General features: G+C 39.9%; 5 protein-coding genes, 1 long non-coding RNA gene and 1 other non-coding gene across 12 annotated transcripts; 5 read left to right on the plus strand and 2 right to left on the minus strand.

Moving 5' to 3' along the window:
• Positions 1–2,739: 2,739 nt before the first annotated feature.
• Positions 2,740–37,667, plus strand: LOC132345482 (uncharacterized). 2 transcript variants are annotated; one of them, XR_009494835.1, is made up of 4 exons: positions 2,740–3,184; positions 7,678–7,777; positions 8,324–8,586; positions 37,438–37,667. It is a non-coding gene; the product is annotated as an uncharacterized lncRNA (long non-coding RNA). The 2 variants fall into 2 exon arrangements; XR_009494834.1 differs by lacking the exon at positions 37,438–37,667 and adding an exon at positions 16,138–16,563 and having other exon boundaries at positions 2,741–3,184.
• On the minus strand, positions 28,968–49,709 carry LOC511175 (uncharacterized). Its single transcript, NM_001083667.2, has 5 exons — positions 49,524–49,709; positions 34,625–34,766; positions 34,420–34,465; positions 30,990–31,076; positions 28,968–29,740 (listed from the first exon to the last, which is right to left on the minus strand). Exons 2-5 carry the CDS (start codon positions 34,743–34,745, stop codon positions 29,614–29,616), a joined length of 381 nt encoding a protein of 126 aa, NP_001077136.1. The 5' UTR covers positions 34,746–34,766; positions 49,524–49,709; the 3' UTR covers positions 28,968–29,613.
• A 37,521-nt stretch (positions 49,710–87,230) lies between these two features.
• H2AZ1 (H2A.Z variant histone 1) lies at positions 87,231–89,502 on the plus strand. Its single transcript, NM_174809.2, is given in 5 exon segments — positions 87,231–87,273; positions 87,717–87,794; positions 88,075–88,188; positions 88,540–88,669; positions 88,923–89,502. Coding segments are annotated over 5 exon segments (387 nt in total). The 5' UTR covers positions 87,231–87,270; the 3' UTR covers positions 88,985–89,502.
• A 982-nt stretch (positions 89,503–90,484) lies between these two features.
• On the plus strand, positions 90,485–132,636 carry DNAJB14 (DnaJ heat shock protein family (Hsp40) member B14). 3 transcript variants are annotated; one of them, NM_001076131.1, is given in 9 exon segments: positions 90,485–90,631; positions 90,885–91,084; positions 104,976–105,147; positions 110,467–110,612; positions 117,923–118,108; positions 119,628–119,722; positions 121,298–121,407; positions 122,380–122,552; positions 127,729–128,300. In NM_001076131.1, coding segments are annotated over 8 exon segments (1,140 nt in total). In that variant the 5' UTR covers positions 90,485–90,631; positions 90,885–90,951; the 3' UTR covers positions 127,854–128,300.
• A 4,363-nt stretch (positions 132,637–136,999) lies between these two features.
• Positions 137,000–148,401, plus strand: LAMTOR3 (late endosomal/lysosomal adaptor, MAPK and MTOR activator 3). The gene is made up of 7 exons (NM_001075982.1): positions 137,000–137,064; positions 137,365–137,410; positions 140,299–140,333; positions 142,577–142,635; positions 144,152–144,285; positions 145,573–145,636; positions 147,390–148,401. Exons 2-7 carry the CDS (start codon positions 137,402–137,404, stop codon positions 147,461–147,463), a joined length of 375 nt encoding a protein of 124 aa, NP_001069450.1. The 5' UTR covers positions 137,000–137,064; positions 137,365–137,401; the 3' UTR covers positions 147,464–148,401.
• An 831-nt stretch (positions 148,402–149,232) lies between these two features.
• On the plus strand, positions 149,233–149,304 carry TRNAS-GGA (transfer RNA serine (anticodon GGA)). The gene has a single exon. It is a non-coding gene; the product is annotated as a tRNA-Ser (tRNA).
• Positions 149,305–152,715: 3,411 nt separating this feature from the next.
• DAPP1 (dual adaptor of phosphotyrosine and 3-phosphoinositides 1) lies at positions 152,716–209,440 on the minus strand. Of its 3 annotated transcripts, none has more exons than NM_001076891.2 (9): positions 209,196–209,440; positions 187,426–187,548; positions 184,927–185,060; positions 166,408–166,538; positions 161,387–161,434; positions 159,730–159,792; positions 158,962–159,047; positions 155,785–155,872; positions 152,716–154,456 (listed from the first exon to the last, which is right to left on the minus strand). In NM_001076891.2, the coding sequence occupies exons 1-9, from the start codon at positions 209,294–209,296 to the stop codon at positions 154,388–154,390; spliced, it is 843 nt and encodes a 280-aa protein (NP_001070359.1). In that variant the 5' UTR covers positions 209,297–209,440; the 3' UTR covers positions 152,716–154,387. The 3 variants fall into 3 exon arrangements, with proteins under 3 accessions (NP_001070359.1, XP_005207756.1, XP_059743542.1); XM_005207699.5 differs by having other exon boundaries at positions 152,716–154,276; positions 209,196–209,390; XM_059887559.1 differs by lacking the exon at positions 161,387–161,434 and having other exon boundaries at positions 209,196–209,390.
• Positions 209,441–288,358: the final 78,918 nt, after the last annotated feature.

Below are 288,358 nucleotides of genomic sequence, written 5' to 3' on the forward strand. Positions count from 1 at the left end.
GGATCAAACCCAGGCCCCCTGCATTGGGAGTGTGAGTCAGCCAGTGGGCCACCAGGGAAGTCCCCATTAGTTATTTCTGAGTAACCATCCAATCCCCATTGGTTGATAATTTGGGCTAGACTCGTTGGGCAGCTCTTCTGGTCTCTGTTGGAATCTCTCATGCATTTTTGGTCAGTTTCAGGTCAGCAAGGCAATTTTGCTACCAGGGATTGGCTGACTGCCATGTGAAGGGATGATGTGACTAGTCATGTGTCATTCACCATTCAGCATGCTAGCCCAGGCTTGTTCACAAACAGCAGCAAAATTCCAAGACTGAGTGATGAACTGACAAAATATCATACCCACTGCATTCTATTAACCAAAGCAAGTCATAAGGCCAGCTCATACTCAAAGGGTGGAGAAATAGACTCTACATATTGAAAAGAGAAGCAACAAAGTCACATTGCAAAGAGTATGGAAGCAGCAAAGAGAATCATTGCAACCAGTCTTCAAGAACTCTACCACACATGGCTAAAGCTAACCACCAAGGAAAATGAGAGTCTTCAATTGCAGCCATAAGTTTATAAGTGTGTGTGTACGTGTGTGTGTGTGTGTGTGTGTGTTGCTCAGTTGTGTCCAACTCTTCACGACCCCATGGACTGTAGCCCACCAGGCTCCTCTGTCCATGGAATTCTCCAGACAAGAATACTGGAGTGGGTAGCCATTTCCTTCTGCAGGGAATCTTCCCAACCCAGAGATTGAACCCAGGTCTCCTGCATTGCAGGCAGATTCTTTACCATCTGAACCAACAGGGAAGTCCTAAGCTAAAGAAAAGCAAGCTAGGAACACCTGCTCTTGCAGATGTCAAGACAAATAGAACGGACGAGAAGCCAGAAACAAACCTACACACATGTTGAAACTCAGTTATAAATTAGTGTGTATTCTATATCTGTGGAAAACTAAGGACTAAAGACCTCAATGTGAAAGCCAAAACAATTCTACAAGGCAGTAGAGAATATCCTTACAATCTGGAAGAAAAGAAGTGTCTTTTGTCTAAGACCCAAAGTTACCATAAGCAGGGAGAAAATGCCACATTTGACTATACTAAAATTTGGACCTTCTGTTCATCAAAAGACACTATAAAGAGCACAATAAGGTGAGCCAGTGTGGAAAGGGGAGAGGAATCAGTAATTACATGACAAGAACAGAACAGCAAGGCAGAAGTGGCTAAAACTGGCCAAAGAACCATAAACTGGAAGGGAATTTCTGTAATGCAAATAACTAATAAAAGGATATTATCTGGAATTCATGAAAAACTACTACAAAGAAAAAATGAAAAAAGGGCATAAGCATTTCAGAGAAGAGGAAACAATTGTGATGAATAAATATATAAAAAGATGTCCAGACTCACTCATAATAAGGGCAAAAATTGAACCCAGATGGCATTTTGTGCCTCTCTGATCTTGCAAATACTAAAGTATCTGACATGCCAAATGTCTTCAGAGTGAAAGTATTTAGCCTCAGAAAGAGTTGTGGAAAACAACTTGACCAAACATAATAAAGTTGTACATGGCACACTCTCTAGCCCAGCAATCTCCCTCCTAGGTCCACGCATTACAGAAAGTCATGAGGAGCCATATACAATATTCATAGAAATATTGTTCATATGAGCAAATGCTAGGGAAAAAACAAATATCTAAACAATATGTAAGCAGATATATAAATTATACTTTCATATTTTGGAATTCTATATACAGTACTTAAAAGTGAATGACTCAACAGAAAGTATCTCAAAAAATGATGTTAACCACATTAATAATAACAAAAGACAAAGCAAATCATAAAAAAAAATATGGCACGATTTCTATTGTGATAAAAATATAGCCCAAGCCAAACAGCATATTGTCTTAGGAGTTTATTCTGTCGCCAACTTGACTGAAGCTATGAACTACAAGTCCCAGAGTTTCCTTCCTTCTATGGTTTGAGGTTAGCCTTGGTTAAAAGAGGAACTTGAGCAATACATTGGAGGCAGAGGAGAAGCTGCAGACATTTTCTTTTTTTTAATGCTTCCTGTAAAGTTTATTTGCAGCCATTGTGTGTGTGTGTGTGTGTTTTACAATTTTTGAAGGTTACACTCCACTCACTGTTATTATTACAAAATACTGGCTATATTCCCTTGAAGCCTATCTTATAACCAATAGTTTGTGCCTTTCACTCCCTCTCCCTTATACTGTATCTCCCCAGACCCTTACTACTCCCCTCTGGTATGTTCTCTATATTTGTATATAGAGTATGTTCTCTATATTTGTGAGTCTATTTCTTTTTTGTTATTCACTACTTTGTTGTATTTTTTAGATTTCACATATAAGTGATATCAAATAGTATTCATCTTTCTCTGTCTGACTTATTTCACTTAGCATAATGCCCTCGAAGTCCATCTGTGTTTCTGCAAATGGCAAGACTTCATGCTTTTTTTTTTTTTATGGCTGAGTAGTATCCACTGTATAGAAAGGTGTGGGCAGTCAGATGCGGTGGGCAGAGCAGAGATGCCAAGGAGTGCCAGCTGAACTTCCTGTCCTCATCCCTCAGCCCCTTTTCCCCACTGCTGGCTTTGGACCAAGACAGTGGGCAAATGGCTCCCAGAGGGCAGCGGTGCAGAGGCGGTCACTTCCACAGTCCCCTCCAGCTCCCTCTTTGTGGCCCCACCCCACTGCTGGAAGGGCTTCCCTGGTGGCTCAGAAAAATGGTAAAGAATCTGCCTGCAATGCAGGAGACCAGGGTTCGATCACTGGGTGGGGACGATCCCCTGGAGAAGGGCATGACAACGCACTCCAGTATTGTTACCTAGAGAATTCCATGGACAGAGGAGCCTGGTGGGCTACAGTCCATGGGGTCACAAAGAGTCAGACGCGCCTGAGTGACTAACATGCTTTCTATGGCTGGGGGACGTGTTTCAATATTTAGATTCCCCTGCAGGTCTGTCTCGTCCAAGACCGCGATGCCTCAGGAGGCAGCCTAGTGTTTTTTTTTCTGCACTTCTCTCGTGGTCCCCTGCAGATTTTCACTGAAAGATCTCAGGTATAATTTCTATAAGAAACCCCTCATCCCACATCGCTCACAGTGGCTCTGCTTTCCTGACGAGACCCTAACTGATAGGGTGAAAACTATACAGACGAGCACAGAGACACCTTACACAAAATTCAAGGTACTGGTTTTCTCTTGGTGGGTGGGTGTATAGTAGGAGGACAGCATTAAGGAAGGGTACCTGGTGGGTGGGTGTGTAGTGGGAAGACACCATTAAGAAGAGGCACACAGGGGACTTCTGAGGCACTGGTATGTTCTTTTTTCTAAGATATGTGGTGGGTACGTGAGTATTCATTTCTTTAGCATTATTAAATTGCACAAAATATATACTCCTGTATGTGATACAATTTATAATTAAAAGTTAGAAATAAAAAAGCTAAAGTGAGAGGTTGCAAGCCAGAGGGTCCCAATCTTTAGGGAAAGTTAAGATGCTTTAAAGGGGAAGGAGAACACAAATCTCATGACTCAAAGAGAAAGGCAGTGGTGTTAGCTCCCGTGACAAGGTCTCTGTGCAGAGAGAGGCAAAAAAGGCAGTCAGATCCAGAGGCCTGGAAGGTGAGATGAGAGACTCAGGGTGCAATGAATATTCATTGCATATATATTGGTTCTGCTGGATACTGACTTGAGCTATATTACTTTGGGCAAATTGATTTAGGGCACTGGGACTTAGTAGAAATCTAGATGATCAGAAGATGGGACCTCCAAGAAAAGAAATCCAAACCTGGATTCCAGAAGAATGTATCTGCATCTCAAATAGAGACAGACAATCCAGGGAGTGTGTCCTTGAGACAACAATAAACTGCTACTGCCTAAACAGCCACCAAAAAGCCAGGTTAAGGAGGAGGGATGAAAAGAAACCAGGAGATGTTTGACAACAGTGTTTTTGGAAAATATTTCATGGACACTTGCTCAGAATTAAAATTCCACAATGTTTATATACTACTGTATGATGGAACATCTTAATGTAGCAAAATGCTACTAACTCTGTGTACTGTAGTTATCTATGTTAATTGAGGACTGATAAAATCTGAAACCACAATCTGTGATAAAGATGGAAAATAAGGTTTTGAAAAATGTACTTTTGCAAATCCAGAAAATGAAATGGCCACAGGATGGCAGTAAAAGGTAAGAGATAAGGCTAGCCCATGTAGTTTACTAACCCTTAGCAGCAGCCCTTAAGTGTTTTAAAGATATATAAAACTTCCAGTGTTTACAGAATATAACCTGTAAACTATTATTAAAACTTGGTGTACAAACAAACAAAAATATCCTAAATACTGGAGTTCTTTGACTAAAATTTGTTTCTTCAAGTAACATTTTACTTGCCCAATTTATGATCATGACATCATATAGATACTGTGCTTCCTATACCTCTATCTTCAAGTGTGAACTAATATTATTACAAATAAATTATAAAGTAATTCAGTTATATTTTAAAGGACATTCATAAGCAAAAGGCAAGATTTCCATCTTGCTTTCCCCTGAGTTCTCATTGCTTGATACTCTTCCTCTGCCCTTATCTCATTTCCAATCAAAGTCATTGATCATCTCAAAAAATATTTTTAAGGACTTCCCTTGTGGCTCAGCTGGTAAAGCATCCACCTGCAATGTGGGAGACCTGGGTTCAATCCCTCAGTTGGGAAGATCTCCTGGAGAAGGGAAAGGCTACCCACTCCAGTACTCTGGCCTGGAGAATTCCATGGACTGAATAAGTCCATGGGGTCGCAGAGTGGGACATGACTGAGTGACTTTTACTTTCACTTTTTCTGTTCACTTTGAAAATGATCCTTGAATTCAAAATCTTGTTTTCAGTGATCTTCTTGGTAAATTCTTCACACTCATAAATGTAAACAGAACTCACTAATATACTTCCAATTTTAACTTCAACAGCTATCACTTCAAAGTGAATGGGCAAATAGCCAATGAAGGAGTTTTAATACAAGTGCAGTCTCATCAAAGGGATATCAAGTATATGTTATATGTGTCAAACATATTCTGGATTTCAGAGATTTAGTATGAAAAAAATGAATATAAAATGTATCAATATTTTGTATATTGAAATAGAAACTATAATATTTTATATATACCAGATTAAATAAAAACATAATTTTAAAAAATTTAAAGGAATATCAAGGATAACCGTGGTTAAGAGAATCACGCATTATGGGGCAAAACTTTGGAGCATCATGCATATTCACTAATTTGTTCTACATTAATCCGTTCACGTGTGCAAGGTACCAGGCAGTATAATATGTGCTGGATATCACAGCAGGAGATAGACATTGCCCTCAAGGAACTTACAGTCCAGTTGGGCCAACAGACAGACAGATAGGCAGATGCCATGCAGATGACCACTGCTAAGGGTGGAAGTCAAAACACAATAATGGATGGTATGGGGAGGGAGGAGGGAGGAGGGTTCAGGATGGGGAGCACATGTATACCTGTGATGGATTCATTTTGATATTTGGCAAAACTAATACAATTATGTAAAGTTTAAAAATAAAATAAAATTAAAAAAAAGAAAACACAATAAGCGCTAGAAGCTGAATCTGTGAAAGTGAGGATTTGGGTCAGTTTTGTTCAGTACCTCAGAGCAGGAATGGCAGCATAATTTACGAGGCCCAGTACAAAATGAAAATATGGGGCTTCTTGTTTATAAAAAAAGAAAAAATGTTAAGAATTTCAAAACAGCAACAGCAGGGCCTGCAGCCAAATGCGGGGCTCTGCTGAGCTCAGAGCTTATGAAGCCACTCTGGTCCAGGCCTTAACCTGTGCCTGGCATCCAGTAGGCTTTCACTAAATATTTGTGACAAAAAGAGGGGACTGGACTTGCTAAATCAGCCAAGATTCCCGGAGCCCTTCTAGTTAGGTTGAGATGGGAAGGTCAATACCCCCAGGGAACAGTGTCGAAGACAAAGTACACGTGTGAAGCCCCACAGCAAGAGGGAGCACCTGGCTCATGGGGGAACTAGGGGTCATAAAATTAATTGAGTAAGTATTCATCTGGGCTTCCCAGGTGGCACCAATGGTAAAGAACCTGAGAACCTGCCTACCAATGCCAGAGACATAAGACCCAAGGGTTTGATCCTTGGGAAGGACCCTCCTCCAAGGGAAGACCCCCTGGAGGCAGGCATGGCAATCCATTCCATTATTCTTGCCTGGAGAATCCCATGGACAGAGGAGCCCGGCAGGGTCGCAAAGAGTCGGACAAACTTAGCACATCGCCCAGATTACCCCCACATTGTTAAGGAAGAAAAGAAAAAAGAAGGGGAAATACTTAGTGTATATCTGCCATTTTTTTCCATAAAATTTTCTCTGTTATATCCTGTCTATGTGTGCATGTCTGTATACTGCATCACAGTGCAAAATACTGAAAATTATTTACTGGGTTAAGGTCAAAAAGGCATCAAAGGCCCTAGGCTACAGCAGAGGAGAAGGAGTCTGGGGTGAGCAAGAAAGCGCAAGGGGGAGATGGGGACAGTGAATTTCAGATGAGCCTGGAAAAGTAGCAGGATTAAGTTCAAGCAGGGCCTTGCACACCTTATTAAAAATTTAGATGCCATTCGGATGGCATTAAGAAGTCACTAAAACTTTTAAAACGAGAGTGATGTCATCAGATTGCGCTCACAAATTAGCTGCCATTTGGAATGAATTCTGCATGCTGCAAACCTTGATTGCCTTCCAGTAGCCCTGAGAATAAAACACTAAATCTTACCCTGGTTTACAGGGTCCTTCTAGATTTGAGACTGAGACCAGACCTCACTGGGACTGACTCCCGACTAACTCACTTAACCCCAAAATGCCAGTCCTCTCCTTTCTCCTGGGTACCATTTAGCCTCTCCCTGGCTGTGCTAGAAGCCTTCTTGTTCCTCTGCCCTCTGCTGGGCCTCTACTTGGTGAATTCCTCCTCATCTTTCTGGCCTCAGGTTAAAGACCCTCTGGGCATCTTGGGCTGCCTTTCTCTGAGCTCCCACTTTCCCTTCCCCTGGAATAAAATCCTGGAAGCCCTTATCGTGCTGAACATTTGAATTATTTCTCATTTAAAGACTCTGTTACCACTAGGCTATAACCTACAGAGGCAGAGACTGTCTGAGGGGCTTCACTGCAGCATCTAACTAGTGAGCAGCCTGAAGGGACATGGATGACATACAGTAAGCTCTGAGCGGACATAAACACGTGGAAGAAAACACAACTCCTGGAAGCATGGCTTACTATCAAAAACTGTTACAACAATGCATGAGATCAAAGAGAGGAGCGATGGAGAGGAATGGGCAGCTGCAAGAGCTCTTGGAGATGTACAGTTGTACAATGTACAATACATTCTCATGTTCAGTCATGTCCAACTCTGTGACCCCAGGGACTGTAGCCCACCAGGCTTCTCTGTCCATGGGATGTCCCAGGAAAGAATACTGGGGTGGGTTGTCATTTCCTACTCCAGGGGATCAAACCCGCATCTCTTGAGTCTGCTGCATTGACAGGTGGATTCTTTTTATCACTGTGCCACTTGGGAAGCCCCATGAACAGTTGACGGGATGCTGATTATATTATGTGCTGAGATAACTGCATTTTACCCAGCCACTGGGCACCCTCTCTGACATAGGTTTCTTCCTACAGAAAGTGAAACTCCATTTAGCTAATGCCAGGAGAACTGTGACCCTAAAGAATGTATGAACCGGGAGCTACTCAAGACTGCAGTGCCCGCTCTACAACTCTGGTAAGCCTCCAGGCAAGAAGGAATGGAATCAAGAGCTAATTCCCCTACTTCAGAAAAGAGGAGCAGCTCAGACTTGGATGGGGCTGGGTGTCTTTTTTCTTGAGAGACTATTTCCTTTCTCAATATCTCCCTTGAAATGTAACATCTGTCCTTGAGAAGTTTCCTGCTGAACTTACTGGTTCATATAATTAGAGGAACCAGCATAACAGCGGTCTGCAACTAAGGGAATATTGAAAAAGGATTCCCTCCTGTCCTTAAGCTTAGATAGGTCTTCCTCCCCACAGTTCTGAAAAAGGAGCTCCAGTCTTTACCTGTGACTCCAGGAAAGACACTGTGAGCATCTTATTTGTAACGCCCAGAAATGTTTCTCAGATTGGCTTTGCTCCCACGTTTCCTAGCCTCCTCAACCTACACTTTCTTTCTTACCCAAATTCCTCCAAACTCTCTTTAAACTCTCAACTTACGACCTTTTTCAGTTTCTCAGCTCTTTGTTATACATACTTTGCTTCTCTCACTAAGAATCCGACCCCTCTCTTTTTAACTCAGGGGTCCTGTTGAATGTGCCTCAAGAATGCCAACTTGGCCTTCACTTGACGAAAACATTTCATTTACATATTAAGTCTATTTAATGGAGTGGAATCTGTACACCACACGAGAGCACCAGCTCAAGTTCTACAGCAGGTGCGGATTTCAAACTTGGACTCCACTCATCGCACCCAAGTCAGTGAGGCTTCCACCTGCCATGGGTTCTTTACCAATGATCTGCTCAGAAGCAGCCCCTCCTCTGGAGTGTGGGTGAGAGAGTAGAGGTAAGTGAGCACACACTTCTCCCTTTTGGGGATGAGACAGGAGGAAGGCAGAGAATACTCACGAGTGAATTGTACACAAAACTGAGTATAGATTCCTTACACTTATAGATTTTATGTGATACTAAAACCAAATTAAACTTATAAATTCTATTTTAAACACTAAAAAGATATATGTCCAAATTTATCACATTCACTTAATGTGACAATTAAAAGTGTTTTGTTGAATCTGCCATATCATACCTATCAGTACGTGATGGCTTTGAATTTGTGATATTTATAATTCTGTACTAGCTGAGGATTTAGTTTTGTCACCACTATTCAGTACTCAAACTACAGTTCTGCAGACCTAGTATTATTATTTGTAGAAGCACCCCTTTGCGGTATGCAGGATCTTAGTATCCCTGACCAGGGATCAAACCCGTGCCCCCTGCAATGGATCACCAGGTAAGTCCTGCAAAACAGTTATTTCTGCAAGAATGCCAACTTAGCCTTCCCTTGACTTCAGTTACGTATTAAGTCTACTTCTGTTTTTTCTCACCACCTTGTGATGATACAAGTGAAACTTTTTGGAACCAACATAATTATGAACATAAATACAAAAGGAGGCAAAGAAATGGAGTTAGACCTCAATTAGAAGATGATTTAGGGGATCTCAAATACTATTTTTTATACTAGTATCAAAATGAAAATATTTTTCAGTTTCTTATAGATAACAATGACTTTGCAAGGAAATACAGCTCTAAAATATTGCTGGGTGACTACCTTCCCTAATACTCACATAACCCTCTTTCAGTCTCCTCCATTATCACTTCCTCAGTGGTGAGAGTAACCAAGCCTTATCCAGTTGCAACAGCCAGCTTTTAGAGAGGTTTATCCTATAATATTCCTCCCAAAGTTCTAAAGTCCCAGGTGGTCTCTCCTTCCTCTCTCTGAACTCAGAGTATTTATTGACCATAACAATTGGCAATTCACCATTGAAACTTTTTCTGTTTATTTTATTATCTTGTTGTTGTTCAGTTGCTCAGTCGTGTAGGACTCCTTGCAACCCCATGGACCCAGGCCCACTGAGGCCAAGTTGCAGCACACCAGGATTCCCTGTCCTTCACCATCTCACAGAGCTTTGCTCACTCATGCGCATTGAGTCGGTGATGCCATCCAACCATCTTATCCTCTGTCCTCCCCTTCACCTCTTGCCTTCAATCTTTCCCAGCATCAGGGTCTTTTCTACTTCTTTTTATATTATCTACTTGTATAATTTAATAAGTTAATGCCTGGCTTATACTAGATTTGATCTCTGCTACCCCTTCCTGGAGCAGGAAATGACAACCCACTTCAGTATTCTTGCCTGGAGAATCCCATGGTCAGAGTCTGGTGGGCTACAGTCCGTAGGTCACAGAGTCTGAAAGGACTGAGCGACTGAGCGTGTACGCATGCATCCCTTACAAACAGCAGTAACCAACATCTTGTTCTCAAATTTATTTGCATCCTTACAGTATCTACAGCCATAAAACCCTTGCTGACTGATAGGAAAGTTTGTCCTTTTTGATCATTTTGTGCTCTTTATAAGGCACCTACACAGTCCTCCTCTGGTTCTTGTGTGATACTGTTCTTTAATTCCTCTTGACTCTGCCAATGAGAATTAATCACTTGCAACGTGTCAGCTTGGATCCTCTGAGAAGCAGATGCCAAATGAAACAAGAAAGGGTGCAAGGGATTTATTAGAGGAAATGTCTGCAACGAGAAAAAAGCAAGAGAAGGCAGAGAGCCCTCAGACCCTGCTATATGTCTGATATTTGCATAGAGAAAGAGGTATTGGGCGGGAAGAGCCTCAGACAGAAGCAAAGTCTCAGCTAGCCAATGGGGTGTCCCCACACTGAATCTGAGCTGACTCTGTGATCCGTGATTTGTGGACAGCAGCCCGGGGGAAGTGTGGCCTCACATCTTGCCACAGTGGATCCAAAGGTGTAACAGCTGGGCTATCAGTTCACTATGTTCCCAGTTGCAGATCTCTTAAAGGGACATTGGAGTGGTGCACCTCCACAGCCACCATATAGAGCTTAATGTAAATATAACAGTATGAATATAATTCAAAGTGTTTCTGCTTCCAAAAATGTTTGCATATAAACTCCTGCACACATACCTGCATTTTGAGCTTAATGCAAATTATAAAATAAACATTGTATTTCAGAAATCACTGAACATGTAAGAAATCTGGACAGAGGAAATTAGAGGCTTTGATCAATTTCTAAGACTCTCAAGTCTTCAGAGTTGGACACAACTGAAGCGACTTAGCAGCAGCAGCAGCAAAGTCTTCCAAGGAAGAATGAAAGCATTCTGCATATGCTTCCCTTCCCAGTCTTGAAGCATCTCTGGACTTTGCCCAAGGCATCTGCTCTTCTCAGACTCCTCTTTACACAATAGGATCAAGTAAACGTCTTACCTAAACAGTACCTCTTTTGCAGAGGATGGGGTTTGGGAATAGATTAGTCAACTTTTTTTTTTTTTTTCCTCACACAAATTAAATTTACAGAATAAGGTCCATGCTTTAACTCCAATTTGCTGCATTTATCAGGTACAAGTGAAATATGTTCCCAAATGTGGTGACACTAAACAACTTCAGGAAACTCAGTCAAATCAACCCAGCTTCAAGTAAAAGCCGAATTTCTCTGGCACATTTATGTACGTATGTGGTATGTATGTATGTATTTGTGCTAGAAATTTAAATAATAAGAATTTTTGAATGAATGCTTGAAGGGAAATATATTAAAAACACACATTTTGTTTGTTTTCTTTAGTTTGTTTGTTTTCTGAGAATACCCCAAGGGGAGAATGGGACAGTGTGTTAACTATTTATGGCTGTGATAACAGAGTACCATAGACTGAATGGCTTAAACAGTAAGCATATATTTTTCACAGTTCTAGAGGCTGGAAGCCTGAGATCAGGATAGAGTTCTTGGTGGGGACCTTCTTCATGGCTTATAGACACAGCCACATTCTTGCTGTGTCTTCTTGTAGAAAAAGAGAGGGAACAAGCTCTCTGGTCTCTTTCCTTAAGCACACAAATTCCATAAGAGGGCCCCACATTCATCTATACCTAATTACGTCCCTTAGATCCCTGTCTCCAAACACTATCACAGTGGCAGTTAGAGTTTCAACATATATGTTAGGAGGGACACAACATTCTGTCCACAGCAGGCAGGAACAACACAAGAGGCAAGGAAAAGTCTTAATATTCTAGGTCTCTTGGTGTGCGTGTGCGCTCAGTCACTGTCGTGTCCGACTCTTTTGCGACCCCATGGGCTGCGTAGCCTGCCAGGATCCTCTGTCCATGGGATTTCTCAGGCAAGAATACTGGAGGAGGCTGCCATTTCCTCTTCCAGGGCATCTTCTTGACCCAGGGATTGAACCTGAGACTCCTGTGTCTCCTGCATTGGTGGGTGGATTCTTTACTACTGCCCCACCTGGGAAGCCCCCAGATCTCTTGGAGATGAAGGCAATCCTAGGCCAAACATGAAGCAAATGCTTTACTCTCAACCCCCAAATTGTCACAGTTATTGAGGCTGCTCTATTTTCTATTTACCAACGGGAGCCAGGAATGTAAGTAAATGAGTGAGGACGGCCTAAAGAATTGTATCTGACTATAAGTTGGGAAGAGTAGAGACTGACAAATTAGAGACAAATCTGGCTGCCTTAAATAGGACAATAGTGATCTGAGCCCAACCTTGTAAGAATTTAGTTTTGCCACATCTTCTGTTGTTTAATGGTAATGGACTTTTTTTTTTTCTGTGAAGTCTCTTATTTATGATCAAATGTTGGTTCAAAACACTATATATATATATATATATATATATATATATATATATATATATATATATGACACTCTTTAGACCAAACAAATGTGCCTACAACCAGTTTTATTTCACAGGCCACTAAATTTCAGCCACTTTCTTAGTGTGATGCCTTCCCTAGAAACGCTTATACTAATGCTTGTATAATGCTTGTAAGCATTTAAAGGAAAAAATTCTGGCAAGTTAGACTTTTAGATTAAAAGAAAAGGAGGAGATTGAACACTGTACCTTCCCTGAGCCCCCTAAATCTCAGGTGTACACAACTACCCTTCTAACAAGGTCTAAGACTAATCTTGTTGGAAAACACAGTCTAATTAAATACTTTGATTTTCTATAAGAATCACATCCAGGGTACTCTTTCTACCCACTTCTGATGCCTATGTCAGAAGCTTTCTCTATCTCCTTTATACTTTAATAAAACTTTATTACACACACACACACACACAAAGAATCACATCCATCTTCCATAATAGGGTAATTTCATCACTCGTGAAAAAGCATACAGTCTTTATTTTGGTGAGTACTCTAATTTTATTTAAAAAACAAAACCCTTAGCTTAAAGGAGCTTTTTTCCAGCTGATGTATAATATAAATGACAAGCCTCCCAGGTTTGCCCTAGACCTCACATTTGCCTGGTCATGGTCTGTATGTGCTATCAGTCACCATCCCTAATTTAAAAGGTATCTAATATAAACAGAAAGGTAATTATCAGTTCAAGGCCTGATTCTATAGGTTAAATGCTTGAATGGCTCCCCAAAACACCGTTGGGAACCACAGGCCCAGAAGTGCTAGAGCATCTCATCTTTTTTGTTGAAAAGTTAAAATAGGGCATCTTATCACCATGGTTACAGAGTTCTGTGAGTAGTCTTGGTCTCTTACCAACCAAAAAGATCAGCTAAGTGACCAACAGGGAATCTGAACTGCAGCTGTGCTGACATGCTGATCACAGCAGAGGAACTCGGGCAACTTGTGGCATCTGGGAGCTGATATATGCCTTCAAATAATAGATCCACACAAGGAAAAAAAATTGGAATGTTTTCCAATATTCATAATTGTACAAATCAGTGTGAACTTGGGTTTATTTAAAAAAAATAAGGGCTTGTATTAATATTTGCATTAATATCATTTCATATGTATAAGATCAACAAAACTAAATTGAACTGACAGAAGCAACATGCATTGTGTTCCCTAAAATATGTAAGTGTACATGAATATGTCCATGAATAACGAACTTGCATTGGGTATTTTCTATGTAATAGACATTGGAATGGATGTTGTGGGTGATACAAATAAAGTAGGCAACCTACTCTCCTTCAAATAGCCCAAAAGCTAATTAGAGATTTGTAAATGGAAACACGATTACCCAGCATAGTAAGTGCTATGTAAATGTTGTCTATGAATTGTTATGGGACCCAAGAGTAAAGAATAATTTTTGGGGAACTCCAATGAAGCTTCTTAGTGGAAAGGGCATTTGGACTGATTCTTTACAACAAGCAGGAAGATACAGCCTGTGCAGAGCCCAGCTGGGAAAGAGCGCCACCTGTAGTCATGAGGGTAAGAAAGTCTTTGTGGCTGGAGCTCCGGGGGTGGATGCAAGCTGCAGGGGCTGAAGCTGAGGCAGGGGAGGTTATTTGGAGCCAGAATAAGCAAAGGCTTTCATCCTGGATTTAATATTGTAGGCAGTAGGGAGCCAGTGGGACTTTAATCAGAAAGCAAGATGATCAGATTTGCTCTGAATGTACCCTCAACTGTCATATGGAGAAAGAACTAGCATAGTTAGAGGCCCACTATAAATGTATAATGAGCATACTATTCTGACGCACCAGGCTCTTTGCTGCTCAGAGAACTTTTATTCAATACGTATTCATAAGAAAAACTTCTGAAAATATACATATCAGCTTTATAGTAAAATATATCCATATCTCCAAGGATTTTGTGGATAAAAAAAGCATCTCATGTAACTTTGTATAGTCTCTAATAAGAGAATTGTTTTAATGAATCTCTTTCTCAAAATTCTGAGACTGAAAGATTTGTTTGTTTGATTCTCATGCATTTTGCATTTCAGAACCTTGAAAATATGCCTCTGCATAAAACTAAAAGAGGCTAGAGGTTATTTTAAAGGGAAATTCCAAAAGGAAAAAAGCAAAAAACACAGCACTCCCTTGGAATAAATTAACTCTGATATCTATAATGTATTCTTAGGGAAAAAAATGCAAAAAAGAGAAATGCTACACAATGAAAAGAGGAGAAATAAAGAGAAACAACAAAAAGAAATCCAAAGAGAGTTTGAAACTGTGTTTTGCAGCAATCCCTGGGTAACAGTAAATATTTTCTACCTTCCTCCTGCACCACCACTGATGAGTCATGAAACCTAGACAACACTGAATCACAATTACATTCACCACAAATCATCAATAGACATAACTCCAGCAGCTTCTGTCAACCCTGGAAGCCTGAGTCAAAAAGAATCCTCAAGAGTTACAGGAACATGACTTCACTCATAGCCCCATAATATTTTCTTGCTGATTCCACAAGAGAAGATTACTGAATCTAACTTGGCAAAAAAGACAGATTATGTCAGTATCTCTAGTAATATGCTAATCACACACAGTATCTATAATCAATGATCATTATCTATAATCAACACATTAGCTATGGTAGTGATATAACGCTGCCATTTTCCCATTTTACAGATCAGATGACAGTCCTATAGGAGCTGAGCAATGTTTCTAAAATCACACAGTTGGTATGTGGCCCAGATAGGATTAAACCCATGACTTCTTGATTCCAAAGCTTGTGCTGTCAAACAAGTAACCAATATAAGAAGGAATGGCAAATGGCAGTTGGGTAACATAGTTACCCAATTCCATAGTTTTGGGAAGAAGGAACCCCCTCTGTCCAGCCTGAAGGGTCAAGGAAGTCTTCCCAGCAAGGGTGGCACTTGATCTGAGTCCAATGTACTGGATGGATTAAAAGATGAAGAAAGCCCATTCCATTTAATAGCAAACGTGAAGAGATGTAAATCTTAAGTGATGTAAGATGTAAGTCTGTACATGATTAACCACTCAATATGTCTTATACACCTATCATGTGTAAGGTACCATGCTGAAGATACAGTGGTGAATAAAAAGGCAAAGAGAGGGAAACATTCTTTGAAAATTGTTTTAAGTATCGCTGCCTTACAAGGTTACTGGGTCAACCAATATAACTATAGCAAGAAGATGGTAGAGAAAAAAAGTAAGACAAGGCTGTCAAAATAATTTGGAGTGGATATTGTAGACTAATACGTTTGTAATTATGATGACAATTTTTATGTCATATCTCAGTATAAAATTATTTTGAAGTGGCTTACAAAGATATTGTGAACATAATAAAATGTAAAAACCTGAGGAAATTGTAGTGAAGAAAAATAAATATAAAAAGTAAGATGAAACTTGGGTAAGGTCAATCATAAGTTCAAATACCTGCTGGAAAGGGCTTAAATTTGGCTCTATACTTCCTACCCCCAATAATAACAACAACAAAAATCCTGTTATATGGTCCCATAAGACAAAATAAACTAGGAGTAACAATGATGATGGCTAGTGTTTATCAGTTATCATGTACATCTATAATATGGGGCTTGATTAATTTATACGTATTTTCTTGTTTAGTGGTCACAATAACCCCATAGATGAGTACTATTATAGTCTCCATTTTACAGAGAAGAAAACTGGGGCTTAGGGAAGCTAAGCCAATTTCCCAAAATCAGCTCACCAGTAAAGGCTGGCAACCTCCAATCAAGAGAACTCCTTGCCTTCCTCAAGCCTAGGAATATAACCACTAAGGTATATCTGAAACAAATTGTTCATGTAAGTCCTAAAGAAAATAAACCAAGCAGTGAATAACAGTCCATTTCAAACTTCAATGTGCATATAAAGCACCCAAGGATCTTTTGTGTGTGTGTGTGTGTGTGTGTGTGTGTGTGTGTGTGTAATAACGTTTTATTAAAGTATAAAGGAGATAGAGAAAGCTTCTGACATAGGCATCAGAAGGGGGCAGAAAGAGTACCCGCTTGCTAGTGTTAACAAGTTATATAATCCAAAGAATGTCTGGAGGTTGTAAAGACCTCATCAGACCTACTCCCATAATTTACATTTTAAGATAACAGCCAGAAGGTTTGATCCAGAGACTGTCCTTAGGCAGGATACATTATTGTTATATAATCCTAAGGAATGTAGAGAAAGAAAAAAAGTTTGTCCTTTCTTCCTCCTTGAGAATTCCAGACCCCTCTCTCCTTGGGGACCCCTAGACTCCTTATCAACCTGCCTAGGAAATGATTCTCTCATTCCCCCCTTTTCTTTTAGGAGAATTATGTTGCCTAGGGAAAAGGGGTGTCGTTCTCGTTCCATAACTGCTTCCGAGCTGCAAAAGGGGCGTTGTCCCTAAATTGGTGAGGCAATATATTCTCCTAATCCTCATATTGAGGATATCTGGTCCAGGGGCCCCAAATAGTAGTTGGAGGAAGCTACAGCAGTAGCAGGAGTTTGAGCAACCATTTATAACTTAAAAGCTTTCATGCGGCTAGAAACAAATCCAGTTATACAATTACAGATGCAGGGAGCAAACAGCAAAAACAAAACAATCAGAATCAAAATTAAAAGTCACATTATGTCCATAGTTAAAGTGCAAAGTGTTGCACCAGTCCATTTTAGGGTTGGTAAATGTCATCAGATGAAGAAGAGGCATTGCATGCGATTGTTGTCGAAGGTATTCACAGACTTGGAGAAAGTCTTTTCCTTGAAGTGGGGATGTCCACCACCAGAAGCCTTCCACTGATGAAGAGGGGAGTGCTCCACAGACCCAGCAATTAGACCGATTTTGGAATGCAGCGTAGGAGTGAGCCCAGGACAGGAAGGCATTGTCTTGAGGATCAAACGGCAGACTCAGGATGTTTGGAGTCAGCAGAAGTAGACTCATATATTATCAGGCCCATGCGCTGCCCTTTGCTTAACTCTAGAGCTCGGGTCAGGGCCATAAGCTCCACTAACTGAGCACTGGTTCCCTGGGGGAGAGATTTTTGCTTCCAAAACCTGTTCAGCAGTCACCACAGCATAACCTGCTTTACGCTTTCCATCCTGAACAAAAGAACTGCCGTCTGTAAATATTTCCAAGTCAGGATTGTCTAATGGGGTATCCTTTAGATCCTCCTGAGCTGCATAGTTTAAAGTTAGGAATTGAGAACAATTGTGATCAGGTGTTTCATTTTCCTTCTCAGGAAGAAAAGTGGCAGGATTTAAATTTCCACAAACTTTAAGCTTAGTTTCTGGTCCTTCTAACAACAATGACTGATACTTAAGAAGCCTACTGTCTGTCATCCAAATATTAACCTTAGAATTTAAGATTCCACTCACACCATGAGAAGTCAGTACAGTAAGGTTTCGTCCATTAATTATTTTTAAAGCTTCAGGTGCTAATAAAGCAGCTGCCCCAATTACTCTTAGGCAGTGGGGCCACCTGCGTGAAACTACATCTAATTCTCTGCTTAGATAAGCAATAGGTTGCTGGTGAGGCCCTCGGGGTTGTGTCAAAACTCCCAATGCCACACCTTTTCTTTCAGTGACAAACAAATTAAATTCTGACCCTGTGGGGAAGCTCAGAGCTGGAGCTTACAGGAAAGCAGTCTGAAGAACCTTAAAAGCCTTCTGAGTTTCTGGAGACCAAACCAGTTTGTCGGTTTGGGCCTGCTGAGTTTCAGCTATAAGATTATATAAAGGCCGGGCAAGTTCCCCGTAACCCGGAATCCAAATGCGACAGTAACCTGTGATTCCCAAAAATCCTCTCAATTGTCTTAAAGTCATAGGTAGGGGATGATTTAGTATAGGTTTAATTCTCTCAGGGCCTATGGCCCTAGTCCCTTCTGATATGATTAGGCCCAGATATCTAACTGATTGTTGACAAAGCTGAGCCTTTTCTCTTGATGCCTTATAACCACAGCCTGCCAGAAAGTTTAAGAAATCTGAGGCTCGTGAACAAGCTTCCTGTCTCAGCACAGAACAAAATATCATCTACATATTGTAACACCACCGCTTCAGAGCTATTAAAGTTTTGTAGATCCCGTGACAAACTTTGTCCAAATAAATGAGGACTGTCAGGAAATCCCTGGGGCAAAACTGTCCAGGTTAACTGAGAAGCTGGCTACGTAGGGTCTTCAAAGGCAAATAGAAATTGACTTTCTTTCCACCAAAGGCACTGAATAGAAGGCATCCTTTAAATCAATTACTGAAAAATATTTGGCCCGTTCAGGAATTTCAGACAATAGAGTATAAGGATTAGGCACCACGGGGTGTAAAGGAACTACAGCCTCATTTATTATTCATAAATCTTGAACTAGTCTCCATTTACCATTTGATTTCTTTATACCCAAAATAGGAGTGTTGCAAGGACTGTTACAGGGAATTAATAGTCCTTGCTTCTTTAAATTTTCGATGATGGGTTTTAACCCTTCCTTAACTTCAGGTTTCAGTGGATACTGCTTCTTATGTGGAAATACGTGCGGGTCTTTGAGCTTAACAACTACAGGAATAGCATTTTGTGCTTGACCCACAGATTTTCCATCAGCCCATACTCTAGGATTTACATTTTGTTCAACCAAAGGGAGAGAAAGGAAGGGCTCCATATTCATGAAAACAGAGGCATGGACCTTGCTCAGTATATCCCTTCCCAAAAGTGGTGAGGGAGATTCTGGCACGATCAGAAACTCGTGTGAAAACAGCACAGAATCCCAGTTGCAAGATAAAGAATAACTGAAATAATACCTTTTGGCTCGTCCAGACAGTCCCATTACGAAAGCAGATCGGGAAGAAAGTGGACCAGGGGCTTCAGTAAGCACAGAATAAGTTGCCCCAGTATCTAAAAGGAAATCGACGGATTGGCCCCCCACAATTATTAATACCCGGGGTTCCTCAGGTGTAATTAGGATGGGAGCTTGTGTGGGGATCCCTGGGCACCTTCAGTCCTGATTGTCTTGAGAGTCCGACCCCGGAGACCTACGCCTCCGGGGACAGTCTCTCTTCCAGTGTGGTCCTTTGCAGACTGGACATGGAGCCAGGGGCGGCTTAGATACCTGAGGGCAATCCCGCTTGAGGTGCCCCTCCTTTCCACAGTAGTAGCAAGCCCATCCCTTATCACCTGGGTCCCTCTGGGCATTTTTCTCAGGCTGTTTAAGAACGTTTTTCATAGCCATGGCAAAGACTTCCGCCTTTTCCTTTGTCTTTTTTTGCCTTTCTTTCTTTTCCTCATATTCCCTACCATAATAGACTGTCTGAGCCAGTTGTAACAGAGTATCTAAAGACTGATTTGGTCCATATGCCCGTTTTAATAGCTTACGGCAGATATCTGGAGCCGACTGAGTGAGAAATCTATCCTTTAAGATCACTTTTCCCTCTTCACTTTCGGAATCAATCTCAGTGAATTTGCGAAGGCCTATATAGGAATTTACCAGGAGCTTCCTTCTCCTCCTGTTCTGTCTGCCAATTTGCCATAGTTTAAAGGCTTAGAACGCACCTGCCTAAGTCCTTCAAGAATACATCTAACAAAATGACTCTGATCCCATCTTCCTTTAGCTGTGTTGTAGTTCCAGTCTGGTTCTATAGTTGGGACCACCTGATTCCCAGTGGGGAGGGCCGCTATCTCGTTCTCCCTCTTCCCTACTGATTCATTACCAAGCCATTCATCTCCATAAGCAACTGCTTTTCCCAAAACTCGAGTCTTTGACTCGGGAGTCAGCATTTGTCCCAAGATATACATCACATCCTTCCAAATGAGGTCATAAAGCAGTGTAACACCTTTAAAGGCTCTAATATATTTTTCTGGGTCCTCTAAATAGTCTCCCAGATCCTCCTTGATTCTTTGTATTTCTTGATAAGAGAAAGGCTTATTAACTCTCATAGACTGATTATTTCTCCCCGTGGGTGTTTCATAAACAGGCAACAGCTTGTGTGGCTGTTCCTCAGTCTCTCTGGCTGCTCTGTGCATATGATCCCAGGGATAGATTGGAGAAACCTATTTTTCCTCTTCTCTTTGTCTCCTGTCCTCCATCTCATCTCTTACTTCGATGGTCTGAGTTTCTACTGAAATCAGAGTAGTCTGAGGTCGTACTGAGACAGGAGTTGTTTGGACCTCCATGTGGGCAGTATGAATCCCAGTTTGGAGTCCCAGGTATGGGGGCAAAGTAAGAGGACAGGAGGGAGCTGAAGGTTTCACGCCCAAATCTATACCCTTAGGACATAAGTCTGGCATATTTCGCAGAGAGAAAAAGGGTAACACATGTGCTACTTCTACCCATTTCCCTTGTTCCTTACAGAACCGGTCTAATTGTAGAACAGTATTATACTTAAGAGACCCTCCAACTGGCCACCGTTCGCCGTCCTCCAATGGATACCGTGGCCATGCAGTATCACATAGGAAGACCAGGTGTGTCTTATTTAAGCCCTGGGGATCAAATCTATCCCAGTTTTTTCAGGATACAGTTCAAAGGAGTGAGGCTGGAATTGTTAGCTCCCATCTGTAAGAGAGAAAAAAAGCGACCAGCGCCATTTTTCTACTGGAGGCGTCCCTCCCTGTTCTAGACGGGGGTGTAGACAGACGTCACACCAAAAGCTTTTCCTTCCTGGTCGGACTTACCAGGGAGACTAAGTCCCTTACTGACGCAAGTGCCGTACTCGTCCCTCCCGGTTCTACCACCGAGATGGGGTGGGGGGGGGGGGGATGTACCAGGGGTAGACTTGATAGCATCCCTACTTGACGTCCAGCTCTTCACCTTTAACCTTGCTTGCCTCTGATGTCACCCGGGGTGAATCAGAGTAACCTTCTGGAATGCCTCCCAAGCTAAGACTGCTGGGGGAAACATTCGTCATCACCTGAGTGCATGTGCACACCCCTGAGTATTTCCTGACCACAATAAGACCGACACGAACATAAAACTGAGATGTTCTTTCCAAGCATCACCACACCAGTATAACAGCCTCCTCTGATCCACTAAGAGCCGGTGTTACCAAAGAAAAAAAAACCCATTGCAGTTCCAATCTGAGTAACCTTTAACCTCAGAGATGTTCTGGGAGCTAGAGCTCCATCTAGCTTCCGAACTTTCGATTCCTAGCGAGGCTAGACGCTTTCTTGAATACCAATCCAAGTTTGGGACCTAAGCCACAGTACACAATAACAGTATAGATCACAAGTCCCTTGAAAGTCTATGATCCAATAGATTGGGTTAGCACTTCTAATTCCCAAGGAGTTATGAAATGGTCAAAGAAACCGAAAAGTTTGACCGAGAAAGGAGAGTTCGGTCCACACGCTTTGCTCATTTCTGGTCGGTTCCCGAAGGAGACATTGGGTGCCTCTTGGCATTGGCAGGTCGGTATAACCCCCGACAGGTTTCTGCCATTAGCCGTATGAGATCACCGTGGAACCGCAGAGCAGGGCTCCTTACTTGCTTCATGCAGGGCATGCCATTCATTCACACAAGCACACGGTAGAGTTAGTAAAGCACAGCAGAAAACGTGTTCGCTAAGAGAACAAAGAACTAAAGCTCCAAGCATCCTTACCTTGTCCTGAAGGATCCCGGATGAGCCCCCAAGATGAAAGGTTGTTGTTGAATCACGCGAAGACACCGGGATTTTTGGCCCCCAGAGGAGAAGAATTCAATCCGGGGCCAGAGACGAGGCTTGCTCACTCAGAGCTTTTGTGTAATAAAGTTTTATTAAAGTATAAAGGAGATAGAGAAAGCTTCTGACATAAGCATCAGAAGGGGGCAGAAAGAGTACCCCGCACCCAAGGATCTTAAAATACAGATTCAGATTCAGTAGATCTGGGGTGGGGCTTAAAATTCTGCATTTCTCCCCAGCTCCCAGGAGATATTAATGCTGCTGGCTCAGACTGCAGTGTGGCTGGCAAAGCTAGGGAACAATATCCCAACAGAGTCAGGATCCTTCTAAGGAAGGAGATGGCCTAAAACAAAGTATTTCAGTAAAAGTTTCTTTCTTTTTTTAGTAATTTTTAAAATTTTGCTTTTGAAATTTATTAGAGATGATTTTTTTTTTAATTCATCTTCTGGTTGTGTGGCCTGTGGGATCTTAGGAATCAAACCTATGCCCCCTGCATTGGCAGTGTAGAGTCTTAACCACTGGGCTGCCAGAGAAGTCCCAAAGCCTCTGCTTTTAAAAGCTAATCTATACAAGGTATGTAATACTGGAGTGATTTATCCTAGCCCAAGAATTTAAAGTATATAGAGAAAAAATAGGTATTCTATTGATAATACACATACCTTATGCTCATAGTAATCTACCTTTCAGTTCAGTTCAGTTCAGTCGCTCAGTCGTGTCCGACTCCTTGTGACCCCGTGAATCGCAGCACGCCAGGCCTCCCTGTCCATCACCAACTCCCAGAGTTTACTCAAACTCATGTCCATCGAGTAGTTGCAACAAAATTATAACTGACCATTTCAACTAGAGACAGGTACTGATGACAAGATGTCAATGGAGCGAGGGGGTGGGGGTGGGGGCGGTGGCAATCGCTAATTACACACGTGACTCTGAGTGAGTGCAAGGAAGTAAAAAAGGCCAAAGCAGAAGGAGATTAAGAGGGGGGAGGAAAATGGCCTCCTACTTTAATGCCTAGAAGACAGATTTTTCTAAAATAATGGCTACATAACAGCATGTGAAATAAAGAACTTCTCTTTTCAATTAACAAAGGATGGGAAAGAGCTTCTGAGACTGCTGTTTCAGAGCCCACAATTTTTTAACAAAAGTGCATATTTTCAATCACTGTTTTGCTTTTGACTTAGAATTGGTTGCCAAGGAAACATCTATATCAAAGTACATTCAAGGTAAATCTTTCTTCCTCTGGCTTTTGAAGTGAGTCGTTTAGCAAGGTAGCAAGGAATTACAGATTAGTTAATCCAACCGATAGTTGGGTTTAATGCCAATCTCTGTGTCTTTGATAAGTCAGATGGACCTCCTTCAGCCTCAGTTTTTTCTCCCAGAAAGTAATTCTCTCCAGTTTAATTCTGGGGCATGGTAGAGTTTGTTATCTCATTATGTATGGTCAGGAATCTGTAGCGTCAAAGTCTCCTGCTTGATTATGCAGGGAAAGAAGGGGACTAAGAACCCCCATTTTCTCCCTCAGAAATGCAAAGCCAATACTTGGCTTGCTAAAAGGAAATGAACCAATGGGAAGAGTGGAATGAAATTTTAAAAAAATCTCAGCCCAGGAGAAGGGTAGTCAGGGAGTTTGGGATGGACATGTACACACTGCTGTATTTATAATGGATAACCAACAAGGGTCTACTGTATAGCACAGGGGACTCTGCTCAATGTTATGTGGCAGCCAGGGCGGGGGGGAGGGGAGTTTGGAGGAGAATGGATACGTGTATATATGTGGCTGAGTCCCTTCGCTGTTCACCTGAAACTATCACAACTTTGCTAGTTGGTTATACTCTCAGTTCTGTTCAGTTGCTCAGTCGTGTCTGACTCTTTGCGACCCCATGGACCGCAGCACACCAGGCCTCCCTGTCCATCACCAACTCCTGGAGTTTACTCAAACTCATGTCCATGGAGTCGGTGATGCCATCTAGCCATCTCATCCTCTGTCGTGCCCTTCTCCTCCTGCCCTCAATCTTTCCCAACATCAGGGTCTTTTCAAATGAGTCAGCTCTTCACATCAGGTGGCCAAAATACTGGAGTTTCAGCTTTAACATCAGTCCTTCCAATGAACACCTAGGACCGATTTCCCTTAGGATGGACTGGTTGGATCTCCTTGCAGTCCAAGGGACTCTCATATAAAATAAAAAGCTTTTTTTAAAATTCCATCACTATAAATACAGTCATCCCCCCAGTATCCACTGGGGTTGGTTCCAGGACTCCCATCCCCACAGACACTGCGGTCCACAGATGCTCATCCCTTCTATCAGTTCAGTTCAGTCACTCAGTCGTGTCCGACTCTTTGCGACCCCATGGACTGCAGCACGCCAGGCTTCCCTGCCAATCAGGTTTCCTTGTCAAGGGAGAATCCCTGGATACAGAAGCCATGACAGAGTGCTGACTTATATTTAGGTTTCTCAGTTTTACACTACTTTAGAACTCACAGACAAGGAAAGTAACAAGCAGAGGTATGTTAATCAAGGTCCTTTTGGGCCATTTGGCAGACAATGACAAAGGGGGTCAGATCCAAGTAGTGTGCTTCAGAAGCCTGTACAATTTGAGGGCTCCCTTTAGAAAAAGAATCGCAAACTTGTGAATCCAAAATTGAATACAGATGTATCAGGGAATTAAAAAAAAGGAAGAAAGAAATCACAACAAATAAACTAAAAACTGACACATACTGTGAGCATCCAGAAAGAAATAACAATGGTGTTAACTTCCTGACATACTCCTATTAGCCTTTTTTCCTATGTTTTAGACTTCATGCTTTTTGAACACTTTTTCATAGGACAATTACTTTAAAATTTCTATAGAGAGAATAGAAGGACTTTGGTATCTCTGTAAACAGGGTTTGCAAATTTTATTTTATTGATAATTTAGGAAAACTTTCAGTTTCACAGCTCATTATTGGTAACTTCATGTGACTTTTGGGGATTATGATTAATATTGGAAAGGCTTTTACCAAATTTATATGACATGAGCCCTAAGGGTTTAAAAGAATTTTATACTTGTTGCATCTAGTTTATATGGCTGCATATCAAGCTATGTCCTCCTCCACCACCCACGTATTTCTGAGACTGGCTCCTGCACAAATATTCAACAGCTTGACCACACCTCTGGTTTTGCACCTGCACAAATCACAGTGAGCCGTTGGAAGTTTTCCAGAAGCCATTGCAACACCAAGACAGCTAGCAGTAACTCAACTATACGTGGAAGTATGAGATATATCCCCCAATCCCAAACTAAGTAAGCAAGGAATTGTTAGTCACTCAGTTGTGTCCGACTCTTTGTGACCCTGTTGATTGTAGCCCACCAGGCTTCTCTGTCCATGGAATTCCCCAGGCAAGAATACTGGAGTGGGTAGCCACTGCTTCTCCAGGGGATCTTCCTGACCCAAGATCGAACCGGAGTCACCTGCATTGCAGACAGATTCTTTACCGTCTGAGCCAACAGGGAAGCACTAACCCAAACTAAACATATTCTCAACTCAACTTCCCACAGCTGAAATCCAGAAATGCCTGCAGTCCTTCAATGCTGGGTTATGCCAGGGCAAATGTGATAGAGAAGAAGTCAAAATGAGAAGTGAAAGTGATCTGAGTCAACTCGGGTTAAAATATCTTATTCTGAGTACATTTGCGAGGGGTTCCAGTTCCAGCAAGTGAGGACCTGAGGCTTAGTTTCATTTGCTTCACTCTGACAGAAAACAACGACTCTCTCATTTTCTCATACCAGACAACGTTTATACCCATCTTCAATACAGTTGCTTACTTTATGCAAAGCATTGTGCTTTTTAAACATTAGCTCATTTAATCTTTACAGTGACTCTATGGGGTAGTTGATATTGCACATCTGAGGCAACTTAGAAAGGTAAATCCACATGTTCAAGACTGCAACTCATGCAATTGTTTCCAAAGCTGGTGCACACTCATTTGGTCTCCTGCCTCCTTGACAGAACAGCATGAATTTAGAGTGGAAAAAGAACAAGAGGAGGACTTAGCATGTTTACTTTGGCACAAAAAGAACATGTGTAAATTTCTAAGTCATATTAAGAATTTAAAATGCATCAATAGTTTTTGCAGTAAGTTGGATCCTAGGTGAAAAAGTTTATTCAGATATTAGTACTGCCTTTGGGTTACCTGGGTGAGCAACTCACCAACAGTTTAATTCAGTTTTTAAGATATGCCAAATACTAATTTTTAATAAACTTTAAAATACATTGTTTCCATTTCTAAATCCAGATTCAATGGACACAAACAAGTTCTCTCTCTGTTCCTCTTCCCCTCTTCCTCTTTATTTCTTGCATTTCTCACTTGACTCTTTCTCCAACTCCAGGAAGGAAAGGTAGAAGTATTGCTTTGGCTTCAGGGGATTCCTGATCCTTCTCACTCTGCAGTTTTGCATGAGGGATTTAGCTTCAAACCTAGAGGACTGGCAGGTCATGCTCTATTTAACACTCTGGCATAAAGGTTAAAAGTGAAGGGGTTTTAAAGTGAGTACATACATAGTCTTTCTAATTGTAGTTATGCCTTTTCAATTAGTTTATTACTTTATTTCAGCAACAATGAACTATTAAAAGACATTATCTTCAACCTAGATAGCATATTGAAAAGCAGAGACATTACTTTGCCAACAAAGGTCCATCTAGTCAAGGCTATGGTTTTTCCAGTGGTCATGTATGGATGTGAGAGTTGGACTGTGAAGAAAGCTGAGCGCCAAAGAATTGATGCTTTTGAACTGTGGTGTTGGAGAAGACTCTTGAGAGTCCCTTGGACTGCAAAGAGATCCAACCAGTGCATTCTGAAGGAGATCAGCCCTGGGATTTCTTTGGAAGGAATGATGCTAAAGCTGAAACTCCAGTACTTCAGCCACCTCATGCAAAGAGTTGACTCATTGGAAAAGACTCTGATGCTGGGAGAGATTGGGGGCAGGAGGAAAATGGGACGACAGAGGATGAGATGGCTGGATGGCATCACCGACTCAATGGACGTGAGTTTGAGTGAACTCCGGGAGTTGGTGATGGACAGGGAGGCCTGGCGTGCTGCAATTCATGGGGTGGCAAAGAGTCGGACACGACTGAGCGACTGAACTGAACTGAACTGAATGCAAACAAAATCAGTATTAGCTTGAGATGCTTATAGAAGTCACCTGAAAGAATTTCTTAAAAATAAATTTAACACCAGTTAGTGATTATTATTTCTACGGTATATCCTCACAATGGCCAGTTTTGGTTGTCACTACGAAGTGAAGTGAAGTGAAGTCGCTCAGTTGTGTCAGACTCTTTGTGACTCCACGGACTATACCCTACCAGACTCCTCTGTCCATGGGATTTTCCAGGCAATAGTACTGGAGTGGATTGCCATTTCCTTCTCCAGGAGATCTTCCCAACCCAGAGATCGAACCCAGGTGTCCCGCATTGTAGGCAGACGCTTTACCGTCTGAGCCACCAGGGTCACTATAAGAAATACTTATATGTCTTTGAAATACGACTTTAAAATGAAATACACTGAAGTGAGTATCAGGGCTTCCCAGGTGGCTCAGTGGTAAAGAATCTGCCTACCAGTGCAGGAGACACAGGAGATGAGACTTGGATCCCTGGGTTGGGAAGATCCCATGGAAAAGGAAATGGCAACCCATCCCAGTATTTTTGCCTGAAAAATCCCATGGACAGAGGAGCCTGGAGGGAAGAGTTGGACACAACTTATCAACTTAGTACGCAGAAAGTGGGTATCATTGTGAAGGTAAAAAAAATGCACATTTACAAGATGGTTGAAATTATTGTCCTAGTATTATGCAAATGGAATTCGTGGCTCAGGATAAATTTTTCAGAGTTATTAATATACCTTAAACAACATAGACTGAAGTGAAGACTGTGTCCTCTGGAAAAATGTAAAGAAAACCTGAAGTGTTTCTAGGAATGACAGAAATACTTAACAGAGGTTCAAGTGAAGACCTTAGTTTATGAATTTTGGATTTTCTACATTGAAGAGTTTTAAAGTGCTTGTAAAATAATGAAAAGCAGGAAAAAAGAAAATATTTGACCATTTTTATCTTCATCCTTTAAATGTTTATATGTTCAAGTCTGGACAAAGAGACTGCCTGAGATTCAGTCATCCTGAACGTGCACCTAGTATAAACTCGACACTTGAACTTAAAGGCAAAACAAGTATCTTATACACAGCTTAATTATGTTATTGAATTCTATTGTAACACTTTTGTCATTCTTACATCATGTTTCTGAATTTAAATTCCCAGGAGAGAATCATGCTATAATCGAAATGTAATAAATGCAGCTAGCTATATTGAAGATTAAAAATACTACTTTAAAAGAATATGAATATGTGGCTTGTGCTCAAATAATACAGTTAGAAAACATGACTGAGTCATTGGCTAAGGTAAGTTCTCATTGTGTACTAGTAATAGAGTCATGTACCTGCTCTTGGAGCATCTTTGGATTTCTTAGGAATGAGATGTTAATAATTTAAGGGAAAAAAAAATAATTTAAGGGAGAAGTGTTAGTCAAACTAGTTAAGAAATGTAAACCTATTTTACCAGTCATGCTATGACTCTGCACATATTACTTCTCTACACCTGTTTCTACATCTATAAAATGGGAATGATAATACTACCCACCTCATAAGGCTTTGATCCAAGTTAATACTAACATACTTGAAAGCAGTTAGGAAAAACCATACACATTTCAGGAGCTCAATAACTCTGAATTCTTCTACTTTAGCCTTTTCCCTCCTAGTGACAATATTCACGGCCTTCTTATTTTTCCCATAAAGGCCTTTTTGTAATACAAAAAGTGAATACAATAAAATACCATAGAAACCTAATCGAGCAGAAAATTGAAATGTAGAGATGAAAACGAGTTTATTTTAAGCAGAACACCACATGTCATAGATTAGGCTAATGAAGAGTTTATCTCCTTCACCGTGGATGTGTGGGCGCCAACTCACACATCTAAGAAGCCAAGTCTCTAGTGTGACAGGTTTCTTCCTTCCCTCCCACCACTATGTACAGTGCTCACTGACTTGAAACTTAACTGAGGTGAGCAGTCATGCAAGCAAAAGAAAATACCTCTCCATCCAGAAGAGGTCAAACTCCGACCCCAGGAAAACATATAGGCAACACCTTGCCTTAAAGCAACAATACCCAGCCTTGAGATCTAATGCCTGGTGATCTAGGTGGAGCTGATGCAATAATGAAAGAAATAAAGCACATAATCAATGTAATGCGGTTGAAGCTTCCCGAAACCATCCCCCGCCCATCCCCTGGTCCGCGGAAAAAATTGTCTTCCATGAAACCAATTTCTGGTGCCAAAAAGGTTGGGTACTACTGCTTTAAAGGACTTGGAACAGCAAATTGAAGATGCAGCAGCATATAAAACTGTAAGTAAAATCCACTTCCACTGACAGTTCCACAAAACACTGCAAGGCCACGGTTGACGAGAGACACACAGACCCTGCTTCAGAAAAAGCATGCGTGACATGTGTTAATGTTTATAAAAAACTCCCCACTCTTTTAGTTGGCAAGGGCTTGCTTTTAGTCCAAATAATATTCTCCAGAAGTTCCTGGGCCTCTTGGATCCCCTGTCTTGCAGCAACATGAAGGAGCATCTCTATGTCCCTAGGAGAGAGAGTTACTTAGTAGAATCACAAAGAAAAAGTGAATTCAAAGAACCTGCATGTCCAAGTGTTTAGGCTAAGGGCCATGTTAACACCTGTTTAGACTCATTCTAAGGTACTAAGTGAAACACTTGCCATTTCATCTGGGTTTCATCATGAGTGTCTTCATAATAAAATAAAAAACTACCCAAAGAAACAGTCTTACAACATCAGAGTCCAGCTGGATACTTTTGCCCTATTTAGAAAAATTTTTCCAGCCAAGACTCTTAGGTAATGTCTGAGACACCCCTTTCTTACAAGCAAATTCTATATTTTGATTTGAGAGTGGTAACTGGAGAGGGGCTCCATTCAACCTGCTCATCAGTCAGTTGTAAAACTGCCCACCAGCAGTTGTGAAAGAGAACACTGACTGCACCGTATGATTTGGCTGCCTCCCATTGGTCATTTCAAAATTTCATTACCAAGTAATGCGTGAAACCGATATACCTGCGTGTTACACCAAGTCCCTAGACCCACACCATCCTTCAGGCTCTCACTGAGACTCCTTCTTTCTGAACCTCATCTATTCATCAGCTTGAGCTGGATTTGAGTCTACAGTTGGGGGGTGGGAATTACACATAGAACGTGGTAATGGAATACATGTCAGTTGCATTTCTTAAAACAAGCTGAAAATTGAAGTTTATTTGGGGAAGGCCTATGAAAGAAGATGTTTCTGACTCAGAATCTCTGCATGAAAATATCACAGATTATGAACTACTCAAAAACTTTAAGAAAAACTTCTCCAGAGAAAAAAGTAGTATTTCTCTTGGGACTGTGAATAATCAAAAGGGGATTCATCTCATAAACACAAACAGAATTTGTGTCCCAAAAGAGCTTTCTACCTTATACTCTTCCATGTTCTGTTCTGTTTATGAGAAAATGCTCTACAGCTGTAAAGATGGGACTCCTAGGAACCTTAAAAATTCACAGGAGACTCTTAGGATCATGAAATAACCTGGCCTTTCATTTTGGACTCATCAGATACCTTATGAATTTATTCCATGGGCTCTATGCACATATATGAATCTTAGATCCTTTTACTTTGTGACTTTTATCATAACTCATAGCACTGTAAGTAGATAAAAAGGCAAGAGTGGGAAGTGCACTATATATAAAATGCTTTCATCTGTCAATTTCAGGTAATGTATGGGGGCAGGTTTAGAGGGAATGACATCTCAGTTGGAAGGGAGAAGACTGCTAATTTTCATTACCCTACTTCCATGGATCCAGTTATGTTTTTCAGTTTTCCTACTTCAAGGTTAAAGGAACCATGAGGATGGTTCTGCTGGGAGGCTCGTCTGAAAAAGAGAGGAAAAGAAAATGGAAGTGGAAATCAGATTGGAGAGGAATATGCAATAAAAAAACAAGGAAACAATGCTGTGAAAATGGATTCCCTTAATACAACCAAAGGCACTGCTAATACAAATATGTAACCATTACTGGAAACCATGGGGCTTCCCAGGTGGCACTAGTGGTAAAGAACCTGCCTCCCAGTGCAGGTGACATAAGAGAGGCTGGTTTGGTCCCTGGGTCAGGAAGATCCCCTGGAGGAAGACATGGCAACCACTCCAATAGTATTGCCTGGAGAATCCCATAGACAGAGGAGCCTGGCGAGCTACAGTCTATAGGGCCGCAGAGTCAGGCATGACTGAAGGACACTCTGAAAAACCATTACTTCTGTCTTTTACATTGGGACAAATGTTAATAAGCCTCTTTCATTAAAAAACAAACAAACAAAAAAAAACAACGAAAACTCTTATTTGAAACAAGCAAAGCATTAAAAAAAAAAAACAAACTGATGTTGTAAGACTATTTCAATCACTTATTTGTTCCAAACTCATTCATCAGCTTCTCCAAACATTAAAATAATTACAATCTTCTCTCCAAAATATATAGGAAATCAAAATATAGGAAAGGACCATCTGGGAATATTAGGAATTCAGTAGCATGTAACCTGATTCTTAAGCACTATTTCCAGTTGCTGAAATATGTAATGTGCCAATACTTTCCAACAGAAATTTGTACAAAGATGACAATGTTTGGCATCTGTGCTTTCCACTGCAGTAATCATTAGCTGTGTGTGAGTATTAAATACTTGAAATGTAGATAGTGCAACTGAGAAACTGAATTTTTTTAGTTTATTTAAATTTAAATAACCACATGTGGTTAATGGCCATCATATTGGGCAGTGCAATTTATGTAATTATTGCCTTGCTACTTTGCAGTTCTTTTCATTCATTTATGATTAGGGGGGAAAAGTCCAAAATACAAGGAAATGTACAAAAGTTTTCTATCTCTAATGCATAAACATTTTGAAAAGTAAGCAGGAAAATAACAACATCCAGTGGGAAAGTGAGCAGACTGCATGAATAGACTTTTCACAGGAAAAAAAAAATATTAAAATTACAACATGCTGTGTGTGCTTAGTCATTCAGTCGTGTCCAACTCTTTGTGACCCCATGGACTGTAGCTCGCTAGGCTTCTCCCTCCATGGAATTCTCCAGGCAAGAATACTGGAGTGAGTTGACATTCCCTTCTCCAGGGGATCTTTCCAATCCAGGGATTGAACCTGGGTCTCCTGCATTGTGAGTGGATTCTTTACCATCTGAGCCACCAGACATTTAGATAAGAAAGCTTCACAATTGACAAAAAGAAAACTTTAATGACGCACTACTTTAATAAATAAATTTAATGAGTCATGAACCATAAAAGATATGTTTAAAATATGCTGGGAGGAATCTTGCCTTTGTAATACTTTCCCATCCCATTCCTGACAGTGGACTCCATCACTGAAAAATAGAAAGGTTTTTGAAATTGGCTTTTAACTGTATGCCCCATGTAAGGAAGGTCTGGTTTACAAAATATTATTTAGGGCAACACTTCTAAAATTTTAATCCATGTACTAGCCACCCCAGCATCTTGTTATAATGAAGATTATGAATCTTCATTCACTATAACAAATGAATCTTGTTATAATGTTTCAGTAGGGCTGGGGTTAGGGCCTCAAATACTGCATTTCGAACAAGTACCCGCCTGGTGATACCAGTGTTGCTGGTGTGTGGCCTAGGTCTCAGTAGCAAGGCTTCCAGCCAAGCAGAGTTAAATACCAACCATGCTTAGCCATTCTAGAGCCATGTCATTCCCTTCCTGATTCTCAAAGGTACTTCTTCTGTTGGTAGGTGAATTTGGTCAGAATATCCACTTTAAACTTCGTGTTAAAATGTGTTACTGAAATGACTTCCTCTGCTGGTTCGTTTTTACTTTATAAATCAATGTGGACTTCTAGAGCAGTGGTTTGACTTCCCTACACGTTACAGCTACCCAGGATGCTTTTCAGCACAACTCAGTCAGTCTGGAGTTGGGCATTAGTATGTTTCAAAAGCCCGCCAGGGGACTCTAATATGTAGCCAAGCTTGTCACCCACTATTCTAGCAAGAAGACAAAAAGCATCTGAGAAGGATGATCTCATCAATACGAGGGCAATGGCAAAGCCATGGCTGTGCTCACTGCTCATTCAGATAACCAAACACTTCTCTGGATCATAGGAGACTCTGATCATCAGCATTACCCTATAGAAATAAAATGCATGCCATGGTAATTTTAAATGTCCTGATAGCCACATCAAAAGTTTTAAAAGGAATAAGTAAAGTTAAATAATATATTTTATTTAATCCTATATATCCAACATATTATCATTCAATGTATAATCAATACAAAGAATTGTTGGTAAGATATTTTATATTCCTTTCTTCATATGAAGTCTTGGAAACTCTGTGTGTACTTTACATGCATAGCACATTCCATTCACACTAGCCACACTTCAAGGGCTCAGAGGCCTATGTGGCTAGTCACTGCCATATTGGACAATATCGTTTTAAAGAATACTATGGCAAAATTCCATTTTCAGGGGTTTCTACTTTTGATGAAATTGAGACTTCATGAACCCTAAGCCAGTTCTCTATATCAAGTGACTTTGACCTTAGTCCTAACTTGTCCTTGTTTTCTACCACAGTCTCCATGTAGAATGGAGTTTCTAACATCTCAGAGCCTATTTATTCCCATTGTCTAACCCTTAGAGTGTTAGGTAAAGCATTCAAGTCTTTGTTTCCAAAGTTATTATTGCTTTCTCAAACTGCAAATATAATGTGTTTTTTTCTGTGAGGACTCATCACACCAATGCTATACAATCAGAATTATAAAAGCTGCCCGTGGAAAAATTTGTATATTGAATGGAATTTAGGCCCAAAATAGAACAATAGATAAATGCATTTCTACTTTTAAATTCAAATGAATCTGTCTCTAATTGTCAAGAGTTCAAAACTTTAATAAGCAAGGTAATGCTAATACAGTGCTGGTTAATAAAATTATTGATGTTCTGGATCTTGATCTAGAATAGTACATATTCTCCAGTTTAGCTCTTTTAAAGCTAATCTGTAGACTGTTTTGAAATGCATGAGACATCACTTCCGTCACTAATCCTACCTCACTGCTGAGTGGAAAAAGAAGTTACCAACACTTCAAGAAAGTGTACCTTATTTTTGTTCTAGAGAAGAAGCGCCAAAATCATAAGGTTTTCTATCTCAGCACTTCCTGAAATGACAGCTCTAGAGGTTTGCTTTTGGTAGGGGTTGTTTTTCTTACCTAAACCAGTGCATTGCCATCTCTTGATCCTTCACCACACCAGCTCCTGGGTGAAACCAAAGGGTATCAGAGAAAAAAGGGACTCAGTCAATTATTAACTAAAATCTTCTGTAAACCTAGAGATACATAAACAAATTCTAACCAGCAAACGCCTCTCCTTCCCTTTCCCCTAGTAAAATGAGCACAAGATGAGCAAAGGAGTTACCTTTCAGGTATCTCTGGCCAACAATATGCTGGGCACTGGGGTACCCCAAGTGAGCATAAAGATGTGCCACATGGAAATGGAAGCTCTGGGAATACAGCCAGATGTAAAGCAGAGAGACCATGCTTCCTGATATGACTAGGAGCTACAAAAATAAAGAGGAACAAGAAGAGAAGTGTGGGGATATACTTACGGTTCAGACGTGGGAGAAATGAATATATTCTAGAAGAAAAGCATTTCAGGATGAGATTCATATGGTTTACAGATGAAGGATGTTCCGCATAGGTCTCTGTTTATAGGGGAACATTATCACTAGTCTTTTATTTTTAATCATTCTGGGTGGTATACTTTTAATTTTCTGGGTGATGTAATATAACTGGCTTGGGTAACTACTTAGGATTGGATACTGACCAATAGGATCTTAAGGAAAAAAAGGGGGAAAAAATGAAGGCAGAAACAAAAGAGGAAGCAGAAAAGAGAATTAATATGTTTGCTGTTTGGGCAGAAATATGGTGCTGAGGCTAAGGTGGGAGGGAGGTTCCTGCCCTGTTCTGCCAGTCTGAAGGACCCACAGCCCTGGTCTCCTCTGACACTTCTGGCTGCAATGACAGAATTAAAAGACCTTCAGATGGCACTTTCAGCTTCCTCCCTAAAGAGGTCCAGGTGAGCCAGCGGGTCTCCGGAAGATGAGAAAACCCACAGCTTGCTAGGGCTGACATAACCAAATGTGACAAACTGGGTGGCTTACACAGCAGAAAGGAATTTTCTCACAATCTATAACCAGATGCTCCAGATCAAGGTGTCAGCAGGATTGGTTTTTTCTAGGCCTTCCTCCTTGACTTATAAATGACTGTCTTCTCCCTATAACTGCCTCATCTGTCCTCTTTACATCTCTGTGACCAAATTTCCTCCTTTTATGAGGACACCAAAAGCCCATACTAATGAACTTATTTTAACATAATTACCTCTGTAAAGACCCTGTCTCCAGATACAGTCACATTCTGAGGTACAGTGTCAGCAGGGAGGTTAGGACTTTAACGTATGAATTTGGTGGAGGACAAAATTCAGCCCATACCAGTAGCCTCGTCTGATGGTGGAGGATACTTCCTAAAAGAGCTGGTGGATTAGCAGGAGCTTTGACATCAATTTTTTTTTTTTTTTTTTTCTTTTTTGGCCATGCTGCATTGCTTGCAGAATCTCAGTTTTCTGACCAGGGATCAAACCTGGGCCATGGCAGTAAAAGCCCAAATCCTATCCACTAGGCCACCAGGGTACTCCCAACATCAGTCTTCTCTAGCAACTTGAACATACCTGTAAGTTCCCTTCAGGAAGCTCTACTAAGTGAGGTTCTTCCCATAAGAAGCTTGTACTTCAGCCATGGGTTGATGCTCAAACAAGTTTACATTGTCCATCAACAGAATCAATGTGGCCATTACTGTTTTCAGAAATATGGCAAGCACCTTCTGAGATGTTGATTCATGCAGAGGTCAGTGGCTGAGAGGAAACTCAGTCCTGTGGGGCAGCCTTGAAATGCAGCAAGACCATGAAGAGCTTCACCAGCATGGACAGCTCAGGGCCCCATACCCTTCTCTTACCCTTACCTAGCTGGATTCTGAGGAGGGCCTCAGACTCTGAGAAAAATACAGTGTGATTGACATCTTCCCTCTCAGGTATGATTTTTCTTCTAGGAGAAGAAAAAAATGTAGCTTCAAACTTAAAAACTCAATTCTCTATAGCTGCCATGAAAGCTAAATATCTATTACTGATTCCAAGATCAAGAGCTTAAAAATAGACTTTTCCACTCAAGTCTTTTAACCAAACAAATCAATCAGGAATTGAAAACTTGGAGAACAAGAGATGGTGTTTTACAGACTTTCATTTAGAGTTCTTATAAGCACAAAACAAAGATAATTAAATATATTTAATGGTCATATTGAAGATACACTAGAGAAAAAATAATTAGCATAGTCTAATATGAACAAAATGATGAGTTATAATTATAAATATTTATACTTACACAATAAGTTGTATATTACTCTAATTTCTATAATGTAACTTCAACTTTGATAACATATCTCTCTCCTCTTTGGTTGGTTATTCACAATAATGTATTGAAAAGTCTTTGTTTCAGTCTTTGTGTGAGTGCATTTGTGATAGTACTGGTGTTCCTTATTGTTGAAGTGTTTTTGTATTTTTTTTTTTTTTTTGGTCTGTGCGAATATGTGTGTGCATTGGAGGAGATTTTAATTTTTTAATCTTATTAGGGCATCCAAAGTCATCTCTATTGATTCTGCTTCCTGAACAAATGCTCTTTCACATATTTCTATATGTCACAAAGTTTCACAGAAGATGAATGTCTGTTTTGAAACTCTTCAAATCCTTTTTGAAATTATGTCATTAATTCAGTATTTTGTATGTGTCAGACACTGTTCTGATCACTGTGAACAAAACAAGTAAAATTCACTGACCAATTGTAGCTTAAATTATAGTTGGGTTAGAAAATGAGTGAACAGACAATAAATTTTTTTTAAAGTAAAATTTATATTGGATGATAATAAATGCTATAAAGAACAGAAGGATAATAGGGAATAGTGTGAAGCAAGAGGTACAAATTTCAAAGGGATAGATGAAAACAATGGGCAAAGAAAAGTAGAAAATGATGTGTGATGGTGGCTCTGTGCAATGGAGTGAACTCTAATGAGCCTCACAGAATGTCCAGAAAGATTTGAGAGAATTATATCAGCAAAGATACTCATAGGGACAGAGAGGGTGCAAAATAAAAAGAGGTCATTGAACCTCTGATTTTCTACTTACAGGAAGTAAGCTAAGAAAACTCACCTGCAAAACATGATTTCTGTGATGAAGAAAGGAAGGATGAATCAGAGAGTGAAGCCAAGGGCTCAGAGGATGGAGCCAGAAGTCATGGAGAAGGTCCGGAGTCATTCCAGACCTTGGAATCCAATCAAGGAACTTCCAGCCTTTGTCTGGGGTACCCCAGAACTGCTCTAGACTGGGAACTCCTTTGTGGCTCCCACTTTCCCCATTTTTGAACTGAAATGTCTATGGCAGTTTTCCTATGCTGGTTCCAACATTATATGTTGGGTGTGTGGAGTCAGATGACTTGTCTCTTTAGTCTCATGGGTCACAGGTAAACAGATACTGCATTCAAGGAGTTGTACTTGAGTTGTATGTGGTGAGCCTCCCCCACACCAAGGATTTCTGGAGCCACTAGAAGCTGGAAGAAAAGTATGGAGCAGAGCCTCCAGAAATAACCAATTGCTACTGCTGCTGCTGCTGCTCCTAAGTCGCTTCAGTGGTGTCCAACTCTATGCGACCCCGTAGACGGCAGCCAACTAGGCTCCTCTGTCCCTGGGATTCTCCAGGCAAGAATACTGGAGTGGGTTGCCATTTCCTTCTCCAATGCATGAAAGTGAAAAGTGAAAGTGAAGTCACTCAGTCATGCCTGACTCTTAGCGACCCCATGGACTGCAGCCTACCAGGCTCCTCCGTCCATGGGATTTTCCAGGCAAGAGTACTGGAGTGGGGTGCCATTGCCTTCTCCAAGAAATAACCAAACCTGCCAATAACTTGACCTCAGATTTCTGGCCTCCTGAATTGTGAGAGAATAAGTGTCTGTGGTTTTCAGCAGTTTGTGGTATTTTTGTCACCTAGGAAATAAACACACCCTCCAAAGCAAAGGTTAGTCAGGCTTCCTGTCTGGCATAAAAGATCAGGATTCCCCCAAATCAGGGTTCCTGTGATGAAATTCAACCCGCTGTACGTGAACTGTCACCTGGCTCACCTGATTTCACCCTCTGGGCACTTGGTTTTGAAAGCCAATAGGGCTTACTTTCGGGGCTTCCCAGGTGCCACTAGTGGTGGAGATGCAGGAGACTTAGGAGACATGGGTTCAGTCTCTGGATCAGGAAGATCCCCTGGAGGAGGGCATGGCAACCCACTCCAGTTTTCTTGCCAGGAGAATCCCATGGACATAGGAGCCTGGAGGGCTACAATCATAGGGTCACAAAGAGTCAGACGCGACTGAAGCAACTTAGCCTACATGTATGCATACACATCCACATAATACAATTTATTAATTTCATCTGCAAGCCTTCTAAGTATATAATTCATTTGGACCAAAAAATATATATAGGCTAACTTATTAAGAACATCTAGGCCATTTTCCACAATCTACATACCCAAATGGCAATACTGATAAAAAGTAAAGGTCAAATTTGTTACTGTCATCTATAATTTTATGCCATCAGCTCAAAGCAGTGAGTCTATGTCTTCCTCCAAATCTAAAACCATTTTTATTCTTTTCCAATTTTAAGGAGCTTCCATTTTCTTCCTATAAGCTCATAAATATTACTTACTTATATTTCCCCTTTATTGATTGATGCTTGAATTTTTTTCACATATCCTTCTTTTATGTGGGTTCATAGGCAAATGTATTATGTAAATATAAATCTTTTGAGAGAATGATTTATCTTCTTTCTCTTTAGACCATTTGTTCATTAAAAAGAAATGAGCCAGGGACTATGCTAGATACTAGGTAGTGATCAAAACAAAAACAATATTGAAAACATTATTGCTTATGATATGGGAGATAAATACTAATAATAAAATATGCAAGTAAAATTACAACTGTGGTAAGTACTAGAATGAAACTGTATAACAAGAAAGCTCAACTTTTCATTTCTTTGTATCAAAGAGCAAGGGTTAGTTTGGGGAAGATGAAGCTGGAGGAGACAGTGGGAAAATTAAGAAAAGTTTTGATCAAAGGCTATGTTAGGATTTGGGTCTTATTTTAAGAGCAATAGGTAATCTCTGGAGTGTTCATGTCTATGGAAGAGGGGGAGAGGGACATGAGTTAGGGGGGAACATGATCATTTTGAGTTTCAAAACTGTCACTATGATCACAATATAAAGCCACAGCTGTCAAAGTGAAGTACACAAGATGTTCCACTGGGGAGTAAGGAAAATATTCAAACTTCTGTGAACATAATACATTAAAAAATTTAAGCTCTACTGATATTTAGCCCAGGGATTCATTTGGTCTGTGTGTCAGATGATCATACGTTGCTTGGGGGAGTAAAGATAAGCCCAGGATAACAAGACTGTTCCACAGCGCTGCCTGGGAACCCTCATTCATGCACATGCTTTCACTCATTGACTGTGTCCCAGTTTGTGTACGTTTGAGTTCATGGACTAATGCTAGTTTACTTACAACCTTGATAAAGTAGACACAGTTTTAAAAAGACTCCTGTAAAGAAGCCTGGGATGAAGTGAATGCTAACATTGCAAGGCTTAATGACCAAAAAAATTGCCCTGGGCTTCTGACTTGCAGTGACTCCAATCACTGGATTAAGAGGACCAGATTAGAATGCACTCAGTGGGAGAGGAGGCAGAGGTGGCTGACTTTTGTTTGGATCACATTGGGCTCAAGAAGGGTGGTACAGCAGGCTGCTGGCTATGGGTGTTAGGAATTTTACAGATGTCTAGATGTCTGAGTCATCTGAATAAAGGTGATAATTTAGGGTTTATAGGCTTCAATGAAATCTTAATTTTAAATATCAAATTTTCAATTGTTAAAATTCTCATATAATTTACGATCTGTCTTCCCTTATTGTCAATAATTGAAATTCTGTGTTTACTCTGATGTTTTTAAAGTTATCCTTTCTAAAGTTAAGGGCAGATGTTTTCAATCAGTATTTAGAAGAGAATTTCACAGTATTTTTTTTTTTTATCAGGAGTAAATGTGTTAACGTTTTAATGGGTATTTGTTTTAAAAAGGCATTTGAAATCAGCCATTTCACTTTTAAAGTATGAAATTTTAAAGCATTCAGAAAATAAATTTGCTTCCCATGTACCCACCAGCCATATTGAGTAGGTTTATATTTTGCCATATTCACCAGATTTTTTTTTAAAGAATTAAAGCACTGTAAAGATAAAAACACACTCATTCTCATCTCTTACCCTCTCTTCTCATAGAAGTAGCAACCAAGCCAGCATTAAAAGTTCAACATTGTGCTGAATTTTTAAGCAAGAATGAGCTAAAGTTAGCTACATCACCAAGCATTAATCCTAAAAATCAGCATGAAGGGAAAAAAGGAAATTCCAAGCTATTTCAGTATTTCATAGGACAGGACTACACACACAATATTTAACTACAGTAGCACTGCTAAAACTAGCCAAAACATCAAGTTGCTTTACTTTTGATTGGAATTTTTTAAGGATTATGGTGTGTGTTTATATCAGCAAGGATCATAAGCCAGAGATTATTTTTATATTGCAATTTGCTTAGTAGAAATGTATTAAAACACAAAATTCATTACGAGAAAAAAGAGTTTTACGTGCATCCTTTGTGATAAAAGACTGAAATCAGTATTTCAGTCCCTGGCTATAGTCAGTCCTATAAATCTGAGGACAAAGTTTGTGCTACGCTCTGTGGTTACAAAGATAAACATAGGACCTGGGCCTTGATTTCAAGCATTTCAAAGTTGTGGGGGGAGATATAAGCAAGTTGCAAAACAGAATGATAAGCTCTTTTATAAAGATGCAGACTACATTGTTCCAGGGGAGAGAAGAGGATGGTACTTGTCCAGAGTTAAATACCCTGTCTTCTCCCTCACAGCTCACCCCTCCTCACCTCCCGTGCACAGGTGCTCAGCCTCTCAGTCCTGTCCGACTCTTTGCGACCCCACGGACTGTAGCCCGCCAGGTTCCTCTGTCCATGGGATTCTCCAGGCAAGAGTACTGGACAGGGTTGCCATTTTCTTCTCCAGGGGATCTTCTCGACCCAGGGATTGAACTCGTGTCTCCTGATTGGCAAGTAGATTCTTTACCACTGAGCCACCTGGGCAAACCCCTTCCCTTACATTCAACCAATTCCAAGTTCTGTGTCATCAGACTCCTGTCTCTCATATGTTCGCTCTTCTCCTTCCCCACTGTTGTGGACTCACTTTAACCGCCCCCATCTCACCTGAGCTCTTCAGGACGGTTAGAGGACCCTCCTTTTCTTCCATAGCGATGGGTACTCACCTCTGTTACAGCATCAATGATACCACTCCCAGCCCCACTCACGCATAAACCCACATTGTATAGGCTCCACAAAAGAAAGGTTGTTCGCTTATTTTCATTTTTCTTTGTATACCCAGCTACCTGCCTCATACACTGTAGCTTCTTTAATAGTTCAATGAATGAGTCTAAGTGGAGCAGAACTTGAACTTAATTTACAATACTTACTGGTTATCTCTAGCTTGTCCTTAGCTTCAGTTAGGGAAAACCCACTGAATTCATTTATTGAGAAATAGGAAACCATAAAATACACTGGTAATTTACAAAATGAAAATAGCTTTAATTACCAAAAAAAAAAAAGAAGAACCTGAGATAACAGTTTTGAATTTGCTTTTACAGTATCTCAGTGGTTGTTACTAGTCCAACTTGACAGCCAGGCTCACAAGCCACAAACTGGCTTCAGTCTAACAGTCTGTTTGCTCAGCTTTATGGAGGGAAATGCGGGAGGAAATACAGGTGGTATAATCTCTGCATTCATCCGGGGGCTTGGAAGCCACCCCTCCGCCACAACTTGCAGGACGGCCACAGAGCAGGTGTGTGTGGTCCCTGGGCCTCCGTGAGGCCGCCCTCAACTTTCCACCTGTCTTTTAAACCGTTCCAGTCAGGTCAGCCTAAGGCCTGCACCACCACTCACTGCACCCCAGCTGCACAGACCAGGGGTAAATAAAGCAAGATAGACACAACATTCCACATTTTATCTTCACTCTGCTGTGGCCAAGGAAACAGTACCATGAGGAGACATTCCAAGGCAGGCCTGGATCAGCCCAAACTTGCTGTTAACCCTTTTCTCATGGCCTACTACCCTTTCATGCCCTCAGTTGCAATAAATAACTGATCAACAGGTAAACTGTGGTGGGGGAAAAGTGGGATTTCCCAATGGCTTAGTAAAAATCCAATGCAGGAGATGCAGGTTCGATCCCTGGGGTGGGAAGATACCCTGGAGCAGGGAAAGGCTCCCCACTCCAGTATTCTTGCCTGGGAAATTCCATGGACAGAGGAACCTGGCGAGCTACAGTCCATGAGGTCACAAAGAGCCTGACATGACTTAGCAACTAAACAACAAGGGGAAAGATACTCTCTGCTGCTAAGTCACTTCAGTCGTGTCTGACTCTGTGCGGCCCCATAGATGGCAGCCCAGCAGGCTCCCCCATCCCTGGGATTCTCCAGGCAAGAATACTGGAGTAGGTTGCCATTTCCTTCTCCAATGCATGAAAGTGAAAAGTGAAAGTGAAGTCGCTCAGTCATGTCCGACTCTTAGTGACCCCATGGACTGCAGCCTACCAGGCTCCTCTGCCCGTGGGATTTTCCAGGCAAGAGTACTAGAGTGGGGTGCCATTGCCTTCTCCAAGATACTCTCTAATAAATTATAATAAAATAAAACCTGAGAGGAAAAAAAAGATAATAAAACTTATGGCTTCTCCAACTAAGTGCGTGACTCATCTCTCATGATTGCTACATGTCTCCTATGCCATCTTACGTATTCACCCTTCCTGTGAGTGTTTAGCCCAGGAATAATCTTTGCACCTATTTCCTGAATGACAGATCTGGTCCTCATGTTGGAGGGGAAGCTGGCAGCAGCGCCTGCAATCCACATGTATGTCCATGCTACAGAAAAAAACTAGTCCTGGTTAACATTAGAGGAGTGAAAGCTTGGGGAACATATAAGGAATATCGAAAGCCACTGTTAAGCTAAAAGAGAACCACAATAATCAGTTAAAGGAGCATGCATTCTTGAATGTCCCTTGAATCATAATTATCTGTGTAGAAGGCTAAAAATATAAGCTCAAACTAGGATAAAATCTGGCATTTTCTTCTCCTATATATAAATTAAGCAACTGTAGTATTTTTCAGTAGTAGTAGTATTTAGTAGTAGTATACACTACTATTTTTCAGTAGTAGCATTTCAGATCAGTAGTAAAAATGACATGTTTTTATTTTGAGTGTTGGGTGTTTATATGGCCAAGAGAATGCCATATAATGCCATATAATCGAATGCCACTGAAATTTGGGACCGGCTTAACATTATGGACAAGATAAAGATTTCATTCAAGGGATTTTTTTTTTCTCCTACTTGGGAATAATTTCCCTATCCTAAACTTTGTGGATGCATTTCTAGACTAGTTGATAATTAGTCAGGCATCCTCATAAGTTTTCATGTAAGGTGATTTCATATTTAAAAAATAAAAAGGATAATGCCATATCAACTACCGGTTTAATACTGGCCACTAAGGCTTAGCCTGGAGAAGGAAATGGCAACCCACTCCAATATTCTTACCTGGAGAATCCCAGGGATAGAGGAGCCTGGTGGGCTGCCATCTATGGGATCGCACAGAGTCGGACACAACTTAAGCAACTTAGCAGCGGCAGCAGCAGGGCTTAGCCACTAGCTCTTAGGGAACAGTTAGTTTACTGCAAAACTTCAGTTTTTTCACAATTGTCAGACTTGTGATTAAATATCATGCAATAAATATATATTCATGTATTCAGTTCAGTTCAGTTCAGTCGCTCAGTCATGTCTGACTCTTTGCGACCCCATGAATCGCAGCATGCCAGGCCTCCCTGTCCATCACCAACTCCTGGAATCCACCCAAACCCATGTCCGTTGAGTCAGTGATGCCATCCAACCATTTCATCCTCTGTCATCCCCTTCTCCAGGGTTTTTTCAAATGAGTCAGCCCTTCACATCAAGTGGCCTAAGTATTGGAGTTTCAGCTTCAACATCAGTCCTTCCAATGAATACCCAGGACTGATCTCCTTTATGATGAACTGGTTGGATATCCTTGCAGTCCAAGGGACTCTCAAGAGTCTTCTCCAACACTACAGTTCACAACCATCAATTCTTTGGCGCTCAGTTTTCTTTATAGTCCAAATCTCACATCCATACATGACCACTGGAAAACCATAGCCTTGACTAGACGGACCTTTGTTGACAAAGTAATGCCTCTGCTCTTCAATATGCTGTCTAGGTTGGTCATAACTTTCCATCCAAGGAATAAGCATATTTTAATTTCATGGCCACAATCACCATCTGCAGTGATTTTGGAGCCCCCAAAATAAAGTCAGCCACTATTTCCACTGTTTCCCCATCTATTTGCCATGAAGTGATGGGACCAGATGCCATAATCTTAGTTTTCTGCATGTTGAGCTTTCAGCCAACTTTTTCACTCTCCTCTTTCACTTTCATCAAGAGTCTCTTTAGTTCTTCTTTACTTTCTGCCATAAGGGTGGTGTCATCTGCATATATGAGGTTATTCATATTTCTCCCAGCAATTTTGATTCCCACTTGTGCTTCATCCAGCCCAGCGTTTCTCATGATGTGCTCTGCATATAAGTTAAATAAGCAGCGTGACAATATACAGCCTTGATGGACTCCTTTTCCTATTTGGAACCAGTCTGTTGTTCCATGTCCAGTTCGAACTGTTGCTTCCTAACCTGCATATAGGTTTCTCAAGAGGCAGGTCAGGTGGTCTGGTATTCCCATCTCTTTCAGAATTTTCCACAGTTTATTGTAATCCACACAAAGCCTTTGGCATAGTCAATAAAGCAGAAATAAATGTTTTACTGGAACTCTCTTGCTTTTTCGATGATCCAGTGGATGTTGGCAATTTGATCTCTGGTTCCTCTGCCTTTTCTAAAACCAGCTTGGACATCTGGAAGTTCACGGTTCACGTATTGCTGAAGCCTGGCTTGGAGAATTTTGAGCATTACTTTACTAGCATGTGAGATGAGTGCAATTGTGCGGTAGTTTGAGCATTCTGTGGCATTGCCTTTCTTTGAGATTGGAATGAAACCTGACCTTTTCCAGTCCTGTGGCTACTGCTGAGTTTTCCAAATTTGCTGGCATATTGAGTGCAGCACTTTCACAGTATCATCTTTCACGATTTGAAATAGCTCAACTGGAATTCCATCACCTCCACTAGCTTTGTTCCTAGTGATGCTTCATAAGGCCCAGTTGACTTCACATTCCAGGATGTCTGGCTCTAGGTGAGTGATCACACTATCATGATTATCTGGGTTATGAAGATCTTTTTTGTACAGTTCTTCTGTGTATTCTTTCCATCTCTTCTAGAATATATTAAGAGGAAGGTAACGCTTTGTAAAGCAACACAGGATGAATTAGATATAAGCATATGGAAAATTAATCCAAAAAATAAAAAGATGAAAGTATAACTGTCTAGACAACAAAATTATAGAAGAAAGTAATTGTAATCATTGTGTTGATGGAGCTCAGAATAAGAGACTCCAAAATATGGCACCTTGGCATATTTAATATTTTAAGTTGAAAGAGTCTGAGAAAACTGAATAAGCAAGAGGGTCTCTTTGACCTTCCCCTGCCCCTCTCCCCTGAAGCAGGTCACATGATTTCTCCTGTAGAGGTACCCTCCCTATACCTATAAGAAAGGAACATCCTTTTCTCTAGGACCCAGAATCCAGATGAACAGGTCTTGCTAAGTTTTCCCTGTCACGTCACTGACTTCACACCCTTTGTCCTATCACATTTCTTCACAGCTGGCCATTCTTCATCAGACCTAGCAAAAACATTCAGGTTTAACCACTTCTTCAGATCTTCATTTCTTTATGAAGGTCCCTATGTCATGTAAAAACATGTCAAATAAATTATGCTTTCCTCCTCCTATTAATCTGTCTTTGTCAGTTTAACTTTCAGACTCAATCAAAAGGGTCAAGGAAAACATTTTTCCTCCCCTATAATATACTACATGGGTCAGCTGTAAATGATATTTAAATGGGCATAATAATAAACATTGAATATTGGTTTAGCAAAGAGGAAGCTGTAGCTATACTAGAACAAAGAAAGGGTAACTTCGTGTTTGAAGGACAGGAGTGCAGAGGTTAGAAATAAGAATTTATCAATATTAATACACTGAACAAAATAGTACTACATGAATGTTATTTATAAATACCAGGAGAAAGATCTAAAAGTTGAAAGTAGTTTTTGAGGAACAATAATCAGGAGAAGGAAGGAGGAGAAGACTGCTGTTTTTAAATGATAAACCTTGTGAAATACTTGATTAAAAAAAAAAAGTCTGTTTATAGCGTTAAAATAAAATTTTAATTTAGAAGGTAGAAAAAAGACTTTTATCCTCAGAGACTCAAATTTAATTTATAAATAATGACAAATGAACATTTTAATGATGGTTGACCTAGGAAAATAAGTATTGAAGAGGTGTAGACTCTTGTGACTTCCTGCTGGCACATACTAAGGGCATAATGATTCATAACTAGCAATACAACTAGGATACTTTCTGAGATATGAGATGCTCATCTTGAATACAATCACTGTGTAACTGTTCTGCCAAATTTGAATGGTCCTATTTACACCCAGCAGTCTTTCTTCCCAGGTGGCTCAGTAGTCAGGAATCTGCCTGCCAATGCAGGAGACACAGGTTTGATCCCTGGGTAGGGAAGATCCCCTGGAGAAAGAAATGGCAACCCCCTCCAGTATTCTTGCCTCGAGAATTCCATGGACACAGGAGTCTGGCAGGCTAAAGTCCATGGGGTCATCGGACAGGACTCAGTGACTAAACAATAACAACAATTTGCACCCAGCAACCCACCTGTCGGACTGCTATATGGACCAATTTAGATGGCAGCAGGGAGTATCAGAGAGTGTTCCCGTCATTAACTGTCATCATAGCTTGTTTGTCATTCCAATTTAATCTCACATTTATTGCAATGAGAACTAACACAGTGCTGGCATTCATCTGCTATAAATATCAAAACAAAACTTTGGCATTATAGGAGCCATGGGTATTTTGATAGGACTTTCTGCCATACCATTTTAGTAAGTTTTAAATGGTTGCAAATTATAGCTATTTTGGTGACATCATCAATTTTTTAAAGAGAAAGCTCTATTGCTGAATTATTAATAATAGGTATTTTATATAGACAAGATAGTTGTATAAATTTATCAGTACTCTGCAAGGAGGAAGATGCATAGCTTCTCCCTGTTTTGTTTTTTGTTTTGTTTTTTTTAATTAGTGTATTTTCAGGTGGCTGGTGATAATTCACCCAAAACAGATAGGAAAGCTTGGTTATAACAATAAAAAACAAAGAGTAATCTGTCTCTTTTCACAGTCCAGGTCACCCATATCATTCAAACTAAACAAATAAATCACATTCATTTTACATTTTCATTTGGATCAGCTGTAATTTCTTGGCGATGAACTAATGAAGTAGGGTCCATTAAGGGAGGACAGCTTCCTAGGAGTTGTCTATTTACCTTGAGAGAGAAAAGAACTCTCTCTAAGGCAGAATGGGGACCATGCCTGGCATAATCAGCAAACTCTCAGTTGTCTGGACTGATATGGAAGTCATTTCCATGTGAGAACCAAAGACTAGAATTCTACTTTGCTGTTTTAAGTCAATGGAAAACTGAAGTTCTTAAGTTTCAACCAAGAGACAAAATAGAGCGTTTGAAATTTTCCATATAACATCTCTGGACAACACACAAGATATCTTAACTGTAGTTGCCTCCAGGGGGCAGAATTTGGTGGGTGAAGGTTAGGAGTGATGAAGTAGGAGTTTGTCATAGGGGATTAGTGGCTTCCTCTTACTATAATTCTTGAATTTTGCACTGTATCCATATGGTGCAAAAGTTTTTTTAAAACTAATTTTTTAAAAACCCTATACATAAGGAAGTATCTGTAGTCTTAAAATATTCATATAATTGCTGTTATTCAGACTCAGTATTGCCTGATAGCATAGCAGTTACGATAGTTTCTGTTCAAGAATATTCTGTAAAACTAAGTTCTACCTTACTATATTCCATAGCTTTTTTTCTTATGCGCACATCACAGCTTCTCCCTAAATTCTTTTGGTTTCTGGTATGTATGTGTGTGTGTGTGTGTGTGTGCGTGTACACAGCTCAGAGTTGAATTTTTATGCTCCTTAAAGGTCCTGTCTAGTTTCAGTTCTTTGGGGATTATCAGGTGTACAATGTCCATTAGCCATCAACTAAGAGAAAAGAAATGCACAGAGATAAAGCAGTAGATTTAAGGGGAGTTGTGAGAAGCAGTACAAATCAAGACCAGTACCATTAAAGTACCTAAAGTTGCATTTCTAGCTGTAATAGATGTCTAAAAATGTGTACTTTTTCATTAGTTCATAAATACATTTTCTTTGCCATCACAAAACCACTAGCATCCCCCCTCCACCACCTCTGCAGCCCCCATCATCTTTATTTACCTGCATGAAAATAATCCAGTTTCTAATACCTCAGAGTAAGAGGATGTTAAAATATGAATGAGCTGACAACAGTAATAGCAAGCAAGTCTTGTAGTAGATTTTTATTTTCCTCACACAGAGCTTCAACTTTTTAAAAGCTCTGTTTGATACCAAACAAACTTTCAAAACATAAAAACATTAACTGAAATTGATATTAGTCCTCCAACTTTTCAGCTAAGTTCGTATAAATTAAACTATGTTTATATGATTTCTATCAGCAGATTAAAAAATGGAAAAATGCGAGGCTAGCTATCTGGTGTCAAATAATCAGCTAAATTTTAATGAGTGTTTTATGAGTTCTTTGTTTACAGGTTTTTAAATAAACTGATTAAGTCAGGAAGTCCAAATTTGTGTGTATATATACATTTTGAAAAAACTTTTGATGCATATAATCTTGAATAAATGTGTCTTCAATATATTCTCCAAGAAAACAAATATTTCCTCTATTAATTCTTAACTGCAGCATTGTGGAAAAATACAGTGTGGTTCCTATGTTATGTAACCATGATTTACAATTAGCACATTTCTCCCTCTTTTCCTGTTTGGTCTCGAGCCCGGGAATTGAGCCCTTACTTACCTCCCATGTACTCCATGAATCGCGGGCGTGCGCCTTGTACTTCTGGGGCAGAATTGTTCCCAAGGCATGTGTGTCACTCGCCTGGGATCTTCTTTTCTGGTTATGAGGCATCAAAGGCGTCATCTTTTTCTTCCCTAGTCAGTGCCTCTGTTCTGTCTGTGCTCACCAGCGTGTTTGTTGTGTTTGGCCCAGTGGACTCTCCAGGGGTCCTTTATTCTTCCTTTCTCCTTCTCTGGAGGCTTATTCCCTTTCATCCTCCCTCCAGGCCCAGCTTTGCTGGGTAACTGGCTTTTCTATTCTGATTTATGCCTGGGGTAAAACAGCTGTCTTTTAAAGATAAGAACCAGAGAACAGAGATATCAAAAAGACATGAAGAATAACCTAGGAAAGACAAAAAGCCCCTGTCCCTAAACATGTCTTTGTCATTAGCTCTTTTTATGCTGAACACCCAGATTTATTTCCTCTTGTCCCTCAGTTTGAACAAACCAAGTTAGTCAAACTGCCTCAATCTGAAGAAAAATAAAACAGGGAAAAGGTTGTTTTTGCCAAAGTAATACAATATAAAAAGTGACTAACTTGAATCTTCATTTTTAGTAACTGTTAAAATTAGAGTAGTATAATAAAAAGGAAGTGATTTTGCTCTAAAAGAAAGTATAGGATGAAAAGATGAAGCAGAAGAAAATAAACTGTAGGAACACCAAGGAAAATGAAAAGCAAAGTAAGGTAAGCTTAAAATCATGAAGCAAAAGTAACACACGGTTATATTATATTAATAAAGTTAACCCGTACATCTGGACTCACCAAATGGAGGCCACCTCAGTGGTCAGGCCAACATCACAAATCTAAACCTAAGCTATACTGCACTTATGGAAAATCCCTGTCAAGAAAATTAACATACACCAGTCATTGTCTTCCATCTCCAACTCAGCTTAACTAGCTCATTTTAGAAAACAGGGCCTGCTGGCCTTACCAGGAAACCCTTGACCTCCTGTTTCCTAGTTCCTACTTCTAATCTATACATGCCTCAGATCCCTCATTTAGCAAATGGGAATACAAGTACTTACTCCTACCACTTTGGGCATATAATGAGGAATACATGCATAGGAATAGCAAATGTCCATTAACTATTCATAAAGACAAGTAATAAAATATGGTTCAGGATTCCAAAATTGAATTCTATGCTCTAGTGCGCACACAATTAAATGTAACTAAGCTGGGTTTTAATTCTAAATGTTAACTGAATTTTATGATGATTTCCCCAAATGAGATAGTCATTTAAAAATGAGTAGTTTCAAAAGGACCATCCATACCAACTTCCTAGCTAAGCAAGTCCACTTTCCTGGAAATGGGTTTCCTTATCTGAGCCTAAGAGCCACTCAGCTAATTTCCTTTCCAATTCTAAGTTTTTATTTTATGGTATTTGCTACAAAAATTGATACTCATTCACTGATTAATTTGGAATATCACAAATTAGATGACATGATGGCATAATTCTTAGTCTTTCTAATTTATGAATATTTTAATTTAGAGGGAAGAGAATAAAAAGGGAAATATGACTAGACTAAGAGGCAAAACCTAAAGGAGGGACTGAGTGGAATCCTGCAGATGTCTGATTTCATTCCTATAACTGTTAGATCACTAAGGCTGTGTGTAATTAAATGTGTTAAGTCAGAAATACCTAAACATCATGGTGCATAAAACTCATGTGAGCCTCTGGCTTAAAAACATTAATTTCTAGGACCTCATCTCTAGAGGTTCTGATTCAGGAAGTCTGAAGAATGAAGACCTTGAATTCGTGTTTATAACAAACACTCAAGGAAATTACTCTGTAGGCAGACCACAATTTGAGAAAACACTGTGCTAGGTGGTATTTCTTCTGTCAAACACAGCTTGATCATTGCATATTAGATCATATAATGTATGGGAGCTTCCCAGGTGGCACAGTGATAAAGAATCTGTCTGCCAATGTAGGAAACGTATGTTCAATCCCTGGGTTCCTGGCAACCTGCTCCAGTATTCTTGTTGGAAAAATTCCATTGACAGAAGAAGCTGGTGGGCTACAGTCCATGCGGTCACAACTGGGCACATGCAAACAGATCCTATAATATGAAAGTATTTTCGACTCACAAATAACTACCCATAATGGGTTTAGAAGATCCCCTGGAGGAGGGCATGGCAACCCACTCCAGTATTCTTGCCTGGAGAATTCCATGGACAGAGGAGACTGGCAGGCTACAGTCCATAGCATTGCAAAGAATGGGACACGACTGAGAGTCTAAGCACACACACACAAGCATGCCCTAGTGTTATACACAGGTAGAGCTACTGTCATCTGGGAAAATATAAATATGTTTCTATTTTGGTGTAAGTTCTGTGTTGGACATGCTAAGCAGCAGTTAAATAATTTAATGTTTATGTTTCTCTTTGTCCTTAATCACAAAACAGGACTGATCTGAAACACTTATTTTAAGGATTGCAAGAAATAAGTATTTCCAAAACTCTAAAGCAACTGTAAACATAATGTTGATGATCATACTTCTTCAGTTCATGATTATTTATAAGTGTGTAGGGTTCTTGAGAGCAGGGACTGCGTCTTGTAAATTTCTTTTGGTGAGCAGCTATTGTTTATCTTCCCTGGTGGCTCAGTGGTAAAGAATCAGCCTGCAAAGCAGGAGACTTCCAGGAGACTGGATCGGGAAGATCCTCTGAAGAAGAAAATGGCAAGCCACTCCAATGCTCTTGCCTGGAAAAATCCTGTGGACAGAGGAGCCTGGTGGGCTACAGTCCATGGGGTCTGTTGGACATGCTGCTGCTGCTGCTGCTGCTAAGTCGATTCAGTCGTGTCCAACTCTGTGCAACCCCATAGACGGAAGCCCACCAGGCTCCCCCGTCCCTGGGATTCTCCAGGCAAGAATACTGGAGTGGGTTGCCATTTCCTTCTCCAATGCATGAAAGTGAAAAGTGAAAGTGAAGTCCCTCAGTTGTGTCTGATTCCTACCTACCCCATGGACTGCAGCCTACCAGGCTCTTCCATCCATGGGATTTTACAGGCAAGAGTACTGGAGCTGTTGGACATGACTGAGCTACTAAACAACAATCTGCCTAATATCCCTTCCCATTTATTTTGGTAACAGAATCCTGATTTTCCTTTGGGAAACCTCTGTTCTTGCATTCTCTGCTTCTGCTGCTGCTGCTGCGTCACTTCAGTCGTGTCCAACTCTGTGTAACCCCATAGATGGCAGCTCACCAGGCTCCCCCATCCCTGGGATTCTCCAGGCAAGAACACTGGAGTGGGTTGCCATTTCCTTCTCCAATGCATGAAAGTGAAAAGTGAAAGTGAAGTGGCTCAGTCGTGTCCGACTCTTTGCGACCCCATGGACTGCAACCCACCAAGCTCCTTTGTCCATGGGATTTTCCAGGCAAGACTACTGGAGTGGGGTGCCATTATTCTTGCATTCTCAGGTCATGTTATTACTGCAGAGGAAAATGACTCCATTCTGGGTCCAGTTGAGTGCCTATGATTGAACAGGCAAGTCAGAGCATCCCGTTCCTCCCTGTCACTGTGATTGGTTCAGAAATTTGTAAGTATCCAAGACCAGCCAATGGGAGCCAGCCCCAGAGATTTTGTTGAAACTATGGGATAGACACCTTTCTTTTTGAACTAGCTAAACCTCCAACTAAATGCAACCTGGAGTGATGTTCACCATCACAAAAGAAATCCTAGCTGAAAACAAAGCCAATGAAAAAGAAAAGAGAAAACCAAGAGTTTGAAAGACTTGTCTGATGACATTGTTAATCACACCTAGACTTTTCCAGTACAAGAACCTGCCTCTGGCTCTCTCTCATTCCTTGGGCAATTATCAAGCAGTTGGAGGTTTTCAAATGTTGACTGATCTGTTTGCTAGTGAAATAAAAATTCTTAGTCACAGACTACAAGGCAAAATTGTTGCTCAAATTCATCGTTGCAATGTTTTGGCTATTCATTCAAAAGTAATGCATGCATGTATGTAACTGAGAGGTTTTTCAATTTAATCAGCAGAGTAACCCCAAATGTCTTGTATAACTACTAGACAGTAAAATTAGGCACAATCCATAAATTATTCTTCTTTGTACAATTAGCCAAATAATTCCCTTACTTGTTACCCAAAATCGTTCAGTTTGAAGGATGAGTCACAGCCTGATTGTCTGGTTTTATTTTAAAATCTCGGAGCTCAGAGCTCTCTTAATCCTTGCTGTTTTTGAAAGCTGGAAACCGTCATTCACCCTCAGTTCCTGCATCTGTAAAAATAAACTAGATAAAGGTTTCACTAAGTAGGTAGATTTGAGGTTTTTCTCTTTGATCATATAGATGTTTTTAAGTTAAAACGACGGCTTGAAGTGAAGGACTCTTTATTCCTTTAACATACTGCCATCATGTGGTTACCTTGCTCATTCACATTCAAGTGTTTCCAAGATAATGTTTACAGTGACTCCTTTATTCAGCAACATGTAAAGCAGGAAGCCCTCAAAGAAAAGGAAAATGAATAGAACACATTCTTCCCATGAGCTTAGTGCAGAGTATGGCATAAAGTAGGTATAACTTGCCAAAGATGTGAAATATACATGCAATTTGCCAAAGTCCAAGATGGAATATGGTAGGAACCTAAAAAACTTAGACTAAGTGCAAAGGAGACTCAGGTGAGAATCAGCTGTCTTAAACTGCAATCTATTTTAAAACCTTCAGGCCATAATTTTAATAAAGCTATTTAATAACATTTGGTATTAAGTGTTTATACTATTAATTTTTTTGCAACATCTCTGCAATCCTTTTATTTCTGAGGTGCTTGAGACCCATAACGTATTTGCCAGATGTCTCAGTGACCTAAAAGCAAAAGTGAGGCTTTACTCATAGTTTGGTTAAAATACCTTGGACTTGTAGAGCTTTATGTAGTTTATACTATTGTTTTTGTGTCCTGTGAGATAGATAAGACAGAAGAATTAGAGAAGATTCCATCAAAATTTTCTGGCTTTAGTATATTTCTTTACTGCATTTTGCTTTAAATTTAGGTGCTCCAAAAAGTTGGTTTCATTCAGTTGGATGGATCCATATGAAAATACTGGTGAGTTTTGAGATTTTGTATTGATCTATGATTTCCTATAATCAAAGGAAAATTCAGTAAAAATAGCAGAATTAAGTTCTATTGTAATATCGTCAAATTGTTTTCAGAATAAGTTTTAGCACCTAGAGCAAATTAGAGAAGTTGTGCTTTTAAGTCTCTCACACACACAAAATGTTTCTAGTGCTGCATACACAGGACACATACCTACCAAATTCTCCATATATGTAATTGCCTAGATCATGTCTGCAAATTATTCTTTTAAAACATCACTCTCATAGATTGCATACTGAGAGGTCTTCTCAGGCCTGTTCATGTTTGGAAATGCCATTATCTCAGACTCCTGGCCCTTGGCACTACTATCTTCTCAAATTAGAAACCAATACAGCCAAAGGAGTCTTTTACAGTCTCCTTTCCTCCTCTCTTAAACACAAAATTTTATTAAGATTAGCAACGGGATTAATGTTGATTGTGTCCCTCTCAAAATTCAAACGTTGCAGTCTGCATAGGTAGCACTCCAAATGCGACCATATTTGGAGATATGATCTTTATAGAGATAAGCGAGTTAAATGAGGTCATTTGAATGGGCCCTAATCCAGTATAACTGTTGTCCTTATAAAATGGTAAGTGTGGATGCAGAGACACCGACAGAAGGAAAACGAAGTGTAGACACCAAGAGAAGACAGCCATCTACAAGCCAAGGAAAATCCCATGGACGGAGGAGCCTGGTGGGCTGCAATCCATGAGGTCGCTAAGAGTAGGACATGACTGAGCGACTTCCCTTTCACTTTTCACTTTCATGCATTGGAGAAGGAAATGGCAACCCACTCCAGTGTTCTTGCCTGGAGAATCCCAGGGACAGAGGAGACTGGTGGGAGGCTGTCTATGGGGTTGCACAGAGTCGGACATAACTGAAGCGACTTAGCGGCAGCAGCAGCACAAGCCAAAGAGAGAAGCCTGGAAGAGAGCCTTCCCCCTCAGCCCACAGAAAGAACCAACCCTGCAGATACCTTGACCGTGGACTTCTAGCGAACCTGGACTGCCAGTCTCCTAGATTGCTAGAGGTTCAGATCTGTTGTTTTAAGCCACCCAGTTTGTGGTACTTGCTTGTAGCAGCCCTAACAAACTAGTGCAATTAGCCTGAGGAAAATGAGTTATATTCACTTTTTAGGCCATGTGTATCTTTATGGCTGGCCCTAACTTAGTTGTTGAAATTCCAGAAGATAGAAAAACAATAAATTTGTCATTTTCATGGAGAAATTGTAAATGTATTAAATCATTTTTGAGAAAAAGTAAGCAGATGGAAAGAGACTGTATAATTTTAATATCAGAGTATTGTGAAGGAAGGATTACAAATTGGTACTTTCAGGCATAAACTCTGGCTTTGCATAAATTTTGGCTTTGGCAGCTATTTCTTTACCTGTAACCTCCTCTTTCCTTTCTCAGCCAAACTCTGACCAAGTTATGCAAAGAGGGGACCAATTATTTTCCTCTTTAGCCCTCAACATTTCAGGCCAAGAGAAGAAATAGTGTATCAGATTGATTTTCAAGTGGTCATCTTTTGAAGATCTCTGCCCAGAGAAGAAAAGCAGGTGAGAATTGCTGATGACTGTCAATCTTTTTGGCCATACAGAATCTAAACACCCTTCCAATGATGGAGCCTCCCCCATTTTATTATTTGAGCCTGGCTTTGACTACAGAAGGTGAGCATGCCTGATACTGGCTTCCATAGCTTCTCTTGAGTTAGAACATAGACACCACAACCAGATCACGGACCAAACAAAGCTTAGACAAACTAAATCAGATGCTATGGTTCCAAAGATCAAAGGAGTGCTCTAAATTTAAGCTAGAGAAGCCAGTATCAGCCACATCCATCTTCTAGGGTAAAGGAAGAGCGGTACCAGCAGTGGCCCCCAGGGTCTTTTATCAGTAGTGATCAAGCCATGCTCAATGACTGTGATAGACTCAGAGTTCTGTTACTTGACTCAAACCACTATTCACAGATCAGTAACCTAGTTAAATGCCTGCCACAGATTCTAGAGCTGTTCCATTTGTGTTCAAATCATCCATTGTTTCTATTGCTTCCAACTAAAACCTCCGACACACAAAAAAAATTTGTATCTTTAATTTATCCTTTAATAAATGTAGAATCATGGTGATTGCAGCCATGAAATTAAAAGACGCTTGCTCCTTGGAAGGAGAGTTATGACCAATCTAGACAGCATATTCAAAAGCAGAGACATTATTTTGTCACCAAAGGTCCATCTAGTCACGGCTATGGTTTTTCCAGTAGTCACGTATGGATGTGAGAGTTGGACTATAAAGAAAGCTGAGCACCGAAGAATTGATGCTTCTGAAGTGTGGTGTTGGAGAAGACTCTTCAGAGTCCCTTGGACTGCAAGGAGATCCAACCAGTCCATCCTAAAGGAGATCAGTCCTGGGTGTTCATTGGAGGGACTGATGTTGAAGCTGAAACTCCAATATTTTGGCCACCTGATGCAGAGAGCTGACTCATTTGAAAAGACCCTGATGCTGGGAAAGATCGAGGGAAGGAGGAGAAGGGGACGACAGAGGATGAGATGGTTGGATAGTATCACCGACACAATGGACATGGGTTTGGGTGGACTCCAGGAGTTGGTGATGGACAGGGAGGCCTGGCATGCTGCAGTTCATGGGGTTGCAAAGAGACAGACACAACTGAGCAACTGAACTGAACTGAAATGTAGAATCATTTTTTAATTGATTCTAATTAAATCTAATTATTTTTTCTTTTTACCCAATAAGGAAACAGATCACAGAACTGTGCTCAGTAAATAGATATACTACATATGTATACTTAAAATCTTACAAACAGTTAAGAGAGAGAAGGAACAGAAATGAATAGGAAAAAGAAGACAGAGAATGAAATGCTGAAGGGAAGATGATCAGCAGAAATTCTTTCAAATCTTTTCTCTTTAATTATTTTAAGATTAAAAACCTTCTGTTTTGACTTCTGACCATTATTTGGATTTTATTTTACAGAATTCAAAATAACCTGATCAAACTTGTCTTTACGATACCTATATAGAAATATTGGCAAATTATATTAACAGATACTTAATAAAAATGGAAAGACGAATAGTCCTTAAACACATGAAAAGATAGCCAACTGCACTCACAGTAAGAGAATACAATTTAAAACAACAATGAGATACTGTCTTTCATCTATCAAATTGGCAAAACCCAAAAGTTTATAATTCACTGTGTTGGAATGAGTGTAGGGGAAACAAACCCTTTCATATTGCCTCTGGGAATATAAATAAAAGCAACCATTATTTTAGGGGGTGAAATTTAGAAGCATCCATCAAGGTCACACATACACCTGCCCTTTAACCCAGCAAGTCTATCTCTAGAAACCAGTCTTATGGATGGATATATACATGCACAAATCAACAAAGGTAAAAGAATATTACTTGCAACTGCAATAGAAAACTAAATAAGCCAATTCTGATACACTCAAACACTGAAATACTATAAAGCTGATTAAATAAATGAGGAAGCTCTCCAAATGCTGCTATAGCAATCAGAGCCAAGTCTTACTGGTAAGTGGGTGAAGATGCTTTATTACATAATATGTTGCCATAGGGGAAAAACAATTATAACAATTTCATAATTATAGCAGTCTTTATATTTATGACTATATTCATGTGTGCATGAATTCATGTGTGATTGTGCATGGATAAAAATATCTCTAGAAGGTCTCATTAAAAATAAAAAAAAACTTTGGCTCCTCCCTGATGGTCCAGCAGTTAAGACTCCTCATTCCTAAAGTAGAGAGTCTGGGCTCAATCTCTGGTCAGGGAACTAGATCCCACATGTAACAACTAAGACTCAGCACACCAAATAAATAAATAATTTTTTAAATGCTAGTATAAGTAGTGATTCCTTCCTAGAAGGGAAAATAAACATCCAGAAAACAGTGAAGTGTAGATGAAATGGTATGTATGCATTCTTGTATCTTCCGAATTTGATAATCTGTTTCTGTATTAATCTATTTTAAAATTATGTAAAAATACTAAAGCATACACATGAATAAGTATATAAAAGATAGTATGTCATTTTTGCTTAACTATAAAGTCCAAGTATAAAAAAAAAATCAAAATCATAAAAATAAACCAAAAAAATCAAAAACAAGTACTTTATCAAGAATTTTGTTGTTGTTGTTTAGTCACTAAATCCTGTCTGGCTCTTTTGCAACCCCATGGGCTGTAGCCCGCCAGGTTCTTCTGTCCATGGGATTTCCCAGGCAAGAGTACTGGAGTGGGTTGCCATTTCCTACTCCAGGGGTTCTTCCTGACCCACAGATCGAACCTGCGTCTCATGCATTGGCAGGCAGATTCTTTACCACTAAGCCACCAATTAAGAATTGAAAATGAAGTGCAATGTTAGTCACTCAGTTGTGTCTGATGCTTTGTGACCTCATGGACTGTAATACACCAAGCTCCTCTTTCCATGGAATTCTCTAGGCAAGAATACTGGAGTGGGTTACCATTCCCTTCTCCAGGGGATCTTCCCAACCCAGGGATCGAACATGGGTCTCCTGCACTCCAGGCAGATTCTTTGCCATCTGAGCCACCAGGGAAGCCCTAATCAATCATCAAGAATTGGATTCATGCCAAAAAATCTTCTAAGCTTTTTTCTGATTGAATAACTCAAGTCTGTTGTTTTCTCCTGACAAGATGTTCCCTCCATACATCTTTCCCTCTGACCCTAGATTTCACTTTAGGCCTGGGAAGACTTGAGAAAGCAGGAATGAACTTGTCCAAAGTCAAAGAACAAAAAAAGCTTGCACATGTTCAGGCTTGTACCTGTACATGACACGGTTAGAGAGGGAGAGGAAAGGTTTTGATTCTAGAAACCACAGTCACACACTGTGACAGTCCTGGCTGTCTCCAGGACTTGGGGAGAAATATCTTTCAGATAGAGAAACAAAAGCAAGGATAAAGAGGGCTGCTACGGGCAATGGCAAAGTGGTGCAGAGCTACACCGAAAGCTGACATTTCGAGCCGAAAAGATATTAGATATCATACGTAATCCATGTAACTCTTTAAATTTTACATATGAAAAAACCAAAGGCTGAGAAGGCTGTGACTAGTTCAGTGTCACACACTTTGAATGCAGCAGAATTAAGATAATAACTAACATTCCCCAACTCCAAGGCCAGTGGAGTTGCTTCCCTGCACCCCCAACTGCATTCATTCCCTGCCTCCCCATACTTGATTCTTCTACACATAGCTGCTTCCATTTTCAGTATAAGAGACAGAAAATTGCAGTACTTTCTTCTATTCCAACAATTGTGTAGTCAATGCTTCCACAATTCTTGATCTTTCAGTTTGAGACAGCTCCTTATTCTGGCCTCCAGTCCTGCAGACTAGGGATGAGTAAAGTCAGCCCTAGTCGGGTTAAGGCCATGTTCTAGCAACAGCTGTTTTGGGTGCAAAAACCAGAAACTTGAACTCGCATTAGTTCAAGTACAAAGAAAGCCAATACTGGCGATACAGGGGCACTGTTCTTGGTTTTACATAGTCTAAGGACAGGGAAGAAGTTAGGACAGATTTCACGTGAAATGAAAAGTTGGGAAACAAAAATGTTTTCTATACACTTTCACTTTTGCATCTGACAGGACAAAATCTACAAAGAATAGATTAAATTCCTGCAGTTGAACCTTAAAAAGCCATTGGGGGAAACAGAACAGGGGAAGTATGGCTCAGCCACCAGCCATTGCAAAGAAAAAGAAAAGTCAAGATTTTAACTAAAACTTGAATACGAACTAAGGACATGTTAGGGCTTCCCAGCTGGTGCTAATGGTAAAGAACCCACCTGCTGATACAGGAGACGTAAGAGATGTGAGTTCAATCCCTGGGTCAGGAAGATCCCCTGGAGGAGCGCACAGCAACCCACTCCAGTATTCTTGCCTAGAGAACCCCATGGACAGAGAAGCCTGGCAGGCTACAGCCCATGGGGTGGCAAAGAGTCAGACACGACTGAAGTGACTTAGCACACACACGTACAGGGACACATTAATAGAGGTACTGGACCTAGAATAAAGAAAGTGATTGTTTTCCTTATAATTCATACCACATCTGGAATACTCTGCTCTATTCTAGATACCATGAGAAAAATAGAAAAACTGAAAATGTCTAATGCACAGTGGTCAGATTGGTAAAAACTTGAAAACCTAGCGAGAGGAATTCACTGTTCTTGTCAAATATTTGAGGGGCAGTTAGTTAGGAATATTCTGTGAGGCTTTGAGGAACTAGGATTGATTAGTGGAAGCTGTGAAAATGGAATAGTCTGTGGTGGGTGACATTCAGTGTCAGAGGGGTCATGTGCAAGCTGGATGGATACCCATATGCTTATCGAGTCTTTTTAGCACATGGCCCAGTATGGAGGGAAAAAACTCATAGGTTACATTTTTTTAATCTCAAAGTCGTTTTTTTGAATTCCATTGGGGAAATTTTTTTACAACTTAGACGGCATTCTTTAACAAACAGCAGAATGTTGGGAAATTTTGAAACTTCTGTGTAGGCATTAAAATGTTAATACACGGACCTGTTTGCAAAATAGCAACTTTTTAACCCTGTACTCTGGTGTAGCCCTTGAATTCACAAAATGCTCTTACATGAATTATTTTATTTTGGAAACATCTCTTACAAGGTAAATATTACTATCACCAGAAAACAGGCTTAGAGAGACAAAATGACTTGCCAAAGATCCTAGAAAATGAGGATAATGTTCAAGCAATACCTAGTTCTTTCCATTCAATGTAAACTTAAATGATCAAGATGGGTTATTAAATGAGACATAGGCTCAATAAAAGACTAAGACCCAACCATAGGGCTGTAGAATACATCCCTACCCCAGCAGCTGGCCACCATATTGCTAAAGGTCTATTTATAGCAAGCTCTTTTCACTAACATATATTGTCCAGCTAAAAAGAAAAGGAATACTAAATGAACCCCCAAAGAGATCTACACGGAGAGAGAATTCACTTAACGTTTAACATTGGGAGTAATAAAGTTGGAGGATATTTACAAGAATATTGTAAGTCGTGGTGGACAGATTATTAATAACCCTGAAAGTCTGTTTGAAGAATTTGGACATTACAAGTTATAAAATTCTCATTATGCCTCTATTTTATTCTAAGCATTATCAAACAGGCTATATGGTGTCTGTTTGGCCAGTATCACTGGAGAACCTTTAATTCATTAATGTATCTCAAGAATTTCAACAGCTTCAGAGATGGGAAGTAGTATGTGGAAGTAGAAGCATGTGATAATTACATGCAACTGCTTTTGCATACATTCTTATTTGATTTTTATAGCATCTTTGTAGGAATTGGACAGTATGAAATCATGTGTCATTGTCCCTTTATAAACTCTAAAACATAATCAGAATTAAAATATTTATGTAGTATTAAAACAACCCTATGAAGTAGGGCAAAGCTTATGTTTTAACTGCACTTTACTAACCTGGAATCTGAGACCCAGAGAGATTAACTGACTTTTCCAAAGTCACAAGGCCAATGGCAGAGTCAGTACACTTAGTAGAGTGTAGTAGGAAGAGAACCAGTTTAGAGGTCAAAAAAGTGAGGTTCCAAAATATCTGTGATAGTAATTAGTCATGTGACCTTTGGAAAGTCAGTCATTCCCCTTCTGAGTATTAGTCTTTTAATTTGTAAATTGCAGTTCATTGTAAAAATATGACATTACCTTACAGAAGCTGTGAAAGCTGTGTCTTTGCTCTTCCGTGCTCCTTTCCTTTCTCCACTCTCCTTAACCTTTTCAGGTTTTCTGTACCCAATAATCTGAGCAGACACGTGGGCTGTCACTTTCCAGCTCACCTCTTAGGATTGCCTGGTATGGTCTTTCTTTTACAATTTCCCTTATATCTAAATCAGTATTAACATTCTCTAGTTCAACACCCCAAGTGAGGAAATATGATTGGTTTAAGTTAGGGGGAAATACACCTAAAGACATTAAAGCTATGCCTTGAGAAGTCAGACTGAGGACATGGACTTTAAGAAAGAAGGGGAGATGGGAGAAACACTTACTGCAGAAGCACCATACAAACTAAATATTAGTCACTGTTCTGATTTGTAGTCTAGGTGCCTTCCAATGGTCCATATATCAGGAAAGACAAGCCACAATGGGAAATTACCTTCTGGGAAATTCCAACAACTGATCTCTGATGTAAGTCATAAACAGTAAATTAGTTACTTATGGATTCCATATGCCATTATTTAAATTTTTCTACCAGTTGAGAGAAAACCAGATCTTATTCTTAGACTTGTGCGGTATCTTGTGAGTGAAGATTTCATTTCTAATCAGTCTCTTTTGCCCCATTGGGCAAGTTCCAACATAAAATACTTTATCCTCTAACGACTTGTATATACTTTAAGCTTAAAGTATACACTTGAAGCTCTTCCTAAGAGATTGGGAAAAAAAAAAACTCATAATCTTCTTTAAGATATAGAATTTTAGAGTTCACAGTTATCTTTGAGTTACTTTAGACCACCTTCCTATTTTATAAGGGCATCCTAATTGGCCCTAGTGGTAAAGAATCCACCTGCCAATACAGGAGAAGCAAGATCTCTGGGTTAGGAAGATCCTCTGGAGTAGGAAATACAATCCACTCCCGGATTCTTGCCTGGAAAATTCCATGGACAGAGGAGCCTGGTAGGCTACAGTCCACAGGATAGCAAAGAGTCAGACACAACTGAACAACTAACACTTTCACTTTCTTTTCTCTTTCCTATTTTTTTATAGCTGAGGAAGCAAAAGGTCCTAAGAGGTTCAGTGACTGCTCTAAGATACAACGGCTGGCTGAAGGCAGTGAGTGTAGGACCCTGCATTTGGCTTGGCTCTTATACAAACACTAGCACTTTATTTTCTAATGAGTCTAATAAATAAAATGAAGTTTTCTCCACACACAAATTTTTCGGACAATGAAAACTTAAGGACTAAATAATTGTCAGTCGTTTTTCTGAAATCAGTCCTAATGTGTATATTTCATATTTTCCTTCCTGTAAAGACAAAGTAAGTGGAACTTCACTTTGCCTTTCAAGATGCCTCATTTAGCATTATGATCGTTAATTACTGGGTTATTGTAAATGGAAATCTTAAAAGACTATTGGAAATATGAAAAGTTTGGTCAGCAGTGATTCTCTGTGTCTTAGTAGAAGCTCTAAAAATATTTGTTAGTGGATTGGTTCTGCACTTTGGCTATCAAATTCTTTGTTGTTTGTTGTTGCTACGGACTGTAGTTGGCCAGTCTTCTCTGTCCGTGGGATTTCCCAGGCAAACGAACACCAGAATGGTTGCCACTTCCAGGGGATCTTCCCAAACCAGGAATCAAACCCAGGTCTCCTGCATTGGCAGGCCTTCCTATACTTTTACCACCGCATCGCCTGGGAAGCAGAGGGACTCAGTCATGCATAGACATGTATCCATTCTCCCCCAAACTCCCCTCCCATCCAGGCTGGCATAGAACACTAAACAGAGTTCCATGTGCTATACAATAGGTCCTTGTTGGTATATATACAGCCTTGTGTTCCTGTCCATTCCCAATTCCCTACTATCCCTTCTCCCAATCTGTCCCCTACTCCCTGCAACCATAAGTTTGTTCTCGAAGTCTGTAAGCCTCAAAATTAGTTCTTTGTAATTTTTCTTTAAGTTTGAGATTTTTAAAAACTATGCTTGTATATTTTAAAACTTAGCTCTTCCTGACTCAAAGATCACCTTCTCGGTGAAGTTTTCCATGACAATCCCTTTAAAACTGCAACCTCTGCCCAGCACTCCCCATACCTCTATACTGACTTGTTTTCTTCACAATATTGATGCTCAAACATTGTATATAATTTACTCATTTGTTCTCTATCTGTGTCTTTACCCCACTCTGTCCCATTACAGAATGTATGTTCTTTGAAGGCAGGACTCTGTTTTTGTTCACTGTTATAAACTAGTGTTTAGAACAATAGCTAGTATAGAGTGGGTACTTAATAAACACTTATTAAGTCACTGAATATAGTTGGTTGTTTATAAACTGATGACTTTTTTGATCATCAAAAACCCAGAAGGCATTTCGTTCCAAACAAACTGGTCTAAATATGTTAACTAAGGTAGGGGATTAAGGGTTCTTAAAACTCAATTTTCTCATCCCAACTTCTAACTAAAAATACAATTCTAGAAAAGCAATTACATAGATCTCACAAGCTTGTAATAAAATTCATTGCTCTGTTTCACATATTAACATGTGGCTCATTTAAGATCATCTGTATCTTGTACATGGATGGATGAATGGATAAAGAAATGTGATATATACATAGAATGGAGTATTACTCAGCCTTAAAAAGGGAAATAAATTCTATCATTTGCAACAACATGCACAAACTTGAAGGGTATTATGCTGCGTGAAATAAACCAGTCACAGAAGGACAAATACTGCACAATTCACTTACAGAGGGCGTCGAACATAGTCATACTCATAGATGCAGAGATCAGAGCACTGGTTACCAGGGGTAGGAGGCAGGGGGAAACAAGGAATTGCTAATCAATAGGTATAGAGTTTCAGTTATTCAGATAAAGTTTAGAAATCTGATGTACAATATTGTGCTTAGAGTTAACAATATTGTTTTATACACTTAAATATATGTTAAGAAGACAGATCACATGTTACAAGTTCTTGCTATAATAAAATAAAAAAATATATTTTTAAATATATTCCTTGCTTATATTTAGATTTTTGTCACACAGTTCTCGATATATACTACTTTCTGAATATTAATTATTTCTTGGTAGTCCACAGACCACTCTTCATTAAATCAAAATTTTGCCTTTCTAATATTTATGGATTTCACTTGTATTGAAATGATATATTGACTCAGAAATTTAGCAGCACTATGCATATTTAAGCTTACTTTGAGTAACATTCTAAAAATTGTCACTTAATTAGAAATAAATATCAATAATTTACATCAACTTTAAACCTTGTTGGTTGGTAGATATGTATTTTTAATTCACTTTCTCAAATATCAGTGATCACTTTGGCATTCAAGACATTTTGAAACATCTGCATCTCCACCCATTACCGCACAACTCACAAAATAGAGATTTGACTTTTTACGCCCTGGAAATATGTATCTTTATTTAAAAATAGGGCTACTTATTGATAACACTGCACATCTATAAGGCAATTCTAAATCCAGGGCAATGCTGTAGTTTCTTGGGTAAGGAAATATTATTTTCCAGTAGTGCTTAGTGTCCACTTTTTCATGCATGTTGTTTGTGGTTCTAAAACTGCTCATAAATTAACATGACAATCACCATAATTGCACATGGTAGCCGAGAATCGATTTTCAATATGGTCATTCATATTATAACTGAGCATATAAATCTAGATATGGTATCAGTCGTGTGCTATCAGTTCTTTACATTACTATACAGATTTAGATATTTTGCCTTAAGAGACAGCATAAATTCCAATAAAGATGATGCCAATGAAATTTTAAATATTTTGTAAAATCTTTTAGGGTAACAATAATTTATGATACGCAAACCTACTACAATACTTGATATGTAAAATTCATGATTCATTACCAGATCTAAGAACTGCATTAAGAATTATATTAAAAATCTGATGGTATTGCTTCAGCAAAGTTTTGCCTGATTAAAATTAATTTTAAAAACTATCAGGGCTTCCTTGGTGATCCAGTGGTTAAGACTCCATGCTCCCAAGGCAGGGGACAAAGATTTGATCCCAGGTGGTGAAAATAATATCCCACATGCTGCACTGTGTGGCAAGATTAAAAAATAAAATAAAATGCACACTGGTTCGTTAAAGCATTTTTAAAAACTATCAAAAAGTTCTACTGAATCAAAATATATTGTCTAATTTGGCACACTGCTACAGATGTTGCATTAAAATATTAATCATAGCATAATTAATGACATTTCTAAAATGAAAGGAAGAGTAACAATTATTATTAAATAAATATATACTAATTTATTAGTTCCATATTCCTTTATATTATCTAAATATCACCGGTTCATCAACAAAAGGCCAGACATGCCAACCATAATTAAAATCAGTCATCCTTTACATTTTCTGACTTTGAGTTATAAAACAGTAACATAGTTCCTCATATGTAAAAATTTTTGTTATTATAAATGTAATCCTTTCAGTGCAGGGAGATAAAAGATATTTAGCAATGTTAGCTTAATTTTTAGCATGTAAACATTCAGGAATATAGTGTATGAGCCCCCACAAATGCAAGGGTTAATTTATTAAAAGTCATTACATAAATATATAAAGTATTGTTTAATTCCCAAGGATTTATACCTTATTTACCTGCCTCATTTACAGTTTATTGGTTGTTATAGTTTGTGATGCTGAAAAAGGATACCACCCATACTAAACAACCACACTGAAGATTACAAAACAAAGACAAAATGCAATAATAGGTTTTTTTCGCATCTGCAGTGCTTTCTCTTCATCATTGGTTGTCTGTGCCTCATCTGATGTTGTCTCAACCCGGGAATCAGAGTTTACTATTTGCCTGAACAGACGGTACAGAATGAATCTTAGAGGAGCAGTGCCTGCTCGTGCTCCAAGTGAACCACGTGTAGATGTGCACAACCTTCAGTTTCCTGCCCTCTGGAGCTCACTGTTGGCAGTAAACAGACATTGAATGAACCATGATAGATCCAGGATTGGGAGAGAATTTGACCAGAGCCCTATGTACATCAGGGCCTACAGGCTGGTTGCAGCCTGATTTCAGTTTGGTTCAGTCCTGTAACAGGAATTTAAGCTGTGGAGTCGGAATGCAAGGCCTCTTGAGAAAGATGTACATTTACGGAGAAAGCATGAAGGTTTAGGTTGTTGTGTAACCTGGATGTCCAGAGTTGAAAAGCTTGCGGCTGCTTTGAAAAATGAATTATTATATTAAATTTTGGTTATAAAGCTTTTAACTTCGTAGCCTTCCTGTCTGAAGAAATAAAATACTTTAAATGAAAAAAAAAATGCAGTAATAGGATAATAATAGAAATTGGTTGCTCATTAAGACATTGACGGGCTTCCCTGAGAGCTCAATTGGTAAAGAATCTGCCTGCAATGCAGGAGACCCTGTTCAATTCCTGGGTCGGGAAGATCCGCTGGAGAAGGGATAGGCTACCCACTCCTGTATTCTGGGGCTTCCCTTGTGGCTCAACTGGTAAAGAATCTGCCTGCAATGAGGGAGGCCTGGGTTCAATCCCTGGGTTGGGAAGATCCCCTAGAGAAAGGAAAGGCTACACACTCCAGTATCCTGGCCTGGAGAAGTCCATGGACTATACAGTCCATGGGGTCACAAAGAGTCAGACACGACTGAGTGACTTGCACTTTCACTAAGACACTGACTTCTGTGTTGTTTTATTTCCAGTCCTACAAAGACAGTATACTTTGTTTACTTTATTATGAACTAATAAATATAACCTATAGATACTAATAGAATTGTTATATATATCATGTCAGAAATTATTATTATGAGCTTAAGAGATTCTAACAGAAATATTAGAAAAAAGATTTAGTCTAGGTATTCTATTAAAAGGTATGCAAATCTATTAATAATAATTAGATAGAGTTATATATTGACAATGTTCAGCCTCATTAAATATTTAAATAAATTAGTGATGAAGATGAGGGCCTCGATCTTGACCCAGGTGCTTTTGAGACTCCCTGTTTCTACAGTATACCGGCATTTCTAAATGTGAACAATTCTAGATGCTTTGATACTAAAAACATATTTGAGATGGATTTTATTATTGAAATATATGTATACATCATTTTATTGCTACATCTCTTTCTTCCCCAAAATATCTCTTCTATATCAAGTAACTTTTCTGTGGCTTCCTGGTAATGTATACATTTCCCATTTTAAAGATTTCTCTACTAGGTGACCCTTCGGGCTTCCGTGGTGGAAGGGTAATAAAGAATCACCTTGCAGATGATAAAGAATCTGTCTGCAATGCAGGAAACACAGGTTTGATCCCTTGGTCTGGAAGATTCCCTGGAGAAGGGAATGGCAACTGTCTCCACTATTCTTGCCTGGAGAATCCCATGGACAGAGGAACCTGACTCCGTGGGGTAGCAAAGAGTCAGACACAACTGAGTGATTAACATACACACTACACTACGTTCTCCATTGTACAAGCAGTTTCAAATTAGAGCGTACAGGAGTGCATCAAGATGTTTCTGCTGGAGACGAGTGGGGAAGAATGGAAAGGATGCTTGAAGGGAAGGCTAAAGAAAAAGGGAAACCTAGAAGTTGATGGAGGATTTTGGAAGGAACAAAGGTAGCTGTGGTCTGGAGAAATTTAATGAAAGAACCAAGATATGTAAAGGGTGTTTTAAGGAGTTTGTCGTGTACTTTATTTAAACTTACCTCTTTCACTTTATAGCCTTAAAGTGAGTTCAATTTGTAGGCTGTAGTCTTTTCTAATATTACTGAAAAGAAATTAAGGTAAAAATTTTTTTCAAATCATTTGCTACCTGAAATCATCTCTATGCACAAGTTGTACACAGAAATGTGTGGAGAAAGCAGAGGGCTTAGGATGAAGCCCTAGGAAACTGCCATCCTGCAGTCAGGTAGCAAAGAGTCAATAAAGAGGGGACAGAGGGAGAGGAGAAGGAGCAACCACACGGATTCAGCAAATCAAGAAAGATAGTGTTCGGAGCATAGAGTGGTCATGCTGCTGAGAGGTAAGGAGGAGGCAGAAAACTGGCCCTTAGGTTTGGCAACGTGACAAGTGACATGGACAAGGACATTCTTGAGGCCTGATGGGAATGAGAGCCAGATATAAGTGGGTCGAAGAGAGACTTGGAGGAGGAAAAAAATGACAACCATCTACATAGCAAAACCTTACCAGAAGGTTTTCAGGGAAGGGGAACAAAGAAAATGTGGCTGCTGGAAGAAGGGCTACGGGAGGAAGAGGAACACTTTTTTACCTGTGACCAGAGAAAAGCAGGAAAGATGGCTGTGAGTGCAGGAGTGGGCATGTCTGATACTGATGGGAAGAGCATGGTTTCATGAAATGCGGGCAAGGACTGAGATGGAGGGCATGCAGGTGGGTTGAGTTACAGATTCTTAAACTTAGCTTCACATTGGAAGCTAAGTTATGTGGCAAGTTTTAAATAGTCCTTATGTGTAGATCACACCCTCAGAGATACTGATGTAATTGAAATGGGGTGAAGGTAGGAGATTATGAGTTTCTACATCTTCCCAGCTTATTCTAATAGCAGTAAATTTTGAGAAGCACCAGGTAAGATGTTTGAGGATAGAGAACACATTAGGCATCAAGTCCAGACTGCCTATTACGTGAAAACAAAAGAGATAGGGATCATTTCTTGCTTTCAAGGAACCTACAAATCCATAAGCCATTCAGAAATCTTCTGTTCAGGAAATCTGAAAATAGGCAATGGCAACCCACTCCAGTACTCTTGCCTGGAAAATCCCATGGACGGAGGAGCCTGGTAGGCTGCAGTCCATGGGGTCGCACAGAGTCGGACACGACTGAAGCGACTTGGCAGCAGCAGTAGCAGCAGCAGCATTTTAAATATATTAAAGAAAGCAAGGTATAAGCCGTATTCAATTATGCAAAATAAGGGAAATAAGGAATCAATTTTAGAGTTGATGGTTCAAGGAATGCTTGTTATAGGAGAATAACGAGCTACATTCTGAAGAAGTGAAGGGGGAAAAAATGAAAGATGTCTGAAGGACATTTCAGATAAAGACAGCAATGTGAACAAAAGCAGGTGATCAAAAAAATATGGGGGAAACATATTTCTGGATAACTGGGGTACAGGGATGGGAGAGAGAATTTTCACTACATACCTCTTTTTTTAGCCTTTTAAGCTGTTGAAGTGTGTAAGCATTTAACCCCTTCAAAAACAGGTAGATAGATATGTAGGTAATTTTTTATCTTAAAAGATCAGTCTGTAAAAAAGCGAGGGCCATGAAATATGAAAGAGCCAGTTGATAAAGGTGTTAGAAGTATTAACAGTATCCATAGGAATATGGTCTGTTTTCTCTGTCTTTTCACCTGAATAATAGTTTAAGTCGACAAGGCAGCACAGAACTGTAGAGAAGCGGGGCTTGGCAGGCGCCAAGCAAACAGCCACTGTGGAGCTCTGTATTTGATGAGCTGATCTAATCCTTCTACTGACATAAAATGTAGAATTGGATGAAATGCGTTTCTTATTGCTATTCATTGGGAAAAGAAATCTTTTTTTGTTTGTTTGTTTGCTTGTTTTACAGTATTTGCAGCCCTTAAGTCATTAATTACTTGAAAGAGATACTCATGTTCTTTCGCGTGGTCTCTTCTGTCAAAGAGTGCTTGTGCTTACTCTCAGTCGCTCAGTCCTGTCCTGCTGTTTGTGACCCCATGGACTGTAGCCCGCCCGGCTCCTCTGTAGGGGGGTTTCTCAGGCCAGGATACTGGAGTAGGTTGCCATTTTTCTCCTCCAGAGGATCTTCCCTGGCCCTTCCCTTCCTCCTACATTGGCAGAGACAATAGGGCAAAAGGTTATATGTTTTCTCTTTAATTCTCTTTTCATGATTTACAATTATATTGTAAAACAATTTTTCATTAATGCAAGATGTTTAAGTGCCTTAAACAATTTAGAGAAAAGCTTAGTTCAAGGGCATAACAGCAGTGAGTATTGACTGCAAATTGAAATTATAAATTACTGAAAACAAGTTAAGCCACAGTCAATGTTACCTGTTGCCCTTCAGTATGGTACTAAATTTACCTGTAAGTTTTTGAATAGGTGGAACTGTATTAGGTGCTGAGGTAAAGCCAACACCAAGACTTGGTATATTGAAGAAAAGCATAAAACAGTGAAACAGGTACATTATGAAAGTATCATCTCTTTACTCTGGCGTCTTTTACTGGAAAACTTTGGTGTGCTTATTTGCTTTACTTTTAAAAATTAATTTAGGAAACTTTTCACTTTTGGAAAGTAAAAATAATCATTGAAATATTACCAGTATTCATTCTTCCTGCTAATAATGTAATAAGGGTTTAGAGTTGAAAAAGTACCTCCCCTAGCTCCTGCAGTCTTTACAATAACCATGTTACCCTTCCCATCTTGCCCAAGAGAAGTGCAGTATTCACAGAGATTGATGTGACCAATGTCCCCTAACTGGGCAGTATCAATGTCAGATCCACATGTCTGAATTCAATTTTCCTTTTATTCTAGTCCTGTTTTATTGCTCCTTATCTTTTGTGGTTCACATTGGTACACTGTGAACTCTTGTACAAATTCCCTGTATGTTATTTTAGTACAGCCAAAGCAAAACAAAATTAACAATAAAAACATTTAGAGAGATAAACTTGTTTGTTAAAGACAGCTAGCAACATCAAACAATAAAAGATCCTCACATGGTGAAACCAGAGTGGCTGAGGAGCCATCCTCGTTTGTACAATCAGATATTGGGGTTACTCTTTACAAAAAACAAAATTAAAGGGCAAACCACGATGTAAAACAGTTTCAGACCCAACAAAGGAGGGGCCATGTGTGTTGAACTTAAGCGTTGCAAGACTACAGAGCAAAGTTTACAATTTTTTCCCTTCCCCACCATGAAGATAACATGGTAGCAGTTTCATTGCCTTCAAAAAATTTTTTTTGAACTTTGCCTGAAATTTTCAAAATATAAATACCCAATTTCAACAATCATCAACATTTTGCCAAGTTTATCTTTCCTGCATTAAAAAAATTTTTTATTTCGGTTGAAACATTTTAAAGCAAATTCCAAACATGTTTTCATAAATATTTTTGAGTATTTTTTAATAGAAACATGTTACCCTAAATATTTTAGTGTGCCTCTTTACAAATAATAAAATAAGGGACATTTCTTTACATAACTAATTGCTATTAATTTATTTTATAACATTAATGATAATTCATTAATATTATCTAATGCTAAGTTCATATTCAACTTTCCCCAATTATCTAAACATAAAAACAAAAGAAAAACAAAACTAGGGACAAAACATCAGCTTGCAAAGAAGGTTCACACATACTATTGGGTTGTACTGTCTCTTTAATTCTTTTTTAAAATTTCTCAATTTAGAACAGAGTTCTTCTCTCTCTCTTTCTCTATCTCTCAATCTCTCCCTCTCTCCCTCTCTCTTCCCCTTCTCTTCTCACTACTATTTCCTTATTGGGAAAACCAGGTCAATTTTCCACTTCATATATGTGGCTAATAATGGTCCTTTGCATTGCCTGTCTGGTGTTCTTTGATTTCCAATGGACAAGAAGTTAGTCCTAAAGACTCAAATAGATATGAAATAAACTACACAGCCTCATCTATAAATATTCTTTTACAAAGATTACTCCATGTATACTTAGAAATATTTTTCTTTCAATCTTCAGTGGAATATACTACGAAGAAAAAGTGGTTTTACCATAGATTTATGAACTTTAAGTGATTCATGTGAAGGTTGCAAAATGGGATTTTTTTTTCTAATTTTATTATTTCTTCTATATTTATTAACTGGAATTCTTTTGTTTAGAAGAAATTTTCCTCATTAATTAATTCAGTATAAACTGCAATATGGGCTTCCTTGGTGGCTCAGATGGTAAAGAAACCACCTGCACTGTGGGAGACGTAGGTTCAATCCCTGGGTCAGGAAGATACTCCAGAGAAGGGAATGGCAACCCATTCCAGTATTTTTGCCTGGAGAATCCCATGGACAGAGGAGCCTAGTGGGCTACAGTCTATGGTAGGGGCAGAATCATACATGAATGAGCGAGTAACACATTCACTTTTCACTTCAAAATGGAATACAGTTCATTGCATAGAGATAAGATGTACTGTTCACCTCTCCCCCTATAACTGTCAGTTTTTAGAGTAATGAGTTGATACTGTGGACACTTCCAATGGCATTCAATGGACTTTCTTTTCTCTTCTCTTTCTCCTTCCCTCCTCCTATCCCTTCCTTCCTCCCTCTCCCTCTTCTCTCCACTGTCCCATTTCTTCCCCTCTTCTCTGTCTAAGTTGAACTCATTGCTTTTTCTCATTTCAATGTGTTGGGCTTACACTTACAGGTATTATTTCAATGTTCAAATTACCCCCATTTTGGCCAGTGGGAGAATCTTCACACTTTTTTCTATGTCTTTTTTGCAGGATTTCACTATCTTTGATAGTGTCCTTACTTTCTGGGACAATATAATATTATAATATCACAAACCCATCACATACGTTTTTTGCCCCAGCCCTTGGAGTCAGTCACTTCTCCAATGACTGCTTTTAGTAGGAAATGGTATTTAGAGACAGGGATCTTGCCATCATTTACTGCTAGTAGCTGGTCATTGTTTCTAAGGCTTTTCCTTAGAGAGATTTAAGATACAGAGCTTTGCCTTTTTGTTTTTTAAAGAACCAAGGAAAATTTATATTTTTTCACTGATATTCCCATTCAAATATAAGATTACAGGGTCTTTTTTCTGGTTTTATATTCATATCTCTTTTCCCCCTTATGCTAAATTACTGATACTTAAGAAAATTAACGTACTTCCTTATCCTATTATATACTTGTAATAATTTTAAAAGTAACGATACTGATATTATTCCCAACATTGACTATTTAAAGAATTATAAGACTTCTTGGTATTTGTGTGTGTGTGTGTGCCTTTATAGTATATTCCAACTCATTGAAAAAGACCCTGATGCTGGGAAATAATGAAGGCAAAAGGAGAAGGGGGAAGCAGAGGATGAGATGGTTAGATAGTATCACCAACTCAATGGACATGAATTTGAACAAACTCCAGGAGATAGTGGAGGACAAAGGAGCCTGGTGTGCTGCAGTCCATGGGGTCACAAAGAGTCAGACACCACTTAACAACAACAATAATATATTCCACTAAAGATTAAGAGTAATACTACTTCTAAGTTTACTTGGATATACTTTCTTTTCTCTGTTAGAAAATGGCATTAACTTAATATCCAGGCAGATTTATTTAGTTGTTTGCTTTTAATGTTTACAGACTACTTATTAAGTTCTATTTTTTAATTATATAAAAAGATTTAAAACACACCAAGGTAAAACCTGTGAAACAAGTTTTGCTTCGATCCCTGTTCTCTTTACCCTCCCTCTTACTAACATAATTTTTATTGATTTTTGGCTTATCAATCCACTATTGTTTCTTTTTGCAAATATTACCAAATATGCAACTTATACAAAACACAACATGCTAGATAACCTATTACGTACTTTCTTTCTTTTATATAATTTCCCATTACAGCTCCATCTTATTTCATTAAGTTGATGAACCATAGTTTATTAATAAGTTCTCTATTAATGAAGCCTCCTTGTGGCTCAGGCAGTAAAGAGTCTGCTTGCAATGCAGGAGACCCAGGTTCAATCCCTGGGTTGGGAAGATCCCCTGGAGAAGGAAATGGCAACCCACTCCAGTAAACTTGCCTGGAAAATCCCATGGATAGAGGAGCCTAGCAGGTACAGTCCACAGGGTCACAAAGAGTCGGACTGATCAATTTCACTTTCACTTTTCACTTTTCTCTATTAATGATCATTTTCTGATGGGTGGGGCCATGCTCAGTAAATCTTTAATCCAATTTTCTGTTGATGGGAGGGGCTGTGTTACCTCCCTGTTGTTTGACCTGAGACCAAACTCTGATGGAGGTAATGAAGATAATGGCGACCTCCTTCAATAGAAAATTGGATCAAAGATTTACTGAGCATGGCCCCACCCATCAGAACAAGACCCACTTTCCCCCATAGTCTCTCCCATCAGGAAGCTTCCATAAGCCTCTTATATTTATCCATCAGAGGGCAGACAAAATGAAAACCACAGTCACAGAAAACTAATCAAACTGATCACATGGACCACAGACTTGTCTAACTCAATGAAATTATGAGCCATGCCATGTAGGGCCAGCCAAGACAGACGGGTCATGGTGGAGAGTTCTGAAAAATGAGGTCCACTGGAGAAGGGAATGGTAAACCTCTTTAGTACTCTTGCCTTGAAAACCCTATGAACAGGATGAAAAGGCAAAAAGATATGACACTGAAATATTAACTCCCCAGGTCAGTAGGTGTCCAATAGACTACTGAAGAAGAGTAGAAAATAACTCCAGAAAGAATGAAGAGACAGAGCCAATCCACAACAGTTGTGGCTGTGACTGGTGATAGATGCAAAGTCTGATGCTGTAAAGACAATATTGCATAGGGACCGGGAATGCTAGGTCCACTAATCAAGGTAAATTGGAAGTGGTCAAACAGGAGATGGCAAGAGTGAACATCGACGTTTTAGGAATCAATGAACTAAAATGGACTGGAATGGGTGAATTTAATTCAGATGACCATTATATCTACTACTGTGGGCAAGAATTCCTTAGAAGAAATGGAGCAGCCATCATAGTCAACAAAAGTCTGAAATGCAGTACTTGGGTGCAATCTCAAAAATGACAGGATGATCTTTGTTCATTTCCAAGGCAAACCATTCAATATCAAAGTAATTCAAGTCTATGCCCCGACCAGTAGTGCTGAAGAAGCTGAAGTTGAATGGTTCTATGAAAACCTACAAGACCTTCTAGAACTAACACCCAAAAAAGATCTCTTTTTCATTATAGGGGTCTGGAATGCAAAAGCAGAAAGTCAAGAGATACTTGGAGTAACAGGCAAATTTGGCCTTGGAGTATAAAATGAAGTAGGATAAAGGCTAACAGAGTTTTGCCAAGAGAACACACTGGTCATAGCAAACACCCTCTTCCAACAACACAAGAGAAGATTTTACACATGGACATCACCAGATAGTTAATACTGAAATCCGATTGATTATATTCTTTGCAGCCAAAGATGGAGAAGTACATTCTGTATTTTCAGCAAAAACAAGACCAGGAGCTGACTGTGGCTCAGATCATGAACTTCAGTTCAGTCACAGTCGTATCTGACTCTTTGCGACCCCATGGGCTGAGGCACTCCAGGCTTCCCTGTCCATCACCAATTCCCAGAGTTTACTCAAACTCATGTCCATTGAGTCAGTGATGCCATCCAACCATCTCATCCTCTGTTGTTCCCTTCTCTCCTGCCTTCAATTTTCCCATCATTAAGGTCTTTGCAAATGAGTCAGTTCTTTGCATCAGGTGGCCAAAGCATTTGAGTTTCAGCTTCAACATCAGTCCTTCCAATGAATAATCAGGACTGATTTCCTTTAGGATGGACTGTTGGATCTCCTTGCTGTCCAAGGGACTCTCAAGAGTCTTCTCCAACATGATAGTTCAAAAGCATAAGTTTTTCCGCATTCACCTTTCTTTATAGTCCAACTCTCATATCCATACATGACTACTGGAAAAACCATAGCCTTGACTAGATGGATCTTTGTTGACAAAGTAATGTCTCTGCTTTTTAATATGCTGTCTAGTTTGGTCATAGCTTTTCTTCCAAGGAGCGAGTGTCTTTTAATTTCGTGGCTGCAGTCACCATCTGCAGTGATTTGGAGCCCCCCAAAAGTAAAGTCTGTCACTGTTTCCCCATGTATTTGACATGAAGTGATGGGACTGGATGCCATGATCTTAGTTTTCTGAATTTTGAGTTTTAAGCCAACATTTTCACTCTCCCCTTTCACTTTCATCAAGAGGCTCTTTAGTTCTTCTTAACTTTCTGCCATAAGGGTGGTGTCATCTGCATATCTGAGGTTATTGATATTTCTCCCAGCAATCTTGATTCCAGCTTGTGCTTCTTCCAGCCCAGCGTTTCTCATGATGTACTCTGCATAGAAGTTAAATAAGCAGAGTGATAATATATAGCCTTGACATACTCCTTCCCTATTTGGAACCAGTCTCTTGTTCCATGTCCAGTTCTAACTGTTGCTTCCTGACCTGCATACAGGTTTCTCAAGAGGCAGGTCATGTGGTCTGGTATTCCCATCTCTTTCAGTATTTTCCACAGTTTATTGTGGTCCACCCAGTCAAAGGCTTTGTCATAGTAATAAAGCAGAAATAGATGTTTTTCTGGAACTCTCTTGCTTTTTCAATGATCATAAAATCTTTATTGCCAAATTCAGGCTTAAATTGAAGAAAGTAGGGAAAACCACTAGGCCGTTCATGTATGACCTAAATCAAAGCCCTTACAATTATTCAGTGGAAGTTACAAATAGATTCAAGGGATTAGATCTGATAGACAGAATGCCTGAAGAACTATGGATGGAGGTCTGTGACACTGTACAGGAGGCAGTGTTCAAGACCATCCCCAAGAAAAATAAATGCAAAAAGGCAAAATGGTTGTCTGAGGAGACCTTTCAGATAGCTGAGAAAAGAAGAAAAGCTAAAGGCAAAGGAGAAAAGGAAAGATATACCCATTTGAATGCATAGTTTCAAAGAATAGTAAGGAGAGATAAGAAAGCCTTCCTCAGTGATCAATGCAAAGAAATAGAGGGAAACAATGAATGGGAAAGACTAGAGATCACTTCAAGAAAATTAGAGATACCAAGGGAACATTTAATGCAAGGATGGGCACAATAAAGGACAGAAATGGTATGGACCTAACAGAAGCAGAAGATATTAAGAAGAGGTGGCAAGAATACACAGAAGAACTGTACAAAAAAGATCTTCACAACCCAGATAAACATGATGGTGTGATCACTCACCTAGAGCCAGACATCTTGGAATGCAAACTCAAGTAGGCCTTAGGAACCATCACCACAAACAAAGCTAGTGGAGGTGATGGAATTCCAGTTGAGCCATTTCAAATCCTAAAATATGATGCTGTGAAAGTGTTGCACTCAATATGCCAGCAAATTTGGAAAACTTAGCAGTGGCCATAGGGCTGAAAAAGGTCAGTTTTCAATTCCAATCCCAAAGAAAGACAATGCCAAAGAATGTTCAAACTACTGCACAATTGCACTCATCCGACACACTAGCCAGTGTTCTTGCCTGGAGAATCCCAGGGACGTGCGAGCCTGGTGGGCTGCTGTCTATGGGGTCGCACAGAGTCAGACACGACTGAAGTGACTTAGCAGCAGGAGCAGCGGCAGCACACGCTAGCACAGTAATGCTCAAAATTCTCCAAGCCAGGTTTCAACAGTATGTGAACTTCCAGATGTTCAAGCTGGATTTAGAAAAGGCAGAGGAACCAGAGATCAAACTGCCAGCTTCTGTTGGATCGTAGAAAAAGCAAGAGTCCCAGAAAAACATCTGCTTTATTGACTATGCTAAATCCTTCTGATTGTGTGGATGACAACAAACCATGGGAAATTCTTAGAGATATCAGACCACTTTACCTGCTTCCTGAGAAAACTGTATGCAGGTCAAGATGCAACAGTTAGAACTGGACATGGAACAACAGACTGGTTCCAAATAGGGAAGGAGCCAAAGAACTGATGCTTTTGAACTGTGGTGTTGGAGAAGACTCTTGAGAGTCCTTGGACTGCAAGGAGATCCAACCAGTCCATTCTGAAGGAGATCAGCCCTGGGTGTTCTTTGGAATGAATGATGCTAAAGCTGAAACTCCAGTACTTTGGCCACCTCATGCAAAGAGTTGACTCACTGGAAAAGACCCTGATGCTGGGAGGGATTGGGGGCAGGCGGAGAAGGGGACGACAGAGGATGAGATGTTTGAATGGCATTACCCACTGGATGGACACGAGTTTGAGCAGGCTGCATGAATTGATGATGGACAGGGAAGGCTGGCATGCTACAGTCCATGGGATCTCAAAGAATTGGACATGACTGAGTGACTGATCTGAACCGATCAACGATCACCTGGGTTATTTCCAGTCTTTTGCTCTTACAAATACTGCCATGGAAAGTAAACCTGTGCATAAGTTATATTTTTACAATAACAGTCTTTTTAAAAGTATGGACTAGTGGGGACTTCCCTGGTGTCCAGTGGCTAAGACCCTGCACTCACAATGCAGGGGTCCTAGATTGGATCCCTGGAAACTAAATCCCACATGCTGCAACTAAGAGTTCACATTCTCAACTAAAGAACTTGCATGCTGAAAATAAAGATCCTGCATGCTTCAACAAAAATCGAAGATCCTACATGCAGCAATAAGACCCAAAGCAGCCAAATTAATTAATTAGTTTTTTAAAAGTAGGGAATAATGAAAACAAGGATTCTTTAGTAGGGAATGTTTGCCAAAACTTATCCTTCTATTTTACAGTATTGGCAAATGAAATCAGCATACCAATAATAATAGATTACACATACGTAGGTCGCACAGAGTTGGACACGACTGAAGCGACTTAGCAGCAGCAGCAGCAGGTCTCTCAAAACCACCTCTGCCTTCACGTTTTGTGTCTGTAAGCTAGGCAATTAGTTAGGGAGGGCTAACTGCTGTAACAAACAACAAAATTGTGGTGACTAACACAATACAAGTATTTGCCTGGTGTTTTTTCTTGGCAGGTGGCTTTTGTGAGATTGATCTCATGGTTTTAATCTCTTATCTTACTTGGAAGTCTCCTGCTTTGCGTCCAACTCTCAATAGAGAAAAAGAGGGTGGAGAAGGCACATTTATTTTTCAAAAGCCCTGATATAGAAATGACACACACCACTTCCACACATCTTGACAAGAAACAGTCACAGGCCACCCCTTCTGCATGGAGCAGGAGTTCTGGTGGAAAGCTCAGGAAGAAAAAATGGATTTGATGAACAATGAGCCAGTCTTGGTCATTTAAGGCTCTGGTTATCTGCTTCATATTCTTCAATATATTTGTTCCAATGTTTCTATAGAAATCTGTAACCCATAAAAAGATCATATCAGTGAAAAGGCGCTGTGTCCCACTTGCAAAATAGCCTTTGGATATGTGTGAAGCAAATGGAACAAAAGAGCCATGACAGGTGCAGTTCTCCATGTGTCTGTATTTTTACATGAGCTATCATTCAACGCAAAGTTTCAGCACCTAGGAGTGACTTGGGGAGATTTGACCTACCTCCAAAATAAGCAGGCTGAATACAAATGTGATGCTTTGTAAATGCAGTCTCAAGTCATGTCCCCCACTTTTGGGAGGCAATCAGATTGCCACAGACAACCAAGAGTAGAGCCTCAATATTTTGGATCCCATCTGAGAATTTTTAATATATCATTGGAAACAGAAACTGAACTACGGTTTAAATCAGCCACAAAGAATGTTTGTAAACCTACTTAATAGAGAACACAAAATACAGAAATTTCCAAATATATATTATAAAAGTTCTTGATCTTTGATACATTTATAAATCATTAATGCTATTATAAATTCTTTTTTAAAGCAAATCTACTAATACTGTTCTGGGCAAAACTATTTTCTGGTCACTTGGAGTGTTATATATAATCTTTCTAGGTGGCGCTAATGGTAAAGAATCCACCTGCCAAAGCAGGAGATGTAAGAGACATGGGTTCGATTCCTGGGTCACAAAGATACCCTGCAGAAGGAAATCGCAACCCACTCCAGAATTCTTGCCTGGGGAATCCCACGGACAGAGAAGCCTGGCGGGCTACAGTACAGAGTCGCAAAGAGTTGGAGATAACTATATTTGTTCTTGGCAAAACTATTTACTGGTCACTTGGAGTTTTATATATATCCATATGTAAAAGTATTATACCTTTGCTATATGTTTATTTTTATACATATCATATATATATTTATTTATCAAGTGCTCTGTAATTTATAATATTCATTAATTTGAAACAGCACTTTCTGTAAAATTAGTAAAGTTTTATTACAAAATCAGTATTGTGAAACAGGTTCTACATTATAATAATATACAGTAACTCTTTTCTCTCTTCTTCAAATTTTTATAAAATTCCTGAATTGTCAGCTAAGTTTGGACAAAAAGTGATTTGTTTCATTTTTGAGAATTAAAATGAGTACACTGTTTTACTTTAAAAACAGGAAATAAAAATCTAAACAAAGAGCCAGCATGTAAATTTCCATATCCTGTGGTGAAATATGATGAATGACCTGGCCAGCTCTTGCCTAGACTTGTTGGAATAATCTATTAATGGAGGAAGAGTTCATCTCAGGCTGCTTCCTGCTGAGGTTCTGAGCAGTAGAGAGGGCTTATCGAAGAAATTAATAACTTATTTCACAACACATCAGGACACGAGAAGATAATGAAAATGGTATTCATCTAGAAAGAATAACATTGATGTCTTCAAAATTGTTCAGAGATTGCATCTATTTCATTTAAGACAGAGAAGATCACAGGTATATATGGTCATGGGCACTAATCAAATCCTCTCCCAAGGTTTTTAACTCAGAAGTACAAAACTATAAAAGACCACAGAGAATGTACATCGGGTCTCTTTTATCCCTGAATGTCCCCTAAGTCTGTTTCTTCATCTTTTAAAATGAAGATAAGCCATGATCACGTCTACCTCAGACATGTTTAGGTTGAAATTTGACCTCTAGGTCAAATTCCATAGAAAACTCATAAAATGCCTTGTAAGTGTACAGAATTTACAAGGCTCAAAAACTATTTTGAGCAATTGATCTTGCTTAATATCATGCCTCAAATATCCTAAACCTAGTGATTCGTTAATCATGATCTGATAGCCTTATCTATTCCTTTGAACAAAAGCATTGCTCTTTCATTCTCTGCCTGGGCCCAGACAGTGCGAAATCTCAATGAAAGTAATTCTATAGCAAACTGGGGAAAACTTAAAGCAGTTACAAAAGTAAACAAGATGATTCTCAGATAGATTGTTGGTTGGATTAGTTAGCTTTCACTAGGTTACTCTACGCTGACAAATAATTTCAAGCAACCACTCCCATTCCTACACACACACACACACACAAACACACACACACATACACGCATACATAAAGTGAAGTGAAGTCGCTCAGTCATGTCAGATTCTTTGCAACCCTGTGGACTGTGTCCATGGGATTTTCCAGGCAAGAGTACTGGAGTGGGTTGCCATTTCCTTCTCCAACACACATACATAGCACCTACACAAAATAAAGCTGGGAAAGTCTTAGGGAATGGAAAAACGTTCAGCTTCTTCTCTGAGCCATGATTATCCTATTGAGAGGCCTAGGGAGTCACACTTATCTGTGCAAGGTTTTAACAATAGATGTGATGGTCACATCTTTTATATGGTTTTCCCCTGGGGCTGAGTCTGTAGAGGACTGTGCAATATAAACTGAATGGCTTTAAACTTGCCTTTTTTTGTGGTGCTTCCTTAACTTCTCAGGATGAAAGTGGCATTTCGATTCCCAACAGTACTAAGATAGCCTTGTGGAATTTCTGATTTATAGCATTTACCAAATGGACTTTCCTCATTATCTTATAACATTGGGCAAAAAATATTTACTTAATAACCAAGACTTTTGATAAAGCCATTTAGTTTCAGAATTTATGGCAACATCATCATCTTTGGTAAACAGAAGAGAATGCTGCTGCTGCTGCTAAGTCGCTTCAGTCGTGTCCGACTCTGTGCAACCCCATAGACGGCAGCCCAACAGGCTCCCCTGTCCCTGGGATTCTCCAGGCAAGAACACTGGAGTGGGTTGCCATTTCCTTCTCCAATGCATGAAAGCGAAAAGTGAAAGTGAAGTTGCTCAGTCGTGTCCGACCCTAAGCGACCCCATGGACTGCAGCCTTCCAGGCTCCTCCGTCCATGGGATTTTCCAGGCAAGAGTACTGGAGTGGGGTGTCATTGCCTTCTCCAGAAGAGAGTAGTAAAGACCAAATACAGATTGTTCTTTACCTAGAGTGAGCAATATACATGTGGTAAACATCATCTTACAAGATGTAGTAACTACAGTTTTCTAGTTTAGTGTGGAATCATTACGTCTAGTGAGACTACGTTTTACTTCTCTAGATCTTTTTGACTGCTCTTCAGCTTTCAGTTGCATTCACTCTTTTCCTTGGTATTGGCGTCTGTGGTGTCAAATTAATTAAACAAGGTTATTAGACTGAGGTGGCTCTAATGCTATGAAAATAGCCTAAAATCTATACCTGTGAATGCCTCAAGGCTATGAAATCAAAACCTAGAGATGACCAATTGCTTTAAGTTAATCAGATCTTTTAAAGCCAATCAAATAATTTCCTTTCTTTGCTTCCAGACTTTCCCTACAGAAGTCTTCTCCCCCAGCTCCTGTTGGTGGAGTGCCTCTAACTACTTCCAGCTTGGCGCTGCCAATTCCAATTGACTGCTGTTCTTACATGTTAAATCGATGATTTTTTAAAACATGTTTAATAACAAGAAACTTTAAGTAAATGTTAGTTACTCAGTCATGTCCAACTCTTTGTGACCCCATGGACTACAGCCCACCAGGTTCCTCTGTCCATGGGATTCTCCAGGCAAGAATACTGGAGTGGGTTGCCATTTCCTACTCCAGGGGATCTTCCTGACCCAGAGATCAAACCTGGGTCTCCTGCATTGCAGGCAGATTCTTTACCATCTGAGTCACCACTTTGTTGAATTACAAATTTTAAAATGGCTCACTTAATTTAAAAGTGGATCCAACCAATTTTTGCTCACATAAACTGTTAAACATGCCTCATGCTATCTTGTAACAGTGCTGACATCATCACCTAAAGTTTCTTTATTAGGTATGCTTCTTAGGCTATATCTTTGAAAATTTTTCTTTCACAAACTCTTGCCCTCATTGTCAACATACTTACTAGAAAATTCCACTTGGATTCCCCGAATGTCAGGTTAAACTTTTCATAATGTTCCTGGCTTTCCTCTTTCTTCTCTCCTCTGCTCATCCATGTCTACCCTTTTGGCATTTTCATTATTATAGATGCTACTTCATATCCTAAACCATCAATCCAAAAAACCTGAGCTTCTTCTTGTATGCCCTTTCTCATTTATCTACATCCTTCCTACACTTTCTTAAATGCCACACCCAGTTACTAAATATTACTCAGTCTTCCTTCAAGATTTTACATCCTTGTCTTGGTTTCAGTGTTACATGGTTTTAGGGTTTATACCTAAATGACATACATCAGCTTTACCAGTCTTCTCACAAAAATTTTCTCTTTTATGATTTGGCTTTTACCCCATGCTAAATTAGTACCTTAAAATTGAGGAATGCTGTATTCTCCCCTTCTCAGAAATACTGATGGGTTTCTCAGTGCTGCAGACTAAAGTGTGTTTCTTTCCCCAAGATTTAGGGTGTTGACTTACTATAACAGTTAAGATCCATTTCAGCAAGTGATAGGCAATCTAAAATTAAAGTGGGGATTTCCCTGGTGGTCCAGTGGCTAAGACTCTGCTATCCCAATGCAGGGGGCCTAGGTAGGTTTCAGGGTTGCATTGCGGCTTTTTACTTTCATGTCAAACGAAGACGGTATGCTAGACAAGGGAAAAGATGTAGGAATCAAAGATACTTTATTTCATCCTTCCCCAGCATCCAATGTGTCTGCCTGCAATGTGGGAGACCTGGGTTCGATCCCTGGGTCGGGAAGATCCCCTGGAGAAGGAAATGGCAACCCGCTCCAGTACTCTTGCCTGGAAATTTTCATGGACAGAGGAGCCTTGTAGGCTGTAGTCCATGGGGTCGGCAAGAGTCGGACACGACTGAGCGACTTCACTTCAGCATCCAATGTAGAGGACACCATCATTATTATCTGCTGCTATGTGATAAACACACGTTGGAGCATACATTGCATACCTTCTCCTTTAATCTTTCAACAACTAGCTGAGAATAGGTAGTACTGTACTCTTTCCATACGCAGAAGGCAATGGCACCCCACTCCAGTACTTTTGCCTGGAAAATCCCATGGATGGAGAGAAGAGAAACTTGAAGCTCCAAAAAGTAACTAAGATGACATACTGAGAAGGAAGCAGAGCAGAGTTCTTGTCTACTTGCTCCAGAGCACATTCTCTTAACCACTGTTCAGTGAGGCAACAGTGAATTCCTATAGCTGGATCTCATAGCAAAGAGTACATATTATCCAAACTGGAAAAGGTATTAACGTTGGCTTCTAAATTACATATCAGGAAGCCTCTGCAGAGCTCAGATTAACTATTACATCAGGTTTCACAGTTTTAAAATGTCATTGTAACAATTCAGTGGGAGAACTGATTAACTCTTGCTACTGACTACAATGTAAAAATTCCTCATTTGTAAGGGGAAGAAAATAACAAAACTCTGTCAAATTGTTGGGAACTTCTTCACTGGAACTTACTTACCTACCAGATATGGAGGGGTCCTCTAATTTGATAAACTCTTTCAAACTGAAACTCAAACTACAGTACTTAAGAATACATATATTAAAACTTTTTGACATCAGAAATATATTTAAAAGGTAATACACTATTAAATGCTATAAATATAAAAGATTTAGATCATTATTGTCTTCAAGCAGCTGGACATGTACACAGGTGTTATTAATCTATTAGTTGGACGACTAAGTAGCTGGCATTATGATAGTACTGTGTGTACAGTACTATTTTTTTAGCCCATCATTTGCAACTGATTACATGGACCATCTGTAACTGTCTTTGAATCACGTTAGAAGTTACCCCACTGACATTTACCGAACGTTTGTCATGTAGCAAACTGTTTAGCATAGAAAAGTTGACACAGAATAGCTTTGAGGTTTCATTAAATCAACTTTAGACACCAGGCTATAGGTACAACCCATTGATGTGTAATCTCCAGAAAGATACGGGTTATGATTTGATTAAAGAATACCGTCTCACTCCAAGCCCTCTAGGGGTAGACCGAAGTGTCTTTTCTGACCAGCAAGAGGGCTTTCATCACCGTTTTTCCCGTGAAAGTATCCCACTGGGGTGGGGTGGCGGGGTTAGGGCATTCAAAAATGGTGAGGAAAGACGAGGGAGTTAGAACTGAAAATGACGTGGGAGCAGTGTATCATGATCAGTCGGTGGCTCGAGACTCGCCCAGTGGGGTTAGAAGACTGAAATCACTATCAAGGATGTGGTCAGGGAAGGAATTGGGGCTCCTCTCACTGGACGCGTTCGCGCCACCTGTCAGACTGAAAAAGCTGGGCGATGCTAAGGGTATCAAGGAAGAGTACCCCGGGCCTCGGAAGAAGGCTGTGGACTGGTCGGTCTCTGCCTTCGAGGTGCTCATTTGGAAGGGGAGGGCAGGAAGTGGGGCGCGCTAGACCCCGCGGAGACTTCACGTGGTCTCCGGAATCAGGTTAGGAGACGAAAGCGAACGGGTGATGGTGGGGTGCGCGATACTGCGTGCCCCTCCCCTGAGCCTCTCAACTCCGCCTCTCGGACACGTGACCTCAGCGAGCGCGGGGGGGCCCCCTAGCTCCCGCAGCATAGCTCGCTCTGTTTCTTCCCTCCCGCCGCTGTGCCCTTCTTCTCCCCAGTTCCAATCCCTCCGCCCTCCCCCACCTCCTTCCGCATGCTCCAATAGGAATTCGAGCTGTGAAGCGCCCGCCCCTCCGCCCTTTTCTTCGCCTTCTCATTGGCTGAAGCTTCAAGGACGCGTCCCGAGGGCGGGTGGCAGCCATTGGTGGGATGAGCAATCCGAGTTCCCGGATGAGGGAACATTCTGCAGTATAAAGGGAGCGGGGAAGGCGGGAGACAGCGCAGTTTGAATCGCGGTGCGACGAAGGAGTAGGCGGCGGGTTTTCGCTGGGTGTCTGACTAGTCCTTTCTCTGCCTTGCTTGTTTGAGCTTCAGCAGAATTCGAAATGGTAAACTTGGTGGAGACGCTCGAAGACTCCGCGGGTTTTTGCCGGCGGGAGAAAAACCCGTTACACACGGAGATGGGGGTGAAGCGGCGACGGTTGGGAATGCGCGGAGACAGGATTTGGAAGAGCAGGGGGAGGTGTTTTGTCGGCGGCGAGCGGAGCAGCCTCGGATCTCGCGGCGGGCGGTGACGGTTGGGTGGCGCGCGCAGCGCCGCTGGGGGCCGGCGGGCGGCGAGCGGGCGGACCGAGGCGCGCGGCCGCGCCGAGCGCGCGGCGGGGGACGGGCGGGCGGGGTCGTCCTTGCGGCGCGCGGCGGGCCGGAGACCCCGGCTGGGCACGGGGCCGCGCTCGCGCCCGAGCCGCGGCGCGGTGGGGGAAGGGCGTGCTGCTCTGGTAATCCTATATTCTGCGTTCCTCCTTCGCTCGCGGGCGTGTGCGCGCCGCAGGCTGGCGGTAAGGCTGGGAAGGACTCCGGAAAGGCCAAGACAAAGGCGGTTTCCCGCTCGCAGAGAGCCGGTTTGCAGGTCAGTGGTGGTTCGTGCATTCTGGGAATCGTGGCGTTTTTCTTTCCTTTTCCTCTCTTGTTTATCATCGCTCTGGATTAGCGTTTCGTCTTTGCGTGGGTGATAGTGTCGCGACTTGGTTTACCGATGCAATAAATATCGGGGCGGGGGGGCGATCACGTGTGTCTGTGCTGGGGCGCGTTGCTGCACCACCGTCCATGCCCCTGCCTTTGGCGCGCGTATAATTATCTTTGACTTGTCTATCTTTGTGCATTTATGTTTGTGTATGCTAAAAACGAAGTTCCCGGTGGGCCGTATTCATCGACACCTGAAATCTAGGACGACTAGCCATGGACGTGTGGGCGCGACTGCCGCTGTGTACAGCGCAGCCATCCTGGAGTACCTCACCGCAGAGGTAAATGGGTGTACGCCTATAATCTGGAAAAGGTTGGGAGGGGGTGGGGGGAGGCGGCGAGAGGGAAGGAGGAAAGTGATGCAAGAAAACTCCCAGGCTCTGAACGCGGCGAGAAGCTTCCGACAACGCTAGGGGGGGCTGGTGATCATGATGGGGATCCTCCTGAGCTTGAGTTTGCGGCCTTAGGAAATAAAATTGCGTGCCCTCTTTATGGCTTTTGCTTATCTTGCCATTCAGGTAGTGGGGGAGATGACAGTTGGTAGATACACCTTCATCGTGAAGGTTTGATTCTTGTCTGGATCTTGACATTAATGTAAGTTGGAAGGAGATTGATTGCATTCTGCCTTCTAGGTACTTGAATTGGCAGGAAATGCATCGAAAGACTTGAAGGTAAAGCGTATTACCCCTCGTCACTTGCAACTTGCTATTCGTGGAGATGAAGAATTGGACTCTCTCATCAAGGCTACAATTGCTGGTGGTGGTATGTAAATATTAACTTATAAATTTCTCTAGAGAAAAGAATTTGCTTTTAAATTTCCCTCTAGTAATTTTCAGTCTAAAAGAGGACACAGTATATTTTCATTGATCTGTAGTATGGTTGCATCATGAAATTTGATTTCTCTATGTATTTCTGAATTTTTACTCTGCACTTAGCCTCACATTGAAAGACATCTTCCAAGTTGAACATTAAACTGTTGGTTTTAAAGTGCTGTGTTATTTTATCCCTCTTCTAGGTGTCATTCCACACATCCACAAATCTCTGATTGGAAAGAAAGGACAACAGAAGACTGTCTAAAGGATGCCTGGATTCCTTATTATCTCAGGACTCTAAATACTCTAACAGCTGTCCAGTGTTGGTGATTCCAGTGGACTGTATCTCTGTGAAAAACACAATTTTGCCTTTTTGTAATTCTATTTGAGAAAGTTGGAAGTTTAATTAGCTTTCCAACCAACCAAATTTCTGCATTTGAGTCTTAACCATATTTAAGTGTTACTGTGGCTTCAAAGAAGCTATTGATTCTGAAGTAGTGGGTTTTGATTGAGTTGACTGTTTTTAAAAAACTGTTTGGATTTTAATTGTGATGCAGAAGTTATAGTAACAAACATTTGGTTTTGTACAGACATTATTTCCACTCTGGTGGATAAGCTCAATAAAGGTCATATCCCAAACTAGTTGTGTATAAAATTTGCTTGATTATAGTAGGAACAGCTTTGTTGAATAGGTATCTTACCTAGCAATAACTTAAGCACATTTCTTCCCTTTAAATTACTGTTAATTCTGTCTGTAGATCAACAAAGTTAAAAGGCCCAAGTATTTTTTTTTAAATACTGTGTAATGAACTATTAAAAGATTTTAAAACTTCAGCACAAGTTGATGTTTTTTAGGCTCAGTTTAACCATCTCAGTTCATTAGCTTTGATTGCTGTTTGTGATAGCGGCACTACACCAGAGCACTGGGGGGGCTTGGGTGGGGTTGGGAGCAGAGACCAGTTAGGAAGGTCCTGTATGTAGCTACCTACACAGAAGGGACTTTTCAGTTTAGACTGATAATTGTAGTGTGCTACACGCTGTTTTGAAGGTTACTTGCGTTAAATTGTTCAGTATATGGTAACATCTTTGGGGAACATACTATTCACATTTAACAGAGAAGAATCAAGATTTCTTTGAAAGTCCTGAGTTACTATATTTGCTGCTATAGCAGACAATATCTTTACTGAACAATGTGTGAAAATAGTTACTTTGTAATTAGGTTAAGTGGATCATTTTGACACTTAGTTTCTGGCAAGTTCTTAATACCGAGCAAAAAGTGGGCCCTTTGCCTCCACTGAGGATACCAACCTGGCAAGTATTTCACAAAGGTGATGATTAAAATGGGAGAAGGGAGAAAACCCAAGTTTACCTATATGAGGTAATACATTGCCAAAGAACTGATTCCTGTCCTTTCTGGTCATGGCTACTAGTGTTTTTATTTTCACCAGAATAAGTGCAAACTACAAATTAAGTGTTTGTACCTCTTGGGATGTACTAAGACAGTTTAATGGCCCTGAGTCAGAAAAATGGAGTATGAATGAAATAAGGCAATGAAACAGGAATTAGGGTCAAAGGACACCCTACTGGGTTCCTGAACAGCTGTGCCGGAAGCGGTGCCCAGGGACTGGCAGCCCGGTCCTCACCTGACCGAATTCTCCCTAGTCTGACCGAGGCCGAGGGGGGCCGGAGGTGGGGCTTTCGATCCCTGGGAATTTTCCTGAAAACGAATGTCACCACCCCCACTCGTCGCCCGGAAGGCGGGCTGCCGCCTTCGCGGGCCGCGCTGGGGGTTGGAGGGCATCGCGTTGCTGAGGCTGGCGGCAGGGTCCACGCCGCGACGGAACCCCTTCAAGAGAGCCCCTCCGGCGGCCAGCCGGCCTGGTATCGCCCGCACGCCCCCCTCACCCTCCAGGTCGGTCGGCCCCGAGCCTGTCCGCGCCGGCAAGGGCCAGCGAGCCGGTTCTGACGGCCCGGCGGCGGAGCCCAGTCCGGGGGCCAGAGGGATGCGGCTCGCGCCGTAGCGACCCGCGGGGGGCGGGGAGGCCGCCGTGAGGAGGCGGAGCTGCGAGCCCGCCAGTGCGCCCGGGCCCCGCCGCCGCGGTCGCCTGCGCTCCTCCCCGCTCGCCTTCGCACGCCCCCAGCCCCGGCCGGCCTTGTCTCCTCAGCGGCGGCGGCGGCGGCTTCCGCCCCTCGTTGCTGAGCTCCCGCAGGAAACGGAAGAAGGCGCAAGCCATGGAGGGGAACCGGGATGAGGCGGAGAAATGTGTCGAGATCGCCCGGGAGGCCCTGAACGCCGGCAACCGCGAGAAGGCCCAGCGCTTCCTTCAGAAGGCCGAGAAGCTCTACCCACTGCCCTCGGCCCGCGGTGAGGCCCTCGGTCCCTTTCCTCCCCGCCCTGTCCCCGGGCCGCCGCGCAGCCCGCCCCCGCCCCCACCGTCGCCCCTCATGGAGCCGCGGAGCCCCCCACCCGCCGGACCCCGCCGGTCGGACACCCAGAACGCTCCTCACCGACACACCCCCGCTCGGGCCCTGAACATCCGGGCCGGGCCGGCCGTGGGCTCCCCGAGACTCCCTCCTCACCGGCCTACCTGCGAGATGCCGGCTCTGAGCCACCCGGCTAGAGTTGCCAGTTCGCCTATCGGTTTTCCTGAATGTCCGTCCAGCTGTCATTCTCCCAGGAGATTCATCTGGTCCTGCCTTACCAGATGGGGCTTTATATCTGGATGTGTGGTTGTGTGACCACCCCCCCCCCGCATCCTCATCCGCGATTAAGGCCTAGGTCCCTAGTGAAGTGAGAGGAACAGGGAACTCAGTGGTTAATATACAGGTCCCTGGTTCCACCGCCTCTGGGGTAGAAAACGCTGTTCCCAAAGCAAACATTTTCGAACACCTGAGATGACATTGCTTTTCCCTGGGAGAGAGTTCTTCAGAAGAGAGGACCACAAGAATGATAGAGTCAGTGAAGGTTTGCTAAATAGTATCTGATTTGATAGCACCATAATTATCGACAAATGAGACACATCTTTAGGAAGAGCTCTGGACTTCCTTTAGTCGAAATCCAAGTGCTCTTCTCTTGCTCTCTAGGCTCTAAAGTAATTATAGCCGGCACTTCGTGAGTGCTTGTAAAGTACCTACTGTTTAATATGACTTATTTCATTTATTCCTCAGATCGATCCTAGAATTCATTTGACCAGGCTCACTCATATGGAAACAGACCTTTTGATGAGTGAATGAATGAATGAGTGAATGAATGAAAATATCTTACCCAAGGTCACACAGTAATTTGTAGCAAAGTCAAAATAGTATTTGAGCTCTCCAGCTTCAAAAGGCCTTTAACCACGACATTCCATTATCTGGTCCATAGGATACAGTTTCACTTGAGGTTCAGGATATTTCCACGTTAAGAAGAAAATTAGCAATAAGTCAGTAAGAGTGTGGGGTTACCTGTTTCATTTTATTGTTGTTTTCTTAGTTTTTTCCTACTTATTGAAGTCCTTGAATTTCTTTACTTTTTTTTGTCCTTTTTATTTCCCTGCTGTTGAGGAAAATGAAAGAGGGGAAATGAAAGAAAATAAGTGATTTTTTTTTCTTAATGTGGCAAAAACAGAAGCTTACCAACTTAACCATTTTTAATACAATTCCATAACGTTAAACATTTTCACACTGTGGTACAACAGATCTACAGAATTTTTTGTCTTAACAAAACTAAAACTTTATGCCAAGTAAACAATTCCCTGTTTTCCCTTTCCACCCAGCCCCTGGTAACCACCACTGTACTCTATTTTAAAAATGTGGCTACTTTGGATACTTATTATATAGTAAGTGGAATTATTTAGTATTTGCCATTTTTCACTGACTTATTTAATTTAGTACAATGTCCCTGAAGTTTATTCATGTTGTAGCATAAATATGGTGGTTCCTTTTTGAAGGCTTCATAGTATTCCATTGTGTGCATATACCACATTTTCAATATCCATTCACCATCTAGGAATAGATTGCATTGATAGTTTCCATATCTTGGAAACCATCACAGTCTATATTGTAAATAAGGCTACTAAGAACATGGGTGTACAAATACCTCTTTGTGATCCTGCTTTAATTGTTTTTGATATATACCTAGAAATGGGATTGCTGGATCATATTGGTAATTTTAATTTTCACATTTTTTGAGGGATTGCCATACCTTTTTCTGTAAGAGTTACACAATTTTACATTCCTACTAACAGTGGGCAAGAGTTCTTGTTTCTCCACATCCTCATCAGCAGTTGTTATTTTCTGTTTGATTTTTTGTTCGTTTTTGACAGTACCCATCCTGGCAAGTAAGGTGATACCTTACTGTGGTTTTGATTTGCATTTCTCTCAAGATTAGTGATATTGAGGATCTTTTTATTTGCTCATTGGCCATTTTTATATCATTTTTTGAGAACTATTCAAGTCCTTTCCCCGTTTTTAAATTAGGTTATTTTTAATTGTCGAGTTATGCCGGTGTGCTAAATTGCTTCAGTCTTGTCTGACTCTTCGTGACCCTATGGACCATAGCCTGCCAGGCTCCTCTGTCCATGGGATTCTGCAGGTAAGATTACAGGAGTGGGTTGCCATGCCCTCCTCCAGGGAATCTTCCCAACCCAGAGATTGAACCCACAACTCTTACATCTGCATTAGCAGATGGGTTTTTTAACCACTCATGCGACCTAGGAAACTCTTACCAGATGTCTGATTTGAAGGTTTTTTTTTCTCCCATTCTGTAGGTTGTCTTTTTTCTGTTGTTTCCTTTGATACATGGGAGTTTTTTCCTTTTGATATAGGCCCATTTGTCTATTTTTTCTTTTATTGCCTATGCTTTTGGTTTCATTAGAGCTTCCCTTGTAGCTCAGATGGTAAAGTGTCTGCCTGCAATGCTGTAGACCCGGGTTTGATCCCTCAGTCAGGAAAATCCCCCTGGAGAAGGAAATGGCAACCCATTCTGGTACTCTTGCCTGGAAAAGTCCATGGATGGAGGAGCCTGGTAGGCTACAGTCCGTGGGGTCGCAGAGTCAGACACCACTGAGCGACTTCACTTCACTGGTTTCATATTCAAGAAATCATTGCCAAGAGTTAAAACTTTTTGAATTTTTCTACTGTATGAATGCATGATTTCATTTAGTCATTATGTAGTCTTAGGGGGTGCTTCCCAGGTGGCACTAGTGGTAAAGAACCTGCCTGCCAATGCTGGAGATGAAAGAGATACAGGTTCAGTCCCTGGGTTGGGAAGATTCTGTGGAGGAGGGCAAGGCAACCCATTCTAGTCTTCTTGCCTGGAGAATCTTATGGACAGAGGGGCCTGGCGGGCTACTATCTATAGGGTTGCAAAGAATCGGACGTGACTGAAGTGTCTTAGCACACATGCATGCACAGACTTGAGGGACAGTTTTAACTTTAAGCATGTAACCACTCCAGACAGAATACCTTGGCTTTTGAAGCCTTGACCGTAACTCCCTTGTAACCTTAATCTTGGGCAAGTTAAATAACCTATCTAGCTTGTAGCTTTTCTGTCTACAAAATAGGACAATAATGTACCAATTTCATAGGGATGGCATGAAGATTAAATGAGTTAATACATGGGAAGCATTTAATAGTGCTTGATAATTTTGGTGTCATTTCTATTTAACAAGTGTGAGACAAAGAGTTTTTAAACCTATAGTCTGTAATTCTTCTATGAAACAAGCAACGTGAATCAATCTACTAAAGATACTGTAAGATATCAAAGCACAATACAGCTGTTGCTTTTAAAGACATGAACATTGGGAAAGTTACGACAGTAACAGTGAAAGTTAATAGTACAATGTATTGTAAGGCAACATGTGATTATGACATAAAGTGATTAGCTACAGTTGTGGTGTAGTCTGAAGACCTTATTCAGATATGGACTTTGCCTCTGACAGATTTGAGTTACTCTGACAGGGATGAGTTACTTATCATTGCCAAGCCTTGTTTAGTTATGTATAACATAAGGATTTCATCACAGGGTTAATGTTAGGCGAAATAGATCATGTGCAAATACTTAACAAAGTGTATTTTACGTAGAATGTTCTCAGATGTATACTGGAATAATTTAAGAATACAGAGGAGGCGGAAAAGATCTAGAATATTTGTATAAGCTCCTGATAAAATATTTAGTGTAGAAGGGAATTGAAGCTATTGTTTAAAATGAAATGAAAAATTGTTATCCCTGAATTTCATGTATTCTAGACCACTTTCACATCTTTATAACTTAGAGCTTAATATTCCTCTTGGATGTATTTTCATGCTAAGGTAGGCAAAATAAAACATTGCATTTTGATTTCTCTTGTTTTTATATAGTAAATGCAAAAATGTGAGTCTAAATTCTAGCTAAATTCCAGAGTTTTTGTTCCCTTTACAATTTTATTCTTGCTAGGTAAGGAATCTGATTGATAAACCACTTAAAAAAATTGGCAAGGGTTTTCCTTAAGGAAAAACTGCATCCTCAAAAGAATCTAGGACATTGCTTGCTTTCTAAGTATTTAGTTGAGAATATTATTTTACAGTTTATTTAAATGGACTTCTAAGCAAATTGGATTTATAACTTTCAAATATTTTCGTATTATAAGTTTGGTTTACATTTGAAAGGATTAATATATGTATATGATGCTACATAGGAAATATAAACTTGGAAAATATCAGCAAGAGGAAGTAAATTGCATTTTGATTTCTTAAACTTTATGTTTACTGGATTATTGATATGTTTTAGATTTTTACAGAGAGATACAGCCTCTCAGTTTTAATGCTTTACATTGCTTTTTATTTTTTACATTGCTGTTTTAATACTTTAGTGTTTAATTCTAATTGTTAGGCAGTTTGAAGTATAGATTTTTTTCAGAGAAAAACATTTTAATTATTTTCAAGAGTTTCATAGTAATTTGAACCAAATGGCAGTCTACAGCTTCAAAAACGGCCATCCTGTGTCTACTTAATGAATAGATAACTTATATAATTTGCAACCTCTATCTGTACAATAGCAAATTAAAATAGTCCTCTTTTTATTATTTCCCCTCAGGTGAGAGCTATGTGTAAAGATTTTTCTTCCTTTTTTTTTGCTACTTTATTTTAAAATTTAAACCTGATAAAAAGTTCAAAGTTCTGTTCCCTTTAGTCTCATTTAAAATGATAAAACAGTTAAAACTGTCATTTCACATCTGGAGTATTATTCAGCTATTCCTTTGAAGACAATACCATTTTCTTTCTGTTTCTGACTTAATCAAAATTTAGTGATAAGTGTAAATTATACATTCAAAACAGTTATTTTGGTAGCACTAGTTAAATATTATAAAATGATTTCCACATTTCAGCTAATAACCAAACTGTTTCAGACATTATAGTTGAAGAAAGAATACTAAACTTAGTTTTGAACCTTAATTTAATGGTTTTATTTGTTTATATCCATAACTGTCTTTCTGAGCCTCAATTACGACATCTGTAGGATGCGGATATATTTATTCAACAAATATTTACTGAATCCATGCTTCTTTGTGGCAGGCACTCTTCTCAGAACTAGGGAGTCAGTGATCAATAAGACAGTTCTTGTCCTCTTGGAGCTTACATTTTAGAGAAATGAAATAGGAAATCTCTGCTAGACACAAAAATGGTTCCGTTCCTATCATTCCCTTTTCCTTTCCTAAGCCACAGTTTTCTCATCTGTAGTCTTCACAGGATTATTATGAGGTTAGTTTATTAAGTGCTATAAGAATTTCATGTATTAGTACAATGGCAAAAGTATTTGGATGATTGCTTGGAGTTACTTATATAATATTTGTCTCTTTCTATCATTTTTTATTTACCTGTTTAACATTAAAAAATTGCCTTAAGTTAGGATTAATTTCCATGTGAATTCAGGTACTCATTCCATTCTTAGTTAATATGTAGTTCTCCCTGCTTTGCATTTATTTCTTGTATTATTTATGTATATAGCTCTTCCTCTCCTAGATTAAAAATTGCTCTGCTGTCAGGAACTGTTTTAATGTTATCATCTTTTCTACCAGTCTTTTGCATATACTTGTGGCATCTATAAATCCTGGTTTTCTGGAATGATACCTGTTTAGGTAGTTTTATCTCTTATCAGTGAAGACAATTTGTTCATAAATAAATGAAGCTGTAAGGCTTTTTGTGATAATATATTCACAAATGAAATTTTCCCACAATAGACAAGTATGGGAAAATGTATATAAGGGTTGTCATTGTAGCAAAAATTTGGAAAGAGTCCATCATTGGGAATTATTAAATAAATTGAATTGCCTGTATACACTGTGCACTTAAAAACAATGATGTGCCTCAGTAATTTTCCGTTCAGTGACCCACCTTACCGTGCTCATTGACTATAAGTTTCCAGTTGTCTTTACTGAATTCAGAGTTCAGCCTGCTGTCACTCCCCTATTGCAATAGTCCTGAATAAGGTCTTAAAAAATAAAGATGATGTGCACCTAGATTTATTGCTATAAAATGATATATACATTGAATTATAAACCTATTAAGGGCATGCTACCAACATATGTAGATTATTCTCATTTTGTTTCAAAATATGTAAAAAAGCTAGACAGCTAGCCAACTAGAGTAGCTAGATATATATAAATATATACATATATATATTTATATATATATAGCTATATATATATATAACTAGCTACTCTAGTTGGCTATGTATATATTTATATATAGATATATAAATATATCACAATGGTTGAGTGATTTTTTTTTTCTTGTGTGTGATTTATAGGAGATCTTTACTTTATCTTTTTTAAATGAACTGAACAACATTACTTTTATAATCACACAAATAAAAGCTATTTTCAGTTTGCCTGGAATGAAAAAATCTGTTTTCCAAATCATATATTCTTATTTTAGGTTTTGTTAGTGATGGGTATTATATATAATAGGTGTGCAGCAGAACATTATGAAATAAAAATGGATCTTGGTTATTCACTTTTGGATTAGCCACATAAACATTTTTAATACTATGTTTACTTTTTCACTGGTCCTTAATATGGGATATGTATAAATTAAGTACAGATTACATTAATTAAGACATACAAGCAAAGCTGTATGTCTGGAAAATGAACATACAAAATAAGGTTGGACAGTTTTAAAACCAAAAGTAATCTGGTTTATAAGGAGATATCTTATATCTGTTCAACTAATGTTCGTAATACTGCTCATTATTATAAATGTGATCTCATATAATAGCTAAGACATTTAATAAGTCAGAAAAAGGTTGTGAGTTCCAAATTCTGGCAGTACTTGAACTGAACCACATTACCTTCTCAGGCATTGGTTCCAGTGATTGTTAATACAGAAAACCTTGCTGATTCCATTTTTAAGATGATAAAACTGGATATTGGGACACAGAGGTAATGGAACTTGTTCAAATTTTCACTGTTTGGAGCCAAAATGCTTAGTGTGAGTGCATATATATACATAGCCGTTGTTAAGCAGAACCCCTAGGCTCTGAAAGATTTTCAGTATCATAATAACTTGAAAATTTAAAACAGCTATATGATCTTTTGCTTTAGCAATATCCAGCATCTAGCTGTTAGCATGGAAGATGTCCAGAAAAACTGAGAGAATGTGTTTGTGCAAAGAATGAAAGGAATGTACAGATAACTTCTAACTAGCATGCATAGGGACTTTGTGGCCACCTGTAAATATAAATACATATAACCACTTTCCCATCTGGCTTCACAATTTTTTCAAAATAATTTATTCTTTTATAGGCTGAAATAATTCTATAAAGAGACACTTCCCCCTCACCTATCTTAGGGTTACACAGTGGTAGAGTTCATATAGGAAAGGCAAGATACGATAAGTGCTTGACTGCTTTTATCAGTTTTCAAGAAAAGGAATTGACTCCTGTTTTCCAAAAGCAGATAATATTTTTTAGATGTGGCTGGTGGAACCTGTTTAGGTTACCTCCTGAGTTTCATAGACACATTCCTAATAGTCTTTAATAATTTTCTTTCTCTTTGGTATGACATAAAGTTTCAGATTTCTCTTATACATTCCCTGTACTAGATCTTGAATCAAACGTAGCTCCAATAAGCCCTGGTTTCTTTTAGTGGAAAATGGTGTTTTAGTATCATGGTCTGGTACAAACGATGCTGTGGTTAATAGATTGTCATTGTTTCTGGGCCTTTTCAGTGTACAGACTAGGGAATTTTTTTTTTTTTAAGTTAAAACATCTTATACATTTATACTAGTAAATGAAATTTAAGTTAAGTATTTTGGGGTCTTTAAACTTTTCTTGCATATATTTCTATCTTTTTCCTTCCACAGTAGTAATCCTGGTTTTCAAGGCCATGGCAAATGGTAGAATATGTCATGATTATTTATTTGCTTTATGCCACATGATATATGTAGTAGTTTCAGTGTAACATTACCAGTACTACCTCACTGATAAAATTACTGAAAACAGTTAAATTTTTTTTGCATATACTTTCTCAATTTTCCCTCTTCATTTTAGCTTTTTGAAAATTCTGAAATACTTTGAAGCGTATAGGAAAGTCTTAAAAATAGTGTACACTTCCTGTATACATTTCACTCAGTGCTTCCTATTTGATAAAATTTTACTGCATTTGCTTTATCATGCCCCTTCTTTCTCCCTGCTATCTCTCTTCCACCCCCACAGGTATACAGTTTGTTCTTATATTTTTTCCAGAACCAATCAAGAGTAAGTTGTAGACATGATATCCTATTACACCTAAGTAATTCAGTGTATGTTTTTTAAGATAAGGACACTCATACATAACAACAGTATAGCTGTCAGAGTCATGAAATTAATGTAAGTACCTCATTCAGATTCTGCCAGTTCTCCCTGTTACGTTGCATTTATTTGCCATATTTTGTTATCTAGATACCATCTTTTCTCTTTTCCTTTTTTAATTTTTATTTTATATTGGAGTATAGTCGATTAACAATATTTTGTTGGTTTTAGGTGTACAGCAAGGTGATTCAGTTATACATGTATCTGTATATTAAATTCTTTTCCCATTTTCACAGAGAGATCCTTGTTGATTATCTGTTTAAAATACAGCAGTGTATTTATTCAAAACTCCCAGTTTATCCCTCTCCCCTACACTTCCCCACCTTGTTCCCTCTATAAGTCTGCAAGTCTTTCTGTTTTGTAAGTAAGTATATTTGTATCATTTTTTTTTAAGATTGAACTTAGAAGCAATATCATAAAATACTTATCTTTCTCTGTTTGACTTACTTCACTTAGTATGATAATCTCAAGGTCCATTCATGTTGCTGCAAATGGCATTATTTCATTCTTTTTAATGGCTTAGTAATATTCCATTGTGTATATGTGCCACATCTTCTTTATCCACTCATCTGTGGATGGACTAGGTTGTTTCCATGTCTTGGCTATTGTAAACCGTGTTTCAGGGAACACTGGGGTGTACATATCATTTTGAACCATTTTTTCTCTGGATATATGCTCAAGAGTGGAATTGCTGGTAGCTCTGTTTTTAGTTTCTTAAGGAACCTCCATACAGTTTTTCATAGTGGCTGTACCAGTTTGCATTCAGCCTCTTTTCTTTCTTGATCTTTGTGTTTTGATGAATGCAGGCCAGCTATTTTATAGATTTTCCCTCAATTTAGGTTTGGCTGACATTTCCTTATGAATTTTTGGCAGGCATACCATAGAAGTGATGTTGCATTCTTAGTGTAACGTATCAGGGAACATACTGATTTGGTCCTTACTGATGAGGTTAACTTTGATCACTTGGTGAAGCTGGTGTTACCAGGTTTGTCTACTCTAAACTTACTTTTTTTCCCCTCTTGTAATTAATAAATATTTTGTGGGAAAATACTTTAAAACTCTGAATGTCCTATTCTACAACAAATTTCCAAAGCTCCTTTTAGCATTCATTGATGATTCTTTCCAGAATAAATTTCTGATGGTTGCCAAATGTTGGTTTTCTTATTCCATTATTCCTTCTACAGTTTATTAATTGACATTCAACCTTATTTATTAACATGGATTCCTATTTAATCTATTATTATCACTGTTCATTTTGATGTTCAGATTGCCTCAGATTTAATCAGTAGGAGCCCCTTCAAGCTCCTGTATCTTATGACATGTCCTCATCATTCTTTGAATTTCTTTACTTTCAAACACAAAAAAGTTTTCAAGCTCATTTCTCTGCCCTCGGAATCAATTCTTGCCCCAGGAGTCCTGATTCTTTTTAGTGGATAATGATACTTGGAAACTAATATATAGACACTTGATAAGCTCATTGCTACAAGTGTGTCATTGCCTCCAGATCCTCTCAGTAGACAGAGCTAAGAAATATATATATGCATGATGCACGAATGTATGTGTATGTGTATCTGTGTGTTATATGCGTTGAAAGTAAAGTTATGACCAACCTAGATAGCATATTCAAAAGCAGAGACATTACTTTGCCAACAAAGGTTCGTCTAGTCAAGGCTATGGTTTTTCCTGTGTTATGGAATGTGAGAGTTGGACTGTGAAGAAGGCTGAGCGCCAAAGAATTGATGCTTTTGAACTGTGATGTTGAGGAAGACGCTTGAGAGTCCCTTGGACTGCAAGGAGATCCAACCAGTCCATTCTGAAGGAGATCAGCCCTGGGTGTTCTTTGGAAGGAATGATGCTAAAGCTGAAACTCCAGTACTTTGGCCACCTCATACGAAGAGTTGACTCATTGGAAAAGACTCTGATGCTGGGAGGGATTGGGGGCGGGAGGAGAAGAGGACGACAGAGGATGAGATGGCTGGATGGCATCACTGACTCGATGGACGTGAGTCTGGGTGAACTCCTGGAGTTGGTGATGGACAGGGAGGCCTGGTGTGCTGCAGTTCATGGGGTCGCAAAGAGTCGGACATGACTGAGCGACTCAACTGAACTGAACTGAACTGAATGAGAGCCTACTGTTCAGCACAGAGAACTCTATTCAATGCTCTATGTTGACTTAAATGAGAAAGGAGTCCAAAATAGCTACCTAATTAAGAGCCTTTCTGTACCATCTACAACTAAATTGTTATAAAAACTAAATATCTTATGTCTTTGGTGACCTCTTGAATGCATGAGCTATGAAAAAGATTTGGAAGAAAGTTCTCTTATATGTTCAGTTCAGTTCAGTCACTCAGTTGTGTTCAACTCTTTGCAACCCCATGAACTGCAGCATGCCAGGCTTCCCTGTCCTTTACCAACTCTGGGAGCTTGCTCAAACTCATGTCCATTGAGTCAGTGATGCCATCCAACCATCTCATCCTCTCGTCCCCTTCTCTCCTTCCTTCAATTTTTCCCAGCATCAGAATCTTTTCCAGTGAGTCAGTTCTTCTCATCAGGTGGCCAAAGTATTGGAGTTTGAGCTTCAGCAACAGTCCTTCCAATGAATATTCAGTACTGATTTCCTTGAGGATTGCCTGGTTGGATCTCCTTGCAGTACAAGGGACTCTCAAGAGTCTTCTCCAACACCACAGTTCAAAAGCATCAATTCTTTGGCGCTCAGCTTTCTTTATAGTCCAACTCTCACATCCCTACATGACTACTTGAAAAACCATAGCTTTGACTAGACAGACCTTTGTTGGTAAAGTAATGTCTCTGCTTTTTAATATGCTGTCTAGGTTGGTCATAACTTTGCTTCCAAGGAGCAAGCGTCTTTTAATTTCATGGCTACAGTCACCATCTGCAGTGATTTTGGAGCCCAAGAAAATAAAAGTCTGTCACTGATTCCGTTGTTTCCCCATCTATTTCCCATGAAGTAATGGGACCAGATGCCATGATCTTAGTTTTCTGCATGTTGAGTTTTAAGCCAACTTTTTCTCTCTCCTCTTTTACTTTCATCAAGAGGCTCTTTAGTTCTTCACTTTCTGCCATAAGGGTGGTGTCATCTGTGTATGTGAGGTTATTGATATTTCTCCCAGCTGTCTTGATTCCAGCTTGTGCTTCTTCCAGCCCAGTGTTTCTCATAATGTACTCTGCATAGAAGTTAAATAAGCAGAGTGACAGTATACATCCTTGACATACTACTTTCCCAATTTGGAACCAGTCTGTTGTTCCATGTCTAGTTCTAACTGTTGCTTCTTGTCCTGCATACAGATTTCTCAGAAGGCAGGTAAAGTGGTCTGGTATTCCCATCTCTTTAAGAATTCTCCAGAGTTTGTTGTGATCCACACAGTCAAAGGCTTTAGTATATTCAGTGAAGCAGATGTTTTTCTGGAATATTGAAAATAATTACTGGCAGTTCTCTGGTGATCTACTGTTAGGATTCAGCACTTTCATGACCATGACCTGGTTTCAATACCTGGTCAGGGAGCTGAGATCTCACAGGCTGTGCGGCAATGACTGCTGGATTTTTTTTAATATCTATATAGCAGCTTTGGTGGTGGTGGTGTAGTCACTAAGTCATGTCTGACTCTTGCAAACCCATGGACTGTAGCCTGCCAGGGTCCTCTGTTTGTGGGATTCTCCAGGCAAGAGTACTGGAGTGGGTTGCCATTTTCTTCTCCAGGGGATCTTCCTGACCCAGGGATCGAACCCAGGTCTCCAGCATTGCAAGCAGACTCTTTACCAACTGAGCTACAAGGGAATATATATAGTGCTTTACTGAGATGTAATTCACATATCTCACAGCTCATTCAGAGCATACCACTCCGTGGATTCACAGAGTTGTGCAGCCATTGCAACCATTAATTTTAGAACATTTTCTTCATCACAGAAAGAAATCTCATACTCACTAGCAATCACTTCTTACTTCTCCCAGAGTTCATCCTTCCCTCCCCTTGGCAACAACTGACCTTTCTGTCTCTAGATTTGCCTCTAGATTTTGTATAAATGGTATCATACAGTATATTGTCTCTTGTGACTGACTTTTTTCACTTGATATGTTTTCAAGGTTCAGCCGTACTGCAGCATATATCAGTACTTCATTTTTTTTTGATTGTCATAGTATTCCATTGTATGGACCTGTCACATTTTATTCATCTACTCATCAGTTGATGGACATTTCAATTGTTTCCACTTTTTTCCTATTATGAACAATACTGTTATGAACATATGTGAACCAGTTTTTGTATATATGTTTTCATTTCTCATGGATATACACTGAGAGATAGAAATATTGGGTCAGATAATAACTATATGTTTAATCTTTGCAAAAACTACCAGATCTTTTTTCAAAGCAAGCACCCCATTTCCTATTACCACTAGCAATATATGAGTGTTCCCATTTTCCTAGTAATACATCCTGGTCAACATGTTATTGTCCACCTTGTTGATTATAGTCATCCTAGTAGATGTAAAGTGGTATCTCAAGGTAGTAAATATCTTCCAGTGAAATCTTAGTGATAATTTTATCAGTGTTTGTTTGTTTGAAAATGTTTTTAATCTTACATAATTTCCAGAAAATTAGTGCAGAACTCCGGAGAAGGCAATGGCACCCCACTCCAGTACTCTTGACTGGAAAATCCCATGGACGAAGGAGCCGGGTGGGCTGCAGTCCATGGGGTTGCTAAGAGTCGGACATGACTGAAGCAACTTAGCAGCAGCAGCAGCAGTGCAGAACTCAAGTTGACAGTTATTCTCTGTGACCATTTTGAAGCTATTGCTCAATTTAGCTGCCATTGTTGCTTTTGGGAAATAAGTGTGTGTGTGTGTGTGTGTGTGTGTGTGTGTGTGTATTTGTGTGTGTGTGAAGTCGCTCAGTCATGTCCGACTCTTTACGACCCCATGGACTGTAGCCCACCAGGCTCCTTTGTCCATGGGATTCTCCAGGCAAGAGTACTGGAGTGGGTTGCCGTGTCCTTCTCCAGGGGATCTTCCCAACCCAGGGATCAAACCCGGGTCTCCCGCATTGCAGGCAGATGCTTTATCCTCTGAGCCACCAGGGAAGCCACCAGGGAACTTGTTTCTTTGTAGATAATCTCATTGGCTACTTTAAGGATTATTGTTTTCTTTGGTATTTGGCAGTTTCACCATGATATTACAAATAAAGTATGTCATAAGAAATTAGGTGATAGTAATTTTGAGTTATTAACATTAAACTTAATATTCTACTTCTAAATAGTGATTAGTGATCTGTGAACAGCTATACATAAGGGAATGCTTACTATCTATTTAAAAAGGCCCTATGGTGTATCTTTCTGGAGTACACATTTTGTCAGCTTTATAACTTTCTTCTCAAGACCATGTGTATGTATCTTGATGTAAACAGATGGAGTATGCTTTCCATATCTTTCTACAGCACTGTTGGAAATTATCATGAAAAATGGAAGCACTGCTGGAAATAGCCCTCATTGCCGAAAACCATCAGGTGGTGGTGATCAAAGCAAACCTAATTGCACAAAGGACAGCTCATCTGGTAGTGGTGAAAGTGGAAAAGGCTACACCAAAGACCAAGTGGATGGAGTTCTCAGGTAGGAATGAATATGACTTATATATATGTCAGTTGTTGTTGATGCTAATGTAAGTTTAATGTTGTAACACCTAAAAAATGGGTTTTAATTACAATTCAGTAGAAGAACAGACATTGAGGAGTTGAACTCTTGGTGTCTTATGCTTCATATTCTTTATAAAGTAGTGTAAATTACCAATTCTATTGAAATTTCCATCTTTTAAATATAAGGCACAAAACTAATTACCAAAAAAATTTTTTTTTAGGAAGATTGCTTCAATTTTTTGACACAGTACAGTGAAACCTTCCCTGATGGCTCAGTGGTAAAAAAATCCCCTTGCCAATGCAGGAGACATGGGTTTTATCCCTGGGTCTGGAAGATCCCCTGGAGAAGGGAGTAGCAACTCAACTCCAGTATTCTTGCCTGGGCAATCCCATGGACAGAGGAGCCTGATGGGCTATAGTCCAGGGGGTCACAAAAGAGACAGACAAGACTTAGCAACTAAACAAACAAAAAAACAAACAACAGCAACAGCAAATGTATATATATATATATGTATGAAGGAGAATTTCATATGAGGAGAATATTGAGTGCGATTGCAAAGCATTTTCAATTTTCTACTTATATAAATGAAGGATAATTTTTTTTCTATTTATATTCTTTCTTTAAGGCTGTCTTTATATATAGCAAATACTATAGTCTTCTCCTTTTAATATTTTTTCTTACTCTCATTGTTCTGCTTCAGTGTTATATTTTTACTTCATGATACACCTCTACTTAAAGCAGGAAAATTAGGTAGAATTGGTAAATTATGAACTAGGTTTTGGAGATTTAACTTTATTAATTTTGTAATTAAGAAAATCTTTTCTGGAAAGAAAATGAACTGAGTATGAAACACTAGAAAAAATACTGTTATTTTTTCTGTACACAACATCAATACACCTTAAGGAGGCTGTATTGATGTTGTACTGGAATTGCTCTCTAGGGAATCTAAAGTATAAGGGTGAAGGACTCTGATTAATCAGATAGTTCAACTTGAAGAGTGAATAGCAGGGAACTAGCTTAAGTGAAGAGTAGGTAAAGCTAGTTTTCTTTCTCTTTTGCCCTTTCTTATTATCCTCTTTTAACCGTACTTCCTTTTTTTTTTTTGTTTTTCCTTTTTTTCTCCATTCTTATTTTTAGTTAGTTCTTTTTAACTCAGCATTATTTGGAATTGAAGTTATTTTTAAATTAAGTATCAATGTATTTATATTTTACTTTTTTTCATACATATGCTAAAGTTTAAATGTAACATTTTATCTGTGTGTGACAACAATAAGAACAAAGACTCCCTAACTATGATGAAATCATGATAAAGGGTATTCGATTGGCCTGAATGGTAGTGAAGTCCTTTAAGAATTATAAATAATGTTGGTGACCACTTTTATAACTGTAGTGTTGGGTCAGAGGCTGAATAAGTGAGATAAGTGAAAAAATGAGAGATTTGCTTTTGAATTCCTTTAAGAAAAAGCTTATACTAAACAGTGTGCCGAAATGTGTTCTAGGAAGCCATCTCTCTCCAAAAACCAAATTGTATTTTCTGCTAGAAATTACTTTTTACTAGGAGAACATATTCTCAGTAAAAGACCTAGAGTGAATTTTGTTATATGTGATTTTTATTTAGAATTATTTTAAATTTGTTTCTAAAGAAAGACTATAGAATCACCTGTATATTGGAAAATATACCCCCTTCCCCAAACAATTGAAATTTTGGAGAATAGGAATCTCCTGAATCTGATATTATTTTAAAAAAATCTCTTTTCTTCATTTCTTCTTCTCTAGCCTTGAAAGGAGAACAGGAGTAGCTCAAGATATGGTAGAAATAAAGAAGAGCAGTGTTTTGTTTTCCGCTCTTTTTCAGTAGTTAGGCAGGGGGACATTTTGAGAATAGAAGAATGAAAGATGATGGTGGGTGCACATCCACTTTTGTATGTGGCCACAATTGGGCAGAGGGAAATAAAATGTTGAGAGAGATCCTGTCTGTTGGGTCTGTATTCTCTGTGAAATTGGAGATGAAGTTATCCTCTGAGGTTTAGAAGAAAGAAATGAGATTGAAAGCTTGAGAAGAATAGTGAAAGTATGGAATACTTGCAGCCAGAAAGGCAGACAGGAAGGCAGGATTGCTGGCTAGCACTGAGGAGCCAGCCAAGTTTCAGACTGAATTCTTAGTGAGTTACAAGAATTAGCTTAGTTTTGTGCCTGTGTTTAGAGATGGTTTCTCTGGTCAATTTTAGCATACCTTTTTATTGTATTACATAAATGTAGTTTTGGGGGGGATTAATATGATCAGAACATTCTTTAATAGAATCCCTGAGTTATTCAGAGTATTTCATTTGCTACCTTATATAAGAGTTGCTTAGCTTTAGCTAATCATGTAACACTTATTCATCATATTAGCCTTCATCAGTGTTGCTTTAGTGAGGTAACAGATCACCAGCAAACACTTACATGCTGTGTGTTTTTGTTTTACCTGTACACTGGGGATTTTTCTGAAGAAAGCCATGTTATCTTGCTGGTTAGCATGATTATGCAAACAAGTTGCTCAGTGACATTTTGGCTCAAAGGGAGAAGCCATGCAATAATACTGCATCCATTGCATAAGTAAGAGCTAGCGTACAGTAAGACTGAACAAAAAGTGTGTAACTTTGTAAAACTCATATTCTGTGAAACTAAGCACTGTTTATTGTCTCCAAGTGTTGAAATGTGTTGAAAAATCACAGTGCAAAAGGTGTCCTAGGTCTTATTTGAGGAGATTTTTAATATCTCATTGGAAAAAAAGCCCATCTTTTTCTTTTAAAAATATAAGATCAGTGTGAAATCATTAACTGGCCATCATTATATTTATCAGTTAGGAACATTTCTGTATAACTGTTAAAATTATTTGAATTATGGGGATTTCATTAGGATTGGTTTTAAGCTATAGTTCTTTAAATGGAAACAAATCATTTTGCTAAATTTATAAAATAAATAATCTTTTGTCTCAGGAATAAAGAATTATTTTCCTAAATACCAATTAAATTTGGAGTACATTTAAAAATCATCTATAATAACAACAACAAAAAGTCATCTATAACATATGAAAAAAGAATAGAACAAGGCCTCCCTGCCCCAGCCAGTATGCTTTGTAGCACATAAAGGAAGACATAAAAGTTGAGCCATGCATACTTCTCCCTTGTTGAGCTCCCAGACAGATCTTTCTGGCCTTTGTCCACAATGTTTCCTTCCAGTGCAGGTAACAGTTTACCTCTTTTTAATTTATTTTCTTTTTCCTTACTTCCTTTCTTTTTTAATTCTTCAATGAGAATGGAGAAGCAGGAGCAAACTATAAAAACTGTGACAAATGCATTTAGCTGGTGAAAATGAGTATGATGAACAATATATGGATTAAAATTAATACATGAATGGTAGTTTCTTGCTTAGGTGTGAAAAGTTAAGTAAATGAGTATGTTTAGCATTACTTGAAATATGTAGTCTACAGTTTGTCCATTGGTGACATTGACTTTATACCTCTCTACTGGCTTCTCAAAGAATTTCTCCTCTTCTGGACACAGTAGGTGTTCTGTACATGTCCTTCTTCCCTTTATTTTTGTCACATAGTTACTTAACATATCTAGGAAAATGAGTCTCTACAAAGGTAGAGTAATCATTTTCTGTTTTGTTCACTAACTGATCTCAAGAACCCTGGGATATAAATATTACTGACTCAGTAATGAGTCAATAAATATTATTTCCTAAATAAAGGAAATGCCATGCTTATGAAATAAACTGACTTGTGTCAATATTTATTATCTAAAGTAGAAGAGTCTAATTTTAATTATTATTACTATGAAGAAGACTGCCTAACAGATTTTTGTTGATGTGATTATAAAATAATTCTGTAATCTTTTCAGTGTGTTCTCTTTTTACCCTTGTTCATATAACAAATGATGAGTGCTTTCATTACGAAAGGAGAACTAAAGTTCATTTATTCCATAAATATTTACTGAGAACCCCTCATGTACCAAGCACTGTGATGACTAATAGGTGTAGTAGCGAAAAAAGGTCAATCTTTTCTCTTTTCTTTGAACACCTAGAGTCAGCCTTTGCAGTCCTCTAGCTGTCAATGAACAATTGTGCCTCAGATCCATTAACCTGTTACTACCTGTCATCAAGCCACTCATACATGGAACACATTTAAAATCATAAAGTACACACCAAAAAATATGTAAAATATATCTGTATTTTAGAGAAGGAAAATTATTAGGTCATGAGAAAATGTAAGCATCCAAAAGGATTACTGTTCTTTGCTCCATTTGCAGTACTTCTTTTCCTAACCTACTTCAAAGACTCTGGGCTTAAATATTGCATATTTAGGGTTATAAACTATGTAAGTAGTCTTTTAAGAGTATGTTCATCAAAATGAAAATCAGGTGTAACAAATATGTTTGAGTCCCATAATGTATTTTATTATGAGATTTTATCTTTCATGGAGAGTGACACACGTGAACTCTCTTTAACATTGCTTGGCTGAATTCACTTGCTTTGACATTTAAGCCATGGGATACAGTAGTTGTTTTACATGCACTAAACTGTTGCTTTGCTATTTGGTTAGGTTTGCATTATGCAACAACAAAACTCTTGAAATGCAATGTCTGTTAATCTTTAGCTGTGACATCTTGAGAGGAGTTTTGGGATTTCTTATATATTTAAGAGTACTGTAAAATTGTTCTTACTCGCTCATTTTAGTATGTGCTCTGTCCTACATCCACATTTGTTATGAGCTTTGCTTTACTTCTCTGTAGTTGAGATAAATTGTACAAGGACATTCTCATGGTTAATTCTTCTTAGAGAGGGGTTGGAAAAATGGTCTGTGGTTGAAAAGAGAATGGAGCAATGACCCTTAATGGATAAACTATCATTTAATATTGAGAAAACAATCCACAAATAGTTCTTTATACTATTCTGGTGTTCATTGGAAGGACTGATGCTAAAGCTGAATCTCCAGTACTTTGGCCACCTCATGCAAAGAGTTGACTCACTGGAAAAGACCCTGATGCTGGGAGGGATTGGGGGCAGGAGTTGAAGGGGACGACAGAGGATGAGATGGCTGGATGGCATCACTGACTCGATGGACATGAGTCTCAGTGAACTCTGGGAGTTGGTGATGGACAGGGAGGCCTGGCGTGCTGCGATTCATGGGGTCTCAAAGAGTCAGACATGACTGAGTGACTGAACTGAACTGAACTGAATCAATAAAAAATTAGAAGTATTACTCAAAGTTCTTCCTTGAAATTTACTTATAACACACTCTCTTGTTCACAGCATAAACAAATGTAAAAATTACTATGAAGTACTTGGAGTAACCAAAGATGCTGGTGATGAAGATTTGAAAAAAGCTTATAGAAAGCTTGCTTTGAAGTTTCATCCAGACAAAAACCATGCACCTGGAGCAACAGATGCTTTTAAAAGTAAAGTAAACCTTTTAAAGCAATTTTCTAAGCTCTTTTTAGAATTCACTTTATAGTATTTCAGATACTAAGTCCTACCTTTAGACTGGTGCGTAAGCATTTTAGACTGGTGAGGACCAGCATAAGCATGGGTCCTCAAAATCCTTTAAAACTTAACTTGTTATACCAAGAGCCAAACAAATGCTGTTTGGCTTCACAAAAGCATCATGTCAGCGTTTGCAAATTTCAAAGTAACTTTTCTAGATACACAAGCATGCTTTCTTGTTTACCACACAAGTAGTGTGATGACTATGCATGAGCTTCTAGCATTTTACCAGCTGGATCTAAAGGAGTTAAAAGTAAAATATATTTTCTGTGAGTTTTTTAAATATTAGAGACTGTCTAGAATTGGAAAATTACTTAGAATCACTGTTTGTCCAGTGTTCTTCTATTTCTGTTAACTCCAGACAATTTTTTGCATTTTTCATATGTAGTTCTAACATGATTTTTTTTTTCAAGAATGTTTGTTTCCTCTTAGCTACTATTCATTTTTCTTCATTTTCTTTATTACTTCAGTTTTATTTTGTCAATTTAGTAAACAAGTGTGAGAGAACTGATTTTATAATTTCATGTTTATTACAATTTATTCATAGGAGTTATTTTCTGGTTAATAAGAAAATGCTTAAGTTATTATTTGTTTTTGTGAATTTGGCATTCATAGAGCCAACGTATGATGTTTACGGTGAAATGCTGGGGTTTTGGAATAACAGAAAGGAGATACTAATTTTTTAAATTTTCCTAAAAAATAGATGACTCAATTGGTCACTCAACAAAATACCGTTAAAATTGTTTCCAGAATAGTTTTATTTCTTAAAGGAAGTTGCCAATCTGCATACATTTGGGGATTATTAATATAGTTCAATAAAAGCAGCTGCCAAAGTGGTACTGGTGAAATTAAGATATCACTGTGACAGTGAGAACCTTCTCTGATTGTTTCCTTAAATTAAAAGTAGCATATTGAAAGTACAGGAAAAGTTTCTTTACTCAAAAACACTAGCTTTTACCACATATTCCCCCCACAAAGGTAAAAAATTTTTTTTCACATTCAGAATTAAACTCATTTAATTTAAAATTTTTTGTGTTTTTAAGATGTTTAAAATGTTTGGCAGTGAAATATTTGCATGTCTGTGATCTGTTAGATGATTTCAGTATTAATTCTTCATTAATGCTAAGAACATGCTTCTTTCTCCCATTTCTGTATTGAAGTTGTGTTATTAATAGCATTATTGGTCTTAGAATAACAGTGAGTGGATCTACCAATATTTTTACAGCTTGTGTTGTGTTTTGAAGAGATGAGCAACATAAATGTCATCCCACACAGACACTCAGAGAAGTTTTACAAAGGTGATGCTACTTTGATGTGGTACATTTCAGAATCTAATGCTCTAATTTGCAAAACTAGAAACAATATTGATCAACATGCTGGGTGATGACTCATCTGTAGAGGAAAGGTGCACATTATTCAATACACAGGTTATTTGTAAATCAGAATGCCAGTTTATTAATTCCAAAGAGGATCATACTAGGGTGGTGGTTGATGAACCCATTTTTCATTGAGTAGAAACTACATAGAAAACGCAGATTGTTGGAACTTCCCTGGTGATCCAGTGGTTACGACTCTGTGCTTCCATTTCAAGGGGCATAGGTTCAATCCCTGGATGGGGAATCCTGCATGCCACATGGTGCAGCTATAAAGAAATAAAAGAAAACCCAGACTGTAAGCCACAGAAGATTGGTGAACAAAGGTAGTTAATTAGACAATATTACTGCTAGTGTGTCATCACAGAGAAGTGGCAAGTTTCCTTCATTCAAGTGGCAAGATCCTTCATAGGATCTTTTCATGACCTTCTGAATCATCTTATTTTCTCCTTAATCAATTGATCTTAACTTCTGTGTCTGGGATACCAAGCTATTTAGTCTAAATAAAGACTATAGTTTTTTGTTTGTATAAGAAGTAAGTATAGATTTATTGCTCTGTGATTGCTAAAATACTTTTTACAGAAGATGGAAACCTTTTTTTTTTTTAATTTCCTTCAAGAATAGAAAAAGAGACAGTTAGTTAAGGAATGAGATTAGGTAGAGGATATATTTTCATTGTGTTTTGTAAAACTGTAAAAATAAAAGCTTACCAGCAAAGAGGGTAGATTAAATAAACTAAGGTCATATAGCTCTTTGTCGTTTAATTAGGTTTTTGAACTTCTCAAGGCAGGGAATATTTTATTTACATCTAGACAATAACTTGCATAATATGTATAAACATACCTTTAAAAATATTTGAAATATATCCCTTTCCTTCTCTCTGATGTGGATATTTTCAAAATATGCCCTGTCTGCATTTATCTTCAAAGACTCCAAGTATTTCGTAGACTGTTTGAATAATACATGTGCCTGGTGACATATGCATGAATCTGATTACAAAGGGCATTGATTAACTGTATGTTTGTTTGTTTGTTAAATAATAATGGATCAGATGCTACTGCCTATGTCAGGTTTTGTAGTTCAGTATTCTTTTTTTTCTTTCTTTTTGACTGTGCTAGGTCTTCATTGATACATGGGCTTTTCTCTAGTTGTGGCAAGCAGAAGCTACTCTCTAGTAATGTTGCATAGGCTTCTCATTGCAATGGCTTCTCCTGTTGCAGAGCCAGGCTCTAGGGCACATGAGCTTCAGTAGTTGTGATTTCCGGGCTCTCGAGCACAGGCTCAGTAGTTGTGGCTCACGAGCTTAGTTGATCCGAGGCATGTGGTGGGATCTTCCTGGACCAGGGATTGAACCTGTGTCATCTGCATTGGCAGGTGGATTCTTTACCACTGAGCCACAAGAGAAGCCCCTCAGTATTCTTAACATCTAGACTGATTTTCTAAGAATAGAGAAGTCAGTCTACCTTGTGGGCTAAAGTTCTAGAGAAATACAAGAAGAAAATATGAGATATCCTCTTATTAAATGAATTTGTAATTTATGAAGAGGAGACAAATCTCACACAGAACATTTGGAATAATAGTAATATCTAGCATTCAACAAGCATTTTATAGTTTTTCATTCCCATTTTTAAAACTTTAATGCTATTAAAAATCTTCTGAAGTAAACAGGAACCAGTGTCATCCCTTTGCAAGTAAGAAAATGTGAATCTCAAAGAGATTAACTGATTTACCCAGGATCTCCCAGAAGACTGACTGTAATTAAAATTCAAAACATAGAATAAAGATATCCAAAGAAAAGCCAGATAGGTACAGTAGAGTTATAATCAGAGTAATTGGAGAAGCTTCCATATTATATGTGGGAATTATGTATTCTCAAGATGAGTGTGATTTCTTTGGTTAGAGAAGATGGCAAAAACTTGGGTATGAGAATGAGGGAAGTGATTTAAAAGTCATTGAGGACTTCCACTTTCAGGAAGACTTTTCCCTGTTATTCACACTAAAGTACAACTGAAAATTAGTTATAAAACAAAACAAATATAAGTTACTCAACATAGTGTTGGAAATTCTAATCAGTGCATTTAGGTGAGAGAAAGAAATGAAAGGCCCATAAACTGTCCCTATTTGTGAATAACATGATCATGTATAAGATACCTAAGGAATGTACCAAAAAGAAAATCCTAGAACCAATAAATGAATCCTGCAAGATTTCAGGGTGTAAGATAAACATAAAAAGATCGATTACTATTTAGTATATATCTGCATACTAATGTATACTATTTAGTATATTTCTTCATACTAACATGTAGACACTGAAATTTAAAAATGCATTACTATTTATAATCACACACACACAAGAAATATTTAGGTGTAAATTTAACAAAACTTGTTTAAGATTTGTATGCTGAAAACTATATAATATTAATGAAAGAAATCAGAGAGGATCTAAATAAATGGAATGATATATCATGTTCATAGATTCAAAGACACAGTAGTAAAGATGTCAAGACTTCCCAAGTTGATACACACATTTAATACACTTCCTGTCAAAATCTTAACAGACTTCTTTGTAGATGAAAGGAAGTTTATTCTGAAAGTCATATGGAAATACAAAGAACCTGAATAAATGATTCATTAAACGAGTAGGAGAAATAAGTGTACCTGATTTTAGGACTTACATTATAACTATGGTTAGCAAAATAGTATAGAATTGGCAGAAGAAGAGACACATAGATCAGTGGAACAGGATGGGAACCCATAGAGATATGACAGAAGTGCAAAATCAATTCAGTGGAGAAAAGATAGCCTTTCCAACAGAATAGTTTTGGAGCAACTGGACATTCATAGGCAAAACAAACAGCAAAATTTAACCTTGAAATAAGTCTCATGCTTTATATAAGAATGAGTTCAACATGAATCTTATAAAGTGTAAAGCAGCACTTCAACTTTTAGCAAAAAATCATGGGAACAAATTTTTAGGATCTTAGGCTATGTAATGACTTCTTAAAACTTAACACTAGACAGTTTATAACACAAAAAGTAGATAAGTTGGACTTGATCAAAAAAATTTGTTTGCTTTGCAAAGATGCTATGAAGTAGAAGAAAAGACAAGCAACAAGGAAGGAGAAAATATTTGCCAAGCACATACCTATCTGACAAAGGACTAGTGTCCATAATATATAAAGAACTCCCCCAAACTCCCAATTAAAATAGACAACCCTATTAGAAAATGGATATGAGACATGAAGAGACATCCTATTAAAGATTATATACACATGGCAAGTATGCATGTGAAAAAGTTTTTAGCATCATTCATTAGCCATTAGAGATATTGCAAAGTAAGACCAAAATGAGATTCTACTGCACACCTATCAGAATGGTTAAAATAAAAAAAAGTAGGAACACCAAATACTGGTACAGATGCAGAGTAACTGGATCACTTACACATTGCTGATAGGTTATGAGATGACATAGTCACTCTGTAAAACAATTTAGCAGTTTCTCCCAAAACTAAGTATTTAACTAATAGACAACCCAGCAATTGCATTTCTAGGAATTTATCCTAGAAATAAAAATATATATTTTCACACAAACTTATTCATGAATGTACATAGCAGTTTTATTTGTAATAACCAAAACCTAGAAACAACGCAGATGTTGTTCATTGGGTGATTAGTGAAACAGTGATACATCCATCCCATGGAGAACTAATCAGCAATAAAAGGAATGAATGACTTACATAACAGCTTGGATCGATCTCCAAAGAACTATACTGATTGAAAAAGGTCAATCTAGGAGATTTCATTCCATTTATATACTGTTATTCCATTGATTTAACATTCTTGTAATGTCAAAATTATAGAAATAGAGAAGACAAGTCAGTAGTTGTAGGCAGTTAAAAGGGAAAGGAGGAGAAGGAAGTAGATGTGGGTATAAAAGGGCAGCCTCAGATGGTGCTGGAAATGTTTTATATCCTGATTGTTATCAATGTCAGTATGCTTGATATAATAATTTTATAAGGTATTACCATGGGGGAAATTGGGTAATGGGTAGAAGAGTCTATCTATATTACTCTTTACAACTTCATATGAATCTAAAGTTAACCTCAAAATAAACAGTGTAATTAAAGGAAAATGAATAAAGTGGACTGTATCTTTTTGTGAAGTAAACAACACTGGGATGGAAATGTATTTTGTGAGCTTTGAATACCAAAATGAATTTTGGTTTTAATTTTTAAGATAATAAAGAACTGAAAAAAAATCTTGATTATAGGTATAGCACAAGGTAAATAAATAGTAAATTAGTCACAGTAGATAGACTAAATTGTCTTACATATACAATTATGAATTATGACAATTTTTCACAAATGTCATCTAAAATATCATAGCATTTGGAAATTATTTTTATAGCAAAGCCTTAGAAGTAGAATTGAGTTGCCAATATATTAATAGTTTAAAAAGTAATAGTATTATGAACCTGAAATAGGTTCAGTGTATAGAGGTTAAGAATCCTAAAACTGTTATTAATACTGGAAGTACAACTTTGGCAGATATTGATAAGTATGCTTCTTTTTTGGGTATGTACCTTGGTGATGTTTGTAAGTACATTACTTGGATCTCTGATTATGCTTTCCCATTAGAGCAACATTATAAATGATTGCTATATTTCTGAGTCATAGATCTATTTGGAAATCTAAAGAAAGTTCTGGGCCATCTCCTCAAGATAAATGGACTATTCATCTAAATTTTCATTCCATAGTGTTCACAGATGACTGGAAAGCTATCTCTGAATCAGAAAAAAGTTCCAGAGTATCTGCATATAATTAATTTCAATGTGATATGTAGTCATCCAGAAACAACTATCTAATGAGCATCTATTTGCTTGTTCAGTACCTATGACAACCACCACATGGGATCCAAAAAGTATTTTTAAAATAATCCCATATGCAAGAGGCTTATGATCTAGTTTGAGAAGCAAGTTGTATTTGTGAAATGATTAGTTATTAGAAGTTTCAGAATAAGAATAGGGTAATTCCTGCTGTTAGATTAAAGCAGTACAGTTTTTGTAAATTACCTCAAGAAGACATTTTGGTAATTAATGTCCTCTTTTGGACATGGAAATGTGAGATAGGAAATCGAACTTTTTATGAATATCACAAAAGTAGCAAAGTAAGATAGGAAAACTAGAGACTATGTGGATTCATTTTTTTAAAAAATTCAGACTTTATGCTAGACCATGGAGATATTGCAATGAAACACACAGTTCCTACCTTCATGGAGTTGACAGTTTAAGAGAAATAAATTGTTCAGGATTAGAATGAAGAATACCTCACTCTGGGCTGGCGTGTGCAAAAAAAAGTTTTATGGTGTAGGTTGCAGAGAGTTCACTTACTATGCTAAAACAAATTTGATCTTGAACAAGTCTCCTAACCTTTTTGAAACTCGGGGACTTCATCTGTAAAGTGGGGATACTAATGGATAATATAATAAGATATTTGGGTTCAGAGCCTGGCAGTTGGTAGCTATTGCTGTTACTAGTGAGTGACTAGATTAGGATACTCAAAAAGGAAATCATAGCAGGCTATTAGGGGATAGAGCACAATAGTAAGAAAGCAAGATGGGCATTCCTTTATCTTCAACGCAGTAGGGAGACTGTACAGTATAAAAAATTGTATTGGGAGATAATACATATAATTATAAGCAATGTATATAATACCTTTAAAAGAAATTGTTACTGTTGTATTTTTTTTTCTGATTAGCCTCAAGTCTTTTTTATTGTTTGACAAGTAGCTTTTATATGGTACAGTCTTTTTTAATGTGAAAACTTTGCTTATCAATTTCTCATTACTTTTTCAGAGATTGGAAATGCTTATGCTGTTTTAAGCAATCCAGAAAAACGAAAGCAGTATGACCTCACAGGCAATGAAGAACAAGCATGTAATCAGCAGAACAATGGTAGATTTAATTTCCATCGAGGTTGTGAAGCTGATATAACTCCAGAAGATTTGTTTAATATATTCTTTGGTGGCGGATTTCCTTCAGGTATTTTAGTGTTAATTATAAATATTATATTTTATGAAGCTAGAGATCCTTACCACCAATTAGGCTATTTAGAGACTTATGTACCTCCCTCTGAGATTTCTTACAGTATTATGGTCCTGTGATAGTTCTTCATAAAAATATGATAAAAATGTAGACTTATTAGCTTTATTGTAAGTCTGTATTTTTCCCAGAATATATTTTAATTTTAAAAAGATGTTCTATATTTTACATAAAGCTGAAAAAAGGATCTATAAGTAGGAAATCGAGTGGCAATGTCTTAGTTAAATGCTGTTACAACTATAGGAAGTAATCTGTCTATTGGAGGACTATTTGGCATGGGTTCTTTGAAGATCTTCATAGATATTTAATTAATAACATTATAGATATATTATGAATACATGTGGAGATATTTTCCATTGAAATATTAAAATGTCTGAATCATTGGTTCTATATAAAGTGGGTTTTAACACCTTACATTACATTAAGATAGAAATAATTACTTGAACTAGGCTATCAAAGTAAAGTGCTATAGAAGTACTACTAAATAGACTTTTTAGTACAGCATATGTAGTATTGAGTTTTACTTACATTTACTGTGAGTTGCTTGTGTGGAAATTAATTTTTTTTAAGAGTAGCTTCTCTAAGGTGTTTAAAATTGTAGCTCTAGTTTTGTTTACCACAGTTTAAAAAGGTGCTGAGTTAAACATCCCATTCAAAATTAGGAGAGTCTTTATGAATGTAGCAGTATAATTTGGCCTGGTAGCACTGTCTGAATATTATTGAGAAACACTGTGGTCATTGATAAGGTATTTTGTAAAACATCCTTGAAAGAAAGAGGATATATAAAACAAATTAATGACTGAAAATATAACCTTGACATATTAGGATATGTAATTCCCTCTCATAGAAAAATTATTCAGACTAATAATTTTGACTAAAAATATGCTAGGAACAATTAGAAATCTTTCAGGAAATAGTGACTTTCTGATCGTTGATTTGTAGTTTTTTTGCTTGTCTTAACATAGTTTACTTTATCAGTGATAGCCCTTGCTCATTGGTCACCTTTTTTTGAAAACAGCTTGAATGTCATCAACAAGAAAATGTTGGAAAGTTGTGGTCCACCTGTACGATAGTTTATTATACAGCTGTTTTTTTTAATGAATGAAAGTAGTATCATTTGATTTCTAGAGATACTTATGATTCATTGATAAATGCAGAAGGCAGAGTTTCAGATTAATGATCCCAGATTTGTAAAATCAACCAACCACAACAAAAGTCCTGTTTGTATGCAGTATTAGAGAGGAATTCTTACTAAAGTTTTCATCAAGAAAGAGTTTCTCCTTTACTTTAAGGGAAACAAAGAAGAATCATTCTGGGTTTTGTCCACTTTTCATTTACAGGAGGGCAGTAAGAGTTCATTACTCAAATGTGCATTATTTTAGTAATTAAAAAAATTAAAATATAAAGGAAAATATAATATAACTTTCTCCCTAATTTAACCTTGCTTTTAATTTTCTAGGTAGTGTACATTCATTTTCAAATGGACGAGCTGGTTATAGCAATCAACATCAGCATCGACATAGTGGACATGAAAGAGAAGAAGAAAGAGGAGATGTATGTTTATGATATGATTAGAAATCAGAAAATGGCAAATTTCAGCTCAGGAAAAGGATAGAGTTGTCTGAAAACAGATCACGTTGTTTTAAAAGGAAGTAATGAGTTTTCTTTTGCCAGAGGTGTTCAGCATAGACTAGAGAATCCCCTAGGGATGATGGGGGACCAGGAGAAGAAGTCAGGGTGGCAGGTGGTTGGGCAATATGGCACCTTCACATTTGATATTCTATGATTCTAATGAAGATAAATCTCAAATGTTCATGTTCCTAAGGTAAATTCTTATTGTTGGGTCTAAAGAGTTTAGAATTAATACTGAAAAACTTAAATTAGAAGTAACTTTCCTTGTTCTAATACAGTTATACTTAATTGCATATAGCAGTTAAATTACACGAAAGAGAAAAGTAAATGGAAAGCGCTCTAGACTAGAAATTAAAAGGTCTGGGCCCCAGTTCTGCCATTTTCATCAGTGTCCACGTTCCACCCTCAAATCCAAGGTAAAAATAGTTTTGCAACCTGCTGCATATTGATAGAGTATCTATGGAAAAGAAAAAAAAAAGAGGGAGACAGAGAACTTCCTCATCTATATAATGAGATCAGGGTATATCAGTTCAGTTCAGTTCAGTCCCTCAGTCGTGTCCAACTCTTTGTGACCGCATGGATTGCAGCACACCAGGCTTCCCTGTCCATCACCAGCTCCCAGGGCTTAGTCAAACTCATGTCCGTCGAGTCAGTGATGCCATCCAACTATCTCATCCTCTGTTCCCTTCTCCTCCCGCCTTCAGTCTTTCCCAGCATCAGGGTCTTTTCCAAGGAGCTGGTTCTTCACATCAGGTGGCCAAAGTATTGGAGTTTCAGCTTCAGCATCAGTCCTTCCAATGAATATTCAGGGTTGATTTCCTTTAGGATTAACTGGTTGGATCTCCTTGCAGTCCAAGGGACTCTGAAGAGTCTTCTCCAGTACTACAGTTCAAAAGCATCAGTTTTTTGGTGCTCAGCTTTCTTTATAGCCCAACTCTCACATCCATACATGACTACTGGAAAAAGCATAGCTTTGACAAGACAGACATCTGTTGGCAAAGTAATGTCTCTGCTTTTTAATATGCTGTCTAGGTTGGTCATAGCTTTTCTTCCAAGGAAGAAATAACAAAATGAAAACCACGATTATGGAAAACTAACCAAACTGATCACATGGACCACAGCTTTGTCTAATTCAACGAAACTATGAGCCATGCCATGTCGGGCCCCCCAAGATGGACGGGTCACGTGGAGAGTTCTGACAAAACGTGGTCCACTGGAGAAGGGAATGGCAAACCACTTCAGTACTCTTGCCTTGAGAACCCCATGAACAGGTTATATCAGTGTTTTCCAGAACAGTGTCAGGATCTCTAGGTGAAGCACCTAAAAAGTTGTATTATTAAGAATCATCCCAGGACGTTGGTTTGATCAGGCAGATTTGGAAGCACTGAATCAGATGATCTCAAATGTCATTTCTCCTCTAAAAATGTTTGACAACTGTTGGATTATTGACAACTACAGTTATATTGCAATTTGTTATTCTTTGATGATTTTTTACAGGGAGGTTTTTCTGTGTTTATCCAGCTGATGCCCATTATCGTATTGATCCTCGTATCATTATTAAGCCAGTTGATGGTCTCTAATCCTCCTTATTCCTTATATCCCAGATCGTAAGTAGCTAAGTGAAGTTTTACCCCCCAAAATTGTTGTTTTTTACTTAGATAACTTTAAAGGGCCCTGTGCACTTTTAAACTTTTAAATGACAAATCTTCTCTTACTTCATGTGTACCATTTAAAAATCTTTAATTTTAAAGATAGTTTACCTAAGCAGTAAGTTTGTGTTGTTAGTTTACATTTCTGTTCTATTGTGGATAAGGACAGAAGTGCTATATTTGAACTTGATAGCAATTTAATATAATAGGTAATGGATTGACATCAAAGACAAAAACCTTCAGAAGACAAAAGTACTTTAAAGACAAGGTATGGGGAGGGAGGAGGGAGGAGGGTTCAGGATGGGGAACACATGTATACCTGTGGCGGATTCATTTTGATATATGGCAAAACCAATACAATATTGTAAAGTTAAAAAATAAAAAGAAAAAAAAAAAGACAAGTAGAATTGTGATTGATGCTACATACATAGATTTGTGTCATTAAAGTAGAAATGATGTTACTCTTCTGTTTATAAAATATTGATTAAATAAAAGCAAATATTACTTTTTATGTATTTTTCCACAATATATTGTACTCTATAAGCGATCGGGACAAAGCAAATTTAATGCAGTATACATTCTAAAAAACTTTAGTATAATACAATGAAGATAAAGGAAACTTTGTAGAACCATATCACCAGTTCTTTTATAGTATTAAAATGATTGGTCTACAAATAATTTATTTCTTACAAATAAGATTTTTGCTAACTAAAAATTGAGAGAACTTATAAGAACATAATGTATTAAAATATGATTACTTTTTTATCACATAAAAAAAGTAGCTTTAGGTAATTTGAAATTATATAAATACTTGATTACCAATAGTAATTTTTTAATTATTTTTAATTGTTTTTGTTAGCTTGGTTTGTAGAAGCAAATCAGAATGTACAATTTTAATTAAAAAATAATGATCAAACATTTCTTTTACAGTGGATCAGGACAAACAATTAAAATGCAGACAGAAAACTTAGGTGTCATTTATTATGTCAATAAGGACTTTAAAAATGAATATAAAGGAATGTTACTACAAAAGGTAGAAAAGAGTGTGGAAGAAGATTATGTGACTAATATTCGAAATAATTGCTGGAAAGAAAGACAACAAAGTAAGTTTACATTTTAAATGTTTAACATTTAAAAACTTATTCAGAGTCTTGGAATTGATTACTGAAGATTTCTTTACTCAAAGGATGTTCTAAAATTGCCTGGCACCTACCCGGAGCCTGGTACTTAAGTGAGACAATGTGTTTTAACGTACTTGCGGCCTTATAACAATATTTGGCACGTGGCAAAGACAATGGTATTTGTGTTATTGTTGTTCTTAGTAACTATAGGTGGAATAAGTAGATAGTATCAAATTTCATTGTATTTAAGATGTTGATGGTTGTAACATGCATCATTATTTTATGACCACTAAGAAAGAAAGTCTTGGCATAAACAATGTCATCAGTTTTAATATACATCCTGTTTCAGAATTAACTTTGAAATCCTTCATTAATTTAGCTTCAACAGGTAGCACTGTTAGTGTACAATGAGTTTTGTTGACAATTCATTTTCCTTTACTTATTTTGTATGTAGAAAAGTTCTTGTGAACACTTAATTGTTTAGCATCTTCCAGCCTCAGCTTCCTTAATTTAGTTGTTTCTATAAAAAGATTGACCATAAGAATCTGCTGAAATGTTCCTTGTGAACTGTTCATTATAGTTTTTTGTCTGTTCCAAGTCATAAAGTAGATTATATAGTATAGACTTCGGAATTAAATAGACTGAAATTGAATCCTAGCTCTGAAATTTTTAGCTGAGTGAGTAGTAACAAATATTCTAACCTCATGTATAAGATGGTTGATAATGATCAGTGGGAAGAGGAATAACTATAGTTTATATAATACCTATTTTCTCAGTCATTGTCCCAAGCACTTTATGTATATTAACTTATTTAAAATCTACAACAACACTGTGAGGTTATTATACCCAATTTGCATGTGAGGAAACTGTGCCAAAGAGAGATTAATTAATAACTTGCCAAAGTCATTAAGGTAATCTGTGATTCAAAACCTATTTGCTTTCAGAATCTAGGCAGTGTGCTCTACAGTCTTCTCATTAATACCTAACTTTATGGGTTTGTTATGAAAATTAAATCAGGGAATAGCTAAAGTGTTTCATATGCAGTAAATACTCAGAAAATGGAAGCAGTTAACATTATCTCTTATCTACTAGGGAAAATTTGATAAAACATTACCTTTATATATTTCTCAGAGAGTTCTTATCTCTAGCCTTGGTTTCTTCTTCTATATTTTGATAATTAGAGTAGAAACCTCCTTGCTGTTTGAGTCTCTGAGTCTGTGAATCAGTATGTTCTCAGTGTAGAGAAGGTTACCTTAGTGGTTTTCAACTGGGAATGATTCGCTCCCACCTCCCAGTGGACATTTGATAATGTCTGGAAACTTTATGTGACTCAACATGGGGTTGGAGTAGAAGAGATTGCTTCTAGCACCTAAATGGGTTAAGGCCAGGGATGCTGCTGAAACATTCTGCAGTGCACAGGACAGCCTCCACAACAAAAATTATCTAGCCCTATATACCAGTTTTGTTGAGGTTGAGAAACTGTGCATTAGCCAAATGTCTTAAGAGAAGTATTTGCCAAATTTTATTTATTTAATTTTATTTCACTTAATTTTTTTATCTGTAGTACCTCGCACAATTGTTGGATGAATGAGTAATGGATTTGTATGAATGAATGACAGGGCTCTGGTGTCTCAGATGGTAAAGAATCTCCCTGCAATGTGGGAGACCCTGGGTTAGGATGATCCCCTGGAGAAGGGAATGGCAACCCACTCCAGTATTCTTGCCCAGAGAATTCCATGGACAGAGAAGCCTGGTGAGTTATAGTCCACAAGGTTGCAAAGAGTCAGACACAACTGAGCAACTAATACTCACACACACATGAATGAATGAAAGGCCTACCTATTTTGTGCTAAAAGAATGATGAGTACATTACATATATCACTTTCAAATACAAGTTCTAGTCCCCAGCCAAAACGGGTGATTTTTGAGTTTTGCATGCTTATATTCTATTAAATAATAGGGAAGTGACCGCATAAATAGAAAGGAAAGATAATTCACGTTTATGGATGAAAGTGTAATGTTACGTTTAAAGTGTTGGCTCTTGGAATCCCTTGCAAGATCCTGACCTCATCAACACAGTTACCTAGGCCAAGTTACTTAACCTCTCTAAATCTCAGTTATCTCATCATTAAAATATGGACCAGAACAGATAATATTTGTTAACACTTAGCATAATGCCTTGTACCCATATGTATTCTATATTACTGTTTGTTATAATTTTGTTTTACTCTTTCCCTAGCATGAGCCAAGTGGGTTTTTTTTTTTGCATAATTTAATCTCTTAATAGTTCAACAAGATCACTTATCAGTTGGTTTCATGGACCCTTCAGTCCATCTTCTGTCCACTATACCACATTGTCTACAGCTGTATTGTACACATTTCCATGTGTCTTTCAAAGTTACTATCAGAAGTTTTAGCTAAATCTGTTTAATGTCATTATTTATAAAACTTGCTTGTGTTCAAAAATATCAATGAAACAAGACGAAGCTCTTAAAGACAAAGAGACATGACAACTGAATACAGTATGTGATCCTAAATTGAATCCTGGGTGGGAGGAAACCGTTATAAAGGATATCATTGGGACAACTGGTAAAATTTGAGTATGGACTATGTGTTAGATAATAGTATTATGTCTAATAGTATTATGTCATTGTTAAATTTATGGATTTGAAAATTGTATTGTGGTTATGTAAGAGAATGCCCTTGTTCTTAGGAGAAACTTGCTGAAGTATTAGGAATGAAAGGTCATGATGCCTGTAACTTAACTCTCAAAAAGTTCTACAAAATAATCGCCACCACAACAGTAACAGCAGCCTTTACTGTAGAATGCTAAAGCAGATTTGACAGAATGTGAAAAATTAGTCAATCAAGGTCAAGGGCTTTAGAATGTTTATTGTGGTACTCTTTAACTTGTGTATATTTGAAATTTTTAAAATAAACTTCAGCAAATTCAGCCTCTTGATGAAAGTGAAAGTGGAGAGTGAAAAAGTTGGCTTAAAGCTCAACATTCAGAAAACGAAGATCATGGCATCTGGTCCCACCACTTCATGGCAAATAGATGGGGAAACAGTGAAAACAGTGTCAGACTTTATTTTTCTGGGCTCCAAAATCACTACAGATGGTGACTGCAGTCATGAAATTAAAAGACGCTTACTCCTTGGAAGGAAAGTTATGACCAACCTAGATAGCATATTCAAAAGCAGAGACATTACTCTGCCAACAAAGGTCCGTCTAGTCAAGGCTATGGTTTTTCCTGTGGTCATGTATGGATGTGAGAGTTGGACTGTGAAGAAGGCTGAGCGCCAAAGAATTGATGCTTTTGAACTGTGGTGTTGGAGAAGACTCTTGAGAGTCTCTTGGACTGCAAGGAGATCCAACCAGTCCATTCTGAAGGAGATCAGCCCTGGATTTGGAAGGAATGATGCTTCCTTCCAAAGGATTTCCATTTCTTTGGAAGGAATGATGCTAAAGCTGAAACTGCAGTACTTTGGCCACCTCATGCGAAGAGTTGACTCATTGGAAAAGACTCTGATGCTGGGAGGGACTGGGGGCAGGAGAAGAAGGGGACGACAGAGGATGAGATGGCTGGATGGCATCACTGACTCGATGGACGTGAGTCTGGGTGAACTCCGGGAGTTGGTGATGGACAGGGAGGCCTGGCGTGCTGCGATTCATGGGGTCACAGAGTCGAACACGACTGAGTGACTGATCTGATCTGATATATAGGTTAAAGGCTTGGATAGTCTTTCGCCAGCATTTTTCTGTTTTGAAGTCACTTCTAATACTGTCAGAAGTCTAGATTGGTTAAATGGGTGTTTTATAAAATACAAGCAGTAATCTGAGGTAATGGAAAGAATATTCGGCTAGGAGGTAAAGATTTGAATTGGCATCTAGATTCTGCCTTTACTAGCTCTATGAACTTTGGTTTATCTACCTCACGTGAAAAGAATCATCTGCAGATGGATTTTTTGCACAGAGTCGGACACTACTGAAGTGACATAGCAGCAGCGGCAGCACTTGTAAATAAAAGCAGTGGAATGATTTTGATTGATTGGTTAAATCCTGATTGATCATTTCTGAAGATTTTTACAAACAGAGTATACACTTATCTTTGAGTTTATTTTGAATATCGTCCTGATTGATGTCTTCTAATTTAGTCTCTGTTTTTGGTTACATCTTATCTAAACTGCTCCCACCCTTTAGAAGTGTTAATAGTGAAATGGCTGAGACTACCAGGAAAATGACAAGGAATAGGTTCCCTGAAGAATGTTTGATTTCTAGTCTATATTTCTTTACTAATGTTACCTACATATTGAAGGAAGGCTGAAAAGTACTTATTTGCTAAATACCACTACTCTGATTGTATAGTAAGGTTTTTTTTTGTGTGTGTGTTCCTTCAATAAGTTTAGTATATATGGTTTCTAGAAATTATTGGTTTATTTGGCTGTCCCAGATCTTAGTTGTAGCACTTGGATCTCTAGCTGTGGCATGAAAGGATCAAACCTGGGCCCCTGCATTAATTCAGATAAACTCAGAACAAGATTATAAATTTTTCTACTCAGACCTCAACATAATTAATCTGGAACTTTAATAAAGGTCACAGCAAAAACAACCACTGACAGTATTGAATAGCATGTGATATCTTTGGGGAAAGAGATCCAGAGGATGCTTTAGAGCAGTTGTTTTTAAACCTTTGGGAACAGGAGTAGAGGAGGGAAAGGGTTGATAGGATACTATTCTTATTTCTTTTCCTGAGCAACTTGTATTTATTTTACGTGGTAAGATTCTACATGGCTTTTAGGTCTAGTACTTGGATTTCTTTCAAAAAAGAAAACAGCTAATAAGAGACTTCCCTGGTGGTCCAGTGGCTGGGACTCTGAGCTCCTAATGCCGGGGTCCCCAGTTCAGTCCTTGGTCAGGAAATTAGATCCTACATGCAACAACTAAGAGTTCACATGCCAAAATTAAAGATTCCACATGCTACAGTGAAGGCTGGAGATTTTGTGTGCTGCAACTAAGACCTGGCCTAGCCAAATAAATTTAAAAACAAAAAACAGTTAATAGAAGTATTTTGAAGGGCTTCTATGAAGCATCATGAGTTTAAACAACTAGTTGATCTAAATTATTTACTTAGCAAAATATTTTTGTTTGTTAACAGAAACAGATATGCAGTATGCAGCAAAAGTTTACCATGATGAACGACTCCGAAGGAAGGCAGAAGCCTTAAGCATGGACAACTGTAAAGAGTTGGAGCGGCTGACCAGTATTTATAAAGGAGGATGAATGGGAATTTTATTTATACCTTTTAGAGTACTTTCTATTTTTTCTGTAAGTTTAGTTTCATCATGAGAGCTAAAGAAAAAGATTTGATATTGAAAACTAAACTGAATAGTTGATCCTGAAATCTTGGACTGTTTATGACCTACTGGCTCCTTTAAATAGTAAGAAAATGAAAACTAAAATTATTATTTTAGTTATGCTTCTGTAATTATTTTTACTTTAAAAGCTTATATGATTCCTAACTAAAAATGTCTTGAGAAAGGATTATCATACCTGTAGCAATTTCTGGTTTTTAGATCCTCCATTTTTTTCCCTTGTCATGTAAATATTTATAGAATGATCATTTTGTGTATATACAGTTTATTGCCTTTTTATTTAAATTCTTTTGGGTTTAACTCCATGAGACACTTTAGTTTAAATTGATGGAATAAATGTTTTATGACAAAATTACATTTTTCTTGTCAGATGTCAAATGTGTGGAGTTTACAATGAAACTTTATCAAAAAGAGAAGAAAAAAAACAGAAGCTGTTTAACTTGTGTAAAATCTTGTAGCATTATCAGCTTAGATAAAATTGATATTTTTAATATTGCCATTATATTCTAAAGTATATATTGAGATAAATGAACTGGTGTAAAGTATCATTTTGCTATTTATTTAGTTTATGAATTGCTAAGCCATGCATAGAAATGAAATGCTATACTGATAGATTCTAAAGAAAATATGAGGAAATGGCTATATAAATATTAACCAAAAAGGGTCTTCAGCAGTAAATTGCAGTTACATCATTTGCAATTCCAATAACTAAAAGGCCCCCACATGTTCATATGTACATCTTTGAAGGCTGCTAAAATTTATGAAGAAAAGGACCTACCTGTTTTACCCCTTGCCCCGTGGAAATCTGCAGTTTCTTCTTAGTGATCATTTAAGCAGGATCCAAAAGTAAATGGGTTCTTACTATTGTCTAAGTAATAAGAAAAATTACTACTAAAATGAAGCTTGTGCCTTTTAACCTGATTGCCAACTGTTAAACATATACGTAGATTACAGCACACTTACTTGATCAGAGCATGATCTGTTTGGCCATACGCACAGTGAACAGAAATATAGCAGCAGGTAGAATAGTGATTTATAGCAGGTTATCTTTACAAAATTTGAGCTCAGATTTATTCACCATTAAGTAATTCAGTTAATCCTATAGGAATAAGCTCCTTACAGTTACATCCAAAAATGTAAATTAGAAAAATTGAAGTTTTTGGTGCCTATATATGAGATATGAAGCTATTTGATTTCTAGTCTTCTATGTTTTAACAAGTTGTAGTATTTTAATGATTTTGCTTTCATACTCATTTAACAGAACATAAACACATCTTTGGTTTTTTTCTGTGTGTAGGAGAATGCTGGTTAGAGCGTGGTGTTCTTTTATTTAAAGTTTTTTTCCTGAGTATAATTTATATAGCATATGTTGAATAGAACTTCTGAAATGACCATTCTTTTTTAAATGTTCTCTTATCAATAGAAATGCCTTGATTGAATTAGTCGTTTAACTAAACAAGATACTGTCCTAGAAAAACTGGACAGCTTAACCAACTTTCTTTAGAAATGTAACCTTAAAAAAAAAAAAATAGCATGCCTAAAAGAAAATATAATCTAAAATGTTTTCTTCAGCCTATAGAATGAGTTTCTTAAAAAAATAAAGTAATAGCATTCTAATTAACTGAAAGTTTATATGCACCAAAAAACTTATAAAAATTTAAATGAAAAAATTCCATCCATTAATTTTCTGGTTTTAATGGGAAATTTACACTATTGTGATTCATGTTTATGTGAATTGAACTCTTGTTGACTGATTGTTTTTCCCTTAATCCTGATTTTAAAGGAACAGGTGAAGTTAATCATGTTAAGTGAAGTTATATATTACAAAGTCATACATGGCTTTTGGACAGTATTATATTTCAGTTGCATTACATCAAATTTCATAAAATGTGTTTGATAAACTGTTCAAATGACTTTGGTAAAGGACTGATCGAGTGCCTGACAATTTAAGCTACATGTAAAGTATGCAAGTAAAGAGTAAGTCCTTAATGTCACCTATGTCATGATGTAAAGGCCCGTCCAAGTAAGTGTCTTAGAATCTTGGGTTAATTCTACAAAGTAAAATGACCTAATCTGTTTGTTTGTTTCTGTAATCAAAGTATAGTTGATTTTCAGTGTCAGCTATCTTAAAACATAAGATTATCACTTTTTCTGCTCTTCTAACAAAAATCCCAATGTTTAGCCGTCGTATTTTTAGCTACCTGAGCTCTCCAATTTAATGTGATAACTTGTCCTCTTTATTCTAATCATTGCCTAAATGCTCTCAGTCTTTGATTGCTTTACTAGCTTCTCTGACTGGTATTTTAGAAGTTTGGAAGCAATTATATTAATGCTTTACATTTTTATCCCTTTTAAACACACACACAGACATCAGTGTTCTTGCAGGAATTTGGGGGAAAGTAAAATAGTACCTTTTCTCCTCTTTTGATTTTTTTGTTTCCCGATAGATGTTAGTCCTTTGTAAGTTTTGGAATTTATTGTGAGCAAATCTGAGAATTTAATTCTTGACAATGAGAAATAATAAGTGAAACTATGTTTTGGGAACAGACTGCATTTGAATGTTTAAATAAGTATTTGTTTCGTAATCATTCCATTCTTATTTATGATCTACAAAGATTTGGTAGAGAAAAGTAAATCCTTAAGGTACATGTGTGCCAGTACATTAGGCCTCTCTGCTTGTATGTCACCTCAGGTTTTATTGGTAAGAACAGGAAGATAGAATTCCAGCTCTTTATGTTAATTGCACTTTAATGCTTAAGTGTTCTTCCTGTTGTATCTTTAGTTACACTAGTATGTAAAATAGATCCTGAGAGAAATGATTAACCTCTTGACTTCCCTTTGTTGATCTGTAGAATTTTTAAATGCAGGTGTTATTTAACAGATGTGACATGTTAATATTACTTAATAATTCATTCAACAGATTTCATTTAAAAACTCCCACCTGTGTAAAGGCAGTGAAATATTCCATGATGTTGGCCTGAGGACCAATAAGCCGTCTTTTAGTTAAGTAAGAATTATGTCAAAAGACCAAAAGATTCAAAAGGAGAATTTGTGCACTTACTTAGCTTCTCCATATGAAGCTTGTGTTCAGTATTACTATACTGTTGTCTGTCTTCATACTGAGTAACCAACTGAAAGGGCATTTATAATCTTTTTTTTTAAACAAAACCTTCTGAAAATGAATAATAGATCTTAATTTTAATCTGTACTAGATAGCTGAAAGACTTTATCTCTTGGCCACATTTGACTACTGCTTAAAGTTTGTAAAATTCTCTATATAGTCTCATAATAACGTCATAGTTTCTGGGTTTTTTTTTTTTTTTTTTTTTAATTTTTAAAGAAAAAGTGCATAGAATGAGCATCTTCAAGAACTCTTGTACATCCCTTTGATCATCTGGCAGGCAATACAGTCCTCGAATTCAGCCTTCCTTTCTGGTTTTATTACTATTAAATAGACAGTTTCATATAAATGGAAACATTTTCCCTCAAAACACTAGTTCAGAACATATTCCTTATATTAAGGATTATGTAACCACATCTTTTGTAAATTCCTTGTTTGTAACTTTCCTGTTGGTATGTAATTTCTTTTCATTTAATTTTATTATCTGCTGGTTTTGGGGCCAATAGATTTGTGAATATTCTCTGGATGTGTCCATGTATAGGTGTATATATATAGATAAATATATATATATATAAATATATTTTCCAGCTAATACCTCAAATGTGTGATTGTTTAATATATACCACACTATATTTGCACAGTGCAGGGCTTCCATTAGCAGTGGATTTTCTTATTTCTAAATTTGAAAATCAGTCCATAGAATTTCATTGGTGCGAGTTCTTTTTATTGATCTTTTCCATATTTTAACAGAGATTCCTACCATAAGGCCCATACTTCAAATATAATTGTATTTTCTATAGCAGTCTGGAAATATGTAAGGGGTAAGAAGTGTTTTTTGCAATGTTTTAGTAAGTTTTCATTAAAAATTGGGATTATTGATTGCGAAACTGTCTGGTAATGCATAACAGATGACATCTGGCATGAATGTGAATGTCTCATTCACTTCAGTACAGGAGTTGGGAGATTCTAATCTGATATTCTACTTTGCCATTTAATAGTACCACTAAAATAATAGATTTTTCAGTGACATTGGAGTATTTTAAGCATCGATTTTAAAATGAATTGTTTTGGATTCTGGATGGATGACTGTATCAGTGAAAAGAAAGAAACTCACACATAAATGGTATTTTTGTAATTTATTTGTATTAAGAAATGCTTCTTACCTTTTTTGTTTTTTTCAGTTTTTGGATTGCTACATAAGACTTTTCTTTCCATATAAAGCTTAGATCATGTGTTTTTTTAAAAAGCTGCAGGTAATTTTCAAGGTGTGATGGAATTTTAATGGAAGCCTTGTATAAGTTAAATGAAGTGAAATTGGTAAAGATCTTATTTGTCTATAGTGCATTCAAAATTATACAGTTAGATTTAAAAATGAAATGTCTGAGTTGTAAAATATTTAATGTTGTATCAGACTTACATAAAATGAAATTTTCTGTGTGAGAACTCTGTTAAAGAAAATACATTTGATTTTTAATGAATGTTCTGCTGAATGATTTATGATGAATTTTTGTCTTTCAGTCTTTGCAGTTTATCTCAATATATGAATAAAAAGGTCTGTTCTCACTGTAAAGGATTTGTTCTTATCATGTTTTATATTCTTACTATGACTTTTCTTTCATTCATTCAACCAACCAACAAACGTATGCATATTTGCTATGACCTGGGAAGTAATGTGGAAATTAATCACTGAACAAGACCAAAATCTTCATGAAGTTTACATCTAGCAAGGGAAATAAATGTCAAGTAAATAACTACTTATGATAAATGCTATAAAGAAAATTACAAGGTACAATGAAAGCATGTATCTAGAAAACTTTGGGAGGTTAGGGAAGTTTTCTCTGAGAAAGTGAGTTTAAGCTGAAACCCATAAGATAAGATAAGTCAGAGTGAGGTGAATGCTGGATAAGTATTTCAGGCAGAGTGTGCTAAAGTAGATAAGGTCATAGAAACTTTACAGAAGTGAAAACAAACTTGTAAGATTATGACCTAGGGACCGAGACCAGGTTAGAGAATTAAGGGCCAAATCCCATGAGGCTATATATATATATATAGATATATCTATCTATCTATCTATATATATATCTATATCTATATATACACACACACACACACACACATACATATATATATATATAGTTCATCTAAATTTAGTTCATCTAAATTTGAGGTTATGTCAGGCAGGAAAGATGGCAGGGGTGTGTAAGATGTTGACAAGTGAGTAATTTCACTATTAGATGTAAGCCAGAGATCAAGGGAATTAGTGATTTCTGAAGTGACTGGTGTGTGACAACAATGGGTGAGAGTACAGTAGAGAAAGTTATTGTATAGATCTTAAATTGTATTTTCCATGGGCTAAATTCCAAGCCACAGGCAGAATCAAAATTTATAAGACATTTTACAACTCAGCCAGTGTAAGTTATAAAATTTTTATTTTTGTATGTTGGAGAATCAGCAAGCCTCTCCTTCCCATTTGAGTTTGCATACCAGCTAGAATTTTTACACAGACAGTGGAACCAACCTAAATTCAGATGATTGTTTATTTTTTGATAGGAAACCAAAATTTTTTTAAAAAGTGAGAATTAAAAAATTTTTTTAAAGCTGTATTCAACAGCTGAGAGAAATTTAAGCTCAAGAGAAGCAAAAACAAAGGCTCTGATATAACAAAGTCAGAGCATGTGTATATTTGTTAACTATATAATGTACTATTATGCAAAATAGCAAATTTGTATAATGAGATAAAAATTTTCTGTGCATAGGCATGCATACAATGTCTGTTTCTTTCTGAACCTCAGCAATGATCTGTTACATCCCACTTTGGAGAACTGGCATATCGTGCTGATAATCTTTTAGGTCAGTAAATATTTCCCTTAGTCCTGGACCAACAGCAGTGTTATTGATGGGTAAATGCAAACAGATCAGTCTGAGTACATAAGGAGCTCTACTGACGTGCCGTAATTTAGAAACCACCATGCTTGGAAATTAAAAGTCTGACTAGATTTTTCAATTGGCAGACGTTAGTGGTGGTATTTGGCATCTGAAGATCTTGGAAAGCTGTGCTCTCCCTTTTTGCCACTCAAGAGGAAGAAAAAAATCAGCAATGTTTTCCAGGTCAACTACTATGTAATAATGTTATTAAGATGGATAATTTTGTTAAAATGAAAAGTAATGCTTCCAGAAATTAGAAGTCTTGCTAGAGTTCATATTTTTATTTGACTCCAAACTTAGGGGCAAATGAAGGGGAGAAACAGTGGGGAAATGAGAAATGAGTTTTAGTCAGGGTCAAGACTAATGACTTCTCGTAATGACTTTCATTCTACAAATGTTGAATGCATACCTACAGAGTGCAAGAAACAAGCATTGTAAGAAACTGAAAAAAAAATTGAAACCATGACCCCTCCTAGACTTTATGGTCTCATTGGATAAGCAAATTAAAGCTATGACACATAATTATGCACAAATAAGTATCAGTTGTTCTTGGTAATATATAGGAACATTCAAGAGAATATGATGGATGAGAAGGTGTTATAAGGAAACAAGATTTAAATAGCTAAGGTAGAAAATAAAGGGGTTTAGAACACGTCACCCTGAAATATGCCACAGCAAATGCATGAAAGGCTCTCTGACCTCCCACCTTCACTTAAAGGCTTGTCATAAAACTTCCCATGGGAAATGTGCCCTCCTTCTACCAGGAAGAGAAGAACATTCTTATCACCAGAGATGGGACTGACACTGATATGGACCTATATAAACAAACCTACTAAAATAACCCTTATCTTCCACAGTTTATTCCATGTTTAATAGTCACCATCATACAATTTACTGCTCTTAGCCTAAGCCCCTTGTTTTGTCTCATCCTCACAAGTTTATTGTTCTTTGTGTAAAATGGCATATCAATTTTTGGGCCTAACCAAGTTTTGGATCTTCCATTTTTCTTCTGAAGACTCTCATGTACATGTAAAAGTAGTAAATGCATTTCTATGTTTTGCTCCTGTCAATCTGTCTGTCAATTTCACTGTTAGCCCAGCCACAAAATCTAATAAGGTATAAGGAAGTTTTTCCTCTCCTACAGGAGAAATAAACATTTCAGATTCAGGAATTTCCACAACTTCCTGGGATAATAGCCATTTTGATGGAAGGGTGAGATAATCAATTTGGCTGAAAAATAGGATTCACATTAGATTGCATTTACAAGTAAAATGATTAAAGACTATCAACTATTGTCTGCAATGGTATGTAACTAAAGATTTGTTTGGTCAGCAATAATGTACACTGTTTTAGAAACGTTTAACTGGGCTTCCTTAAATGGCTACTGATACAAGTCTTGCTGAATAAGGGTTGAATGAAGAGCTGAAAAAATATAAATGTAAAAAATCATTGTTAAGTGAGAAAAGGACATGAGAAAGGAAAGAGAAAACATGATACCTGACAGAATCATGGAACCAACAAGGACATAGATCAGGAAACAGGTTTACTGGAGTTTTTAGTACCTTTGGGTTAGAACTGACAGAAGTATGTAGAAATATCCAATATCCAACCAGCAGCTGAAAATATGAACCTCGAACTCAGAGGAAAGGTGCAGATTTAGGAATCACATTCTCAGGATACTGTGGAAAGAAAAACAGCAGAAGAATTGAAGACAAGCTTTAAGAGTGAGGAGATTGGGTGAGAAACTAAAATAAGTGCGGTGTTCCAGAGGCTAAGAAATCAACGGAAAAGGAAGTGGTCTTAAATGATGTCAGTTGCTATGGAACTGTCAAGTTCTTTTATAATGACAAGGAGATCATTTTTAACAGCTAGGTGCTTTGTAACTTACCATTTCATCCTCCTAAGGGTAACTAGCAAATTAGTATCTTCCCACCATACCTTGGTCTATAGCTGGTTCCTTTTGCACTTCTATCTTCAGGGATCCCTTGGATTTCAAGGAGCTCAAATCAGTCAATCCATCAACCCTAAATTTTCACTGGAAGGGTTGACGCTGATGCTGAAGCTCCAATACTTTGGCCACCTGATGCGAAGGTGACATTAGAAAAGACTTGATGCTGGGAAAGACTGAAGGCAGAAGGAGAAGGGGACGACAGATGAGATGGTTGGATGGCATCACCGACTCGATGGACAGGAGTTTGAGCAAGTTCTGGGAATTGGTGAAGGACAGGGAAGCCTGGCGTGCTGAAGTCCATGGGGTCGCAAAGACTCGGACAGGACTAAGCAACTGAACTGAACTTGATGACCTGTGGAAAAGAAGTTCCCCTAGAACTCATTTTTCTACCACTTACTGTAGGTTTTCCTTCAATGTGCAAACAAGCAATGCACCAAAAAAAAAAAAATTATAGACAGTCCTTAAAAGTACGGTCTTCTAAACAAAGAGCCAATGAAAGAAAGTTGCTCCATGTCTGCATATGTAAAAGCTTGATGTACACACAAAGGAGATCTCCAGAAAGCTCAAGGATCCTTGATTCAATCCAGACAAGTCACAGTACGAGGGTAGCTCCCACGGGAAGCGAAAGGATTATTAAATTGCGATCAGAGACCGACGGACCTGGGGCTTGCTGTTCAGTATGTAACACCACCCCCTTTAAATTTATTCATCTACAAGAAGAGGTTTTAAGATAACGGACCCTAAGAAAAAAATAATGAAATTTATGCACCCTCCCCAAACAAATACGTTTTCTTGCTTGCGTTTTCTGGGAAATCTTCAGGGTTCCGCGTTCTCAAAGCAAAGCAAGCTCTACTCAAGTGCAGAGGTCTGGGACAGCCGGAACTCCGCACGGCCGCAAAGAGCACCCGCGTTGAGTGGGCCGGGGCTTATCGCGCAAATGCGCGCTCCCTTGTCGAAGTACCGCCCCGGAAATCCCGAGTCACCCAGCGTCGGAGTCTTGGGAAGTGCTTCCGGGAGCACAGAAGAGGTCACAAATCATGTGACTGCGGCTTTTAGAGGAACCTGTCCGAGAAGTTGTTCCTGAAGTGGCAGTTCAGAGAACCAGGCAACCCAGAAAGCCAGGTAACTGCAGCCACTTTGCCCGGTGGCTTACGCCGCAAGTGGCCCGGGCGGTGAGACGGAAGAGAAGACGCCGCTTTCGCCTCCCGGTTGGGCTTGGATCTTGGGGGTTAGTGAGCTGTCAGGCATCTCGGTTACCCGCCTGAGTATTTGGGAACTCCGACGCTAATCAGCCTCCTTGGCTGGAGCCCTGGAACCGTGGATCCTTGCCTGACCCAGCGGAGAACTGACACTGCTTATTAGGTTGGGGGTGGGAGGGAGAGGAAGTCTTGAGGGGAGAGTCACCCGGAGTTTCTCTTTCAGGCGTGGAGACTGATCCTGCGGGAGGAAAGGGTTCATCATGGCGGATGTGAGTTAACACCCCCACATAAGAGGAAGGAGAGAGTGGAGAGTAGGTTGAGACTGCTGGGTGGGGAGAGAGAGCGCTTCCCAAATACAAATTTGTTTCGTTTTACCGCTTCCCTCCAATTGCTTTGTCTAGGATCTAAAGTCAGAGACTAATAGGAGTAATTTTCGGGGCCCTGAGTTTCTGCCTGGAATGGGGGTAGAAGACACTAAAGGTGCCTGAGGTTGAGACAATTTTATTTTTCCCACGCCCCAGTTCTGCGGGCATAAGACAGGTTCTTCATATTTACCCATTCAGTTTGTAAATGATGGTTTGCTGCTCTGAATCTTTGTCCAGTTATGTCTCTTTGGGTTCACTGTAGCAATTTCAGATGATTTATAACCATTGCCTTTTTAACACAGCAATATAATTAAAATTCTAAATTTAGGAAACTTTATTGTACTAGTTTCTGGAAACAACAGGGAATTAATATTATTAATGTTTATATTTGTTTATATTTTACATACTGTTATTTTGCTTATATTGGAGAAGGAAATGGCAACCCGCTCCAGTACTCTTGCCTGGAAAATTGCATGGATGGGGGAACCTGGTAGGCTACAGTCCATGGGATCACAAAGAGTCGGACATGACTGAGCGACTTCACTTTCTTTCTGTAATTCCTTTTGGAGAAAGAAATGGAAAGCCACTCCAGTGTTCTTGCCTGGAGAATCCCATGGACAGAGGGACCTGGTGGGCTGCAGTCTATGGGGTTGCAAAGAGTTGGACACGACTAAGCAACTAACACACACACATTTTGCTTATATACATGCTAAATATTCTTTGGAACGTTGAACAGATACTCATTTAATTATTACAGTAACTTTCATGAGATATGCACTGTTATTATTATCACTGTGTTTATAGATGAAGATGCTAAGTCACAGAAAGATCCAGTAACTTCCTCAGATTACACAGCTAGTTTGTTGCTGAGTCAGGATACCAACCCAGGCAGACTCCAGAATCCATGCTTTTAACTACACTAAATGATTATTCAACAATATGAATCTGATTTTTCTTTTAGGTTGCAGGATTATGTGTTTCAACATTTAGCAACTTTTTATGTCTTTATCACTCCATTTTTGGGGGTCTTCCAGTATATTTTTGAGGCCTCATTCTCTAGGCATAATCAAATCGCTGAATTCTTTTGAGCATCTCCCTTGAAAAGATTGTTCTTTAAGGGCTGTGGGAGAAATAAAGATAACTAAGGTATAATTTCTCTCCCTAAGGATTTTTAAAGGTTAAAAAAAAAGTACAGTAGGCAAGTGATCATAGATATGCATACATTATTGTGTGAAAATTCAGAGAAGAGAGGGATTACCTCAGTTTGTCTTTATCAGGGAAGCCTGTTTGGAGTATTTGGTGGTTGAGATTAGCTCTAATTGATGAGTAGCGTTTTTTTTTAAGATCCAGAGGGTATTAATATTAATAGTTAGAATGTAAGCATGAGCAAAATTAAAGATAGGAAACAGAAAGATGTGTGTTGCAGAGCTGTGAATAGCCCATTTCATCTGGGGCTGAGGAAATGTATGAGGGAGTGGTAGGAAGCAGGACTATAAAATGTGTTATAGCCCATCCATATTGTAGAGAGCCTCAAATATCTACAGGATTTGTACATAATTCGGTAAACAGTGGAGAGCCATTCAAACATTGGTTCATGATCTTGGCTGCATGAAAAATCCTCTGGGGAGCATTTTCAATACAGGCATCAGAGTTCTTTTTATACTCTGCAAGTGTTGTCCGTAGCCAGGGTTGAGAGTCACTGCAATTGTCCATTTAGAGAAGGAGAATTATATGATTATTGGCTTTGTGTAGAAATGTGTGCGATAGAAGTGGTAGGCCATCATACCAATTGGGAGGCTGGTGTAAGTCATAAATATTAAAATGAACCTAAATTGTAATGTCATCCGAAAAGGAGAGGAGAACATCAGTTTAAAAATACTTGACTTCACAAGTGGTTTTTAAAGTGACACATGAGTTTAGGGTGATTATATTACCTTAAGTTTCAAAGCTAAGTAACAGGGAACAGTAATGCCATTAGTGGACAGAGGGAGAGATTGGGGAAATCCAGATTTTGGATGGAAAATGATGAGTTTTGTGATTTTGTATTTAAGATGAGAGCAAAAGTAAGCTGGTGGTGATAGCATGGAATAAAATCAACATTCAGGTTTGGGGAGTAGTAGGAATTAGAGGGTCAAAACAAGATATATCTGATTTACCTATGTAGAACTCATGATTGCTACCTGGATTGTCAGTGAAATTCCCCAAATGAGAGTGTAATGAGACCAAGTAGTCTTCTAATTTTTTTAAAGTCATAATTATGTTCCATGCTGAATGCTTGACACACATTGTCATTTGTCTTTAGTCATGTAAGAAAACTGAGTTTCATGAAGTTAGTTAACTTACCTTGGATCTTAAAGTGATGTTAAAAAAGTCTGTGGACATGGATAAGTATTCATAATATATTCTCAAGTGAACTCAAAGTTAGCAACAAGATGTACAGTAGTATGAGAAGTGTGATCTAATATTATAGCTAATATGTATTTGTGTTTCCACTGATGGATATGCTAACCACTTGACATGAGTGTTTTCAATAAACTTTAGTAACAGTCTTATAATGTAGGTTCTTTAATTATGCTTACTCAGCAAATAATGAAACTGAGGCTTAGAGAAAAAGATTAGTTGTTGCAAGTTACACCACTCCTTAAAACATCAAAAGCAAAACGAGAAAGACAAAGCACAAGCAAGAATGGTTGTGAATGAATACTTAAGGTACCTGAGATGTGGCTAGGACAGGATCTAGAGAACCAGTACTGGGCATATTATTATAATATAATTTTTATACTCTCTTTCAGGATCTAAAACGATTCCTGTATAAAAAATTACCGAGGTAAAAAATTACTACTTTGTTACTAAATGAATTCTGCTTAACGTGTTTTGTTTAGTATTTCGTTTCTGTTTATCTTAGACTAATCCTGTGTTCTGCTGTTATTTAGCACTTTCAAATAGCTAACATAATCGTAGGTAGCACAAGTGATACGGTTTGAGTTTGCAGATAAACAACATGATCCCCCAGGGAAGTTACATGCCTTGTCTCAAATTAAACAGCTGGTGAATGGTGAAGGGCTAGAACCCAGTTTTTGCCACTTTAGAGTTCTTTCATAGCAGTTTACTGGATTAAAAAACCTAGGAACTTGCCTTTATTTTTAATACTGCCTTTAAGACCTAATTGCTGCATCTACGTGGGGGTATACAGTATAGTGATTCACAATTTTTTGTAATGCAGGAGACTCAGCTTCAATCCCTGGGTCAGAAAGATCCTTTGGAGAAGGAAACGCCTACCCGCTCCATGGCTATAGCCCATGGAGTCACAGAAAGTTGGATACAACTTTGTGACTAACACTGCCACGTTTTGAGTAGGCAATATATTTATAAAGTTCAAGATGCAAAAGTTAATTGAAGGACACAGAGTGAGGAGCTTCTTATCCTTGTCCTCCAGCCACACGATTCCCGTCTCAGAGACACCCATTGTTACCGTCAGAGATACGCTATGCACCTGCAGATTAAGTTAATAGTAATACTCCTCATTCCTAAGCTAAAATATTAAGCTAATACTTCTCTTTCCTAAGCTAATAACAATCATCCCTTTATTTGGAGATGTAGTAGGAACAGCAAGCATTGCAGCTTGTAGATATTTTAAGATACAGGCATGCCTCAGAGAGGTTGTGGGTTTGGTTCCAGACCACTGCAATAAAGTGAATATTGAGATAAAGCAAGTCACAATTTTTTCTGTTTCCTGTTGCATACAAAAGTTACGTTTACACTCCACTGTAGTTTGTTAAGTGTGTAACAACATGATGTCTAAAAAAAACAATGTACATTGTTAGGTAAAAAATACTTTATTGCTAAAAAAGTGCTAACCATCATCTGAGCCTTTAATGAGTCTTAATGTTTTGCTGGTGGAGGATCTTGCCTCAGTATTGATGGCTGCTGACCAGTCTGGCAAGTGGTTGCTAAAGATTGGGTGACTGTGGCAATGTCTCCTGCATTAGCAGGTGGTTTCTTTACCACTGTACCATGTGGAAGCCCAGTATAAATGATGATGATTTGAATGTTTCCCCATTATAATTTTTAACATTTTGGGGCTCTAGGAATTCCCACTAATAATTTCATATTTAAATTGCAGGGACAAATTATGTTATTCTCAGGGTGTACAGATGACAACATTGATATTAATTCATATTTTTGAATATTAATCATGTACCAGCCACCCTCCACTTTGCATGCATCATTGTATTAAACTTCATGGTAGCCAAAGGTTCAGCAGTAAAGAATCCGCCTGCAATGCAGGAGACCCTGGATCAGGAAGATCCCCTGGAGGAGGACATGGCAACCCACTCCAGTATTCCTGCCTGGAGAATCCCATGGACAGAGGAGCCTGGCGGGCTACAATCCATGGGATCACAGAGAGTTGAACAGGACTGAAACGACTTGCACATGCAGATGAGTACAAGTATCCCCGTTTTCATATTAACTGAGGCTTAGCGAGGTTTTGTAACTGATGCCAGGTAGCATAAACAGTAAACACCAGAGCCTGAACAGGAGCTCAGGTCTTTCTTACTTCAGAGCTGTGGTCTTGACCATTCTGTTTACTTCTTGTGTAGACGTGGTTGAGGGGATTGCCCTGTGACCTCCATTCTTTCTGTCCTCTTCTCTCGGCTTACAATGATCTCCCCACTCCACTTTTCTTATTACCGTAATGTCTCCGCTGAGGAACCACTTCCTCCGGGAAGCCTTCCCTGACCCACCTGTCTGGATCTACCCCTCCTTTTATAAGCTCTCTCGTGGCCCCACACATCTCTTAATGGCAGTTCTCACAGTTGTAGTTTTACATTTGTGTGAGGTGATCTAAATGATAGCCACTCTTCCTTTTAGATTGTAAGTTGTGTGAAGGCAGCAACTGGATCTGTTTTTGCTTCTTATGGTGGAAGAGTTTTGCAAACGTTATAGGAGCTTATATCAGTGATTGAGTCCTCATGGTTTTTCAGAAATGTACATGAGAATTATCATTGTGATTTTGAAGGTACATATTTTGAGACAATGTTTTATCATATATTAACTTTTCCTTTCTAGTGTTGAGGGGCTCCATGCTATTGTTGTGTCAGATAGAGATGGAGTGCCTGTCATCAAAGGTAAAATGCCGCAATTACATGTCAGTGCCATGTTCGACTTCGAATAAAAATGTATTTCTATCTGAGTAATACAGAAAGCAAGCAAAAAATAACCCATTCAATACATTCAGGACATAGTCTTAGTTTGGAAGAAAATGTTTGATTTTGTGTGTTGAAGGATAGGTTGGAATCTTATTATATATCAACTATTTCATGATGGCATGAGTTTAAGTAAGGATTTATTGAAGGCCCAGTTTCCCATTACAGACATTTTATGTATAACGTAAACGATTAGTAAATCTGAATGATGAGAATGAGCACATATACAGCTAGACATATTACACCCATGGACTCCCCCAGCATATATTTTTCATCAGTATTGCTGGTGGTTTTAGGATAAACAGCCATACATTTGAATTAACATAAATTTATTGTTTTGTTTACTCTTTCTTGTTCTTCCTTATTGGAAATAAGATTTTGAAAAACTTTTAACTTCACAGTTACTTTAGTTAACCAGAATCTAGCAAGAATTTTTGCCTAAAGAAAAGTTGGTTAACCTAAAAAAAGAGGAAAGAAAAGGTTTCTTTTTGCCTAAGGTTTAGCTTTTTTTTTTAAGTATATGTGATATGACAGAAAGGTTAAATAATGTCCTGCATATTTTGTTTATAATACATTCTCCACCTGGAGTTATCATATATGTCAGATAATTTCAGAGTTTAGAATTCAATCAAAGTTTAGAATTTAGCTAATGTAGTTCTTTCATTTTATTAATGAAAGTGGTCAGGTGCAAAGAGTACATTGTCAGCTGCAAGTTGCTCATGAGTCAGTGACGAGATAGTCATAGAACCCATCATCTTTTGATACGTGATCCAGTGTGCTTCCTAACCCAGCACAGAACATAGGTAGCCATGGGCAAATCACTTCCTTTTCTCAATTCTATAATGAGGACTTTGAACAAAGTAATCTCAGATTTTCAGTTCCAGTGTTCTTTTTGAGGATCTCTGTGTTAAAACCTTAAGCTCAGCACTTACGGTACAACCAACTCCATCTAGACCTTTCAGTGAGTGTAAAAAAACTTAAATCAGTGGCCAGGTGTAGAAATATCATCGTCTACAAATGATGTTTCTGTGGGTTTTGTAAGAGCAAAGGTTTATGAAACTTTTTTTCAGTATTCTCACTTTGTTCATAGTTAACCAGAATGTTCAATTTATTAATTGTACTGATAATCCTAACCTGTTTTAAGTTAGATATTAAGAAAATAGAAATATTTAGTATTCATTTGAAATTTTTTGAAAAATTGTGAGAACCAGCATTTATTCCCTTAGTTGTGATCCCTCAACTTCTGATTGAATGGTTTTTCTCACCTAAACTGATGAGACCCAATTAGTATTATGAAGTTCAGTGTTGTGAAGCCTAACTCTTGTGCTTCTTTTTTTCTGTAAGTTTATGTTTTTGTCAAAAAAAGCAAATAACTACTGTAAATCTCTTCCCACTGTATATCCTGCATAATTTTTACTTAAATCACTTGTATTTCCAGTGGCCAATGATAATGCTCCAGAGCATGCTTTGAGACCTGGTTTCTTATCAACTTTTGCCCTTGCAACAGACCAAGGAAGCAAACTCGGACTTTCAAAAAATAAAAGTATCATCTGTTACTATAATACCTACCAGGTAAGTTCATAATTATCAAATGGTTTGCTGATGATTTCAACTATTATTATCTCTTCTTTGTAGAATAGTTTGTTTATATAATTCTAATTTTGGTTTCCAAAGTGATGGAATTTTAACATCTTAACCTTCAAATTGGTTATGTTAAACTGTAGAGATTTTTTTTCACATTTTATTTCAGGAATTAATTAATATGAACAATTAGATTAAAAATTAAATAGTAAAATATATGTCATCCTGAAATGGGTAAGTCAGGTCACTGTTACTAATACCTCCAGTAGATGGTGCCCTGAGCTTATTTAACAACTGATTTCTCAAATGACACACTTGTCGTCGTTGTTGTTGTTGTTGTGACAGATACAGGATTTTCCTTGAAAGTCAAATGATAGTTATTTACATTTGTTATTGCTACTAATCCCATCTTTTGGCTTGAAATATATAAATATATAAAATAAATGAGGTTATTATTTGTGGGAGAGAAATTAGTTGCTACAGATCTCTTGATCTCCAGCTGCATTTTCTTTAGAATAAATCAGTAACTTCTTCACAGTAGTAAAGAATCTGCCTGCCAATGCAGGAGACACAAGACACTGTTTCAGTTCCTGGGTCGGGAAGATCCCCTGGAGTAGGACATGGCAGCTTACTCCAGTATTGAGCAACTGAGCACACACACTGCTTTCTACAGAGCAGTGTTTCCCAGGGTATAAGTCATGCACTACCAATGATACATGTATGGTATTTTTTATTTTAAAAGTTGTATATTTTAGTGTCTATTAGGCAGAAGATAACTAGCTCATCTGACCTTTAATTTAGTCAGTAAAGGTTAGGTTGAAACTAAACTTTTTAAAAAGATAGCTGATTTAAAGTTAACTTAAATGTAAGTTAATTTAAATTATAGTGGTACAGAGGAGGCAAAAGATTGAGACTTTATAACCACTTGAATGACTGAGAAAAAATGCCTTTAGCTCCTTAATTATCAAATATTTATTGAGCCCCTACTATGTCATTGACACTTTGCAGGGCTTTAGAATATAAAAAAGATGAGGAAGATGCAGCCCCACCTTAGAAACTTTCCAGACTAAGTGGTATTAATGTCTCTAAGAAATAATTAGTAAGTCTGTTTTACGGAAATACTTATTTTCAACTCTTTCACCTTTCATGACATAATACCATGATGTCAAGCTAGTATCTTACACATTTAAAGTTTTTAGAAAGATTAAGATACTTGATTTGAATTATACCGCCTTTTCACTACATAACAGTATACTTTAGATCTTGTTCTCTTTTTAGGTGGTTCAATTCAATCGTTTACCTTTGGTAGTGAGTTTCATAGCCAGCAGCAATGCTAATACAGGTATGTTTTAATCACCTTAAATACAGCTTTTAATCTTTATAATACCAGATCTGAATAGTCTAATATGATAAGAACACAGATTTAGAGTAAGAAAACCTTAATGCATGGCCCAGTGCTACCATCTATTCCTTGTTTTCTGGAAATATAACTTCTCTGAATTGTTTATATATATATATATATATATGTATATCTGTATAATGGAGCTAAGAACTGCTTTCTTGATCTTGTGCTATTATTTTTTAGTTCAGATGAGATGACGTATAGATAAATATCATTTAAGATAGAACGGAAAATTAAATGTTATTTTCACCTCTTTAATACAGTATCTTGCTCATGTTACAACAGTTTCAGAAAGCAAAAAAAAAAAACAGTAGAGAAAATAACCAAACAAAACATAAAAACGATCACAGATAAATTTCAGTTCCATAAGGACCAATCTATAAAATCTTGAACAATAGTGGGCAAGGTAAATGTGTTTGGGAATTTAAAGAGTGTGACTAGGATGAATATACTCAGTTCTTTTTCACAGTGGAAGAATTTGAGGACAAACACTTGGAAGCTGTACTTTCTAGAGAGCATTGTAAGATCTCATTATATCCAGGGGTCTTCACTGGCTATCTTTGTGTAAAATCATAACAGTATTCAGTATTCAGTTGAATTACAATTTTTTTTTTTTTACTCTGTTTTAGTTTAAGTGGAATTTTTTAAAGGTCTATCTCCAGATTTCACCACTGTTAGAACTGCTTTACTTTCCTTTTCTGTTTTTTTATTTGCAAGATATTTGAGCCAGTTTTGTTTCCAGCTGTCACTGAAGCCTGTATTTAGATTGCTTATGTTTAAAATGTGGGGTTTAGATTGAATGAACTGTTGGGTGTCTTTCATTTCTAAATGCTTTCAAGCCGTAAAATACTGTGTGTGAAAACTCTTTGTAAATGTATAGGATAGTAGTGGTGTCGGTATTTTAAATATGTTAAACCTCAGTTGTGGTAAATCACTATCATACTATAAAATCATCAGTTATTATAAATTATGATAATCTCCAGAATTGTATTCTAGTACATAGAACATTTCCTTATGAATCCCAGGTGCTTTGAATGCTGTGTGAGACAGGAAGATCTTTAGTTGAGCGAAAAACAAGCAGTGTTTAAGATTATATAGCCTTCTACCCTAGGAAACTAACAAGCTGGATGTGCTGATTTCTAGATTAGCTTGCTGCTTTCGGTGTGTATTTTATAGTCCTATGAGGAGGCATCTTTAAAATATTTTTGCCTTTGAAATATGCATTTGTGCCTTAGCTTTACTGAATTTATATAATAAGTATCTAATTTTTCCTTTGCTATCTACCTATCTTTTAATAAAGTTCATTAAAATTGGCTCAGGAAAAAAGTCTTTTTTTTTTTTTTTTTTCCTTTAGTAAAAATCATGTGTATTATTCCTGAATTGGTGCAAATTTTGAAATAATGAGGTATAAATGAATTGAAGTTTTTCATAAAACTCCAGCAAAATTATAGCACATATATAATTTATTTTGCATCTTCTAATGCATATCAATGGTTTTATTTACTTACATTAATAATAGATGATGAAAGTAAACTTCATAATAAGTGTGGGTTTTCAATTATTTTGTTCAGAATTACAGTATTTTGTTTTAAGTGTAGTTATGGAGAATGAACTAGGTCTCATTTACTTTTTAGTATACAAATTTTGATAAGCATTTTTCTAATGTTCAAATTTCTTAATCTCTTTGCTTTAGGACTAATTGTCAGCCTGGAAAAGGAACTTGCTCCATTATTTGAAGAATTGAGACAAGTTGTGGAAGTTTCTTAATCTGGAGTTTTCTTCATCATATCAGACACAATATCAATCCAGCAATCTTTAGGCCACAGTGACACTTGTATCCATGTACTCAAGGACCCCCTTTTTCCACTTTACTCTAGAAAAAGAGCCTTACAGATAGAATTTATGGACAGGTTGATGGTTATCTTTTTTTGTGTAGGGCTGTTTCTTATTTAGTGAGATCTGGGGATACCACAGAAATGGTTCACTCTATATCGCAGCTCCTGTGGAGTTAGTCCAGTCACCAAATATGTGTGAGATCCTATTTGGTGGCTCAGAATCAAAATGATACTTTGATCCCCTTGAGCCATGAAGTGCTCCCTTTTATACCATGTGCCAGGCCTGCAGAATAGGGCAGACTCTTTTTATTGTGAATAGTGAGGACATATTTTTCTTCATATTATTTTCTTTGCATTGAGTGTGAGAAAGATAAAAGTGGCTTAGGAAAAGTGAATGAAACCAGTACAATCACTAACTTTCATTTGTATATATTGTTGTGCACTGTAGGTGAGTCTTACTAACGAATTTGTTTCTTCTTAGAGGGTGCTGCTCTTTGATGGAAATGAAGATGATAGCTAATGGTTTTTTCTTCCATTCTGCTTTCTATAACCAATCAGTGTTTTTTTAATGTTTGTTTATTCTTTGTAAAATTTAGGTGTGATTCATTATTGAATTCTGTTTCCAGTATTGGTATGTATGTACGCATGGTAGTATATCCCTTTTTTCATACATGAGGATAAATAGTATTTTTAAAAGTACAGTTTGAACACTATATAGCTTCCCCCCACCCCTCCCCAGACTGTTTTCAAATGTTTAAACTCTGTAATTTAATTCACTCTTGCAACCACGTAAATAAGTGTTTCTTGTCTAGTTTGGAGACTGTTTTACCTTAAATAAGTTGTCAGTTGGAAAATAAACCTCATCCAGGAGCCTAATGTAATCTCTGTGTAATTGGTCTCACAGTTCTAGCATGTGGCTTTTCATGTTTAGGAATGCAGTCTATCATTCAAGGCTTTAATTTCCTCCTGGGTTCTTTGACAGTCAGAGTTCATCACTGGTACCTGGCATTGAGTAGCAAATGTGTGCTGTTCACTAGAAGTACCACATTGCAGAATTCTAAGGCACACAAGTGTATGTCATATTTCTGTGCTCCAAGGATGCATTTTATGTGCCATAAGACTGAGTGCAGTCCCTTAAGTTGTGTGGTGAGATTGGCTAGGCACTGGGCCTGCCTCCTTCCTTCTTCCTCCCTCCTTCCCTTCTTCCCTCCCACTCTCCTCCCATCCTCTACAAATAAGAGACTAAATCGTGGTACCTATCATTAAAGAATGTACAGCTCAGTAAACAAAACAGGCATAGGAAGTGTTGCGATGAAGCTGTGCACAGGATGCTATAGAAAACACAAGATGAGGCATTAAAATTTAGCAAGGACAATAGTCTTTACAAAGAAATTAGGACAAGAGAAATGTTTTACCTGCAGCAAGCTATAAAGAGTTAGTTGTTACAACCTAATGAGGCATTAGACACATTGATAAAAATCTAGAATCGCCATTATCCCAATTTTTACTTAATTGTGTCCAGGAAGTTTTTGCCAGTGCAGTGATGCATGAAACAAGAAAGTCTTTTATAAATGAGGTGACCAAGATTGTGATTTTATTTCTCTCTATATTATATATTTTATACACACACACATACACACAATGTGCATACATACACACACCCCAGGAAAGAGAACTAATAAATGGAGATACTTAGGGGCTTCCCTGGTGGCTCAGTGGTTAAAGCGTCTGCCTGGAATGCGGGAGACCCGGGTTCGATCCCTGGGTTGGGAAGATTCCCTGGAGAAGGAAATGGCAACCCACTCTAGTATTCTTGCCTGGAGAATCCCATGGAGGGAGGAGCCTGGTAGGCTACAGTCCATGGGGTCGAAAAGAGTCTGACACGACTGAGCGATTTCACTTCACTAACCTTTGCATAGTGAATAGTACTACTTTTAAAATTTCCATTTTAAGAGGTATAATAGATTCTATAATTATTCTATAGTTCATTGGGAAGGTAAAACTTAAGGAATTTTTGAAAAGATAATATAGAACTAGATTATTTTTAAAGATAGTATAAACCTACATCAGATGTATGACTAGACAGATCAGTAGAATAACCCAGAAACAGACTTTAGTACACACATATAAGACATAAAAAATTGTAACAATGACATCATAAGTCAATGGGGAAAGATTCAAAAAGCACATTTTTTATTCCCCACTGTTGGAAATGTGAATTGTTATACCCTTTCAAGTAGCACAATTTGGCAATCTATACCAAGATCAAATGTGCATAATCTTTGACACATTGTATTAAGATTCTCCAAAGAAACAGAACCCACAGGCACAAATGTTTAATTTGGGCACCCAATGACTGGTGAAGTTGACACAAAAGCCCCCAATTCCACTTCTAGATATTTATGTTGCCAGTCCATAGGGACGTGTGAAAAGTGTATAGTACAAGTGTATTCATTGCAATTTAGTAACATTAAAGGATTAGAAACAGCTGAAGTATCAGGCACAAATGTTTAATTTGGGCACCCAATGACTGGTGAAGTTGACACAAAAGCCCCCAATTCCACTTCTAGATATTTATATTGCCAGTCCATAGGGACGTGTGAAAAGTGTATAGTACAAGTGTATTCATTGCAATTTAGTAACATTAAAGGATTAGAAACAGCTGAAGTATCAGATAAGGTGACTTTTTTAAACGTCAGTTTATACCTGCTGTTCTTGGTGTAATCGTTAGTGTTCCTTTCAAGTGTCCCACTTTAGATAAATTACATGTTCACTCTAATATAGAGGATTGGTTAGAGAAATTTCTACATTGGCTCAGTGGAAAAAAAAGACATTAGGTACTGAGGTAGAATGATCTCCAAAACATAATGTTCAATGAAAAATAGTGTTCAGTGAAACTGCAATGCTGCAATTTATGTATAGGAAGAAAAAATACGTGTGCATGTTGATACTTGCTTGTATTGATATGATGGTATCCGTGGAGATACACAGAATGGGGTGTCATTGATAACCTCCATGAAGTGGAACTGGATACTTGGGGAACAGAGATCCTAGGAATGACCCTTTTCACTGTAAACTTTATTGCACTTCTTAAATTTTTAACTATTCAAAAATAATAAAATATTTTAGCAAACAATAAAATATAAAATGATGAGGTATTTGGGAAAAGAAGTTGTATCACTCAGGGTTCACCGAAGAAACAACCAGTCGGATATATATGAACTAGATTAAATTCAAGGAACTGGTTACCTGATTTTGGAAATTGGCAAACCTCAAATCTGTAGGGCAGGCAAGAAAGCTGGAAAATCTCAGGCAGGAGCTGAGCCCGCCATCTGTTTCTTCTCCGTGGAAACCCCAGGTTTGCTCTTCAGGTCTTTCAAGGGCTTGAATGAGGCCCACACGTGTTATGGAGGATAACCTCTTTTATATAAATTCAAGGGGCTGTAGATGTTATTAAGCACATTATAGCAACATCAAGATGAATTCTTCCTCAAGAAGGCTCTGGTCTGTTTTACTTGGCAGTCCACTAGCCAGAGCTACTTGAGATGTAGTCCACAGACTGGGCTGTTCTCTTAGTATATGACAAATTACAGAAGTTGAGAGTTCAGGGTATAAAAGAACAGCAGGTATACTACATCTATTGAATTTCAAAAAATATTTTATCTATTTATTTGGCTGCACTGGGTCTTAGGTGTGGCCCACAGAATCTTCCATCTTAGTTGCAGCATGTAGGATGTAGTTGCCTGATCAAGGATTAAACTTGGGCCGCCTGCATTGGGAGCTCAGGGTCTTAGCCACCGGACCATCAGGGACGTCCCAAGTCTATTGAATTTTTAAAAATGGATTGTGATAGTTGTATTTGTTTCTTCAGTTTTCTAGTAACTAGATTTTACAAAATCCCAGTGATCGTAAATATCAAAAACGAAAAAAAAATCTGCCCTTTTCCACAGATAATTTAAGAAACTCCTGAATCCATGGTAAGCAGTGTGTAAGGCTGCATGTGGCTGGAAAGATAGGCAGAAATTCAGGTTTGCTGCAGTTGACCTGAAGTAGCAGTAGAGGAGGGGAGCAGAATTTACATTCACCCTGTAGTAATTCTCTTGCTCTTTCCTGAAACCGACAGTGTGACTCCCTAAGCTGCACTCCCAGCGTGAGAGAGAGGAGAGGATCAAAGAGCCCACTTGTGGGTGCCGCCTGGCTGGATGAGAGGGCTCTGAGCACTGAGCATTCTGCCCAGCGGCCCTGGAATAAGGGCAGGTTTCTCTGGAGGCAGTTACAGCCATTCCCATTGTTGAGCGGGGCTCCCCTCATCCAGAGGCAACAGTGCTTCTGTGGGGCAAGATTTTCCCTGGAGGAATTTTGAGAACAACTGTTGATACTTCGGCAGGGTCTTGAGGTACTTCCTTTACAATGAGCACGTACTGTTAGTGACAGAGCTTGACACAGACAGCTATTATCTCAAACAACCCCACTTGCCTGCCATTGGCACGAAATATCCTTTGTTCGAGGCCCTTTTCCTGATCTCCCTCAGGAGGCGAAATCACGACCACTTTCCAGGGCTGTTGAGAGCAGGTAAACATCTGGGTTATTACTAATTACATGGTATGTGTTAGACTGCCCTTTTCATGTCAAAAGCCTCCCAAAGCATGATTTCCTCCATGCTGAATCCTAAAGGAAATCAATCCTGAATTTTCATTGGAAGGACTGATGCTAAAGCTAAAGCTCTAATACTTTGAACACCTGATACAAAGAGCTGACTCACTGGAAAAGACCCTGATGCTGGGAAAGATAGAGGGCAGGAGGAGAAGGGGATGACAGAGGATGAGATGGTTGGATGGCATCACCAGCTGAATGGACAGGAGTTTGAGCAAGCTCCTGAAGGACAAGGAAGCCTGGCGTGCTGCAGTCCATGGGGTCACAAAGAGTCAGACGTGACTTAGTGACTGAACAACAGTCCTGCTAAAGCACACCCCATCATCTAGCTTTGCCTCACTTTCAGCATTTATCGTGTTTACTTTAATGCATTATTATGCATGTATTTCTTATCTTGCCTATATTCAACTAAAAACTCCTTGAGGACGGGGACTATTCAACTCTGAATCCTTCAATCCTTAGTAACTTGTAGTCTAACCAAAGTGGATTCTTCATTGCTATTTATGATATTAATAAATTGTATTTTTTAAATTAGATACTAAAAACACTTTAATAGCAAAATATTACAGACAGCAAAATCATGCTCTTTTTGATACAACCAAAGGATATAAATAACATATTTTACAAAAAATAGAAACAATGCTACCTACACAAACACTTCTGGATCTAAAACAAAACATGAAACTACATCTCAGTGAACATTTATGTCTAACTTCTTACTTTGCAAACTTGACACAATACATTTTAACTTGACATTTGCTTTATCTCATATGATACAAACATTACAAAATACATTAAAAACCTTGTTGAAAAGTAATTTTTGAGAGATGTTCAAATAACAGAAGAAATGTATTCAATAACAAAGTTGCCCTTTGGACTGCAAGAGCAATGTCATAGCTTTGCCCTACAACATCTTTATTTGGTTTCTTCCTACACTTTAATCTCCCTTCAAACTTCAGCCTATTAAAGCATTATTAATAAAGATTCTAGAAGGAGTTAGAATCTACTTAGGAGCTCTGGATGATGGTATCTTATCTCCCAATTTCAACCCCCTTATTCTGGCTTGAAAATGCTGTGTAACACATCATTACACTCCGCATGTGGGTTAGTGTTGCTCCCTCAGTAGGCAAAAGAAGTTGCTCTTGAATAAGGTGTAGGATGCTCCTGGCAGTGCGGGATACATCTTATTTCTCTTGGGCCAGTACCTACTGCTCACTTTTTGGAAGGCACTGTTAAAACACACTCTCCTTGAGAAGTCTCTTTCAGGCTGTTTGAGAAGTGTGGGATGAAGAACTTAGTGCTTACAAGTCCTCTCTTACTGTTACAATAATAATTGTCATGATTATTATATTTAAACTAGAAATTACCTATACTTTCTCACTCTTCCTCTATTTGTTTTCTCATTCTTTATAAGAATGAGAATAATATAAGAATATTAATAATATAAGAATTCTATATTTCCCCCAAAATGACTAAAAGAGATGATTTTTTAATATTGTACCTCCTGTTATCTTTATCATTCTGCCTCATAGCCCATAGGAGATTTAGTTCTCACGGGTTTCTCATTAGAAGGAAAACAGGACCCAGTAGATATCTGAGCTGTTTACAAAGAGAAAATAAATATTAAAAATATTTTCCATTTTTGTTTTGGAAATAGCTTTGTTTTTTGTATAAATGAGGGAAAAAATTAAAAACAAAAATACTGCCCTCCCACCAATCTTGGATGTTTTCTATCCCAATATACTTTCTGAAGAATCAGTCTTACGCTTCAGGCTACATAAATAGCCATTTCCTTCCTGGTTAAACACACAGTCTGGGACTCAGATGAGCTGACTATGATGCAGGGTGGGACTCCGGGTAACCAATGTCAACCAGCTTGGGGACAACAATGAGGGAATACAGAACCATCTCCTACTGCATGTTCTAAGAGCCAGCATGCCTGGTTGCAGTGGTCTGTCCATTCCTGTCAGAACGAGGACGCTTCGGTAGTCTCAGGGAGATGGCAGGATCCTGAAGGGCAGCAGTTTTCCCTGAGTCAGCAAATGTGGTGTCTTCTGGACGGTCCAAATCTGCCTCTGCTTTTGATTTGTTTCTACAGAAAAGCCCTCAGTCAGTTCTCATGTGAAATGTGCCGAGGACCCCAGCATTGGGAGCATTCCACCCTGCTCCTGCGTCAGGGTCTCCCTCACCGAGGGGGATCTGTCTACTGAAAGATGAACGACCGAGATCGGACTGTGCCATCCCCTTGATCGAGCTGTTTTCTTATTTGAGACTGTAAGAAAGCACACCCACCTGTATGGACTATTGAGCAACTTTAAGATAACAAACTTTGGCTTTTAACCAATATTAAATACAAAATGCTGACCGGTAAGAAAAGTATGCAACAACAAGTAATTATCATATCCCCACTTCCCCAATTTTACTCTTGTTTTCTGTTTTTTTCTCAGGAGAAATACTATAAAGTGGTTGCTAAAACATACACAAATTGGGAACCGGCCTAGCACTTTTAGTAATAGCAACACTAGTGAATCAAAATGAAGATATAAATCTAAATGTATTCATATGGAAAAATGTTCATGATATATTGTTAAGTGAGCAGATGAAGAACACTACAGAATGATTAAAATTGGTTTTAAATGTTTATATGCAAAGGGAGAAATCTGAAATGTTCATTTGCTGTTTTTACTTTAAATTTTCTATAATGATTATGTGTCACTTTCAAAGTTATCAAACAGAAACAATAAAAAATAATTCATATTTGAGCAAAGACTTCATATGGCAAAATATTTCCCCACTGAATATCAAATACATTGGAACTATCTCAAAAGGAGGGCTATAGCTCTTTGGATCTAAAATTGAAAAGACAACCAAAGGCAAAAATCCTAGTATTTAGAAAGGACTATTCAGTAAGATTCTAAATATAAGCTAATTTCATTTTGAAAATTGGAGATTACTGTCTATAGCTGAAAACATCAAGGGATTCAAGGTGGTATTTATATGAAATTTGAGAAAGCTTTGACAAGCTCTTGGCTAACAACTGACTAACTTGCAAACACACACACACACAAAAATTGCATGAGACTAGTGTGTTCTTATAAGCACTTTGTCTTCCTCCCAGGAGGTATATGGAAAGCAGATAAATTAGAATACCTTTTGTCCTTGACCTGCACAAAGTAACGATTATACAGGACACTAAGCTAAGTCTTTCTGGCAAGTCCACCTTCTCTGACAATATAAAAGGATTTTCTACTACAGAGGTATGTCAGCATTCCTCTTATCTGTCCTTCTGGTACCACACGTCCTCCTCCAGGCCAACTTGGACCACCCACACACTAACAGGAAGTCTGACAGACATCAGAAGTCTGATACACACTAGGCTAGGCTCTGGCAATGAGACCCCGGTGCAGCCTCATTCTTCTGTCCTTACTCCTTTCTTCAACACTTCCATGTTCGAGAAGAATGAAGAGACTCTTCCACAAGCCTGCATGTTGACTTCCCATAGGTTTTCAGGGGTTCCCTGACTCTTCCAGTAGAAATAAGTTTGAAATCATCAACATGTGATTTGGGAGTACTAGGCATTCAGAGACACGAATAACTTACCAACTTCCAGCGTAATATCTTGATCCACTCATCAGCTTCTACTCCTGTCTTTGCACAGAGGTAAAATGTCCTGAATGGAAATACTAAGCTGATAAGACAAAAGAAAGAATGTAAGATATTCCAGACCATTGAACATCTTATTAGTTGAGCACTCATTAAAGTATTCCAAGTGGAAAAAGAATTGACGTAGAACTTGGGTAAGAACCTCAGGAGTTGTATATAGAGAGCTAGGCCTGCTGGCAAACTGCAGAAATGTTGAGGATGTTGTAGATTCACATTATTATTTTTACAGGCATATTTATATATTTTAATGAGTCCAAAGAGTGGGATGGAGGTGGGGAAGAGGTCCAGGTCAAACCCAGATCCTTTCATTGTTCATGATCTAGGCTGAATACACACATGTGTTTATTCCGCTGATTTGTTACATGGCTCAGAACTTGTGCTACAATTCAAAGAACAAGCAACACAAATAAAAGAGTTTGCTGAAGGAATTAATTTGTGTTAGCTGGCTGCAACAAGGAAGACAGCGGCCTCTGTGGATGAAGGCAGTTTTAACTTTTCAGAGCGGCAAAGGAGACAATAAATCTCTTCAACTATTCACTTTGCCTCCTTCTTGCCATGAAAATCTTTGCTGAAGGGAAGACAAACTTGCCTACTGGCATGAAAGACTGTTCTAGGAACAGAATTAACTCCTCCTTTGATTGTGTCTTGGGTTATAGAGTCAAAATCATTTGACTCATGGACTTCCCTGGTGGTCTAGTGGCTAAAACTCCCAGCTCCCGATGCAGGGGTGCCCAGGTTCAATCCCACACACTGCAACTAAGAGTTCAAACGCTGCAGCTAAAAGATCCCACGTGCCATAAATAAGACCTGATGCAGTCTAATTAATTAACTTAAAAAATCATCTGATTTATATCTTGCCCACACTTCCTATCCTAACAGTTGAGACACAAAACACTAAAAAAAATTTTTTGTCCTTTTCGTGAAAAAATAAAAATAAAAAAAGCCTTGAACTGAAACCAGAAGGGTTTCTATAGTCTAAAACCAAAGTGACGTATCTTGTTTACACCAGTAAATAATGTTGAATAGACAAGAGGTAAGTCTCTGTGTATGAAAGGTAAACCTTGATGTGAAGTCTCCTTGGGCAACTAGTAGACAGAGGGGAAATTGGGGAGGGGGTGTGACTGATTGCTGGAATTGTCATTGTTTGGTACTCCTTATGAGAGACATGATTAACTACCTGTTAATAGAGATCATTTTTCCTTTCTTCTTGCTAACAGAACCCCAGGCAATAAATTACAATTAGAGCCAATTATAATCATGTGTGCATGCTCAATCACTCAGTTGTGTCCGACTCTTTGCGACCCCATGGACTGCAGCCTGACAGGCTCCTCTGTCCATGGGATTCTCCAGGCAAGAATACTGGAAAGGATTGCTGCGCCCTCCTGCAAGGGATCGTCCCGAGCCAGGAATTGAACCTGTGTCTCCTGCATTGGCAGGCAGATTCTTTACCACTTGAGCCACCTGGGAACCACAATCATGATCATACTAGTATCCTTTTCTAGCTTCCCTTGCTGCTGCCGATGGCCATTGGCTGCAGTCTTGGCCAATGAGATAGGAGGGAAAATATGATAGGAGAGTTCCTGAGAAAATGTGTGCTTTCCTGATAGGGCAGACCTGGCTCCTCCCATCCCAGCATCTTTCTTCATGGCTTACATGAAAATATGAGACCTACAGCTAGACTATTTCTCTTGGCCCCTGAAGTAGTAAGCATGAGGAAAAGACCAAAAGAACTATATAGACATTGGACAGGACCTTGTCAGTGTAGCCGTCTGCCTCCCGATTGGTTGTTATATGAGAAATATAAACCCCCTGTTAGTGTGTACAGTGTCTTTATGTGAATTTAAAAAAGATTTCCATCATTGGCTGATACTATCCAATCATTAATTAACAATGGTTGATGTTAATTTTCTTAGGTAGGACAGTGATATTGTTCTACAGGTGATATTTTTATTCTTAGTAGATACAAATTTAAATATTCACGGGGAAAGTGCCATGATGTCTGCAATTTACTTTCAATTGGTTCAACGAAAGAAAGTGAATAGATAGTGATAAAGCAAATATGCAAAATATTAGTGATTGATGCATCTAGGTGAAGGGTATATGGGTATATAAGTCAACTTTTTTTATTCTTTTTTTTTCAAACTTTTTATTTTGTATTGGAATATAGCTGATTAACAATTTTATAATAGTTTCAGATGAAGAGCAAAGAGACTCAGTCATACATGTCCATATATCCATTCTCCCCCACACCCCTCTCCCATCCAGGCTGGCACATAACATTGAGCAGAGGTCCATGTAAGTCTTTCAAATTTTATATGTTTAAAAACTTTAAAATAAATCGTGGGAAATAAAACACTTTTTTCTCAAGACACTTTACTCCTCCCAGTTGGAAAATTATCATGACACACTGATAGTGTTAGAATAAAACAGTTTGGTGCCATCTGCAAGAATTGTCATAATTACACAAATCACTCATTCTTGGAGTCAGCAAAGTTATAACTAAAATTGAATAAAACATCTCAAAGGAATGAAAGCTGTCTAACATGTGACTGGCATCCTGCCATGGGCATCATACTTGTTGCAGTATGTGATGTAAAGAATCAGACCCAGCAGAACTGCTTATTTGTCTATACGGCTTTAAATGAGTATAGGGCTTCCATGTGGCTCAGTAGTAAAGAATCTACCTGCCAGTGCAGGAGATGTGGGTTTGACCCCTGGGTTGGGAAGATCCCCTGGAGAAGGGAATGGCATCCCCCTCCAGTATCCTTGCTTGGGAAATCCCATGGACAGAGGAGCCTGCTGGGTACAGTCCATGGGGTTACAGAAGAATCAGATACAACTTGGCGATTTTCCCAACCCAGGGATTGAACCCCCGTCTCTTACTTCTCCTGCATGGCAGGGAGATTCTTTACCGCTGTGCCACCTGGGAAGCCCAGCTTAGCGACTGAACAACAACAAATGAGATTTTATGTCACATTCAGCTGAAAGGACTCCTAATATGCATGTACCGCCTCAGATCAAAACATCTGTGTACATTAGACATACAATTTTTTATTCTGCTAAAATAAGTGGCAAGAAGATTTTAAAAAACATTTCCTCTATAAAACAACTTACCAGAAGCAGTTTACCCTTTCCTGTGAATAATCAAATTGTACAGCTGAACATTCCGTCAAATCTAGGATCCGAATTGGTTCTGGTGACTTAAAACAAAAGGACAAACTATGTCATGATAAAACACACACACACAAATCTGTTCCTCACTCATTCTCCAAACAAGTTTCCACTATGAGTGACTGTTAACTTTACTTCCACTACAGGAATTGATAATAGAAAAACTTCCTAAGGAAAGCCACATGCTTATCTGGGGATTGGCTTTTCATGAAATTGGACATTAGAAAGACACTTTCATTGTCAATTCAAATTCAGTGGAGATGGATTTTTAACACGTGGAAGGAAGGCATATTTTTCTCCTGTGTTTTTAGACATCCACTTTCTCAGAAATTTTGTGTAGGAAAAATGAGAAGAGATGAAATAATTTTAAATTTGCTTAATGAGTTAGACCTGATAAATGGACATATTTTTAATAGAGGAGAACACTGCTACAGAGACAGTCCACCCAATGTGGTAAGGGAACAATTCCACTGCTCTAAACATAGGGGGTGGCATGCCCCTGAGAGCTAGAGGTTAGCCAGACTGAGAACAGTGTCTGCTATACAGGTCTCATTTATGCAAGAAAGCTCTGCTCATATCAGGAATCAAGAACTCTCATCTCCAGTCATTTATAGGATGTTTCCTATAAATTTCAGGGATTTTAAAAGGCAGATATTCTTTTCATTTCGAGAGCTCATTTTTAAAGGGAAAATATATGATCATGTTTCTTACCATCTGGTCTTTGAAGTACTTCAGTTCATTCCTGTGCAAAGTAAACCACCTCGTTTTCCAGGTCTGAAAAAAAAAAAAATGAAACATGTAGGCTTTGCATACACGATTATAATATCTGGACCGGATAATTTCCTTTTGTTGTAAAAGTACCTACAAGATTAGATACAATGAAATATTCTTGTGGTGTTATTTCTGAGAAAAAAAAACTTTCAAAGTGAGCCTTACAATTTTAAAGTTTAAAAAATTAAAATGATTCCATGCCTTAAGCTCATAACAGAGGCAAAGATATCATTAACATTTTTAAGCAATAAAAAGAAATAACCTATCATAAATATTTAAGGTGATTTACATTACAATAAACCACTAAAATTTCCATCTTAGTAAGACTTAATAATCTTAATAAAACTATGGTAAGAATAGATATAATTTTTGAGCACCTATTGAAAATTCATACTATCCTTGGAGGTTTATATACATTATAGACAGCCCTCATACAATGCCAAATATTATTATTCTTGTTTTACAAACAAACAAACTGGGTTTAGGAACCTCAAACCACATGCTATTCTAAACCTTGCCTAGAAATTCCAGGTCATTGGTGGAAAAATGTTACCCACTGTCTTGTTACCCTCTGTCTCCCTTTTTTTTTTTTGGTCTCCTTCTTCTGTACTAACTGAACGCTCATCATCTTTGGTGGCAATGTTCCCAATTAAAGGAAGTAACAGTGGATTTAAAAATAATGCTACGAACATGAATACTTCCTCTTCCCAGGAACAATACACTTGAGTCGGGACAAAATAACTAAATATTTAGGTTAAATTCAAGCAGGCCAGTACCCTTGAGAGATTCAGTGCCCTGACACTTTAAATGAGAAAGAACAGACACTCCATGAAGGCCTTCTTAGCCCATGAATATGAAATTGAGTACCTTTAAAGGTACAGTCACATAAACAAAACAGTTGAATACCTCCCAACTAGTAAAGTCCTAAATTTTGTTTTATTTGGGATTTTATAAGATAGTTACATTAGTACCAGTGAGATGGTTGGCCTGTTGTTCTTTTTTTTTTTTGTCTACTGTTAAGTAAACATTTCATAAAATTTTGACTTTTTTTTAACTAAAAAAAATTCTTAAAAGGCAAAGGTATGTACTAGACATGGAACTCTGCTCAATGTTATATGACAGCCTGGATGGGAGGGGAGTTTGGGGGAGGATGGATACATGTATATGAATGGCTGAGTTCCTTTGCTGTTCACCTGAGACTACCATAACATTGTTAATTGGCTATATCCCAATATAAAATTAAAGGCTTAGAAAATGATTGAGATGGTAAAAAAATTATTGAATAAAAAAAAGATATGTGCTAGAGTTAATTTGCTACTTTAATCCTCAATTGTTGCATCAAAAGGATTTTAAGTTTTGAGTATTAATGATAGGTAGGCTATTTTCATACATGTCACTTTGCCAAAGAATAGTCAAGTGATTTTATAGAATTTTGACTAACATTAGCCATCAAAATGAATTCTGTAAACAGGTAAATGTTATAGCTGGGTCAAAATGAGTAGGCAGTTCTGCTTTTTAAAAGTCAAAATGAGAACTGAGCCCCCAGGATGCGTTCTCTCTCTTTGTGGCTGATGCTGGAGGCCACATGCTTCCTTACCTTGACCAGACCACCCTGTTTGGTGAGGTAGCCTTCTTTGGTGCCCAGCTGAAAAAGAAATAAACACTCAAATGAAGCCCAGGACTATCACAACTTGAATTTGTCTATTTCTGTCCTATTTTAAAATGAAACGAATTTGCCTTTGATCTTTAGTAATTGCCTTTCCTTCTTCATTGAGGCACTTGAAAATCCTTCCCGTGTGGTAAAGACTGTTTTCAGACCAGATTGTCCGATGTGATTTTGCAGCAACAGAGAACAGTGCACAGATTCTCCTCTGACGTGAGTTAGCACTTTGCAGTCAGCCAGGTTATATAAGCTATACCATTTCTAAGAGGCTGCATTGGGCAAAGGATGTCTGTGCATCCCAGCTGCTCGGATTGTTGCTGGGGTGTTATGTACATAAACACGGGCACACACACTGCCATAAGCTCAGGACATGGGCAACTTTGGATAAAGCAAAGAAGAGGTATTTCTCTACTTCCCGGAGTCTGTATTCTGCTAAACTGCTTTGTGAATTAGAAAGCACGTTTTCTACAATTTATCATATAATTCTCCAACCCCACCCCTTTGTTTTTTTCACAGACTATCTCTTGAGACCTATATTCCATGGGATAGACTCTCAAGAGTGCATATCTATTTAGACTTAATTCATCCGGAAAGGATTTAAAGTAAGAATGAGTCATTTCTTTTATCTCACCTATCAATAATTCAAGGGTAACAGTATGACACATTGCTGGCACCTATGAAGTATAAGGAATGGTGGGAACAGTATGAATAGCAATTTGCATAAAACCAGGACCCTCAGGTGAAAAAATGTCAAAATTCATACGTTCCTGAAGAAATTAGATTCATGGTAGGCTATTTTGTTCTATGATATCATAATACATCTTATATTAGTAAGAAAAAAATGAATAAAAATTGGGAAATGATTTGATTGATGTCAATGTTTTTTCATGGGAGTTTCCACAGTATTTGTTCCTGAGATGAATTCTCCCTACCAAGGAAAAAGAGGAACAGCAACCATCAAAATAAAGATTTAAAGCCAGAAATAACATATGACTATGACCACTTCCTTTAAAATTCTTAGGGCATTGAAGTAACAATGAAATTCCCAGGTATTCATTTAAATAATGTTTAATAGCATTGGTGAATATGATATTGAATAATCAATTTGATTCATTTTGACATTAGAAGAAATTGAACTGACTGAATTGAGTTTGGATATTATATTATGGAAACAGAAAAAAATTACCATTTTGGATTATTGAGTCTACAGAGGCAAAATAAAGATAAATTATTTTGTGGAAGATACTGATAGAATTGAAATCACACTAAGAAATCATGCTACTGACTCCATCTTACCTCCATCCAAACAACATATGATAAATCTAGTATTTTTCTAAGGTTTTGATAGATAAGTGAAAGGCTGCAGAGAAAAGAGCTGAGCATACCAATTTTATTTATGGTCTTGGGAGGTAAGAAAGGAAATATCTATACAGCAGCAGATTTATTTTTTAAGTCTTCTCATCTAGAAGAAGAGAGTTAATAGCCCCAAATTGGAAACAACCTAAATATTTTAAAATTAAAGCATTAGTCCGGCTATCATCCTTTCTATCTGCCTGCCTTGTGTGTGCTCATGCCAGTCATGGCCAACTCTTTGCAGCCCGATGGACTGTAGCCCTCCATGATCCTCTGTCCATGGAATTTTCCAGCCAAGAATACTGGAGTGGGTAGCCATTTCCTACTCCGGGGTATCTTCCCTGATTTAGGGATCGAACCAGCATCTCTTATGTCTCCTGCATTGTCAGACAAGTTCTTTACCACTAGCACCACCTGGGAAGCCCTGCCTGCCTTAATTTTAGTCAAAAGCCATCAGGTGGGATAAACTGAGGACGTGTTCCAGAATGAAGCCTACTCAAGAGGCGGGACAGATAAAGGCAACTTGTGATTTTGGATTGCATCCTTATGCTCTAAGGCGCCTTACTAAGAAAACTGATGACTGACGCCTAAATGGGATCTGTGGATGGGAGTGTGGCACTGCATCAATGCTAATTTCCTATTAGAATCTGGGTTAGAATTCTGTTGATGATTGTCATGATCCCCCTACTACAGTGTGAGCTCAATGAGGGCAGAGCATTTGCCTAATTTATTGCCAACCCTCCAGTGCTTAAAACAGTCCTCAGTGCATTGTAGGCACTTTCTTAAAAAGTTTGCTAAGCAAACGAATTAATTAAATTCATCCTATCTCAGAAGCCCAACTCCATGTTGTGTATGAAATATATAAACAATCATTTCCCCAAATGCAGTTGCCAAAGGATGGTAAACAGTTTTACAGAAGCATCTACATTTCTGGGTGATAGGACACCTATTTTCATTTTCACTTCAAGCAAGAAGTTCTTTTTCCTGTAAATAGTACTTAATCACCTTCCTCCACTGCCAGTGCTTGTGCAAGAAGGGCATCTCCACAAGAGCAGGCAGAAGCCCAGAAGCAAGCTCTCAATCAAAGCTGTGAACTCCTGTGTTCAGCCAGGGGAAGAGAGTCCCTGATAAGATGGTGACTGTTCCCCAGCTGGCTGGTTCATTCCGTAGTGAGGAGTACTGTGACACAAGAATCCACTAGAAAATCTTTCTAGTTTTCTGTCCATATCAATGCACAACAAATGTCATGGACTTATCATTATACAGTGTGAGTGAAGACATTTTCAACTTATCCACTCACCATTGTTTCATTTTTTTTAATTAGTTAATTTTGGCCTTGTCCCTGGCCTGCAGAATCTTAGTTGCTTGATCAGGGATTGAACCCAGCCTGGGCAGTGAAAACGGCTGAGTCCTAACTATAGGACCCCCAAGCTACTGGACCCCCAGGGAATTCCAGCACTGTTTTTAAAATGCCATTATGCAGAACCTGCGTATGTTCATTGCTGGATCCTTGGGCAGGTGAGTCCATCTGACACCTGGAGTGGGCAAAGGAGGCAAGCAATAAAGCTTGCAGAATTTGATCCCAAGAAGGTTGTTTCTACCTAAGTATGCCCCATGTCTCATGCTCACACCAACTCCACAAGTGCGGTCTTATCTGCATTCTACTATTGAAAAAGGACGCACGCAGTAGGGTCTGGTTTGATCGACCTTGAGTGGATATCTTTAGGGGAAGGTAACAGAGAAGAATGTAAAGTAAAACTGAGAGTACAAATGAAAATGATGGTGAAGTGATTGGTGGTGGGGTAGGATGGTGAAGAGAAAGGACAGGAAGAGTACTGCCAAGTCGCTTCAGTCGTGTCCGACTCTGTGCGACCCCATGGACTGCAGCCTGCCAGGCTTCTCTGTCCCTGGGATTCTCCAGGCAAGAACACTGGAGTGGGTTGCCATTTCCTTCTCCAATGCATGAAAGTGGAAAGTGAAAGTGAAGTCACTCAGTCGTGTCTGACTCTTAGCGACCCCATGGACTGCAGCCCACCAGGCTCCTCCATCCATGGGATTTTCCGGGCAACAGTACTGGAGTGGGGTGCCATTGCCTTCTCCCGGAAAAGCACAGTCGACCGGAAAACAAAGACTTGGTTGGATCATGATGTATTGTCTGGTCTGTTTCGACTTGAGACTATTTACTGTCTTGCGTTCCTAAGTTTCTCTAGTTCAGAGGTCTTCTACGTCCCTTTGTGAAAAAGCTAAAACATCTTCCTCAGCCAATTTCCAGGATTTTTATTTTTGAGTGGACGTAGTGTAGTAACAATGTAATGTGTCGTGAACCTGATTAGCCTATAAAGCTACTGATTATGATTCCAGTTCCGGGTAAAGTCTCAGGCTCCTGGGAAGGGGGGACTCCGTGCAGGTAGCCAGCCTCCTGTCCGATGATTCTAGGATAAAGGTGAGCAGAGCATGCACAGAGGACTGGGTGTTAGAGGAAGCTAGAAGGGGTCAAGAGGGCTTTCTGGAAGAGACTGATTCCAGATGCAAGCCTCTAAGGATGAGGGAACAGCAGAGATGTCGGCAGGGTTTCAGATGCAGGGAGGAAAGGAGGAGCATTCAGAAACGCGGGGTCTTCCAGCGTGAATGTGGGACAGAAGCATAAGGTCAGGCCAGGGAGAAGAGGAGGATCCAGGCGGATGAAGACAGTGGCCATCCGCCGAAAACTGTTACGCTGGAAGTCACGGTAAATCTGCTTCTCAGGAGAGATGTCTCTGGTGGCAGGGTAGAAGTACGGCCGCAGAGACAAAAAAGTCATGCATGTTTTCATTTAATCTATAGCTAAATACGTATAATGATTGCTATCTAGAACTAATGCTTGACATTTCATTTAGGTGTGATCCTCTTTATCATGAGGACACAGCCAGATACCTTATAGGAGAGCATGCAGCCAATGAGAAAGAGGAAAGGAATCAGGGCGCCCTGGGCACAGTGAAGGGAAGAAGGTGCTGGAGAGGAATCTTTGCAGGGTCACAGCTCACAGAACAAATGTCAGTGGACTCCAAAGAGAGCAATGAAAGCCCCCACTGCACTGAAAGTGGACAATGGCTCACATGCTACAAAGGAGTCCAAATGCTTCTGTCTGGATCCTTCATTTAGTGAAGGAAAAACATAAGCAATAAAAAGGCCAGGGAAGAAAATAATATCCTGAGAATTTATAGTAAAGGTGGAGAAGCTTTTTCTTCCAGAGAAAGTTGAAATGTAAAATAACTTTTTTTTTTTTTAATGAATTTATAGAATAACCGTTTAGACAACTGTGTGACCATAAACATCTTTTGCACATTCTACCATGAACTTGTTTGGTGAAGTAAGGACAGGATTTAAGTGCCATTTTTGAAATCTTTAAAATCCTATCACTATCGCATTTTAATTTTTTTTTTTTTTTTTACACTTTACCCTGGACCACATGAGCCATAGGCTTAGAACTTTACGTTCCTTTTCCAGTTTTATATCCCAAGGTAGAATTTTATGTGAACAAAAGTACTGTAAAATGTGTGTAACTTATTGCATGTTATTGCTTTTGGACAGTGAGCCCGGTGGGCAGATGGATGGCCACTTACAGAAGGCGCAGTGGGCACCAGGTCATTTTCTGATCTTCCCGTCTGCATTGCTGTGTGAACCCGGACGGATTCATAAATGGATGGTTCTTCCACTTTTTTGGGATAGGGGTGTTTCAGAACAATCAGAGTGCCTGCATGTAGACCAAAAAAAAAAAAAAAAAAATCGAATATAAGCCCCAAAAAGAGAGTCCAAATGCTAACACCAGATCACTGTGCCTGGATCATAAAGTTTCTTGTTTTATACGGATTCACTGACTCACTGTCTCAACATTTATCAAGTACAAACTACATTCCAGGCTGTTAAACTGAACACTGGAGATATAAAGCATTGTGAGATAATTTCTGCCCTTCTAGTCTAGGACAGAATTAGCCATGAATATAGTCATTTAACTGAATAGGGTGATGAAACCACCGTCGGCAGTGTGAACCAAGCATACTGGTTGTGCATGTGGTAACTCTGCTTTTTAGGAGAGATGTCTGTAGGTGGCAGGGTATAAAAAGTACCACAGAGACAAAAAAGATCATGCATAAGAAGTGCAGTTCTATAGAATGCTCTAGAAATGTTTTCCTAGGGGAGGCAACACCATTAGACTCCATTAGACCTTAGCAATAACTGTTGGTTTTCCAGGTGGGCTTTATAAAAGTTGTGCAAACAAAACCACACAATGTACCAGGTATAGGAGGATTTATTCCACTGTTCTACTTTGTACTATTTTCAGAACAGCTTGTAACAAATCCATGGACCTAAAAAATATGAGCTCATAGCATTTTCCCTACTGTCTCCTACCACCCCATTGACAGCTGAAGGAAAAGAAGGCTTTGCTTTTCTTTGGTGGATATGAAGTGAATAGGCTAAGGCCACTGTGTAATTACCTTCACTTCCATGTGAAGGAGGTGGTCCAGGCAGAAAAAGCCCACCCCACCCCCAGCCTGTGGGGGCCAGGTATTGGGGGCTGAGAGCTTTCAACTCAACACTGATATTTCCCCCTTCTGCATCCTTCCCTTCCCCTGATCAATCAGTCAATGAGAAACTAGAAAGTGACTACAAAAAGAGTAAGTTAAGGGTTTTCTCCCTTTTGCTCTGGCTTCTTGGGTTTTTGTTTTTTTTTTCACTTGGGTCTTTCATACGGAAGGTCCAGGATTGTACCAGACACTGGGTGAGATGCAAAGATTTCAGTAGTTGATTCAATACATATTTCCTGAGCTCTCCTGAGTGCCAGGCACTTGTGTAGGCCCAGGGGATATAGCAGCAGACCAAGGAGACACAGCATTCACTCTCATGGCCACAGAGACAGAAACATTTTGGGAAAAAAAGAGAAGTCAGAGAATTGTTATGAAAACCCTAACAAAGCAAAGTGAAGGAATGAAGAGTGAAAAGAGAAAGGGCTCTGGGTAGCGTGGTATTTATATCAGGTCAGGGAAATCTTCTTTGATGGGTGACAGAAAGCTCACAGAAAGTATAGACTTTGAATTGGAGTGAAAAAGACGCAACAAGGAAAGGAAAATACCTCTTCTGCAGTTAAAAAAAAAAAAAAAAACATAATAATGATAAACCTACAAACAAAGCAAAATCTTTCTATGAGATTTGAGTAGAGACAGTGAACTGACTGCAAAAACAGAACAATGTCTTCTGACACAGGGGCCCAGATAAGGCCCTGCTGGAAAGTGAAAGGGTCACTGAGAACAGCCAAAGAGGGGGACCCCAAACAGTGGCCTCCTCCTCGCTCTGCACCCAACTCATCTCGGGAGCACTGGGATCACAGTGAAAAGTTGCTTTTGCAGTTCTCAGAAGGCCCAGTCCTGCTCTTGCACACTGCCTGCACTCCTTTCTGTTGAGGAGATTCTTTCATGAGAACAGATCCAGTCATCTTGGGACGAGGGGCCGGTTACAGGTTTACAGTCATAGTGAAAGCAGCAACACCTAAACCCAGAGCAGCCGTTGTGCAGGGCCCGTATGGATGCAGCTGTGACACGGCAGAGGCTTGCTGAACTGGGGACCAGTTACTCAGGGACCTGCCTGAGAGAAACACTTTCTGGCAGCCACCCTGGCTTTGTGGAAAGAGCCACCATGGCACTTAGCCCCTGTTGCTTTGGACATTCTATTCCAAGCTTCTCTTTCTTCCTCTGACAAGTGAGAATGATTACCCTTTCTTCATGAAGCTGTTTTAAGCTCCAAATAAAGACGGGCTTGTGAAAGGGTTATAAAAATGTTAGATGTTGTTACGTTCTGATATATTTTTAAATTCTTAAGTGAAATTCCAGTGAGCGCCATCTTTGGGAACATGGATTTTAAAATTAGGTAAAAAAGACCTAAATGGAACTATGTGCTAAGAATAACCATGGCAGTAGTCTAGAGAGTCACTGACTATAGCACTCAGACAGACGCCTCTGAACACTTCCGTCTGACAGTGGAGGAGAAGACCGGAGCTCAGGTCTCAATGCAGCTCACAGATTAGAAAAGAAATGCGAAATCTTGTGCTTCATCTTCAAGTGACGTGAAGTCGCTCAGTTGTGTCCGACTCTTTGCAATCCCAGGACTGTGGACTGCCAAGCTCCTCTGTCCATGGGATTTTCCAGGCAAGAATACTGGAGAGGGTTGCCATTCAAATTCAAAGTTGATGCTAAATTATTATCCTATTCATATGCTTAATATGAAAATAATATTTTAAATGATGCCCTAGAAAGATGCCCCTGGTCAATCCTGTCCTTTTGCATAGAACCAAGCATCACCCAGGTATATACTTGCTTATACTAGTTTCCTATGATGTTGAAGCTGAAGCTCCAATACTTGGGCCACCTGATGCAGAGAGCTGACTCATTTGAAAAGACCCTGATGCTGGGAAAGATCAAGGGCAGGAGGAGAAGAGGACAACGGAGGATGAGATGGCTGGATGGCATCACCGATACAATGGACGTGGGTTTGAGTGAATTCCAGGAGTTGGTGATGGACAGGGAGGCCTGGCGTGCTGCAGTTCATGGGGTCGAAAAGAGTCGGACATGGCTGAGCCACTGAACTGAAGTGAACTGATTGCTGCTGTAACAAATCATCACAAATATAGTGACGTAACTTGACTTGATTATCCTAGAGTTCTGGAGGTCAGAAGTCTGAAGTGGGTCTCATAATTTAAAGGGAAGGTATTGGCAGAACTGCTTTCCTTTTGGAGGCTCTCAGAGACCATCCTTTCCCTTGCCTTTTCTAGCTTCTGTAGGCTGCCCGCATTCCTTGATTGGCGGCTCCGTTCCTCCATCTTTAAAGCCAGCAGCAGTGGGTCAGGTCCTTCTCATGCTGCTGTCTCTCCAGGTCTCCTTCTCTGCTTCCATCTTATAAGGACCACTGTGATCATAGTGGATGCTCCTGGGCAATCCAGGATAAGCTCTGCATCTCCAAGTCAGATAATTAGTAGCCTTAATTCTATCAGCAAATTTAATTCCTTTTTGCCATGTAACATAGCATTTATACTTCCAGGGAGGGATATGAACACCTTTGAAGTGGGGAGGCATCATTATTCTGTTTACTACAGTATCAGTTTCTGGGTGGTAAGCTTAGCCTCAGAGTCCTGTTGTGCTGCAGTGTAAGGATCTCTGGGCCAGGGTTGCTGCCTGAGCCTGCAGTGCTGTAATCACTTGGGACCATAAAGCCGTTGTGTTTCCAACACACACATTTCCAAGCCCTGTGAGTCCTTTCAGAGAAGGTATGGTGTCAAATTTATCTTTGTATTCCTACCTCCTGATACAGTTTCTGACATGCTGCTAAGTCACTTCAGTCGTGTCCGACTCTGTGTGACCCCATAGACAGCAGCCCACCAGGCTCCCCCGTCCCTGGGATTCTCCAGGCAAGAACACTGAAGTGGGTTGCCATTTCCTTCTCCAATGCATGAAAGTGAAAAGTGAAAGGGAAGTCGCTCAGTCATGTCTGACTCTTCGCAACCCCATGGACTGCAGCCTACCAGGCTCTCTGTCCATGGGATTTTCCAGGCAAGAGTACTGGAATGGGGTGCCATTGCCTTCTCCGAAAGTTTCTGACATAGGGAAAGCTTAATGAGTGAATGAATGAATGAACAAATGCCACAGTAATTCAGGTGTAAGGCAGGGAAGAACATGAAATGAACCAGGCTTCCAGGTCCACAGTTAACTTGGCCAGGGCAAGGACAGGACAGGACAACAAACCCAAGTTCAGCTCTCCAAATCTCCATTGTGCTGTGCTTAGTTGCTCAGTCATGTCCGACTCTTTGTGACCCCATGGACTGTAGCCTGCCAGGCTCCTCTGTCCATGGAGATTCTCCAGGCAAGAATACTGGAGTGGGTTGCCATGCCCTCCTCCAAGGGGATCTTCCCACCCAGGGACTGAACCCAGGCCTCCAGCATTACAGGCAGATTCTTTACCAACTGAGCCATCAGGGAAGCCCAAGAACACTGCAGTGGGTGGCTTATCCCTTCTCCAGGGGATCTTTCCAAGCCAGGAATCAAACTGGGGATTCCTTCATTGAAGGCAGGTTCTTTACCAGCTGAGCTACCAGGGAAGCCCCATATCTCCACTGGGAGCACTCAAATTCTATTTTGAAAACTTCCTCTGAAGTTTAATCAATGAGTAGCTAAACTAATGTAAATGATACTGAGTCAATCAGGAAAGCAGAACTGACATATTAATTTTAACTACTAAGACTATGCGTGAGGCTAGTTTGAACGGTGTCATGAAGAAAATAACAAGCTACTTATAAAATTCAAGCTTCCACTGATACAAATCTGGTCTCCTGAGAGACATGTCTCCTTAGCCAACCATTCTGCCCAAGAAAGGGCCAATATATGGACTTCTTGGCATGGCTTCGAGGCTTACAATGATTTCCTCTTTTCTAAACACCATCCCATCCCCTTACACAGAGGTAGACCTCCAGAGATCCTAGCTCTCCCCAGTAAACACCTAACCTGGACTCACTCATTGGACTGACCCAGGGATCTGCTTAATCACTTCTCTGGAGAGATGGTTCACTAACTTCAGTTTCTGTTCACGAAGGAGACTGTTGTTTCCTGCCTTTGACATGAAAGCTGGTTTCAGAAGCAACTCCATGAAGGCACAGTTTTGAGTTGATCAGAGCATGAGGAAGGCAGGTATTTCAATGTGCTGAAAGCTTCAGAGTAGCCTCATGATCACTTGGCTGATTCCTTGTTGTCTCTTTCTGTTTCTCTTGCCCTTAAATTTTGAATGGGAATACGAATATCTTTCCAAAAAATTCCCACTTTTCTCCCCGTATCTTTTTTTAGAGAAGTTCGGCTGGCTAGGGTTAGTTTCTGTCATTGGCAATTGAAAGAAACTTATCTAATGTAGACATCACAGACTTATTAAGTTAGAAGATTCAAGGTTCATGACAGCATGCTGACTTCATAAGAAAGAACTCTGGGTTAGTGATATTCAGACCAAACAAATTCCAGGACTTAGAAGATTCTGACAAAGGGCAACAAAAGGAGGCAGGGGCTGGTAGAGAGAGAAGAAAGATCTGCAACTACAGGTTGGAACCCTGGCTGTGTTTCACTTCAGTTTCCGAACTACATGAAGGAGATTGTTGTTTCCTGCCTTTGACATGAAACCTGGTATCAGAAACTCTTGGTGGGGGAATATTTTTGAACTGTAACTTACAGACACCTACTTAGGCTATAGTACTATGAGATTGCATTGAAAGACTCCTTATCTTATATTCCAGCAGGAATTCCGAAAATAAGTAAGGACAGTCTCAAGCCTCAGGCACTGGTTTGCTATCTAAACTAGAGTATAGTGCAGGGCACACATAGCTCCCAAAAAGGAAACTTTGTTTAGAATATTTCCTTTTTCCACTGAAGCGAGCGCTGCCACCAGGTTTCCCACCTAGACTGGAAGACGGCTGGAGGGCAAGGACGATACCTGTTTCATCGCTATATTATCAGTGGCCAGCAGTGCCCAGCTCATAACTGATTCTCAATACAAATGATTAATTATGAATTACATTAAAATAGATCATATCCATCTATGTTTCATTATTGCCCTCAGGTTCAGAAAACAGGCTTTCCTGCTGCATATGCATGGCAGATTCCTCCATCTCCTCCGGCTAATACAGGGTAACTTTCTAGGGGAGTTAAAAGAATATTGAAGATCTTTCTGTTTTCTTCTTTGCTACCTGCTCTGCAAATGGACTTGAACTCATCATAAAATAGTGCTAGTAAAATCACGTTTGTTTACACATGAAGGAGTTTTAATATTTGATTTCTAGTCTCATAGGGAGAAATACACTGAGTTAAGAAAAGCAGACGTGACAGCCAGGGCAAGAGAAGATTCTGTTATAATATCCAAGGCAAATCAGTTGGAGTACTTGATTCTACCTTTCATATGAGTGCACTATGGAACTGACTTAAAATTTGAAGAAGACATCTCAAAGATTTAATGAAAACATTAATCCAATTGTCCCTCAACCAACGCTTCATGATATGTCAAAAAATATATAGCTCTAGCGTATAATTTGGAGAAGGCGATGGCATCCCACTCCAGTACTCTTGCCTGGCAAATCCCATGGACAGAGGAGCCTGGTAGGCTGCAGTCCATGGGGTTGCAAAGAGTCGGACATGACTGAAGTGACTTAGCAGTAGCAGCAGAAGCATATAATTATTGGAATGAATTACCATAAAAAGGCTTCTTAAAGTAACATTAATAATGATTATTTCTGCCATGCTAAGAATTATTATAAATATCATTATGCTACATGCCTAATCTCATTCAGTCTTCACAGCAAGTCATTAAAGTATCAACTATTACCATCAGCTCAATTTTATAAGATGATGAAAATGAAGCTCAGTGAGGTTACATAATTTGCCTGAAGACACACAGCTGGTACATAGCAAAGGCTGGAGTTAGACCTGAGGTTCACATGTTTACACATCATACCACCCATTTTTCTTAGCCTTCGTGTTAATCACCACCATGGAAACTCTCTATGGCATGTGAAATGTACTTTGGTTATTGTGGACAAGAGAATCACGTGTATCAATCAAAATTTGATGAAATGGATTCTTCAAGATGCAACTTAAGAAAAGAAAATGAGAGTTTTTACTTCAACGTTTCTCACCAGACCTCAGTTTCTTCATTTGTAAAGGAGTAATTAAAAGGTCTCTGAGCTCCCTTCCAATTCCAACATTGCATAAATCTGGTTAACTGCACAAGCCCAACTGAAGGTGAAGAAATATTAGGATGTGTAGTAACCAAATGTTTATCCTGTTTCAGTAAATGTGCAATATTCATCTGATGTACTTCACTTCTGATGTCATTTTATTTTTGCCTCTCATTTTTCTTTTCCTCCCCCTTCTCTTCACACTTTAAGTTTTATTTAACTTTACTGTAGTTACATAGGCTGTTTTATATCCTTTCTGGAGAGGCATGCATGAGGGCCTAAGTATTTGGGGGATGTGTTCTAGTCAACTCTTTTTTTAAATGTATTTGATTATTTTATTTTTGGCTGCACTGGGTCTTTATTGCTGGTTCTCCAGTTGCTAGGGTGGGCTTCTCCTTGCGGTGGCGTCTCTTGTGGAGCATGCGCCTAGCGTGCGTGGGCTCAGTAGTTGCAGCATGCGGCCAGAGTTGCCCCACAGCATGTGGGATCTTAGTTCCCCGACCAGGGATCGAATCTATGTCCCCTGCCTTGCAAAGTGTATTCTTAACCACTGGACCGCCCTAGTCAACTTTTTTTGTGTTTTATGATTTTCTAGAATAATTTCTCCAGTAAAAATTCATGTTAATAAATTGAGAATAACAATAAATCCAAAGTTCAAACTGAGTCATATTCTTTAGAACAAGGATTTTATATCATATCAGAAATATTATTATAGGCTTTAAGGAGACTGAGGACTAAACCATGTACTGTAGGCCTGCCATATCCTACAAGCATTTTGTGCATCACGTGGCATGGACTCCTAATCCGCGTGGGGACTCCTAATCCCCATCCTAATCCATTCAGAGCCATGCTGTGCTGTGGCAATACTGCCTGTAGTGTCACTGGGACACCAGTTTTAGGAGAACACAAAGGGAGTGGAAAGCACACAGGCTTTAGAACCAGGTTAGCCTGGATTCCAATCTCAGCATTAATGTTTTCTATGTTTGCAACTTGGGCAAATAAATTAAAATCTCTGAGTTTTTATTTCCTAATCTGAAAATAGGATGACTTTACCCATTATTGTGGGTGGTCCAGAAGATTAAATAACTTGGCATGTGTGAAAATATCTAATAGCATGCCTGGAACTTAGTAAAACTCTGCAAAGTTTTGTTTCATTCTCTTCCTTGCCTGCTTTTTACTTTGCCAAACATGCCTCATCTACAAATGAAGATTTGTGTTTCTGGCAAACATAAACTAAAGAAGTGACTTCTGGGCTTCCCTAGTGGCTCTGTGGTAAAGAATTCACGTGTCAATGCAGGAGACACCAGTTCAACCCATGATCCAAGAAGATCCTACATCCCTGGAGCAGCTAAGCCTGTGCACACAACTACTGAGCTTGTGCTCTAGAGCTCAGGAGGAAGCAACTCCCGAGCCTACGTGCTGCAGCTACTAAAGCCCAGATGCCCTAGAGCCTGTGCTCTGCAACAAGAGAAACCACTGCAACGAGAAGCCTGTGCCCTGCAACTAGAGAGCAGCCCAAGCAGCAATGGAGACCCAGCACAGCCAAAGGTAAACAAATAAATATAAATATTAAGGAAAAAAAAAAAAGAAGTGACTCCTGGTCATGGTTTGACAATATTCTAAGTTATCACCAATTATTTTCAGAAGTGTCACATAATTCTCAAATTAAAATTAATTTTAACTTAATTATTTTAAAATGTCGCCTGGATGAAATGGCCAGAGTCACAAAATAAAATAATAATAACCGTAGCAGTTATCAAAAGGTTGGGAATCCCCATATCAGAACAAAAAGAGAAGTGGAAATTTGACATTTAACAAAGAACCAGATAGGATCTTCAAAACTGAGAACCAGTCACTATAAAGGGTAAGCACAAACACAGCACTTATTCTTTTTTTCATGCTAGTTAGGTGATTAAAGTCACAACACAGTAATTTATATAATAAATTGTAGATGACAATTTCATGTACAAAAGTATTGCAATATAGAGAAAAGATAATGGAAAAGGCAATTTTTATTTTAATACTATTTGGACATGTAAGCATAAAGATGAATGCTGGGTACGTTTTCCAAGACAAATCTTAGTCAAATACAAGCTGCTGCTGCTGCTAAGTCACTTCAGTTGTGTACGACTCTGTGCAACCCCATAGACTGCAGCCTACCAGGCTCCTCCGTCCATGGGATTTTCCAGGCAAGAGTACTGGAGTGGGGTGCCATCGTCTTCTCTGGAGTCAAATATGCGAGGATTCATTAAAAATTAATAATGAACCAAACATGTCCATACTAAAAAAAACTCATATTTTCAAATCTATTTGAGTTGAATTTAAAAGCCATGTACAAATATGAGTAGAAGATTCACATAACATCTTACTATTACAGGGCTTCCCTAGTGGCTCAGATGGTAAGGAGTCTACCTGCAGTGTGGGAGACTCAGGTTCAATACCTGGATTGGGAAGATCCCCTGGAGAAGGAAATGGCAACCCACTCCAGAATTCTTGCCTGGAAAATCCCATGGGCGGAGGAGCCTGGTGGGCTACAGTCCATGGGGTTGCAGAGTCGGACATGACTGAGCCACTTCACTTTGCTATTACAAATGAAAGGCAGAGTCTGAATTTAATAATTACTGAGCATGCATACAACACAAATCATTTTCAAATTATGCTTTGTACATATTTTGGAAGTAAAAATTGCCAGCAGCTTGCTAGTTATGTTGTCCCCAAAGCTGCAATGTGGACGTTGGTATTGGTATACTATCCAAGGAATGCTGTGGGTCATGATTAGCGTTTATTCTTTTAGGTGATGGGGCATAACAGGGAAAAAAAATGACAAGAATCCTTCTTCTCATAGACTTTATATATGAGTGTGAAGATATTTAAAAAAATAAGTGGGTTAAAAATAGGGACTTCCCTTGCAGTCCAGTGATTAAGACTTCACCTTTCGATGCAGGGGGTGCGGGTTCAATCCTTGGTTGGGAAGCTAATATCCCATGTGTCTCGTGGCCAAGACATGAAACAGAAACAATATTGTAGCAAATGCAATAAAGACTTAAAAAATGGTCCACATCAAACAGTTGAAATATCTTATAAAAATATGTTAAAAGGTAAAAGGGCTACTGAATAGAGTAAAAGCAAATGGGTACATTGTATATCTCTATGATATACTTGGGAGATGATTGGGTTTTGAGAAGGAGAAGTATCTTAAGAGAGAAATAAGAAGAAATTACAGTGAATGGAAACTTTAATGGAGATTAGAGATATTACAGCAAGGGAAAAGGAGACTTAAGAATAATAGAATCCTGAAGTTATTAGGAGGGTTAGATCTTATTCACAAGAATCTTCATTCTTTATTAACAAAACAGAAGTCCTGGGAGTTTAAAGAAAAGAAAATAAGAATAAAATAGGGGAAATAATCTTAAAAGAGTATATATCCCTATAGGTTAACACTTTTACCTATCTTGAATGCGAATATTTTCTGATGACCCGGAACCAAGCATTCTGGTTTCACTCTACCGAAGACATTATTCAGACCGAAAACTGTAAAGCAAAAGCTTACAGTTGTTGGTTATTTGATTATCTTTCCCATTGCCCTCAAAGATAAAGTCTCTCTTAAATAAACTCACTCCCAGGCCCTACAGAGTGAGGCTGGCCTGAGTGGGCTCTGGCTGAGACGCCTGAAATACCCAGCTCTAGTCCTTCCCATTCCAGAGATCAGGATGTCAGGACCCTGACAGGGTCTCATCCACAATGCAGGAAAATGCATCCCCAGGTGATCCTTAACCAAGCAAAAATTTTAATAAGAATTTGCACTTCATCTGATAGTGAGCAAGGAATCATTAGCTGGAGGTCTCCTGATCACTGGAAGCCATTTCTTTTTTATTAATTTAAAATTTTTTTATTGAAGTATAGTTGATTTACAATTTGTATCAATTTTTGCTGCACAGAAAAGTGATTCAGCCATATATATGTGTATATATATATATATTCTTTTTTATATTCTTTTCCATTATGGTTCTATATTCTTTTTATATTTTTTTCCATTATGGTTCATCACAGGACCAGGAATATTAGTTCTCTGTGATATAGAGTAGGACCTTGTCGCCCATCCATTCCATATATAATAGCTTTCGTCTGCTAACCCCAAATTCCCAATTCACCCTTCTTCTGCTGCCCCCTGCCCTTGGCAACCGCAAGTCTGTTCCCTATGTGAGTCAGTTTCTGTTGCACAGACAGATTCATTTGTGCCATGTTTTAGACTCTGTGTGTAAGTGATATCACATGGTATTTGTCTTTCTTTTTTTGACTTATTTCACCTAGTATGATGATCTCTAGTTGCATCTTTGTTGCTGCAAATGGCAATGTTTCATTTTTGTGGCTTAGTAGTACTCCTGCGTGTGTGTGTGTGTGTGTGTGTGTGTGTGTGTGTGTGTGTGTGTGATATACATGTATATCACATCTCTGTCCATTCATCTGCCAATGGGCATTAAGGTTGTTTCCACGTTTTGGCTGTTGTGAATAGTGCTGCTATGAATATAGGGTACATGTATCTTCTTGAATTACAATTTTGCAAGAGCCAGCCCTTAAATGAACAAGAGTTTGGTTTTTAGGAGATGGAATCCCAGTTTCTGTTCACGGTTGTTCATAGGTCACAGTGCTGACTCTGTGACTTTCAAGAATCATTGGGATTTAAGAGCCATCACAGCTTCTGCGTGTGGTGCATGTTATCTTATTTCCTGAGGCCTATTACTCCCAGAGGACAAAGTAGGAACACTCACAAGTTATGGGTTTTGCCTCTTGTTCCTAGCTTTGGTGGCTTTGCCTTCAGCTGGCAGGGACAGATAAGAGGAATTTTTATAGTTCCTGGAATATAACTCAAGGGCTGGAAGCCAGACTGTCAAGTGCAAATCTATCATCACCTGGAGTCTATAGCAGAGGTTTAAATAGTAGCAAATTCCCAACTTGGTAATGAATAGAAGAGAGGAGAGGCAATGGAGAGGATGAAAATCTCAGTTTCCCAAGTTTTATTGCAATAAATAAAATAAATATTATAGTAATGACAAGAGATGCAGCAAGCTTTAGATTTGGAGAAATCTAGGAGTCTGGGTTACAGATCTTTATAATCCCTATTGTATTAGCCACAGACATTTATTCAGATGACTGTATTTGCTGGAAAAGCTTAACATTGTCCCAATGTCCCAACATTGTCCCAACCACCTAGTGATTGGATCAGTGAGAGGAGGTTCAGCCAGAAGTTACTGCAACACGTTCGTTTCAAATAAAACACATACATATGCACACAATGAAATACTACTTAGCCATAAAAAATGAAATCTTGCCATTTGCAGCAATATGGATGGAGGGCATAAGGCTAAGTGAAGTAAGTCAGACAGAGAAAGACAAATATTGTATATCACTTATATGTGGAATCTAAAAAATAGAAAAAAATAGTGAATCTGCCTGCAATGCAGGAGACCCAGGTTTGATTCCTGGGTCAGGAAGATCCCCTAGAGAAGGAAATGGCAAGCCACTCCAGTATTCATGCCTGGAAAATCCCATGGACAGAGGAGCCTGGTGGGCTACAGTCCATGGGGTCGCAAGAGTTGGACACGACTTAGCGACTAAACCACCACCATGGTGAATAAAATAAAAAAGAAGCAGACTCACAAATACTGAGAACAAACTAGTGGTTATCAGTGGAGAGAGGGAAAGGGGAGGCGCAGCATAGGGGTAGTTGGTTATGAGGTATAAACTATATGTATAAAAATAAGCTTCATGGATAATTGTATAGAACAGGGAATATAACCAATATTTTGTAATACTATAAATGGAATAAAACTCTAAAATTGTGAATCACTATATGTACAATGACCTGCCTCTTGAGAAACCTACATGCAGGTCAGGAAGCAACAGTTAGAACTGGACATGGAACAACAGATTGGTTCCAAATAGGAAAAGGAGTACGTCAAGGCTGTATATTGTCACCCTGCTTATTTAACTTATATGCAGAGTACATCATGAGAAATGCTGGGCTGGAAGAAGCACAAGCTGGAATCAAGATAGCCGGGAGAAATATCAATAACCTCAGATATGCAGATGACACCACCCTTATGGTAGAAAGTGAAGAGGAACTCAAAAGCCTCTTGATGAAAGTGAAAGTGGAAAGTGAAAAAGTTGGCTTAAAGCTCAACATTCAGAAAATGAAGATCATGGCAATGGTCCCATCAGTTCATGGCAAATAGATGGGGAAACAGTGGAAACAGTGTCAGACTTTATTTTTGGGGGCTCCAAAATCACTGCAGATGGTGACTGCAGCCATGAAATTAAAAGATGCTTACTCCTTGGAAGAAAAGTTATGACCAACCTAGATAGCATATTCAAAAGCAGAGACATTACTTTGCCAACAAAGGTCCATCTAGTCAAGGCTATGGTTTTTCCAGTGGTCATGTATGGATGTGAGAGTTGGACTGTGAAGAAAGCTGAGCACTGAAGAATTGATGCTTTTGAACTGTGGTGTTGGAGAAGACTCTTGAGAGTCCTCTGGACTGCAAGGAGATCCAACCAGTCCATTCTGAAGGAGATCAGCCCTGGGATTTCTTTGGAAGGAATGATGCTAAAGCTGAAACTCCAATACTTTGGTCACCTCGTGCGAAGAGTTGACTCATTGGAAAAGACTCTGATGCTGGGAGGGATTGGGGGCAGGAGGAGAAGGGGACGACAGAGGATGAGATGGCTGGATGGCATCACTGACTCAATGGACGTGAGTCTCAGTGAACTCTGGGAGTTGGTGATGGACAGGGAGGCTTGGAGTGCTGCAATTCATGGGGTCACAAAGAGTCGGACACGACTGAGCAACTGAACTGAACTGAACTGAACTGATATACACACATATAGTATTATCCATCAACTACACTTCAGTTAAAAAAAACTAAAAAAATGATTTTTGAAATCTGCTGGTATGCAGAATATGTACCCTTTCCTAACTTGGAGAAAATCCAGACAGGAGCATGGAGAATGACCAGAGAGATTGAAAATAGAATCTAGAGGGAGAGTTTAAAAGAAGGGAGTCAGCTTCTCTTGGAGAGAGAAAAGAAGGCTGAAAGCAATAATGATACTGGCTTTGAAAGACACAAAGAGCTGCAGCTCATAGTCATCATTCATTCATTCACTCATTCACTCACCCAAAGTATCACTCACTGTCCCAGCACCTGGGGGACAAAGAGAAGGACAAAAATCAAAGTAGGTGAAACAGAGTCCTTAGCTTCAACATCTACTGCCCATTGCCAGTGCCCAAGAATTGAACAAAAATAAGTGCAGGTTGGGACACAAGTAGGAAATAAGCCTGAAGGGAAGAGATTTGAGAAATTAAAAAACTTTCCAGGCAAGAGTGAACACCAACATCTTAGAAATCAGTGAACTAAAATGGACAGGAATGGGCAAATTTAATTCAGATGATCATTATATCTACTACTGTGGGCAAGAATCCCTTAGAAGAAATGGAGTAGGCCTCATAGTCAACAGAAGAGTCCAAAATGCAGTACTTGGGTACAATCTCAAAACTGGCAGAATGATCTCAGTTTGTTTCTGATGCAAACCATTCAACATCATTGTAATCCAAGTCTATGCCCCAACCACTAATGCCAAATAAATTGAAGTTGAATGGTTTTATGAAGACCTCCAAGACCTTCTAGAACTAATATAAGAGGTGAGAAAAAAAAAAAAAAAAAAAGATGTCCCTTTCATCATAGGGGATTGGAATGTAAAAGTAGGAAGTCAAGAGATACCTGGAGTTACAGGCAAGTTTGGCCTTGGAGTACAAAATGAAGCGGGACAAAGGCTAACACTTTTGCCAAGAGAATGCAGTGGTCATAGCAAACACTCTCTTTCAATAACACAAGAGACAACTCCACACATGTATAGGACCAAATGGCCAATACCAAAATCAGGTTGTTTATATTATTTGCAGCCGAAGATGAAGAAGCTCTGTATAGTCAGCAAAAATAAGAGTGGGAGGTGATGTGGCTCAGATCATGAACTCCTTATTGTCAAATTTAGATTTAAATTGAAGGAAGTAAGGAAAACCACTAGACCATTCAGGTATGACCTAAATCAAATCCCTTATGATTATACAGTGGAAGTGACAAATAGAGTCCAGGGATTAGATCTGATAGACAGAGTGCCTGAAGAACTATGAATGGAGGTTTGTAACATTGCACAGATGGTGGTGACCAAAACCATCCCCCCAAAAAAGAAATGCAAGAAGGCAAAGTGGTTGTCTGAAGAGGATTTACAAATAGCTGAGAAAAGAGAAGCAAAAAGCAAGGAAGAAAGGGAAAGATAAGCCTATCTGAATGCAGAGTTTCAAAGAATAGCAAGGAGAGATAAGAAGGCCTTCTTAAGTGAACAATGCAAAGAAATAGAGGAAAATGATTGAATGAGGAAATGGGAAAGACTAGAAATCTCTTCAAGAAAATTGAAGATATTTAGGAAACATTTTATGCAAGGATGGACATGATAAAGAAAAGAAATGGTAAGGACCTAAGAAGCAGAAGAGATTAAGAAGAGGTGGCAAGAATACACAGAAGAACTGTTCATAGGTCACAGTGCTGACTCTGTGACTTCCAAAGAAGTCAAAAAATGTCCAAATGCCCCTGATAACTACCATGGTGTGGTCACTCACCTAGAGCTGGACGTCCTGGAGTGTGAAGTCAAGTCAAATGGGATTTAAGAAGCATTACTACTAACAAAGCTACTGGAGGTGATGGAATTCCAGCTGAGCTATTTCAAATCCTAAAAGATGATGCTGTGAAAGTGCTGCCCTCAATATGCCAGCAAATTTGGAAACCTCAGCAGTGGCCACAGGGCTGGAAAAGTTCAGTTTTCAATTCCAATCCCAAAGAAAGGCAATGCCAAAGAATGTTCAAACTACCACACAACTGTACTCATTTCACAAGCTAGCAAGGTAATGCTCAAAATCCTTCAGCTAGGCTTCAGCAGTATATGAACCAAGAACTTCCAGATGTACAAACTGGATTTAGAAAAGGCAGATGAACCAGAGATCAAATTGCCAATATCCATTGGATCATAGAAAAAGCAAGGGAATTCCAGAAAAACTTCTGCTTCATTGACTACACTAAAGCCTTTGACTGTGTGGATCACAACAAACTGTGGACAATTCTTAAAGAAATGGGAATATCAGACCACTATACCTGTCTCCTGAGAAACCTATATGCAGGACAAGAAGCAACAGTTAGAACTGGATATGGAACAACTGATTGGTTCCAAATTGGGAAAGGATTACATCAAGGCTGTATATTGTTACCCTGCATATTTAACTTATAAGCAGAGTACATCATGAGAAATGCTGGGCTGGATGAATCACAAGTTGGAATCATGATTTCCAGGAGAAATATCAACAGCTTCAGATATGGAGATGATACTATTCTAATGGCAGAAATTAAAGAGGAACTGAAGAGCCTCTTGAAGAGGGTGAAAGAGGAGAGTGAAAAGGCTGGCTTAAAACTCAACATTCAAAAAGCTAAGATCATGGCATCCAGTCCAATTACTTCATGGCAAATAGAAGGGGAAATAAGTGGAAACAGTGACAGATTTTATTTTCTTGGGCTCCAAAATTGCTGCAGATGGTGACTACAGCCATGAAATTAAAAGACTCTTGCTTCTTGGAAGGAAAGCTATGACAAACCTAGACAGCATGTTAAAAAGCAGACACATCACTTTGCTGACAAAGGTCCATCTAGTCAAAGCCATGGTTTTCCAGTAGTCATTTAGGGATGTGAGGGTTGACCCATAAAGATGGCTGAGCACCAAAAAATTGATGCTTTTGAACTGTAGTGTGCTGGAAAAGACTCTTGAGAGTCTCTTGGACTGCAAGGAGATCAAACCAGTCAATCTTAAAGGAAATCAACCCTGAATATTCATTGGAGGGACTGATGCTGAAGCTGAAGCTCCAATACTTTGGCCACCTGATGGGAAGAGCCGACTCATTGGAAAAGACCCTGATGCTGGGAAAAATCAAAGGCAAAAGAAGAAGGGGACGACAGAGTATGAGATGATTAGATAGCATCACCAACTTAGTGGACATGAATTTGAGCTAATTCTGGGAGATAGTGAAAGACAGGGGAGCCTGGCTTGCTGTAGTCCCATGAGGTCACAAAGAGTCAGACACAACTTAGCAACTGAACAACAGGGCCAAGGTAGCAATGGAAATAAATTCATCCCCACTTGCTCTTTATTTAAGAGAACTACTGCTGGTTAAATGGTAATTTTCAGGGTTGATTAGGAGAATTTCCACCAGAAAAAAAAAAAAGATGATCGCTTCAGTCTTACGGTTTGGAATATTCTATTAAAGATCTTGCACGGTCAGTATAAGGTAAGGTAACTATTTTGTGGTTTCCGTCTCTGCTCAACACTGTATGATTCATATCAGGGTCTGTTCGGGCCACAGAAATAGCAGAAGAGGAAAAGGCAATCGTATCTCTCCCCAGAGTGGTTAACAAAAAGCCCGCTAACCAAGTTTACCATGAACATGAGTGTGTACAAATTCTCAGCAACTGACTGTGTTATTAATGCTTGAGTTCCTTTTGTGCTTGATTCTTGGAATTGTCCAACTTTTGATTAACTGAGAATTAGCATCATTTAGGACATACAAAATTGTGATTCTTTTTACACAAATACAAAGGAAATCTTTTACATACTTTAAATAGTACAGACAAATGAGCTAGATCATTAAAAAGTCAAGAGAGTGTATTTTGTTTTTAATTTGAATTTTCTGGTTTGACTCTAACCACCCAAAAAGGAAATTTCAAACTTTTTCAGGCATACTTAAGCCCCATTTAAAAATTTACAAGAAACCAAGACTTAGGAGAACAATTTTTAGTCAGTATTTTCACTATTCAATGACCTTTGGGGAAATTTAAGTGTAAATTTCACTTTTAAAAATGCTCAAAAACTGTTCAAAATGAACATTTTGTGTCTCCCAGATAGGCAAACTGCCCATACCTAAACTTCTGATGAATCAAAAAGTTTTTTTTTTTCCTCTATTCTTTATTGTATACATCATTAGGCCATTTTTTTTTAAAATGTGTGCTTTTAGTCAATCCACTAAATAATATATCCTGATAAAAATACCTATTTTGTACAAAGCACCTTGTTTTCTCCTAAGGATAATACTGAAATGTCTGTATATAATTTATTTATATATAATTTATTTATGTAGCCTATGGCACAGTAATTGAAAAAAAATGTTTCTAAACATACCCAATTGTATATAGTATGCACATAATCCAATAGAAGTGACAACCATTTACTTGAAATCCATTTTGTCCCACCTCCCTTCTGAAACAATATCTCTCAGGTCAACTATATGTGCATAGCTTACCTGTCTCACTTCCAATCAAAGGCTGATTTGCAAAATGCTTGACAAAATCCCTCAAAGATGAGAATTCATTAAAGCCAAATTTAAATGAATATCCAGTATATTCAACATGAAAGTGTTTGACTGAGTCTTTGGCTCTAAAAGAAAAAAAAAGGAAAAAAAACCTTAATGCTATTTAAGAAACAAGTATCTTTTTTGAAGGGAAACGTAACCTTAGGCATTAGTATCACCATGAAACCCTTCTCAAAACGGAGTTATGACACAATCACCAAAACCACTGGCATTTAAAGAATAGCACTCCTCTAATAATTAGTAGTGTTGAGAATCTTTTCATGTGCTTATCTGTATGTCTTTTTTGGAGAAACATTTATTAAGGTCTGCTCACTTTTCAAATGGGTTGTTTGTATTTTGCTGGAGGCATAAGTGTAAGAGAGATAGGAAGAGAGATGATAGAAAGGGCAGGCCACCCTCTCCCCAGATTCTCCTCTGTGCCTGGTCCTCCTCCCTTACTTGGGAGTCAGTACAAATTCTGCCTCTTTTCACTTAAGCAGTTATGTGAGCCCAGTCCTTTTCTTCCCACACCTATTTCACTCCCTGCTGAATAAAATACCAACTTTCCTACATTGCCATTTTTGGAATAAGGCAGAAAATTAAATTTTATATATATCTATAACCATATACACATACACACTCATACACACACACACATGGCCTCACTTCCATTATTATTCTCTTTCAGGTAACTTTCCACCTTAAGCAAAAACCAGAAGTCAGAATCACCCAAAGGGTGCAAGTTTCTGGGCCTTACCCCCTGAATTCCTGATTCAGTAGGTCCGGGGCTGGGCCCAAGACTTGTATTCCTAACATGCTCTGAAGTGATGCTACTGGTCTGGGGACCACATTCTGGCAACTGCCATAGTCCAGCCAGCTGTGCTATTCTCCTAGGAGCTTCTGTCTTTGTCCCTTAGCTTGTACTGTTCCCTTCACCTGTGACTTCTTCTGCTTTGTTTTTGATTGTGTCAGTTCAAATGCCACTTACTCTATCAAATACTGCATGATATTCCAGCTTGAGTTACTTGTTTTTTCTCTTCTCAACAATTCACACACTTACCTTGCCATCTTTCACGTCATTTATAGCACTCTCCTTTGTAGTAAAGTATTTATATGTGGCCTTATTGCCCCTGTGAGGCTAGACTTCCTGAAGACAAGGTCTTTAAATCTCCTACAACACTTATCAAAGTGGTAAGCACAGAATGGACGCTCTGAAATATTATTAAGGAAGTGAATGAACAAATGAATAAAAACAACCATTCTCCTGAGCTGGTCTTTGGTCCTTCTCACTTTTGCTGGTGGTTATTACTTTTTAAAGCATTTCCAAGTGCTTGTAATGGAAATTAACAATTTATATTTTAAATTTGTATATAGGTGTAATATATGTGTTATCTCTTTGTAAGCCTTATGAAACATGTAAAAGTGAAAAGTTAACTTTCTTTGAGCCAACAATTCCACAGGTTTGTCTGAGATTTTGGAGTGATCCATGCAATAAAGGATCAACAATCCAACCATTAAATATAATTTTAACATTTGCTGTTGATTCGAGAAAGCACAATTCCTGCTTCAACCCAGATTGAATTCCTACTTCAAGCAGAATTCCACTTTTGATTAAAAATTTTCCCAAAGATTTGTTTAGAAAAATTTATAAACAAAATAAAACAATAACGGTTTGAGGTTAATGGATGGGTGGCCGAGGGCAATTTCATGGAGTCCTCAAATCCTAGCAACTGCCTGTGAACCCAGTGAGACTTGCTATATGTCAGTGGAAGCCAAGGTGACAGATGTTAACAGATAACCAATGACTCCCCCTGATTATCAGGTGGCTAGGTCACCTCTGAAAGGGAAGTCAGCCAGGAAAAAGTGTGCGAGAGAAACCCTGAAAGGGCTGGCCAATGACTGTTTTGAGCCAGGCCTATCTGGTGGGGACTAGATTAACTTTCTTAACAGTGAGGGGAAATGGAACTTTGAGAAATTCTGTTTATAGAAAAAAATTAAAAGTTGCACATTGCCTGCTTGAGTTTGTGGTTATGAAAGTTGCTTTGATTTTCCAGATGAAGCAAAGAACAGTGAAAAGGGTACCGGGCCAGGCTCCAGGGATGAGGATTCTGGTGCTGTTTCTAGCATGGTTTTATTGGGTGGAAGACACTTTACCACTTCAGTTTCTTCATCAGTCAAGCAAGAGTTTTAGATTAAATAATTCATAAAATCTCCTTCAGCTTTACATTTGTATTTTGTCCCAGCTCTAATAACACTTTCCCTGCTAGTGGAAGGAGCAGGCATGTTTTTTGCAGTCTCACCACTCAGAGCTTGGCATCCTTGGACCTGCTGATCTAACAAGAATCAAGCGAATTCCATTTTCTGGCAATCTGCCTGTGATGCTGAAGTCAGTGCCCATAGAAGTAAGAGATGGGGCCCCACTAAATGCATTAGAGTTCTTATGAATCCTACCTCACAGAGAGGGAGTAGAGCCCAATCCTTTCATTGCTGTCCCGCAGAAGGTAGCTCCCATCACATCCGTTGGAGAGGAGCAGTGCCTCAGCGGCATGGCGGGTGAGGTTGCCATGGTACCACCTGGGGAGGAGAGAGCAGCACTTTCACTCAGAGTGAACTACGGGGGACTCTTCCTGCACTGGGTTTTCCTCTCAGAGATTACCTCAGCAATATTCTCCACCCTGGTAGCCCTGAGACCAAACTCTGAGCCAAGACATCAAGAAAAGGAAATTGCTGGATGAGGCTGAAGGGGAAAGGAGGGATTTGCCTTATCCCAGAGTGTTGTGGGTTGAATTGTGTCCTGAACACTCTTATGTTGAAGTGCTGAGCCCTAGTACCTCAGAATGCTTCCTTATTTGGAGACAGGGTCTTTAGCAAGTTATAATGAGGTTCTTAAGGTGGGTCCTAGGGGTCTCCTCCCTTGGTGGCTCAGATGGTAAATAATCTGCCTGCAGTTCAGGAGACCTGGGTTCGATCCCTGGGATGGGAAGATCCCCTGGAGAATAGAGTGGCTACTCACTCCAGTATTCTTGCCTGGAGAATCCCTTGGACAGAGGAGCCTGGCGGGCTACAGTCCATGGGGTCACCAAGAGTCACACACGACTGAGTGACTAACACTTCCATTTTCAAGGTGGGTCCTAATTCAATAGGACCATAAAAAAGGGACTTTTGGAGACAGACTTGCACACAGGGAGAGTGCCTTGTGAACACTCTCCCTAAAGACGGCCATCTGTAAGTCAAGGAGGATGAGCTGGAGCAGATCCCCCTCATAGCCCTCAGAAGGAACCAACCCTACTTGGGGTTGACACCTTGATTTGGGGCTTCTTATCTCCAGAACACGAGACAATCAGTTTCCTCTGTTTAAGTACTGCCATTTTGTGGTACTTACTCATGCAAGTCCTAGCAAACAAACACACATTACTTTGTAGACAGAAAGATTTTTAAAATTTCAAGTCAAAAATAACCATAAGAATAGGCTTGGGCCAATTATCTCTCTTTCTTTTGATCTATCACACTGTCTTTTAAAAGTGTGGTACCATGTTTTGTAATGTGTAAAACCACTGAGCTGTTATACCAGAGTCCATTGTCATGAGGGAAATGAAGTTGAACACAAGGAATTCAGACGTTTTATACAGAGATGCAAGCCCTGTTCACTATTGTTTAAAACTCACAAATACCTGCAGAGTTGGGGAAGTCCCAAGGATATTCAGACTAATGTATGTGTTTAAAAAAATAAATAAATAAACTCCAAAAACACATTAGAAAAGGTAACACATGGTATAAAAAAATCTATATAGTTCAAAAGAAGGCATAATGAAAATGAAGTTTTTTTCTCCCCTTTAACCCACATCACTCCTGTTCCTTTCCTCAGAGGACCCCAATGTTAGCCATTTTCTGTGCTTCCTCCTGACAGGAATCCTTTGTGTCCAGAGGCATCCAGGCATGTCCCCAATCCCAGCTCTATGGAGACAAGAGCATCCCAGGCTCCCTGTTCTGCACCTCACTCCTTTTTCCTTTCCCATTCTTTTTAATGAGTCAATAGAGGCAGTTCAGTGTGGTGATTAGGACTGTGGTCTCTGGTGTCAGTTTGCCGGAGTCCTGATCCGCGTGAAACCTCTTATAGCTGTAACACCTTGGGCAAGTTATATAACCAATCTAAGCCTCAGTTTTCTCACCTCTAAAATAGAATTAATAACAGCGGTGCCTCATGGGCCAGCAGTAAGTTCTGCTTGCTATGGTCAAAGCAGTCTTGGCAAACAGTTGAGCTCAAAGCACATTAGTTGTCACGAAGCCATTGAGATCCCCAAAGCCATAACTTGTGATGTTGCCTTTGAGGTGTGATTTTCTTGTTGCTCAGATATACTTGTTGATTACTTTCAGCTTCTTTCAGATATGGGAAGCTAGGTCATGGAGGGTAGCAGCTGCTATTAGGAGCTACAGTGCAGGGCAGCGAAGGGGAAGGAGACCGGAGCAGCTACACAAATATTGCTGATAATGTCAGTGAACTCAGTACTATTACAGAGGTGTGCATGGTGTACAAGGAAGTGCCTTTCTCTGAGAGTGATGGATCTGCTGGGATGTGCTGTGCTATGATATTTTAGCCTGATAATAAAAAGTAAACATAAGACCAAAAGCAGAGGGAGTTTCTATATAGGTCTCTGAGCTATGTTTTCTAAATCAGCATGTCCTAATGTCTGCTTCTTTAGCACATTTCTGTGGGGCAGAGATGCCTCCGTCCTGAGTTAGAAATGTACTTGCTAACTAAAAACAATGGCAAGGAAAAGCATTTTTATAAGAAATCCCATTGAGTTATTTACCCCTTCATTGGACTAATTCCCAAATGTGCTCAAATCTTCTTAGGATCAAATTCTTTAAATGTTGGAACCTAACACTAATATGTTGTATGTCAATGATACTTGAATTAAAAAAAAAAAAAAGAAAAATTGGAGGAGCTAAAAGTGAGGCTATCAAAAACTTCAGGTTTGGTTATAGGCAGAATACTAATTTTTTTGATAAATGAAATCCTTATGAGGTCACAAGTTCTGAAATGTTGCCAATAATTTTATTTTGAATGGACATTTCAGTTTAAGTTAATAGATTACTTATCTGAAGCAACGAAATTCTAAAATGTAAAGAATTTGGACATTGGAATTCTTTTAAACAAGATCTAATGATGTCTGTTTAAAGCGTTTATAGAATTCTGATAATTACAGCTTGATAGCAGTTTTTATTGTTGTTGTTGTTGTTTCAATCCCTTGGTTGTGCTGCAGGGCATGTGGGGTCTTAGTTCCCGACCAGGATTCCAACCTGCATCCCCTGCATTGGCAACATGGACTCTTAACCACTGGACAACCAGAGAAGTCCCAGTTGAGAACTTTTTTATGGTAATTTTTTAAACAGGAACTATATATCATAAGCACATAAGAAATACTTGAATATAAAGCATTACACTGTGCTGTAATTTGGAACATCGCAGGGGTTGTTAATTTCTTGGTAGAGTTGTTAATTTCTTGGTAGCAGCTTGGTAGAGTCAGCATGGCCATGACAGGTTTCACGGAGTCCTGGGCCCAGGCAAATCTAAGACAGAGCCTGCCAGGCAGCCACCTACACTTCACCATGTCTGCATGGCAATGAGGATCTTCATTCCCCAAACAACTCTTCCACAAATGCCTAAACTTCCTCTCTTCATTGAGTTAAGCATCATTTCCCAGAAACTTTAGATCAGGTTATCTTTCAGGGAAGTGATTATAAAGCCAAACAGCATTACATATCCTTTGTAGGAATGTGTCCATCTTTGCTAAGGATGGTTCAAGATTGTGTTCATAAAGAGTGAAAGGTTAGGGACTTTCCTGGTGTCCAGTGGTTAAGAATCCACCTGCCAACACAGGGGATGCGGGTTTGGTTCTTGGTTCAGGGAGATTCCACATGCTGTGGGGCAACCAAGCCTGTGCGCATCAACTACTGAAGCCCGTGCACCTTGGAGCCTGAGCCCCACAGCAAGAGAAACCACTGCAAAGAGAAGCCCATGCACTGCAACTAGAGTAGCTCCTGCTCGCCGCAACTAGAGAAAACCCAAGTACAGCAGTGAAGACCCAGCATAGCCAAAAAGAAACCAACAAATAAATAAATAACAGTTTTTTCAAAAAGGATCAAAAGATTGAAAATATAGTCTTGGTCAGTCAGTAGTTTTCCTATAGTTAACCTTTTCTACTTTCTATCATTTGACTTTATAAATCTTCGTCTACTGAGTACTGCTGCTGCTGCTAAGTCACTTCAGTCGTGTCTGACTCTGTGCGACCCCATAGACGGCAGCCCACCAGGCTTCCCCGTCCCTGGGATTCTCCAGGCAAGAACACTGGAGTGGGTTGCCATTTCCTTCTCCAATGCATGAAACTGAAAGTGAAGTTGCTCAGTCGTGCAACTTAGTGACCCCATGGACTACATCCTACCAGACTCCTCCATCCATGGGATTTTCCAGGCAAGAGTACTGGAGTGGGGTGCCATTGCCTTCTCCCTACTGAGTATAAATCTGTGCAAAGCATTATACTAGGCAGGTCAAAGGGAATAAAAACCCAGGCTGGGCTTCAAGAAACCATTAATCTAGTCAAGAGGGTGAGAGAAGTACTTTGTGAACTACACCCAAGACAGAGTAAAGATCAAGGCCATTTTTTGAAAGGCCCAACATCTAAGCAGGCCTTAAGGAAAACACAAATTATTTTTAAACTGTGCTTTTTCTCTGGTAACAAAGCATATATAGTAAGAATTAAAATATGTACATATACAGAAGAGGAAATGAAAGTCATTCACAGAAGAGAAAATACGTATTGCAAATAAATAGTCTCACTATTAATCAGAGAAATGCAAACTAAAACAATAATGTAGAATTTTTTTTAATCCACCAGACTGGTTAGTATTAAGTATTAGAGAATTTAGGGGCAATGGATATTATCATCTACTGTTGGCAGGTGTTTAAGTTGGAGGGGAACTTACATATCTAGTATAACCGGACATGCCCACATGACCAGTGACTCCACTTCTGATGTCTGATTAGTGAAACTCACAAGTACACAGAAGGAAGTGTGAATGAAGATGTTTACCGTAGAGCATTTGTGAGAATAAAAATTAGGAGCCATCCTAATTTTCCACCAACAGTGAGATGATAAATTTGAGTGCTCAGAAGATGAGATTTTGTTAAAAGTTAATCAGGTAAGGAACGAAACTGGGTCATTTGTAGTGATGCGGATGAATCTAAGTCTGTCACATGGAATGAAGTAAGTCAGAAAGAGAAAAACAGATATCTAATATTAACACATGTTATAGATGAAATCTCGAAAAATGGTACGGATGAACCTATTTGTAGGGCAGGAATAGGGATGCAGATGTAAAGAATGGACAGTTGGAACAGTGGGGAAGGGGAGGGTGGGGTGAACTGAGGGAGTGGCGCTGACATATATACACTATCGTGTGTAAAACACACACACGGTAGAGCCTGGCGCTCTGTGACGGCCTGGACGGGTGGGATTGCGGTGGGAGGCTCAAGAGAGAGGGGATATATGCATCCTTATAGCTGTTTCACATTGTTGTACAGCAGAAACTAGCACAACTTTGTAAAGAAATAATCCTCCAGTTATTTTTTTTTTTAAAGCTATGAAAAAAAAAAAAGTTAATCAGAATTTGAAAAGGTGAGAGCATGTTGGTCACCAAATGCTTGGGGCAGAAGGTTGGGTGCAACCAGCACTCCTTGAGGCAATGCCAAGATGCTTACCACCCTGTGAAGACTGACGTAGTTCTGAGCAACTGAGAATTGGCACGCTCAGAATGCCAGTTGCACCCCCATGGGAAAACACGGAATGCTTATGTCCACACATGTCAGAGCCGACAGATCCCAAAACGTACTATCAGGTACAGTATGAAACCACTAAAGAAAAACTCTCTCATCTCCAAATAATACAACACATACACATATAAAAGTACATAAAAGCACAAAATGGGAAGCTAATAAAATATACTCCAAACTCATAAGAATGGTCCTTAATGGAAAGAACCATGATTGAGAGTATTGTTAAGAGTCCTTAGTTTGATTAAATTTTCCTAATTTAGCTTGTTCTAATTAAAAAAATACATATATTAATTGAGTAACTAAAATTTGAAAAAGAGAAGACAGTATTTCTACCTTAATCCAACATCCAGGGCCCTGGTAATGCTTATTGTATTTAATTATTTTATTTTATTTACCTATTCAACTACTATTTATTGAATTCTGGAAGTGACCTAGTACTTGGATGGAGAGGGGGAGAGAGACTTTCTCTATTTAAAGTCTGGTGGAATTTGGAGCGACAATTGTTCAGGAAGCTATCTGTGCAAAGGGAATAACAGGAGCAAAGGCCAGGAAGCAGGCAGACACCAGGTATGTATCAGGTCAGAGCCCTGCATAGTGGGGTGGGCAATATCCAGGTGAGTGTCCAAGGGCAGCAGCCAGGCATGGTGAGATGAGCCTGGGAGGATATTGATGCTATCTTATGCTTGGCTCTGGATGCTGACTGTTCCATGGCTGATGTCTACAGAGCTTTTTATGGCTTAAAATGCATACACAACAGCTCATTACATAGAGTACTAATTGCCTGGGCCGAAATTCCTATAACTGGGGCTGTGTTTAAAGTGTTTTTATTTGATTATTCTGACTTTAGATGGAAGATTCGAATTTTAAGGGACTTGAAGCTTGTAAAATTTGGAAGTCTCTTTAAGAAAAATTAATATTAAATTACCAAAAGAGAAAAGTTTTTTAGAGTAAGAGATCATAATAGATTGCAAATTTTAAAAGCTGACATCAACAAAATGAAAAGGCAACCTACTGAATGGGAGAAAATATTTGCAAATCATATATCCAATAAGATGTTAATATTCAGACTAGAGAAAGAACTCAATAGCAAAAAAAAAAAAAAATATCCAAAGCAATCCAATATTAAAATGGACTGAAGATCTGAATACACATTTTCCAAAGAAGACAGATGGCCAACAGATATATGAAAAGATGCTCAACATCACTAATCAACGGGGAAATGCAAATCAAAACCACAATGAGATATCACCTCACACCTGTTAGAATGGTGTCATCAAACAGACAAGAACTAACCAGCGTTGGTGAGGATGTGGAAAAAAAGGTTGGTGGGAATGTAAATTGATGCAACCACTATATAAAACAGATTGGAGGTTTGTCAAAAAATTAAAAATAGGACTGCTATATGACCCAGCAATTCTACTCTTGGGTATTTATCTGAAGAAAATTAAAGCACTGGTTAGAAAACATATATGTTAAAAAAAAAAACCCATGTTAATTGCTGCATTATTTACAGTAGACAAGATGCAGAAATAACCTAAACATCCATTGATGGATGAATGGATAAGGGAAATGTTACTAAGCCATAAAGCGTTAAATCTGGCCATTTTCAACATGAGTGGACCTTAAGGGCCTTGTGCTAAACAAAATGTCAGACAGAAAAAAGACAAATACTGTATGATATCACCTATATGGGAAATCTAAAATACAAAACAACCAACCAAACAGAACAAAACAGATTCATAGATCCAGAAAACAAATGTATAGTTTCCAGAAAGGAAAGGATTGTGTGTGAATCAGGTGTAGGCGATTAAAGGGTACTAAGTTCTGGTTATAAAATAAATAAGCCACAGGGATGTAATATACAGCATAAGGAATAATGGTGATAATATTGTAAGAGCTTTGTAGGGGACAGATGGTTACTTATTGTGGTGATCATTTCATAATGTATACAAATATCAAGTCACTGTGTAGTACTCCTGAAACTAACATAATGGTGTATGTCAGCTATATGTGTGCGTGTGTTCAGTTGCTCAGTCATGTCCAACTCTTTGTGACCCCATGGACCATAGCCTGCCAAGCTCCTCTGTCCATGGAATCTTCCAGGCAACAATAGTGGAGAATAAAGGGTGCCATTTCCTACTCCAGGGGATCTTCCTGACCCAGGGATTGAGCATTGGCAGGCAGATTCTTTAGCACTGTGCCACCTATATTTCAATTAAAAAAGAATGAAATACACCAACATTTAACTATGAAAAATAAGAAAAAATAAAACAACAAAAAGCAAACAAAACACCAAGTTCACAGATACAGAGAACAGATTGGTGAATGCTGGAGATGCATGTTGAGGGGGTAGTAAAATGAATACAGAGTATCAAAAGGCACAAATTTCCTCTTGAAAGTTCTCATCACAAGAAAAAATGTTTTGTTACCCATGTGGTGATGGATGGTAACTGAACTTATTGTGGTGGTCATTTTGCAATATACATAAATATTGAATCATTATGTTGTACCCCTGAAACAAATATAATGTTATATGTTAATTATATCACAAATTAAAAAAATTAAAAGCTGATAAACTGAGAAAACAACTTATATTCATTAAATACCTGTTTAACACACCTCCATACTTTTTTCTCTACACTTTTGGCCATATCATCTTTAGTTATTTTTTCATGTAAAACAATGTTTTATTGTAATTTTCTATAGAGAGAACAGAATAATTCAGTCACCTATAATTTTTTAAATTATTGATAGCAGAGAAAAGTTATTTTCAACTTCATAATGTGATGTTGATAATGACATTTTTAGGACTGTTGGAAAATTTGAGAACCTCTATCAAATTTCTTTCATAAATGAGCTGTAAGTGTATTTAAAATTTTAATGCTCAGGGACTACTCTTAAATATTTTTCCAACTGATGCATTTATTTTAATTGCCTCACTAGGGTCTGTGCAAGACAGAGGCCCTGAAGCTGAAGCTTCATTGGCTTCACAGTAAACTCACAGATTATAAAAGTCACATCTGCTTTTTTTTTTTTTTTAGAGTAAACAATTAAAATGTTTGACTTAGTAAATAAAAGCTACATTTAGTCCCTAATTGCCAACAGCTTGGTTTATATTTCTAATTTTTGTACAGTGTGTGGGCAAAGTCTCAACCCTAGTAAGATTCTTATCCAATCTTTGTTTACATATTGCTCGTAATGGGGAACTCACAGCTTGTACAGGCAAACCTGTACATACTTCTATGATTTATGGCCAGAAAACTCTTGCCTACATCAGGTTACTGTTTCCTGATATACAGCTTTCAACAGATGATCTCAAAGTTACTTCTTGGAGTTATATAGATGTCACTTACCCAAATAGTTAAAAGTGTTTAAAATGTTCTCGCTTTTGTTTTCATCATCTTCAACTTCTCCTTTTATGACAGACTTTCAGTCCCTTGATCACCCAGAGAACTTATCTCTTCTGAATACTTTCCAAATATTTAAAATCTATCTTCAAGGTAAGATTTGAAGTGCAAACCAAAAGCCCAGAGGATCTCCCTGTTCCAGCTGTCAGGTACATGGCAAGGCAGCCCAAGATTGCATTCGTTTCTTAATAGTTGCATCACGCTGCTGATTCATGCTGGACCTGCTGCTGATTAAAACCCCCAAATAAGTCCTGTTCCTCTGTGGCTCTCCCACATCTCCGCCAGCTGCATTAGATGATGTTTTTAGAATTTAGTGCAATAAAAAACCTTTTTACTTCTGGGAACTGCCAAGCGAAAAAGAATGCTAATACGCAGTCAACCTGGCTCACAAACACCCATGCAGTAGCCGTGAAAATTTTGTGAGGCAAGAGCATGCCTTTATCTCCACTCGTTTCCTCAGTGATGAGTCCATCTGCCCCAGTGACTTCTGACACATTGGTTATGACCCCATGCAAGTAGCAACCTTCATCTTTCTCATCTGTCAAGGTGACTAATAATAACACCTGGTAGGAAAACTCTCTTATTTTCATGCTGGAATATTGACTTCTTTAATAAACCTCTTATATGATTCTTTAACTTTTGCAGAAGAGAGCAAGATACAATCTTTGCAATTTATACAACATACATGGGGTTTCCTTGGTGGCCTAGTGGTAAAGAATCCATCTGCCAATGCAGGAGGTGCAGGTTTAGATCCCTGGGTCCATAAGATCCCCTGGAGAAGAAAATGGTAACCTACTCCAGTATTCTTGCCTAGGAAATCCCATGGACAGAGGAACCTGGAGTGCTACAGTCTATAGGGTTGCAAAGAGTCAGACACAATTGAGCGACTGAACAACAACAGTTATGAATATTCTAGGCATTGTGTTGGTTGCTGGGAATACAACTCCTCTGCTGTTTGGGATAAGGTTCATTTTCCAGAAACTTAAAAAAAAACAAAATTTTGTCTCATTGTTCCTGAAGAAGTGAAAAAGAGCCAGAAACTACTCTTTACAACAACACATTTGAAGCAATGCTGTATTTTCTTTTCTCCCAAGGCCCACATGTTGTCATAAATGGTTCAAGGGTAATACAGTCAACAAAAGCTTACCAAACTTCCAAAGAATATTTGTACTGGGCTTACTAGCTTATCAAACCCGCAGCTGGCCTTGAAGGAAACTGTGGCGTTATCCCTTCCATGATACATTAACAAATTAGGAAACATCCACCCACTAAAGACTTTTCATAGCTGCCTCTCAGTGAGATACAGGAAATAAGCTCAACCACAGACAAAACAGACGAGCTCCATCCAGAAACCCCATCCTCAGTTCCGCCTCTTCTCTCATTCCAGTGCCCTTTGCGCTAAAGCCTTCTGGGAAACTGCCCCACTGTACTGGAGTCTTCATGGTTTCTTATCCCTTTGATTTTAATTGTCTTAACTTAATTTGTTGATACAATTATTTCTCATTCTGCTCTGTCCTTTGAAAGAGAAGTTTTCAAGCTCTTTGAATTAACCAACAGCATAAAATATATTTTGTATCTGTGTGTGTGTGTGTGTGTTGTGTGTGTGTGTGTGTGTATACACAGTTACATTATAAACATGCATACAAAAAAATCCAAAAAGTGTTATAGGAAAAAATACTATCCTTTTAAATGCTGTTTACTATTTTCTTTTCTATTTCTTTTTTAACAAATATTGACTGTGATCCCCTAAATTAACTTTAAGGACATGCTTGGGTTGTACCTGATGTTTGAAAAACAATGTGAGGTCTTTTGTCATTCAGAACCCTGAGATTTTGTTAGGAATTCACATTAGCACATTCACATTCCTAGACCCCCTGAATTATAATCTGTTTTCATCATGAGCTCTACATGATTGGTATGAGTTTAGAGTTTGAGAAGCACAGAGTTGAAGGACTCTTGGTCCTAAAAACTTTAATTCACTTCAACAATCTTGATGGTTTGAGTGTAATGTATGTAGTATTAAAGAGGAAGACAAAGAGAGCAAAGAGTATACTAAGTGGCTTTACAGTACTTAGGAAGGAAAGAGAAGGGTCTGTGGCTAATTTAATTTAAAAAAAAATCCCCAGATAGCTGCTATCTTAGTGATATGGACAGTAAATGATATAGAAGGGGGAGCTCCTGAGGAAATGAAATGATCAAGGAAAGCTTCATGGAGGAGGAAGACCATGAGTTGGAACTTGAAGAATAGATACAGAATTCATTAAGTGTAAGAGAAAAGAGCATTCCAACAGGAGCAGTAGCATAAGCAAAGGCACTGGGGTTGACATATGCATGGGTCTACAGAAAACACAATGCCTACCTGGAACAGACGGTCTATACTGAAGAATAATGCAAAGTAACACCGGAGGAACAAGTGGACACAGAAACCAGTCTTGCATGTTAAAACATGAGCCATACATCCAGTTTTGGTTATATACATCTTGGGGAGAAAATCTCTTCCTAACTCACGTCTACAGATTATTCACATATTTAAATACCTATTTTCCCCCTTCCTGCCAAAGAGAAGTTACATAGAAATAAGATTCTGTCCCTTCAGACTTATGAGGACATATTTTAACCCAAAGCAATAACAGAAATTCCTGCTTGTATGAAAACAGCTTATAGGCTCTGGAGTTGAATGGCCAACAAAAGCACTCTTCTTTAGAGAATTTTCACTTTTTATTCATTTTCAAAATTACGCTCACTTTTTTTCGTGTTCATGACAAGCATTTTTTTTTAGACAAAAAGTAAGATGGCAAGCCTTCTTAATCAAAAGCTTAAATATATTATATTTGAGAAGCTTTAGAATGCAAAAGAAACAGTTCTGAAAATTATTCTCACTTTTGAATGGCACTGACATGCTTTCTGAACTCTCTAGACCAAAGATGGCAAATTCATAACATATGATGCACTCCCCTTTTCTTTCTTTTTTTTTTTTTTAATTTATTTGGCTGTGCAGATCTTAGTTGAGGCGCTCAGGATCTTCAGTCTTCGTGGCAGCATCTGAAATCTTTAGTGAAGCACACAAACTCTTAGTTGCAGCATATGGGATCTAATTCCCAGACCAGGAATAGAGCCAGCCTCCTGCACTGGGAGCATGGAGTCTTAGCCACAGGACCACAGGGGAAGTCTGCACTCTCTGTCTTCTTCCTTGCTAAGTTTATGCTTGGCCTCAGAATCCTTCTGAACACAATGGTGATAGAACAACAAAAAAATAAATCTATTAGGCAATCGCAACCTAAGCCATCTTAACTCAGGCTATTTCATCCTCTGTGCTTGAGTCACTCCATGGGATTGCTTTTGTATTCATTTTTTCATGGGGTCGTACAGAGTCAGACATGACTGAAGCGACTTAGCAGCAGCAGCAGTGTTAGATACTTTGATTTCCTGAAAAAATGAAGCACTTGGCCATCAGAAATCATGGGTTAAGGAAAAGGAAATGTCTTATCAGCTCAGAAGATGTCAGTAGTGAAATTGGTACCATAGTCAGGCTATGGCATATTTTATGTGACAATGTGGTATTGTCCACATGAGCATGTTGAGTCCGCTGTTCACAGATGTGGGCTCATCTTTCCATTGATTGTAGCAAAGGATCCCATCCAAAAAAAACAGAACCAAGCAGAGGCTTGGCAAAGAAGTTTGAAAGCTCTATGTATCATAGTGTGATACATGGGGCAGTTGTAGAAAGACCCACCACAGTCTTTCCAATTAGGAGGTTTCTGTGATGGAACCGGCTGGTCCGAGGCATTGTCCATTGCCATTCTAAATGCCCACATTTACAAATGATAGTAGCAGAGCTAAATGGGGCATACCTGAGTGATGACAGAGCCAGAGTATGTCTCTGGTCACACAGTGCACTGAAGGTGGGGCCTCCAGTGTTTTTTCGTGGAGCCAAGGCCCAGGTAAAAGGAAACAGACTGAACAGGTTTGATAATTCTGTGGGAGTCGGAAACCAGGCCAAACTTGTTCTTGAAGGAGCCTGAGCAGTGAGACAAGAAGTCCTGAGAGGTGGAAACACAGAAAGAGAGCCAGAGACTCGGAAATCCAGAGACACAGAGGGACACAAAGGGTCAGAGACACATAAGCCAAGAACTGTAGAAAGAGAGACACAAAGACCTGGAGACCGAGAAAGGCACACGTAGAGGCTCACATAGGTAGAAACACCTAGGGACTAACAGAGACCCACCAGAGTGATCCAGGACGCAGTACAGTGATCCAGGACACAGAAGTGGAGAACCCCAAGTGCCAGAAGGACGCAGACCCACAGAGCCTGACTTGGGTCAGTGGACACAGGAAGGTCAGAGACATGTGAGACCCTAGGGCAGAGCCACCAGGAATGGGGAGGGTGGAGGATGAGGGCAAACTGCATCTCATCCCAGCGGAGATCCTGCCCAGTCCCCTGGTCCGCCTGCAGCGTGCACAAACGGCTGTAAAACCAAAAGAGCATCATTGTTCTCCCCGTGGCTGGGGATCGGGGAATGTGTGATTGGGACTGCGAACCAAATTTCAGAGACTGACTAGAAAAACTATGTCATGGATAAGAGCTTGAGGGGGACTTGAATGACTGGGCAGACATCCCAAACCAGAGGGTCTCTCAAGAAGGCTCATATCTGAGTGGAAGCAAGCTTGACTCTGCACTTAGTCTGGTTACCCTTACAATCTAACCATCATGAAATGCTGCTTCAGAGGGAGTAAGTGTCCTCAGACTGTAGTTGTCATTGACAACCTACCATTGTGGGCTGGGACGGGAGACAGAGACTGTCACTTTCAGGAAGCTACATCTATAGGAAAAAGTCCCAAACTTTGGGGGAATTTAAAAAAGAAAGATCCTTGTTTCATTATCTCCTGTCTATTTCATTGTTTAGGTGATGCCTCCAACTGAGGTCAATTTTTCCCAGCAGACAAACCATTTGTTAAGAGGACTGAGTGAGTCTGAGGGTAGTATATACATCACCAGTGTTGGTGTGGAAAACTGAAGTCAGGGACCTTGAGTTCTTGTCTTGGTTTTGACCCAACTTGAGGCAATTCAGATATTTAGAATTCTGCTCTTTGTCAAGTGCTGGGCTTGGACGGAATAGACAAAGCTGTGTAACCTACAGCCCTGCCCCTAGGTTGCTCATTGTCAAAAGGAATACTCAGTGCTCAGCTTGGAGCAGATGTCCAAACCTCTGAGGGCCTTAGGACTGACATCATCTGGAAATGGTTCTAAGACTATGTGGAGGATTAATCCAAAACATAGACAAAACTGGTGGTGAGTCAGAATGCTCTGAGGAGTAAAATGAGACCCAGGCACCTTTAGATTTTTATAATGATAGAGCAAACAATAGATGAATTAGAAGACATTCATGACAGTAAGATTGTCAAAAATTTTTTGATGTCATTTTGAAAAACTATACAAAAGCAGAACTCATTCTTATTTGGGTATGAATCCCTTATGGTTTTAGCTCAGAGGAATTACTGGCATCTAACCCTGTTCCTTCCTTACTATTCCCAGATCCTCTCCCTAGTTTCTTATTCACAGATCTGTAAACTCCCTCATTCGTTAGCTTTCTTGGCTCTGAACTCATTGCTATGCATCATGCTCAACTCCCAGGTTAATCTATCCCAAAACAAAGCATGGTGGCCACACAATTCCACGTTCCTGTAAATGTTCAATATTTCCATACTGTCAAATGAAGTTTGACCCAAGTCCAAACTCCTAATCTATTTAAGGCTTTCTGGAATTTGGACCAGTCTAAATATTCAGATTTTAAAATAGAGAAACAGGCTGCCTAAGGAGAGACCAGACCCAGAATCCACTTTGAGAAAGAACCAAAAGTAGATGAAGAAGATATACGGTACCAGAAATTCAGAGCAAAATGATATACATGGTATGACCGCAATTCCATCTGTGTGTATTTACAGAAAACTGCTTTTAAAAGACTGGAAAGAAGTTGAATAATATGTCATTTTGGGGGTCATTTTGGGTGCTTTTCTTTGTTCCCCAAATCATCAATAATTAATGCATTTATTATTATTTTAAACTGTGATGAATAATATCAGATATATAAGAAAGTAGAAAAATAGTATAAATAATATCCACATATTTAAATAATATCCATATTTTAGGTAAAATAATTTTTAACTTTTTGCCATATTTTCTTCCTATGTTTTTGGGTGAACATTTAAAAGTAAATTACAGATATCACAGCACTTTAATCTTAAGTAATTCGGCACGTGCCTCCAAAAAGTAACCTTGTCTGACATAGCTATATTTTTCTCAAAACAAATTGAACTCTTGCCTTTACGCTTTTTAAACTTTAAAGATTTTTAAACAAAGCAGTTCTAACAAGAGACAATGGGAGCAGACACTAGTGGGCAGGGAGTTGGGGGCACAGGACTACAGGGAGCCTAGAGGTGACCAAGCGACAGCTAAGACTCAGCTACCCAGCTGCAGTGGGGTTCAGATATGGGCCCACATCAGGGAGCAGGAGCCGGAGTGTGTGGGCTCAGACCAGGAGTTTATCCTAGCTGATGGGATGGTTGTGGGGAGGGAGTTGGTGGGAACAAGAAATTAACCCAGGTTTGAAAAAAAAAAAGAAAAGGGTAAGAAACCAGGTGGAAGCGTTCTCAAAGAATGTAGCCGAAGGTGGGGTCTCTCAGAGGTGAAGGCCAGAGTCAGGCTGAATGCTGAGTAATGACCCTCCCAGGGGCTGGGAGGGTCCGAGTCCACGTGGACGGTTTTCATTTTCTGAATATCCACACGCTTTTCCTCTTCTACTGTGTTATTCATGCCATTTTCTCTTTAGAAAATGTCTCTCTCTCTGCCTTCACCTGACAGAAATCCTAGGATCTCCTTCCTGCCGGCCATCTGCCGTGTGCCTTGTGCAGACACAGTGATGACCCGGCCCCTCCACCCTGCCTTCTAACTCCACCCACACGGGCACTCCCTGTCCTCTGCCCTGTAAACTCCTCCAGGGGATAGCCACTTCTTGCTGCCAGCATCTCCCACACTGCCTTGCATAATGTCATCATTCAACAGACGGATCTATGAAGGAACAGAAGGGAGAATGAATGAAGCAAAGTGACCCCACTCAGTGTGGAGAACCTGTGTGGCCAGACTTCCACATGTAAGTAGGAGGAAGTCACTGTTACCCATAGAGGAACAGAAACACAGCAAGAGAAGAGGAAATTCGATTGCTTCGAGCAGAGATCGAACTGTGCACTACAAGTTACGTACTCTTGCTCAGCCACAAGAGAATCACCCTCATTTTTAGAGTCCGAGATTACAGAATTGTGCCAGAAGAGGAACAAGCTTCATTGCTCTACTTGGTATCAAGTAAACAGGTTCCTTTAAAGCTTTGACTCTACCATGTTTTTCTTAGCCTACTCAATTTGTCTAGCCTAGAAGAAAGGAATCTACCCTCAATTTTTAAAAGTTCTGATGAGTTAGCATATTGATCTGGCTTTGTGTGCATATTTATTATATGAAGAATGTGAAAGAATAATGTCTTTTAGTTAAAAAAAAAAAAAAAAGTTTTGGTGGTAGTCATCACAGAACTTTTTTTTTCTCTCAGTTCTCACCAGCACTAATAGTGCAGGTATAATAAGAAGAGAGAAGTTGGACAGAAATTAGGAAGTTATATTAGTGGACAAAAATGTGTGCTCTGGAGCCAAACTCCTGGATTCGAAGCTTTGTGAGCTTGTAAACCTGGGCGTGTGATAATAAAAGCTCTGTCCTTCATTTCTCCGTTTGCAAACAAGAATGACGTAAGTGGTAGTATCTATCCCACAGTGATGTGTGAATTTAATAAGTCACACAAGCAAAGGGCTTAAAATAATGCCTGCTATATGGTGAGCATCCAGCAATGACTAATTGCCATTCTTAGAACATTTACGTTCTTTCATCTCGTGGAAGGAGTAGCAGCTTTGGAGCAAGTTCCTAGGCACTGTCAGGGCACCAACATCGAGGTCTGTGACCTAGAGACAGTTCAGCTGACTGACTTGAAGTCACCTCCTGAATTTATGAAATGAGCATAATCACACTGTGCTGATGGTGGTATTGTGAAGGTCAAATGATGTGAATGGCCTGGGGCTGGCACGTGACTCTTAGAACAGGAGAACAACCTGGTTCCATGGGATAAGCATGGACTGGGGACCCAGATTCTCTAGGATGCCAGGCAGTCTGATTGCTCTGCTGGTGAGTCTCCTTGGATGTAGAGCTGGAACATCAGTATCATTCAAAGACCAGAGTGAGTGTATGTAAAATGCCTGCCTTGCCATGAGAACTTGCTTTAGTTGTTATTACTCATTCCCTAGGTCAGCAAGTCATCATCCGAGGGCTAATTCCTGCCAAGGTACAAGATTTTGTTTCGACTGTGAGCCAAGTGGAGTTCTATACTTAAACAGTTAGGGGGGAAAAAAGAATATTTTGTGACTCATGAAAATCATATGAAATTCAAATTTTAGGGTAGGTCCTTAAATAACATTGTGTTTGCACACCATCACAGTCATTTGTTTTTGTGTTATCTATGGCTGTTTCTACCCCACAAGGGCAGATGTGAGTAGCTGAAGCATAAGTCATAAAGCCTGCAAAGTCTAAAATATTTATAACCTGGGTTTTGGACAAAAATGTTTGCTGACCCTTCATCTGGTCTAACTTTCTCTTAGAGGTGAGAAGTGAGAGACTTTTTAATTAATTTATTTTAATATCCAGAGCTTAGAATCTACTTTCTTGACTTCGACAAACACAGCCAAACACAGATACTTTCTTATCAAATTTGAGACTTGGGAAAGTATATATATAAAACAAAAGAATATTTTTTAAAGGAATATTTACTATATTTCTCACTTGAAAGAATATGTATGACTAGATAATTTGAATGATTTTTTCTTTTCTTTTTACATTTTTGCCCCACAGCACGTGGGATCCCACGTCCCTTGTAATCTCTGGACCACCAGGAAGTCCCCATGAATATTTAGTTTTAAAATATCCTAAAATATTTTTATTTCATTGTATCCCTTTTGTGTCTGTAGTAGTTATACCATTTGCAAGGGAGCATCCTTAAACAAACTACAAACCTACACCATTCCTACATTGTTTGTAGGAATTTTTGTTATAATAAAAGAATTGTGGGAATTTTAAATGGTTAAAATGAAAGTGAAACTGTTATTCGCTTTGTTTGTCTGACTCATTTCAACCCCATGGACTGTAGCACACCAGGCTCCTCCTCTGTCCTTGGAATTCTCCAGGCAAGAATACTGGAGTGGGCTGCCATTCCCTTCTCCAGGGAACCTTCCCGACCCAGGGATTGATCCTGGGTTTCAGGCATTGAAGGCAGATTCTTAACCATCTGAGTCACCAGGGCAGCCCTTAAATGGGGAAGATCCCCTGGAGAAGGGAATACTCACTCCAGTATTCTTGCCTGGAAAATTCCATAGACGCCTGGCGGACCTAGTCCATGGGGTCCCAAAGAGTTGGACAACACGAAACTGATGAGCAATTCTAGCCTAGTTTGCTCATTAGGTGGTGTCTCGAATCATCATTATTTGTTTCCTTTCCCCATCACTTGATTTTGAAAGCCTCACACAGCCTGCCCTCTGTTCCCTGTCCACCTTCTCCTTCACACGGACCATCCTCCACGGCCCTTGCCCCTCCCTTCCCACCTCCCCCCAACCCCCATTCGGCCGGTGTGTAAGTGAAGCTGAGCAACCATTGCAGATTGTGTTATTTCCCCTTTGCTTCTGGCTGCGTGAATATGTTTAGGGTGAAGAAAAAAATGTTTTTAGGCTGACACTTGACAAATGAGACGCAGAACTGCATCCAAGTTGCTTTAGAGAGAATAAATGCATCTTCTGTGCAGGTCATGTGTGTCCTAGAAAGGCAGGGGATGGAGCTGCTGCAATTCAGGGGTTAATTTGCAGAGCTGATAGATTCCAGAGCCCGGAGGAAAATAGGGACCGAAGAATAAAAATGCATGACATGTCTTCCATTTAACCATCACCTTATCTGTTTGTCTATATCAAAAATACAAACATTAAGAATCTACCTAACTATTCAAATAATCCTTTTAAAAACAATTTTAAAATGAAGGCAATAAAATCAGCCCCTTTTTATCTACCAACTGCATTAAATCATTTTGTTTTTAGGGAGCATTTGAAAAACTGAATTAATTAGAAGTTTAGGGGTAGCTGGATTCCGAGGTAGCACAGTAGTAAAGAATCTGCCTGCCAGTGTAGGTGATGCAAGAGACACAGGTTAGACCGATCCTTGAGTCATGAGGATCGCTTGGAGTAATATATGGCAACCTGCTCCAGTATTCTTGCCTGGAAAATTCCAAGGACAGAAGAGTCTGGTGGGCTACAGTCCATGGAGTTGCAAAGAGTCAGACATCACTGAGCCTCCACATTCTACTTGGGGGTAAATTCTACCTAACCAGTAGCTTATAGGTTCAAAGAAGAAGTTTCACTTTATTCAGAATTCCGCCAGAGACAAGAAGTCATTTTCAAGTTTTCTCAGATCCTATGACCAACGAGAAGTGTATCAGGATTGTCCTAGAGGGACAAGAGCTCAAGTCCATTATTAAATTCTCAGGGATTTTGTAAGCTTGTTGTTAAACCTTTGGCAGCTTGAAAATGCCCATGGTCAGAGTATTTATACCTGGGAAACAGGGCCATCCATCAGCCAGGTGATATATTAACCCAACACTGAGTATTAAAAAAAAAAATGCTCTTGTGGTTTTTTATCAGGATGATGAAAATGTTATAAAATTGGTTTATGGTGATGGTTGTAGCACTCTTTAAAGCCACTACAAATTATTGAACTGTACACTAGAAATGAGTGGATTCTATTATCTATTAAATATGTCTGTAAAAAACTGGTAAACAAAATGCTCCCAAACCCACAAATGAAATATCAGTATCTATTTATTCATGGCTTTAAGATTCCTCATGTACATACTCAACAAATGAAAAACAAGGGCACATTGACTCAGTGCTTCTGACGGATTTCTGTTCTGTGCAGGGATTCTCAACTTCAGTCTCCCTCTGGAATCACTTGGAAACTCTACAAAGAAAATGCTTGCCTCCCAAAACACTGATGTCATTTGTCTGGTGGGTGGCCTGGGCAGGGAATTTTTTTAAACTCCTTAGGTTATTCTAGTTCATGGCCAAGGTTAAGAAACACAACTGTAGAGCAATTTCCCTAGACAACTGTGGCTGGCCTGTTGTTGCAGAAACCATCCTCCAATGTTAAAGACATATCCGGGCCTCCTGAAATAGAGAGGTCTGGACATAAAAGCACCTTTTGGGGGTAATTGGGCGTTGCAGTGGATGTCCATCTCCACATGTAGAGGAAAGACACCTGTTTCCTTGTGGGTTTTACCTGTAGTCATTTCCTGCTATGGGCACTAAGGTGAGGAGAAGAGACAGCATTAGCTCATCTTTGTCATTGAAGTGAGTGCCAAGGGCACTCAATCACAGAGCCTCGGTTCAAGGATTGGTGAATTAAGGGAGCAGAGCTGAGTATTTCCTTTGTCTCTTCTCCTTTGGGACTTCCTACCAGTTGTGGGCTGGGAATCTAGATAACCCATTGCGTAAAGAATGATAGTTTAATAAGTTAATAAAGATCTAAGTGAGAGCCCAGCTTCCCGCTTTCGTGCCTCGGCTTTGTGATGACTGTTTTGGATGCTCAGGGGGCATTTTACCTCTGCTGTTTGGGGATTTGGTCCAGGAGGCTAGAAGCTCTGACTTCTGGTCCTGGAGCTCTGACTCCACTCCCCTTAAGGGGAGTTTCCTTTACTGAAAAGTCTAGCTGTTATGTCTGATTTACCTTATGAAGGTAGAGTTCAATTCTGAGACCTCAAGTTTAAAATCTATTAATAAAGACAGGACTTGTTGAGAACTCTTATAGTAATACAACTCCAAAAGATACACTCTCTGTAGTCTTCATGGAGAGAGAGTTCATCCCTACTTTAGTTTTTCTCTGATTAAGAACACAGACCTGGCAGATTGGAAACCTGACTCGTAATTGATTGGTAACCGCTGGAACTTATTCAGTCCCTTTGGTGCTTGTTTCCTTCCTCTGATAGATGGAGATGAGTGAAGGTCCTCTGTCCTTGGGTGTTTGTGAAGATCAGAGCTGTTTAGTAGGACAGCAGGTGCAGGGCTTGCCTCTCTGGAATCACAGGTGTCAAAACCAGCCTCGCCAGTCTATTCCTGGTGCATCCGGGGAAAGGAGCAGTTTCTCTAGGAAATCCCCCACCCTTCTCTTGTGCAATACTTGCTTCTTTTATTGAGTATCCTGATGAACTGTCTTATCTGGTCCCTTTCTAAAGACAGGACTATGATGACTTCACCTACATAAATGTACAGCCTGTTTGGAGCAGAAAGTTTATCCCCTTCCTGACTTGTTAGTATTTGAAAGGCTCAAAGTTGACCTTCCAGACATGCATGCATACAAGAGGTCACAAGTGCAGTGTTGGGAGAAAGAAACATATATGGGACACGGCTGCACACACTTCCTCATTCTTTCTCTTTTGAAAAAGTCCCTCTCCCTTACAGCAGGGTCTAGGCTTTCTGTTTATTTCACAGCTTGGAGCTCAGAACTGTTTAACAGTACATTTATTTATAAACCAGATCAATAACAGCAAGGAAACCCAGCAACATCAGTGACCCTAGCCCAATTCTGTCCGTAATCTCAAAGAATTTCCAATATTTTATTTTTGTCCCATTTTCTCCACCTATTTATTTTTAGATCTACAAAGATGATATGTGCTTTCACAGTGGAATTGGCCCCACACAGAGATGAGTATCTACTGTCCTTTAAGTAAAAAGGATAGAAGATTGAGACTCAGAAAGAGACAGTACTAAGGATAATCACTCATCAAGCTGAGCATTCAGGTAGGAGCAGTGAGTTAAGGTTCACCCAAGAAGCTCTTGGAGCAGGGGACCTGCCCTCTTACCCCAAGTCCTGGAGCAGCTCCGCTTCTCCATCCGACCTGCTCCACAGATCTGAAGGATCCTGGGTGCTCATCTTCCCTTCTAGAGATTCTGCTCTGCCCATTCACACCCCTCACGTCCACAAAGCCCCTGCCAAGGTGCTCTGGGTAAGAGGCAGAGAGGGACGGCTCTGCTGTTCCTCACAGTCTCCCCTCCTTAGTAAGACTCAAGCCGGCTGTAGCTGCAAGTCTCCAACCAGCAAGGAAGTGAAACTTGGTTACTCCTCCCACTGACACTCACCACCCCAGCCCCAAGGCACTGGCAGGAGTGTTGTGTCAGTCAGGAAACGTGCAAAGTTAGGTAGCCACCCCTGAGGACACCCACACTGCCTCACGCAACACGCAGTTACTGTCAAAGTGCTGGGAGCAGGAGCTCCGCCCGTGGCAAAGGTCTTGAGGAAGGAGGCTCGGCATACGCAAAGGCGGGATCGAGCCTCAGGAGTCCCCCTGGAAATTCTCGAACATCTACCCGCAAAACCAGAGTCTGCCTACTTTCTGCTTTGTGCTCTCACCTACACCTCTGACTTTACGGGGGGCTGTCCCCCACTACCTCTCTCTGAAAAAAAGAGTTAACTTACAGCTCCAATTAATAAAGTTCCTGGGTGTGATAGTGTTTCAACCTACAAACTTCTTTGGAAGTCCTCTAGCCTGCCTGAATAGGTTTTTCTGGCCACATGTGATTGCTCAGAGCCTCCCAACTGTGAGAGGCATGAGATGTTTTAAACTGTCTAAATACAGATTCCTTTGAGCAGTTAAAAGATTGATTAGAAATTGTATCGGTGAAGGGTTTTTCACTTGTTGGGCCAATGTTTGCTGCTAACTCTCCATATCCCTTATCTGCTGTGTCCCTGGCAGTGTATTGATTAATATAACTGGTGTAAGTAGTAGCTTTAATGTTTGTGACCTTGGACCCTTGAGTTAATTCTTTTTCTTGTTATACTCCACCACACCTTTGCCCTATAGGAATGCAACTTTATCTAATGCTTTTGGAGGGTGGCGCCTGACTAACCACCTTTAGAGAAAAATAAGTTTTCTGAAGAAAGGGTCTTAAAATGTTAACAGGCCTCCGGGCCAGAAGATGATGCAAATCACCTAAACTTTTGCATATGATAAGTTTGCAGGAAGAAAGCCTGGCTTACTGCCTGACTCTATCCCTTACCCCATTATCCTCTATGCGTAACTTAAGGTATAAAAACTACTTTGGAAAATAAAGTGCGGGCCTTGTTCACTGAAACTTGGTCTCCCCATGTCATTCTTTCTCTCACCTTCTGGCTGAATTATTCAGCCTCTTTTCTCCACTGAATTTCCTCACTGAGCTATCCTTATTTCAGCCTCTTTTCTCCACTGTATTTCCTCACTGAGCTATCCTTATTTAACCACTCTTTATATCCTTAATTAACGTTTAATTAAGCAATTTTTTTCTGATCCTCGCCAATGCCGTTTCCTCTTTGAATTCCCTGGATCCACCGGGGCTGGACTCCGGCATCAAAGGAAATACTCCAACTGAGATTGACTAGTAACTCCGACTCTCCTCGGGAGGCCAAACCATGGTTTTTCTTAATGCTGTTTGCCTCTGGTTTGTAGGGGATGCATTCCATCACCTCTGCTTCTGTCTCACACACAAGGAGCACGGAGATAGCTTCTAGGTCAGAAACATCTCTCAAGGAGGTAAAGAAGTCAGATTTGAACCAGTAGCCTCTGTCCTGAAGTCTGATTTTTATCACTTTCTCAATATTGCTGCTTCCATTATTCAAGCTTTCCAACATACACTCGATGTTCAGGTTGAGCGTGATTCAGAGATAATTATTATTCCTCCAGGGAAGAAGGATTAAGTGAGAACAAAGTAGAAGAGCTGCAGAGGCCAGCCAGGTGCCCAGCTCAAAGGACAGGTTAGAGCTCCCATAATCTCTGAGTTCCACTTCTTTCCCTGGGTGACTCACACCTGGTATTGCTCTGTGTCCAGTCTCATGGGTAGAGAATGCCAGCTCCCGAAAAGTTCTAAAGGGAAACTGTCATCACTCTGAATCCTGGGGAAACGGACAAAGTACTGTAATAAGGGAACAAAGAACATATGTTGCTTCCCGCATACTGTCTATAGGAACCTGCAGGAAAGAGTCTCTCATTCTCTCCCTTCCTCTTGTGACACCCGACTCAATCAGGGTTCGTCAGGGTGCTCTACAAGTCACTCCTCCTAGTGCTGTCTGAAGACCAGCCGCATCACCAGAAGCTTGTAAGAATGTAGCATTTGGATTCATCCCAGCGCTTCTGAACCAGTGTCTACATTTGAACAATATCCCTAAGCTGACTCTGTAGTGCTTTCAAGTTTGAGGAGACTGCTTTATAGGAAATCAAGACGGCAAGAAGGGCTTCCCTGGTGGCTCAGTTGGCAAAGAATCCACTTGCCAATGTAGGAGATGCAGGTTCAATCCCTAATCCAGGAAAATCCCACATGCTGCAGAACAACTAAAGCCATGCACTGCAACTTCTGAAGCCCTAGCACCCTACAGCCTGCGCTGCACAAGAGAAGCCACTGCAGTGAGAAGCCAGGGCACCACGACTAGAGTAGCCCCCACTCACTACAACTAGAGAAAGCCCATGCAGCAGCGAAGACCCTGCACGGCCATAAATAAATTAATTAAATTATTTAAAAAAAAAATCTGCCTGCGATGCAGGAGACCCAGGTTCCATCCATGGGTTGAAAAGATTCCGATCTCCTGGAGAAGGGCGACAACCCATTCCAGTCTTCTTTCCTGGAAAATTTCACGGACAGAGGAGCCCAAAAGGTTACAGTCCATGAGTTGTAAAGAGATGGACACAACTGAGTGAATAAACCACCACCAGCAAGAAGAGGTCAGTCTGTACCTGACATTATTCTAGCTTTTCCCCAGGCCTTCCCTCTGGCATCTATTCATCCCTGTTGTCTGAGATCTTGACTTACCCTGCCTGCTGGGGAGGGATTCCTATGTGTCTAGAGATGGCCTGGTAAGCTCTGATAACACACAGGAATGAGTGGTACATCCATATTTAAAATTCTTTTAGCTACAGTTTGTTAAGAGAGAAGCACAGTGTTCACTCAGAACAGAGGCCAGTCCTGGCCAGGGAAGCGCTGAATGTGAACATTGCAGAGATAGGGGGACAGTCAGGCAGAGTTCCTATTCTCTTTCTACTGCTTTTTGTTCAGGGTTTTAGTATCTATTCTGATCCCATTTTAGCAAATTCTGGTTTTCCTTTCACTTAATCTTTTTTTTTTTTAATTTTTAGTAAAGTAGCAGCGTTCACTAAGACGACTGTCTTCCTCTTTTCACTCTTCCTTCCCCTCTCCCTTTCTCATCTTGCTGTCCCATCTGTTGCTCTTGCCTTTGATGTCATACTTTTTTGGGTCCTGTATCCCATGTTTTCCAGGACCCCTCATCCCTACCGTCCCCATGCTCCACTGAGTTGGCATTAAGCATTGTAGGGAGACCAGTTCCCACAGCATCACTAGATGGTTCAACAAAATGCTGAACAGTCATAAAATATTTGTAATTTTTTATAATAAATTGGCCACACACCATATATATATAGGCTTATGTCACACGAGTGTATGTTCCTCGGTTCTTTGTCTCGTCACAACAAAGATTTGGAGCGACGGACATTAAAGCCCTCGGCCCGTCACAGTTCTCAGGTCTTAGACAAACCGTGCTACAGCTCTTAGGCAAATCAGTGTTACAGCTTCATTTTATTTAGAAGACAGCAGGAGAATCCAAGACTCAAAGAGAAGAGAGTGGAGGAGTGCGTAGGGAGGGAGGGAGGGGGAGGGAGAGAGAGAGAGAGAGAGAGAGAGAGAGCACGCGCGTGCCCGCGCGGGAGAGGGAGTCCGAGAGAAAGCGCTTTGGCTCCTCCTTTTATATGTTTTTTCCTCCACCTGGGCCTGCCCTATGCAAATTGGGCTTAGCCAGGAGTGCTGTTTGTTCTGTTTGTTCTGCCTGAAGTCTTCACTCTGGTCCTCGGACCTTCCTTGTCTTTTAGCCACCGCCATTTTGGACTCCTTTTCCCTATTCTACCTACCTAACACTTACATATATTTGTATATATCAGATCAGATCAGTTGCTCAGTCGTGTCCGACTCTTTGCAACCCCATGAATCGCAGCACTCCAGGCCTCCCTGTCCATCACCAACTCCCGGAGTTCACTCAGACTCACGTCCATCAAGTCAGTGATGCCATCCAGCCATCTCACCCTCTGTCGTCCCCTTCTCCTCTTGCCCCCAATCCCTCCCAGCATCAGAGTCTTTTCCAATGAGTCAACTCTTTGCATGAGGTGGACAAAGTACTGGAGTTTCAGCTTTAGCATCAGTTCTTCCAAAGAAATCCCAGGGCTGATCTCCTTCAGAATGGACTGGTTGGATCTCCTTGCAGTCCAAGGGACTCTCAAGAGTCTTCTCCAACACCACAGTTCAAAAGCATCAATTCTTCGGCGCTCAGCCTTCTTCACAGTCCAACTCTCACATCCATACATGATCACTGGAAAAACCATAGCCTTGACTAGACGAACCTTTGTTGGCAAAGTAATGTCTCTGCTTTTGAATATGCTATTTAGGTTGGTCATAACTTTCCTTCCAAGGAGTAACCATCTTTTAATTTCATGGCTGCAGTCACCATCTGCAGTGATTTTGGAGCCCCCAAAAATAAAGTCTGACACTGTTTCCACTGTTTCTCCATCTATTTGCCATGAAGTGATGGGACCGGATGTCATGATCTTCGTTTTCTGAATGTTGAGCTTTAAGCCAACTTTTTCACTCTCCACTTTCACTTTCATCAAGAGGCTTTTTAGCTCCTCTTCACTTTCTGCCATAAGGGTGGTGTCATCTGCATATCTGAGGTTATTGATATTTCTCCCAGCAATCTTGATTCCAGCTTGTGTTTCTTCCAGTCCAGCGTTTCTCATGATGTACTCTGCATATAAGTTAAATAAGCAGGGTGACAATATACAGCCTTGACGTACTCCTTTTCCTATTTGGAACCAGTCTGTTGTTCCATGTCCAGTTCTAACTGTTGCTTCCTGACCTGCATACAAATTTCTCAAGAGGCAGATCAGGTGGTCTGGTATTGCCATCTCTTTCAGAATTTTCCACAGTTTATTGTGATCCACACAGTCAAAGGCTTTGGCATAGTCAATAAAGCAGAAATAGATGTTTTTCTGGAACTCTCTTGCTTTTTCCATGATCCAGCAGATGTTGGCAATTTGATCTCTGGTTCCTCTGCCTTTTCTAAAACCAGCTTGAACATCAGGAAGTTCACGGTTCATATATTGCTGAAGCCTGGCTTGGAGAATTCTGAGCATTACTTTACTAGCATGTGAGATGAGTGCAATTGTGCAGTAGTTTGAGCATTCTTTGGCATTGCCTGTCTTTGGGATTGGAATGAAAACTGACCTTTTCCAGTCCTGTGGCCACTGCTGAGTTTTCCAAATTTGCTGGCATATTGAGTGCAGCACTTTCACAGCATCATCTTTCAGGATTTGGAATAGCTCAACTGGAATTCTATCACCTCCATTAGCTTTGTTCGTAGTGATGCTTTCTAAGGCCCACTTGATTTCACATTCCAGGATGTCTGGCTCTAGGTCAGTGATCACACCATCATGATTATCTGGGTCGTGAAGATCTTTTTTGTACAGTTCTTCTGTGTATTCTTGCCATCTCTTCTTAATATCTTCTGCTTCTGTTAGGTCCATACCATTTCTGTCCTTTATCGAGCCCATCTTTGCATGAAATGTTCCTTTGGTATCTCTGATTTTCTTGAAGAGATCTCTAGTCTTTCCCATTCTGTTGTTTTCCTCTATTTCTTTGCATTGATCACTGAAGAAGGCTTTCTTATCTCTTCTTGCTATTCTTTGGAACTCTGCATTCAGATGTTTATATCTTTCCTTTTCTCCTTTGCTTTTCGTGTCTCTTCTTTTCACAGCTATTTGTAAGGCCTCCCCAGACAGCCATTTTGCTTTTTTGCATTTCTTTTCCATGGGGATGGTCTTGATCCCCGTCTCCTGTACAGTGTCACGAACCTCATTCCATAGTTCATCAGGCACTCTATCTTTCAGATCTAGGTCCTTAAATCTATTTCTCACTTCCATATATTTCATCACTTCCAATCTATTTCATCCCTTTCAATCATAAGGGATTTGATTTAGGTCATACCTGAATGGTCTACTGGTTTTCCCTACTTTCTTCAATTTAAGTCTGCATTTGGCATAAGGAGTTCATGGTCTGAGCCACAGTCAGCTCCCGATCTTGTTTTTGCTGACTGTATAGTGCTTCTCCATCTTTGGCTGCAAAGAATATAATCAATCTGATTTCGATGTTGACCATCTGGTGATGTCCATGTATAGAGTCTTCTCTTGTGTTGTTGGAAGAGGGTGTTTGTTATGACCAGTGCATTTTCTTGGCAAAACTCTATTAGTCTTTGCCCTGTTTCATTTCGTATTCCAAGGCCAAATTTGCCTGTTACTCCAGGTGTTTCTTGACTTCCTACTTTTGCATTCCAGTCCCCTATAATGAAAAGGACATCTTTTTTGGGTGTTAGTTCTAAAAGGTCTTGTAGGTCTTCATAGAACCATTCAACTTCAGCTTCTTCAGCGTTACTGGTTGTGGCATACACTTGGATTATTGTGATATTGAATAGTTTGCCTTGGAAACGAACAGAGATCATTCTGTCGTTTTTGAGATTGCATCCAAGTACTGCATTTTGGACTCTTCAGTTGACCATGATGGCTACTCCATATATAAATAGTATATAATATATATTTGGGCTTCCCTGGTGGCCCAGTGGTAAAGAATCAGCCTGCCAATGCAGGAGACATGGGCTCACCCCCTGGGTTGGGAAGATCTCCTGGAGAAGAAAATCGCAACCCACTTCTTGCCTGGGAAATCGCATGGACAGAGGAACCTGACAGTCTACAGTCCACGAGGTCACAAAAGAGTTAGATATGATTTAGTGACTAAATAATAGCAACAACATGTATATATATTTATTAAAGAAACTGTAACTTTTGCTTTCAAACACCTTCCAAACAAGCACAAAGAATATTTTTTAAAAGCACATAGCTCACTTCATATTTATTTCATTATTCTCTTTTCAATGATGCTGGTTCATAGAACTGAATTCTTTCCACACTGTATTGGACATAGAAATGGGCACAAACAGTCTTGAGCTGTTTTGACAATTTTGGAACATCTTATTCTTCGACGGAAAATTATTTTCTTTATCAACCTTTGTCGGGAAGACTATCACATTTTAATCATAAATATTCTCATTAAGAGGATTCAGGGAGAGTTATTTTGTCCAGATTTGAATTTATTTATTAGAAAAATAGGTTTCTAACATTTGGGATTACTCTAAGAAGTTTTTCAAAAGAAACGACTCCATGTGGTTGAAGAAACTTTTAAATCTTTTCCTAATCTATTTTTCTCTATGGAAAGCTCAAATGTACAATGCTTCTTTGCACCTGGTTACCTGGAAATGGCAACTCTATCCATGCTCTTCAGAGTGCAAGGGGAATGGTTTTTTGGTTCCTTTGGTTGATTAACTGTTACATAAGCATGATCTCTTCTTCTCCATCATTTATGTTGGTGGGAAATAAATAATACATTCTGGAAAAGGGAACAATATATGGGATTACCATGGACTGCGGTTACCATAGCTTGGGCTTGAGGGACCCTCACCCTATTTATTACTGGCTGTTCTTCCCACTCATGAAAAAGAAGAAAGTATCATTTCATATAAAGTTGGAAGAGAGGAACAATAGAGGAAGAAAGAACTAACCATTGTTTCTCGGCTGCAGGCCAGCTTTCCAAAAGGAAGGCTTCTCACTCTCTTTCTAACCCTGTGGCAAGCTCAGGGCTGCCATATTGCTTTTAAAAGTACGTCAGTTGGAGTTTTATTTCAAGCCACCATTTCTGTGTTCTCTGCCACAATTGTGTGATCAATATCAAAGGTCATGTGAATTAACTGGGACCCTTTCATTTTCTTCTCTTGTCTAAATAAGCAGTACTAGATTCTTTGTTGGATAACGCTGTCTGTAAGTGGCTATAACTTGGGCTTCCCTACTAGCTCACCACCACCTCAATGCATGAGGCATAGGAGATGGTTTGATCCCTGGGTCAGGAAGATTCCCCTGGAGGAAGGCATGGCAACCTCATTCAGAAGTCTTCCCTGGAGAATCCCCATAGACATAGGATCCTGGCGGGCTATAGTCCATGGGGTCATAGAGTCAGATACGACTGACACGACTGAGCACACACACACGCATATGGCCATAACTCACCAACAGCAAGGTATAAAATCCACTCTTCCCTTTCCTTTCTCAGGAGAGCAGGAAACTGGAAACAAAGAAAAGACACTTTCTCTTGAAAGGGAAAGGAAGAATATAAACACGTTGGATTTTACTTTCCAAGTGCACTCCTAGAGAAAACATGGTTTCCTGGGTAACTTAAAATTCTGAAAAAATACGATCAGCAGACCCATGGTGTGGGCTCTAAGTTGCTTAGGAAATATTACATATTAGGAGATAAATTTTAGTTGTTGAGAATTATAAAGCAGACAAGTGAAGATGTCAGCTAGGCATATGATGGGGTGACACTCCTTGACTTTTGAGGGGAGGTCATCAGAAGCCTCACAGCTTCAGCCTGGTTTCTTTGAACATCCAATCTCCAGACATTCCTTCCAGAGTGTTCCCTTGTGGAACCCAGCAGTAACACTGGGAGAAGCCATGCTTCCTGACTGTGCTCTGTTTACAGTCCCAGGAGACCCAACTCAAGTTAACTCAGTCCCAGTTCCAAACAGTATTGAAGAACCACAAGATGACCCCAGCCTCCATCCAGCTGTCAGTCTCAGGGATATGTGTCTTGCTGAGTCCCAGACACTGAAGAGCAGAGATAAACCCTCCCTTCTACTCCCTGTTTGAATTTCAGATCTAAGGAACACACACACATGATAAGATGGCTGCTGTTTTAAGCCACCGAGTTTGGGGTGGTGTGTTACCCACTGATCAATAACTGAAACACTTGTTTATCCTCTGGGTCAGTGCCCAGAATGTGGTCTCTGTCTTCATATGCATGTGAGCTATATATCTACGATGGTTAATTTCATGTGTTGGCGTGACTGGGCAACAAGTTGCTCAGATATTTGGTCAAATATTATTCTGAGTATTTTAGTGAGTGCATTTTTTTAAATGAGATTAACATTTAAATTGGTGGATTTTGAGTAAAGTAAAATGCTTTTCATAAATGCAAAAGAAACAAAATAGACCATAGCAAAAATCAACAAAGCCAAAAGCTGGTTCTTTGAAAGGATAAATAAAATTGACAAACCATTAGCCAGACTCAAGAAACAAAGGCAGAAAAATCAAATCAATAAAATTAGAAATGAAAATGGAGAGATCACAACAGACAGCACAGAAATACAAAGGATCATAAGAGACTACTACCAGCAATTATATGCCAATAAAATGGACAACTTGGAAGAAATGGACAAATTCTTAGAAAAGTACAACTTTCTAAAACTGAACCAGGAAGAAATAGAAAATCTTAACAGACCCATCACAAGCACGGAAATTGAAACTGTAATCAGAAATCTTCCAACAAACAAAAGCCCAGGTCCAGATGATTTCACAGCTGAATTCTATCAAAAATTTAGAGAAGATCTAACACCTATCCTACTCAAACTCATCCAGAAAATTGCAGAGGAAGGTAAACTTCCAAACTCATACTATGAGGCCACCATCACCCTACTACCAAAACCTGACAAAGATCCCACAAAAAAAAAAAGAAAACTACAGGCCAATATCACTGATGAACATAGATGCAAAAATCCTTAACAAAATTCTAGCAATCAGAATCCAACAACACATTAAAAAGATCATACACCATGACCAAGTGGGCTTTATCCAAGGGGTACAAGGATTCTTCAATATCCGCAAATCAATCAATGTAATACACCACATTAACAAATTAAAAAATAAAAGCCATATGATTATCTCAATAGATGCAGAGAAAGCCTTTGAGAAAATTCAGCATCCATTTATGATAAAAACTCTCCAGAAAGCAGGAATAGAAGGAACATACCTCAACATAATAAAAGCTATATATGACAAACCCACAGCAAACATTATCCTCAATGGCGAAAAATTGAAAGCATTTCCTCTAAAGTCAGGAACAAGACAAGGGTGCTCACTCTCACCACTACTATTCAACATAGTTTTGGAAGTTGTGGCCACAGCAATCAGAGCAGAAAAAGAAATGAAAGGAATCCAAATTGGAAAAGAAGTAAAACTCTCACTGTTTGCAGATGACATGATCCTCTACATAGAAAACCCTAAAGACTCCACCAGAAAATTACTAGAGCTAATCAATGAATATAGTAAAGTTGCAAGATATAAAATCAACACACAGAAATCCCTTGCATTCCTATACATTAATAATAAGAAAACAGAAAGAGAAATTAAGGATAGAATTCCATTCACCATTGCAACGAAAAGAATAAAATGCTTAGGAATATATCTACCTAAAGGAACTTAAGACCTATATATAGAAAACTATAAAACACTGGTAAAAGAAATCAAAGAGGACACTAATAGATGGAGAAATATACCATGTTCATGGATGGGAAGAATCAATATAGTGAAAATGAGTATACTACCCACAGCAATCTATAGATTCAATGCAATCCCTATCAAGCTACCAAGGGTATTTTTCACAGAGCTAGAACAAATAATTTCACAATTTGTATAGAAATACAAAAAATCTCAAATAGCCAAAGCAATCTTGAGAAAGAAGAATGAAACTGGAGCGATCAACCTGCCTGACTTCAGGCTCTACTACAAAGCCATAGTCATCAAGACAGTACGGTACTGGCACAAAGACAGACATATAGATCAATGGAGCAAAATAGAAAGCTCAGAGAAAAATCCACACACCTATGGACACCTTATCTTTGACGAAGGAGGCAAGAATATACAATGGAGAAAAGACAATCTCTTTAACAAGTGGTGCTGGGAAAACTGGTCAACCACTTGCAAAAGAATGAAACTAGAACACTCGCTAACACCATACACAAAAATAAGCTCAAAATAGATTAAAGATCTAAATGTAAGACCAGAAACTATAAAACTCCTAGAGGAGAACATAGGCAAAACACTCTCTGACATAAACCACAGCAGTATCCTCTATGACCCACCTCCCAGAATATTGGAAATAAAAGCAAAAATAAACAAATGGGACCTAATTAAAATTAAAAGCTTCTGCACAACAAAAGAAACTATAAGCAAGGTGAAAAGACAGCCTTCAGAATGGGACAAAATAATAGCAAATGAAGCAACTAACAAACAACTAATCTCAAAAATATACAAGCAACTCCTACAGCTCAATTCCAGAAAAATAAACGACCCAATCAAAAAAACGGGCCAAAGAACTAAACAGACATTTCTCCAAAGACATACAGATGGCTAACAAACACATGAAAAGATGCTCAACATCACTCATTATCAGAGAAATGCAAATCAAAACCACAGTGAGGTACCATTTCATGCCAGTCAGAATGGCTGTGATCCAAAAGTCTACAAGCAATCAATGCTGGAGAGGGTGTGGAGAAAGGGGAACCCTCTTACACTGTTGGTGGGAATGCAAACTAGTAGAGCCACTATGGGGAACAGTGTGGAGATTCCTTTAAAAACTGGAAATAGAACTGCCTTATGACCCAGCAATCCTACTGCTGGGCATACACACCGGGGAAACCAGAATTGAAAGAGACACGTGTACCCCAATGTTCATCGCAGCACTGTTTATAATAGCTAGGACATGGAAGCAACCTAGATGTCCATCAGCAGACGAATGGATAAGAAAGCTGTGCTACATATACACAATGGAGTATTACTCAGCCATTAAAAAGAATGCATTTGAGTCAGTTCTAATGAGGTGGATGAAACTGGAGCCTATTATACAGAGTGAAGTAAGCCAGAAAGAAAAACACCAATACAGTATACTAATGCATATATATGGAATTTAGAAAGATGGTAACGATAACCCTGTAGGCAAGACAGCAAAAGAGACACAGATGTATAGAACAGTCTTTTGGACTCTGTGGGAGAGGGAGAGGGTGGGATGATTTGGGAGAATGGCATTGAAACATGTATATCATATATGAAACAAATCGCCAGTCCAGGTTCGATGTATGATACAGGATGCTTGGGGCTGGTGCATTGGGATGACCCAGAGGGATGGTACGGGGAGGGAGGTGGGAGGGGGGTTCAGGATGGGGAACACGTGTATACCTGTGGTGGATTCATGTTGATGTATTGCAGAACCAATACAATATTGTAAAGTAAAAAAAAAAAAAAAATGCTTTTCATAATTTGGTGGGCCTCATCTAATCAGTTGAAGGCCTGCACAGAACAAAAGCAAGACAGTTCTCCAGCTGACTGCCCTCAGACTTCATCCATAGCATCATTCTCCCTGATTCCACAGCAGACAATCTTGAAACTCAAACTGGAACATCAATTTTCCTGAGTCTCCAGCCTGCCAGCTCATCCTACAGACTTTTGATTTTCCAGCCTCCAATATCAGGTGAGCCAATTCCTTAAAATAAATCTTTTTATATATATAAATAGTTACATAGATAAATAGATACTGATATAGACAGATATATAGATATATACATACATATACTATTGACTCTTTTTCTCTGGAGAATCCTAATACATGGTCCATAGGCCTTAAAACTATGGTTCTCAACAGGGGCAATTTTGCCATCCAGTTTGGCAGCATCTAGAGACTGTTTGGTTCACAGCTTGGGGAACTACTGGCATCTAGTGAGCATCAGTGCATGAGACACCCCCCCCACACACACACCCACACACACACAACACAACAAAGTATTGTCTCACCAAAACATCAAAACGGTCCATCTGGTCTACTTCAAGCTCATTTTTTTTCTCACACCAAGAGTATTCTATAAACAATGATACCATAGATCCACTGAAGGTAGTTATGCAAAGTCACTTACCTAACAAGAGAGCTGAAATGCAGCCAAAAGCCAGCCCTTCTCACCTGCTTCTGTCCACTTTACTAACTGCCTCCAAAGAGTCAGATTGGCTTAGCCAAAAGTGGTGTTCTGGGGAGCAGGTGGAGTCCTGTGCTACATAGAGCAACCTTAAGGAGGACGAGGGCTAAAGGGCTTTGGCAAAACCCTTGGCACCAAGAGTAGAGCAGGAGACTTGGTTTTGCACGTGTAAGCCGATGTTTCTGGAAAGTGAGAAATAACTGTGGAGGATGTGAGGGATAAAGGCTAAGGCCCCGCCTCTTCTAGGAAGAGCCTGAGTGAGTGATTAGAAGTGAGTAAACGTCAGGGAGCACTAACCCGGGATACTACAGTCACTCTTCCTTCGTGTCTACCATGTGTTCTGTGCCCAAGCCCATTCCTGGTGTTTCATCAGCTCTGCGTGGTTACAGGAAGCCAATGTTCAATGTCAGTGAGGTCTGGTATAAAGGAACATTTTTATGCACTGCTCTGGGTATGAAAACTGGCCATTTAGCAGTTTATTTTTAATTTCTAAGCTCGGCTGGTAAAGAATCTGCCTGCAACACAGGAGACCCTGGTTCAATTCCTGGGTCGGGAAGATCCCCTGGAGAAGGGATAGGTTACCCACTCCAGGATTCTTGGGCTTCCCTGGTGGCTCAGATGATAAAGAATCTACCTGCAATGCAGGAGACTTGGGTTCAACTCCTGGGTTGGGAAGATCCCCCGGAGGAGGGCATGACAACCCACTCTAGTGTTCTTGCCTGGAGAATCCCCATGGACAGAGAAGCCTATCGGGCTACAGTCTGTGTGTGCATTCTTAGTCGCTCAGTCATGTCAGACTCTTTGCGACCCCAAGGACTGTAGCTCTTCAGGCTCCTCTGTCCATGGGATTCTCCAGGCAAGAAAACTGGAGTGGGTTGCCATTTCCTTCTTCAGGGGATCTTCCCAACTCAGGGATTGAACCCAAGGCTCCTGTGTCTCCTGAATTACATGTGAATTCTTTTTTGTTGTTATTGTTAGCGACTGAATGAGCTGAATATCTATTTATTTATTTGACTGTGTCGGGTGTTAGCTGTGGCTCACAGTATCTTCATCGGGTCATGCAGGATCTCTTGCTGCGGCACACGGACTCTCTAGTTGTAGCACGCAGACTCAGTAGTTGTGGAGAGAGGGCTTAGCTGCTCTGCAGCATGTGAGATCTTAGTTCCCCAACCAGGGATCCAACTGGCATTGTCTGCATTACAAGGTGGATTCTTAACCCCTGGGTCCACCAGGGAAGTCCCTGCAGTCAGATTCTTTAACCATTGAGCCACTGGGGAAGTTTTGTAAAAATTTCTTAATGATCTTTGACCTAGTATTTCCATTTCTAGGAATTTCAACCCAAATAATGGTTGAAAATTTGCTTCAAATTTGGTTCAACCCAAATTTGGCCTATGTGTTTATTACCACATAGACCAAAATAGACAAATACAATAATAATACAGTAATCTTCATCTGATAAGACTGACAGGCTGGAAAGAGCCTAAATGCCTATTGTTAACAGAATAGTTAAGAAATGTATGGCCCAGCCATGGAGTGGATTTTTATATAGTCTTTAAAAATACAGTTTTCCAGGGAGTCTTTAGAATAGATATACAAATAATACTAATCATTTAAAGAAAAACTTGATAGAAGGAAATGTAGGAAATTTTCCAAAAGGTAGGCTGGAAACAGCTATGAATATGTGAAATTATATACAATTTCTTAAATCCTTCTTAATATTGTTTGTATTTCTTCTAAGATATAAAATACCACTTTAATAATTAGGAGATAGGAAGTTGAAAATCCATTTTTAAAAAATTAGAAAGAAGTGTGTTCTTAGTCAGACCTCCCTGGTGGCTCAGTTGTAAAGAATCCTCCTGCCAAGCCAGGAGGCAGAGGTTCCACCCCTGGGTCAGAAAGATTCCCTGGAGAAGGAAGTAGCAACCCACTCCAGTATGCTTTCCTGGAGAATTCCATGGACAGAGGCGCCTGGTGGGCTATGCTCCATGGGGTTGCAAGTAATCAGATGATTTAGTGACTGAGCAGGCATGCATGTACTCTTCAGTTCAGTTCAGTCACTCAGTCATGTCTGACTCTTTGCGACCCCATGAACTGCAACATGCCAGGCTTCCCTGTCCATCACCAATTCTTGAAGCTTGCTCAAACTTCTGTCCATCGAGTCAGTGAAGCCATCCAATTATCTCATCCTCTCTTGTCCCCTTCTCCTCCTACCTTCAATCTTTCCCAGCACTAGGGTCTTTTCCAAGGAGTCAGTTCTAATTGCATCAGATGCCAAAGTATTGGAGTTTCAGCTTCAGCATCAGTCCTTCCAATGAATATTCAGGACTGATTTCCTTTAGGATTGACTGGCTGGATCTCCTTGCAGTCCAAGGAACTCTCAAGAGTCTTCTCCAACACCACAGTTCAAAAGCATCAATTCTTTGGTGCTCAGCTTTCTTGATGGTCCAACTCTTACATCCATACATGACTACTGGAAAAACCACAGCTTTGACTAGACGAACCTTGTAGGCAAAGCAATGTTTCTGCTTTTTAATATGCTGTCTATGTTGGTCATAGCTTTTCTTCCAAGGAGCAAGTGTCTTTTAATTTCATGGCTTCAGTCACCATCTGCAGTGATTTTGGAGCCCCCCAAAATAAAGTCTCTCACTCTGGTTTATCACTGTTTCTCAATTTTTATCCTTGGGGTTAGATCGCTCTCACTCTCTCCTTTACTCTGACTTTGTAGTTACTGATAAAACGATTCTTAATGTTTGGAGGAAATCGCTTTTAAGATTCCTTTGAACTTTGAGATTTTGTGACTTTCCCACAGTCCCACAGAGTTGCTGAAGCTCTCCTGCCCACGCACAGTACATATCATGCTTTGCATTGAAGTCGGGGACCATTGCATTGAACCAAAACCTGCTTATCACAGGGATCAACATACCTTCAGATAGAGCGGTGTTTGTAATAATTTGAAGAAAGCACATGTCCGTGTGGTTTAAGAATAGTGCTTTGTTTTGCCTGTCTCCTGATTTCCTAGAACTGCAGTACGATCTTTTTCACAAGTGATACAGGCAGATTAAATGATATTAAGCTTTCTTCTGCAATGCCTGTACTTCAGCACTCACTGTACCTTATTAAAGTCTCAAAAATAAGCAAATATCTGCATTTGAGGGTTAATATGATGGTGCTATTTGCTTGTGAAGGGTGGCACCATCTGTACAGAAAGGTCGTGCTTAATTGTCTTTCCATTGATTGCTAAATAGAGAAAGCAGGACTGAAATGAAACCTTGAACACAAGCTGGTGTTTTTCAGTTTGCAAAATTAGCTGCTAACTCAACAAAATGAAACCATGTCAGGTTACACACCTTCAGATCTTGTGGGCCTTATTTGAATCCTTTTTGTCTTCTTGGTCTGAGTTTACCTGAAAAGATTGCTATATGAACCAATAGGTGCAAATAGCAAAGAGGAAAAATTGTCGAACCAGCTGGCCAGCTGACATATTTCTGAGATATTCTCGTTTCCCTGGAGGCTCCAGGATAGAACTAGGTTATGAAAATGGGTCAGCCTTAAAATCACCCATAATAAGATGGGGGTGGAGCATGCAGAGGGAATGGAGCAGGTCAGCTAAAATTTCAAAACGTTTGGTCCCACTTAGGGAGGAAATGAATCAACAAGAGAGGTCTTAGAAATTTCATGGAGAGCATCTTAGGAGAGAGTCTATTTCAACTCCCCCGTTTAATAGGCTGGGCAAGTGGGTTGGCACATCATAAAGTTCTTGGCCTGAGGTCCAGCAGTTGGACCTGAGCAATCTTGCCTCAGTCCAGCCTGAGGTCAGTGGTGGAGCTGAGTGGATCTGACTTAGCTCATAGTTCTCTCTTTACCCATTCCAGGGATACAAAAGTCACCAAACTTTAGGGCTTTTTTTTTAAGTCACAAAGTGCCTTCTGGGCTAGAATTAAATTCATAGGGATTTATATTTTATAAATGTATATATTATACACACACACACACACACACACACATATATATATATGATATATATTATTTGTCCATTTGGAGCCTGTATGAAATAAGATAAACTCCCTAAGAATGAAAATCAAGGTTAACATGTCCTTACATAACTCCCTTTAAAACTATATCAATACAGACGTATTTCTTAAAATAGACCTTAAAATAGAAGCTGTAAGAGTTAACATGGTAGAAAGTTTAATTTTATTATAGTCACCTGATGCTTTTAGCTTGCAGATCAGCCCTGCAGTCGGGGAGCTTTCAGCACCCAACTCCTTGCTGTCCGCTCGGCAGGACGCTTGTGATGAGGATATTCTGCCACTAGGTGGCAGTCATACCGCACTGGTTAAGAGAAAGAAAGCGAAGTCGCTTACTAGTGTCCAACACTTGCCGACCCCATGGCCTGCAGCCTACGAGGCTTCTCGGTCCATGGAATTTTCCAGGGGAGAGTACTGGAGTGGGTTGCTATTTCCTTTTCCAAGGGATCTTCCCGGTCCAGGGATCAAACCCAGGTCTCCCGCATTGCGGGCAGACGCTTTACCATCTTTACCATCTGAGCCACCAGGGAAGCTCCAGTTAAGGGGCCATGCTACTTTATTCAGAGTGGAGATTAGTTCCATTGCTTTCCCTCATCTGTAGAGGCAAGTATAAGAAAAAACAGCTTTCTTTAAAGAGCTTCCCTGGTGGCTCAGAGGGTAAAGCATCTGCCTACAATGCAGGAGACCTGGGTTCGATCCCTGGGTCAGGAAGATCCCCTGGAGAAGGAAATGACAACCCACTCCAGTACTCTTGCCTGAAAAATCCCATGGATGGAGAAGCCTGGTAGGTTACAGTAGGCTACAGTCCATGGGGTCGCAAAGAGTCGGACACGACTGAGCAACTCCACTTACTATAAAGAAAGTAGAAAAAGCAAGTATAGCTCTTTATTAAAGAAGCCGAATTTAAGGACTACTACCCAACACCTCATTTGTAGATTATTAAAAACGTTAAATGATTCAAGTATCGTTTGCTGTGTGTCTCATCAAGCTTTAAATGGTCTAATTCTTAATTCTGCTCTCCTTTCCTTTAAAGCGTTCTGACCTTTACCAAAAGTATTTGAATAAGTAAAAAGTGATCTGAATCTAAAATTTCAGTTTTTATCTCAAAATGATTTTTGTCCCTGCGATTACAAAATATTTTAAGAACTTACTTCCCCCCTCATTTAGTAAATATAAATCTTCAAAACATTTCATTTTTCATTTAAAATAAAGCATGTAGGTGACAAACTGCTAAAGCAGAAATCTTTTTTTTTTTTTAACTGCTGCAGCTGCGGCTGCTAAGTCGCTTCAGTTGTGTCCAACTCTGTGCAACCCTATAGACGGCAGCCCACCAGGCTCCCCCTTCCCTGGGATTCTCCAGGCAAGAACACTGGAGTGGGTTGCCATTTCCTTCTCCAGTGCATGAAAGTGAAAAGTTAAAGTGAATCACTCACTAGTGCCTGACTCAGCGACCCCATTGGACTGCAGCCTACCAGGCTCCTCCATCCATGGGATTTTCCAGGCAAGAGTACTGGAGTGGGGTGCCATCGCCTTCTCCTTTTTTTTTTTTACTACTACACGTTAACTGTTAAACTACTAGAGCAGACTCCTTTCACTGAATGAAATTTCATTAGTAAATACAAATCTTCAGAACATTTCCTTTCTTCACTGAGTGAAGTCTCATTTCATGTCCAATCCCATCAGTAACTGAGAACAGTGACAACACCTTTGAGGTTCTTAGTCTCACAATGAGAGCAATTGAGAGCAGTCCCCCCGCCCTGCACCGCCTTGACAGAGAACATGATTTGGCCCCAGCAACAATTCTGAACTAGACTATGTGTCACTGCTCCTTCCTGGCCCATAAGTTAATCATATAAACATGGACTTTTTGATGTTTTAAAAATTCTAATGATAACAAAGAGAAGTTTGCTTTAACATGTAATTGTGTTTTGTGTTGTTTTGTTTTTTTGGCTTTTTTGGTCTATATTAAGGGGACTATTACGAAGGTGAATTTTTTTCTAGAAAGTTAAGTGGAAAGAGGAAGCAGGAGGAAGGGTGGAATTATGAGAAACTAGAAGAGGGTTTTAGGGGAAAAAAATGAAGGGATCAGGGAAACTACAGAAGAGGGCCCTGGCTAAGCTGATGAAATAAAGTTTAGTCGTTCAGTCGCGTCCAACTCTTTGTGACCCTGTGGACTGTACCTGCCAGGCTCCTCTGTCCATGGGATTCTCCAGGCAAGAATACCAGAATGGGTTGCCATACCCTTCTCTAGGGGATCTTCCCCCGGGACTGAACCTGTGTCTCCTGCATTAGGCAAAAGGGAGGAACCTGAAGGGAATTAAGGAACCTGAAAGGCCATGTAGAAGGAAAACTGAATGGCTCCCTCCAGAAGACCCTGGAGGGTGGAGAGCTTGTGCTCGCACACCGGATAACCAAGACCAAGCACTAGAACTGGGCTTCTCCCACGGTGTCCACAGCCTCAGGACCCCAGCCACACCCAGGGCCCAGGACCTGCATCCTTGACTGTCACCCCTGGTGGTTCATACGCCCTCCAAATGTTGAGGACACTTGGAGATGATGGAAAAGCCTGCAGACCAAGAGTGATATGGCAAGAGATTTGGGGACTTCTGGGTAAAGGATGCATGCCATAAGCCTGAGCCAAAGAAGCTGGCCATGGTGTGACCTAACCTCCTGTTTACACGGGTCAGCACTCTGCACCAAGGAAGGCTCAGGCATTCCCTGGAAACATCTGTTTGTGCTGGCTGGCAGTGAGCTGGGGATGGGGAGAAAGGAGAACTTCCAGAAACAGAAAAGCCCAGCTCTGTTTTCTTGGCGGCAGCTAACATGAACCCAAGGTCTCTTGTACCCAGGTCTCTCGGCCGTAGCGCAGCTGAATTCTGCAGGTGTCAGGACAGGTTGCTTCCCCATGGAGATCTTCCCTGGGTGCTCCAAGCCTTCCTGTGGGTCAGGGGTTACTCAATATCACTGGTAATTCTGGGGCCCTAAAGACCCATGAAAAGGGATTTGAACTTTATCCAGACTTAGGGTTCAGACACACACATGCCTGACAGGGGCAGAAGCTGAATTTCAGGGGGTGAGAAAGGGGGTCCTCAAGGGCAGATGCAGGCAGGTAGCAGTGGCTTTTCTTGGCCTCAGCTCAACCTAATCTCTCTCACTCTCCTGCCCCTTTGTGTCCTGGAAGTAAAGGGCCCAGGGATACTCACTGTGTAACTGTTTCCTAGGTGATCCAAGTCTGTTTGGGGGCCACTCATTCCTTTAATTAAAAAAGTAATTGTTCCAGGCTTTCCCATCCCATCGTTGTTGTTCAGTTGCCAAGTCATGTCCAACTCTTTGCGATACCATGGACTGCAGCGTGCCAGGCTTCCCTGTCCGTCACCATCTCCCGGAGTTTGCCCAAGTTCATATCCATTAATGCCATCCAACCATCTTATCCTCTGTCATCCCCTTCTCATCCCACCTTCAATCTTTCTTCCCAGCATCAGGGTATTTTCCAATGAGTCAGTTCTTTGCATCAGGTGGCCAAAATATTGGAGCTTCAGTTTCAGCATCAGTCCTTCCAGTGAATATTCAGGGTTGATTTCTTTCAGGATTGACTGGTTTGATCTCCTTGTAGTCCAAGGGACTCTCAAGAGTCTTCTCCAACACCATAGTTTGAAAGCATCAGTTTTTCAGTGCTCCCATCTCCTATTCAGTGACAAATCCAGTGATATCCCCAAGATTTCCATGAATTTGGAGCACTGACAATTTCATAGTTACTGTTCTCTTCCATTTTTGGCTTCCACTGAAATGTTCATCTCTTCTGGCTTCTCAGGCCAGCAACGCCTCCTCTCAACACCACTCCCACCCCCCTGCCTCTGACCTCTAGCTATACCCACCCCCCCACCCCCAACCTCTGTCTATACATGGTCCTTCAAACCTCAGCTCTCCTAACAAAGAGCTGGAGACAGAAGACTTTACCAAAGATTTGCTTGGAGAATTGGAGGGAGGCTCATACTATGGCCTGGCTCAGGAAAACACCTTCATGCTGAACTCTAGTCTATGCTGAACGGCTTCTTCAGCACCACTGCAGAGCATCACCTGGGGCTGAGCTGAGCCACATTCTCCACCATCTTGCACGAGGCTCCTTTCTTCTCCCACCCTTCTCAGTCACTGGCCTCCTCTCCAGAAAAGAGGTGGCCACTTGGAGGAAGATGTTCTTAACCTGAAAAAGAGGTGAGTATCTGAGACCACAAAGCAGATGGTAAGGCTCTCCAGGTTGACAGTAGAACAGAGAGCAGCCGCTCTGGGCTCAGAGGTCCGGAACACGTCCGCTTTCTCTGAGGGTGGTTGGAGACATGTCTTCAGAAGTGTTAAAGCTTCAGGGATTGGATACAAAGAGAGCCAAGCAGCAGCTGGAGCGGCAGGTAGAGTGTCTATGAGGGAACCCCTTTCCTTTCCAGGACCCTCAAGACAGACACGAGAATGAGGAGTGACTGGGACCCTGACACGGGGTGGAGGATGTGGATCCAGCAGGCACGGGGACAAACTGGGAAAGAGTTTTGCCTAGGACGGCCAAGCTGATGGACCATGGAGACATTCAGGTAAATCTACCAGCGGATAGAATGAGGTCCATGTTCTTGTGTCCTCTTATCCCCTTTCAGCATCCAGAAACTGTCGGTTGCCTTTCCAACTTGCAAACCTAGAATAAGTAGGTCTACAATAAGGTGTGAGTCAGTGCTTCTTAAACTTTAATATGCAGATTTGTTATCTGTGGATCTTGTTAAAATACAGACTGTAATTCCGAACCATTGATATTTCATTTTTCATCAGCCTCGCATGTGATGCTGATGTTGCCAGTACACAGCCAAAGTTTGTGAAGTGAAGATACAAGCAATCTGGTGCTCTCCTCGCCTCCTTGCAAGCCCTTACATTTGCAAACAACAATCGAAACTATACACTCAGGGAAATAGACAATTCTTATCCCAAAGGGCTGATTGTAAAGCAGGGGTGGTGGAAGTTGAGCAGCGGGAGTAACTGTCCTGAGATTCCTCCATGGACGTCCTTGATGAGAAAATCTATTTTAACTTCATTGATCTGGCCCAGGAAAAACACATTCATAAATTCTCTTCTCCAAAGCTTTTTCTTCTAAGGGGGCTTCTAAGACTGTGCTGTCTCCGAAGACAGTCCCCTGATTAGTCGGGTCAGGCTCTGACTTTAAAGTGCAAAGCACACACTGTGACTTTAGCAGGGGTGTTTAGATTCTACACTTGACCTTTTAATTATGGAATAAAAGGCTTGGACCATTTTCAGAGAACAAGGTAGGGGAATTATTTCAGGGGACTCTCTGGTGCCCCTGAATCAGCTGGGAGAGGCGGCCACCTTTCCCCGAATCAATGGTCCTTCCATCTCCTTCCTTGCACAGGTCTCCTTCCGAGCACCAAGGAAAACACAACAGTGTATCCTGGTAAACTTTTGCCCCCAGGGTTGTTGGTTGGGGCGCTAGCTGTGGCAGCTGCGTCCAGCCCCAAAGTGACATGTCTGTTTAATCCTTGCCAGTGTGTCTGGCCACCCGTCCAGCTCTTCTATAGCCCCGTGCAGAGCAACTCCCCAGAGAGTTATAATTAGAATTTTTAAAAGCACATCAACAAAATTCAAGCCAAAGATGTCTACCCACCCCACCCCACTAGCTTCAGAAAAGCTCAAAGTCTCAGAGTAAAAGCTTTTTTTTAAAAGAATGTATAGGAAGAAAATACAAAGGAGTCAACTTGGATGGAAATAATAGTCAAACAGAAAAGGGGCCAACTCGTGGCAAAATAAGGCTGTTTGTTTATTGCAGATTATGTTTAAAAGCAGGAGTGTGGGAGGTGAGAGTGGCTTTGATGAACTGGGAGACTCGGCTTGTAGGTTGTGTCTCTGGAGAAATCCCTCAGCGAAAAATGGTCCCACTGAGTCCAGTGTTGATTGACTACGAGCTCACAGAAAACTGGGGAGTCGGTAAGTTGGGGAAGCAGAGATCATGGCTTCTGCTTTGGGGAAAGGGGAACACGCACGTGAAGATATGCAGGGCCCCCAGTGGCAAACGTACCACCAGAGCCGGTTCCGCACAGCTGGGCCCCGGCCCTCTTGCCTTCCAGCAAGGAGGGAAATTCATGTAAGTTGGGAGTCAAAAAATGAAAGAGGACATTTGAAATACCAGTGCAGAAGAGCGTCTCTTCCCTGTGTTTCTGGTAGTCATAAAGTAAGTTATTCTCTGGGTGTTACCCCATGGAACCACTGACATTGTAAAACTAAGGCTGTCCCCAATACTCTATTGCCGGTACCAGGCCGTGTTTTACAAAAGGGTTTTCATTGCACTAAAAGCAACTGCGATGACCTAGACTGTTCAAGGGGATTATTTAGATGCTAAGCAAGGACTCCTGAAAGCAGATGAGCCAGACCCTTTGGTAATCACCCTGCTGATCTCACGGCCTCTGTTTTAAGGCTGGTATTATTATTTCAGAGGTAGAAACAGATAATCCGAGGCTTGCATCTGGAAACATCAGTACGCGTGAAACCCTGGTTCCAACTCTAGGTCTCTCTGGCTCCAAAGCCCTTCTTCATCTCCACACTGTTCCATCACCCCACTGTACCCAAGGAGGTTGGAGCTCCCCAGGGAGTGGAGAAGGCACCTTGCTGGCCCAGCGGTGGGCTCACTTGGCCCTGTGTGGGGCTGACACCCCAGGATGCACACAGACAACTCCATGGGTGAGACGGACTGACCCTCAGAGCCCTGGAAGCAGTGAGCAATCACAGGTTGACAGAAAGAGTAAAGAACATAGTTGTCTGTTAAGACATTTTTTAAAAAGAAGAAGAAAAAAAATTCAACATCACGCCCCAGCAACTCATGGCGTGTACCTCCTCCAATTTCCCAAGAATAACCCACCTCTTCTTCCTCCTCCTCACCACTACATCTTTTCATGCTGACTTTTCTAATGATAATACAATCAACCCTTGGAGTTAGACTCATTGAAGGTTTATTTTTAGGAGAGCTTTAAAAGAACTATGCAGCCCACCTGTGGCAATTAAGGATCCTAGAATGCTCCTATGAGTCTGGCAGCCCGAGCACTGGCTGTCCTCCAGTTCAGGTCACTATATTTAGCCTGACTCAAAGTTCTCCCCTGCCACGGAGCCCGAGGCTACATTTTCACTTCCAGAGTTTGCCTTTGGGGTGACCTATTTCTTTGGGGGCCCTCCTGTCCTCTGAACCTGGCTCTGCCACTGCTCTGTGAGGGATTTTCAGACTGCAAGTCATTCAATCCTGGGGACTCAGCCTGGCCATCTATAGAGTAGAGTGATTTGTGGACCCCTGCCATGAAAAATAGTGAATTCCTGGCAAGTGACTCTGGAAGCCTGGAGTATTACATGTCAGGAGCGTCTTCCAGCAGGGAAGATGGGAAATAACATGTGCAGATGCTAAGTTTCCACCAGGCATAGGACCTGGTGGGGCTGGCAGATTTACACAAGGTTCCACAAGGTTCCACTTGAGAGGCCACAGCTGGGAATGAGCCAGGAGGAGGCCTGGGGCAGAGAGGACTGGATCTGAGAGGGTGTCTAAGGCTCTGAGAACCAGCCTGCATCTTCCATTCCGAATATCACACTGCCCCTGCACCATGGGAATGTGCGTCATGGCTAGCCATGATAACCCAAATTCATTAGTGACAAGATGGCTTTGTTACAAAGAATGTTTTCCCTTGTTTTCATCTGTTTTCCTTTGCTAGAGAAGTTCGTATCTTGAGAATGTTTGGTTTTAGGTCCAAATAAGGGGTAAAACTCATTCTTTGTTAAAAAAACATCTTAATTATACATATATGTCTCTTTCTTTTGTAACAGAAACAGTCACAAAGAAAAAACCCCATGTCGGCTTTTTGGAAACTACCTAAAAATCAAAAAGAGGCGTAGTGAATTTCCTAAGCACATTTTCCCATTCAGATGACATTTTCATCTTCCTCAAACTGTAAGGTAATGATACAGGACAGGAATCAAGAATTCTTTTGGGGCAAAAATAGTTTCCCATATGACTAATTTATACAATTTTTCTTCTGCAAGTTGAGGCAAACCTCAAACATACATACACATGCATATGTACACACACTCACAATTACTTTGAAATCCAAGGCTATGAATACTCCTTTGCAGGCAACAACAATCATAAATGTCAATTGCATCAACACACTGCTAAATTATAACTATGAATGAACTTATCAAAATGCTCACATCTGGGTACCAAATTTACTTTATGTTTTTGCTTTTGTCATACAGGAATGTGTTTTCCAAACCATGTTTTACAAAAGCGTTTTGGAAGAAATGAAAGCAACTGTTATTACTGAAGTTAAGATAATTGTATAGATGCTGAGCAAGATAATTTCAAGGTATTAATTCTAGTAATCTGAATCTTTCCAAAGTTTTCAACCAATAAAAATGTTAATAATTGCTCTGGAAGTACTGGAGCACTTTAGCATTACTCTCAGAAGAATCTGAAACTCCTCTGCATGAATTCTATCAAACTGCTTTAATTCCCGCTGCTCCTGAATAAGCTCTTTGGTCAAAGGGTGGCTTCTCCTTCTGTTCCTGAGGCAAAGCCTGCAGGCTACTCAGAACACAGGTGTGTTCCTGGGGGGCCACTTCTTTGGAGGTCCCCACGAACAGAGTTCCCCTCCTCAGGATCTTTGGGAAAGAGGAAGTTCTAGGATTTGATTCAGGAAAGGCATAATCCATGATAACTGGCCAAAGACAATTGCTTATGTAGATAAGGGTCTTAGTAGATGGAATTAAAATAAATGAACCTCATCCTGTGCCTTCAGGCCAAAGGCCTGGTCTCCCCTCTTCAAAGACAAACGATTATGACCTTTGTAGCACAGAGTCAGACACAGTGGAAGCAACTTAGCAGCAGCAGCAGCAGCTCTGTTAACAAGATTTCCCATAATGTCTGCTTCTACACTCTGCTGAAGTTTTCCAGAAGAGATTTGACCTCAGAATATTTTCTTTCTTCTTGTTTTTAGTTTGGGAGATTCACCAGAAATGAAACTTACATTTATAAATATAAATATATTTATAAATATATTTTTATTTCATATACAGTTAGCTTTTCAAACAAATAAATGAATGGAAAAACAAAACATCACTCTAAATGTTCTGAAAATTTCTGAAATAGCAGCCGTCACCTCTATCAGGTCCTGTACTACGCCATTTTGAAACTGAACTCTCCAGGCAGTTTGATCTCTGGTTCCTCTGCCTTTTCTAAATCCAGCTTGTATATCCGGAAGTTCTTGGTTCATGTACTGTTGAAAACCGGCATGGAGAATTTTGAGCATTACTTTGCTAGCATGTGAAATGAGTCCAATTGTGTGATGGCATTGCCCTTCTTTGGAACTGGAATGAAAACTGACCTTTTCCAGTCCTGTGGCCGCTGCTGAGTTTTCCAAATTTGCCGGCATACTGAGTGCCTGGCGTGCTGCAGTCCATGGGGTCGCAAAGAGTCGGACACGGTCGAGCAACTGAACAACAACACCACCTCTATTAAATGCTGTGAGAGAGTAAGTGAGCATTTCTAATCAGCTGGATGATCACTACCCTGACGGCCCCCTGGCAGCTGAAGACCTAGTGTGTTCTTCAATCTTCTTTCACGACCTGGTTCTTGAGATTTCCCTCCTCCTCATTTACAACTATTTTATTCTCCCAGTTCCTGGATTTAAGTCAGATCCTTGGCCAACCTTCATCTACTCATCACTAGTTGTGGTCTGGGAAACTCTAGAAGTCTGTAGAGGTCTGTAAGTTAAAGTTTCTTTACTTGTGACTAGGTTGAGGTCCCAACTATCATCAGGATGCTCATGTGGTGGAGGATGGCATTCAGACATCAGCTCCAGGTGCATTCAGAGCCATGTTCTCTTCCTCTCTGGACCTTGGTCCACGTTGCGAACCAGCCTCTTTTTTAGGCCTTCTCACTCTCCCTGGACTAGGTCAGGCCTCCATCATCTCACTCTAGGAATAAGGTGATCGCTGGTCCTAACTGGCCTTTTTTATCTCCAGTCCATCATTCCTGCTCCCTGTAGCACATGTAGGGTAGGGAAAAGTTAGTTCTTGCCTCCCATCTTAGGTCTGGTGAATGGGCCCCTTAAATTAGACTGACAGCGGGAGGGTGCGGTTTTTCTCACATCTGCTCTTTCTCAGTTACCTTCAGTTCAAAACAATACATATGCCAAAGTGGCCTATTTTAGGGTAGCCTATGCTGCTATCTTTCATACACTAATATTTAAAAATCAGCTTGCTATATTCTCCTGCTCAAAACTTTCAGTAACTCTTTATTATTTGTATATATTTAAAAAAAAAATCTATATCCTTAGCCCGGCATTCAACTTCCCCATCATCTAGCTTCAACGCACTTTTAAAAACATATTTTTACATTATAGCCCTTCTAACCACACTGGGTTACTCTTTTCAAATATACCACGTGTTTGCATATTTCTGTACCTTTGTCTACGTACTTCTGTTATGGTAGAATGTTTTCTTCCCAATCAGAATATTGTCTGTTTTGGCAAATATAAGTCGAAAGATACTTATGAGGTGACAGTCCAGAAAATTTCCCTCAAAATTAATCATGCCATTCCCTGCCTCCTCTTGGCATATTCTGTGCGAGAAGTTGAATGGAAGTTGAATGCCAGGCTAAGGAAATAGAAATTTTTTTATATACAAACAATAAAGATTTATGCAAAGTTTTTTTTTTTTTATGCAAAGTTTTGAGACTTACTCTCCCCTATAGAGCTACCAAAGATTTTACACTGTGTGAAGATATAAGTTGCCTCATTCACCTTTTTGCACTCAGTTTTTCTCTCAAACATTTGGCAGGGAGCCTTGCACAGAGTAAATGCTCAGTAAACACATTTGGACAAACTGAAAAAGTAATAATGCAGAAGTTATACCTTTGCCTGACTTCGAGTTACACGGGAGCTCAGAGAGACCCAGCATTGTTCCAGAAGTCACTGAACCCAGGACAGATAGTCGGGAATACTCTGTATTCTTCTGGGGACAGAACGTCAGAGTTAAATGTAGCCATAGACTGTGACAGTTCATTAAGTACAGGTGTCCTCAGAAGCCATCTGTAGAGAAGATGATCTTGGGCCTGCCTCATGCTCTTTAATCCCTGGGGTTGCAGAGGAGGGCTGTGCCATTTTAAATCAGTTTGGCTAGCAGAAGCTTTGTTTAGACACCTGCTCCTCCTCAGTAACCAAAGGTAACTGATATCTGTGTGCTTGTACGTGCCCAGACAGGCTTCCAGTTCCAAAGAGTCAACTAAAATTATCCTTCTTGGGGGATCTATTTGAATCTGACATTTGCTCATTTATTTTCTTCAAAATCTAACGGAAAAGTCAAGAGACTACTCATAGCTATTCTGGGGATAGACATCAAATGTCTTCTCTCACTTGACACACGTGGGCTTAAGTCTTCTTGTGTTTTCAGAAACTCATGGGGCAGGCACCCAGGCATCTTGGGGGAAGGGAGGAAAGGACTGGAGGCTGGAGATTTTTCTTCTCCATTGAGATTTCCAGGAAAGATGTTCATGCTTTGCCTGTGCTGTTTCGGTTGACCATAATGCCCTCCTGAAACCATTTACCTCAGACTGACACTTGAAACCACTTGTAGGACTCAAATCCAATCAAAACCCAGTTTGGGACTTGAACCCATAAGGCCAGGACTTACACTTGGTCAAAACCGTGCTTGGGATTTGAATCCACATGGCCAGGACTCAAACCCAGCCAAGCCCATGCGCTTCCAACTGAGATCACAGACCTGGTTTCAGGACCTAATGAAGCTCTGGTTCTTAATGTCTCATCGCAGAAAGAATTCAGAGAGAGATAGTGATAGATAAGAAGTGGATTTGTTCAGAGAGAAATAGACTTCACAGACAAGGGTGGGCCATCACAGAGAGCGGAGTGTGGCCTTGAAATGTGGTGTGGTTAGCTTTTATGGGCTGGGTAATTTCAAAAGGCTAATGAGTGGGAGGATTATTCCAACCATTTTGGGGAAGAGGCGGAGATTTCCAGGAATTGGTCCATTGTGTACTTTTTGGTCTTTGATGATTGGCCTTGGAACTGTCATGGCACTTCTGGCTGTGTCATTTAGCTTGCTAAAGTGTTACAATAAGCATATACTGAGGATCAAGAACTAGCTGAAGCGGACTTATCTGCCACCTTGGACCCATTTGATTCTGATCAGTTTATGTCGTGTTCTCAGGCTATGTCATTCTCTTCAAAGGTTGTGCTCTGCCCCCTCCCCTCCTGGTTCACTCTTGCCTACCTCATCAACCCCAGCGCTCCTAAATTCAACCTAAAATGCTGCCTGTTTCCCTGAGGCCTACCCTGATCGTGCAGACCGCACTTCTCCCTTTTCTCTGAACTGCTCTTACACTTCTCATTAGTACCACCCAATTTGCATTTTTGGCCTCTCACTGTTTTAAAGACGTTAGTTCATTTGATGTTTCCTGCCAGGAGGCAAGCATTTTTAAGGCTGAGATTTTGCATCTCTTCTGCCTCCCACCATGGTCTCACTTGGCAAATACTTGTCAGAAGCTGCTGAAATCAAGTGAAATTAAGTCAGAAGCTTCAATGGCTAGAACAGTCTCTTTATAACTCTGATTCCTAAACATCCTTTAGAAACCGAAAAGAAAGCTGAAGTGTTGCTTACAAACATATTTACCTAAAGACCAAAAATATTTCAACAATGACTCTTATACCAACGACAGCTTAAATAATTTGTGGGCAAGTTCATTACCCAATGTGAGTAACAGTCATAGACTCTCGATCAGAGAGACTTTAGGGAAGATACAGTTTTTAATCTTGCAAGTCACATGATGGAGAGAAAAGTAGCCATCAAAAAAGTCCTTCAAAAAGGGCAGAATGAGGACTTCCTGGTGGTGCAATAGATAGCAATTCACCTCCCAATGCAGGGGACACAGGTTTGATCCCTAGTCTAGGAAGATTCTGCATGCTGTGGAGCAACTAGTCCTACACCACAGCTAATGAGCTTAGGTTCTAGAGCCCAAGCCACAACTAGTGAACCCGCGTGCTGCTACTACTGAACTCTGTGTGCCTAGAGCCCGTCCTCCACAACAAGAGAAGACTGCTCACCGCAACAAAGAGAAGCCCCTGCTCACTACAACTAGAGAAAGTCTGTGCAAGCAAGGAAGACCCATGCAACCAAAAATAAATAAAGTTTTTTTTTTTTTTTTTAACTAAGGGCAGGATGAGCTCAGTGGCTTCTAAGATATATTGAAGATGTTGAATGCTTAAAATCATTCTGAAACTTTTCCAGGCCATTTTTAAAAAAATTTTAATACAGCCTTTCTAACTCGTCAAGTTTAGAATATGGTTCAACCTTCAGAGATTAAGACATCTCTTACTATTTATCCTTAGCAGCTTATTAAAGTATAATGGTTTTAGTTTTGTTCAGAATTTCTTTTCATGTAGAAAGCATGCTGCTGCTGCTTGCTAAGTCACTTCAGCCGTGTCTGACTCTGTGCAACCCCATAGATGACGGCCCACCAGGCTCCCGCGTCCCTGGGATTCTCCAGGCAAGAACACTGGAGTGGGTTGCCATTGCCTTCTCCAGTAGAAAGCATGACTTTATGGATTTACTAGGGAAGTAGGCATTATACATTGGCCACAGCAAGGCAGTGAGAACTTTGATTACTAGTTTCATTGAGATAAAACCAAGGAATATGGTTGTAGCAATTCAAAATTCTGTGAAGAAAGAATAGATATGCAGGAGAATAGAACTTTATGGCCAGGACAAACATTATGAATGGGGAACTCAGGAACAGCAAAGAAACTATATTTGCTTTAGATTTATTAGGTTTATTTTATCAAGGAAAAGGGATAATAAAAAGAGCCATTGATAGTTATGAAGGAAAAAAAGTTCTCATTCTCTTTCAGAACTGATTAGGATTTTTTTTTTTTTTTGAGGATAATTGCTTTACATTGTTATGTTAGTTTCTGCTGTGTAACAATGTGAATCAGCTGTAAATAGACATATATCCCCCTCCTTCTTGGACCTCCCTCCCTCCCCCTAACCCCTAATTTGAAGTTTTAAATGGTATTAAACTGTGGTTAAATATAGTGTGAAAAGTTAATAGCACCAGTAAAACTATCAGACAAAGTTTTACCTTACAATGTGCTATAAACTGTGGAAAGGGAAGGATGAAGTCAATTGTATCACTGAAGATTTAAGAAAAAAAACATTCTAATTTATATTAAATTTTTCTTCATTCATGAATTCAGTTATTCATTCAAAAACTAATTATTGAGTACCAATTATGTATTAGGAACTATAGATAAAGGAATGACTGCTACTGCTAAGTCACTTCAGTCATGTCTGACTCTGTGCGACCCCATAGACGGCAGCCCAGCAGGCTCCCCCATCCCTGGGATTCTCCAGGCAAGAATACTGGAGTGGGTTGCCATTTCCTTCTCCAGTGCATGAAAGGGAAAAGTGAAAGTGAAGTCGCTCAGTCGTATCTGACTCCTAGCGACCCCATGGACTGCAGCCTATCAGGCTCCTCCGTCCATGGGGTTTTCCAGGCAAGAGTACTGGAGTGGGGTGCCATCGCCTTCTCTGAAAGGAGTGACTAAAGTAGTCAAAATTCCTTGCCTTCAGTAAAACTTATTCTAGCAGGGTGACAGACAATATTAAAATTGAAATGTCCTATGTTGGAGAGTAACATGGGCTACAGAGCTTGAGAATGCAGCCAAGTAGGATGTGAGGAGTTGTTAATTTAGATCAAATGGCCAGGAAGGGCCTCACTGGAAAGACTGTACCTGGGCCGGGTGAAGAGCCTGGGAAGAGCGCTTGAGGCAGAAGGCTCAGCAGTACAGGGGAGGCCAGAGAGGGGGTGAGTGGAGGCTGCAGGACAGGAGGTTGGGAAGACGGGAGGGCATGTGGATCACTCTGGCCATGGGGAGTTTTAATAGAGAAGAGATGTGATTTGACTTCTTGGGGCCCAGGGCAGGCGGCCCCCAAATACACCACAATGGCATTATTTTGACTTAAAGTTATTTAAGAAATGGCCAGTGCAAGAGGGACACTCTGACCCTCCTCCTGATCCTTGAAAGCAGGAGACAAATCTCTCCAGGGAAAGTAGCCCTTCCCTGTACGCGGAGGCAGGAAGATACTCTTATCACCAGAAAGGGAATTCTGGCTGAGAAACCTGTATAAACAAGCTTTGCATGAAGCGTGCTAAGTTGCTTCAGGCATGTCCGACTTTTTGGAACCCTGTGGGTTGGTCCATGGGGATTCTCCAGGCAAGAATACTAGAGTGGGTAACCTATCCCTCCTCCAAGGGATCTTGCCAACCCAGGGATCAAACCCGTGTCTCTTGTGTCTCCTGCAGTGGGAGGCGAGTTCTTTACCACTAGCACCATCTGCGAAGTCCAAATCAGCCTTGAAACTTCTTTAAAGTATTACCTCAAGCCCATGTTCTGTTTGCATTCTTCACTAATTGGGTACTGCAAACTGAAGTTTCTTGGTCCTTCAATTCCTCACAAGTATTGTTTCTTTGTCTAAAAAGTACAAAAGTTTCCTGCTTTGGCCACCTCTCAGGTCCCATTTCTGTGAGACCTCTGTGACATGAATTAAAATGTCTTTTTCTTCTGTTCATCTTTCCTGCGTCAATTTTGTTATTAGTGCCACCATAAGAACTCACAAGGGGTAGAAATCCCCCTTCCAACAGACTCAGGGTTTACTTTGTTTGTTTTTTAGAATTCAATTACAGTTCCTATTTCCTTTTATTTTCCTTTCTTTCTTTTTCCATATCCCCACAGACTCATGTTGTCACAGGGTTACCCTGCTGCTCTCTTGAACAAAGTGAAGGAGGGTGTATGAGTCTTCTCAGGCTGCTGTAACAAAGCATACAGATTGGGTGGCTTAAGCAATAGAAATTTATTTCTCACAGCTTTGGAGACTAGAGATCTGAGACTAAGGAGGTAGCACAGTTGGTTCCTCCTGAGAGCTCTGAGGGAAGAATCTAAGCCTCTCAACTTGGTTCAAAGAAGGTTGTCTTTTCCCTGTGTGATAAAGGCCATATGAAAAGTTAGAGATGAAATATTCCTTTAAAAAGTTATATAGGATTACACATATATATGTTAATATATGATATTTGTTTTTCTCTTTCTGACTTACTTCACTCTCTGTGACAGACTCTAGGTATATCCACATCTCTACAAATGACCCAATCTCATTCTTTTTAATGGCTGAGTAATATTCCATTGTATTTGTATGGTAGAGGGAGCTCATCTCGGTGCCATGATTACCTAGAGGGGTGGGATGATGGAATTGGGAGGGAGGTCCAAGAAGGAGGGGATATATGGATACATGTAGCTGATTCACTTCATTGTACAGCAGAAACTAACAACATTGTAAAGCGAACATACTACGAAAAAATTATATAGGAAATAAGGAAAATAAATTCCATGAAATTATGGGAAAAGAAGGAGGAAAGTAAAGTGAAACAGAAGGAACATGAGAGCATTTAGAAGTTTTACTGGAAGCTCAAGAGGAAAGACCTGAATTAATTGCTGTCATTGTAAATTAGGAAGTATAATTTAAAAGTATAACTTTCTGTCTCACCTTAAAAAATCTGAAGATCTGGAGTCTAAGGTGTGTTCCCACATGTAAATGTGGGCCCTTGAGCCCTCAGAGAGACTCCATCACTCAGTGATGCAGCGCTTCTAAACCTGTACTCTGCACAGACCAGCCTCAAGCTCGTACTGAGCATGCGCCCCTAGAACAATGCGGTCTAGGACCCGTGGCCACTTCCATGCATCATCGTTTGCACCCTTGTGTTTCTGACACATGGCATGTCTCACTCCCTTTTGTTCACCTGCTTGGTCCTCTAGACATTTGAATTTACCCTAATTTTGAGAAATTCATATAAAGAAGGATTAAAGAACATAATAACAGATTCTCCAACAGAAATGGGAGCTAAGATGTGGCAAAGAGGAAAGGAAATAGTCTTTAGAGTCAGAAAAACCAGGTTTTCTGTATGATCTTAGGGAATTTACTTAACCTTGTCTATAAATAAATGGACGTAAGTGATACAACCTGGTTTGGTTGCTCCAAAGATTAAATAAGATAATGTACGGAAACAGAGTGATGGATCAAAGCAAGCCATTAGTAATTATGGGAGAAGCAACTTTCCTTTTGAGGGCTCACTCCTCACTTGTAAAATAAGGCTGGAACCACATGCCTCATAGCTCATTGTGAAGGTTAAATAAGACATTTGAAAAGACACCCTCTCTTCTGGCCTAAGAGCCAGTTGATAAGCTTTAATTTCCTTTCTCCTTCTCTAAAATAAGTGTAGAAGTGAGTTTGACTTTGGAGTGTTTATGGTGTTTGTCCTGTTTATGATGTAATAGGACTTAACTATGTTATAGAAAGCATTCAAATGAGATCAGATATAACAAAAAAGTGACTGGAAATCAAATACCTCAGATCACCTTGCATAAATAGAGGACTGAAGAATATAGCAGTAAACAGGAATATTCTTCCAAAAAAGAGTAATCATCATTAAGGTTCGTGGCATTTATGTGCCTAGAAAAATAAAGATTATGAGAGATGCTGTACTTTCTTTTTCTGATCCTGCTGTACTAATAGGAGAACTTAGGTTCTCAAAGGGCTTCCTTGGTGGCTCAGATGGTAAAGAATCCACCTGCAATGCGGGAAACCTGGGTTTAATCTCTAGGTTGGGAAGATCCCCTGGGAGAAGGGCATGACAACCCGCTCCAGTATTCTTGTTTAGAGAATCCCCATGGACAGAGGAGCCTGGCAGGCTACAGTTCATGGGGTCGCAGAGAGTCGTACATGACTGAGCGGCTAAGCACAGCATCAGTCAGTTCAGTCGCTCAGTCTTGTCTGACTCTTTGCAACCCCATGGACTGCAGCAGGCCAGGCTTTACCATCCATCACCAACTCCCAGAGCTTGCTCAAACTCATGTTCATTGAGTCAGTGGTGCCATCCAACCAGTGTAGTTTCTCAAAAAGTGGTAATTTGGATAAAGGAAATGAGAGATGGAAAAAGTTATTGTAAATTAAGAAAAATGTTGTAACAAGAAGATATGAAAATATGAGAGGGAACATAACAAAATACTCAAGAGGATGGATTTTGTAGTCTGAATATTAGCTCCATCTCTTATTAGCTGTGTGGCCTTAGGCAAGTCACTTAGCCTCTCTGTGCCTCAGTTTCCTCTTTCCTCCATATCTCATTTCCATCTTTAAAATGTGTATAATAATAATAGATATCTTATCAAATGTTTCTGTATAGTAATTGAGTTAGCTTAATATAGATAAAGTATCTAAAACGGTGCCTAGAACATCATACATACTATGATGACATGCACATGTGGTCAGTCATGTCCGACTCTTTGCAATCCGATGCACTGTAGCTCCTCTCTCCACTGAATTTTCCAGGCAAGAATACTGGAGTGGGTTGTCATGCCCTCCTCCAGGGGAGCTTCTTAATTCAGGGATCAAACCCACATCACTTGTGTCTCCTGCATTGGCAGGCAGATTCTTTACCACTGCACCATCTGGAAAGAGATATACATACTATATAGGCTATTACTATAAGAGGGAAGGTCAATAGAATTCTGAATTAGTTTTTCTCAATATCAGAGACTGATACTTTAAAACATGCCAAAATTTTCTCAAGTAAAAGAATCAGTAGTGACCCTTTGGTGCAGAAAATTCTAAAAACAAATATTTCCCCAACTTCCAAACACAGAAGTGAAAAATAGAAAAAATCTGAAGAGCAAGTCAAAGATAACTGTGGGGACCTAACAGAGCTGTTAAAAGAAGCAAACAGTCTCTGCTCCTTGGTGCCACACCCATTATTATCCTCGGAATGCAGATTGAATCTGTGACTTGCTTCAAACAATAGAATGTGGCAAAGGTGATAGAATGTCACCCCTTTGATTAGGTTACATTATGTGGTGAAAGGCACTGTGATTGTGTTACATCATTTAAGACTCCTGTTTGGCAGAGTTGAGCTAGAGACTCTCCTGCTCACAGAAGTAAGTGGCCTTGTTGGAGAAGCCATGAGTCAAGGAACTGACATCTTACACCTGAAGGCAGACTCCAGTCAACAGCCAGTAAGAAGGTGGGGTCCACAGTCCTGTTGCCGCAAGGAAAAAACTTCTTCCAACAAACCAAGGGAGTTTGGAAGCAGATTCTTCCCCTATCAAGTCTCTAAATGAAAACGCAGCCCAGTCGATGCCCTGACGGCAGCCTGGTGAGGACTTGAGCAGTGGAGCTGGGCTAAGCTCTACCTGGACTCCTAATCCACAGAAACTGTGAGATAATAATAATACCCACATGCTGTTCTAAGCCACTACGTTTGTGGTGATTTGTTACATGGCAATAGAAAATTAGTACAGATGACCTGTTCTCACTCTACATATGAGGAAAGTGGAATCTAAGAAGTCAGTAACTTGTTCAAGACCTCACTGCTAGAAAGTGGTAAAGAGTGGGTTCAAGTGTATGGCTGTGTGCTTAACCACTGTACTCTCCTGCCTCCCAAAGCAAAGGGTCCAGGGAATAAAGGAGCTTCAAATTATTAAAGCTGTACAAGTGGAGGATGGTTTAGAGAATACTGATATGCCATTCAGAGGAGATGAAGGCAGCAGAAGAAATTCAGAAATCAAAACCTGAGGAAAAAATCCTGAGGAAGAAAGAGACTGATCAGAAGAGTTTTCAGGAAACAAGATAAAGTTGGTCATGTTATCTCTGGAGCCACATCTCTCTCCCAGTGGCCAAGTTTGACTGGGTTGTAAGGACCACGATCTACAGAGGGCATCTTATTTTGACCCCATAGTAGAGGACAGTTGGTGGCTCACGTACCTATGTGTAGGTCACCACATGGTCATACTCTTTCATTTCTAAGGCAACAGGTGACAACAAAGAAAGTTTTTAAAGTTCCTCACAAAGGTGTGTGTTAACCTAGGAGCTCTGCTAACAGAGAAAGGAACTTCTATGAAAGGATCCTAGGAGATGAAAGAAAGACAAGGGTGAAAATCAGGGAAATGTATCCTAGAAAAAGCATGAGGATCCCAGCTATCATGACATTTTACTAAGAAGCCTTTCTTGACCACTATTAGTAGGTCTGCTCTTTCGTTCTCCTCAATGATCCTCCATTATTTCCTTCCAGGCACTTAACCCAATTGCAAGAACATTTGTTTACTTCCTGCAGCTCCATAGGACCTGAGATGACGTCTGTTTTGTTGATCATTGGATACACAGAGATAACACACCTGTGCCTGGCACATACTATAAGCTCAACAAACAGTATTTGTCAGATGAATGAATGAAAAGAGATTCAAATACCTGCTTTATATGATACAAAGAAGAGCCTTAGAAGGGAGTGGACTTGAGGATGAGGCATGAGCTCAGGAAATAGATGGGCTCAGACAGCAGAAATACATGGAAAACTCACATACCCGTCTGCTGGCTTCAGGCAACGAGGCCTTCAGGGCCAATAGCACACTCTGACCAAATGATGGAGGGGTCTGGGGGAAAGATGACCTTGCAAGGTCTCTGAATTCTGTGAATTAAAGTTGGTTAGATGTGAGCAAATTGAAGGAGGAAAGGACACACACAGAATCATATTTGCATGAATAAGGTTGTAAATCTAGTGGAAATGCCTAAGTCAGAGATTTGTAAAGATCCAGAAGAGCCAACTGGAAGAACAGGACACTTTCCAGATGAAATAAAAAGGAAAGGAAAATAATGGAAACTTGAGGACTATGGCTATAGGAAATGGCTATTATACACCTATGGAAAGTTCTTGGTAATTGGGAAATGTACAAATATTGTCATTAAATAAATTTTTTGGTATTACAGTTTTCATATTTAAATCTATAATTATAGTGTAATTTAATTCTAATTTAAATACAAGTTACATATTTAAATCTGTGTAAAGATGTATGTAGAATAACTTAAAGAACAGAAATGTAAGCAATTTATTTTTCTTTTAAATCCCAGTAGCACAAAAAACCTATCATTAACGTGAGCACCCCCAGAAGGAGATGAAATCCCTTGCCGGTCAAGCAGTCTTTAGGCATGGATTATCTTTCTCACAGAAATACTCCAAGTGAAGCAATAAGGTACTTAGGAAAGGAGGGGCTCTGTAGAAGGAGAATATAATAAAATGAAGTGCAAATTGTCAACACATTGCTTCCCTTTTTCCTGAATCTTGCTTCTAATATTTTTCTTTTTTTTTCTAAACCAATTTTTATACATGGATGTTCAGTTCTTTTTCAGATATGCTCCGTAACTATCCGAGTCAGTATTTATGAAGCTCTTAAAACAGTTCCTGGCACATAGTAAATAACTCCATAAATAGTTAATAAATAAATGCATGATACTAAAATGTCAACTCTCAAGGTTTGAATTTAACCCTAAATATGCTGTCCTTCATTATATTTGAAATCAACTTGGCTAATGATATGAAATAGAACTCATGGTTTACAAAACCAGTGAAGATGGGTATGTTAAGGGGGTTGGTACACTTACAAAAAGAGCTAACTGCCTCGTTTTTTCATAATGATCTTTATGCTGTGCTCCTCCTTCACATTCTCTTCTCCACTTGGTGTGATCTATTAAGGTCTTAACTAAACACAATGGGAATTTTATTCTGAGACTTTTAAACATCTCAGTGCTTATATATCTACAAAAGTAACCATTTTCTTTTCATTTGTGACAGATAACTTCCCCCTCCTCATCCTTAAAAGAAACCTCATAATAAAGTTACCATTCATGTATCTATATTTACTTCACTGTTCTAGTTCTAGAAAATACAGGATACAAATGGAAGAAAATGGAGTCTGTTTTTCAATATTGCTTTGTCAGTGGATGACCGGAGACCAAATTCAGGTCTCTTCAACTCCAGATCTCTAAATGACTCCATTAAAATCCTTCTGGTGAGCTGCGGGAAGCTCAGTTTTCCTTCTCAGTTGGTGCTGCCTGAACTACATTTAGACTCTGCAGCCTGGGCCTCTTGCCTTGTGCTCCTCCTCTACCCAAATGTGGAAGAGCTGGACCGAAGGAGGAGGAGGGATGCAGAGGCAGGACCATCCTTCAGTTCAGTTCAGTTCAGTTCAGTCGCTCAGTCGTGTCCGGCTCTTTGGGACCCCATGAATCGCAGCACGCCAGGCCTCCGTGTCCATCACCAACTCCTGGAGTTCACCCAGACTCACGTTCATCGAGTCAGTGATGCCATCCAGCCATCTCATCCTCTGTCGTCCCCTTCTCCTCTTGCCCCCAATCACTCCCAGCATCAGAATCTTTTCCAATGAGTCAACTCTTCACATGAGGTGGCCAAAGTACTGGAGTTTCAGCTTTAGCATCATTGCTTCCAAAGAAATCCCAGGGCCGATCTCCTTCATAATGGACTGGTTGGATCTCCTTGCAGTCCAAGGGACTCTCAAGAGTCTTCTCCAACACCACAGTTCAAAAGCATCAATTCTTCGGCGCTCAGCCTTCTTCACAGTCCAACTCTCATATCCATACATGACCACAGGAAAAACCATAGCCTTGACTAGATGAACCTTTGTTGGCAAAGTAATGTCTCTGCTTTTTAATATGCTATCTAGGTTGGTATAACTTTCCTTCCACTGCCTGCCCCTATCTGGATGGCAGGTCCTCCACTGCCTCTCTCCTCACATCTCCATCTCTGAAGCTTCTGCACCCTTATCCCTTAGCTTGTCTCTGGATGCCTGAAAGGTAGATGAGGGAAAGGGTGAAAGCAGGGGTGGGGGTGGGGGTGGGGGTGGGGAAGAGAGATAGGGGACCCAGGCGTGTCCTGGGGTATAAGGAGAGTGAATAAATGTGCAGGTGACCCACCTCTGTGAATCAATCATAGTGACTCTATCTTGGAAAACCATGTTACTTACTGTGTGGGACTTCCTGTAACTCAGACAGTAAAGAGCCTGCCTGCAATGCAGGAGACCTGGGTTAGAAAGATCCCCTGGAGGAGGGTATGGCCATCCACTCCAGTATTCTTGCCTGGAGAATCCCATGGACAGAGGAGCCCGGTGGGCTACAGTCCATGGGGTCTCAAACAGTCAGACACAACTGAGCGACTACTACTTACTGTAGGTGGCGCAAGTGGTAAAGAACCTACTTGCTGATGCGGTAGACCAAAGAGATGTGGGTTTGATCCCCTGGAGGTGGGATGATCCCCTGGAGAAGTGAATGGCAACCCACTCCAGTATTGTTGCCTGGAGAATCCGATGGATAGAGAAGCCTGGTGGGCTACAGTCCATGGGGTCTCAAAGAGTCAGACACGACTGAAGCAATTTAGCATGCAGGCTATTCATTTACTTTAGGAAAAAAATTTACACAGTCCTTCACATTTTAACATAAAGTTGGTCATTGAATTAAGGAAGAACAATTAGTAATACAGGACAAAGGGAATTTATTTCAGAGATAACAGCAAAATGCTAAAAACTGTATTTTATTCAACAGTGAGTGAAAGGAAGTTCAGAGCTATTTGCTGTTTTTATTATTGTTCTTTAGAATTATTATTATCTGGAATTACTGTGGCAATGTATCCAGTTCATTCTTTGGCAAGTTGATTGCTAATTCTCTTTTAAATTGATTGCTTTTCTCTTTTTAAAAGACGATGCAGGCTGTATCTCAAGATTTGGATTCTAGCCTAAGCAGCTTTTCAAGTGTCATTTAAATTCTCTGGATTTCATCTTTCTCATTTGTGAAATAAAGAGTTTAGTCTAAATCAGGAGGCTCTGGGGAAGGAAATGGCAACCCACTCCAGTATTCTTTCCTGGAGAATCCCATGGACAGAGGAACCTGGCGGGCTGCAGTCCATGCGGTCACAAAGAGTTGGACACGACTGAGTGACTAAACAACAAGTAGCTCAGAGTTGAGCCAACTTCTGTAAAGGACCAGATGGGAAATATTTTCTCTCTGTTGTCTCCATAATCCATGTCACAGCTTAACTCTACTGCTATAGCACGAATGCAGACAATGAGTGTGTGTAGCTATACTCCAGTATCTTTATCCAAAAGCAGGTGGTGAGCAGGATATGACCCAAAGGAGGCATTTTTTGACCACTAGTCCAGATAAATCATTTTCCAAGTGTTCCTCAGAGATTTCTGGGACCATCTCAAGGAAACAAAAAGAAGTGGGGAGCCTGAGCAAGCGAGATTCTGCAGCTTTCACCCCCATTTCAGCCAGAGCAACTCTTTTTCATAAGTGGACTTTCAAGTAAGATTATTTTTAAAGCCTCCTCTAACTAAGACTGAAAGCATTTAAAGAAAACATAAAATCTCTATAGTCCCGGGAAAACTGCATGTTTCTAAGTAGTGTCAACCTCTCTCATGTTCTGAGTCCCCCTGCCTTATCCGACACCCTGACCCCTGATGATCCAACAATTTCCAGATCTCTAATTCCAAATCAGAATCCTTCCTAAATTACACTCCTATACTCAATTTCTTATCTCAAGCACCTCATAACCCAAATATCCAAAACTCATTGTTTTCACCACAGACATGCTCTTTCTCTCTCTCTCTTTTTTTTTTTTCCATATGAGTTACTGGCTCCAAGAAGCTTCCCTGGTGGCTCAGATGGTAAAGAATCTGCCTGCATTGCAGGGGACCCAGGTTCAATCCCTTCCAGCATTGGAAAAGACCCCAGTGCCGGGAAAGATTGAGGGCAGGATGAGATGGTTGGATGGCATCACCAAGTCAATGGACATGAGTTTGAGCAAACTTCAGGAGATAGTGAACGACACAGAAGCCAGATGTGTTGCATTCCACGGGGTCGCAAAGAGTCGGACATGACTTAGTGGCTGAACATCAACACCAATGGCTCCAAATTCCCTCCTGTGAAGCAAACCAGAAACATGGGACTTTCTTCTTTCTCATCTTCTCCACTGAAAATTAGTCACTGACTCCAATAGATTTTCTCTTGTGATTACATGTTTGCTCCTTTGCACTAGTACCTCAGTCTTAGTCCAGACCCCTGCTATCTGTTATCTAGGCTATGACCAGATGGGAGAAAATAAGAGAAGCTGGAGATGACGGGTAAAGTGGTTCTGGCCACCCTCTTCATCTGTGAGAACAGTCTGTCTAAAATCTTAGCTGGAAACTCCCCTAGTTACAATTCTTCATTATTTTCCCACTCCAAGCAAGATGAAGTGCAAATTCTTCCACTTGGAGTTAGTAAAAGTTGTCTGAAACTGACTTTCCTGATGGTTGGTGGAACCATATGAAATTGTCATTTCTGTAGACCAAAATGCTTGGCTCTAGTAATGTTTTATGATTAATCTAAAACTTCTCTGTCTTCACCTGCTGTCATTCCTTCATGTCTGAATCTTTGAGATCCCATGGAATATAGCCTTCCAGGCTCCTCTGTCCACTGAATTCTCCAAGCAAGAATATCAGAGTGGGTTGCCGTGCGCTTCTCCAGGGGATCTTCCCGACCCAGGGACTGAACCTGGGTCTCCTGCATTGCAAGCAGATTCTTTACCATCTGAGCCACCTGGGGAGCCTGACTCACATGTCAAACATGGGTAAATCACTTTGCTGGAAAGTAGATGTCCACCCTCTCCCCTGGCTAGGCCAATTTCTACATATCTTTCATATTTTAGGTCTGGTGAACACTTCCTCCAGATATCTCTAAACTGTTCAGTCGCTCAGTCGTGTCTGACTCTTTGCAACCCCATGGACTGCAGCACATCAGGCTTCCCTGTCCATCACCAACTCCCTGAGCTTGCTCAAATTCACATCCATCGAACTGGTAATGCCATCCAATCATCTCATCCTCTGTTGTCCCCTTTTCCTCCTGCCTTCAATCTTTCCCAGCATCAGGGTTTTTTCCAATGAGTCAGTTCTTCGCATCAGATGGCCAAAGTATTGGAGCTTCAGCTTCAACATCAGACCTTCCAATGAATATGCAGGACTGATTTCCTTTAGGATGGATTGGTTTGATCTCCTTGCAGCCAAAGGGATTCTCAAGAGTCTTCTCCAACACCACAGTTCAAAAGCATCAGTTCTTCAGCACTCAGCTTTTTTTATGGTCTAAACTCTCACATCCATACATGACTACTGGAAAAACCATAGCTTTGACTGCTGCTGCTGCTGCTAAGTCGCTTCAGTCGTGTCAGACTCTGTGCGACTCCATAGACGGAAGCCCACCAGGCTCCTCTGTCCCTGGGATTCTCCAGGCAAGAATACTGGAGTGGGTTGCCATTTCCTTCTCCAATGCATGAAAGTGAAAAGTGAAAGTGAAGTCGCTCAGTCGTGTCCTGACTCTTAGCGACCCCATAGACTGCAGCCTACCAGGCTCCTCCATCCATGGGACTTTCCAGGCAAGAGTACTGGAGTGGGTTGCCATTGCCTTCTCCTAGCTTTGACTAGACAGATTTTATCGGCAAAGTAATGTCTCTGCTTTCTAATATGCCGTCTAGTTTAGTCATAGCTTTTCTTCCAAGGAGTAAATGTCTTTTAATTTCATGGCTGCAGTCACCATCTGCAGTGATTTTGGAGCTCAAGAAAATAAAATCTGTCACTGTTTCCATTGTTTCCCTATCTATTTGCCATGAGGTAATGGGACCGGATGCCATAATCTTCATTTTTTGAATGTTGAGTTTTAAGCCAGCTTTTTCACTCTCTTGTCTTGTTCCCTGTCTGAGTTCCCATGGCAACCCGTGTGAGGCACCCTGTTGAAATGATGTGGTTGCCCTAGGAGACTTTCAAGGGTTTGAGAGCATTTTTGTCTGCCCTCTGCCTGGCTCAACACATTCCATTTGTTGAACTGTTAGCATTGTTAGCTAACTGTTCCATTGTTAGCAATGGAACAAAGCTAACAGGTCCGTCACAAATAAAGATAACTTGCCAATTAAGCTGACTTTGGATTTTAATGTTGTGTTTGAGTTCCAGAAGACTTTGGGGATTTCAGCCTGGCCAGTGTTTTCATATGCTAATAAATTTGAATTGAGACTGACTCATTAATTAAATGAACAGATAGTTTTGAGACTTGGAGGAAAGAATAAGCCAAAGGCTTGTACTTTTAGTCACAATATTTATATCACAGTAGATAATTTGAATAAAGGATTTCTGGAGTTGTATTATGGAAGAAAAGCATTTTTATGGTATAAATAATGTATAATTTCATTTCCAAGTTCTCTGAATGGGCAAAATTGTTTTTTTCCTGAATCTCTGTACATCAGATGTGCATAGATTAAGATGAGATATTTCAGCCCCATTTTCCTTAAAAAAAAAAAAAAAAAACTTCTAAGAAGAGATTGTAGGCAAACAGTAATGTTAATTTAGATAAAAAACAATTCTCTGTTATCATTACAGCAACCCAGCTGTGAAACTGTAAGAGGTGTGGGCACAGACATATATATTGGTCTGTTGGGGGAGATAAGTAATATTTTACTCACTCCAGGATAGAATGTTCCCCAGTAGAGCTCTCCGGCCTGGCAGAGAAGTAGACAACAATCTAGCCTGCAGACATGTCTGCTCATCCGTCAGATAGTTGGGCAGGGTTCCCGGAGAGGACAGTCCAGAGACCAACAGAGCCTTTCACCCATGCACTCATCATGGGGGCCAGGACCTGCCACAGTGTAGGCTAGAAACAGGTGAGAGATCCATAAATTCAAAGAACTGCAGTGAAATAACAACAACAAAAGCAGGCTTAAACAGGGGCAAATATTGAACACCTCTCCTAGATCCTGTATGGGATGGACCGCTTGCCCAGAGAAAGCCTCACTGTGGCATCTCCCCTTTCCTTGAAATGTCCATCCTGAGTGGTAAGCCATCTTGCTCACCTATGTGTGTCTGGAGCCTTGTCTCCAGCACAGCAACAGCCATAGCAGCTAGTAAAGCTTTCTCAATAGTTAAAAGGGCCTTGCACAGGAAGACAAGGGAATGAAGAAGTGAGTCCCTCTGCAAAAGCAGTGTGAGAACACCCAGGCTGCAATATATTCTGTGCTCAGAGGTGGCTTGGTGCCTGGATACTGAAGCCACCTCTCTGGAGGATGCTTATAGGATCCATGGCCCTTACCACCATCAGGGGAAAGTCTAAATATAATGGATGCTATTTTTTCTGCTCTTCCTCCCCCTCCTTCCCTGTTGCTTGTGTGTGGCTCAGCAGAGGAAACAGGATGGCCCTTCTAAATTCAGCTTCCTGGAGTTTGATTTTACTTCCATGCCAGGTTCCATATCTATAGTGATCCCATATACACCCTCATTTTCCTTCACCCCAAGTTCCTTGGTGAAGGAAAGCGGTGGCTAAGCGGTAAAGAATCCTCCTGCAATGGATGAGACTCAGAAGAGGCAGGTTCGGTCCCTGGGTTGGGAAGATCCGCTGGAAGAGAAAATGGCAAGCCACTACAGTATTCTTGCCTGGAGAATCCCATGGATAGAGGAACCTGGCAGGATACAGTCCATAGAGTCACACATGACTGAGCAACTGAGCACGCATGCACGCAAAATTTCCTCAAGTATCTGGTTGATCTATCTTCCATCTTCTTTTCCGGCTCTCGCTCATTATCCATGCAATGACCTCTAACAGCTTCCTCTAGGCCTGGACCAGGAGTGGCTTTCTAGCTTTTCATACAATGCCTTTTCTAATGATGGTAGTGGTGATGTTGATAATGATGATGATCTGTTTTGTTTAGCCATTGTTTACTGAACGTCTATTCTATGCCATTTACACATTATTTACTCTCATTTACTCATTATCTGCTTTTATTCTCTGGACATCTTATTTAATAGGTGTGACCATCTCCACCTTTTAGATGAGGAAACTGATGATGAGAGAGATTTGGTCACTTCTGGTCATCTTACCATCGGTAACTAGCAAAGCTGCATTATAATTTATGTTCTGTGTGACCTCAAAGCTCAGGCTACTTCTACTTGACAGCTTTCATGGCAAATGGTGACATGTGGTTCTCCACTGTCATCTCTTTTAGTTCCTCTTCCGTCTGAGTTGGCTTCATGGACTTTTGTTATCTGCTCTTAACACAATAAATGGAGAAGAAAACGGCAACCCACTCCAGTAATCTTGCCTGGAAAATTCCATGTGTTGTAGCCACGCATTCTGGGAAACAAACTCAGAAGGACAATGCAGATAGTGGAGTGCAGTTATTACACCAGCGGGCCCAAGGCAGAGTCTCCTCTTAGCCAAGGACCCCAACCAGCATTTGTGAAAATCTTTCATATCCCATGTGTACGTGTCTGAAGCCACCACTCCAAATTCCTTGAGACTTACATAAACCAAGGAAAATACAATCCCAATAACCCCATCATTCATGTGCTATGGGCTCAAGTGCTCAAACAGTCAAACAATTAGCCAACAATCAATAAACCTGAGGTTACACTCTGATAGATACAGAAAAATTTATGGCCTGTCTGGAGGAAGGGGTGATTAGTGTATGTTTATTCTTAGGCGATGAGTAACCTAGATATGATCTTCAAGGTTCCCCCGTCTGGAGGGGGTCTTATCCTTTTGTTGTTGTTTTCACAGGCACTAAACACAGAGTTCAGAGTCCATTGGAAAGGTGGTCGAGCATGATCAGCATGAACAGGCCTAAGATGGAGTCCAGGCCCTGTGAATTCCTTCTTCACATGGACAGAGGAGCCTGGCAGGCTACAGTCCATGGTGTCACAAAGGGTTGGACACGACTGAGCAACTAACCAACAACAACACAATTAAAAAAAAATAAAAGTAATACTTGAGTCTACATAGATTTTTCATGGGGTGCAGATGTGCCCAGGTGCTGTCGTGCCCAGGTGCTGACTTATAGGAGCACAGCTGTTCTTTGAGCATCATTGATCCATAGAGGCTAGGATTGGGAAGAAGAGTCCTCCAAGAATGAGGATCCCAGTGGCCAAAGACTATGTAGTCACTGGCAATGGAAGACTTTATCCAAAAAGTCAGGTAAGACTCGTTGCCCCTCAGGGATCAAGGAACACCTGAGACCAGCCACTTTGCAGCAGAGCATGGCACGATCTAGAGAATTCTGCATGGATTCATGTCTTACCCACCATCCCTTCAACCATGAGATCATGTGAGCCAGAGTGCCCTCTCATAAATGTGAGGCTACCTTGAAAATGACCAAAGAGAAGAAAAGACACTAGAGAGACTAAGCAATCCTAATTATGAAATCAACTCAGACTCATTAGAGAAAAAAACTACAGATGATCTGGACAAAAAGAAGAAAACAACAAAATTCACAATCCCATACAAATGGCAAGAACAGCTTTTAACATCTTGCAGCAGATACTTTTTTTGTCAAAATATTTTGCCCATTTTTATTGTTTATTTTCTTTTTTATTGGAGCATAAGTGCTTTACAGTGTTGTGCTAGCTTCTGCTGTGCAACAAAGTGGTGCAGTATACATCTGTCTCTACCTTCTGAACTCTCCCTTTCTCTCCCTCACTATCTTTTCTGTGGTTCTGCTGTTTACTACCCCTATGACCTTGAGAACATTCATCATTTGTAAAGTGAAAGTAACAGTAATATCTACTTGATAAAACTGTGTCAAATAGTTTTCTATTTTAAATACAAATACAAAATACAAAAGTTTTTAAAAACAGTTTAAATACAAAACTGTTTTAAATACAGAAGATGCATAGAAATGTTGGTATACGTAAACACTGAACACATTTTAGCTGTTGAGTTTTTATTTAAGAGTGTGTAACATATATTGTTTTTAAAGTTAAGCATGTATAGTGAATATCTTTTAATTTCAGTGATACTTTTTCTATGACTTCCCTCTGAAGAGCTAGATAATACTTACGCATATGGTTGGGCTATAATTGATTTAACCAATCCTCTGTTGTTGGGCATTTAGGTTATTTCTGACTCTTCATGCTTACAAATGGTTCTCACACAAATATTCTTAGAGGTATGTATTTGGAACGAAGATTTAACTGTTTCTTTCCAGAAGTGAAGTTTCTTAGTTGAATCACAGGCATATTTTAAAACTTTGAGTACCTATTTTCATATTGCTTTCCAATAAGGCTAACTCAAAATTGAGATGCCTTTTAACAAATTCAGCAAAACATATCTGAGTATGTGTCATTTTTCTTCCTTGACAATGTTAAATGTGATTCAAGACAAGATAAAGTTCTGCTGTAAATCAAAGAAATGGAATAAGAGGTCTGACATTTATCTTCCCAGGTACAGTGAAATCTGTAAGAAGTGGGGAAGAAGGGTCTCACCTACTCCCTGGTCTTTGATTACCATATGTCATCATTTCTTTACAAATGCAACAGACACACCTGTCTTTTCTTTGTAAATCATTTGGTAAAGGTTCTTGTTTAAAACATACCTGCAAGTTTTAATACCTGCTAGCATTCTACATAATTGCTACATTCTAACATTAAAAAAAAAACAAAACTATTACGCTGAAAACTTCTCCAGTCTTGAGTTTAGTTCTCACCCCCGCATGGATCGTCATGGCTATAACTTCCTTAGGGCTTACTCACAGGAGTGAGAACAGTCTGCTTGGTGCATGGAAAGACTGAAATACACTAATCTACAGAACTTAACTTAGCAACTACCTGCCAAAGATGAGCTATTGAAGGTTAGCTGATCCCTCCCTGGAGACGGTTCTCCTGGCTTAGCTATAATTCTGCAAAGCCTTTCTTTTGCATCTGTTACACACAGGAGGCCAGAGAGAGAAAAAAGACCAACCTGAGACAAATAGAGTCAGCCCTTCTTCCGGATCCCTGCACTACTTAGGAAGGGAGTGTGGGTTCATCTCAGAAATGAATGCACACTTTCTCAAACAGATATTCACAGTCCTCTCCAGATTAAAGCTCCACGGGATAATAATTATCAGACTCAGTCTATTTAACTGTGTATGACAAACCTTAATGCAGAAACATATTGAGCCATAAAATAATAACCTCTTGATCATTTGATTCAGATGTTTCAATATTAATTTTCTAATATTAGATTTCTTTTGTGATGTAAGATGTGCCTTGATAATTTTCCAGGCAAGAGTACTGGAGTGGGTTGCCACTTCCTTCTCCAGGGGATCTTCCCGACCCAGGGATTGAACCGGGGTCTCCCACATTGCAGGTAGATGCTTTATCATCTGAGCCACCAGGGAAGCTTTGATAATATTAACATTCTTAAATGAATTAATTAGTTCAACAGGTTCTTGATAAACATCTCTGATGGACACAGTACGTTTAAGCAATGCAACTACTTTTCTCTCAAAAGAGCTGAGTCTGAAATAGGCAAAATGAAAACAAATAATTAAAATGTAAGGTAGAGGATGCTCTTGCCATAAGAGACATATAGATTAAGTATGCCAGGATGTCAGAGGAGAGGGAGGTGGTATCAACAGGATGAACTCGAGGAGAGTTTGCTGAAGGAAGAGGTATTCTGAATGGGTCTGGACACAAGCAAAATTGTTTACTAAGCACAGATTCCTTTTGAGATCCTTTCAAAAGCCTCACCTACTAGAGTTTCCTCCTTTTCAACTTCTCTGTGATATCACAGCCCCATTGACACCTCTTCCCAGTCCCTTCTCTTATTCTGTATCCTAATGGAAGGGTGGGGCAGGAACTGAATTTAAAAGTATCACTCCTAGGTCTCCATTTGTACTTTGTTCCTATGAGCACTTTTATGAGTCCTTTAATGTGGAAAAGTGGGCCTGGAGCTGAATTGGAGACTATGGACAAAAGAGAGTTTGATTGAATTAAGAGAGAAAAATCTAGATTAGAGCAGTAAAAGGACTCAATTCTGGAGGGAGTGTAAAAGGAGAAGAAATGGGAGGGGAGAGGGCTGTTCAGAATCCAGCCGCTGAGAAATTCCCAACGGAGGGCATCTAAATGGTTTCTTAATTTAATTTTTAAATTTGAATTTTCTGAAAAATAAAACAATTTACATAATTCATAAATCAAAATGACGTAGAGGACAGAGTGAAATGTCTTAGGTCAGCTTTTGTTCCTATGCACCCACCACCCCACTCCGACCACTCCCACTAGGCAATTCCTTTTTTACTTCCTAGTATTTCTTTCCAGTGTTTATGCAAATATAAACCAAAATTAATTTATATTTTATTTTCTGCCTTCCAAATATATTTTAATAGTGATGTCTAGTATTCAAGTTATTTGAGCTGTGAAGCAAATCCTTGAAATTTGGTAAACTCTGCTTCACACAACAGTGTTGTATAAGGGTATGGTTGTGTGTGTGTGTGTGTGTGTGTGTGTGTGTGTATGTCAAGGAAAGGGACTGAGTTTCACATCTGGGCTGACATGATGTGGAACAGTAACAGGTGAGGGATGGAGAGGTAATCCATGGGGCTTCCCTGTGGCTCAAATGGTTAAGAATATGCCTGCAATTCAGGAGACCTGGGTTTGATCCCTGGGTTGGGAAGATCCCCTGGAGAAGGGAATGGCAACCCACTCCAATATTCTTGCCAGGAGAATTTCATGGACAGAGGAGACTGTCAGACTACAGTCCATAGAGTTGCAAAGAGTTGGACATGAGTCGCAGAGTTGAACACTTACCCTGACTTAACTCAGCAAAGGTGAAATGAAGCCAGAGGTAATTGTGGGAACAAAAACCCACCAAGAATTGGTAGGAACCTTGGGAAGGATGTTGAATCTTCTGCAAAGTTGTGTAGTAGTGGTTGGAATCAATCTTATTCAGCTTTTAGGGAACAGAGCAGCCTCGGTTGATAACTGAATTATACAGTATTGCCTTCAACTAATCCCTAATCAATTATTAACTGGTATACTGGGACTTGGTGATAAAGCAGCATCATTGCCAAGTTGAGAGGCTTAGGTATTTTCTAGAGGCAAATGAGAAGTCACGGGAATGACAGAATCAGACCTTTATTTCAGAAAGTTTAATTTGGCAGCAGAAAAACTAACAATGCTATTCCTGGATTGGGTACTGGCTCTCTATTGCTACATGACGGATTATCTCAAAATGTAGCATCTTAAATGAGTAAGTGTTCTTTGTCTCATAGTTTCTGTAGCTCCAAAATCTGGATGGAGTTACAGGCAGGATTCAGTTCTTCATAGGCATGTGGACTGGAAATCCTAGTTTCTTGATGCCATTGGCACAGAAACCTCCTTTATTCCCCCACCCCTGTGAGCCTTTCCATTGTTCTTGTTTCAGTTGCTAAATCATGTTGACTCTTTGTGGTGCCATGGACGGTAGCCGTCCAGTCTCCTCTGTCCATGGGATTCTCCAGGGAAGAATACTGGAGTGGGTTGTCATGCCCTTCTCCAGGGGATTTTCGCAACCCAGGGATCAAACCAGCATCTCCTGCATTGCAGACGGTTTCCTTACCTCTGAGCCACCAGGGAAGCCCAAGAGCCTTTCCATAGGGCAACTCATAACATGGCAGCCAGCGTCCATCAAAGCCAGTGGGAGAGAGCAAGAAAGGGCAAGCAGGATGGAAACCAGTCTTTTGTGTAACCTAATCACAGAAGTGATTTCCCACCCACGTGCCATATTCTGTTTACTATGTTATTCTATTCATTCAAAGTGAGTTGCCAAGCCCAGGGCACATGCAGATGGAGGGGATTATTCAATGGTGTAAATATCAGCAGGCAGGGATCATTGGGAGCCATTTAAGGGGTTACTTCAACCTAGTAAGCTAGAAATAGGGCAGCATTGCAGTAGGTGGTTTCTGTCAGGCAGAGACAGGGGAGTGATGTGAAAATGAAGACAAGGTTAGAATTGCCAGAACTTGCAAGCAGATTGGATGGGGGATGAATGGAAGAAAAGCATCAAGCCTGACTAATTGGGATGAATGCCAGGGGAGACACAGAGAGAAATAAGAAGAAGCAGATTTGGGAGAAATGTCTATGAAGGAGAATAGATTTTAACAGACTCAGCCTTAAGGAATCAGAAGAGAAAGAAATGAGAATCCTTTTAGTTCTGTTCATTTGCAGTAGCTGGTGTTGAAGCAAGACTGTGGACTGGAGTCAGACACACAGGCTTCAAATAACAACTCACTCCATCATCACAAGTCCCAGCCTAGTGGACAAACTATCGTGAGTCTCAGCTGCTGTTCCGTTAAATGTGGAAGCCAACTCCTAGCTCTTTTGTTTGTTTTCAGATCTACATGAAATCACCTCTTCAAAATTCCTAGTACAGAGTAGGTGCTCAATAAACAGAACTGAGTATGGGTCTCCTACACATTCTCAAAAGCAGGTATGAAAATTTTCTATCAGAATCATCTTACAACCATCAAATATTCCCTTCCCCTTGTATCGTATTACTTTAACTTGAACAACTGTATTCATGAAGTTTACTTCTAAATAACTGTACAGCTAAAAATCATTTTATAGGTATAGATTATATATATATATATCTTAATCATGTCATACAAATGCAGTCAAGTGAGGGTACCTAAACATTTAGACTGTATCACTAGCTTATTATTCCTCATGTGCATAATTTACTGTATTGCTTTCCTTCTCTTTCTTTTTTTTTTTTTTTGAAGTCCTACTCTAATCTCTAGGTATAATGTTATTTTTAATGGCCTTTTTATTCTATAGAAAGACAGATTAATAGATATATATATTTAAGACTAGACTGCATTTGAAGGCCTGGGCTTGAATCCTGACTATCCTTTTCATCAGCCACATATATTTTTTGGGGCTCCAGCTTCCTCATTTATAAGAATAGGGACAGTATGCTGCTGCTGCTAAGTCACTTCAGTCGTGTCCGACTCTGTGTGACCCCACAGACGGCAGCCCAACAGGCTCCCCCGTCCCTGGGATTCTCCAGGCAAGAACACTGAAGTGGGTTGCCATTTCCTTCTCCAATGCATGAAAGTGAAAAGTGAAAGTGAAGTCGCTCAGCCATGTCTTACTCTTCACGACCCCATGGACTGCAGCCTACCAGGTTCTTCCACCCATGGGATTTTCCAGGCAAGAGTACTGGAGTGGGTAGGGACAGTATGACTTGCCTTATATCTCTACAGAGGAAATGGCTGAGAATTATGGCGGTGGAAATTGTCATCAACCTTGTCTTCATCGTAGCAAATCAGAGGGCTGGGCTGAATTATGATATCTGAGTACTTAAGCATCAGGGCAGAGTGAGTTTGGCAAGTGCTTGGTGTCACCCACTGAGCAGTATGATGGGTGGTCGGGTGAAAAGATGCGGCCCAATCAGAGCTCATCACACACATCGCCGTTTGAATGCGGCAGGGAAGAAGCACATCACAAAAATGATAATCATCTTTACACTATTTGATCAGTATTTCCAATACTGTTTCTGACTTCCTCTCATTTTTAACATTTTAAAATAATTGTACTGAGTTCAGGAGTTTCAGGACAGGCAGAAAGGAATAACGTATTTGACTGATCAGTGGAGACAGAAATGGACATTGATGCAAATTTTATGCTTTCTTCTTGTACCAGAAATCTTGAGGCCTACAAAAATCCATGAGGCTTGAAATTTCACATGTAAATTTTGCTAAACAGGTTTTCCAGCACTTTTGTGTAAGTTTGCAGCTAATTGCTAACATTAAGAATTCAAACTGTACTAGGTGCTGTACTTTACATTCATTAACTTGTCTAATCTCTGCAACCACCCAGTCAGGTAGGTATCATCACCCCCTTTTACAGCTGAGAAAACTGAGGCATAGGCTGACCTTCTGGAAGTCTGTGGGCAGTGACAGAGCTGGGCATTGATATCTATGCAGCCTTGCTATGGAGCCCACACTCTTAGCCATTAGGCTAAATTTCAAGTTCCAAATAACTGTTTTCAAAGCGTGATCTGCCCCTTCTTGGCCTCAGAATTACCCACAAGTCTTCATAAAACACTAAAACATAAAAAATATGATGGAGTTGGTAGCTATTTCCTCTCCAGACTGACACCGCACTTCACTCCTGCTCAGCTGGATTGGCATGCCTAGAGGTGAGCCCTAGAAACCTGTATTTTAGCAAGGATTCACATTATTTTGATGCAGACTAAAGTTTAAGAAATAACGCACAGCCTCACACTTTCTGTGGGTCAGGAACTATTGTACGCTGGGTCCTGCTTATTTTCTCCACCATCAGGACCACTGATGGACCCTCGTTGAAAGCTCAGTCCATGCAGTCTCCCAATCTGTTCTGCAGATCTCTGATTTCATGGAGGCAATGGCATCCAGTCTTACTACCCCAGGTCTGCTCTGACTTTAGGCACCAGGGATATCACCATTTCCGCCTTGCTTTGCAACGTTAATTTCAAGCAGACTTTTTCCCCTTACTCATCTTGTGTGGTCTGAGATGCTTTCTGAGAACCTACTCTTCTGGCAAGAAGCTTGGGGCTCGGTATGAAGGGATGTTTGTCCAGACATTGTGAGTTTAGCTCCTGACACTTATTTGCTTCGTCTTCACTCTGGCATTAGCTTCTTGATACTCTTGTCTGAGGTCTCCTCTGCTCATCTACTGACTCATCCTCTCAGCTCCTGCTCCACCTCGCCTCTCAGGGTCCCTCCCTGCCTCTCCTGGTCCTCTTTGTGCCGGTCACTTTCATGAAAATGACCGCTTCTGATATGAACAAACGAACGACCTCCCATCTTAGATGCTACCCACGTTGGCTAGACCTCCCGCCCGATACTATTCTAGCCTCATGATTCCTGTCTGGAGGACTCCAGGGCTGCGCCTTCCTTTCCCTCTCTTTGAGCTTTCCTGCCTCCTGAGGTTGCGGTCCTACCCCATTGCCCCATCTGAAACCCTGCACTGGGTTGCTACTCCCTTGTCAATCTTGCTGCCTCAGTGTGGCATGCATAGCTCTAGACACCTTTCGGCTGCTTTGGGGGACTGGTTCTTTCTTGCTCCAGGGTCATCTCTGTTCCCAGTGCTATAACTCACGGTCTGGAATATTCTCTGCTTCCCTGTCTTCCACTTCCAACTCTTTCTTAAGTGAAAGAAAGATGGGTTTCTGAGAAGCTGCTCTTCTCCTGGCAAGAGAGAAGTTTCACTTCCAACTCTTTCTTAACTCTTTCTTTCTTTCATGCCATTGTTACTTCTTCTTTTCACCCCTCTTGATTTTTAATTCTTGGTCAAATGTTCCCCTTAAGAAATCCCCACCACCCTGTGTTCTGTCACAGACCTCCTCGCATTGTAGTGACCTTTTCACTTAGACACAGTTGCTCCTGAATTCTGAGTGCCATGATGTCAGGGAGTCAATCTTCACACTGTAGCCTTAGTGCCCATAGTTCTTTTTTTTAATTCAATTACTTTATTTTTTTTCCTTTTAATTGGAGGCTAATTACTTTACAATATTGTAGTGGTCTGTGCCATACATTCACATGAATCAGCCATGGGTGTACATGTGTTCCCCATCCTGAACCCCCTTCCCACCTCCCTCTTCATCCCATCCCTCAGGGTCATCCCAGTGCACCAGCCCTGAGCACCCTGTCTCATGTATCGAACCTGGACTGGTGATCTGTTTCACATATGATAATATACATGTTTCAATGCTATTCTCTCAAATCATCCCACCCTTGCCTTCTCTGACAGAATCAAACAGTCTGTTCTTTATATCTGTGTTTCTTTTGCTGTCTCGCTCATAGTTCTTCAGTAAACATTTACTAAATAAGTGAATGATAACTATTTTCCCAGATGCTGCTCCATGCCCATTTGAATCAAATACTTCCTGCTCTGACATGAATCATGGCCATGTTTTGATGCCTGATCTGAGCCCTTGTGATACTACATGCGTGGCCCTCTACATTCTAGACGTGACATGGCTGCCATCCCTTCCAGATGCTGCATCTGGCAAGTGGGTCGTCCCCTGAAGGACAGTAGTTGGTCTCCGTGTGGTGTGTTTGGTTCCATGATGTACTCCTCCCCCGTAGGCCCTTCCCTGTTCTACTTACTGTCCTGTGTGTGGTAGGAGGCCTCCAAGATGGCCCTCGATGACTCATCTCCTGTACTCATGCCTGCGTTATACTAAATAGAGCTGATCCCCTTACCTTTCACGGTTCTGAGCTGGAACAAACTTCTGACCCACTGAAGCATAATACAAATGCTGAAACAAGGTACAATTTTGCTCTAAAGGAAACACAATAAAACACAGGATTCACGTTTGGCTTTTCAGATGCAGGGCTAATTCTACACCTCAAGAAAATCCACTAGTCAATTGAAAAAAGAGAGGCAAGAGGACTGAAAATAGCTACAATAATAAAGGGGCATCTATATGAGTCAGATATTTCTCAACCTAGGAAGGTAAGGGTTGAAAGGAAATATAATGTAAGTCTTTAATATCCTACGGGAGCTGGACAAGTTAAAGAGGAGTTGTTCATCTGATGATGGTGTGAATGCTTAGGTCTTTAACAAGATGGTCTTTGTGGATGTCTTGTCCATATTTGGAATATAAAAAAGCATCCACACCAAGAAATATATGTTTTTTAATCATACAGACCTTTCAAGTCGACAACATAAATAGATACGTGTAAAACTTACACAAATTATAAGCTTGGAAGACAATGATGTGAAAAGGTAATATCTCATCCTCTCATCAACTAGCCCTTAGTCTTAGGGGATTAGAGCGTTCTTACATTTTTGCAACATCCTCATCCACATTAGCCTTTTAACTAGTGCTCTCAGTTTCACCCGTGCCCCTTTTCAAGACAGCTGGCATGTTTGTTTTAAAATATAAACCAGATCACCTGTCCTTTGCTGAAGCCCTTCAGGGCCTTCTCCTTGTCCCTGCCATAAAGCACAGCCTCCTCACTGTGACTTACAGGTCCTGCAGCCTGGACCCTGCCTCTTCTGCCCCTTCGTCCCCCCACCTCCCGCCTCTTCCGCGCACTTTCCTGTACTCCTGTGTTCTGGCTTTGGCACCGGGAGTGCCTCCCAGGGCCGACTTGCTCTCCTTTTTCTAACACCTCCTAGAAAGGCCTCCACTGAAAAATCCCATCGGAAGTATCCCATACAAGGTAAGTGCCATTAGGTTACTCAATTGTTCTCCTTCACAGCATTTATCTGAAATCATTTTTCTTACTTGTTTATTGTCTGTTTACGTCACCAAGCTCTAAGTTTCAAATGCCTTGTTCCTCACTGTACTCACCAAGCCGTGCACACTGATAGACGTTTATCAGCATCAGCAGCAGAGTCATGAATGTGATGAAATGGATGACTTAAATGGCAGATATGCATGGAAAATTTCCATAACCAACACTATTTCACAAACTCTTCCCTGCCTCTTTGTCTTCCTCCCTCTGTCCCTTTCCCAACACTTTCTGTCTTTCATTTCTCTATGGCTTGAAATGTGTAAAGTTTCAGCTTCAAACTTGGCTGCTCATAGAAAGTGCGAGACACTTGTATTCTGCTCTCAACTCCTGATGGAAAGACTGCATGAGTCTTTACTGCTGGCTCATCGCCTCCCTTAGTTTACCTGTCAGTGTCATGAGCACGCATGCTCTTCTTGGTACTTCTTAGTGTATTTGGTTCAGAGGTGCTTTTCCTGTTGTGGAGTACTACTAATGCGTGACAGCAAGTGCTGAGTGGGGGAGGGAAGGTGCCATGGTCGGCAGTACTATTAATAGTCATTTGGGAAACAGAGCTCCACAGGGTGAGACTCACGTCCAACCCACCTGAGCCTTCTCGTAGCACTGCCATGGGAATGATATTCACCGAATTCTGTTCCCTTTTCCTTTTTCCAAGCTGCAGGTTGACATGACCCTAATTAATATAAATAAAACAACAATACTTTATTTATTTTATTTGTTAAATTGTGTTGTCTTTATTTTGGTAAGTTTTCATTCAGTTATTCTTTTCATTAAATTCATTATATGTAAAACTAAGGGAAAAGAATTCATTTCATTTTCCATCTATACTTTTCTCATACACATTGCTGCTGGTGCTGCTGCTAAGTTGCTTCAGTCATGTCCGACTCTGTGCGACCCCATAGACGGAAGCCCACCAGGCTCCCCCATCCCTGGGATTCTCCAGGCAAGAACACTGGAGTGGGTTGCCATTTCCTTCTCCAATGCATGAAAGTGAAAAGTGAAAGTGAAGTTGCTCAGTCATGTCTTACTCTTCACGATCCCATGGACTGCAGCCTACCAGGCTCCTCCACCCATGGGCTTTTCCAGGCAAGAGTACTGGAGTAGGTTGCTATTGCCGTCTCCGTCCCATACACATTACCTGGGATAATAAATTTTGCATTATAATTAAATGTTAAAATCAAAATTAAGGCCTGAAAAAAAAGCCGATTGTGTTAACTTTGAAATTTGGAAGCCAGAAGAATAAATATTAAGAAAAGACCTTTTATTTTTTTAAATAAAATTATCTCCCAAAGGGTTAAAAAGTGTTCTTATGCTTATTTTGCAGATTTTACTTACCTATAACTTGATTTATTAATGAATTATCATTAATTAGAATTGAGTACATATACATGATTACACAGTCTTCCCTTGTGGCTCAGCTGGTAAAGAATCCACCTGCAATGTGGGAGACCTGGGTTCGATCTCTGGGTTGGGAAGATCCCCTGGAGAAGGGAAAGGCTACCCACTCCAGTATTCTGGCCTAGAGAATTCCATGGACTGTATAGTCCATGAGGTTGCAAAGAGTCAGACACAACTGAGTGACTTGCACTCCTATGATTACATACCCACAATTCTGACTTTAAAAGTGGTGTAAAAACCAAAAGAGTGTTTGTTTGTTTGTATTTGTGGCAAACTTGTTTGGCAACAAAATCTTACCTGAACTTAAGTGAGGCTGTTCATTATATTCATTTATTTCACCAAGTGTGAACAGCCAAACATTTTACTGCAGAAACATTAATGTGTTTGATCGGAGAGTGCTGCCTCAGCCCCCTTGAAAGTGTTATTTAAAACATTTTATGCACTTTATTACCTTTGAAAAACAGAAACACTTGAATTCAAGAACACACGCAATATCCAGGTTTGCAGATAGAAGATCAAGAACCTGTTATCATGGAATCATCAGTAAATGTTTATATTGGAAGGTGCATGGGTGCTCAGTCACTCAATCGTGTCCAACTCTTTATGATCCCACGACTGCAGCCCACCAGCCTCCTTTGTCCATGGAATTCTCTAGGCAGGAATACTTGAGTGGGTTGCCATTTCCTTCTCCAGAGGATCTTCCCAACTCAGGATCGAACCTGAAGCTCTTGTGTCTCCTGCATTGGCAGGCAGATTTTTACCACTGTGCCACCTGGGAAGCCTATGAGAAAATACCTTCCAACCTCATTTTGTGAATGAGGACTCTGAGTTCAGAGACTGGCAGTAACCTGCCAAAGGTCTTACTACTCGGTTAGCAGCAGAGATAGAAATAGACTCCACTTCCAAGGTGCTCAAATCCTGGGCTCCTTCTACTCACAGCCCTTTAATGAGCTGCTCTATGGTGGCTGGGATTTCTAAACAAATGAAATATACATGAGTGCATCCTGTGCTCAAGACTCGCTATTGCCACGTGCAGGGAGACGCAGCATTGTGCACATACCTATGTATGAGAGAAACAATGTCCCTCTTTTCTTCCCAAATTGATCCCTATAAAACTAATCTGCTGATCAGCACCAGCACAGTCGCCACCACAGCCTTCCTGATTTGTTAGGCACCGTTCCAAACTCTAAAACAGGTAATGTCCTTGACCTTACGTACCATCTTAACTTCACTGTCGGACTGGTTTCTTTTAAAAGCATTTCAGAATGCATGTAAGCTTTCAGTCAATCACTAGAAATTTACTGGGTTTCTCCTCTGTGCTTAGGACTGCGAAGTGACTAAATCACTGATTTTCAACTGGGATGATCTGCCCTCCAGGGAATATTTGGAATGCCTGCTTGCATATTTACTTTCCACAGCTTGGAGAACACTACTGGCCTTAGTGGTCTAGTGGGTAGAGGCCAGGATTGCTACCTAACACCCTATAATGCACAGGACAACCTGTGGCTAAGATCAAGAAACTCCAGGACCACATACACACTATCATCCTCTGCTTCAGAGAATTTATACTCTAATTGCAAACCAGCAACCTAACACTCATGAAGTTATGAAAAATAATTAAATACTACATTCAGTGCCCTGAAGATTTGGAGTCAGCAGACTAAAGGTCAAGCCCCACCCTACCACCTACTTCCCCTGTGACCTCTGGAAAAATCATTCAGCATTTGGGGCCTCAGTTTTCTTATCTCTAAAACAAGGCTATTGATAACTAACCTGCATACTTTGTCAGATTGCTGTGTCAGAAGAGATAGTGTTTTTGAAAATACTTTGAGAACTACAAAACATTATATAAATATGGCCCTAGTCCTGCCATTCTTTATAACACTGTCTTTTACCCAGTGCAGGCAGATGTGTTCTGCACTTACCAGTCTAGCCCTGAACTTGTAGAAATGCCCATCGTGAGCACAGTGAAGGGCCCATTACCCATTGGTGATCCACGTCAGGAACCCCGCATCCTTCTGATCCCTTTTCCCCCTCTCATTTCCCAGTCAGTCACTGAGTCTTAGGGCATCTCTCTCTATATATATATGCATATATTTTTTCTTTTTTAAAGGGGGTAAATGCAGGAATAGGAATCCAAATTAATCCAAGTACTCACTGATACAATTGCACTCATCTCACATGCTAGTAAAGTAATGCTTAAAATTCTCCAAGCCAGGCGTCAGCAATACCTGAACTGTGAACTTCCAGATGTTCAAGCTGGTTTTAGAAAAGGCAGAGGAACCAGAGATCAAATTGCCAACATCCGCTGGATCATGGAAAAAGCAAGAGAGTTCCAGAAAAACATCTATTTCTGCTTTGTTGACTATGCCAAAGCCTTTGACTGTGTGGATCACAATAAACTGTGGAAAATTCTGAAAGAGATGGGAATACCAGACCACCTGACCTGCCTCTTGAGAAACCTGTATGCAGGTCAGGAAGCAACAGTTAGAACTGGACATGGAACAACAGACTGGTTCCAAATAGGAAAAGGAGTACGTCAAGGCTGTATATTGTCACCCTGCTTATTTAACTCATATGCAGAGTACATCATGAGAAACGCTGGGCTGGATGAAGCACAAGCTGGGATCAAGATTGCTGGGAGAGATATCAATAACCTCAGATACGCAGATGACACCACCCTTATGGCAGAAAGTAAAGAAGAACTAAAAAGCCTCTTGATGAAAGTGAAAGAGGAGAGTGAAAAAGTTGGCTTAAAGTTCAACATTCAGAAAACTAAGATTATGGTATCTGGTCCCATCACTTCATGGCACATAGATGGGGAAACAGGGGAAACAGTGGCTGACTTTATTTTTGAGGGCTCCAAAATCACTGCAGATGGTGATTGTAGCCATGAAATTATAAGACACTCCTTGGAAGGAAAGTTATAACCAACCTAGATAGCATATTAAAAGGCAGAGACATTACTTTGTCAACAAAGGTCCATCTAGTCAAGTCTATGGTTTTTCCAGTGATCATGTATGGATGTGAGAGTTGGACTATAAAGAAAGCTGAGCACTGAAGAATTGATGCTTTTGAACTGTGGTGTTGGAGAAGACTCTTGGGAGTCCCTTGGACTGCAAGGAGATCCAACCAGTCCATCCTAAAGGAGATCAGTCCTGGGTGTTCATTGGAAGGACTGATGTTGAAGCTGAAACTCCAATACTTTGGCCACCTGATACAAAGAGCTGACTCATTGGAAAAGACCCTCATGCTGGGAAAGATTGAGGGCAGGAGGAGAAGGGGACGACAGAGGATGAGATAGTTGGATGGCATCACCAACTCAATGGACATGGGTTTGGGTGGACTCCAGGAGTTGGTGATGGACAGGGAGGCCTGGCATGCTGTGGTTCATGGGGTTGCAATGAATTGGATAACAGAGTGACTGAACTGAACTCACTTATAAGCCTAATGTTGAATCACAGACTAGTGCCATGACACTTAATTATGCTTTTTTGTCTTCTTCCTAATCTTGCATCTTGCTTTCAGCCCCTTGAGATTTCTTCCTTGATTCTTTGGAAGAAAATATCTTCCTGGAGACTCTTAGAGTGGAAATCAGGAGGTAAATGAAGGCATGTGAGGTTGTCATTGGAAGTCTAGGAAAGGAGGTTAGACCTTTGGAATCTTTGAGAACCTCTCAGACATCTTTCTAGAAAACAAGAGCTAGTTGGCCAAGCTGGGAACACCTGCCATATATGAAGAGAGCACCACAATCTATTACACTGTGGAGTATGAACTTTTTATAAGAAAAGATTTACAACAGTTTAATTACTTACCTCCTAAAAGATGTTTTTTTTTCTCTGAAATTATTTCTAATAGTGTAATCGAACCCAGGTCTCCTTCATTGCAGGCAGATTCTTTTCCAGCTGAGCCACCAGGGAAGCCCAAGAACAGTGGAGTGGGTAGCCTATCCCTTCTCCAGCATATCTTCCTAACCCAGGAATCAAACCAGGGTCTCCTGAACTGCAGGCAGATTCTTTGCCAGCTGAGCTACCAGGGAAGCCCAAAGTGTAGTAGACTTGCATTGCATTAGGCACTCAGTCATGTCCAACTCTTTGTGACACATGGACTGTAGCCCGCCGGGCTTCTCTATCCATGGGATTCTCCAGGCAGGAACACTGGAGTGGATTGCCATGCCCTTCTCCAAAGCGTAGTAGACTATCTATAGCAATTAAAAACATTTTGATTTGTAAAAGTTTTAAAGGCACATCTATTATGACATGTCAAGTGATGCAGACAGGAAGAAAGAAAAGGACAAATAGTCCATCCCTGCATGAAGAGAAGAGTTGCACCTGTATGTATGAGAAAAGAGAAGGAAAATGACTTTTTTCAAAAACTGATCGGTACAGACCAGTTCATAGAACCAAATTCACCTTTTAAATGCTTATAGTATGATGGTTTAGTGTGGGTACAAACAAATAAGTGACATGATTTATTTTTATTTTCTTTCCCTTGGTGTTTTAAGCTCATGGTAATGTAAAATATCATCACACAGAAGTGTTTAGATGAAATGTCCTTCACAAATTCCCAGTGTCACTCAATGGGATATAAATGGTTATGATACAATTAAATTATATTACTGGCTTGGTATTAAGAAAACCCTTTGAGGTTTTTGTTTTTTTTTTACACTCCATGTCCCTCAGAAATGCTGTATTTTTCCCATGACATACACATTTTCCTTATTACATAGAATCCTGTACGTCCTGATTTGGCCCTACCCGCAAAGCAAAGAGAACAATCTTTCCTGGTTGGGCAGTTGGCTCAGCCATCATGCCCCCAGCACACAGAGCCAGACTGGAAACTGCCTTTTAACCGTGAACACTCAGTGACCTTTCTCTTTTCAGGCTGCATGTCTCTTTGACTCTAGTTTTCTCCTTTTTTTGGGGAGACGGTAGTGTGGTTAACTGAGAAGCACGGAAGTGGGATGAGCTAGATGGTGGCACTCGGGTAAAGAATCCACCTGCCAATGCAGGAGATGAAAGAGTCGTGGGTTTGATCCTTGGGTTGGAAAGAATCCCCTGGAGTAAGAAATGGCAAACCGTGCCAGTATTCTTGCCTAGAAAATCCCATGGACAGAGGAGCCTACAGTTCATGGGGTCACAGAGAGTCGTGTCTGACTGAACATGAGCACACATGTAGATAGACTTCACTTTATAAATTATGAGGACTCTGTGTTTGCTCATATACACTACACCCTGTCATATAAACTAGATTATTCTATTAGGTTTGATATCATTTCCTAGGGCCTTATATTTCACATTTAACAGTTTCCTCTCTGATGTTCATGCTCGTGGGTTTGCACTGATGACATTAATGTCAGACAGATATCTGCTGAGTTTACATTACTGAGGAGGTTTCCCCTGTAAAACCATATACCAGAGTGAAACTTGCCCCCTTCACACTTCTAATACTATTCCCAGGAAAAATCTCTTTCTAACACAGAAATAGCCCATTCTCTATTCTTTCTTTCATTGAGCTCCATCTAATGGCAAATCTGTGATTTTTAACATGGAGGGAAATTCCTAGTCTCCAGATAAAAGGTAAACTCCCCTAAAGAGATCAAAGAAACTGAACATGGGCTTTTCTCAATAACAATAAGAAGCCTTGGGTTTTCTCATCTGCTTCATCAGGGTTAACCTGATTGGGCTGATTGCTGCTCTGAGCACAGAGAAAGCCAACACAGAGGAAAGCATATGCTTTCACTTAACCGTGTCATAAAGCAACACACCTCCAGTGCACAGCTCCAAGCAACGTTTGCCAGGGGTTGGAGCTATCCAACTGTTTTAAAGGCCAAGTCGGATTGGAAAATTGCAGACTTGAGACTGAAGACTGCAGGAGGTCTCTCTAGCAGCACTTTACTGGGGTACTTTATAATAAGGAGACAATGTAGAAACATACAGAAAATGCATGCAGTGGTGGACATGCATGTCAAAACGGAAACAGGAAGAACAAAGACACGACACCTCGCCGGTCACTCTTAGAAGAGTGGAGAGACCACAGCTGCAGCTCGCAGGGTGTCATTCAGTAGCTGCTGGAGGCACTCTCTGCTGAGTCACTGGCCTTGGCAACATGAATTGGCCAGACCGGGTAGGCAGGTGATGGAGAGAAAAAAAAAAAGCCTGCTCTGTAAGTAGCAAGACCCTTTCCTAGGACTTTTTATTTAGTCCAATCATTTCTTCTTTATGTTTCTTATATCTGAGCCATTCAGAAAATACTGTAAATATATTTATTTATAAACATCTCATATGATGATTGCAAATATGTCAGTCTCCAGGGAGAAAGAGGCTTTTTCTTCCTTCTCATTTTCCTTTCTCTCCAAACATACAGGACAAATGCACCCCCCCCCCCCACATACATACACATATAGCTGCTCAGAAAGGATTTATGGTTATGATTGAAAAAATTATTAAAGACTCCAACACACCAGAAATGACGTAATACAGAAAAAGTGAGCAGGACTCCATCCTCAGCACCCTGGTCCGTCTGCGACCACAGCATCTGATGTGCATAGAGGCACCCTTGTCCTCAGCAGGGACTCAGGTTGCCATGTGAGGTGGACCCCTCCGGGAGACTTTGCCAGCTCTCATCTTGTGCCTTTATGCTTAATTGGAAAGATTTTCTATCCCACAAGTGAGCCAATAACTGTTTCCGCTGAAAGACTGTGAAAGGTGGGAACGCTCCATCCGGAAGCAGCTGTTTGAGTTCCTAAACACCCATCAGGCCAGCTGGAGTCGCTTTATTATCTCTTTGTCATCGGGATGAGGTGGCTTCCTATAGAGGATCCTGGCTCCTCAAAGGCCTGCGTTTCCAGTGTCTTTCTATATTTACCTGTAACAGTGGGACTCTGCTTCTCCAGGCAAAAGTAAATGATTGTTACAAAGATGATCTAAGCACTGAGGTGACTTCAAAGGAGAGGCAGGAAATGTAGTCGTGTCACTCCATTTCATTTCATTTAACATCAATCCCCTCCTCTAATCCAGTACTCCTCTACCAGGGGGTTTGACTTTCAGCTACAATTTGTTTGCTAAGAAGGAAATTCTTGTCCCAGACCACCTTCTCTCAAAGGGCATCGGTAACAGTGTCTATAAGGAAATCTGGATTTAGAGAAATAAGAAATAAATGCCTTCTGTATCCTCCTGTGGACTTCCCTGGTGGCTCAGATGGTAAAGAATCTGCCAGCAATGAAGGAGAGCTGGGTTCAATCCCTGGACTGGGAAGAACCCCTTGAGAAGGGAAAGGCAACCCACTCCAGTATTCTTGCCTGGAGAATTCCATGGACAGAGGAGCCTGGAGGGCTATCGTTCACAGGGTCTCTAAGTGTTGGACGTGACTGAGCGACTACAAACACACACATCCTCCTGTAATGATCATATTGCCTCCCTGGGAAGGGCCAGATTGCTGCCCTGGAGGTGTTTCATAGCACAATGGGAACTGACCTTCATTTTGAACTTTATTTCTTTACCCCTCCCCAGAACACAGCCATTCACACATGGCTACTTTGCAACAAACACCCACACTGTGTCTTTGGCCTAATGGTAATCATATGGGCCCATAATCCTCTTCCTTCCCTAAAACAGAGGAAGATGTATTTCCTCAATTCTTCTCATTCATCCACCCACAGAGAAGATTTCAGGTTGGTCGGGAGATAAAAGGCTCAGGATATGAGACATCAACATTTAAGCCCCATCATTCTTCCGGCAGATAACTGCCACTCTTCAACTGGGCTTGCCTGGCTGTATTGTCAGAACTTCACTCAGCTGCAAGTAACAAAGAATTGGCCCCCAAATGACTTAAGAGCATAAAGATGATCTCCCAGAAACCTTTAGTTTATATTTTATTGTCCATGATGGTGTGACTCTGCCACACTTAATTCTGAGACTCCACAAAGCGGAGACTTTCAGTTCAACATGTTGCTGTTGTTGTTTGGTTACTCAGCTGTGTCTGACTCTTTGCAACCCCATGGACTGTAACCCACCAGGCGCCTCTGTCCATAGAATTCTCCAGGCAAGAATACTGGAGTGGGTTTCCATTTCCTTCTTCAGGGGATCTTCTCGACCCAGGGATCGAACCCACATCTCCTGCACTGGCAGGTGGATTCTTTACCACTGAGCCACCAGGGAAACCCCAGCACACTGTTACCTTGAACAAAATTAATAAGGAAGTAGGGGGCAAGACAACTGGATTTTGAGTAGGACAAGATTAGTGATGGCTGCAATCTCAGTGTCTATCATTGTGCCCAGAAGATAGTAAATTGTACATTTTTATTGAGTGAAGTCTTAATATGTTAAAAAAAAAAAGACATGGTCTAACTCTAAAATAATAAACTCTTTTCAAGTGTCACTAATATTTTTGACTGTGAAAATTTCATGATCATGGAGATAAGCATACAAGGCAAAAATTGATTTAATTCTTTTTGAATCTTGCCCTTCTTCATGAAATAGAAAGAGAACTCAGAAGGTCCTTAACATACTTCAGCTCTCCCTTTAATAACTGTAACTCTCAGACTTACAAGGATCTTGACATCAGCTCTTCCCTCAATAATTTTTATGAATCCCAAGGACAATGACTCTGATAAGCCTCCCAGGTGGCTCAGTGGTAAATAATCTGCCTACTAATGCAGGAGATGTGGGTTCAATCTTGGGTTGGGAAGATTCCATGGAGGAAGAAATGGCAACCCCCTCCAGTATTCTTGTCTGGGAAATCCCATGGATGCACAAAGAGATCTGAGACTGTTTCTATAATTTTAAAGAAAATTGCCACAAAGACAGAATATCAAGTGTTAGCCTTATCTTGGGACTGTCTTTATTTTTTAGATCTTGATCATGGATGAGTTTTCATAAAAAAGAGGTGTCCAGAGGTGTCCAAAGTTGTCTTTGACTTCAATAGAGTCTTGAAAATTCAACTCAATATGGAGTTACTTCCCCTGTATTCCAGGGATGGTGCTGGGCTCTGAGAATGCACAGAAGAATCATATACTGTTTCTCTTCTCAAGAAGTGTGTAGGCCAGTGTTGAGAGGCATTTCTGGTGTGCTGAGTGCTATTACAGGTGGACAAACATGGTGCTGTAAGACACTTGATAGGATGGGACTAGATCCACCTGGAGAAGGGTCTTCAAGGTTTTTAGAGGGCTCTGAGTTCAGTGTAGAGAAGGACTTAATCAAGTAGAGGGATGTGGTGGAAAACTTTATCCTTTGCCCTTGGTTTATATTAAAATAATGGCAATATGCACAAGGCAAGAAAGAAATTAAGCGTGAAAGACTCAGTGTTTGGGAGAGCAGAAGTTTGCATTTGAATTAATATTATACCTTTGGAGGTTATTAAAGCTGTTCTAAATTATAGTTGTGCTTAGAAGAGTGGACAGACCCCCAGCTGCAGCTCACAGAGTATCATTCTGGCACTTCACTGCCACAGTCCCTGGAGAAAGGAAAAAGACTGGTAGGGATTTTGTAGGCTGCATGAACATTCTAAAGACCAAAGAGTTAAACCCTTTCCACACCGCCCCCCCCCCGCCCCCGCCACCAACCTTCCTTTTCACTTGAGAAAAAATTTGGGAGTTTAAAGTCACAGGCAACTTTCCCTTAACTTTGTAATGGTGGGTTGGGAACTGCCATTGGGCTCCTTGGAGAACAGAACATCTCCCAAACTAAGGATTCTCAGAGTATAGCACTGACTTCAAAATATTTGAAAGGCTATTTAAAAATAAATCAGACTCAAGGGCAGAGGGGGTTAGAGAGGGTGGGACGAATTGAAAGAGTAGCAGTAAAACATATACATTACCATATGTAAAACAGATAGCTAATGGGAAGTTACTGTATAACACAGGGATTTCAATGCAGTACTGTGACAACCTAGAGGGGTGGGAGGTCAAGAGGGAGGGGACATATGTATACTTACAGCTGATTCACATTGTTGTATGGCAGAAACCAAGACAAATATTGTAAAGCAATTACCCTCCAATTAAAATTTTTAAAAAGTAAGTCAGCATAGCTATCTTCTGTAGTAATTAAAAACACCCAAATATTTATAGAATTCAAATTTGAAAGGCTGGAGAAAAGGTAAAGAGCACTGTGACAAAAATTTTCAGACTGAAATGCAGTCCCTGCTAGAAGGTAATAGCTGTTTCTCTGACAGCCTGAGAAGAAATTCAGGCTCCCTCCAGCCTCAACTGTCATTCCTTTTTCTCAGCTAGCATCAGGGGAGCAGAAGGGAATGGAGCTCAGAAGTCACATAGAGGTGGATATTACAAATATCCCAAACTGTAGTCCGTCAGGGCATCCCATATGGTTTTAGGTGACCGATTAAATTGGAGTTTCAAATCAATGGGGTGCTTTGGCACTCTGCGTATACTAGCTTGATATTTTCTTCCTTCCTAGATGGGCTTTCCTGGTGGCTTGGTGGTAAAGAATCTGCCTGCCAATGGAGGTGATAACAGGAGGTGTGGGTTCAATTCCTGGGTTGGGAAGGTCTCCTGGAGAGGGAAAGGGCAACCCACTCCCATATTCTTGGCTGGGAAATCCTTTCTAGACACTCCATGTTGTTTGTTGTTTTATTTATTTTTTAAACTTCCATTAGATTGGATTCCTCAGGTGTTTTTTTGTTTTGTTTTGTTTTTCAAAGCTCTGGTGTGTGTTCCAAATGAGAGGCATCAAATTACCATGTGTTTTTCTTGAGAGGGTGTGCTTGCTGTGTTTTACAGCATGTTTGCTGTGGTATTACTTTGCTTTAGTTGTGGTTATGACGTAGTATGGCCTGTTTTTTATGTTTAATTCAATTTTATTCTCTTGCTCTGGTCCTGCCTTTTTGAAGGAAATTGACATCCAAGCCAGGAGAATAGCTGTTTCCTCAGTGAGAGTAGCTCATATGCTCCTCTGGGAATGTAGGAAATGGAGCAGCCCTTGTCTCTCTGAAAACCAGTCAGGAATTTGCAGATAACCTGTGCAAAAAAAGGATTCAAGTCTTTTAAGTTGAAAAGTCTAAATAAGTTGCAGCCTTGACTTTTTAATTGGAATCACTGAAGTAGTCTGCCCTCCCTTAAAGTGTTAGCCACTCAGTTGTGTCCGACTTGTGCAACCCCTTGGACCATAGCCCACCAGGCTCCTCTGTCCATGGAATTCTCCAGTTAAGAATACTGGAGTGGGTTGCCATTCTCTTCTCCAAGGGATCTTCCTAACCCAGGGATCAAATCTGGGTCTCCCACATTGTGGGCAGATTCTTTACTATATGAGCTGCCAGCTAAGCCCTCCCTTAACTGGTTGCTTTATCAGAAGCTAATCTATCAGAGGGGGACAGATTCAGGACAGGGGCCACCCCTGGCTCTCTCCAGCAGTCCCCTGGAGGAAGAATCCCTCCATGTGGTTGTTCAGGCACTTGAGCTCATCAGTACCTAAAGATTCACAAGACTACACCAGGCCAGGCTATAGTCCTCGCAACAGAGGGTGTCAGATAGCAAAGAGGGAATCCTTCTTGACAGCAGCCATCTCTTCTAGAGGCATCTTACTGCCTCTGGTGATGCAGACACTCTATTTTGTCATGGAGCATGTAGACTGCTCTTCAAAACACAGGTTTTCTCATTTATTGAGGTTAGGAATCAGGTGTTCATGAAAAAACTGAAATCCGAATCCCAAAAGGTGGTTTAAAGATTTATATAGCACAAAATTAATGTAATTTCAGTCAACATGGTTGGAAACTCACTCATTCTGAAACATTTAAACATTTGCTTGCTACAGAGATCTCTTGAATAGAAACATTTTGCATTATATTTTCTTGTGATGTACAAAAATCAGATATGGATCAGATCAGACAATAATCAACCAAATAGCAGATTACAATATGTTGCTACTCTATCTTAAGCTGTTTATTTGAATCAGGATGGTATCTCTTTAGGAGGTATATTAGATTGCTAGGATGGCCATAACAGAGTAACATGGACTAGGTGGCTAAAAGAATGAACTTTCCCATGATTCTGGAGGCTGTGAGTATGCAATCAAAGTGTCAGCAGAATTGGTTTCCTCTCTCCTTGGCTTGTAGGTGGCCATCTTCTCCCTGGTCTTCACATCACCTTCCCTCTGTAGTTGCGTGTATCCTAATCTCTTCCTATAAGGACACCAGTCTTACTGGATGAGGCTGCACCCCTTATGGCCTCATTTTCATTTAATTACCTCTTTCAATATTTTATCTTCAAATAGTCTCCTTCTGAATTATGGGGGTGGGGATTAGGACTTCAATATATGAATTGGGGAGAGTTGGTTGTGGGGGGCACAACTCAGTCCATAACAGGATGTATTGGCAAGAACATATATTCACAATGTGCATGAATGTATTAAAGCATATTATGTGCCAGGCAATGGGACAACTGTTTTACATACATTATTTTCATAGACTTCTCACAATGATCTTAAATCTAGATTGTTAGAATCTCTATTTAACAAATGAGAAAATATGAGCTCAAACATTTTCCTAAGCTATAGAGAAGGAATTGTCAAAACCAAATCTGTACACTGTGTCCAGACACGCACAGGTGAACATTATGCTCCTCTGTGATGTGTCCAAGGTCACAGAACTGGTTGGCAGCAAACTCGGGCCTCCTAATTTCCAGGGCCATGTGCTATCACACTCACATGCAAATGATATTAGATTAATGCACATTTTACTATTCTAATTATTCAGCATGAAGATATCATTTTGCCTTGCATAGCTAGGCTGTTTTAATTTTTCAAGGGATAGAAATATTGAGTATGATGAGAACTTAAAAACCACCAATGCTTGCTTATTAACTCAGTTAATATAGAGTATATACAGGTAGGTGACCTACCATCCTGGTTTGCCTGGAACTAAGGGCTTTCCTAGAATTCATGTGAAACCTGAGATAGCCCCAGATTTGGAAACAGAAAGCATTTCAGAAACAGAAAATACAGGGAACAGTCTCAGCAACCATAGAGTCAGATACTATAGAGAACCGGATTATCTGTTCAGACACAAATGCTAAAGATTTCCTGAGAGATGGAACATAAATGGACAATGGCCAGACCACCTATTAAAACAGACCCATGACCCACAGCCTGCAGCAACCTGCCCAGGAAACCAAGCCCTTGTCTGCAATAAACAACCCAGGAAACCCACCTGCTAAAAATCACACTTGCAGGAACCTGTTGCTATCTCCAGCAACAGTTTAGGAAGCTAAATGATAACCTTTGTAACAATCAGCCCAACACGCCTGGAATCTGATTAATAACTGACAGCTTCCCTAATTTTTGTCCCTGCTTCCAATTTAAAACCACTTTAAGAAAGTCAAGTGTGCACCTCTAAGCAATCACACAGGATGGCCCACTTCTGTGAACAGTTCACCCACGTACAGCTTCCCCATGCCATAGCCTCCAATCGGAGCCTAGCTGAAGCCTTCCTGTTTTCCACTGTGAAGCTGTCCCACTCCTCTGCCTGCCTTTGAGTATCTGCCAAAATGCAAGTGGCAGTGGCAAACTCCCTTGCTATAGCACGCTCAGAGTAAATACACTTTGCTCGCTCTCATCTGGTGGTCCTTTGGTTACATCCACATCCCATCAACAGGACACATCTCTCGCTGTCTATCCCAGCATTCCACCATTTTGGTGACTCAGCATTTTGTCTCTGCTGCCACTGACAGCCTCTACCATCCTGAGGTCTTAGGCGTCTACGTACCGCCTTACTTCTGCATCCTTCAAGTTCTCTTCCTTTCCATCTCTCTTTAAGTTAAAGTCCCTGAGAGAGAGCATCTGACTGCAGTGTGCCTGGAACACCTAGGGAACAACCTTATCAGGTATCATTTTGGCTCCAGCCAACTCACAAGCTGCTGATCAGGCTATAGATGACTCTTTAGCTCAAAGGCCTGCCCTCGACCCGTTAGTTGTACTCATGCAAACACTGTCATGTGATACAAAGCATAACTTATGCATAAAGGATTATTTCATTCAAAAAAGTCTGTGGTTATGGCTTCACTTAAAGTGTATAAAACTGGCCAGTAGCAACAATCTCAACAAGGGTTGTATCTGAAAAAATGACATTTGATCCTTACTGAAAAAGTAAAAATTCAGAGATTGGGTTTAGAGAACCATCCCAGGAAAGAGGCCCTAGCTGAATAGGGGGCAGTTAGGCAGGACTTTGTGTATCACTCATCCTTCTGCTCAAGACGTCATCCTGTTTCAAGATTTCTATCATAAATTCAATCTGTATATCTTTTATGAGGCTTGAGGTAGAGTTAAGAAGAGTATTACTGTGGGCCACTGCTCTGTTCACGAAGATGCTGCTTATATAAATTCTCTTTTCATCCTTGGTGTGTGATGGTAGAGGTAATCACTGGAAATTGCTGGGAGCTTTCACACTTCCCACCAGCTGCCGAATGACCACATCCAATACATCAACATGTCTACAGGAAAGGTTCCAGATTGGGCAAGGGTAAGCATCCTAAGCAGTCCTAATTCTTTCCCTCTTGTACTTCACCTTTCCTGTTGCTACACTGCTGTCTCTTTCCAGCCTCCTGTCTAGGATGGCCCCTGCCATCTGCACAGGGCATCCCCAGCACATGGTACCCTCCTCTCCTCATCCTCACTGTCACCAAGTTGGAGAATGACCTCATCTTTTAGTCCATCTGAGGCAGGGGTCCTCTTTGACTCTAGCATAGAATTGGCTGACACAGAAGGTGGAGATTTCTTTCCTTAATCTGACTAAAGCGAATCCCATGTGTCTTAGCTAGATAATCCAACTTTTAAAGTTTTTATTGTTTTTATTTTTTAAAATAATTCTATTTATTGTTTTTGACTGCGCTGGGTCTTCACTGTTGCGTGGGCTTTTCCCTAGTTGTGGTGAGTGGGGAATACTCCCGAGTTGTGGTGTGCAGACTTCTCCTTGTGGTGGCTTGTCATCACAGAGCACGGACTCTAGGGCACGTGGGCTTCAGCAGTTGTGGCTCGCTGGCTCTGGAGCACACGCTCAATAGTTGTGGTGCATGAGCTTAATTGCTCCGTGGCACGTGGGATCTGCCCAGATCAGGGTTTGAACCCATGTCTCCTGCACTGCCAGGCGGATTCTTTATCACTAAGCCACCAGGGAAGCCCTCATCTTTTTCTTTTCGTCACTGATCCCACGCCGAGTTGGCTAGGGTAAATTACACACATTTGGATGAGCCCTATTAAAATGTGGTGATCATCTCACCCACAGTTGATTCCAAATGGCATCCCTAGGCTTGGGTCCCAGGCAGCTCATCGACCTGTCCTGGGATCTGCCCTCTCGCTGGCCCCTGGGGAGGGAGGCATTTCTCAGCGTGTCCGTGTGCCCCCAGGCACTCTATCTTGCACCATCACCACTACAGCAACTCCACTCGGCAAGGGCTCTGTGACCTTGGGGCCCTGGATGTTCCACCTCAAGCCCTTATCCATTCTCTCGAACTTGAATGATTTACTTGACACATATTCACTAGACAGTGATATGCTAGGATTCATTTCACCCTCAAAATAAGCTTCTCTTCCTCACCTACTATCCCAAGTTAGCATCAGGTCCTCATAGTATCATCTATCTGCCTTTAATGACTGCTCGCATCTATTCTCGTTTCAAATCTCCATCAGTTACTCATAACTATGAAAAGCAGAATCTCTGTTTTTTCTTTTCTCTTCTGGGTCCCCACTAAATTCCCTATTTCCTTTCTAAAAGAGGCCTTTAAATCTTAGCTTATCATAAATGAGAGGCTCTCAATGCGTGGCCAAACTCATGTAAACAGCTCCACTCCCTGCCCCAGGTTCTGCTGGGTGACTCATCACTGAGGAAACTCTGAGATGTCATTTTCTGGAATCCTCTAATCCCCACTGTTTTACAACAGCAAAAGGAATGATTCAGGAAAAGTAAGATCTATTTTAGAATAGATTTGACCTCTGGCACACAGTGCTGGCATCACTTAGACATTGCACCTATTTAGTGTACAGGTTTTAATTTACCCACAAGCATGATCTATAATTATAAGACCTATTTTCTTTCGGAAAATTTATTTCTATGGTCGCTTATGTTTTTGCAATTGTTTTAATTGAAGAACATTCTGTATTGCCACATTCTTTTCTTAAGAAAGATTAGAGGCTCCATATTTTGAGGAGTCGCCATAGCCAATTAGCCAGCCCCAAATGATCGTGTCCACCAGCGTCAGCTGTGATGAGGGCAGCCCTGAGCACGTGTGCAGTGCAGTGGTAGTCAAAGGAAATGTGTGGCATGCAAATGGTTAAGGGATGCTTTCTAATGGTAAATAACATGAGTAGCCCTCTTATTTCTGCATCAACAGATAATAGCTTCTGGGCAATACCAGCAGAACAGTCCTTTAATTTTACAGGAAACATGACTGTCTACCTTGGTTTAACATTTGGATTTTCTCAGCAAACACTGTGGGATGAATCAAACTGATTGTAATTGAAAATAAAGGGCATGGTCTGTTGAAGATCAGACAGGACAATGAATTTAAACCCTCTCTTTTACTCTGCTTTTCTTCAAACTTCAAAGTTCTTTTCACTTTACAATTTTTAAAATGGGCGTAAAGTGTTCAAGAATAGAGATTGTGATTCCTTAAGGAATGATATCCTGGGGAAATTTTTTGAAGGTCTAGAAATGCCAAAATTAAGATTAGATTTTCTTCTTTGTTTAGGCTGGTGGTTTTTAATTTTTCCATCCCTCCCTTCCTACTTCAATCTGTTCCTTTATTTCTGGTTTGTTTTTTTTTCTTTTCAAATATCAGAATAGAGCCCTGAAGAAATGAAATTAAATCTTGTGTGACTGCTTATTATTGAAAATAGATGAAATCAGGAAAGCTTCATCAAATGTGTGCTTCAGGGCAGAACCCTGTAACTTGCCTTGAGATGGCTCCGAAAGTGCCTCTGTGGCACCCTCTAGGATTCTTTGAAATATACATATAAACGGGAACTTCAGGTAATGAGGAGTCAGTAATGGATTTTTGAGCTGAGAAGGCAAGCTTTTTCCTAGCTGTGAGCCCTCTCTGGGGCTTATTTTCTCCTTTGTAATGGGGGGATAATAAAACCTTCCCGAGAGGTTGCAATGATTAGAAACAAAGAACTTGGTACAGTGCCTGGAGTGTAGGTATTCAAATAAATGTAACTGCAAAGTTAATAACCATGACAATGAGAATAAAAACAGAGGATGTCCACAGGCACCAAGTTACAAATTCCCAAACTTCTTATGAGATCCGTATTTGAGGTTGGGTTCTTGGCTGATTCTATACTGTACAGCCACTATGAGGAGTCCCCACTGTGTATGCCTGGCTAGTCCTAGGTACCTAAGGATGCTCTTCTACCTGAGGCCTTCCTGAGTTGTGAGATAAGCTAAGCTTAAAGCTGACTCTCTGCAGGTTCCCTGGCATGCCTCCATTCTAGTCTGAACCTAGTATACCTGAGGACGAAGAAGGATCTCCCTCCCCCCGACACACTCAGAATGGCTCAGCTCTAAGTATTTTCTACTCCAGATGGATCCCCACAGCCAGATGAGTCTATTCCAGCTTTGGAGCTCTGAAGCAGCTAGTTACACTCTTATCCCTAAGACTCCCAGGTGTCATTTTTATAGATAAAATATTTTTGAATTGTGTGTGCATGTTATCTGTGGATATTTCCCTTTTGTGAAAGGGTGGACTCATTTACTGTTCATTTATTTATCATCAACCCAACACAGAGATGAGTGCCCAAGAGGCGCCAGGGGGCTTCCCAGGTGGCGCTACGGTAAATAAAGCGCCTGCTGATGCAGGAGACATAAGAGACCCGGTGTTAGTCCCTGGGTCGGGAAGACCCCCTGGAGAAGGGAGTGGCTACCCACTCGAGTATTCTTGCCTGGAGAATCCCACGGACAGAGGAGCCCGGCGGGTTATGGTCCACAGGGTTGCACAGAGTCGGACATGACTGAAGCAACTTGGTACACAGGCAGGAGGTGTCAAGCACTGGGTTAGGTAGGTATTGAAAATTCACTGACAGCCTGTCAAGTAAACATCACATAAATGCTAGTGATATGTGCATATAATATCATGCATATATCAAACTCAAAAGATATAGATATGTAAACTTAAGAAGATGTATTCTTTAAATGAATATATAAGCTCAAAGGACATTCAGTGTGGAAAACCAAAGCCAGTATTTAAATGTGTTTGTGACTTTCCAGAGTGACTTAGGTGGCATGGCCAATGCCATCTGCTCTGGAGCAGAGAGACTACTTACCAGGCAAGAGCAGCTGCCAGCTGAGGCTTCTATGTACTCTTTCATTCCCTCCAGGATGACCTGGGGTGACCACCCTTTCTAGGTAAAGAGGATTCTATCTCCATTTGACAATAAATCCTCAACCTGAGGAAAGAGAGCTTCTGTCAGCCTGGCTGACTTGAAGTCACAGGATGGTGGATTTTACAACCTAGTCCGCCTTGCAAAGGGCAGTCACTCAGATGGGTAAATCCAGCATGGTCTGTTTGGGATCAGATTGCTTGTTTCAGTGTTTCAGCACCACTGATGTGAGGGGGGATAATATTTCTGAGATATTAACATAGGTACTCTTTCCCTGATATTTGAGATGCCCTAAAATACAGTGGTAAATCTTTATGATGGGAGCGTGGACAGGGGTGAAGGAAGAGGTGGGCTGGGGAAGGAAGGAGAGTGTACTGAGGTGTACTGAGAGGAAGATTTTCCATTCTTGGAAAATGAAGCTTTGAAATAAAAATTAACATTGCTATAGGAAAACATTTTACATCTCTTTCTTGCATACCTGACACTGTGGGAGGAGAGCTGAAATTGGCTCAGATACTTTCTTGGGATTTGGTCTGAAGTTGCAGTATCTCAGGGCTCACTGCTATACAGCAGGCAACTTTGGTAAATTGCTTAATAATGAAGGCAAATGCAAAGTCATTGTAAGAAATTTGGGAAATAAAAAAGTCTAGATAAAGAGAAAGAAAGACTCATTTATAACATTTGTATCCATTTCCTTCTAGTATGTTCCTTCAGCATTTTAGAAAATATAACTGAAAGTATACTATATATATATATATATATATATATATATACTTGTCTTACTATCCTATCTGACAATAAATACTGCATGTGGTGGGTTAGTTGCTCAGTCGTGTCTGACTCTGCGACCACATGAACTGTAGCCCATCAGGCTCCTCTATCCATGGGATTCTCCAGGCAAGAATACTGGAGTGGATTGCCATTTCCTTCTCCAGAGGATCTTCCTGACCCAGGGATCGAACCCAAGTCTCCTGCATTGCAGGCAGATTCTTTACCATTTGAGCTACAGGGAAGATCTTAAATACTGCATAAAGAACGTTTTTTTTCTGGGACTTCCCTGGTGGTCCAATGGCTAAGGGCTCATGCTCCCAGTGCAGGGGGGCCCGGGTTTGGTCACTGGTCAGCTGACTAGATCCATATGTCTCAACTAAGGGTTCTTATGCTGCAACTACAGATCCCACATGCTCAACTTAAAAAAAAAAAAAAAGGAACATTTTTTTGTCATTAAAAACACTTAAATATATTTTAAAATTAAATATGTTTTATTGCAAAATTAAATTAACCCATGTCTATTTGTAAAAAATTTAGCAAATATAAAATAAGCAGTCCTAACTAACCAGAGAAGAGAACTTTTAATCTAGTTGGCTCTGAGCCATAAACAAGTGTTCTACCTCTAAAAACCTCATTTTTTTATCTTCAAAATCTTCACTAATGATAATATTTTCCTTACAAGGCTGTTATAAGATACTTCATATAAAGATAAAATGTTTCTCATAGTGTCTGGCATATAAAAAACATGTACATATAACCTTATACTAATTTTAAACCAAGCAATTTCAATCTCTACAAATTGTTCTAAAACCTGCTTTCTTAAAAAAAGCAAATAATATATCAGGATCCTTTTCATATGTTAACAAACATCAAACTGCAATATAATTTGAATAACTACATACTGTTTTTTTTTTAATATACTATGACATATGTATGAAACACTTGGATTACAAAGATGATTTCTAATGGTTGTATGATATTCCACAGTTTATTTGACACCTTATGCTGCCAACTGTATGTTGCCTGGGGAAAATGAAGCCATGTTAACAGTAATAAAATATGTTTCTCTGCCTCTCTTCCAACTTTCTTTTGCTGGGCTTTAGGCTCTCTTCAAAGACTCCGTGTCTCATTTCTAGGAGGCCTCAAGGGATTCATCTATTCATTCACTCAACAAATACTGAACACATAGCATGTACCAGGCAATGCCCTAAGGATGCAATAGTGAGGAAAACAGGCATAACTGCAGCTCTGTTGGTGTTTTCAATCTTTTGCAGGAAACCAAACCTTAATTGTATAATCACCAGGGAATCCAACACATGCTATGTGGAGTGCCGTGAAGAAAAAGCAGAGAGCCCTGAGAATAATGGCAAAGGGACTTGACCCAGGCTGGGGCTCACAGAAGGTCTCTGAGGAAGATCCCGTTGAGATGAGATTTAGATGTGCAGAAGTTGGCTAGGTCTGGGGGAAGGTCTTTCTGAAGCAACAGGGTCATCTCTGGTAGGAGGAATGGCAA

The sequence above is a fragment of the Bos taurus genome, chromosome 6 (assembly GCF_002263795.3).
Source record: "Bos taurus isolate L1 Dominette 01449 registration number 42190680 breed Hereford chromosome 6, ARS-UCD2.0, whole genome shotgun sequence".
NCBI classification, from domain to species: domain Eukaryota; kingdom Metazoa; phylum Chordata; class Mammalia; order Artiodactyla; family Bovidae; genus Bos; species Bos taurus.

Bases quoted from the DNA above. Each gene is read 5' to 3' on its own strand.
- LOC511175 (NM_001083667.2), bottom strand. From the start codon at position 34,745: ATGGTCTCTCTGCTTTACATCTGGCTGTATTCCCAGAGCTTCCATTTC. The intron at 34,466-34,624 runs GTAACTCCTTTG...GGTTTCACCCAG, and splicing joins TGGCCAGAGATACCTGAAAG to GAGCTGGTGTGGTGAAGGAT. The intron at 31,077-34,419 runs GTAAGAAAAACA...TCTCTTTTTCAG, and splicing joins ATGGCAATGCACTGGTTTAG to ACGAGCCTCCCAGCAGAACC.
- DNAJB14 (XM_059887603.1), top strand. From the start codon at position 104,993: ATGAAAAATGGAAGCACTGCTGGAAATAGCCCTCATTGCCGAAAACCA. The intron at 119,723-121,297 runs GTATGTTTATGA...GATTTTTTACAG, and splicing joins GAGAAGAAGAAAGAGGAGAT to GGAGGTTTTTCTGTGTTTAT. The intron at 122,553-127,728 runs GTAAGTTTACAT...GTTTGTTAACAG, and splicing joins CTGGAAAGAAAGACAACAAA to AAACAGATATGCAGTATGCA.
- LAMTOR3 (NM_001075982.1), top strand. The intron at 140,334-142,576 runs GTAAAAAATTAC...TTTCCTTTCTAG, and splicing joins CTGTATAAAAAATTACCGAG to TGTTGAGGGGCTCCATGCTA. The intron at 144,286-145,572 runs GTAAGTTCATAA...TTCTCTTTTTAG, and splicing joins GTTACTATAATACCTACCAG to GTGGTTCAATTCAATCGTTT.
- DAPP1 (NM_001076891.2), bottom strand. From the start codon at position 209,296: ATGGGCAGAGCAGAATCTCTAGAAGGGAAGATGAGCACCCAGGATCCT. The intron at 185,061-187,425 runs GTAGGATTCATA...TTTTTCTTTTAG, and splicing joins CTCTACTCCCTCTCTGTGAG to AGCCAAAGACTCAGTCAAAC. The intron at 161,435-166,407 runs GTAAGTGGCCAT...TTTCTTTTTCAG, and splicing joins TGGTGCCCACTGCGCCTTCT to CTGGGCACCAAAGAAGGCTA.